The 288,358-nt window shown below is 39.6% G+C and overlaps 4 protein-coding genes across 17 annotated transcripts in view; 1 reads left to right on the top strand and 3 right to left on the bottom strand.

Moving 5' to 3' along the window:
• The window catches only part of CCDC88A (coiled-coil domain containing 88A), a 116,041-nt gene extending 30,300 nt beyond the window's left edge, over positions 1–85,741 (bottom strand). For 4 of the 12 annotated variants that reach the window (XM_060754587.2, XM_060754592.2, XM_060754593.2 and 1 more), the window contains exons 1-21: positions 83,270–85,616; positions 83,055–83,155; positions 47,587–47,695; positions 44,773–44,842; positions 43,320–43,378; positions 42,170–42,253; positions 37,268–37,408; positions 32,393–32,562; positions 26,685–26,766; positions 24,503–24,661; positions 22,285–22,431; positions 21,206–21,350; positions 20,402–20,589; positions 18,486–18,623; positions 13,003–14,073; positions 11,887–12,014; positions 6,435–6,576; positions 3,330–3,506; positions 2,046–2,207; positions 759–1,036; positions 412–555 (exon numbers count right to left, since the gene is read on the bottom strand). In XM_060754587.2, the coding sequence (XP_060610570.2) occupies positions 412–555; positions 759–1,036; positions 2,046–2,207; positions 3,330–3,506; positions 6,435–6,576; positions 11,887–12,014; positions 13,003–14,073; positions 18,486–18,623; positions 20,402–20,589; positions 21,206–21,350; positions 22,285–22,431; positions 24,503–24,661; positions 26,685–26,766; positions 32,393–32,562; positions 37,268–37,408; positions 42,170–42,253; positions 43,320–43,378; positions 44,773–44,842; positions 47,587–47,695; positions 83,055–83,155; positions 83,270–83,332 (3,758 nt within the window). In that variant the 5' untranslated portion in view covers positions 83,333–85,616. Of the gene's footprint in view, positions 1–411; positions 556–758; positions 1,037–2,045; positions 2,208–3,329; positions 3,507–6,434; positions 6,577–11,886; positions 12,015–13,002; positions 14,074–18,485; positions 18,624–20,401; positions 20,590–21,205; positions 21,351–22,284; positions 22,432–24,502; positions 24,662–26,684; positions 26,767–32,392; positions 32,563–37,267; positions 37,409–42,169; positions 42,254–43,319; positions 43,379–44,772; positions 44,843–47,586; positions 47,696–83,054; positions 83,156–83,269; positions 85,617–85,678 lie in introns of those variants that run through there. The other 8 variants (XM_060754586.2, XM_060754590.2, XM_060754594.2 and 5 more) reach the window with 4 other exon arrangements.
• A 49,813-nt stretch (positions 85,742–135,554) lies between these two features.
• CFAP36 (cilia and flagella associated protein 36) lies at positions 135,555–159,068 on the top strand. Its single transcript, XM_060754602.2, has 10 exons — positions 135,555–135,738; positions 143,373–143,437; positions 146,007–146,108; positions 147,896–148,010; positions 149,614–149,701; positions 150,579–150,630; positions 151,212–151,320; positions 153,492–153,619; positions 153,983–154,159; positions 158,382–159,068. The coding sequence occupies exons 1-10, from the start codon at positions 135,618–135,620 to the stop codon at positions 158,466–158,468; spliced, it is 1,044 nt and encodes a 347-aa protein (XP_060610585.2). The 5' UTR covers positions 135,555–135,617; the 3' UTR covers positions 158,469–159,068.
• Positions 159,069–161,818: 2,750 nt separating this feature from the next.
• On the bottom strand, positions 161,819–205,970 carry PPP4R3B (protein phosphatase 4 regulatory subunit 3B). Of its 3 annotated transcripts, none has more exons than XM_060754601.2 (16): positions 205,515–205,970; positions 196,888–196,943; positions 191,640–191,738; positions 190,210–190,833; positions 182,218–182,295; positions 181,179–181,295; positions 180,409–180,525; positions 179,730–179,879; positions 176,344–176,446; positions 174,433–174,474; positions 173,289–173,447; positions 170,676–170,845; positions 169,650–169,789; positions 167,955–168,118; positions 166,660–166,862; positions 161,819–164,383 (listed from the first exon to the last, which is right to left on the bottom strand). In XM_060754601.2, the coding sequence occupies exons 1-16, from the start codon at positions 205,654–205,656 to the stop codon at positions 164,288–164,290; spliced, it is 2,460 nt and encodes an 819-aa protein (XP_060610584.2). In that variant the 5' UTR covers positions 205,657–205,970; the 3' UTR covers positions 161,819–164,287. The 3 variants fall into 3 exon arrangements, with proteins under 3 accessions (XP_060610584.2, XP_060610582.2, XP_060610583.2); XM_060754599.2 differs by having other exon boundaries at positions 167,955–168,139; positions 205,515–205,969; XM_060754600.2 differs by having other exon boundaries at positions 167,955–168,139; positions 179,748–179,879; positions 205,515–205,969.
• A 5,664-nt stretch (positions 205,971–211,634) lies between these two features.
• Positions 211,635–253,810, bottom strand: PNPT1 (polyribonucleotide nucleotidyltransferase 1). Its single transcript, XM_067462845.1, has 28 exons — positions 253,590–253,810; positions 250,679–250,739; positions 250,455–250,529; positions 250,136–250,241; positions 249,254–249,303; positions 246,831–246,894; positions 246,683–246,730; positions 244,927–245,040; positions 244,369–244,555; positions 242,318–242,369; positions 239,864–239,921; positions 238,918–239,014; positions 237,868–237,970; positions 234,013–234,083; positions 231,733–231,769; positions 229,460–229,526; positions 229,279–229,368; positions 228,045–228,098; positions 227,830–227,939; positions 226,235–226,306; positions 226,059–226,122; positions 223,109–223,192; positions 220,023–220,106; positions 217,953–218,059; positions 217,407–217,462; positions 216,587–216,665; positions 214,660–214,707; positions 211,635–212,021 (listed from the first exon to the last, which is right to left on the bottom strand). Exons 1-28 carry the CDS (start codon positions 253,799–253,801, stop codon positions 211,863–211,865), a joined length of 2,409 nt encoding a protein of 802 aa, XP_067318946.1. The 5' UTR covers positions 253,802–253,810; the 3' UTR covers positions 211,635–211,862.
• Between the last annotated feature and the right edge of the window lie 34,548 nt (positions 253,811–288,358).

Below are 288,358 nucleotides of genomic sequence, written 5' to 3'. Positions count from 1 at the left end.
TACATTTGTACACACATGCAGATAAAAGTGATCTGTTGTATGTGTATGGTTGATGATTGGGGCAGGGACAGTGATGACATAGAGTAAGCTTGGGTAATGTGAATCCATCCAATTTCTTCAGTGATATGTGGGTTTCCTATGCATTCAGGTACTAGTTATAAATGTATGTGCGGCTAAGTGTCCTGTTTGACAGAGGTACTGCATGCACAAATGCAAGACTCCACTTGGCCATTGCCTCAATTCTCGTTTCTTAGGCACATGCTGCACTTCCTATTTGGGAACAGTCCTTTTCTCCTACAGTGTCTTCGATGGAACCTGCAGAGGTAGAGCTGAGCCAGATCCTTTCCACATGTGTGAAACTAGGTCTGTACCATTAGATTGAAAAGATCATACATTTATTTTGTTTCTTACCTAGCATTTTCCTCACAGAGCTTTTTGTAGTCAGCTGCTACAGTTTCGTGTGTTTTGTTTTGCTGCAGCATCTTCTCCTGTTCTGTTTTGAGTACTTTTTCCAGTTCTTCTAACTGTACTTTTTGTTTCAGCAACTGATTATATCTGACAATTGGATTATATAAAATGATTAAAGGTATTATTACGCATGAGTATGAAAAAAGGTGAAAAGTACAGATTCTTCTTTAGACAAGGGCACATACTGAAGGATTTAAATGTGGTTTTATTTTCATAACCTAATGCAAAAATATTATAAACTGTAAGATTTTTCAAAATTAATCCTTACATAGACTAATACATATATTCACCTGTCTTCTAAGTCCTTGTGTTCCACTTCAAGATTCTTGTGTGCTGATTTAAGACTTCCATGTTTGGAAATAAGAGATTCATATTCACCAGCTTGGCTTTCATGAAGTTGTTCCAATTTTTCATGATCTTTGATTAGTGAATCATATTGTGATCTCAGATCCTCCCGCTCTTTGATTATGGATTCTTTTTCATTTTCCAGAGTAGACTGCTGGATCAGCAGCTGTGCATTCTGGTTCATCAGAGATGTACTTTGCGAATTAATAGCCGAATTTTCCACCTACAGTTTTCAAAAAAGGTATTTCACAATGAATAGCTGAGCCCTTGTTAATGCGCTCAATCAAAATAAATCTCAACCATGAACAACACATAATTCATCCCAATACTGGTTCACCCAGAGGTTCTGGCCTACAAAGATCATCAGTTTCCTGGAAGAGCCAATGCCTAGTGACTATAGCCGTGATCCAAAATATCTGGTGGCACATTTACTCCCAGCAAATAGCTGTCTGGGATAGTTTTGTGTGCTGGTACTCCTAAATTCAATCCCAGCAGCTGATGTTAGAAGGATTGGGAAGCAGATTACACAGAAGACTTCGACCAGAAACCTTCGAGAAAACCAGCTAGACAAATAGAAGGTAGCTTCTTTTTTCTATGCTTCCTACATTGTCCACCCTATAATATCATTGTTAACTATAAAGTAAAATGGAGGAATATTTAAAACTGGGCATATTCAAATTAGTATACTGTGAAGTTTTTTGCAGTAAGTGGGAAAGTGTTTACTTTTCCTCCTAAAATTCTATACTTGTCTTTTCGAGATTCTTCTGATTCTTGACAGAACCCACATATATTCTAGAATGATTCTTTGTTTTCTTCACTAAGATTCCTAAGAATAACAGAAAAATGTGGACACTTGATTCCAAAGCATGATGAGGAATAAAAATCAGGTGACACTTCTCTAACTTGAAGAGATAAAACAGAGTCTTGAAAAGGGATAAGAGCCCATTGTGTGTGTAATGTAAGAACACAACATAATGGGGAGTCAGTGGTGGGGCACAGCAAAGATGTATCGCCCCAGGGATTGAACAATATAGTCCAAAACAGCATAGGGAGTGGGGTCTCCCAAAATACACTTCTTCTTTATTCTTCAAGTTGGGAACTTTATTTGCAAAAACTGAAAGCTACTATAAGAATGATGTCAATTCAACAGACTTGTTATGATTGCTATATCAGATTGATAACAGAAAGGCTTTCATTTGCAAAATGTAGAGATAAATATAGATTTACAGAACCTGAAGCTTAGCATTCTGCGTTTGCAGGGTTGTATTTTGCTCTTGTAAGGAAACAGTCTGTCTCTGAAGTGACAAAATCTGAGCTTGCAAATTACTGTTCTGTGTCTCAAGTTGCTTCAGTTGTGTTTTCAGAGCCTGCTTTTCTGCCTGCAGAGTTGCATTCTTTACAAAAAAAAGAAAATACGTTAGCTACACGAATCACTTATGTGAACAAAATACTAGTTATATTTAGAGTTCTATTTGATGCTCTAACATTACAAAGTCTGCAAATGCTGGAAACTATAAAAAGTAGTTAAAACCATTATAGACTTTAGTATCTTCATCTTGAATCTTTGATGTTTCAGAAGGATGTTCAAGAATTTAAGCCTATTACAGGAAGATACAACTCACTGCTTTTTAACACTATTAATACGATGGAAAACACTCACCCCTGAATCTCTAATCCTATACTACCTGTTCCATCACCTCCATTTGCAGAAGATGGTTCATTTCCATTGGAACAATTTCCTGTTTCTTTTACTTTGAGGACCTCTGTTCCATTGGAATCTACCATTCTGTCTGTCAAAAACTCTTCCTCCACAAAAGGAATAGTAGTTATAACAAAAGGGTCTCTTATCAGACCTTTGTATTGTAGGCATAACCTGTTTTTTATTCCTATTTTCGATTAGGGATTTCACATATGTCATATATGCCAGATTACTTCATGATTTGTGATCCAGATTCTAGTGGCACAGCTATAGCAATTTGCATGCTACAATAGTAGCTATTATACTTCTTGCAGCAAAAGTCACAGAATTATGGCTTGCATATGCAATACATTGTACAGCCCTCTGAATCTTATATAATGCTCTTTCCAAACTTTTATTATGACATCTAGGAAATCTGTAATATCCTGTGTCCAAAGGATCATAGATCTAGCAAATATAAATGAAGCTACTCAACATTTAATAACTAAAACAGGTGTGTTCTCTGAGAACTCTGAGAAAAACTCAATGGTCCTTTAGTAATTAAAGGAATTCTACGTGCCACATCTACAATCTCTCTAACTGTACATGGCAATGTCATTTCTATTGACTTAGGAGATGGCTCTTCAGTACTAACAAACAAGGGAAGGGAGTCAATGTATATAACTGAAAAAGAATGTGAAATTCCTGCCTATCCAGCTAGCACATGGGGAAGAATCCATTGGGTTGTAGATTTCCCTCCTAAGAATATGGTTGAATATATTTTAAACAGTTTAACAATTTAAGTGAAAATTATTTTTAAATCCCCCACACTACTCACATTTCTCTCAACTTCAATTAATCTATCTTTAACTTTCAGAAGTTCTCTAGTAGTTTCTTGACTTTCTCTCTCCCATTTATTGACAGACTGACCATCTTCACCACTTCTTGAAGAGCAATTCTGAACCATTTTTTCCTCTTCTTGTCTTTGTTTGAGTGCTTCATAATTTTTTTTCACCTAAAGAGCAATCAATACATTTTCAGATGCACAGAAGGGGACTCTAAATCCTATATTGCTAACAGGATGAGAAGCAAAATTATTCCTGCCTCGTTTTGTCAATAATTTCTTATTTGAACAATGAAAAGGAAACAAACAAGTCTAGGTTGGTAAGGATGGGTTGCTTACCTGTAACTAGTTCTTTGAGTGGTCATCTGAACTCACACAAATGGGTTTATTGTGTCTGCCCAGTGTATTATTCAGAACCTTCTAGAGGTCTTATGTAAGCATTGTGTTGAGGCTATATATAAAAGTTGACACCCCAAAGTTCCAAGAATGGACAACGTCCCCCTTTATGGACAAGACGAAGCATTGGCATTCTTTCATCTGCATGGACTTGGACTGGGCCACCTTAACAATGATGGAGTTTGGCTTTGGACAGTGCAGAAGAGAATCTGGATCCAACTTACTACACCAGTATACTCCATCCTTTTTTTTTTTTTTTTTTTTTTTTACAAATGGACTATATGGAGGAGAGATTTGCTCAAAGTCTGCATATAACCTTTTGAAAGGAGGGAAGCAACATAATCAACTCTGCTGTTGGTATTTGCTTGTAGATCGGGTCTAAGAGGTCAGCATCCTGCTCTTTTCTCTCCAACTGTAGATCTTGAGGCATTCTGAACATTTGCTCCATGAAGTCATGGGCATCATCAATCAGAGAGAGAGACTCATATTCTCCCAAAACTGTGAGAAGAGAATGTGTTGACAGCATGCACAATGAAGTAGACAAGGGTTTTTACTCAGAATCATCTGACATAAATGAATCATGAAGAGTATGTTCACCGATTCAAAAGGTTGAACAAGGCAGAAGAGATGGTCAAGGTGGCATCCTTGGTACTGAAAACTGAACCCTAGGAGGCACCAGTGGAGGAGATAAACGAACTATTGGTTTGGAATCTTAAGTCTGAATGCAGGGATTGAGAAGGTTGGTGAGCAGCTGAATGTGAACACTGCTGAACATTCAGTGGCTGGGTGAACAGACTTGGCAACCCAATGCACCAAATCCAGAGATTTTTTTCTCAGTACTGATTTTGCCTGTATTGATTTATGGTGGGAACTGTGATGCCAATCCATTGGTGGTGAAGTGTGGAACACATGGATAGTAAAAAGTGGGTGTACCCCATGAGAGGAGTACCAATTTTGCTCATACTCCTCATAAGCACATTTGAAGATAGGGAGCAATAGTATCAACATTACAGTGCCTCCTGTAATGAAACCTATACTGATTTTGACCCAGGACTATAAGATCAAGACAATGATGACCTGATTTCCCAGGAAGTATCAAAAGCTGAAGAGGAAGACTGCCATTGATGTCAAGCAGACTTATGCAGCGGAGAAGGAAGATCCTTCTAGTAGAGGACTGAACCTCGTGAGTTGTCAGAGCTAGAATAAGAGATCATTGAGGCACAGTAGGAGGGGATTCAACAACTTCCTTCTCAGAAGCATTATCCACATGGCCTACCTGTGGGAACTCTCACAAAACAACATAGCCTATACCTCCAAGCAGAAAAATGATTTGTGTTGAATTCAAAGAAATCAGGACCAAGGCTTCTAAGTATGGACTCAACCAGAATAGGTTGAGTAGCCTGGTACAAAGTATATGGCTAAGGAGATGGTGATCTAGGGGCCCATCTACACTGCAGTCTAAAATACAGATTATCTGCTTTGAACTGGATTATATTAGTCTACACTGCCATATAATCCAGTTCAAAGCAGATACTCTGGATTTTATATGGCAGTGTAGATGGGACCTAGATCAAGGTAGTTTACTTGCTTGGTCCTTTTCTTTTTCCTAAGTTGCCTCTTCTCTGATCTATGCTTAGAAGTAGAGGTCTCCAGAGTCAAAAGCAGGACATTCAGAACTATTCTTAGACTTTTCTAATAAATTTCCAGCACCTTGGAGTGTTTTTTTCACTGCTACATGAACTGAAAAACTGGAGTCAGTCAGAGCTGAAGGTTGTGATGGTATAAATCCATGACTTGTGGTGTTGTCTGAGATTGACACGGCTGGGTCATATAGAAGAGCTTGTGGAGTGAAGTCTTCTCAATAGCACAGTAATCAGTACAAAAGACTGTCCTCTTCTTGGGGGGCAGGGGGAGTTATCCCTGTAGGAGACACATTTCTTAAAGGAACTGATGAAGCCATGACAGGCTAGCAAAACCAAACTGCTAAGCCAAAGCCGGAGTCCAAGGGAACAATCCAAGTAAAGCCAAAGACAGAGCCAGGAACAAAGCCAAATTATAATTAAAAAGAAGAAAGTGCAGCCCGACAAGAGTCAAACGTCAGTAATAAAGCCAAAAGCTCTAACAGCACATATATTAACAGCTTCTTCAATGCTACTGCTGCAGTAAAAGAAAAGAAATTGGGGTTTTGAGTAGTAAACTGGCTGGTCACATGGATAAGGGGAGGAGGGGCTACCATCAAAATGCTTCCATAACAGTTCTGGAAGTTTCCAAACAATTGATCATGCTGGGCCAGTAAACCCATGTGGATAAGATACAGAGATCATGAAGAACTAAGTATGTTACACCCCCGCCTCAAATACCGGACTGCCACCCCATTAAGTCCTAGCAGGACAGCCAATGGCGACAGTTGACAGCAACCCCCTATCTTCAGGACAAGACATTTCCTATTCCTGTGATAAGAAACACACATTAACTAAAAAGCAAAGTAGTGCATAATTCTGTAAAGAAAATGGCAGTGTTTTAGAAACAACTTTGCATAGAAATGCAGATGAGCACCAACCCCCAAAGTCAGACACAACTGGACTTAATGTCAGGGGAAAACCTTTACTTTTACCTATTTTGTAAAGGTTTTCTTTCTAGTAGCTGAAAAACTAAGGTTACAATTTTATGTCCAAATAATGGTAACGCCACTATTTTCCTTACTGTTTTAAGTTCCTGCCGTAGTTGTTGGTTTAGATTTGTGGATTCTTCTAAGCGAGCTTCCAAAGCAGCAATTTTTTCTTCTTTAATTTCAAGTGATTTCTTCAGCGTAGACTCTAACCTTGACTCCAACAATTTGTATTTGCTATTTAATAAAACAATTACAATAATTTCATTCTTAAGAACAAAAAATCACTGTAGATTAATAATATGCAGATTTATCTCAGTTCTGTATATATGACAGGTGCATGGTTGTGAATTGGATAATCTAGATCAGTGGTTCTTCAGCGTGGTCACTGTGAAATCCACACCTGTGGTATTTCCTGCATCCACGCAGCTGATTCGGATCCTTATTGCCCCGCCCAGCCACTCCAGTAATAAAGCCAGGCAGCGGGGCTTGAGGCCTTAGTTCCTTTTGTCTGCAAAAGCAGCAACAACTCAATGTTCTCTCCTAAAACAACTATTGGTTTGACTCAAGGACTCCAGTTTGACTACTTTAACAGACTGCAATTCCAACTTGTGTTCTGGGACCTTTGTTTATCCTATTCAGGCCCGTGTGGCATTTTCTTCAACTTTGAAATGTATGGCAGATGGCAGGACTGGACTTACCTGTTCAGATCCATGCTCAATCCACTCAAGCAGTGGAAGCCTCTATGGTTTTTTGCATTGTGTGTCACTGGATGACATTTGTCAGGTGGCAATTTGGTTGACACCACACATATTTGTCTCCCATTAGAAATTGGACTTGATCGCCAAAAAACATGTGGCTTTTGGGAAAGCAATTCTTTTTTCTGCACTAGCATGACACCCACCATCCATGGGACTGCTCGCTAGTCTACCACAGGTGTGGATTTCACAGTGACCACGCTGAAGAAAGTAAGGTTGCTTACCTGTAACCATGTTTCTTCGAGTGGTCAACTGTGAAATTCACACAACCCACCCATCCTCCCTGCACTGTCATGCCGTCTATCTCTGACTGTCTTTCGCGGTACGGAACTAAGGCCTCAAGCCCTGCTGCCTGGCTTTATTACTGGAGTGGATGGGCGGGGCTGGAGTCCCTGATTTGGCAAAAGCTTTTCAATAAGGATCCGATTAAACTGCGTGGACGCAGGAAATACCACAGGTGTGAATTTATCAGTTGACCACGCAAAGAAACATGGTTACAAGTAAGCAACCTTACTTTCCCAAACTTTGGCCCTCCAGATAATTTGGAGTTCAACTCCCAAGAATTCCTGATTGTTGGTCAACTTGTTTGGAAGTTGAAGTCTGAAACATCTGGAAAATCAAAGGTTGGAAACATTCAACCTAGATCTATTTTGATCTGTTTCAGGTCCAGTTATGGCACAGAAAATTTGGGTCGCCTTGGGGGATGAGTGTGTCCCTACTGGTTTTACTGGAACTCTCAGTGACTTTTGATACCATTGACCATGGCATCCTTCTGGGCCACCTTGCTGCCATGAAAGAGAGCTGGTCCTTCCTGAGGGTCAAACCCAGATGGTAGTTCTAGGGGGCTCCTGTTTGATCCCATGGCCATTGGCCTGGGAGGTCCCTCAGAGCTGTGTCTTGTTCCCCATGTTATTTTACATATACATATACTGCTCTTGGGTCAGTCAGAAGATAGCTCAGGGAATAGATATCCGGTTTCTGCTAGATGGAATTGTACTCTTCCTGAAGACACAGACTCACTGTTTGGGGGTACTCCAGGACTCACCGGGGTACTCCTGGACTTGGAAGACCAAGTTTCTGTGGGGGCCAGAAATGCCTTCACAAATTAAAGTTTGTGTGCCAACCACACTTGTTCCTTGAGAAGTGCTAGCTATGATTTAGTAATCCTAATATGGTACAGATCCAGGTTATCTGACAGATCTGTATAAGCCATTCTGGGTTCTGAGATCATCAGGAGAGGTCCTTCTCTCTGTCTCACCATTGCAGCAAGCATTGTTGCTGGGGACAAAAGAAAGGGGCCTTCTAAGTGGCTGCCCCCAGAACTCCCTTCCCAGGGAGCCCAGAATGACACCTTCTTTGTTGTCCTTCTGTAAGCCGGCCAAAACCTTTTTATTCAGAGATGCTTTTAAAACAAAATGTAATAGGGGATGCTGAATTGTTTTTAACAGCTTTTTATTTATTTTATACTTGTATTTTAATTTAATTGTTTTCATAATTGATTTGATTCTTATTTTTATATGTTTTTAACTGTATCATTTTTTAGGTTTTTAGGTGGTTTGTGTCCCAATCGTGGGGTGGAAAGCATAATAATAATAATAATAATAATAATAATAATAATAATAATAATAGCTGCTGGTTTTTAAAAATCAATTTGTGCAAGGAAAAAAGTACAGTTCACCCAACATTCTGCTCTTTTCATTTCCTGGCGTTTTGTTCAATATTTGTATCTTATTAAATTGGTCTAGACAGAAGTATTGGTGTTTTTTAAGGGTACAAACTTCAACTTTTTCTCTTTTTAAATAGTACATTTGTACTATCGCAATTGTTCATCTGACAACACTGTTAATATTGTCAGGTTAATGTATAGTTTAAAAATCCAGATCTGGATATTTGCCATCACATAATCTTGACTTCCAGGACTACCTGTCATTTTCACACACTTTATTTAATAGTATGTGTCAAACTACAATCTAAGGGTTATGAAAGCCTTAGTCCTGGGACAAATAAAACACACATCTAGTTATATGACATTATAGACAGAACTGAAATAATAAAATCTCATTATACTAATGCATAAAACAGTCTAGGACACCGAATTGCTAATGAGCAGCCCTCATGTTGGCTGCAGTCCAATAAAAACAAAGATAAAAAATGAACTTGATTACAATCCTCTATTATGAAAAGCCTAGAGAACACAAGTCGATAGTTACCATCTTGTATTTGTTGAAAACATTAACAGAAACATTAGTAAAAGAGAAGGAATAAACTCTTTTGCAGGTGCATCAGAAATTTATGCAAACACAATGTGTGACCTCAGCAAAGCACCCAATACAGCTGCAGTTACAAAATGAACACTTTGCTCATCTGCTACATTAAACTGACCTGTATTCTATACACCCCCACTTATTCACACTTTATTCACTGAGACACAGGAGAGAATGATTCCACAGAATCTGTAATTTTCAAATTCGTCATATCTGCACCTGAGTTTCTAAACACTCATGTGCTGGAAATATTAGACTGTGGAATGATGTTACACTTGTTTAAAACAAGTGGGTCTATTTATTTTATATTAAAATGTATTGTGTAATACCAAGGAAATGTGAAATAAAATTTGTTTGCAGTTAAGGAAATGCTATTCTCAACTCTCTGTTATGTAGACAAAACATGCATTTGTAAATGAACATATCTGTGAAACCACACAAGTTTAGATATGATGCACCACAGCACAAATAAGTAACATAACAGATAATTATCATGTCATAACCCATTCCACACGACCTGTGAAGAAGCCACTTCAGTCAGAAGCCTTGCCTAACGTGCATACTCTGCTGCCACCCTACTTCCCACATTAAATATAATATTTTAAAAATCATCCTGATTACAAGCAAATAATATTCTTATGATTATTTTTTCAACTGTGTAACTAAAATAGTTGTAACTAAAATCTTTATCAAATTAAGCAAAGCACATACTTGGTAAAAGGAATAATACAAGTATCTATAGTATCTTGAGGGTTACATATGATATCAGAGAATCCTGGTAGCTCTTTTGTTAAAAATAAACTAACACAATACTATAAAGTAAAAAGGAAGAAATGAAGGAGTCCTATCTGGCCCAAAGCAATGGGGGGAAAAGACAGTCCACATACATTCACATTTTCTTCACCTTTAAGACTTCATGTTATGCAAACAAGAGTATATTCTGGCTTCAAGATAACATATGAAGTGTCTTTAAATCTTTAAAGCATTTACCCAAGATTTATTTTGGTTTACTATGAATGAAAGCAAGCTGGTATCTGCAGCTCATTCACTCCTATTTGTTTGCTTTACTTTGCTTACTTGATGGAAGCAAGAAATGAAATGCCTACATGACATCCGAAACTAGGTTTTTGATTTGCTGCCCCCAAAACAGCCAATTTTCATTGTCCAGAATAAAACAGAGTTGTTGATGTCCATTCCAGATTATTTGGAATAACAAACCAAGAATGCGAGTTCGATTTTAGACATCACACAAAGTTTTCCATCTCCGGTTTGCACAAGATGGGAATAAACAAGCCTGCCTGCAATAGTATGATGCTGGTTCAGAACAATCCAGGAGAAATTGGTAGTTCTTGTGTATCATGAAGTATCAACAAAGACACTGGCTAATTTTAGACATGAATATTCGGATATGATAAACACATTTTAGTAAACTAGATATACTGCAGGTGCAAAACTGGTTACATTTAGATAACATGCAAATCCACATATTAATGTTCTCACTCCATCATAATCCCACTTGAATCTTCACAAACTTTTTTCTTACATGAATTTTTTAATTTTAATTTTAATTTTTGAATTTTTTAAAATGTGTACCCTTATATGAACTTGTTCCTTCCTCATGCCACTCTTTGTGCTAATGCCTTAAAAACGAAAAGCTTTTTATATTTGACTTATCTACTCTCCCCTCTCTCAAACATTGCTCTCTAGTCTCATTAGCAATAGCTAGCTACCCAACCTCACTGGAATGAATTTGCTCTTCCTAGACCTAGTAATTTCACTCTAAAAACAGTACTAATGTTTCCCTTCCATGGGCCCCAAACAGCAAGTATTCTCAAACAGTTGCCAGCAGCTAATTATAAAAAATCAAACAGAAATTCCCCTTCTAATGTGAAAACATTTTAAAGAGGAAAACCACATAGCCCAAATAACATGCTGTTACGAATACACAAAATCATGAAGCTCAGACTACCTCGACACAGAAGGTTCTGAATTTATCACTAAAACGTCAATCACTGCTAATAACACCCTACAGTACCAGCCATTATTTTCAATCCTGTAGTACACTGACAGGAGGGCTGGTCAGAAGCCTAAATATTCTGTTTTTCTTCACACATATTTTTTTCCCAATTTTAAAAGAAACAGGATGATACACCCCCACCAAGAAAAAGAAACAGATGTCTATATGCTATTAGCTTTGTCTTGGCAGATGTACTAGGTTGAAAGAAGCCAAAAGCACTTAAGGAGGGAGGGAGAGACTGAGACCCATCGCGTGTCCTTGTCTAGATGAAAATGAAAAAAAAATGTTAAACAACTATTGTCCTTTCAATACAGATATGTTCTTATAGTACACTGCAAGAGGGTATTCATTTATCAAGGCACAGGATTTCCTAAAAGAAAACTAGAAGTGGATTCTGAAAGTAGCATGCTATATGACCTGTTCAAAAGTACATTCAGCTATATTTCTGGTGAAAAACAGTATAAGGAATATGTGCAACCTATTCCAAAAAGGATGTGTATATTCATACCTGTCATCAGTACTCTGCTCGTCATGCAAGAGGCGCTCCTTATTTAATCCTATCTTTTCAAGTTCATGTGTAAGCTTTTCTAAATCATTATTCATCTGCTGCGTCTTCAGCTTTTCATTCACCAAATCCTTAAACAATGGAATAAAGTGTGTTGTATGTGTGAAACAATTGTTTTTTTTAAAAAATAATGCATTTCAAGATACTATTGCAGAACAGACTTTTTTTTTAGGGAGAAGAAAATTATTTTGAGAGAGGTTTCCTTTCTTATAGGATTTACAGATACTGTATTGTCTTTCTGGTGCATATGTGCAAAGCACCACTGAGGATCTAAGTGCTACTTTGCCTTTCATGGTTTCAAGAGGAACAACAAGAAAAAAACCTCCTAATTACTATCCACTGGGGTCTGCTTATGATTTGAGGAAATACAACCCAGCAGATAAATTGCTTGATAATACAAGCATCTATTAAATGCAACTGTTCTAATTCTACTTCAATTCAAAGCATCCACTAACCAAAGGGTACCAGAATGCAAGTTAGGAAACTTGTGGCAAATTTTCCTTTATATGTGATATGTAAAGTTATGGAATGTGGGAAAAAGTCAAAGAGTTTGCATTCCACATTCCAGAGGAAATCACAGAAGGTATAAATCTACTATGTTAATGAATTTTAACACAGGAAAACTATACAATAAAAATAACAATTCAATTAATATTAAATTGTAACATGTGTTTTTACATAGTGGCTGGCGTCCTGTTGGTCAATCACAATTAAAGTAGACCTGTCCAATCAGTTGTAGAATTGTTAGTAAACACACACATAAATCCCACAGACGGAACCGATCCATCTAGATAGGGCTGATGACAAAAGGATATAGGCCAATTATTTCATTACTCTTTTAGTGAGCTTTAAAGGTCATTTAAAGGTATTTATTGCACTGTTACTATTTAGTCATTTTTTAACTTTTGTATTGCGCTTTTAAAACTTGACTAAGTATGGGATTGTGGAGAAAGTAAGTATGGGGAGAAAGGCAGGGTATGAAGTTAGTAATAATGATAATGATGATAATAATCAGAATTATAGTCTATTACAGTAAGATTGCACAGAAGAGAACATTACCTCCCGTAACGTAACAAGTGTTTTCTTGTCAATAGTAGCTCTTTTAACAAGTTCTTTATTCTCCTTTTCAATTTCTTTTAGTCGAATAGAAGATTCTTTACATACACCAATTTCCTTAATAAGTGATTTGTTCTCTGTTTCCAAGTGGCCAATTTTTACATTATTTTCTTCTAATGTATTGTCCTTAATATCTGCCTGTTGTCGAAGCCTCTTGTTCTCTTTTTCTAGTTGTTTCTTATCTTTTTCCAGTTGAGAGGTCTCTTGCTCCAAAAGCTTGTTCTCCTTCTCTAATTTTTCTAAACGCTTGCTGGAGATTTTGAGTTCTTCCAGATTTTTTTGTAGGGTTTGATTTTCTGTCTCTAAATCTTGGAGTTCGCTTTCTAAATGCTGGATTTTTTTGTTGCTGTTTTCTAAGGCTTTTTGCAGCCTTTGGTTTTCTGTATCCAGACCTTGATAGCTGACTTCTAAACGTTCCGTCTTCCTAAAAGAAGTTTTCATAAGCTCCAAGCTCTTTTGAAGCTGCCCTTTTTCACTTTCTAGTTCTTTGTTTTCTAACTCCAACTGAGCTATTTTGATATTTGTGCTCTTCAGAGATTCAACTGTTCTTCTGAGCTCTAAATTCTCTTCATCAAGCTGTGCATTCTCTTTTTCCAGGGACTCTAATTGAAAGCTCAGATTTTTCAAGCCATCCAAAGTTTTTTTCAGCTTTCTGTTTTCAGCATCTAGACTGGAATTCTCTTGTTCCAAAGCATCTATTTTTTCACATGTAATCCTTAAATTAGTAACCTTTTTCTGTAATGCTTCATTTTCTTTTTCAAGATGATGAACTTCTTTCTCGAGCTCATCTGCTCTTTCTCCCTTCTCTTTATGATGTTCCAACTCCTTTTTCATTTGCTTCTTTTCAAATTCTATCTTATTTAATTTACTGCTTGTCTCTTTGATAGATTCGTGGAGAATTTTATTTTCTTTTTCAATATCTTTTACTCTTGCTTCAGCACCAATTTGTGAACGCTGTCTGAGGGAAGCCACTGTTTGATTCAAATGGTCATTCTCCTGTTCCAGTATTTTAATCTAATTAATTAAAAAGAGAAGTGAAATGAGTAATGAAAGTTTAAATCAGAATCAAGGTCAAATCATTTTCTACCAAAAAGACACCAAATTATCCATAAATTTGATAAAAAATTACAAAAGCAGTATGTCATCATTAATTGTAAAACTGAGGATTCTATATGTTGTGAAGTAAGACACAGAAGTATGCATGTGTTCAAAAAAAGGCTTTTCATTAAGATATGCTACTTCCCTGCAATGCTCATCTGCTAACCAATCTGATGATTTGAGTAACTTAAGAAACAGAGCAAGGCGTGCACATGTCAGCAAAATGTTATTCATATGAAATTGTGATAGGAAGTCAGCCATAATTACTATGCTTCCTAATGTAATATCAAACTATAATAGTGTACCCAATAGTGACAGTCCACTGACAAAAGTCTTTTTGGTCCAGCAGAAGTTTCAGCAAGTTAAAGGGGTATGTGAATAACCCACATTTCCAATAACAAAAGTTTTTTCTAGATCAAAGAGCCTCATGAATTGTTACACAAACAAGCATTAAAACAACAGGAAAGACTTTCTCTACATGACAGCAACAGCTAGACTTGAATATGTAAAATTATGAAAGCAGCAAAATACATCAGAAGACTGTATTACAAAAGTTTTTGAGATGGCTGAAATGGAAAAATTGATTTTGGCTTTACAGCAACACCTCAAAATTTCAGGAAGAATGGAAACCTTTCATGGAATTTATAAATAATCAGAAGAAAGTGACTACAACAGAGTTTGTTGGACAAAGACTTTTTTATTTTTCCTAATTTTTTCCTTTTCATAGAATCATAGAGTTGGAAGAGACCTTATGGGCCATCCAGTCCAACCCCCTGCCAAGAAGCAGGAATATTGCATTTAAAGCACCCCTGACAGATGGCCATCCAGCCTCTGTTTAAAAGCTTCCAAAGAAGGAGCCTCCATCACACTCTGGGGCAGAGAGTTCCACTGCTGAACGGCTATCACATTCAGGAAGTTCTTCCTAATGTTCAGATGGAATCTCCTTTCTTGTAGTTTGAAGCCATTGTTCCGTGTCCTAGTCCCCGGGGAAGCAGAAAACAAGCTTGCTCCCTCCTCCCTGTGACTTCCTCTCACATATTTATTACATGGCTATCATATCTCCTCTCAGCCTTCTCTTCTTCAGGCTAAACATGCCCAGCTCTTTAAGCCACTCCTCATAGGGCTTGTTCTCCAGGCCTTGATCATTTTAGTTGCCCTCCTCTGGACACATTCCAGCTTGTCAATATCTCTCTTCAATTGTGGTGCCCAGAATTGGACACAATATTCCACGTGTGGTCTAACCAAGGCAGAATAGAGGGGCAGCATGACTTCCCTGGATCTAGACACTATGCTTCTATTGATGCAGGCCAAAATCCCATTGGCTCTTTTTGCTGCCACATGGTATTGTTGGCTCATGTTTAACTTACTGTCCAAGAGGACCCCAAAATCTTTTTCACATGTACTGCTCTCGAGCCAGGCGTCCCCCATTCTGTATCTTTGCATTCGGTTTTTCTGCCTAAGTAGAGTATCTTGCATTTGTTACTGTTGAACTTCACTTTGTTAGTTTTGGCCCATCTCTCTAATCTGTCAAGATCGTTTTGAATTCTGCTCCTGTCCTCTGGAGTATTGGCTATCCCTCCCAATTTGGTGTTGTCTGCAAACTTGATGATCATGCCTTCTAACCCTTCATCTAAGTCATTAATAAAGATGTTGAACAGGACCAAGCCCAGGACGGAACCCTGCGGCACTCCACTCATCTCTTCTTTCCAGGATGAAGAGGAAGCATTGGTGAGTACTCTCTGGGTTCGTCCGCTTAACCAATTACAAATCCACTTCACCATAGTTTTACCTAGACCACATTGGACAAGTTTGTTTGCCAGAAGGTCATGGGGGACCTTGTCGAAGGCCTTACTGAAATCCAGGTACGCTACATCCACAGCATTCCCCGCATCTACCCAGCTTCTTTCCATTACCTACAAGACTCTGGATACCTGATTTGTATGTTTGTTTGTTTTTTACATTTATTACTATTTTTGGATTTTTAAATGTTTTGTGACAACACTCTTCCCATTACTACAGTAGATACATGGAAACATTTGGTATTTTATATAATTCTTATATATAATTGATATGAAGAAATGTATTAAAAAGGAAAAATGTTTTAATAAAAAATATATGAAAAAGAGCCTCATATCAGTTGAAGGACAGTGCTAAATAAAACCTTTATCACTATTTATTACTACACAAATAACAAGTTTGTCTTGTTGCCGAATAACAGTGGTTCAAGAAGTGGTCGTCTGTGAACTCGTACCAATAGGGTCATTCTGTACCTGAACAGAAATTGTTCCACACCAATGAGGTGGCTACCGCCTGAGTGAGCTTTGACTTCTTGTGGAGGAGGTTCCCCAGGAAGGGAGTAGGTGAGAGGGATACTGTTCACCACCCAGTAGAAGAGACACTGAGATGAAATTACCTATACATGTCATAATACAGGTACTAAATAGCTGAGGAGATTTTCTAAGTTTCTCTGTCCAAGATACATAGAACAGGAGTGCCTGCCTATATTCTAGGGTGTTAAGGGCACCCTCAGAACAAAAAATGGGTCTTGGATGAAAGTGAGAACCACCAACAGCTGGTTAAGATGGAAAGCTGAAATTCTCTATGGGAGGAAAGATATATCCATGTCCCTATTAAAGTATAAGTAAGGGGGATCCATTCTGAGAGCTGGCAATTCACTGGTCCTATGGGCAGAGGAGATGGCAACAAGAAATGCTGTCATTCTGAAGAGCAGGTGACATCATCACTTTAATAACACTATGAGCTTAGCAAAGACCAGTTGGCTCCAGATAGATGTTGGTCCACAATTAGGGGAATGAAGATTATGTAGTCCTTCAACAAATCCTTTATTTCCAGGTGCACACCAAGAAGAGTGGAGTTGGCTGTCAGTTAAGACTTTTTAGGGCAGGAAACAAGAGAATTTTAAGACTGCAGAGAGATAAGGAAATGAAGCATATGTTTATGTGATAAGCTGTCTGTATGAAGAATGCTGACTTGGCCATATAGTCATTGACTGTTTATGAGTCTAATTACAGGAGGATGGAGACTCCTTCAACTCTTGGCCAAGCTAGTACTACAGACATTTCACAAAAGCAACTGTGAAGCCACATGCAAAGATAATAAATTGGCAATGCTCCAGTCTGATATGAAATCAGTGTCTGCTGGAAGTGTGGATACTAGGAGCTTCAGAGGAGGGTAGATCTAATAAGAGTCTCCCCTACTGAGTAGGAACTGATAATGTGATCTTTGTCCAACTATTAATTCAAATCTCTTAACATTTCTCTCTGAGATTAGGCTCAACAGATGGTGAGACACTGGGGAGGTGAAGTATGGGATGAGGATATCTCGGTTTCCTGAGTGGAAGGACCTGACGTAACCACAACTAGTAATAATAATAATGCAGTTTTATTTATATCCCACCCCATCTCCCCGAGGGGAATTGGTGTGGTTTACAATAGGAACATAATATAAATAAAAATAGGCACATTACAATACGGGAGAATTAAATCAACAAAGTAAAGACAAATCACATAATAGATAGGAAAGAAGAAGAATATACACATTGAGTATAACTCTAAAATCACTCATAAGTATAAAACTAAGTAAAAAAGATAGGACATATAAAACATTAAAACATCATAAAACCTGCTCTTGCAATAGATCCAGTTAAAACTAGTCGCATTTAAAACCTAGATGGATACAGAGTCTAGTCTTTATCATCCTCATCCTCCTCCTTCATAGACTCCACCGAAGTTTAAGAGAAGAAATATTTATCATTTAATGCTTGTTTTTCTTTTGTCCTTTGTTTTTCTAAAGACTTGAATGGAACAAACAGATCATATCTAGATTTTTGAATCTTGGAAGAGGGCTTCAGAGACATCCTATTTTGGAACCAGAAGCCCTCTTTTGTCCTTTGAGGAGGCTAGAAGTGGGGCCCAAGGAGTCTAGAACATGACTATTTATCCAGGACTAGAGACAAGAATGAATAGATGCAACTGAAGCCAGATAAAATTGCTTATTCTGGGCTGTGATAGCTCTCTTTGGGGCAAGTTACCATCAAAATGCAGCTCTAGAAGCTTCCAAAGATCTCTGTACAGGTACAGTATGAGTTCATATAGGTAATCCCATATTCTGATCACAAAGATGGACAAACAAACAAACTTGAACAATAACAATGTATGTTAAAAATGTCAGGATCAATCATTCCAATCAATGTGGAAATTTGCTGCCCTACAGAAATCTCTGAAATACAACTACCACCTTCTTCCTCCAATAACACTGAGAGGACCTTCAGGTCCTATCTCTGCTCTAAACAAAAATATTTGTATTACCTGTCTCTCTGAGTTTTCTCTTAGGGTCTCGATTGTCTTTTCTAGCTGTGCTTTTTCTTTCATCAGATCTTTACTAAGATTCTGACTGTTCTGAAGGCTTTGCTTCTCTTCAGTAAGTTCATTCTCAAGTCCTTCCAGCTAAAGAAAAACACAAAATTAAAAAGAAAATCTTATATTTTAGTGTACCCGGAACCGCTGAAGGCAGAGGATCTACTATTTATAGTTTTACCAAACTCATATCAGAAATGAAAGCTCCCATCATTAAGAGAAATTACCACACAGCACTTAAACGATCAAGTACTGAGCATTAAAAAAGATTCAATTCCTTTATTTCTATAAATTTATCTAACAGAACTATTATATTGCATTAAATGATATTGCAGTCTTTAACATAGTTTTAAAACATGTTGTTGTATATTCCACATATTTAAGTTTATCCTCCATACTAATTCAGACTATAACACAAAACTCTTAGTTATTACTGTTACAATTCATAAAACTGTTTTGATGCTTATTAATTTTAGAGAATTTATTACTTGTTTAATAATGCTTTTAATTGATTTTAAGAGTTCTTAATCACCCCGTGCAATTTTCTTTATTTGAAAATGTTGTTACTGTACGTCTTCAAGTAATTTCTGACTTAAAACAACCTTAAGGTTAACCTGTTATGAGGTTTTCTTGGCAGGATTTGTTTGGAGAGGGTTTGTTGTTGCCTTCTTCAGAGACTGAGCTAGGCCAAGGTTTCCATTGTTGAGTGGAGATTCACATTCACATCTCACAGAATCTTAGTCTTAACACTGAAACTACTATTCCTGTGATTCCCAAACCCTAGTCCTCCAAGTGTTTTGGACTTCCAACTCCCCAAATTTGGCCAACAATCAGGGATTCTGGGAGCTAAAGGGACCAGAGTTTGGGACCAGAGTTTGGGAAACATTGCACTACACAACACTGACTTGTGGCAGAAAAATGCAGTTAAGATAAATAACCTAACCCTCTTCCCAGATTGTTCAGTTTGGATGAAACTACTTGGAGCTAATTAAACATTCAGCAAAGATGGGTCAAAGTCTGCAAAGAACAGAATAAGCTTCCTACTATTCCAAAATACAGTTTACTGTGACATCTTAATCAGCAAAGTGGAGGTCAAAAAGAGAAAATCTGAATAGATTCATTCAAATGAGTATGCAACAATAAAGACATATTTACAACAAAATGCACAGGCGGATATTGTTAGCCATTCTAATGTTACAAAAAAGACTCAAAATGAAGCATAATTTATGTTGCTTCTGTATTATTTATTAAGTATATTTAAGTTTTTCTTATTATAAATTAAGGTGATGCACAACTGCTTTGACAGTTATGGTGACCATTTCTTTAAACTTTCTTTTCCTGTTCAGATTTAAGTTTTCCCTCCCTGAGGCAGATAAATGGCTTGAAAAGATAATATGGCTTGACAAATAAATTGCTCAAATCTTTTAATGTATTGATCTGAAAATGTGTATGTATGCATGTATGTATAAAGCATTCCCTGAATGGAGTTGTGTTAGACCATAACCAACTCCTACCACCCTTACATAAATATGGTGCTTGTTGATGATGGCAAGAGCTGTGGTCCAGACTATTTGTGGAAGAATGTTATACAAAAGGAAGCCAGATACATTGAATTTCTCTAAAATGTTTGAGAAATGGATTATCCTGGTTAAAAACGGATCCCCTGCCCAAAATAGCCCACGTAGAATATTAAACACAAATTATTTTTAATGCTATATTAGGATTCAACAGTTGAAATGTACTCCCAACCAGATTATATTCATTGAAACAAACACTGAAAAGTGAAACATTAAAAAAAACCCATTGATTCAGTAGTTTTTCTTCTTCAGTGTAAATATATCTATATCTATATATATAATTACTAATACCTTTTTACTTAGTCTTTGGTTTTCCTTTTCCATTTTCAGTATTTTTGAATTACTACCTTCTACAGAGCCCACCATATTCTGAAGTTCTTCCACAGTCTTTAGCAAACTTTGGTTTTCCATTTCTAGTTTCAGTAACCTACTTGATGTCAGTTCATTCACTTCGTGACCAAGTGACTTTCGTGGTGCTACTGAATCAAAGGAAAAAAAAGAATAAAACATTTCCCATCTATAGTCTGTATAGGACTTCATTAGGCAACAAATCATTCCTTTGGACTACTGTTCCTTATTCATCATGCTGAGTATGATGCAATCCTCCAGTTGTGGTTGGATTCAAATCCTACTACCATCTCTCACCTATAGATCTGGGACTATAGGGCCACTTTATTCCCATTTCTATTCTTAAAAAATGCAGACAAAAGGAGTCAGGGCCTCAATTGCTCATACTTCTTACACGAAGAAATTATTATTAATACCAACAACTCTAAGTTCATTAGTTTGACAAATGATTTCCCAGTTTCAGATATTCAATGCATTTGCAAACTATGTTTGCAGTGCTATCACATATAAACCAACACAATATATATTGACCATATTGAACTCCAGACTGAAAAAAATATGCTAATGTGAATACAACTGGACAGCAGCAACTACACCCATGAAAAATCTAAACCAGGTACCACTTGTTTTAACCAGTTGCCTCTGCAGCTCTTCTAAGAACCGTTTACAAACAAAACATGGAATATCCAAAATGTTTAGTTGCCCATTTCCCCCCTGTAAAATGCAAACTAGTAAATGTTTATCTACCTTCGGAAATCTCAGAGGATCTGTTTATCTGTTCAAGTTCCCAGCCCAGGTGCAGTGATTCATCCATACTCTGCTTCTGAGCCATTTCTAGGGTCATATTTTCCTCCATAAGTTCCTCAATTTTCTTCCGATCCATATCACGTTCCTTAAACATAGTGTACATGAAACTCTTCTTTAAAACTTCCTCTCAAAGTATACAAATACAATTCAGTAATTGAGACTTTGTAATCCTAATTTGTTGAGTCTTCTAATCTATTCAGAGGAACCAAAATTATTAGCAATGCAAAAAAGAATTGTTGTTGTGTGCCTTCATTTCCAACTAATGGTGAACCTAAGGCAATCCTATCAGTGTTTTTTGGCAAGATTTATTCAAAAAGGCATGCCATTGCCCCCTCTTAGGCCAAGAGACTGTGACTTGTTCAGGGTCACCCAGTGGATTTCCATGGCTGAGAGATATGAACCCATAATCAAAGTCCAATCCTTAAACCACCACACATACACAATCTGGTTATGAGATATAAAGAATCATGGCATAATGATATTCTTTAAAATAAAATAAAAATGCATGCAACAAAATTAATTTGTAGCAAGAACGTTTCTCAGTAATCAACGATCTGACTCAATAATGCTATCTTCCTAGGTTCCTATTTGTTTTTGAGAAGAAACAAATTTTAGAGGAAAGTAAGTACAAGCAAAAAAAATGTTCATTTTAGAGGAGAGAAATATGCTTGTCAGTACATTTTAAAAGATATAGATATTTTAACTGTCCTGGTTTATTTCACATACTTTGTGCAGAAAAATAACAGACTGTTTTGGGAAGGAGTGCTGTGAACTGAAAGACAATCAAAAATTATTTGCAGCAACCAGTGTCTTCTATACTAAAATGTCAAAGGCATTATGTTCTTCTCAAAGGGTCTACTCACTGATTTGACTATCAAACCTAACCAGATAAAAATAGGAAATTTCAAGTTGTATTTTTTTCTATTAAAAATACCCTTCATACTGAATGACAAGGAGAGTAATGCAATTTATTCTGTTTTTAAAATCTGCACAGCTGAAGTCTCATTCTGTATGCTCACCGTCTCCATATCATGCAGTTTAGCCTTTAACTGTAGGTTCTCTTTTTCCAATTCATGCAATTTATCAGAACGGGCTCGGGTGCCTTCCAGCTGATCTTCCAACATGGTCTTTGTTTCCAACAATACCTGATTATCTTCCTTAAGTTCCTATAAAAACCAGAGATAAGTGTGAACCAAAAAATGAAACATATAACATATAGGTTGTTGTAGGTTTTTTTGGGCTATATGGCCATGTTCTAGAGGCATTCTCTCCTGATGTTTCGCCTGCATTTATGGCAAGCATCCTCAGAGGTAGTGAGGTCATATACATATACTTTGTAAAAAAATAACATAAGACACTTTTTCTATTTCATTTTATTTTTATTAGCAGAGCTGTATCATAAAATCAGATCTAACAAAGTGAAATTCTAGTTACATGAAAACAAGATGATGATAATCTTCAGAAATTACTTGGAACCTACAGAAGCAGATTCTCAATAGGAAGTAACAAATTCTCCAGTATTTTATTTTATTTTTTGAAAAAAATGGAACTCAAAACTTTGGGAGAGAAAAGTAAAATCTGATAATAACGGAGCAATGTGCACCTTGTGACATTGTTAAGATTCTTGGTAATTACCAATGTGTTGCTGGTTCAATATATTAATTGTACACAAATTTCAAGCTCCTCCAAGCATAACTATCTGCAATTTTTTGCTGATGGGTAATCACTTGTATAGGGCCATCCCTTGTGAATTTTGGATCATCAAAGATTGAAAGAATAAATAAGAAGTGTTTCTGGCAAAGACAACAATAAAGTATGTTCTATCTGAATCACTTTAAAATGTAAGTTTTAATTTCGCTGAAGCATAGTTTCCTGACTATTTATTCAGCCAGCTGCACAGCAAAGAATGCAAACAGGTATCTAGCCCAGACAACCTATCAGCATCAGATCATTCAGTTTTTTATGTATACATATAATTTTAGTTACTGTAAAGTGGCATTTTTAGGAATTTGAGACAAAAAATTACAACACTAAAGCTATTTCTTCTTCTATGTTGTAACGAAGATGCCACCAATTTGTAACGAAGCCACCAATTTGTAATGGTTTTGTAAAGGAGCCACCACTTTGTAAGGGCTTATTAAATTGATGGCGTAGTTAATAGCTCGTAATATTGATTTGGTCTTTCTCCAGTGTAGCATGACTTAACTTGGAAAGGATTTGTAACAGAGTCCGGGCTTTATAAGAAACTGTAACAAGTTTATTGAAATATAGCAGAAGCTTGATGATTTCAATGTTTCTTGACTCTTAGAGGTACATATCTTCAGAGGTTACATTTATAACACTCCTTAAAACAACTCTGGAAAGGACTCTTCCTTCTACTAAACAGGTTTCAAACTTATTTTTCTTCAAACTGTGTTTATTTCCTTAATAGATTGCTTCAGATACAAGCTTATTCTTTCTTTGTTATATTTCTGTTGTATTAAAGATTCTCACTGGCTTTCTCTCACCCCCTTCTACTCATACACTAACTACTAATATAAATAAGTCAACTCGACTTATCTAAACTACCTAGGCTAAAAGCCAAAACCTTCCTGATTCTCACTACAGTAGAATCAGCCTTACCCTGTAGTTTTTAGACTACAGATTACCTTCCTGGTTATCACTACTGCAGAACCAGCCACTCCTGTAGTTCGCTGACTACAGACTGATTGTTTTAAAATGGCTGCCCTGCCAAGGGTAGTTGGCTCCCCCCTATTTCCACAGCAACCCAGCTCAAAGTGAGCTGAGCTGGCTACCATCCCCCCACAGCAATTTAAATACTTACCCTTTCAAACACCTATCTATAACTACACATAACAGTAGATTAAAATTTACACTTCACCACATATGCATATATTATTTTAAAGTGATTGTTTGATAATAGCGTTACTGTGTTCAATTGTATTGTGATTTTTAATGTATTGTATCGGCAAAGTGAGTTGCCTGTTGTAAGCCGTCCTGAGTCCCTCTCCTGAGGTGAGAAGGACGGGGCACAAATGCCAGAAATAAATAAATAAATTTTAGCCACTGGGTCGCATTCAGAGATAAAGGTAGCATACAAATGAAACAAAATATATAAATAAATAACATGAACTAAGTAATAGAACACAGTAGAAGTACACAATTTTGACTTCTCAAGAACAAAAGTCTAATAGTCTAAAAATGTCCTTTAATGAGAATATGAATAGTTCAAATTACCTCTACTCTAGCCTTGTAGAACTCAATATCATGTAGTCTCTCTTTATAGCGGCTGACTTCACTTTCAAGCTTGTCGACACGAATTGCTTTCTCTCGGAGGGCATCCAGTTCATCTCTGTATACCCTGGCAGAACGGGCATCCGAAAGCAAATTCATATTCTGTCAAACAAATTAAAATTATATTTTTGAAAAAATTATGAAGAAAAACAAACCTTGTAGAATATAAAACACATTCTACATATTAGTACCAAATAATATTAAGCTTAGCTTTTAGAAAAAGGATATAAATTAAAGTAAGAAATTAATTAAAGAAAGAAATATTATTGGAGTTTCTCAGAGTGCCCCAGATGTCAAGAAGTAAAGCAAGACATGGCTGTAAGTCAAATGTAGGAATCATGTAGACTTGAGGATGTTGTTGGGCTTCAACTCAAGTATTTCTCACTACTGATTATGCTGCCAGGGCTGCTGGAATTTACAATCCAGCAACATCTGTAGGCTGAACAATTCCTACACTACTTGCATTAAATAAGTAAAATGAAATATTTAGAAGTACTCCCTCAGATTGGATGGCTATTCCAAAATATATCCTACAATACATATTGTGCTGCTTTAGGCTCTACAGTCAAAAATGAAAAGTGCTGGGAAATATAATAGAACAAGATATATGCTTCTGAACCTTTCTGTATAACATCTTTCTTAAAAACTACATACTATGAACTGAATCCAAAGTAGTCCTAACTTATACAAATTCATAGACACAAATAGGATGTCTTTGTAAACTACAACTCATGTATAAGTCAACTTCGTGTATAAGCTGAGGGCAGGTTTGGTGGTCAAAACTATGGATTTTGATATGACCTGTGGATAGACCAAGAGTCATTCTGTGAAGACGGAAAAGCACTAATGCTGACTCAAGGGGTCAGTCACCCATGCCATTTCCCCACTCAGACATTTAAAAAGGCCAAACATGGTGTCAAAGTGAATAGTGCAGAAGGAGTCTGTGCTTAATTTAGGTTCTCTTGAGGAGAAGCGAGATATCCCCTTTCATCACTATATTATAAGAGAATGGAATTGTGTCTTCTGAACGAGTTAAAGTACTGTACTGACAATGACCTGTGGATATGTTCATCCAGATTGGTTTTGGATTGGATTTTCGACTAAGAGTTCCAGACATTAGGATAGGTAATCTCATTGATTTCAATGGTCTATTCTAGGTAAAAAGCCCTAAGTCTCTAAAGGTTTCCATCAATGGAATAAGTAGCAATGAGAAGTAGATAGTGTTCAGTGCTGAGTTTCAAATGATTAAGAATTTCCAGTCTGTCACCAGAGTTTTCAATTTGGTAAATTGATTAATATGATACTACATGTGCTAGCTGGCTTAACTAGCACCAAAATGTTTGCAGAATGAGTAGTAACAAAGGGTACTGGTTATAATGGAACTCTCACTGCCAATTCTTTTTTGAACTCATAGAGTTTACTTCATGTATCTTGTAAAGTAAGATCTGAACGTCCATGGGTGCTCATGATTTTAATGGTATTGCGGTCAACAAAGCAAACAAAAAAAAGCGATTTTTAGGAATTTATAGAGATGTGTGTTTTTGATAACTTTTCTATCAGGTCTGGAAATTATACCGAGAAGAACCCTTATTCCTAGTTACCATGACAAAATAAAAGCAATTGCTACTAAATGTAGCTATCTTTTGGAACATCTGAAATTACATACTGTTTTCCTGGGTGGAAATTTCATTTAATTGTTTCTTACTTTCCTTTATATAGTTCATTTTTTGCTCAGATTAAGGGGCACTGTACTTTATGTCATACTATGTGCATTATAATACAGAAAAATGGGAATAGGTAGAATAAGAAAAATGATCTGAGGGAGAGAAAAATGAGCATATTCTCGGGACAATAGGGGTCTTTTAAGTTGTCAAAGAGCATAAAGAATGTCAATGGAAGTTGTACCTATGAAAGAAAGTCTTTTCTGTAAATTTGGCAGATATAGTTTCAATCATGCTCAAAAGATATCTCAGAAAGGAATGCAAAACTAAGACTGTGTGGTCACCCCAATAATTCTGTGGTTTAATGTTAAGATCCTTCCAGGAATATTTAGATGTAAACCTGATTAATCCAGATTCCTTGCCCTGAGTATAGTGGACTGAAAATTGATCTTTCATTTCCAAACCTCTTGTTGTAGTCTCTTGAGTTCAGCTTCAATCTGTTCCAGTTCTTGCTTACAATCCAGCAATTGCTCAGTTTTTTCCTCACTTGAAGATAATGAAAGAAAACTTATTTAAAATAATATTTACATTCCAAAACAGACAAAAAAGAACTAAAAGGAAATAATAATCTTCTAAAAGCCTCATTATGGGATAATTTTATGCCAACAAGCAACAACAGTTTTTTTAAATAAAAAAACCTACTTTTGGAGTGGGGGAACTGAGTGGAAGAAAACAGTCCTCTTCCCATTTCTTTATTCCTGAAATGTTTTCTTAACCTAAAGTTGTTTTTCGTTTTCCTTTTCCTTTTAAAATGGCAGTGAAGCTTAGGCTTCTCTAGATGCAACTCAGGCATCACAGCCACAGAGAGAGATCATTTGGCTCACTTGCCCCACTGTCCTTACTTACAGTAGACTCTCAGTTAATTGGAACTCAAGCAACCGGGACTCTCAAGCAACCAGCAAAAAGAAAAGAAAAAAAAGAAAAAATATTGCAGCCACAAAGCCATTTTTATAATACAGTAAAATTGTGTTAAATTTGCTTATCATTACTGTATTTCAATATTCATATCAAGTCAATACAGTGTTTATGGTATGGTATAATATGCCGTGTATTATTAGTTATTTTAACAGTAACTCTCAAGCAACTAGAAACTACATTTAGCCAGCATCTACCAGTCCTCATGGGTGCCAGTTAACTGAGAGTCTACTGTATACTTTTAGCTTATTTGACTCTTTAGTTAATCCTTCCTGCTGTTGTATCACTTGTACATACTCGTTTAGCTACATCTTTCTTAAGGACACATTACTGTGCTCTACAAAAGGTTCAAGTCTCCTTCAAAAGGTACAATTGTCCTTTCCCTTAATTTTGTTGATGGCCTACATGACAATGGGATACAAAATGTAGATCTTCAAGTAGGTAGCTGCATAGCCTATTTTTGAAGGCATCAGAGCAGGTGAAGTCACTAACATTCTAGACAATTTTCTTCGCTGCTAATTACTGCTAATCAAGAAGAAGTTCATTCTAATGTTCATTCCACCCAACAAGTCCAGTCGGGTATCATCAGCAAACTGATAACTCCTGATCCAAAAACTCTGAAGAAACTCTCCCAGCAGATTCATCCATATGTTAAATAGTAATGGGGACATAACAGAACCCTAAAGGATTCTACTGGCTGATAGCCAAGAAGTTAAGCAGAACCTCTCCAGCACCATCTTTTGAGAGCATCCCTCCAGAAAATAACAGAGCCAATGTAGAACAGTGACTCCAAGACCCATCCCAGAGAGACATCTCAAAAAGACACCATGATTGATATTAATGAACAGGGACCCACTCCACTCTCCTAACTGGATCCAATTTTGCTGTCCACAGTGGTCCAGAGTTAGAGTGGACTGTGTGGACATTGGATCTGTCCACATCAGACCCAGTCCTGCTGTTAACAGTAGCCCAAAGTCGCAGAGTTGCTTTGAACTTTTGGGTAAACTACCCTTGACTTTTCTTAAGGCAGGGTTAAACTTGGTTAACCCGGTTTACACCACAATAAGCACTAGAACAGACAGAACATTATGACGACAGCCAGGAGCAACTGCTACTAAACCCATGTAGATGAGCTCAAAGTTGGTGAATGAAGTGCAAGGGTTATAAGAAAACAAAAATAATGACCACAAATGAATTTACATAAATTTAAAATGGATGATGAAGACACTGAAATAGTTGAAAATGTTGCTTTGTCATAAAAAAAAATAAAGACTGTGGTTGAGAAATCTTTAAAAGACTAAGATTTAGAAAGACAGCTATGAAGGAACTAGGCAAAATCCTCACGTATAAAGATATATCACCAAAAGTTGATAGGAAGACAATAAACCCTTGGAACTGTAGTACTGGAAAACAATTCTGAAGATACTATGGACAGCCAAAAACCCAGATAAAATCAGAATGAGAGCAAGTTAATCCTGACCTCTCCCTATATGTCAAAATGGATAAATTGAAGCTATCATATTTTGGATGTATCTTACATTGATATAATTAATTAGCAAAGATTAATACAGTAGGAGGAGAAAGAATATTGCAGGTGGATAGATTCAATCAAGGAACCCATGCCCCTTATTATACATATAAGACCTGAGAGGTCTGTTTTTAGAAAGGTGTCCTGGAGTTGTCTCATTCATAGGGTTATCCTAAGTTGAAGCCAGTTTGATGGCAATTAATTACATGTCATACACTGAATTGTGAAATTAATATTTAATCTCTAACAAAGTATTTATTTGTAAATAAACCCAATGCACCATAAAAAATATTCTCAGAGATGCCTATATTTTCAATCACACTTTTCAACTGTAAATAGGATTGCTTTTAATTATAGAGAATACACCAGACTTCGTTGTTTAAGCTATTAACTGTCAATCAAATTAATAATAGCAATTTGCATTAATTTTCAAGTGCAGCTGTTTATAGAATATCTTGGGGAGGTTCATTTCAAAAGACATGTAGTAATCCAGTCATCAGAAAATGAGATCTATTTCTTTTATTGTATACTAATGCTCAGTAATATAGTACTGAACAGTTGTGGGAAGAAAAAATAGCTGAATGGAAAAGACAATTAGCTTTGCTATTTTCAGATAATTTCCACAAAATTCTCTTTTAAGTATTGTTCTTGGCAATTTTTATGGGTACGGGTTACTATACATGTACATTCTATCATATTCTTCCTTTGCTTCAAATGATGATGAAGACCACTGGAGACCATCCAGACTACCACTTTTGCAAATGCAAGGCCAATAAGAAAAGACATACTAGTTGGCTAAGGTGAAACCACTGAATTTAGACATGTGGCTGGCTGGGACTTGTATGTCATTATGTGCTCAGGTTCAGTTCAGAAAAATATCGAGCATATAATCAGCCTCTGACTGAGAATCTGCACAAAAGACTAGTAAAACAAACTCAGTGCTAAACAATAATACAATATTTTTCCATAAAATAAGAAGCCTAGCATGGCAAGATCTTCTGAAACTTTTCCTCCATCTCTGCTAATATGGCCCATGATGGCCATATTAGTCTTAAATTGGTAACCCAGCAAGAATCCTCAATGTATATATTAATTGTCTTTGTTACTTAGTTTGTGTGCATTACTAAGATTTCAGATGGATGCCTCAGGTAGAGAACTAGTAATCTTCAGAGGTCAGAGTAGGGTTGTAATATGAAAAATGACTCCACAGTTCTTAACACAACCATGATATATCATTTCTCAGGATTGAAATCCACAATGTAAACAAAAAAAATCAATATACATATAATGATCAGTTTAAGGCCAACATGGGGCTTTTATAACTGTGGTTTGTCTCAAATAATAAACAGTCTAAGTACTGAGACAGATGCACTAAACACACATGAATATGGCTGGATTCCAGATCCTTTAGGATGTATACACAGGCATTTACACCATTAATATTCTACTGAGTGATGTATCATTGGGTTGACCTCAGGCACTGGCAAAAAGACATACTCTTCCACAACTTTAATGACATATGGAATACATGACAAAACAGAACAGGAGGTAGGTCAATTATAGTGCAGCTGTTACAGAATATAGACTATTTAAAAAAAAAACCCCCAGCAAAATCAAATAAGCACTACTTTTTCTCTAACAGGGTACCCTGATTAAAAGATGAAAAAAGGAAGTAAAATATTTTAATTTGGTTTGAAAATATTTATAAAATATTTTAAGATTAGTACAGTGTAATATTAGCAAATCAACTTATCAAAACACTTACAGAGACCCATTCTGTGTGTCTTTAAGTCTTTTCCAGCTTGGGGAAACCCAAAGTGGAACTTATCACAGGGTTTCCTTGGCATATTTTTTTTTCAGTGGAGGTTTGCTTTTGTCTTTCTCTGAAGCTGTGTGATTTGGCCAAAGTTATCTAATGGGTTCCCATGGATTTGAACCTTTGTCCCCCAGTGTCTTAGTTAACACTCATCTCATTATATTGTACTGGTTCTCTCCCACACTGCTGCTATCTGTCTGGCTGTAGAACTGTTTGGGTGCAAAATGAGTCTGCCTAAATCTTCAACAGATTTCTGTCATGTTTGCACCACGTATTTTGCAATAAACACCCATTTGGCAAAACTCATTATACAAAATGACTGCAGAAATTTTGAATCCAATTTCCCCAATTACACTTTATTTGTAAGACTAAGTTTTATTATACAATGTCAGTTATCAATCTAGATATAAAAACTCAAAATTGGATCCTCACATATCCTCAGTGATAAAAAGAGAAGAGATACCTAGGAAGTTAAGTATCATATATACTTGTGTGTAAGTCAACCACATTTTTAAATCAATGGCAGGTTTGGATATGAACATTATGGATTTTGATATGACGCATGAATAAGTTTAGGGTCATTTCACAGCAAAGAGAAAACAACAATGTCAAATTAGACAAACTGACTCAGGTTTTGGGGATCTGTTTTTTTTACTAAAATTTCTAGACTTATACATGAGTATATAAAGTATATGAAAAGTAGCTTCTGACCTCAGAGTTCCCAGCTATTTCCCACCTCTAATTCCCCCTTGTTATGGATCATTTTTTTTTAAACTGAATACCAATCTAGAGCAGTCTCCAGTTTTCCTCTACACACACAAACATGTTTAAGGCTATATTTCTGGTCAGGATTTTGGAATAGTTAGGCCATGAAAATCCTGCCTTTTAAACTCTGTTATCAAAATATTACTGCGGACATTTTCTGATACGATGCCTGCAATCATTCACATTTATGTCTTTTTAACCATCAAAATCTATGAGAACCCTCTGAAGATCAAAATCTCCCAACAAATGTACACATACATATCTCACAGCACATTTAGGATTCCCTGAGAAGTATGTCTAACCTTGCTAACAGGAACTCCTTTATCTAAAACAACTATTCATGATCAACAACAGGACACAGAACAACTAATTTTCTCTGGTATCTAACTCAGAAAACACAATTATAGCTCCTAATGGCATTAGGCACCACATCAAGCATATCCCATTCATCATCTTCTGAAGTGATATGGTAAGAGTAATGTCCTTCCAATTCTACAAATCAGTATGTATATTAAAGTAAATGAATAAATGTACAGAAATCTGATCTATGCTCCACTGATTTTCCTATCTACGATTGCCACTAATGTGGATGTTAAATTCTGTAACTGAAAGAAAGTGATCCCTCCTTGTCAGAACAGAACTAAAAAAGTTTGGGCCATGTTCTCTTGAGCTGAGGAAGGTACTTGATTTACTTACTTTTAATAAAGAACACCTCACAATTTCCACAATTCCCAATTTTCAGTTTGAGTTTAATTGGGATTTAACAGAAATTAAACAACTCTCAAAGTGTCTTATTTGCAATCAATAGCAACATTAAGTGATCTCGCATTAGAATTTTGTATCGTTAAACACTTTTTTCTACTTTCTCCAATCAACAAACTGATCACAATAGGAATCCACTCTTGCTAAGTCTCATAAACCTTTACGACTTGATCCAAAAGTACAATACACATCATTACTATTGTTTCCTATTAAACATCACAGCGCCTTTTTATGCTGAGAACCCTTTTTCCATTCTAAAATGGCTCTATTCCCCTGAAGACATGCAGAATTTCTCAGTATTCCCTTTCATTTAACAGCACACTTACAGTTCTTGCCTAAGCCTTCTGATTTTTGCTTTGGCATCTGCTAGCTCCACGGACAAGTGTTGTCTGCTTTCAGTGCGCTTCATGCCTGGAGATCCACAAGGTGATTGTGCTGCTGACGCATGAGGTAGAAAATGAAGAGAATCCCGTTCTTCTGAGAGTTCTACGATAGTCTAAGATAAGTTTAAAATAATTAAATGGATGCATATAAGGAGACAGACGACTTTACAGTTAAGCAAAATGTAATGTATAGGATCTCAAAGGCAATGGTGGAAATCTTAGTATCTGAATTATAGTTCTATTTCCATTTTTTCGATTCATGAATAAAAAATATTGGATACCATCCAGTATGATCTGTACTGGTGCAATTGCTGACATATGCTTTACAAGATGGGGATGGAAGAAAATTAGACAAGGAAAATAAAGCAGAAGAATGCCTCAATACATTTTCACCCAAACCAGCATCTTAAAAAAGTTAAGTCCACTATGGTTACATTAAGTTAAATATTTCATGAATACCCTCTATAACATATACAGTAGACTCTCAGTTAACTGGAACTCAAGCAATCAACAAAAACCTATGAAATAAATACAGAGTTTATGGTATGGTACAGTATGGCGTATAATATTAGTTAGGCTTATTTTTAAGAGTAACACTCAAGTAACCACAAACTACAATTGTCCGGCATCTACCAATCCCCATAGGCGCAGGTTAACTGAGAGTCTACTGGAAGTTATCCTAATGATGCAAGCTTATCTAAATACACCTAAAAGTGAGATTTTGTTGGGGGCTGGAAGTAATGAATCTCATATATAGCTGAGGTGGGGCAGATGCTCAAGATACATCACTCACAGAAACCCTCAGTACTCCCATCTGAAGCTAAATAAAGTTTTATTCCTATTTCTCCTGGTCATTTTATTTCTCTTCCAACTCTTGGAAAGCATTCTGACTTTCCTCCTCTTTAATAATGTTTATAAAGTACATATATCACACAAGGATTTAGATATAAGGAAATATAAAAAGACAAGAACTTCTGCCTGGAAGCTTCACTCACATAAGAAATTTAAATAAAAAAGGAAAGCAAAGAGACGATGGGGAAGTCTTCCATTTGTGTGTAAAGCTAAAGGAAATAAAGAAGCAACTGCATAAAAGAGAGAAATGCCATGACAGAATGCCAAACTAAGAAGTAACTCATTTTTAACAAGCTGCCATGGTGAACAGCTTTTGTATTTAGTTAAAACAATATGGAATATACCCGTATTTACTCACTATTGAACCTAATGCACACCTCAGTTTTTGAAACCCTGAAACTAAAAAGTATTTGCTGCCGAATGTAATGCGCAAAAAGTGCACTTTTTGTAATTTGGCCAAAAAAAGGTGTACATTACAGTGGCTGCCTGTTTAGAACGCCTTTAAAAACAAAAGTGTTAAAACACCAAAGATTCCCTGTGATTGAAAAGAAAACCTTGGGTGTATCTATGCTGTAGAATGAATCCACTTTAACTGCCTTGGTTCAATGCTATGGTATTCTGGGGGTTGTAGTTTGACATGGTTTTGAGACTTCTCTCCCAAATAATATGGATGCCTCACCACAATACAAATCCCAGGACTGTATAGTATTGAGCCTTGGCCTTTTAGAGATGATGATATCCTTCAAAGAGGAGCTAAGGGTGCATCTCCTGAAGCAGCTTCCCCTTTTGCTTTGGCTCAGCACGAAGATTACTATATGACACACCCCAATTTTGGTGTGGTTATTTAGCCACAAATGGTGTACATTAGATTTGAGTAAATATGGTAATTACTTTTAGTACTTGTAACAGCTATGACTGTAATATTTCAGTGGAATAGGACTGCCTCAGTAACCAGTATGCTGACTCAATCTGAGCAATGGCAGAGGAAGAAGAAATTCACGCAGGTGGCTGCCTCAAGCTACAGCTGGCAACAAGGAGACAGAGAGAAAGACAGAACAGCATGCAGCTAGGGAGGAGAAAGGAGACACAGTGACAATGTGAACTGCACTACAAACTCAGATTGGTTAGAAATCTACTAAAATAAATCTTTACAAAATTAAGCAGCTTAATTTTTCCTGTCCTTGAGCACTTAGCAGCAAGAAGGGAATGGAAAATGATGGTGTCGCTGCCAGAAAATGAGAAGGAAGGAAGGGAAGTAAAAGTTAATGTGTGTATGATAGTGAAGGAGAATTCCCTTGCAGGCTCAACGACAACACAGAATGCTGCACATCTAATAGATAGGTTAAATAGGAGAAGGATAGGGAATGGGAGAGGTTGGATGGGGTACAAGAAGTTGCTTCACTACCCATTTATGAGTAAAATTTGTTCTAATTAAACATCCCATCACTTTCTAATTGATAAAGATTGTAGTCCAAAGCACCTCAGACGAAAGTGCTAGGAAAAGACTGCTTTGTCTTTTGTGATTTTGTCACAATTTCCAAGTTGCAATATGAGTGCTAAGGGAGCACATGCCTACATTTTCAACAGCATAGTAATAACATGCAACTCAAGTGAAACTCTTTGTTGTTGGCTACATGCCTTCTAGTCATTCCTGATTTATGGCAGTACTAAGGGCAACCATTATCATGAAGTTTGCTTGGTAAGGTTTGTTTAGAAAAGGCTTACTATGGTTTGTGATTGAGATATTGTGATTTTTCCAAGGTCACCTAGTGTGTTTCCATGGCTGAGCAAACATTCAAACCCCGCTCTCCTGGAGTATTGGTCCAACACACAAACCACTAGGCTACACTAACAATGAATAATTCATCATATTACCATTCAGAACAGTAGTACTATGCTGTTGAGTGACAAAAGTAAAAACATTTTTTTTTAAAAAAAAAATAGTAACTCCAGGTATTACTCATATAACAAGGAAATATACATTTTCAATAAAGCATACCAGAGGAAAGATCAGACTGCTCTTAAGGGAGAAAGAATAACCCACTGATGGGGAGTAGCAAGAGGTTAGATATAGACATAAGGATCAACACAAAGAGTGAAGATTTGAAAAGGAACAAAAAAGGAAAATAAGGAACCATAAAGTTAAAGTACAGTATCTGAAAAGCAAAAACTATTTTCCCTCCTGACATTCAGGAAATTACTCAAAAGATGGCTTTTAAAGCAAGCATTTGGAAAGTGAGATGAAGCAGCCAAGATAACTTCGGGATTTGTGCAATGTCCAATATTTTATGTTACGTTGTTTATAGTTGATGTTTTATAGTTCACTGATTTCAATATATTACTATAAGCTATTTTAGTTATGTGCTGTGTTTTATACATTGACTTTTGCCATTTACTTTGTTGTGAACTGCTTTGAGATCCTCTTGGGATAGAGAAAAGCAGTATATAAATGAAATAAATAAATAATGAATTAATGCACACTGAAAAAAAGAGGACACTATTGAACAGGATCTTATCCTACTTCCAGTTTCTTATAGGGAAATAGAAAAACTGCTCTGTATACCAAGGATCCTCAAACCAAGGCCCGGGGGTCGGATGTGGCCCTCCAAGATCATTTATCCGGCCCTCGCGCAGGGTCAACCTAAGTCTGAAACTACTTGAAAGCACACAACCACAACAGCAATCCTATCTCATCAGCCAAAAGCAGGCCTATCTCATCCCACTGAAATACTAATAAGTTTATATTTGTTAAAATTGTTCTTCATTTTAATTAGTGTATTGTTTTTAAGTGGGTTTTTTTTTTTGCAATACAAATAGGATACATGCAGTATGCATAGGAATTCATTCATTTTTTTTCAAATTGTAATCCGGCCCTCCAACAATTTTGGGGAGTATGACTTGGCCCCCTGTTTAAAAAGTTTGAGGACCCCTGCTGTATACCATACTGTATGTTCTCCCTATTTTCCTTGCTAAAATGTCATTGGTAATGCAAATGGATTGACTATAATGTTTTATCTTGATTTTCATATTTGTGTATGGATATGAACTCAAAAATTTGTACACCTGCTGATCCTCAAACTTCCTTTAAATTATAAGAAAATTAACTATATCCTTGCATTCTGGTAGTAGGGATCCGCATCTACAGTGGATGTTGATATTTTCAGCTGGCAGCTATTCTCAGTACAAGGGAGAAAGGTTTTCCATCGTAATCCCTGTGAATCTCACATATGGTAGTTTCTGTGCCTGAGCAGACATCTTCGGAACCTTCTAGATAGATTTGAAAAACTTTGGCGGTTGGCCCCGCCTACTCTCCCCTTGCGAGTATAAGTAGCAGGTGGGTGGCACCACCGCCTCAGTTCTTCTTATCCGCCGCTATTGCAGCAGCTTAGGAATTGCTTACTCTTTAGACTAGCTTAATTTTACATCATTTATAGACTAGGAATAGTTTTGACTATTGTTTTTTTATTTTCATTGGGCTACATAGTTTTACCTCAGGTAAGTACATCTTCTTCCCCTATTTGTTAAGTACCACGTCTATGAGGGGTATATTTTTAAAATATAGAGCATATTGCAAAATATTGTAATTATAATTAAAATGATTGCTTCACAACTGAAGGGACATGAACTGCATCCCACCAAAATGTACAAATCTATCAACATTAAAACTCTCAACTTCTGTTTTTGCAAGGTTGCTCAGTTATACTGAGGTAAAATTATTTATTTATTTATTTGCTTCATTTGTATACCGCTCTTCTCAGCCCTCAGGCGACTCAGAGCGGTTAACAACCAGTTTCAACAACACAATACAAAATCATTAATCAATTAAAACAGTAGTATCAATTAATTAACACCAAAATACCAATACAACAGTACAGCACTATAACAATCCATCAAATGTTTTAATTTCTGCAATAATGATTCTACCCCCTCCCCAAGAACAAAATTGAAACCTGATATAATATATACCTCAGAATGCTCATCTCGCTCATCTATAAGTCTTTTTAAATGCAGTGCCATGTTTTTTAAAAGAGGTTCAATGCAGTCTTGTGATAGAGAATTGTCATCCATCCACTGGAGGTCAAACACATTTTCCTGGTTATGAGTTACCTGCAGAGGATACAAACCATAAACAATCAAAAAGATTCCTGCTTTAATCAGGGGTAGACTAGGCAACATGCAGTTTGAGAGCCAAGCAAATCCACTGTCACATTTCAGGTATGCTATTGCTGGGTATGCTATTGCTGGGTTGCTAAAGAAAAACAAGGTGCATTTTCATTACCAACAAGGAACCTATCAAATATGCATTTTATTTAAAAGCACTGAATTTAAAAAAGTGGAATAAACGAGATGTGTGCAGCTTATATTCAAACTGATTTCCTACAACCCCAATCCCAAGCTCAAGCCACTACAGCAAACTTATTTATCAAATGTATTTCTATATCACCTGCTACCCCAACATGAGCTCCCAAGATGATGGACAAATACTAACAAACAGTACGAAGATTAAAAGCACTTTTAAATATACGGTACTAAATACTATTTTAAAACAATAAAACAATCAATTAAAACAATTTAAAAACAATCCTCAAACACATGTTTAAAACAGCGAAACAAAGCAATTTCAGACCCGTGCAGAAGAACTTTGTCTTCCCTGCTTAAAAGAGATGGAGACAGCCTAACATCCTTGGGTTCAACGATCAGGGTGCTGTTACTAAGAAAACCCTTTACAAACTAATTTGACTTCATGAGCTGTAGAGACATGCAATAAGGCCTTCTACATACATTTCAAATTTCTAGTAGGCTCACATGGGATAATGCAGTCTTTCAGATAAAAAAAACAAAAAACAACACCTTGAATTGAGCTCAGAAACAACTGGAAACCAGAGCAATTCTTGTACAATTGGTTTTATATGGTTTCTAAAACATACCCCCTGACATCAGTCTTGCTGCTACATATTGCTCTAGCAAAATGAACACTTTTCGTGATCATCTCTACACAGAGCACCTACCACCTCTGTAGTGACTACCATTGTGGATTGTGGAGGAAAGAACATCTCATGATAACTTTCAGTAGCATCCAGTATTGCTCATCTTGCAAGTAAGCAATCAAGGCACAACCACACCTTTTTGCCTGAGCCAAGTTACGACCACTGCCATTTTCTTTGTGAAGACGTGAGGAAAGATGGACAGTTCAAATAGACAGATGTGAAAATGAAAGGCCTTTCTTCCAATGGTGAAACAGAGGAAATGCCTGTGGTTATCAGACAGTATCATGAAGGCATGGCTCCTTCAAATCTAACGTCACAAGTTGATCTCCCTCTTGCACCAAGGAAAGAATGGAAAAGGGTGACCCGTCCTCAATGATCTCAGCTATATGTAAAAGTTGACACCTAAAAGATCCAAAATCAGCAAATGCCTCCAGTCTTCTTGATCATGATGAAGTTATGTGAGAAAACACCTTGCAGTAGAGAAATGAGTTCCAGTTTCCTTGAGAAAAGAGCTGACTTTCTCAATGAGCATGTCAGTGAAGAAGTGAGGCTGGCTAACGCTGCAAGTTGTTCCAAAAATCTGTGTCATAGATCCTCTGTACGATTTCTAAGATCCAAGCATCCAATGTCACAGCAGGTCAGGCATGTTGATAATAAAAACCTGCTGCTGAAAGTAGAAGTAATGATGGAAGAAGAGCTGGCTGAAGAGTCAAAGATGATGCTTGTTCTGGTCCTTAAGTTTCTTATAGGGCTAGTGATATCTGGCAGTTAATAAAACTTTGCAAGAGAAGGCAGGTGAGAAGGCTTGGGCGCAAGACACCCTGGACATCATTGGGGGTCAAAGAGTCTTGCTGGAAGCAGAATTTACAGGCCATAGTACACCTTGTAAAATAGAGGGAGAAAATGTGGAGGCCGTGACAGACTTTGTATTTCTAGGTGCAAAGATTACTGCAGATGCAGACTGTGGCCAGGAAATCAGAAGACGCTTACTTCTTGGGAGGAGAGCAATGTCCAGTCTCGATAAAATAGTAAATAGTATAGACATCAGACTGGCAACAAAGATCCGCCTAGTCAAAGCCATGGTATTCCCTGTAGTAACCTACGGATGTGAGAGCTGGACCTTAGGGAAGGCTGAGCGAAGGAAGATCAATGCTTTTGAACTGTGGTGTTGGAGGAAAGTTCTGAGAGTGCCTTGGACTGTGAGAAGATCCAACCAGTCCATCCTCCAGGAAATAAAGCCTAACTGCTCATTGGAGGGAAGGATACTAGAGACAAAGTTGAAGTACTTTGGCCACATCATGAGGAGACAGCAAAGCCTAGAGAAGACAATTATGCTGGGAAAAGTGGAAGGCAAAAGAAAGAGGGGCCGACCAAGGGCACGATGGATGGATGGCATCTTTGAAGTGACTGGACTGACCTTGAAGGAGCCGGGGGTGGTCACAGCCAACAGGGAGCTCTGGCGTGGGCTGGTCCATGAGGTCACGAAGAGTCGGAGACGACTGAACGAATGAACAACAACAACAACAACAAGTATACCTTGTGTGTGTGTGTGTTCCAGCAGGATGTGCCCACAAGCAGAATCCTTGGTACAAATACTGAATCTGAGGGGGCACCAATGGAGGTGAATAACAAATGGCAAATACAATGTTCCCTCACTTATCGTGGGTGTTACTTCCAGGACCATCCGCGAAAAGTGAAAATCCGCGAAGTAGGGATGCTATATATGTATATCGCGTTCTGAGGGTGAGGCAGAAGCGAGGAGATATTTAAAGGCACCGTGCACCTTTTTTTTTTTGTGGTAGTGTGGAGTACACTACTAGAATACTGGCTACGTTAGTGGTAGTGAAATCTGATCCATGGGAGTCCTGCTCTAACTCCTTATAACAGAACTCTGAAGGAATAGAGGGTCATACAAATAGTACAGTAATGTCTACTGTGAAACCAGTACTATTAATTATCTCTATATGCAGGTAAAAGTAAAGGTTTGAGTCACTGGGTCTAGTCGTGTCCAACTCTGTGGGATGGTGTTCATCTCCATTTCTAAGCCGAAGAGCCTGTGTTGTCTGTAGACTCCTCCAAGGCCATGTGGCCGCCATGACTACATGGAACACCATTACATTTCCATCGGAGCGGTACCTATTGAGCTACTCACATTTGCATGTTTTCAAATTGCTAGGTTGGCAGAAGCCGGGGCTAACAGCAGGAGCTCACCGCGCTCTCCGGATTCAAACCACCAACCTTTCAGTCTGCAAGTTTAGTAGCTCAGCAGTTTAACTGACTGCACCACCAGGGGCTTCTTCTACATGTGGAGTATCCAAAATAGCATTCATCCTGACACTGTTCAGATATATGTTTCCATGTTAGTAATATAATTAGTAGTTGGATTACTTAAGGAGATAAACCTTTGACTATAATAGAGGAGATGGTATTTTGCCATGGATAATGGCTCAAGTGTTAAGATTAAATGTTCTGATGAGGATCTAGATGGCTAAATGACTTAAAATAAAATGTTAAGTCATTTGCCTTATATACAATGTTATGGACTATAACGAAGTTGGCGTGCCCAAACATTGTTATGTCTGTGTTTCTTTCTAAGGGAAATCTATGTATAGATTTACTTATATTAATATTTATACTAAACAGCTTGAAATAGTAACAAAAGAATCTATTCATTTCTGTGTAAATATCCTGGAACTCCAAAACAAGAAAATCTTTAAAGAGTAGTATTGATGCTAACCTGGCCTGTCTGGTTTAACCACTGATTTAGTGACTAGAAGTTCATCAAGATAGACCCCAAAAAGAATCTAGAATTAGCTGACAAGTGGCAAAGACCCCCAATCCTACACTACAAGAGATAGGGATGGGAAACCGCGCCAGTTTCAACACAACATAGTTTCGAGTTTGATGTGTATGTATATGCAAATTCACCACACTCATCTTCCAATGTACCTATCATATCTATTGTGTCAGACTAGAATAGGTGTCTCACTATCTGATGCAATGGTGTTAGTAAAATAAAATTTCATTTACAGGATAGGCACAAATAATATATCTTATCAGTCCTTAGTAGAATACCTGAAGTTCTCTTTACCTTTACTTTAGCCACTGTCCTGACTGCTTTAATTCCCTAAGAAACCCAAGGAACAGATTTGGTTCTGTAATAAGGAGGGAGTATGTGATGATGTCAGCAGTCAAGGTCATGTCTGAATTCTAATGAGAGCTTCCACAAGGCCACTGATAATCGTAACAGGAAATTTTTAGAGAAATATTTAGAAAGCATTCAGATTTCCAAGCATCTGGAGCAGACAATTCTAATAGGTCTGTCACACCTGTAGAGTCTAGTGACTAACTCTAAACAGGGAAAAATTTTACAATGTGCTCTTTATAACATACTGCCTTTATAATCTCTCTCTCTATATATATATATATAAACATTTTGTTTAAAAAGTGATAAAAACAGCACCTTGCTTCCTTCAAAAGCAGTGGTTCCCAACCTGTGGTCCGTGGATCACCAGTTGTCCGCAAGAACTAAAATATGGTCCACGGCCTCACAGTTTCTACACCATAGTCATGACAGGAACTTGTCTCACAAAACCCGCTTATAGTGCCAAGCTTATTAAAAATGGTTTTCTGTGGGCAAGCAGACAGCAACTACGGGATGGCATATGTTCTGTATCAGAAACAAAAGCTGGTGTCTATCCAATGCAATTTTATAAATCAGAACCCCAAATACCAAAGTCAATTTTCTTATAATTTAAAGTTGACCAAAAACCGATTTGTACCCTTTCTGATACTGATGTTGGTGAGTGATCCCTGTTCAAAAAAAAGGTTGGGAAACACTGTTCTAAAGTCTGAATAAGCAAAAAACACAAGACTATACCTCTTGTATATGTGCGGCGACAGCTGCTCTTATATCAAACTTTAAACTCTGAATTCTTTCTATGAAATCTTCTTTCTTCTGACACTAAAACATAAACATAAACATTTCTTGACATATAGCTTAACCGTTCAAATGTACCTTAGCTCTTTTTATTAATGTAGGGCCTTCAAAATAGCTAAACTATTTGTTTACATATATTATTATTATTATTATTATTATTATTATTATTATTAAACTTTATTTGTACCCCGCTAACATCTCCCGAAGGATTCGATGCGGCTTAAACAGGCTGAGGCCTCAACACACAACACAACAATACAATCTAAGCAAATCAAACAATTAAAAACAGAGTAAAGCAAAATAAACAACAAGCACAATACACTAAAACACAATAAAACTGGGCCGGGCCAGAAAATGGGTACGAAGATTAAAAGTGCTGATGTGACTGGAGGTGTATAGGGCTTCTAGGGCAAGTGCAATGTGCGATGTGCAGCAATCATTGGTTCTGATAAAGTGCTTATGGGACTTGGTGGTGGAGATTTCCTAATCTGGAAAGGCGCATCGGAAAAGCCAGGTCTTCAAGTTCTTTCTGAAGACAGCCAATGTAGGGGCCTGTCTAAGGTCTTTGGGGAGGGTGTTCCAGAGTTGGGGGGCCACCACGGAAAAGGCCCTGTCTCGTGTCTCCACCAAACGTGCTTGCGACGCAGGCGGGATCACGAGCAGGGCCTCTCCAGATGACCGAAGTGAACGTGTGGGTTCGTAGATGGAAATGCGGTCACGCAGGTAGGCTGGTCCCAAACCGTTCAGGGTTTGGGACCATATATATTATTTCAATACTAAGGTATTATGTAAAAGAGTAACTGACAATGATGAAATCGTTTTATGGAAAGAGACAATTAAAAGATGCCATTCTATAACATTGTTAGATTTGTAAATGAAAATATTAATCTGTCAAAGAGTGTCACCTAGTTAGACTCTAGATAACATGCAGAGGAAGAAAAACTCCTCAGAATAGCAATGTTTTAATAGTTTGTGTTTAATCATAATAACAGTCCACATAACTAAAAAAAGGAGGACTAAAACCTATATCTCATCATGCCATCCAAATAAATATTATATTATGACCAGCTTTATTTGTAAGCAGACTTACCTGAACTGCACAGCCAAGCAGAAGTAGAAGTAGCTTTTTAACCTCTTCAGTGCCTTGTTCTGAAAACATTTTAAAACAATAACAAGTGCATACACTTTTAGATAAGAATGAAATAGTTTCTGCTTCTCTTTTCACTTATGTGCAACCAATTCATTCTCTATAATTTTTATTACTATTTCTCTGTGCAGGGTTTAATCAACATATAGGTATTAAACAAAAATATACTGCAAATCTAAAAACTCCATTGCTGGACCCTTAAGCTTACCTAGAACAGATTTCTATTTACACAGAGGGAAATCATATACCAATGGAAAAAACCAAGAGCAGCATTTGAGTATGACAGTATATACCTCATATTTCCAAGTGACCAATGTACAGAGGCACACAATCTCTGACATTGGGGGAAGAGAAAGGTTGGAGACAGTTATCTTCAAACCTGGTATGTATAGGACCACATGAAAGTGTTGGAAATGGGAACCTTCTATTAGCCTCCTATTCCAGTTATTTGTTATGTATGTAATTGAGATTGCTCACTATATTGTATGTACATATTGGTGTGCAGTTTTTCCCCTTAACTCTATGTTGTTTGAGGTTGTGGGAGGGACTACAGATCATGTGACCCAGATCTAGGATTATTCAGACTGAGACTCCATTTTAGAAATCAGTACAGTACAGTTTAGGGTTTTACTTCAGAAACAGTAGTTTAGAGTTTGCATCAGAAGCAGTACAGTATAGTCAAGTCTTTACTGAGTCAATGTTCAGTAATGCATTAGACTGAAGAAAATGTTAGTCTGCAACAGAGGCTGAAACAGACTCTTTAGAGAACTTACTGTGTAAACTCAACCAGTAAGAAATGTACTGTATGATGAATACATGAAGTTTGTAAGTAAATCAACTATGTTAACTTTTAACGAAGACTACTTATTTTTGGTGTCTTGAGAGCATGATTTGAAAGTAATATATTTCATGGGAGAGTAGATTTTAACATTATATACATGTCTTTTCTTTTTTTCTGCCTTCATTTTGTGTACTCTAATAGAACAAGTCAGTAAATCAGTAAATCAATACATAATTAAAAGTATGGAATAGTAGGGATTAAAAACCCATTATATGTGCCAAGAACTAGGACAGCAGTATATGATGAAGTCTATTGTTCTAAAGAATATGATCTGCCTGTAATTTTTGTGTAGCACCTTCCTCAACTGTTAGCTGTTGTCCAAGAAAGATGGTGCAAGGATACTACCTAAAACTCAGTAAATGTGTGGTTTAAATTTCACACACACCCCATCAACTTATTAACTAGCCTTGGACAAATCAATCTTTCTCTCTCCCAAGCTTCTGTCTCCGATCCAAATACATATGAAGTCCATTAAACATTTGAGGGAATTATACAAAATTATGAACACTCAGAAAACAACATAGCACCATTACTTGAAAATTAATTAAGACTTACCTGAAAAGGGATTTTTGCCGATTATTAAGACATTTGGCAAAGGCATCATAATCAACTGTTGCAATGTCTCCTATAGAAAGAAATATAAATATTTACAATATCTACGTGAAGATTAATCATGCCTTCCATATATGATTAACAATTTGAATGGGTTTAAACATGAAATACTCAATCTGACTTAAAATACAAATCAAAAGTTTTAAAATATTTTTTCTTACAACAGCAATAGAAGCTTGCTGTATATACTCATCTATAAGTTTAGAAATTTTAGTCAAAAATTGACCCTCAAAATCTGGGTTGAGTCATCATTTTTTGGTAAGAGTTAACATTTTATAACAATTAAGATAGTTTTACCTCTGAAAAAGAAATACATTGGAATTGTGGAGGGCAAATAAGGTTTTTCCTGCTCTGATGGTGATCAAACAAACAACAAGTGAATATACCTCATGCCAAAAGTTTCCACATTCTTATAAAGCAAACAATGAGAGGCCCTTCTCTCAGTCCCACCTCCATCTGAAGCTCTGTTGGTGGGACGGCATTCTTGGTGGCTGCCCCTCGACTCTGGAACTCCCTGTTCAGGGAAGCCAAAATCGCCTCCTCCCTGCTGTCTTTCCAGCGGCTAAAACCTTTTTATTCAGGCAGGCTTTTAAAGATGAAGGTGTCGTGTTTAAGATCAATTCAGGGGGTGCTGTGGTTTTTAACTTTGAATTTGTTTTAATAGTTTTAAATGGGATTTTTAAAATGCTGTTTATATTTAATCCTGTTTTAATGTTTATATATTTAAATGTTCATGCTAATGCTTTTATATTAAGCTGCTTTGAGTCCCCTTCAGGGGAGATAAAGTGGGGTATAAATAATAATAATAATAATAATAATAATAATAATAATAATGACACTGATTTAAGACTATGAGGATTTATATATACAAAAAAAGGCATGCAAAGACTGTACTATGTATAATTGGGCAATGAAGTCTAGAGATATCACACAGATTGCCAGTAATGAGGATATAGAGCGTTGTTCAGGACTATAAATATCTGTTTTGGCAAACAGCTACAATCTAAAATATTTTGTGAAGAGTTTTGTGCAAGTTGTTCTATTCAGTTTTTGATAGACACGGATGGCAGTAATCAGGGCAAATCCCCAGTCTAGACAGCACCTAATTCTTTAAAGTTGATGTGCATTCCCGCAAACATCTGGATACCTATCATAGCAGATGCTAACCCATACACAGATCTGGCAGCATAAGACCTTTTTCTGGCAGCATGTTCAATGTCTAATTATATTTATGCTCCATATGATTAAAAGGGTTTTCTTTTCCAGTTGCTGTTCAGCATCTATAAATGTCATATTAACAGTGTGACATAGAAATTGAAAGCCTATTTTTCAAAGCCAGATATACTTTCACATGGACAAAAAACAAAAATGAAACAATAAAATGCTTCCTTGATTTTTTTTTATAATTAGGATCACAGTATTTGGCATTTCCAGAAGTTCATTTTTGAAGTTCAATCTATGTATTATTAGTAGTACTAACTGAATTCAAGTTATAAACTTATCATCATGGTGTAATACAGACCAATACGATTAGAAAAAATATGAACTGGTTGAGCCATTATTCACTGCAGTCATGAGTAAAAATCCAATGTCTTTATGGACACAATGGAGCTTACTTCTCTATTATGATTACAAATGTACAGGGTAAAATGGCTTCCAAAGATTAAGGCAAGCATTTCCTTTTTTACAAGCTCTAAAATAATGCTTCATGAGGTCAACCACAGGTTACAATATTAGGGATTACTAAGAAGCACAGCTGATGATTTGCAACCTATATAAACATCTGTGAGATTTGATGGAGCAGCAGGACAAGAGGCATAGCTTATTTGCTTTTAATATAGTTCAGTTATTTAGGAGGTGTGGACAGTTACTCTAGTTTTCCCAAAGCAACTCACTTGGAGCAATGTACTGTCTCCACATTTTAGTATCTGAACACAAAAGTTGATGCTTTAGCAGGACTAGATGACTATTTTTGACATGCACAAAATGTTGGGTAAAAGAGGATACTGAAAAGTATTTTAGTCAACTCTTCAATTTATGAAGACTCCCAGAGCAGTTTACAAAGATCAATAAAATAGATGGCAAGCCTGAAGGCAGAGCCTATATCATAATAAGAACAGAAAAAGGGGTGGGGCAAACTTGGGATACATGCTCCTTAGATACATGCTCAGTTAATTCCCCTAGATCAAAACACATCCATCAGAAATGACTTCAGCAGAGACAGATATAGAGCTGACAGTATGTGGGTCAGCCTTCTTTGGCACTATTAGGAGAGAGAGAGCAAGGTAGTGAGACTCTATTATATAGGTCTTATATGAACAAATATACAGAGAAAGAAACAACATTCAGCCCCAGGCAGCTGTGCACAACTTATTTCTTTGCAGCACTACTGTGTGTGACAGGCAAATACAAATTACACTACACAGTAATCACCTCCTACATGCATGATCCAAGTAATCTGGGAACCTGGCCATTTCATACAAAAGTTTTTCAACATGAATATGCAAAAAGGATACATATAAGTATAGTTTATGAGCCTAAAGTGTCGCTCAGACAGAGAAAGGTAGCATTTCCTCGTATCACCAGTAAGCAAATGGGCACGAAGATAGCAACTTAAGAGTGGTGATGTGAAATAGGTATTAAGCTAGGTTGTGGGACTGGTCCCATACAAGCAGATGGCATCATAAGTTCTCAACAGCAATATTTGATGGATTCACACCCCACTTTATGATATGTAGAAATGAGAAAATCACTTACCTGATAGTATGATTTAATTTGTCTCACCAAAATAGACAAATTTTGAATTCGAAGGGATGCATCATTGTTTACTTTCTTATTTACTCTTTGACTGGTTGCTTTAGGGTTGCTGAAAAATAAATAAAAGTTAATTAAATGGCTATATTTTAGCCAAAATTAACAGATTAGCCAAAATATGGAACTGAAACCTGTGCTTCAGATAAGCCATAGGCTTATCATGAAGCACAGACCCTTGAATTTCACATTCACAAGGTATACCACAGGATGGTTAAGCCAGTCTGTCAAGTTTTATGCATAACAGTGTGAATATGATAGCTGTCTTGAATATTGTATTTTTATAACAAGCATAAGATATGAGACTGAGCAGATACTGATATTTAATTTATACCCCATATTACTCTGTAAACAGGATACTGAAAATTAATGAAATCGAAGATCACCTGGGAAGGAATCCCACTGGAGCATTGCAGCGCACCCAAATACCTGGGAGTCACTCTGGACCATGCTCTTACCTACAAGAAGCACTGCCTGAACATCAAGCAAAAAGTGGGTGCTAGAAACAATATCATACGAAAGCTGACTGGCACAACCTGGGACTCACAACCAGATACATTGAAGACATCTGCCCTTGCGCTGTGCTACTCTGCTGCTGAGTATGCATGCCCAGTGTGGAACACATCTCACCACACTAAAACAGTGGCTCTTAATGAGACATGCCGCATTATCACGGGGTGTCTGCGCCCTACACCACTGGAGAAATTACACTGCTTAGCCGGTATTGCACCACCTGACATCCGCCGGAAAGTAGCAGCCAATAGTGAAAGGACCAAGGCAGAGACATCTGCATGGGACAGAGCATGGGAAATAAACAAGACGAACTCCAACTTTTAGCACAACACCACAAATATGATATCATAGGGATCACTGAAACCTGCTGGGATGACTCCTATCGCTGGAATGTAGATATCGAGGGGTATAACCTCTTTCACAGAAACCGAACAAAGGGTTTCTGCAGAAGAGATTCAAGACAGCAATCTGGGAAACCAGCTTGAAATCATCTGGATAAGAATCAAGGGAACTGGGAATCAAAAAGATGTTATTGTAGGCGTCTACTACAGACCCCCAAGCCAGGAGGAAGATCTTGATGAAGTCTTCTGCCAACAGTTGACCAAACAGGCACAGAGAAGAGATGTAGTAGTCATGGGCGATTTCAACTATCCCGATATTTGCTGGAAAACAAACTCGGCCAAGAGTACAAGGTCCAACAAATTCCTCGCTTGCCTTGCAGACAATTTCATGGTCCAGAAGGTAGAAGAGGCAACAAGGGGATTGGCTACTCTTGATCTCATCCTAACAAATGCGGAGGACCTGATCGATACGGTCGAAGTGGTAGGATCCTTAGGGGCAAGTGACCATGTACTCCTGCAATTTGAGGTACAAAGGAAGGCCGAAACTAAGACAAGTCAAACCCGCATTTTGGACTTTAGGAGAGCTGATTTCCAAAAAATGAAGGAAACGCTGAGCAGCATTCCGTGGACACAGATACTAAAAGACAAGGGAGTTACGGATGGATGGGAATTTCTCAAGAGTGAAATACTCAAGGCGCAATTGCAAACCATGCCAACAAAGAGAAAAAATAGGACAAGTGCAAAGAAGCCAGAATGGATGTCCAAAGAACTTCTAACTGTGCTAAGACACAAAAGAGACATGCACAAGAAGTGGAAAAAGGGAGAAATCACCAAAGAAGAATTCAAACAAATAGTCAACACCTGTAGGGAAAAGGTCCGCAAGGCTAAAGCAAAAAACGAGCTCAGACTTGCCAGAGACATTAAAAACAATAAAAAGGGCTTCTATTCTTATGTCAGTAGAAAAAGGAAAAACAAGGAGGCGATAGGACCTCTTCGAGGAGAAGATGGGGCAATGCTGACAGGGGAAAGGGAAAAGGCAGAACTACTTAATGCATTCTTTGCCTCAGTCTTCTCACAAAAAGAGAGTCTTCAACCTCAGCAAGATGGAGTGGATGAGGGATTGGAGGACATCCAACCCCAAATTGGGAAAGAAGTCGTCCAGGAATACCTGGCCGCTCTTAATGAGTTCAAGTCCCCAGGGCCAGATCAACTACACCCCAGAGTATTGAAGGAACTAGCGGAAGTCATTTCGGAACCATTGGCAACCATCTTTGAGAGTTCTTGGAGAACGGGAGAAGTTCCAGCAGATTGGAGGAGGGCCAATGTGGTCCCAATCTTCAAGAAGGGAAAAAAGGACGACCCAAACAACTACCGTCCGGTCAGCCTCACGTCGATACCGGGCAAGATTCTGGAAAAGATTGTTAAGGAAGCGGTCTGCAAACACTTAGAAACAAATGCAGTCATCGCTAATAGTCAACATGGATTTATCAAAAACAAGTCATGCCAGACTAATCTGATCTCTTTCTTCCATAGAGCTACAAGCTGGGTAGATGCGGGGAATGCCGTGGATGTAGCGTACCTGGATTTCAGTAAGGCCTTCGACAAGGTCCCCCATGACCTTCTGGCAAGGAAACTAGTCCAATGTGGGCTAGGCAAAACTACCGTGAGGTGGATCTGTAATTGGTTAAGTGGACGAACACAGAGAGTGCTCACTAATGCTTCCTCTTCATCTTGGAAAGAAGTGACAAGTGGAGTGCCGCAAGGTTCCGTCCTGGGCCCAGTCCTGTTCAACATCTTTATTAATGACTTAGATGAAGGGCTAGAAGGCATGATCATCAAGTTTGCAGACGACACCAAATTGGGAGGGATAGCCAATAGTCCAGAGGACAGGAGCAGAATTCAAAACGATCTTGACAGATTAGAGAGATGGGCCAAAACTAACAAAATGAAGTTCAACAGTGACAAATGCAAGATACTCCACTTTGGCAGAAAAAATGAAATGCAAAGATACAGAATGGGTGACGCCTGGCTCGAGAGCAGTACGTGTGAAAAAGATCTTGGAGTCCTCGTGGACAACAAGTTAAACATGAGCCAACAATGTGATGTGGCGGCAAAAAAAGCCAATGGGATTTTGGCCTGCATCAATAGGAGCATAGTGTCTAGATCTAAGGAAGTAATGCTACCCCTCTATTCTGCTTTGGTTAGACCACATCTGGAATATTGTGTCCAATTCTGGGCACCACAATTCAAGAGAGATATTGACAAGCTGGAATGTGTCCAGAGGAGGGCGACTAAAATGATCAAGGGTCTGGAGAACAAGCCCTATGAGGAGCGGCTTAGGGAACTGGGCATGTTTAGACTGAAGAAGAGAAGGCTGAGAGGAGATATGATAGCCATGTATAAATATGTGAGAGGAAGCCACAGGGAGGAGGGAGTAAGCTTGTTTTCTGCTTCTTTGGAGACTAGGACGCGGAACAATGGCTTCAAACTACAAGAGAGAAGATTCCATCTGAACATGAGGAAGAATTTCCTGACTGTGAGAGCCATTCAGCAGTGGAACTCTCTGCCCCGGAGTGTGGTGGAGGCTCCTTCTTTGGAAGCTTTTAAGCAGAGGCTGGATGGCCATTTGTCAGGGGTGATTTGAATGCAATATTCCTGCTTCTTGGCAGGGGGTTGGACTGGATGGCCCATGAGGTCTCTTCCAACTCTTTGATTCTATGATTCTATGATTCTATGATCTCCAGCTCATCCCCTGTTTGGGTATCAGCCAGCACGTCAACGACTTAAATCTAGAAATAGTTTTCTAAGATCTACAGAGACACTCGCTGGAAGACCTCAGCAAGCAAGAGTCCAAAAGTGGCAGGCTGAAACCCAGAACCTCAACCAATGGCTGATACCAAATGAGAGACTCCCCCCTGGGCACACAGAAGACTGGGCGACTTGGAAGGCGCTGAACAGACTGCGCTCTGGCACCACGAGATGCAGAGCCAACCTTCAGAAATGGGGCTACAAAGTGGAATCCTTGAGATGCGAGTGTGGAGAGGAGCAAACCACTGACCACCTGCTGCAATGCAACCTGAGCCCTGCCACATGCACAATGGAGGACCTTCTTACAGCAACACCAGAAGCACTCCAAGTGGCCAGATACTGGTCAAAGGACATTTAATCAACTACCAAACTCACAAATTTTGTATTTTGTCTGTTTGTTTGCTTTATTCTGTTAGAAATGTAATATAATTTGACTGGTTGCGCTGACACGACAAATAAATAAATTTCAACTACATAACTGAATTTATGGAACATGCAAAACATGATTCACAGTCTGAGATCTTGAATGAGTGCTAGTAGACTGTAAACCTCCACCAGCATATTCTGCTGGGCTTCTACTGTATTAACTGTACAGTACAGCTTGATAGAAATGAGAAACTGTTGTTCCCTTTTTCCTGTTGCACAAAACCTTCTCTTGTGACTCTAATCCAATGATTGGCTAAAGTTATACATGGGGGAGGAGGGTCACTCAGCAAGGAAGTACTGGATACCGTTTTCCTCAACAAAAAAGGACATACGGCATGCTAGTCTAATAGTGGTAACCCACAGTGTAACTCAACAACCGGATTCATGATGAAACTAGATAATTCAGAAAATGTCAGAATACTTGGGTATATTAAAAGCGTTCCACTTCCACCACTAAAATCTATTTCATATCTGTATTTTCCTAGTTTGACTACCTATGATGGGAAACCTTGAAACAAATATATAGCATTTCTATTCAGAGTTGTGAAAAAGGAAACTATACAATATAGCATGGAATGTGAGAAGTAATTTGAGTTTACATGGAGAGAAGGAAATGTGAACCTAAGGAGGACCATTCAGGTTTTAGAATTATATGTGAATTAAACCAACAGCACACATTATGGTTGGGTAATGGTGAATAAACATGATTTTAAGCCAAACAACTTTGATATACTGTAGGGCACACTTTGGATCTAGTTTTCCGTTCTAACCAGGAGGACAGTGATCTGGGTATGGAGGCATTCTGTATAGTTCCATTGTCCTGGACTGATCACCACCTTGGTGGTTTAGACTCAATAAAACTTGCAGCCTCTGAAAGGGTGAGGGACCAATTAAGATAGATGGATTCCTAAAGGCTTTGGAGGACTTTTCTATTGCCTTGGCAGGTGATCCTGATGAAGACCTGACTGATCACTTGAATACGAAAATGCCCAGAGCAGTGGACACTATTTTCCCTAGGCTTCCCCTTCTATGAAATGGAGCCAAGCAGACCTCCTTGTTTATTAGGGAGGGAGTTGATAGTGATGAACAAGTGGGACGGAGACTAGAGCGACAATGGTGGAAGATTCAGAACAATTCCAAACAAACACAGGGAAGAACTCATTTGAAATCCTGTGATGTGGCAAAGGTAGCAACAAAGAAATTATACTTCTTTGCTGTCATTGTGCCTGCACCATATTGTCCAGAAGAACTGTCTTGAGTGGTCAAAGGTCCTTTACATTCCATCCAACAAAAAGGGAACAAAGACCACTCAAAAGCCTGTTGTGATGAATTTGCAAGACACTGCAGACAAAATTGCTCAGCTCTGCTCTGACTTGGATGCTGTAGTTGAGAGAGATCCTGCAGATGCAATTCTGGTGCCTGCTTATCCACAATTTTTGGATATGTTTCAATTTATGTAGTCTAAGAATGTGAACAGTATTCTTGGAGAAGTAATAGCATCATATGTTTACTGGATCTGCACCCTTTCTGACTCCTGAAAGCAACTACAGGAGAATTGGCTTATTGGATAAGGGGAGAGGAATGCCTCAGTGCAGTAAAGGACATTACCATTATGCACTAAAAGAACTGTGTGAGGTTGTTACTTTTTTTTAAAGGGCTTTCCTGGATCCCATCATTTTAAATAGTTATCAGCCAGACTCTAACATTCCATTTTCAGGCATGGTTCTGGAACAAGGGTTTCTGCATAAACTGATATATATCCATTTCTGGGCTGTTGTAGGTTTTTCGGGCTATATGGCCATGTTCTAGAAGCTTTCTTTCCTGACGTTTTACCTGCATCTATGGCAGGCATCCTCAGAGGTTGTGAGACCATAGATGCAGGCAAAATGTCAGGAGAGAATTCTTCTAGAACATAGCCATGCAGCCCAAAAAACCTACAACAACCCAGTGATTCCGGCCATGAACGCCTTCAACAATACATATTTCCATTTCAATCTCATGTCAGGCCTGGTTATGGAAGAGTCAGCTTTGGTCACCTTGCTGGATGATAAACACAGGCAATGGGCCAAGGAGGAGTGGACGTTGTTGGTTTTGCTGGAACTCTCAGTTTTATTCAATACCCTTGACTATGATATCCTTCAGGACACCTCTTTTGGATGGAACTTGAAGGCACTGTTGTGCAAGGGCTTTGGTTTTTCTTGGAGAGGCAGATTCCAAGGAACCTGTCTCTGTACTGAACCAATGTATCTTGACTTAAGAGTTTAATTTGTTCTGTGATTGAGCTCGTAACCCAAAACTCTCTTATCTCAAAGTGAATTTCCCATTGAAATACTATTAATCTATTCCAGGCTCCCCCCCCCCCCCATTTTTGTTATGTGTTTTTAAATAAGAAAATGTACTTTATAAATAACAAATAATGTATAAATGCACATTCACATGGAACAATAATAAAAAAGAAAGATCAACTTTAAAATGATAGAAGCACAAAAATGTGGGAAGGAAGCACATTTCAGGCAACAAAATGTGTGTTACAGCAAGGCAAAACCTACACATTTACACGGAACAATAAAAAAGAAAGATCAACTTTAAAATGATAGAAGCACAAAGTGAAGGCAGAAGCATCATTTTCTTCATACTGTATGCATTCCAGTATTCCTCTCTCTCTTGCTCTTTTCTCTCCTGAAGCCAAACATACTAGGAATAAAAACACACAAAATCAACTAACCCAAAGTTCCTCAAAGTGGACAAGAGCAAAGCAGACAGTATTTCCCAAAGCGTAAAAAAACATGAGGCATAGAAGCTGCTCTCTTGAAGCCCTAAAGCCTTCTACTCTCATGCTAGCACTCCTTATGGCCCTTGCTCTTATCTCAACATGTTGCTCGTATGTCAAAGCAAAACCAAGCGACAGCTCTTAACCCAAAACATTATGAAGTTGGGGTGCTCTTAAGTAGAGGGTCCACCATCATAATGGTCTGGATGAGGGAAAGCAAATTGAAACTTAATCTAGACAAAACAGTGGCACTTCTGGGCAGTCAGAAAGCAGATCAGGAACTGGTGCACCAGCTGCACATATTCCTTGAGATATCAAATCTAGTCATGGCGACAAATACTTTGACTACATCCTGTCTGGACTACTGTAACCTACTCTACATAGAGCTGCCTTAGAAAAGTGTTCAGAAACTTGAGGACAAGGAATACTCAGTCTGTACAAATTATTAAGTAACATCCCCAAGAATCCACTAATAAAGGATGTGCTGGTGATCACCAAATTAAATTGGTTTAAAAAAAGGCTAGAGAAATCCACTAAGAACAAGGTATTGATTACTTTAAGTCATAATAGCTATATGCTACTCCAACAACCCTCTGAATTGTAACTGCTAGAAAACAAGTGGGAAAAGACTGCCAGTTTCACATCCTGCTTTTGGGAATTCCAGAAATATCAGATTGTCTCCAGTGGGAAACAGATGCCTTTTGCCTAATTCAGTGGAGATAGTATGTTTTTATTCTCTGTCAATAGTTAACAAATGTCTAAGTGACAGACAAGGAATTGATATCCAAGTATCATCTGTAAAAGCATACCTGCACTTGGCAAAGATTTTCAAAGTGGGAATTACATTTCTAGATATTTGTTACCATCCAAGTGCTCATAGAATATCAATAAAAATTATAGAGTGAGAGTCATGTAAATGGAGAGGCGTCTAGCATCCATTATTTATTAATGACTACACTATCTTTAATTTTTCTACCAGCAGCTACTATCAGTCTGAAAAAGCAGCACTCCTAGAGATTTTCTTGAAAGTAGATAAGGAAGGTTTTACATACATTTCAGAAGCCAAGACAGGCAGACTGGGAAGAAAGCTCTTCCCATGACTCTGGCAGGATATAGAAAGCAACAATTATTTCTGGCATCAATGAAAGGTAAAGTGGACTGAATCTTCCTGATAACAGAGGTATTGCAAAAGAAGCAAACAGCAACAAAGAAAGAAGACATATAAATGAGCAGGTGAAGGATTGTATATAGGGTGTGTGTATATGCCTTCAAATCTGTCATCCAGGTACATCCAGAGTTGACCCTACTTATCTTCCAAGATCAGGTGGGATCTGGTAGCTTTAGGGCAGTGTTTCTCAACCTTCCTAATGCCGCAACCCCTTAACACAGTTCCTCATGTTGTGGTGACCCCTAACCATAAAATTATTTTTGTTGCTACTTTCATAACTGTAATTTTGCTACTGTTGTGAACTGTAATGTAAATATCAGATATGCAGGATGTATTTTCATTCACTGGACTAAATTTGTGCTAAATCTGAATACTGGTGGTGTTGGGGGGGATTCATTTTTGTCATTTGGGAGTTGTAGTTGCTGGGATTTATAGTTCACCTACAAACAAAGAGCATTCGGAACTCCACCAACAATTGAATTGAACCAAACTTGGCACACAGAACTCTCATGACCAACAGAAAATACTGGAAGGATTTGGTGGCACTGACCTTCAGTTTTAGAGTTGTAGTTCACCTACATCCAGAGAGCGCTGTGGATTCAAACAATGATGGATCTGGACCAAATTTGTCACGAATACTCAATATGCCCAAATGTGAACACTGGTGGAGTTTGGGGAAAACAGACCTTGACATTTGGAAGTTGTAGTTGCTGGGATTTATAGTTCATCTACATCTGCATTCTGAACCCCACCAACAATAGAATTGGATCAAACTTCCCACACAGAACCCCCATGACCAACAGAAAATGCATTTGAACTTTCCCCTTCCTAATGTCAACTTCTTACAGTCAAAACTACAGGATCTGGTGTACTCCCTCATTTCCTCCTCCCCTTAGATATCTGACAGTGGTGAGCAACATTTCCTTGAGGAAAACTCAGTGGTTACTGGATACGCAGCAAACTCCATATCCTTAAAGGTGGAAGTGGTAGCAGCAGCAAAACATTTAGGTTTTTGAGTCTTTCTGATTTCAGGCAAAGGAAGACTCAACATATACATAGCCTCACTTGATGTCCTCCTGTCCACAATGTTGTTTCTCTCTATGCCACATAACCCACATGTGAGCCTCTTAGCAAAATCGTTTCTGTCAACCGTTGTGAGGTGCAACCTGTCACTTCCCAGAATTCATTCTTCATAGAACCGCAAATCACGGTCCAGGAAGCCAAATCTTTCCCAGCAACACCATCTGCAGGGCCAGTTGCTCACCTCCATTGTTCTTCTCTCCCTTTCTGGGTTATGTCCCCCAACTAGGAAGAGAGATACAATGACAACCTAAGCATTAAAGTCCTTAAACTTCCTATCTAGACCCTCATAATCTTTTGTGAAATCCTAAAGATTATGTCTTGTAGTGACATTGATTCCAATATGGACTAAAAAAAATAGCTAATGGCCATGAGGATTTTGTCTGCCTCTCTGATACATCTTGGATGTTTGTCCCAGGGAGGCAGCATACCTCTGTAAAGAGCATGTGAGACCCAGAAACCACAATTTCCTCTGCCGCCAACCAGGCCTGTAGCCAGGATTTTGTTTGGGGGGGGGGGGGGGGCTGAGTCTGAGTGAAAGAGGGTCTACCCTAGCAAACCTTTTGTATCATTACCCCAATACCCTCATGCATATGGGATATATTGAGCATGGTGATCAGATCATGATATGAATAAACATAACAGTTTAAATAATGTACCAATAAGGCCTTCTCGCGGACCACCATGAGAGCCCCCGGCTACATGCACCAACACACCTCCTCTGGTGATTGGCATGGGCCATCCCACATGCTGAATTACACCTGCACATTTGTGAGGACTGGCATTGTTGATCTTGTTCTTTTATTCATCACCACTGACATGGGAGAGAGTTTCAAGATGACTTTGCAGATCCAAATTCACAAAATGATCCCTGGTCCTCCTAGTTCTATGTGTAATATTCCTCCAAATGTCCACCTCCTTTTTTAAAATAAATCTCCATTGTCTTTGAAGACATCCCCTGTGTATTCCTCATACAGGACAATCTGCTTCACTATGCCCAGGAAAACCTAATGCTCCCTAATATGTTAAAGAATAGGCAGACCAGCCACAAGATGCTGGACTTCCTCTTTCAACAGGGCCACAAGCTTGCACTTGCTGCAAAATCCTCATGGCCATTACCCATTTCTTTTAGCTACCTACATCTTCTGGCAAGAATACAAACATACTAGAGCTGTTGCACTGTTACACACATTTACATGGGAGCAGGTCCAACAAAATCCAGAACATAGTTCTGATTAAAGATGCAGAAGACTGAACTTAGCTTTTAGTTTAATTCTTGTAATCACACACAGATCATGCTAAAAAAATCCATCGAGTACAATGGTCTGAATCATATAGAAGAGTTCTTAGTTCAACTCCAAAAAGAACAGCTTTGTGGTTATGTTGTTATGTGCCTTCAAGTTGTTTCCAACTTCTGGTGAACCTGTCATAGGTTTCTATGAGGCTAAGAGTATGTGACTTTCCAAGGTGAGTTATATGAAAAGTATTCTACTTGCACAACATTGAATTTCACCCCAAATTTTAGGAATATTAATTTCTAGGGCAGTGCCATGGCCTGCTGCCAGTCTGTGGGTCTTTGGCTGTTGGGCTACAGTGTGTTTCCAGGAAACAAATAAATAATTGTAGCCTATTAATACAAATATGGCACACTGGAAGAGAAAACTGTCATTCTACTATCTGATGGATAGTCTGAGAAATTCTATTCTATAACAACTTTGATAGAATACTTAAACACAAAGTATGAAATAATTTAAAAACCTCATAACTTAATTTTATTCGATTAGTTTATTTGTGGGAAATTATTTGCATACAGATGAGTTTACATCTGAGGTAGGAATCAAGGGAACTGAAAAAGAAGGAGAAAGAATTGCTATTCCCAGACACTTCCAAGAACACCAATTCATCTTAAAAACAAAGTATTTATTTATTTATTTGCTGCATTTATTAACCGCCGCTCTCAGCCCTAGGGCGACTCGCGGCGGTGTACAACATATAAAAAACATATTTCACAATAAACTACAACTACAAAAAACAACATATCACTAATACATTATCATCTAATTACACTAAAATAATCCGCTTCGTCTTATCATAGAATCATAACCAGTTTCGTAGTCTACATTCCGTTCCAGTTGTCATTTCCAGTTACTGTAGCATTTAGTTAAATGCCTTCTCGAATAGCCATGTCTTCAGGCTCTTCCGGAAGGACATAAGGGAGGGCGCCTGTCTGATGTCAACAGGGAGGGTGTTCCACAGCCGGGGGGCCACCACTGAGAAGGCCCTCTCCCTCGTCCCCGCCAGGCGTGCCTGTGAGGCAGGCGGGATCGAGAGAAGGGCCTCCCCAGACGATCTCAAGGTCCTCGTGGGCTCATAGGCCGAGATGCGGTCCGAAAGGTATTTTGGGCCGGAACCATTTAGGGCTTTGTAGGATAACACCAGCACCTTAAATTGGGCCCGGTAGCAAATCGGCAGCCAGTGGAGCTGGAACAACAAGGGCGTTGTATGCTCCCTGCGTCCTGCTCCTGTTAGTAACATGGCTGCCGCGCGCTGGACTAGCTGAAGCTTCCGGGCCGTCTTCAAGGGCAGCCCCACGTAGAGAGCGTTGCAGTAGTCGAGGCGGGATGTGACCAAAGCGTGTACCACCGTGGCCAAGTCAGACTTCCCAAGGTACGGGCGCAGCTGGCGCACGAGCCTAAGCTGTGCAAATGCTCCCCTGGTCACCGCTGAAACCTGGGGATCCAGGCTCAACGATGAATCCAGGATCACACCCAAGCTGCGAACCTGCGCCTTCAAGGGGAGTGCGACCCCATCCAGCACAGGCTGTAACCCTATATCCTGCTCAGCCTTGCGACTGACCAGGAGTACCTCTGTCTTGTCTGGATTTAGTTTCAGTTTGTTCGCCCTCATCCAGACCATTACAGCGGCCAGGCACCGGTTCAGGACCTCGACAGCCTCCTTAGTAGCAGGTGGGAAGGAGTGACAGAGTTGGACATCATCTGCGTACAGATGACACCGCACCCCGAAACTCCGGATGATCTCACCTAGCGGCTTCATGTAGATGTTAAACAGCATGGGGGACAGTATAGAGCCCTGCGGAACCCCACAGGTCAAAGGCTGTGGTGTTGAACAGGAGTCCCCCAATAACACCTTCTGGGTACGGCCCTCCAGAAATGACTGGAGCCACTGCAAAGCAGTGCCCCCAAGACCCATCTCTGCAAGGCGCCCCAGAAGAATACCGTGGTCGACGGTATCGAAGGCCGCTGAGAGGTCCAGGAGCACCAACAGGGACACACTCCCCCTGTCTAGCTCCCGTAGTAACTCCTCAACACAAAAAAGTGTCCAAAACTGATGCTTTTAAAAGATTTTAGTACTAAGGTTAGGGTCTTTTTTGTGCATTATATGGAGAGACTGAAAAATAAATCACTACGAAACAGAAATATATTTCCATCAGTTGCCACACCAAACATATATTCCAAGACAACAAATCCTACATATATAACCTATGTATAGCTTCCTTTGTAAAGTAGAAAAGAAAAATCTTTCATTGGCAAATAGCCTAGTAAAATAGGGCAAATTTGTCTGGAAGTCAATAGGCAGCCCAGCACTAAAAGACAGCCTTAAGCAATTTTACATTTAAGGGCAACCTACATATGACAAGTTACATTAATTTCAACTGGGGAAAAAACAGACAAGAGCACCCATACTAGTTCAAAATGCATAGGAAATGGAGGGGAGTCTGTTGTTTCTCAAAAGCTATCAGCGCTATATGATGTAGGCTCAGCCACCACATAATCAGGGATTAGGTATCTTTTTCATTCAACAAAATCTATCACAAATAAATATGAAGCCATTAAGCTATCATATTTCTAAATCTAAACAGACTGCAAACCAGTTGTATGTCTTCTGCCATCTGTTCATTGAAGGTGCTTAATTACAAAGCCTACTACTTGTCTGTATGAACTATAACATATATATCTGTACCCCTTTAAAAACACAACCTCTAAAATACAACCTCTACAAACATTTTTTTAAAAAACACTTTCTTATTTTAATTGCAGTGCTAGATTCAACACCAACTACATTTATTCCCAAAATAGCCTAGATATTTTTTTAAAATACAACTTTTACTTCACAGCAACCCAACTTTTCCTTCTCTTCCTTGGCTACATTTGTACATCATACTAAATCACAAATTGAGTGGTACAGAAGAAAATATAGCCTATGAGACCCCAATACCATGTATCGGGGCTTCAAGTTCCTGGTAGCAACCACATTTTCCCAAAAAGTGTGGGAGATAAGAATGGCTCCTACACTATCAGCAATATGGAATCAATTTCATCACGCTTTAAGTCCAGCTGAGGTCTAAACTTCTGTTTTTCTTCTTAGTTACATTGTTTTGACTTAAAATGGGCCAAAAACCAAAATGTGGCAAAAATATGCTCTATGGCATATTTAGGGACAAAATGAAAATTACAATTGGTGACCTTGCTCTCCAAGATCGCTATACAACAGGACCCCTTCAAATCCCTGACAGCTGACCACCTCAACGGGAGTGAACTAGGCCTCTGCTACCAGGCAGATGGGCTTTGGAGTCTTTATTAACATTTTGCTCAAATATTAATACCTGATATTGTAGGGAAAGAGTGCCCTTGTATTCTTATCCTTGTAATATATTTTTTGCATTAACCTGGAAGTTTGAAGCAGGGCAAACAGTATCAAAGCTGAGAAGAGATTGGGAGAGTAAATGTTCATGTTGTTAAATTGCTTCCACAGTTCTCACACCTATGGGGGAGGGGGGGGAATGGGTCGCACTTACACACTTCCTTTTCTTATAGTCCTTTGATTGCCAGCTGGGAATAGTCTGAGCAGTATTGACTTATAGGTCCAATTCTATTGTTGGCTATGAGAAGATACATGGCCCCATCAATAAATGGGCTGGAATACCTCTGCTGTGCATCCTCTGCTGTATCATTTACCATCAACAAAGCCTATGCCGTAGCAGAATTGAGTTCTAGTAGTTAGCACCGAAAGAACTCTTCTGAAAGTCTGCAATCACACCTGCTTTAATAATATACGTAACACCGAGGAGTTGGCAGCAATGAAGCGAACAAAGAGGAGACTAGAGTGTGTGTGGCATTCAGATCCTAATGAGTCAAACTGAACACGGCTGGATGCCTACCTAAGGGCAAACGCCGCAGCAATAAAGGCTGCACAGAAGTCTTTCTTTGCAGCTAATATTGCGTCCACAAAGAACCATCCAGCGGAGCTGTTTTGAGTAGTCAGAGGATTGCTGAATCCCGCCCCTCAAGACAGGTCCCCTGACAACTCGGCAGCCCGCTGTGAAGCATTTGCTCAGTTCTTTGCGGACAAAGTTGCTTTGATCCGCTCTGGCTTTGACACCATGTTAATGACAGTCTCTTGAGGATGTAACACGAGCACTTGCTTGTCCGGTTTTATTCATTTCAATTGATGCTGCTCGAGGATGCAGACAAGATTTTGTAGAGGCATGAGCAACCACATGCATCCTAGACTCTGCCCATCCTGGCTGGTAAAGAAAGCCAGAGGGGTGAATGTGGTGGAAGGCAAAATTCCAGCCAGCTGAAAACAAGCTGTGATAAAACCGCTGTTGAAAAAACCATCACTGGACCCCACTCAATTTGTCAACTATCTGCCAGTTTCCAATCTCCCTTTCTTGGGCAAAGTCCTGGAACATGTGGTGGTGTTGCAACTCCAGGGGTTCTTGGAAGACACAGATTATCTAAATCTGGTGCAGTCTGGCTTTAGGCCAGGACATGGTACTGAGACAGCCTTGGTCACCTTAGTTGATGATCTACGCCAGGAACTGGACAAGGGGAGTGTGTCCCTGTTGGTTCTGCTGGACCTCTCATCGGTTTCAATACCATAGACCACAGTACCCTTCTGGGATTGCCTTGGGGGAATGGGTCTTGGAGGTACTGTTGTACAGTGGCTCTAGTCCTTTCTGGAAGGTCGCTCCCAGAAGGTGTTGTTGAAGGACACCTGCTCAGCCCCACGGCCACTGTACTGTGGAGTCCTGCAGGGATCAATACTGTCCTCCATGTTGTTCAACATTTACATTAAGCCGTTGGGGGCGATCATCCAGAGTTTTGGGGTTCTGTGCCATCTGTACGCAGTTTATGTCCAACTCTCTCACTCCTTCCCACCTGCTATTAAGGAGGATGTTCAAGTCCTGAACCGGTGCTTGGTGGCTGTAACGGACTGGATGAGAGTGAACAAATTGAAACTGAATCCAGACAAGACAGAGGTCCTCCTGGTCAGTCGGAAGGCCAAACAGGGTATAGGGTTACAGCCTGTGCTTGATGGGGTTATGCTCCCCCTGAAGGTGCAGGTTCACAGCTTGGGGATGATCCTGGATTCATCTCTGAGCCTGGAACCCCAGGTGTTGGAGTTCAGTCTGTGATTGTGCCTAATAATCAGGGTGTTCAGCCTGTGATTGTGTCTAACGATCAGGGTACTCTGGGTACATCATTGGAAATTACAATGATGTTTTTAATTATGAGGGTGCTTTAGATGCAGAGAATGACAATAGGATTCCTGTTGAAATTGTCTTTGCTGATGAGAATGTTCTTGAAGAGTTTGGAGAATCATGGTATGGTCTCTGGAAGGGGGCCTGAATTGTTACTGGAGAATTCCCAGGACTTTGAGCCGAGCCTGAGAAAAGCTAGGCACCTTGCCCAGCTGCAGAAATTAATGAGCCAGAAGATAGAAGGCATATTTTCAGACAGAACAGACAAACACACCAATCTCTTAGGCTTTCTGCCAGGCTGAGCAAGAAACTGATAAGAGAGTCAAGGCTGCAAAGAAATCCTTTTCTGGTGGCTTGGGATATTGAGTAGATTAGGGGATAAAAGTGCCAAGTACAGAATCTGTAGCCAGACGAAGCAACGTTGGAATTGAATTAAGACATTTGTTCTGAATCTTGTAGCCTTACCTTGAATAGATTCAAGTTATGCCTTGTTTGATTTCATGCTTCAAGTTTGGAGTTTTACCTTGGAAGTTCTTGTGTCAATTTTTCATGAACTCTGATGGACTTATTTCCTGGATTATTTGTTCCTGCTTATCTTTCTACCTACTTGGATTTACCTATTTCTATGAAGTGGTTTAACTGCTAATGCTTTTTATTATTATTATCTTGAATAAACAGCTTGCATTTTTACTCAGCTGTGTGGTGTTTTAAAGTCATAGGGCTTTTCCTGGCCTGGAGTACAACACCAGGTCTTGGCGGTGGCCAGGAGAACTTTCTGTTGGGAATCAGCCTGTGTTTGTGTTTCAGGATCCTGATGTGGGAAATGATGAGGGAAATGATGAGGGAAATGATGGTGCTGAGGCTGAGGTACAAGATGGAGATGGTTTGGTAAATGATTTTCAGGCAAACAATGACAGAGAGGCTCCAGTGCAAAGGGCAGTTTTTCATGAGAATATTCTTGCTGGGCCTAGCAATGATGGTTCACTCCCGCTCTCTGTGAGCTCTCAAAATTTGGGTTTGGAAAACAATCTGACACCTGGGAATTTTAATGAGCAGTCAGATAGGGAGCTGAAGAATAGGCAGCTGGAGATTAGTCAGGATCGACAACAAACTCAGTGTTTACATCGCACTGAAAGTCTTTGTCTGATAAGGGTTAAATGAGGGGAAAAGCGAAACCAATTTCTGAGTTTTGGGATATAAGGTTTGCCTCAAGGGGAAACCTGTTAGATCAGGCATCGTTTGGAAATCAAGTTCATGTGTCATGGAAATCCTGTTCAAGGGGTCTTGTTCCTGTGGAGTTTTTTAGCCTTTACGTTGTCTTTGCATCTTGTTGATTCCTGTCTGGATAAATGCTGTTTTGGATTGCTTTTATATCTGGTGTGGACATTGCTTTGTGTTACTACCTTTTATGGACTTATTACTTTTTGGAACTTTCTTATTTTCTTACAAGCATATATTTCATCTGGCTATTTACTAAGCTTCAATAAAAGAAGATTTGTTTCTTCACTTTTCGTGTGGTGTGTTTTAAAGTCAGAGGGTTTTTTTTCTGACCTGGAGTGCAACACTTTCACAGAATTAAAACTTGTGCGGCAGCTGCACCCATATCTTGGGAGGTCGTACTTGGTCACGGTAGTCCAATCTGGTTACATCCCAAATAGATTACTGCAACGCACTCTACGTGGGGTCGTCTTTGAAGACGGCTCAGAAGCTCTAGCTAGTCCAACATTCGGCAGCCAGGTTACTCACTGAAGTGGGGTACAGGGAGCGTACAACTCCTGTTATGCCAGCTCCACCGGCCGCCCATTAGCTTCCGAGCACAATTCAAAGTGCTGGCTTTAGCCTATAAAGCCCTAAATGGTTCTGGCCCAGTTCACCTGTCCGAACGTATTTCCCTCTATAAATCATCAAGGACCTTAAGATTGTCTGGAGAGACCCTGTTCTCGGTTCCACTGCCTTCGCAGTCACGTTTAGTGGGGACGAGAGACAGGGCCTTCTCCATGGTGGTCCCTCGGCAGTAGAACTCCCTCTCTAATGAGATCAGATTCACCACTCCCTCCTGACCTCAAATCCTGGATGTGGGATCAAGCATTTGCAGAATAGACTGATTTGCTGGGAAAGACAATGTTTTAATGGAAGACAATGGACTGTTTTTAGGATGATGATTTGAACTGAAAAACTGTTTTAATGCAATATATATTTATAACCGTCTTAATTTGTACTAACTGTATTTTATGCTATGTTTTATTTTGTTGGCATTGAATAGTGCCTGTTGGTAGCCGCCCTGAGTTCCTCTCTGGAGGTTGAGAAGGACGAGATATAAATGTTCCTAATAAATAAATAAAATAAATTTATGCTTATGGGCCTAGAATCCTAGAAATAGAATATTTTGTAGTGATTAATGGCATAATACATGCATCCAAGAAACAAAAAAAATACTCATTCAAATGTACTCTTGCTAGAAAGCCAAGAACGGTCTAAAAACCTAAATAAGACTTATTATAACCAAACTTCAAATCATGGCTACTGATTAATAAAACTGATGACATAAACATGTAGACACTCAGTTAACTTGTTGATTGAAATTTTTCTTTGATTTTAAATGTAATGTATCGCATATGTATATTGTAAACCGCTCCGAGCCTTTGGGGAGTGGCGGTATATAAAATTGATTAATAAAAAAAAAACTGGAACTCAAGCAAACAGAACTCTAAACAAGCAAAACAATTACCTAAAATTACATACTGCAATCACAAAGCTGATTTTATTTACAGTAAAGCTTTGTGACATAAAGTTTGTCTTTAAGTATATTGATTTGCTTTTAATTACTATATTTTGAGATTAATAGCAAGTTAATACAGAGTTTATGGTATGATATCGTATGGGGTATAGTAGAAGTTAGGCCTATTTTAATAGTAACTCTCAAACAACCAGAAACTACATTTTTCCAGCATCTACGCATCCCCATGGGTGAAAGTTAACTGTGAATGTACTGTGTTAGACTACATTTTATTCTTTACCCATGCTACATGAAGTTCACAACAACCAATCATGTAAACCAACTTTTACATTCAGTAGATGTCCACTACTTATGCATGTATGTATGTATGTATTTCATTTATATGTTGCCTTTCTGCCAGAATGCTACCCAGAGCTCCTTATGGACAGAAAAAGTGGGGTATAAATAAACATAATAGTAACAATAATAATAAATCAGTTTACAGATAAAATTCATTAAGACCTAACAAAAAGCATTCAAAAACATCTTAAACAGTATACATTATTTTAAAAAGATGTAAATGTTAAAAACATAAGCAAAGCACACCGTCCAATACAAAGCCACCCTTAGAATGAATGAATATTAAAATGCCTGTTTGGATAAAAACATTTTGTCCATTGCTGAAAAAAATGGAAGGAGAGGTCCAGCCTAGCCCCTGCAAGTAGGAGGTTCCTGAGGGTGACAGCAGCTACTGAGAAGGCTTTCCCTCCTGCCTTAAGGAAGTCTGTGATGGTGTGGGTCCAAGCATCTAGGCTCAAAGTTGAGTGCAGGAGACCCAAGCTGTAATCCCATTTAGCACAGATGAAGTCCCTATTCCCTGATCTGCCTTTCGAATGATCAACAGCACTTTTGTCTTGTTTGGATTAAGTTTCATTGGTTGCCGTGGAAAACATGAAATCTTGACTTGCTCCTAATAGAGCAGACTGCATGGATTTTGAAGTCCATCAATATGACAAGCAGACAGAACTTCAACTGCATCACCATTACCAACTCATGAAGACAAATTATTATTTTTTAAATAATTTTTATTGTGCTTTTTAATATATACAGCGAAAGTGGGGGGAAAGATTTCGGTATAGAGGAAAGTAGGAAAGTATATTGGGAAAAGACTAGATGAAGAAGAAGAAGAAAAAAAATGTGTGTGGGACTTCCCAATGTCTTCCGAAGTTGCTTCTTGATGTATCGTGATGATTTTTATCAGTTTTCTCTGTTCGTACAATTTCGAAAGTCGTCTATCATTGTAGCCTACACAGCTTTATCTGGTTTTTGTATCTTCAAACGTTGGATAAGTCTATATTCAATGTAAGATTTTTGCTTGCAATAAACTCCTTAAATCCATCCCAATCTGTCTTCTTTTGGGTGTTATTCGGTCTTTGCAAAAGGCTGTCCATCTGAATTAAGTCAAAGACTTTTAAGATCCAGTCTTCAATACTTGGTACGTGGATTTGCTTCCAGGTTTTTGCAATCAACAATCTGGTGGCTGTGCCTAAAAGGAAAATTATCTTATCCTGGTTTACATCTAATTTTGTGATTGTAATACTGAGTAGATATGTCTCTGGGAGCTGAGGGATTTTTGTTTTTATTACTTTTGTGTTGCTGAGTGGACTTCCTTCCAAATTTTTTAAATAGTTTTACAAGTCCACCATTGGTGGAAAAAAGTTCCTATTTCTTTTCCACATTTCCAACAGAGATTTGATATACCATCTGTATAGCATTTTATACCAATTTTCACGAATATCGGCCACTATGGTATATTTTAATTTAATATTCCAGATTGCTTCCCATTGTTTCGTTAAAATATTATGACCCAAATTATTGATCAGAAGTATGGATCAGCATGTATATCCAGGATCAAGTCCTGGATCAGGGATGTTTTTCCATTCAACAACCTGGCATTGACCACATGAATCTTCAGCCTAAGGGCCTATTGTCAAGGCTATCCAGACTATCTGTAATGGAGAACAGATCTGGGGTAACCAAGACACAGTGACTCCTACTATGACGGTAACTGTGTGTCCCTGTCGTATCTCCCTGCTTCCCGGGACACTTCCCACTCATGCCTTCATTATGGTTTGTTGGCAAGCAGGTCATTTTAAAAGTTACCCCCCAAAATGTCACATTTTTTCCCATAACATCCCACCTGATTGAAGCTGGCTATTCTTTTGATAGAGTAAGGTGAGTTCAAACACTAAAGTTTTTTATTTGATAGCTATTCCTCTAATATCAGTCACTACTGGACAAAACAATGATCAGCCTCACTTTATGGAACTTCTCATAAAAGCTTGTTCACTTCCTTTTGGCCATATTCAAGACATCAAATTTGAATCCAGGATACTCTCACTGCAGTGCCATCTGCACATGTTCTCTAACTTAGAAAACTATGTAGCATTATTATCATTATCATCATCGTCATTGTCTTTCTCTTTATTGTTATGTCTATCCCACCTTTCTTGCCATAGGGACTCAATGCAATTCACAATGACATAACTATTCAAATAGGTTACATGCAACAAGTTCAGTCAGATGTACCTTTTTTCAGATTAATTATGTTACCTAAATCCAATGTAGGTAAGCCCACTCAATCAATTTAAATAGAATTCAACCAGTGTACATGATATCTACTTTCCCTTCCACATCCATCCCCATAAACATTTTATCTTTCCACATTTGTCTGCATTATTTTTTCAGACAGACTGACTGCACAATAACCAAACTAACATTTATGTATTTAGGACAACTATACAGTTTGTTATGCCCTCTGTTTCAAATCTTTCTAGTCCTTTTCCTTCCCCCTTTTTTCTAGCGTATGACTGGAGGGAGGGGACAATAGGGATCAAAATTCCTCCAAATAGCTGAACAAGCTAACAGCTGTTAGAAGCTTTAATCTCACGGGTGGCAATCTATCACAAATTCTTTTAAAATGTGAATCCTTATAAATAATGGGTCTATAAGCAATGAAAATAACTCCAGCTTCCAGATCCATCATAGTAATTCATTCAAAGAGTTTACAGTATTTGTCCATATAGGAAAGCAAGAATGAATATCTGATTAAGATGCCAAAGCTGAAAGCACATAGTGTCATGCTTCACTAACTGTTAATACTGAGGGAAATGCAGAGCTCTGGCACATGTTCCCACTGATGAGTTAAGGACATGTGCCAAGTTTCTCTTTCACAGTTATGCTTGAATGACCAACATCATCATCTTCTCTTAAGGAAACATTCAGGATACAAGATACATCACTATAAAGATCATCTTGAGACATAGTTCTTCATAGATTCAAATAAATAAAACTAAACAACAACAACATTATTTTTATACCTCGCCTCCATCTCCCCGAAGGAACTCGGGGCGGCTTACAAATGGGACAAAACATCAAAGCAAAACAATCAATTAAAACAAAAAACATGATTAAAATAAAACATAGCAAAGCATAACAATCAGATGAAAACACAACTAAATAAAACATAAAAGTATAAAACAACAGCATTAAAACCCGCTCAACAGTACACGACAAAAACCCAATAATCAGAAATACTAAGGTGGGCTATAAATCAGGCTATAAAAAGGACTGGGCATGGGATAGTGCAAAACAGTGTACCATAGGGCCGGGGGATTAGAAGAAATGCAGAGAACAGAATACTATCTGGCGAACTAGGGATAGGGCATTTATATGTAGAGACTTTTTATACTGCAGGCTCTATGCTACATAGGCATAGGAAAAATGCTTTAAAACAATATCGCTGTACCATAAAAGATAAAAAAAACCCAAATTGATAAGATAGCAAGAATGTTTTCTTCCACTGAAGAAGGTTGTATCTGCCCAGGTGCTTCTTCTAATCCTAGCTGTGTTCCTCAACTTTATTTAACAATACAGGAAGCAAAAGAAAAAAGTGACGATGTGACATGGAAATATGTGCATTCAAAGCCATTTTGATCACAATCAGGAGATCAGATATTAGCACACAGTGGTCATGATCACTATGCGAGGACAAGATATGCTGAATGACGGGGGACAGATTTCTAAGAAATTCTATCTATATAACATTCTAGGCTGCATCAATAGTATAGTTACCTAGATTGAGGGATATAATAGTACTCCTCTAGTATGCTTTAATTAGAACTTACCTGGAATACTGTATTCAGTTCTGAGCACTACAATTCAAGAAGGATATTGACAAACTAGAACATGTCCAGAGAAGGGAGACCAAAATGATCACAGTTTTGGAAGCCAAGCCCTATGAGCAAGCTGGGTATCTTACGCCTAGAGCAGTATTTCTCAAACTGTGCTCTTCCAGGTATTCTGGACTGCAGCTCCCAGAAATCCCAGCCATTTTACCAGCTGTTAATTATGGAAGCTGAAGTCCAAAACATCTGGAGGAGCAGTTGGAAAAACTCTGGCTTAGAGAAAAGAAGGCTGACATGGGAATGATAGCCATGTTTAAATATCTGAAAGGATGTCATTTTGTTTAGGGGGAAAGTTTGTTTTCTGCTTCTCCAGAACAACTGATTGAAATTGCAGGAAATGAGATTCCACCTGAACATTAGAAATAACTTCTTGACAGAACTGTTCAGCAGTAGAATATGGTACCTCGAAATACGTGGAATCTCTTTTTCTGGAGGTTATCTTGATGTTTCTTGGTTTGATATCCAATAGCTTCTTTGCAGGCTGTGATGATAGAGGTCTTCAGTTTATTCCAATGTTCCTCAACATTTTCGGGGTGTTCTGTGGGGGGATGGTCCTTGAGTGCTGTTTGAAGATGGGCTCATCTGGAGGGCTACTGAAGGGCCCCCTCAATGGACTGTCACCTTGTCGTGGTGAGGGGGCTTGTGTGTTCCAATGAACCTACGGCCACAACGACTGGAGTCATGCACTCCCAGGAGTGGCTGTGGGGGAGGTTCCAGACCAAGCACAGTCAGAAGACCCAAAGACCTCAACGGCGGAGCAGGCGGCGGATAACATGGTACATGGTACATGTTACAACGGCTGTGAAGGCGGAAGAAGGCTGCAACAGATTGAGAAGCCACAGCCATCTTGTTAAACTATGCCACACGTTGAAACCTCACTCTGTGAAGACTGTGTGTTGATCAGTTGTAAACTGACCTCCGTACATTAAAAAAAATCACGCACAGGCGTCTTCCAAGGAAAATAAAAACAAGCCAACCAAAGTCCCATGGCGATCAGCGAGTGGCAACGGGGGCAGGACTGTGAAATCTGGAAGCCCCTAGTCACAGACTGGCACATGGGCGGTGGATACAGACTCGGTCGTTCTACCTCAAAGTCCGAGGCAGTTGAGTAGTTCGGTAGCTGTATCCATGACTGAGCAGCCCTTTTGAGGATCCACTCTGCTCACTCCACATGGGGAAGGGGCTAGAAAAGGTGCCCTAAACATAGTCTGCCTCACTTATCCCTGACTGGACTGCCGCGTCCAGTGGGGTCACTACCCTGCGGCCAAAAAAGAAAAATGAACTTTGGAACATAGATGACAGCCTCTGATCTATAACACTGGCATATGTTGTGGAAATCAAAAACTAGCACCAGGAGGGGAAAATTGGTACCATTTTTGGAATCAGCACGTGAAATATACCCAGAAACAGGTGTAAGATTTGTGTTTATGTATTTTATGTGTGGCACAAGACAATACATCTTCCAATGTGGCCCAGCAAAGCCAAAAGATTGAACACTTCAGAGTGTTAATTTGAATATAAAAAGTTAAGAATTTATTGTCCTATGCCTAATGTCATAAAAATGCAATAGGAGGTAGATGGGGATTGGCAGTAGCAAGATTTGAAAATTCTGCATTTTGCATGCAAGCATACAATGCTTCAATAATATTCCTGCTCTTAAGAGAATAAATTAGTAAAGAAAACCAAACACAAAATCTTACTTGCCATAAGTTCTTGTCATTTACAAGCGAAAGGAATATGAATTATATCAAAATTCCTAGTAAAAAGATTGGGGGAAAGGAGTAGAGGGAATCATTTCTGAAACAAGACAGAAATGTAACTGTAGGAAGCATTTCAACATTAACTGAAACAGCTGCCACCACAGAGCACCATAAACTGCAAACACAATTCCATTATTGTTCTAATTCAGTTCAACTGTTACATGTGCTCCTTTCTATTATATAGAGGTATGTATTATTTAATGAATCAGAAAAAGCAAACCTGTCAACCATCTCAGAAACAAATTACTGCCTAGTGGATATAGTAATTTTATTTATAACGATCTCAGACAACATAAAGAGTCAAAAGTGCAATTAAACATATACAGTACATGGAAACTGAAATGCATAAATATTCTGTATACATGAACTTTGAAGATTTAAAATAACATTGCTTCACAGTATTGTAGATGCCAAGTAAATCAGAATTTAGGTAGTAAACTATGGGCAATACATGATTTATATCTTTAATACTGAAATTACCAGCATTCATTCATTTTTAGTGTCAATTACATTCATCAGTGAAATTAGAATCAAACTAGACAGCAATGCCATGAGTTTAGAAAGAAAACTTCCCAGAACAAGAGAGTAAATTGGGATTAATATACTTAAAAGAAATAGGACACATGGTCTAGCACTCTCCCTTTTGAATCCTTCCCACCTATTAAAAGAATGGATCCTTTCTGCCACCATGATACCTAATTTATTTAGTCTTTAATAGGTTACTGGCAGAAGAAATTTCCAGAAGTCTTTCATAAATTCATTTCACAGGGACTCTAGAATCCGTATGAAGAGAATAACATTGCAATCAATGATCTTCTTAAATCATAAGAGATATTAAACATTCATGAAGGAACTGATTTAATAAGAGCCTTCAACACAACTGACCTACTTTTGGGATTTGTAATTCATATATATAAAATTGCCCTAACAGTGACCTGTAACTAAAGATGTAAACAGCTAAGGGTAAAGTGGCATTCAGACAAGGGAGAGTTGAACACATTTTTGAAGCATTCCAGGGCACAATGCAACAAAAGAAATAAAAATTTTGAGCAGAAGTTTCATAAAATGAACACCTGATGGCAAAGGGAGAAGATTTTAAATAATTGTTTTGTTTGTTAACATTTGTTTCATTCAAATCAGTAATCCCTTGAGAAAGCTTTTTGTAAAAAAAAAATGTAATGTTTCTTCATTCATTTGGCCCAACAGATAAGCTACCACATCATTACTGTATTCTGTTTCCTTATTATATCTCAAAGATAATTTATTATTTTATTTTATGTATTTACTATATCTGTACCCTGTCCTTCTCACCCCGAAGGGGACTCAAGGCAGCTTTACATATAGGCAACATTTCAATGCCATAAAAACAACAATTAAAATAGGCATTTAAATTAAAACTGCAAATTAAACATTACATCAACTGTTAAAACCACGCCATCCACAATTGTAATCTGGTCATTCCAATAGTCACTGCACATATTCCGTATCCATTTATTGTACTACAATTATTATCCGAAGGCTTGGTCCCAAAGCTACGTTTTCACTTTCTTTCTGAAGGCCAGGAGGGAGGGGGAAGATCTACTGAGAAGGCCCTGTATCTCATCCCCACAAACCGCGCTTGTGAGGGGAGTGGAACTGAGAACAGGGCCTCCCCCAGATAATCTTAACCTCCGAGGTGGTTCATAAAGGGAGATACATTTGGACAGGTAAACTGGGCCGGAACCGTTTAGGGCAGTGGTTCTTAACCTGGGGTGCCCAGATGTTTTTGGCCCACAACTCCCAGAAATTCCAGCCAGTTTAGCACTTGTTAGGATTTCTGGAAGTTGAAGGCCAAAAACATCTGGGGACCCCAGGTTGAGAACCACTGGTTTAGGGCTTTATAGGCTAAAGCCAGCACTTTGAATTGTGTTCGGTAGCAGACTGGCAGCCAGTGAGCTGACATAACAGGGGGGTTGTATGCTCCCTGTACGCTGCTCCAGTGAGGAACCTGGCTGCCGCCTGCTGGACCACTTGAAGCTTCAGAACAGTCTTCAAAGGCAACCCCACATACAGCATGTTGCAGTAGTCTATTCAGGATATAACAGGAGCATGGACTACCATGGCCAAGTCTGACTTCCCAAGGTATGGGCCCAACTGGCACACAGGCTTTAATTGTGCAAATGCTTCCCTGGCCACTGTTGAAACCTGGGGTCCCAGGCTCAGCTGTGAGTCCAAGAGAACACCCAAGCTGCAAACCTGTGTCTTCAAGGGGAGTGTATCCCTGTCCAGCACAGACTGTTAAGATAATTGATAGTATGGTTAGTATTTCCTGCAATATGGAAGTTTTAGGTTGGATAGATTTCATCTGGTAGCTTTATTTGGAAAGGAAGCTTCATTTCAAGAGGCTTTCCACCTTAGTAAATATTTCCTAGGAACACCGTCCCTGCTTTTTCTAACTGCTTGCCAATATCATCCCAAATATCCATAGAACAGGAAGAGTAAAATGCAGATGATGGGGGCAAGAGAAACACCTTTACTGTTAGAGACAGAAAGGAGTTGATTTTAAATACTCATTACAAATCAGTTATTGTGATTCAGTATAGAAGGGTTTATCTAAATTTTCTATGAGCAAGGTCATTAAAATCAAATAGATGAAAGACATACATTCCTACTTAATCAATGCCTTTTGGTTTTCTGCCAAAAATCAATTGCTTTCACAGGGGTGGCTGGCAGTAGCAAGAAGAATGTAAAGGTCTAAAAATATTGGTCAAACTGCAATTATTTCATATTCCATCTCAAAATACATTAAACAGCAACACGACTGTTGTTTACTTCTGCCAACCTTAAGGCCCAAACGCACTTTAGCAGCGAAGCCCTTTTTCCTACATATTCTGCATGCTATGCCTTGGTCTCCATAACAGTTATCTACATAGCATGCTAGACTAAACATTTCCATCATTCAAACCTCCTCCTTTACTGGCAAGATATCCTCATTATCTATTCACACCCTTCCCCCAGCTGCAGATTCTGGCAAATTCCACTCTCTCTGACACAAGCACTACTAATTTTAATTGAATGGGGTAGCAACTGATATAGAGGCATGGAGTAGAACATTAGCAGAACAGATTCTAAGAACACTGTCTCCTGGTTCTACATGATTTAAGTATACCAGACATTCTCAGACCACACTGGAGATAGCAATACGGTCCAAATTTTTCTGATCTATAGTGCTACTCCACAGTATAATCCTTGGCCTACTTACCTGAAGCTAGAAACACTGTGCTCAGTAAAAACTAGGTATTTGGATTGTGCCTTAAGCCATCTCTGCAGCTTTCAAAATTTAACCACATAGCCACCCATATATTTATATTTATGTAGCTCTCACCTCTGAATCAAGGTAGTATGTCTATTTTAGAAAGCAAGATAAAATGTTGGGCATAAGAAAATCAAGGAGGACTAATGTCAGAGAAGGTGGAAGTGAATATATGGGAAAGTTCTGAAATTCTGGGTGAATATTAAAAAAAGATTAAAAGGAACAGCTGAACTATATGTTTTCTGTGCTACATAAAAATACAATGTTCACTATTATAATATTACCTTTTCATTTCATTTCTTTATTTGTGGAATTTAATTATCATCCCTCAACATAACAGATCTCTCAGGTGAAAACATACAATAGTTTATTCAGAGACATGATAGCCATATGTAAATATGTGAAAATATGCCACAAGGAAGAAGGAGCAGGTTTGTTTTCTCTTACTTCCGAAACTAGGGCTCGGAGAAATAGGTTCAAATTACAGGAAAGGGGATTCCACGTGAACTTCCTGACTGTAAGAGATGTTCAGCAGTAGAATTCTCTGCCTCAGAGTGTGGTGGAAGCTCCTTCCTTGAAAGCTTTTAAACAGAGGCTGGATGGTCATCTGTCAGGGGTACTTTGTGCTTTTCCTGCATGGTGGGAGTTGGACTAGATGATCCATGTGGTCTCTTCAAACTCTATTTTTCTATTACAACTCTTCTTTTAAAAAAATAGTACTAAAACCAGACAATTAAAAACAGTCACTATAGTTATAAAGGCACTATGGTTTGTCATCTCTAGACAGGCAGTCCCCGAGTTACAAACATTCAACTTACAAACAACTCATTGTTAAGAGTGGGAGTAGGTGGAGTGGTGCAGGGCGAGACAACAGGAAGTGAGATAAATCAACCCCTAGGAAGGTAAATCCTGTCCTGAAAGAGTAACCATGAGGAAAGGTGTCTCCACTGAAGCTTTATCACCATTTCTTGTTTTCCACAAGAAGCATTTTTTTAAAAATCCAATGATCACAGAGACAGAAAGTGAGGTGAAATCTTCTGAACAGTAGCACAGAAAGCAAAACAAACTCCATGGGAGTGTTAACCCATCCCTATACTACCTAAAGCACTATATACCACACACACATGTATTATTTTTATTATATTTAATTATTTAATTATACACATACACACACACATATATATTTGGCTGGAGTTACACTTAAAACCAGTCCATATTGCAGGAAATAAAGTCCTACTGCTCATTGGAGGGAAGGATATTAGAGGCAAAGATGCAGTACTTTGGCCACATAATGAGAAGACAGGAAAGCTTGGAGAAGACAATGATGCTGGGGGAAATGAAGGAAAAAGGAAGAGGGGCAGACCATGGGCAAGATGGATGGACTGTATTATTGAAGTGACAAGGCCGACAGGGAGTTCTGGCATGCGGTGGTCCATGAGGTCACAAAGATTCGGAAGCAAATGAACGAATACTAAACAACAACACGCTAAAAAAACATGTTCTGACTTACAAACAAATTCAACTTAAGCACAAACCTACAAAACTTATCTTGTTTGTAACTTGGGGGCTGCCTTTGAAATGTGAAAACATGTATGTCTGTCTCTATGTATGTATTTTCCAAGATGAGAGAACTGTGAACCAAACTGGTGATGGATCTGGACCAAACTTGCTACACATACCCCACCATGACCAACAAAAAATACTGAAAGCATTGGGGGGGGGGGTGTTGAATTGACCTTGGATGATGGGCTGGAGTTCACCCACATTCAGAGAACACTGTGAATCCTACCAACGATAAATATGGACCAAACCTGTCACACATCCCCATCATAACCAACTTTAACTTTTGGCAGTGTTTGGGATGGACCTTTGGTAATGGGAGTTGCGGTTCACTCACAACCAGAGACCTCTGTGAACCCACTAATGATGGATCTGGAGGAAGCCTGGCACACAAAACCCCTCATGACTAACTTTAAGTACTGATGGGGTTTGCCCGGGGGGGGGGGGGGTTGATTCAGGATGGGAGCTGCAGTTCACCTACATACAGAGACCATTGTGAACCACACTGATGATGGATCTGCAACAAACTTGGCAATTTGGCAGTGCTTGGGGGTGTGCACCTGGGATGATAAGAGTGGTAGTTTACACATACCCTTATGTATTTTCTAATGGGACCATTCATAAAATTCAAAAACAAACTGACTTTTTCAAATAGTGTTACAAATTACCTAACAAAAGCATTGCTAGCTACCTAAGATAGTTAATTAGAAAAATTGTGTTTTTACTTGGTAATAGAAGGTAGTAAGATCAACTCTTTTAACTTTTTACATCATAATTAAGAACAGTAACTAGGAACAGGGACCCAAATCCAGTTGTTAGCTCCAATTTGAAGTAGTCCCACTGAATCAATGGAACTTATATAAGACATTCCCAGCACAATTTCAGAGACGGTGTATGTAAACATGTACTACAATTCAGTTAACCTTATGCTCAGGTACTGTACTGGAACATTTTAATATTCAATGTTGCACTTCCTGTTGCATTCTCAGAGGAAGTTATTTCCCTTTTCACTTATATATAGCCAGTTTATCCAATGCATAGTGTTTTTCAACTTACAGAAGAATATTTTGTAAGCAGAAAGAATATTCATAGTGTTTTTCTGCTTACAGTGGCCTTTGGTATCCTCTCTGAGTTTAGTTCCAGGACTCATCATGTATACCAAATTCCATGGATGCTCAAGTCCCATTACATAGAACGATGTAGTAAAATGTCATTATACAAATGATATAAAATGGCAAAATCAAGAATTGCTGTTTGGAATTTTCAGGAAAAAAATATTTTTTTCAATCCGTGGGGGCAGAATCCATGGATACAAGGAACTGAATGTGTTCATGAGAGGCCTTTATTAGTTATGGTACTCCTAGGGAAACCCTATTGACACAATCCAAACTGAAACAAGATATCGTGTCAAGATGAAGTCAACAAGCTACTGTGGTAGATTTAGGTTAATTATGAATATTTATTATTTATTTATTTATTTACTTTATTTGTATACCGCACTATCTCAGCCCGTAGGCGACTCAGTGCGGTTTACAACAGGGCAATATACAGAGTGCATAGCATTAGCATCTAAACAATCACTAAAGCAGTTAAAACAATACAACAATACATCAGTAAATGAACAAACATCAATACATCCAATAACTAATCTGTCACGTCTCATCAGTAAAATCGCAATCCGATCTCATCATCCATTATTCCAGTTCCAAATTCAGTCCATTGATTGCACTGCTTAATTGAACGCCTGTTCAAAGAGCCAGGTCTTCACTCTTCTCCTGAACACCAGCAGGGAGGGAGCCAATCTAACGTCTGCGGGAAGGGCGTTCCACAGCCGAGGGGCCACCACGGAGAAGGCCCTATTTATGTGCCTAATGACACCACTGAACTTAAACAAAAAGGAATGTGAACTGATTTGCTTAGAGAGACATCACACAAGTCTGAATCTGTCCAAATCATATTATAAGAACATAATATAGGCTGGTACCAGGTTACAAACATGATGAGGTCTGTAGGTTTGTTCTTAAGTTAAATTTGTATGTATGTCAGAACAAGTACATTTTTAAAATGTAACTACAGCCTCCATTTTTTTTTCAAATTTGACTACCATTGGGAAGGATTAGCGCCCCTGTAATGTTTGTTTTGATATCTGTGCCCCTATTCAGAAGATTTAGCCTGTTTCTGTCCCTGTAACAACTGGATTTTGAAAATCTTGGGTTGTCATGGAAACAAAGGATTGGTGATAAAGCTTCAGTGGACACACCTTTATCCCATGATAACTCTTCCAGGAGTGAATTTCCCTTCCTAGAGGTAGATTTCCTCTCACTTCCTGTTGTCTCACCCTGTTTGTAAATTGGACAGGAATGAGACATTCTGAGTCAGATAATTGCACAGTGTTTTGCTTAATAAACCAACAGAAAAGAAATGGGGTGGCATTTATAGTGAGATTGTAGCAAAAACAGTCAAATGACAATACTGTAATGCAAAATCTGATGAAATCGTGTCAATAAGACTTCAGGGAAAACCCATTCATATAACCACAACTCAAGCTTAATCTCAAATTTTATGAAGAAATTCAAGAGGAAATTGATCACACACAAAAACAGGTCTTTTTGTTAATCATAGGAAACTAAAACACAAAAATAGAAAATGAAGCAGAATCAATGACTGTAGGAAAGTTTGGCTTGAGATCAAGAAATAAGGTAAGAAACTGATTGATTGAATTTTTCAAGGCCAATGTGTTTACAATGTGTTTATTGTAAACACATTGTATACAAGAACATCACCTCATGACCAATTCAGAATTCAAATAGACTACATACTTGGAAGCTAAAGAAAGGGAAGTTCCATAACAAGACCAGGACTAGATTGTGGCATAGATAAATTAACTACTCATAGCAACAGTTAGAGTAAAACTAAAACTGAACATTACACAGAAAAGCCAATAATACCCAGTAAGGTAGAACACAGTAGGAAAAAAAGGAAAACTGCAAAAAAGATGGATAGACTCATTTAAGAAAGTCACACTCCTGAGTCTGCAAGACTTGAGCAGAGTTATTGACGGTAGGGTAACTTGGACATTTCTCATTCCCAGGAACAGTATAAATTGAAGTTGACTTGATGGCAATTAACAACCAAATACAAATTAATTACAAGATTTGTGCTAATGGTAATCAAGGTAACGGTCCTGCTATAAATGTACAAGTCACAAGTCTCAGAAAATCCTGTAACTGGATTGCCTTAAGGACACTATAAGTCAGGAATAACACAAAGGCACACAACAACAATAAAATAGAGGAGTACTTTCACTAACATTCTCTCTTTTTCTGGTGAAAACCACCCTTGTTTTTTATCAATGGAGGAGACAGGAATTGCAACAAAGATTAACTCATGGTTAAACAAAAATGACTCTTCATGAGTGTGGCACTTTTCTTTGGCAAGAACAATGAGTAATCATCAGCTTTTTAACTTTCTAGCCTGAGGGTGACAGGCATCATTTAGGCAACTGCATGGTGATCTCAGCTACCTTTCTAGTTGGCAGAAAGGCTGAGGTTCTTTAATAGTTGCGAAACCAAGGCATCATGGTCACACAGGAGCCTTACACCAACCTTCCCTGCTTAGAATAGGATAGGCAGCCAGATGTTGAGTGATACTGTCTGAAGATGCTTGGAGAACCCTGAAGTTGCAACAACTCAGAGCAGATAATCTTCTTCTGAACTCTTTTTGGCAAATTCAACATTGAATATTGATGCCTGAAAACATTCAACTTATAATTAAACAGTGGCATCGCTGACTTCCTTTCCTTGCATTATGATGGTGGAGTGGTTCACCCAAATAAGGGGGAATTAAGTTCGACATGCAGAGGGACCGATAGCCATCAAAATCCTTAAAAGAGGAGGGGAAGCATAATAGCTCTAAAAATAATTATAAAACACAGAGAGGCATTTGTCCCCATTTAAACATACAATTTTTGACAAAACGTGTTTGCAAGTGAACATCTGTTCTGCCTCTATTCTAAATATGGCATATAATTCAAAGCTGATATAGATCACCATCATTGTATATTTATTATTTCACAAAGCATATTGCAAGTTAAAAACTCATTACACAGAGCAGCTCTACTTAAATGACATCAAGAGACTGCCATTATCCAAACACAATGGCAGCAGATGAGTGTATTTGTTATTACTGTCACTTTTACTCTAAAGGCATCAAATGAATTCTGTGGCATGCTCAGTCAGATGCAGAATCATTTTCTACCAGTCTTCTTTACTCTTTCAGTGTTTGCATATGCTTTGTAACCAGAGAAAAGACAATGGCAGAAATTTTGTAGGCACTATCCTATTAATATTTTCATTCAATCATAGTTTGACTAGACAATGAAATGAGACCTACATGAATAAACACTCTCCTCTATAGCATTCCCAAGAATCCTGGAAGTCAGCTGGGCCCCTAAGTATCAAAAGTGATTTATCACCAACCCTGCATAAGTCATCATAACAAGTAAGCTGAACCTTAAGAAAGTAATGATCTAAACACAAAAGAAATGTTTCCCCATACCACAAATGCAAAATGATATTAATACAGATTTTCAGAGAAAATAAATAGATTCAGCCACCTACTTTTCTGTACTAGGACCTCTCCTTTACTGTTTCTCAAGTTATAGCAGAATATGAAAAAGTAAAACTTGAGCAAGCCATAAAGCACTTGATACTTGAACTTTGGTGTGTTTTTAGAGGTTCAATACAATTATATAAGTCTATTAATGAATAAATATTTGCCAGTAAGCCCCAACTTCCATTTGATAATATTTTCTAAAACTGTTATGAATGTTGATCAAGTCTTCCCAAACAATAATCTTATTCTTATATATCTACTGCCAACAGGGAGCAAGCTTATTTGTGTAGCATTCTATTCATTGAAGCTGGAAGCAATATCTTTTGCCTCTCATATATTTCACAAATGTTGATTCATGCATGATTATTCCCACATGTTGAATCACCAGCCTGTGAGCAATGGTTCTTGAGCAAGCATACAGCACAAAAGATTAGGTAGGACTAAGATTACATCTAAAGATTTAGGCTTTATTAGGAACAGAAACTAGAAGAATGCCTGCATTTCCATCTCATCTAGAGCTTTCCTCACTACAATAAAAATTAGTTTAAAATGTGCATATAAATTAAGACCCGCAGTATTGATTGTTCCACATTAATACATCTGGATGAAGCCAAACTAGTTTTGAAATGGTCAAAAGAAAAGTTATGCCATTTGAAGAAAAACATAATAGATGAAGCTTCAATGTGTACAAAAATTATTTTAATACTGCAGTCAGAACAAACTAAATTGGAAATAAGCTCAGTCGAAAGCATGGTGATCTATTTTCAGATAAATTCATATAGAAAGCAGGATGTAAATCTGTTTCATTTTAAAGCACATATAATCAAAATCAAGGACAAAGCCTCATGGCCACTATATATAAGGGAAAGTACTAGATCTAGTTAACCAAAGTCATCCTCCAAAATGCATAAATCTTGAGCTCTGAAGTAAAAGTGAGGAGTGTCTGAGCTAGGCATGTCACCAGAACAGAAGCAGATTACTGTTAGGCTCAAACTAGATGCAGTGTTAACCCTTTACCGGCAAAATCTTAAACTGCTTCAACCTAGCATTTTCTGTGTCTCCAATTATGCTAGCGAGAATCATGCAGATAGACAACTCTGAAGAACAACAGCATACAAAAGCAGCACACCCAGGCACTATGAAACCAAACACAGAATAAAAAATGAGACAATGTGGAGGCACTGAGGGGTATCGTTAGGCAAAGTAAAGGTTTCCCCTGCCATTAAGTCTAGTCGCATCCAACTCTGGGGGTGGTGCTCATCCCCATTTCTAAGTCCAAGAGTCAGTGTCCACAGACACCTCCAAGGTCATGTGACCTGCATGACTGCTTAGAGCGCCGTTACCTTCCTGCAGAAGCAGTACCTATTTATCTACTCACATTTGCATGTTTTTGAACTACTAGATTGGCAGAAGCTGGGGCTAACAGTGGGAGCTCACCCTGCTCCCCGGATTTCAACCGCCAACCTTTCGGTCAGCAAGTTCAGCAGCTCAGTGGTTTAACCCACTGCACCACCAGGAGTATAGTAAGGCAGCTTAAAAATAAATGCATTTCAAGACCAATTGCTAAAAGTAAAACTCTGAACATTTCTCAAGCAACAAAACACAGCAACTTACATCTGAAGCATGACTTCGTTCAGGAAAACTCCATCCACAAGTGCAACGTATTCTTCCAAATGGGTTGCATGTCCTCCAGCTAACGCTCCAAACGTCTTCACCTATAGAATATAATTATCGCCATGACATTGACTCCAATCTTGTCCTCTCAGCAACAAATAATGTGATTTTAATTTTTTTTTTAAATCTCTGCTGAGCAGTGAACCAATGCTTACCCAAGTCACAAGAGGGCTGGAAATGAAGACCTCCAGGAAAGGCGTGAAGATCTCGTTTTCCATTTTAGAAAAATCAAACAGTTTTTTTTCTTTTGAAATTAAAAAAAAATCAGATCTTGCTTTAAGCAAGGCGGCAAAATTCCCTTCGTTGCAATAATTCCGTGAAAAGGCTCCAGAGGACTTCAGGAAAAACCCATTCAGGAGAGCTTGCCAATACAAATTCAAAAAGTACCCAGGGCTACAGAGAAAACAGGGGCTTCTTTCTCATCCACGCCGCCCAGAAAGGCAGCGATCCCGAGGCCGAAGGCGTTCATTTTCAGCTTTTTCCCTTTTCACCAACGATGATGCTGCCTCCAACTGGACTCTTTCTCTCCGTGTTGAAAGAAAGGAAAGGGAGGGGACCCTACACAGGATGATCCTTCTCCATCCGCCCTCAGCCTGCAGTCAAGACAGTCAGCGTGCACATGTGTGAAGGCAGGAACACGGATGTATGCTCTGTGTGTAGTTGAGCCAATCCTCAGGGAAACTCTCCAAAGCTAATCTGACCCAAAGCCTGAATTATGTGACAACAGAGGCAGAAAGCGCATCCCTTTGCCTTATTCCCCCAGTTTCCAACAAATCTCCTTTTGGGAGGAAATCACTGTCTCTTCTCCAGTCTAGACAATAAAAAGGGGGTGGGAGGAAAAAAAGAGAAGAAGAAAAAAAAGGAGAGGAAAGAAAGAGGGAAAGTCTTTCCCCGGAAGCAAGCTCTCTCTATATCTAAAAGAGAAAGAGAAGTCTTTCCCCACAAGCAAGCTGACTATATATCCAAGAGAGAAGCAAGCTCTCTCTATATCCAACAGAGAAAGAAGTCTTTCATCAGAAGCAAGCTGTCTATATATCTAAAAGAGAAAGAGAAGCAAGCTCTCTATATATCTAAAAGAGAAAGAGGGCAAGTCATTCCCCAGGTGTCTATATATCTAACAGAGAAAGAAAAGCAAGGTGTCTATATCTAGAAAAAGAAGTCTTTCCCTAGAAGCAACGTGTCTCGATCTAGAGAAAGAAATCTTTCCCTAGAAGCAAGCTCTCTATATATCCAAAAAAGAGAAGCAAGCTATCTCTATATCTAAGAGACAGAATACTTTCCTCACAAGCAAGCTGTCTATATATCTAAGAGAAAGAGAAGCAAGCTTTCTCTATCTAACAGAGAAAGAGGGTCCTTTCTCACAAGCAATCTGTCTATATATCTAGTAGAGAAAGAGAAGCAAGGTCTCTATATCTAGAGAAAGAAGTCTTTCCCCAGAAGCAAGCTCTCTCAATATATCTAAAAAAGAGAACCAAGCTCTCTCTATATCTAAAAGAAATCTAAGTCGCAAGCTGTCTATATACCTAATAGAGAAAGAGAAGCAAGATCTCTATATCTAGAGAAAGAAGTCTTTCCCTAGAACCAAGCTCTCTCTATATCTAAAAGAAATCTAAGTCGCAAGCTGTCTATATACCTAAGAGAAAGAGGAGAAGCAAGATCTCTGTATATCTAAAAGAGAGAGAAGTCTTCCCACAGAAGCAACCTTGCAGAGAAAGAGGGCAAGTCTTTCCTCAAAAGCAAGCAATCTATATATCTAATGAGAAAAGGGGTGAAGTAACCTCTCTTTAGGTAAAAGGAGAAAGAAGTCTTTCCTAAGAAGCAAGCTCTCTCTATATCTAAAAAAGAGAAGCCAGCTGTCTCTATCTGAAAAAGAAATGTCTTTCCTCAGAAGCAAGCTCTATATCTGAAAAAGAGAAGCCAGCTGTGTCTATCTGAAAAAGAAATGTCTTTCCTCAGAAGCAAGCTGTCTATATCTAAAAGAGAAGCCCTGGAAGGTTCCTTTGCTAATAATCTATGCCTGCAGCCCCCCAAAATAGGGAGGGGTGCCCCAAGAAAGGGAGAAGCAACGCCTCTATGTCCTTAGGTATATATACATAATATGTATGTATATAGCAATCTCCCTATGCTCTGTCTCTGCCCGCAGCAGCAGAAAATGGGGAAGGACCCCACCCCCTTGGCTGCGCCTGGCCCTCAAGGCTCCTTTTCCTCCTCCTTCTCCTTCCTGGCTGACTCACGACCCCCCTCAGCCCCCCAAATCTGCCTTCTCCCCCTCCCAGGTTGCTCTACCCTCTCCCCCGCCTCATGCCCTTCCTTTCTGCCTCTGTCCCGCCCCTCTCTTTGCGGGTATCTCAGTGCCAATGGCCCTTTCCTTCCTTCCTTCCTTCCCTTTCCTTTCCTTTCCTCCCAGCCACTCCCAAGCCCTCTCTCTCTCTCTCTCTGAATCTCAAGCTGTGAATCCCTCACGACGGACTCTTTTTTCTCTCACTCTCTCTTCCCCCTCCCTCCCTCGCAAGTAACGGCCAAAGGGGAGACGCATCACTCCCGCCGAGCGCGCGCTTCCCTACCGCGGCTGTGGAGGGAAGGCAGAAAGTATCCGCCGAGAGATCCTTCCGCTGCCAGAAAAAAGGGAAGAAGGGCGAGCGAGCGAGCGAGCTAGCGCGCGCGAGGCTGCCTTTCTCATTGGAGGCGTATCCCTCCGCCGCTGGAATATGAATCAGGAGAGAGAGGATGGAGAAGAAGGCAACCGCTGCATGCATGCGTGCGCGCCCCCGTTAAACCGCTGCAGTAACGGGCGGAGGCGGGAGCGCGCCTAGGCCTGGCCAAAAGGAGAGAGGGCTTCTCTCTCTCTCTGAGGAAGGAATAGGGGGAAAAAACACATGGATCAAGGACGCATGTCTGAAAAAATAGGGAGTGGAGGGGGGTTATTTTACTACACAGCCAGGTGTGTCTGTATATATGTGTATATATATATATGTGTGTGTGTGTGTGTATACATATATATATGTATATACACACACATATACAAATATATATGAGATTCTTTCCCTCCTGGATACTTCTGAGGAAAGGAGTTTAATAAATAGGTTGAGGTGATATATTGAGAAAGACTCCCTGGATATTCTGAAGGAAGGAGTCTAATAAATAGGTTGAGATTATATATATATATATATGCATGTGTGTGTGTCTATATATATATATGTATGTATGTATATATATATAGACAAACACATACACAAATATATATGAGATTCTTTCCCTCCTGGATACTTCTGAGGGAAGGAGTTTCATAAATAGGTTGAGATTTTATATATATCCCTAGATATTCTCAAGGAAGGAGTCTAATAAATAGGTTGAGATTATATATATGTGTGTGTGTGTGTCTATATATATATAGATTCAGAGCAAGAATAGGGCTCCACAACCACATACGGACCCACAAGGAAATCCATAATGGAAGACCATCTTACTCGTCCAACGAGGGATCGCCTAAGTAAGTAACACACACACACACGTATACAAATATATATAAGATTCTTTCCCTCCAAGATGCAAGCTTGCTTCTCCTTGGATCTCTTTGAGAGCATCCCAATCCCTGCAGATTTCCCAGTTCCTATTCCTGGACAGCAACTCCCAGGAAAGGAAGGAAGGAGAGGAAGAAAGAAAGAAAGAAAGAAAGAGGGAGGGAGGGAAGGTTGGCCACAGCAACGCATGGCAGGTACAGCTAGTATGTATGTATGTGTATATATATATGAAATACTCTTTCCCTCTTGGATACTTCTGAGGGAAGGAGTTTATTAGGTTATATATATATATATATATATATATATGGAGCCCCCGGTGACACACCGACTTAAACTGCTGAGCTGCTGAACTTGCTGACTGAAAGGTTGGCGGTTCGAATCTGGGGAGCAGGGTGAGCTCCTGCTTTTATCTCCAGCTTCTGCCAACCTAGCAGTTTGAAAACATGCAAACGTGAGTATATCAGTAGGTACCACTCCAGCAGGAGGGTAACTGTGCTCCATGCAGTCAGTTCCCGAGTTACAAACATCCGATTTAGAAATGACGCATAGTGAAGAACAGGGCTGAGACAGCAGGAAGTGAGAGAAATCTACCCCTAGGAAGAGAAATTCAGTCCTGAAAGAGTTATCATCATCATCATTATTGATAGCCTGACTGTCCTCACAAGCTGGTCAGATAATTACACAGTGTTTTACCCATGAAATGAAAATCTAAGAAATGGGGTGAAATTAATAGTGGAGAGAGAGATGTAGGAAAAGCACCAAACAATATAATGAAAAACCTGATTGTACAGTATCAATAACTCCTGAGGGAAAACCCATCAATAAGATGGCGATCCAACCAGTCCATACTTCAGGAAATAAAGCTCACTGGAGGGAAGGATATTAGAGGCAAAGATAAAGTATTTTGGCCACATAATGAGAAGACAGGAAAGCTTAGAGAAGACGATGCTGGGGAAAATGGAAGGAAAAAGGAAGAGGGGCCGACCAAGGGCAGGATGGATGGATGGGATCCTTGAAGTGACTGGCTTGACCTTGACCTTGAAGGAGCTGGGGGTGGCAATGGCCGACAGGGAGTTCTGGTGTGGGCTGGTTCATGAGGTCACAAAGAGTCAGAAGTGACTGGACGAATGAACAACAACAATACAAGATGAAATTCTTCAAACCATTAAGGACAGACAAGAAGCGAAAGTGAGAGATTATAGAAATAAGAGTTAGAACCTTGAATGCACCTGTTCAGTGCCTTGTGCACAAGAACAAAGAGGACTTCTGTACTAATCAATGCAGAATATATGATGACAACAAAAAGGAAGAATAAGAGACCTCTTTCATAATAAATTAGAAATAAAATAGAAAGTTAAAGCAGTAGTGGAGATGTTATATGACCAGTGGGGAACAGATTTGCCCGATCAAAAAGAAATAAGACAATGGAAATAGTACACTGAAAAAAACATGAGGGAGCTGCTACGAAATATGGGTTGAATCTGGTAGAACAACTTCAAGTCATGATGACCCTAAGGTAACCTTATGATAGGTTTTCTTGGCAAAATTTGTTTAGACAGGCTTCACCATTGTCTTCCTTTGCGGATGAAGTTGGTGACAATTGAAGGGATTGTTCTTCGGTAGCTTACCTTTTTTGGAGGTAGGTGTGAACAGGTGAGCAAGAAAGATTACTTCTTTCCTCTTCAACTATAATTTGTGTCCTGAAAATTGCTTCCTGTATGGTAGTTAATCTGAGGAAGGACCTACCATTGGCACCAAGGAGGTTTTGGGGTTATGGACAATACATTCACGGCACCAGGATTCTTCTAAAATGTATTAATTCACTCCCATCTTTACCAATTCCCTTTTCATGTCTTTTGCTGGTTTTCGACTATACATGGAATAAACTATCTTCGTTCTTGCCCATCTTAGATATTTGCAACTTCATTTGGACTTGTTAGTATACACATATAAAAGCTGAGATTTTCAGTGTAACACAGGCACTTCTGCTTCTCCATTCCTTTTAAAAGTCAAAATGTTTTGCATTAAAATGTCATGAAGGAACTGAGTTGGTGCAGAAAAGTAAATGAAACCAATTCAAATGATTTTCCTAAATGACTGGCATTTTTAAATTCTCAAGCACTTCATTGACTTTGGGGATTTGCATGTACTTCATAGTCACAAGTGCTCGTGTGTTGTATTGATATAAAAGCATTTTACAAAATCTCAGAAGAAACAAGAGACTCTGTGCTTTTACCTCATATATGACAGCAGTGGAAGTAACTTAACAGGTTGTTTCCCACTTTGTAGCTTTTCTCTAGAGTTCAGCCTAGCCTTATAATTGTGCAGTGGGAACTGATGATTAGAAACAGCTGAAAGGAAATGGTTTTTAGGGGGAGGGGCGTCAAGTCGGATAAAATACCTAAACAGATTATGCTTTTAACCCAAATATCTGGATGGTATAAACATCCTAATTCTTCAGGATTAGAAAGAAAAATCTCTTTCATTGACCTCTTCGGCTATCCATGAAAGAAAAGACATTCTTTGTCTGAGTAAGGAAAAAAATAAATTATAGGTTGGAAGCAGCATAGCCTCCAAAACCAGACTTTAAAATAGAAAGTTAATGGTATTGGTATTTGGTGATTTGTTTGCAAGGATAAGATTTTATTTTTCTTGTTTTAATCAACTGCAGATTTTGTCAAACAGATTGTCTCCCCACCCCCCTGCCCCCACCAGCAAATCAGCTCTTCTTAAAAGGGTTTTATTATTAGGCTTCAGATGAAATGAAGGCTAGGAATGGGGAGACAGAGAGAGGCTTGGGAAGTCCAGGTCTGGTGATACATGAATGAAGTAGCTGCCAATAAACCTCTAGCCTTTGAAGGCATTACAAAAGCATTTTTGTTAACAGCCTGAATAACTAACCATCATGTTTTCTGTCTCTGGCAACAGTATATAGTACAGAATTGTGTGCACAAATACTGTGGAAGCTCTTTGGTTCATCAGTGTTTAGGAAGAGTGATTTTAGAACGGAGACTTTCCTGATTTTTGAAGATACACTCAGGGCCCTTCTACACTCCCATATAAAATCCAGATTATCTGTTTTGAACTGAATTATATGCATCTACACTGCTACATAATCCAGTTCAAAGCAGATAATTTGGATTTTATATGGCAGTGAAGAAGGGGCCTAAGAGATGCTGCTGGTCAAAACATTGAATTCCGGACTTGCAAAGATGATTGATCTCTTGCAATGAAGTCATGCTGAAATCAGAAAGATGTAGTTATCAAATCTTATGCAGACAGTGCATGTTTTCATTTCTCATATTCTTGAGTAAATGAAGTTTTTTTGCATTCTGAAAGTATCTGCTACTCACAGCAATTGCTAGTCATTGATCATTCAGTTTCCAGAGTATTACCAGAAGAAATTATCTAAATTGTTCCTTTGCACTTGTCATGAACAACCTGGTTTCCAGGATTGAAGTCTTCCATCTCTTCATAGATGTAAATATTTTTGACATATAATGCTACTCCACCCCCTCTCCTCTTTGGTCTGTTTCTCTGAAATAGGTTATACCCCCGCCCCCATTGCTACATTCCAAACATAGGACTTGTCCCATTAGGTTTCAGTTATGTCTATTATATAATAACTGTTTCGTTGTCATAGGAGTTCCAGCTCATCTTTTTTAGTTTCCATACTCTGGGCATTAGTGTAAAGACATCTAAACCCGTCGGACAGTCCCCTTAGCTGTTCATTTGAGATTATTGTCTGAACCAATTCACTTAACTGCAAAAAATAGATTTTTTTTCATAGAGTTTTGTAAATGCACTTTTATATTTACATCGATACTGCCAGAATCTGGGCTTGTTTTCCTTGGGTTGAGATATTGATTCCTCCTCTATCCCTTTCAGCATGTGCAATGAGAACCAGTAGAGCCTAGCACCTATGTCCCATTTTCCTATGCTGTATGGATTAAATAGTTCTCCCTGGTGAAAACCAAAATCTTCTTAAGGGCTTAATTTTAATATTCAGATTCCGCATGTAAAATAGTTATGTGGCTTAAAAGTTAAATTCTACACTATGCTATACCAAATGTAAAGATCTTCAACATTATGGAGGATTTTCTTTTTAGTTCGTTCACCATCAGTACTTTAAAGTTAGCCTTGGCAGACATAAAACTGTATGATGTCACTGTGGAAAAAGTCTGCTGATCTCATCAGGAAAAAATATAAAGAGGCTGTTTTTCTATTTCCTGATGTTTCTTCAGTAAAATCACCTCTGACATATGTTCCAAGGGAACACTAAATTTGTCTGCAGTGGAAGGGTGTTCAAAGTCCTTCAGGATAGGATATAAAAAGTAATAAAGGGGGCAGGGAATGGGTGGCTGAAATCATGTCCTTTCTATCTCTTTTTTGTTGAAATAATTCAGTTTTGGAATTCCAGAATTGGTTGTGGTATGGGTTTAAAAGAAAGGAGCATAACTGATAATTTGAAGAGTTATCTATTTTTAAGTCTAGAAAAGGAGGAAGCTAGAAAAAAACCACAAGTTCCTGTTCCTTAGCCAAAAGCCAGAAAAGAACAGGCCAATTGGGATGGAACAGCAGCTACTATCAAGTCAGTAAGTAGAAGAAATACAGCTGTGTTGACTGTCAGAAAAATAACATAGTGTATACTACAAGCCTCTGGAGGACTAAGGTTATTCTGAGACAGGATTTTGGTGCCATGGAGTTCTGGAAAAGGATGACAGGAGAAAAAGCCACTGACACCTGATGAAGAGAGAGAGAGAGTTTCACTGTTTTTGACCCAGCTCTGTTAAGGTTGTTTTGAATTCTGTTCCTGTCTTCTGAAGTATTAGTTATCCCTCCCGATTGATGTCGTCTGCAAACTTGATAAGCACACCCTCTAAACCTTCAGGTGTCAGTGGCTTTTTCTCCTGTCATCCTTTTCCAGAACTCCATGGCACCAAAAACCTGCCTCATCACCTGATACTGAAGTGCACCATTGGCTCATGGCTATTAAATATAACATGAAATAGGTTCACTGTACACATATATACTTGCAAATAAATTATACACATACAATAATAGGAAATTATTGTCCTTTCTAGTGAGTTAGGTCTATTTATGATATGTCTAAAGAACAATAGTTTCAATTTTGTCAGCTTGGTTTCTAGGAGGACCCCAGGAGTGATTTGCTCTAGGAGCCATTCATTAATATATTATTTTGTAGTCCACAGTATCTGTAGAACTATTTTCCAGCTCCACATCTCACATTAGTTGTTTTTCTTCTTATCTGCTTCCTGTCCAGCTTTCACATGGAAATATAATGTTATGGTCGATCTAATCTTTAATACTCTTTACACCCCAGGACCTGATTGACTCCCTTCTTTCCAAGTTCTAATCTTCTTCTGATTTCTTGATTTCAGTCTCCATTTTGAATAATGACAGACCCAAGGTATGGAAATCCTTGATCTATTTCAGTGTTTTTATCATGTAAATTCATGCAAGCCGTCTGTAGTCAATATTTTTGTTTTCTTAATGTTCAACTGTAAGTCTGTCGGTGCATTTCCCCCCTAATTTTCTTTAGTAAGACTTGTATCATCTATGTTAAAGTTATGTAAAGTTATATAATAGTGTGATCACTATTTTTGGTTTTTTAAATGTTCATCAGCAACCTGTCTTTGCACTTTTTTCCCCAGAATTCAATTCAGTAATCTTTGCTATTTTTATTGGTAACTTAACATTTGAATGTGTTAAATTGTTGCTATTCCTTTCTCCAATTTTCATGCCTTCTTCCTCCAAGTCTAATCCTGCTTTACATTTCATTTCATACCTTGAAGCTGCAGGGAGCTTTTTGAAGAAGCCAAGGAAATGTATAAACCAGTTTAAGCTCTGAAACAACAACTCAAAAATAGTTTTTCCCATACATACACATCTCTGTGCCAAAAGGGATCCAATTCATCCAATATTCTGGGTAGCTTTTGTGCCTCATTACCTCCTATGAGGATTACTAATACTTTAGGTCCAGATCCCTCAGTCCATCAAAAGAGATGCTTACTGTTCTTGGCTGATGCATTCTTTAACAAGTTCATTTGAAATCTGATGCTGGAGACGAACTCTGTGGACACCATGAGTTACCTATCTAGAGCCTGGGTGTCATCCTGCTGTACATATAGTATACAAGTTAAACACATAGGGTGATAAAATGCAGCCTTGTATTTGCATATAACTTGTAACTTGTAAGCCGCTCTGACTCCCCTTTAAGGTGAGAAGGGCTGCATATAAATGTCGTAAATAAACAAAATAAATAAATAATCTGACTCCTTGCCAAGTGGAAATCATTCTGTTTCTCCATGTTCTGTCATGAGGCTAGCCTCTTGTTTTAAGTACGCTTTATGTTGTGACACACCAGATTTTTAAAAAGTATTATCCATATTGCAATGAGTATGAGACCATTCTCATATCTCCCTACTCATCTCTGTCTCTAACTCTGTCTTGCCTGTACACTCCACTTCCTCTTCAAAATCTTTCTCTCCTGCATATCTTTGTCCCCCTTCTTCTCCCTATTACAGTGTTTCTCAATCTGGGGGTTGGGACCCCTGGGGGCACAAGGGGGTGTCAGAGGGGTCACCAAAGACCGTCAGAAAACACAGTATTTTCTGTTGGTCATGAGGGTTCTGTGTGGGAAGTTTGGACCAATTCTGTTGTTGGTGAGGTTCAGAATGCTCTTTGATTATAGATGAACTATAAATCCCAGTAATTACAACTCCCAAATGTCAAGTCTGTTTCCCCCAAACTCCACCAATGTTCACATTTGGGCATACTGAGTATTTGTGCCAAATTTGGTCCTGATCCATCATTGTTTGAGTCCACAGTGCTCTGTGGTTGTAGCTGAACTACAGCTCCAAAACTCAAGGTAAATGCCCACCAAACCCTTCTGTTGGCCATCGGAGTTCTGTGTGCCAAGTTCGGTTCAATTCCATCATTGGTGGCATTCAGAATGCTCTTTGATTGTAGGTGAACTATAAATCCCAGCAACTACAACTCCACTAATATTCAAGATTTGGCATATCAGATATTTGTGCCAAATTTGGTCCAGTGAATGAAAATACATCCTGCATATCAGATATTTACATTACGATTCATATAGTAGCAAAATTACAGTTATGAAGTAGCTACAAAAATAATTTTATGGCTGCGGGTCACCACAACTTGAGGAATTGTATTATAGGGTCGTGGCACTAGGAAGGTTGAGAAACACGGCCTTATTACCTACACCTTTTATAACCAAGCTATACTTCCATGGACACAGTACAGATACTGGAAATGAGCCCTACATACAACAAAACTTGATTCAGGCACTATCTCAGAATTCCTTTGGTGAAGCAGGTGCTTTTGTCGTCAGTTTGGCCCAGATCTTTCATAAGAGATCACCTGTACTTTCACATTGTGAAATCTACATTATGACATCCCTAGGAAAAAAGTGAATTGGCCAGTGCTGATTGCTGCCTTAATAACTTCAAAAGATTTCCAGAATATAGAGTAAACCAGAAGAATATTGACTCTAAGTTATTCTGTATCTGGAGATACCCTTAAGAGCATGTTGTCTACACAAACATGCATTCTTAAATGCAGTTGCTGCAACTGTTAAAGAATACTGCTGCTCCTTTATTAGCAGGACTATGAAAAACAGAGGTTCCATTACTCTGGATAGCTGATCTGGCTGCCTATTCACTTGACTGAAGAGATTACAGACACATTTCAGCTGACAAAGTAAACGTGTTCCTGGGCATTACAGAAAGTTTGCTACCAGAGGCATGATATGTGAAAAAAGAGATATAGATTCCTGTGTCACAAATACACTCATAGCCGAGCTTTATGTTTTTATACACCAGGCCCAACTATTCAGGGTTTCATAAGAAACTATCAGCACTTCGAATTAATAGATTCTTTTTTTTTAAAAAAAACTTTAAAACAGAAATAGACTAAGGTAACTGAGGTATTCCCTCAAAACAGTGATCCTAGGTAATAATGTATATTTTGCATAGAGTGAAGATCCTGTGAACTTTGGTCACATGTACAATTCAGTAACCAAACAAAAGACCAGGCTGTCTTTTTTTTTGGGGGGGGGGGGGGGACAGATGCATGTGCATCTGTCACACTAACCTTTGCTAGTGAAAGTGTCATGTGTTGCACTTGGGAATTTAGTGATAATGTTGCATTAGGCTGTAATCTGCTCTCCAGCTGTTAAAGGACCAATTTAGTCATCTTTTCTGTCCTCACTACTGTGAACCAGAAGGGTAGAAAGGACCCACAGACAATATCTTCACCCCCACCCCTGTAAATAGAATTGCTTTGTTAGGTTACATTCCTGTGTATATAGTCTCATAAAACATTGCAAAATTGGGTTCAGAGTAAATATGCATAGGATTAGTGTCTTAAAAGTGATGACACAGAATATTTTATTATGCTGTGTAACATTGTTACAATGTAGTATAACCAAATTGGAAATAATTTTACCTGGTTTCAGACTTTGGACAAGTTGTCTTTTTTAAAACAACACATTCCAGAATCCTTTGGAAAAAGGATGTGTTATCTGAGGGATTCTAGATGTTATTATCCAAACTAGCAATTTTCAGTATTGAGATAAATCAAGAGCAGAAAGAAATTGACTTTGAGTAGTGCTGATTGGCTTGCACATGTGATATTGACAAGTCATCTCTCCCAGTGCCTAAAGCAGCTTGGGGGCTTCTTTTTAATTATCTGATAGTTTGGTTGAAATAAGGCAGGGAATAAGAAAATGTTGAAACAATATCTATATGCATGGTGCCCAAAATGTCATGAATCGCAACTGGAAGATGGACAAGTTGGCAATTGCACTATCATGCTACTCTGTTATTTCAGTTTGTAAAACTGAAAGAAAAATAAGTTCATACAATAGCTATGGCTTCACTGTGAGTTTTGACCAATAAGTTAAGCACTGCATATGCCTACATTCAGCTTTCTTGCTGTGTGTCTTCCCTCCAAATTCAACTGTAAAATACTTGGAACAGGGACCTGATTTTGCCTTTACTTATGTGGTCAAATACCAATAAAACTGCTAAAGAGGAGATGTCCTGAACACATTTTCAAATACAGGCAGTCTCAGAGTTACAAACAAGATAGGTTCATTTGTTTTTAAATTGAATTTGTATGTAAATCAAAACAGGTACTTTTAAAAAGTCTAACTCCAGTCAAATAGATAGATAGATAGATAGATAGATAGATAGATAGATAGATAGATAGATATTGGTTTTGGAAAGCTTAGGAAAGGTCAACACACCTGTGGTGTTTGTTTTGCTGTCTGTGCCCCTGTTCAGAAGATTTCACCTCACTTTCTCTGTCCCTGTCATAATTCAATTTTGAAAAGTTTAGCTTGTGGAAACAAGGATTGGTGGGAAAGCTTCAGTCAAGACACCTTTTCGCCATAATCTTTCAGGACTGAATTTTCCTTCCTAGGGGTAGATTTCTCTCACTTCCTGTTGTCTCACCCTTGTTCTTAACTATCAGTTAAGATGTTTGTAACTCCAGGACTGCCTATATTTCACAAACTGCAGTAAAAACAAACTTTTCAGTGTCATTGAGAAGAAAGATTACAGGAAATAAAATCACATTTCAGGTAAGACATGTCTGTCAAACACTTAAAACAGGAATGTAACAGTTGCTTGTCAAAGTGGTAGGCTCCCTAAGCAGATTGTGCAATTTTTGTTAGTCATGGTTTCAAAGAAGGGGCTTGAGTAGGGGACTGCTCTAAGTTTGGAGTTTCTTGTTTCGGCTGTAAAACACTCATGGCTGGCAATAGTTACTAACCATTCTGCTCAAGAAACCAATCTGATTGTTTTTATAATAGACTACAAGGTACTTTGTCCTTCTCTACCAGGTGGGCCTTTAGCACGTTGGTGGCTTCTAATTTCTTAAACTTGTACCATACTCCATCTTCTTAGGCAACAGTTATATTGTTTTGGCAGTTCAGAATGCAACTGATGAGGGAGACAGTAATCTTAAATTTTTCAGTTCAGTGACAAGAAAAGATATGTAGAACTGTATTAAGAAGTGGTGCCTTTCTAGATGTATGCTCAACTTGTATATTTACAGCTAAACCATATGTCTATGGCGGATTTGTGAACTTATTTTTGTGTGTATTATTATTTTTTGTATGGACAAATTATTAGCAGAAAAAGGCTTAACCAGTTCTTTAATTTTACTTGCTGGGAAAGTACATGCAGAAGAATTCGGTTTTAATCCCTGGCATTTCCAATTAAAAGGATTACATAGCAGGTGAAGGGGGAAAACTCTGCTTGAGGTTTTGGAGAGCTGCTGCCAATCAGGATACCAATAGTTCTGGGCTAAATGCCTGAGCAACTCCTTATGCCTGCAAAGATGTATCCCACAACACTACACACAATCTCATGTGTGTGGTTTGTTTTAAACAAAGATTACAGTAGATGCATCTGTAGTTATTACCTCTACAGTACATGCTGATAATCCAGTGAATCCGAGCATCCAAATAATACAATTAACATCTTTCTATCCCACTTGTCCACTAATGTGTAATGCTTAGCTTTACCAACAATGAAATGGAAACCAGAGCATAGCGGCACATTGGAACGCCATGAAGTATCTGGCATCCTTTAAGAGCTCCTGTCCTCTATTCCTTTGGAAGATCATTTGATCAGATTTTTTATTTATCATGTCAGAACCGAGTTGAGAGTACGGTTAAAATGTATTTAAAAAGACAAAGTTTTAAAATTTGGCATTCTGCTAATTGTCCTTTGAACAGAAGCTGGTCACTTGGGGTGCCTCTGATGTCGCTGAGAGAAGGTCCTCCATTGTGCATGTGGCAGGGCTCAGGTTGCATTGTAGTAAGTGGTCTGTGGTTTGCTCTTCTTCGCACTTGCATGTCAAGGACTCCACTTTGTAGCCCCATTTCTTAAGGTTAGCTCTGCATCACATGGTGGCAGAGTGCAGCCTGTTCAGTGCCTGCTTGGTTGCCCAATCTCTGTGTGCCCAGGAAGGAATTTCACATCCGGTCTCAGCCACTGATTGAGGTGCTGGATTTTAACCTGCCACTTTTGGATTCTCGCTTGCTAAGATGTTCCTGCGGGTATCTCTGTTGAACTTAGGAAGCTGTTTCTTGATTTAAGGTGTTGGCATGCTGACTGATATCCAAACGTGAGAGAAGCCTCCCTATACGATCGTAGCACATCTGACATTCCCTGGGCAATGTCTTCGTTGATGGCTGATTCTCTCACACCAGAAGCAACTTGCAGCATGCATCCAATCAAACTTGATCAGATTGGATGAGAAGAATCTTGTTAATGTGTAGTGCATGTGTATGTTCTTGTATTGACGTAATTACGCTGTGCTGTAGTGTTGCCATGGAACACAAGGGTTGGTCAGTACATTTAATGTATAACTTTGCATGCAGAAATTTACACTACACAATTGTAGGGTCTTGGTCCGTCAATTAGTAACAATGGGTACATTTTTTGGTTGGCAGAGTGAAAACTATTTCATGGCTGGGTAGAAGAAGGTGTTACTTATCACTCATTTAGGTAACACAACCACTAATGGTACAGGAACCCTCTCCAGTTTTCACTCTAGCAACTTTAATACATTTGTTTCATAATCATTTATACTTTATTAAATTGGACTGTTTTGGTTGTGTCTCCATTTGTTCTGAGTAATGAATGAGTGAACGAGTTCATCTTTCAACACTCACATTCCTACTTCCTTGTACTCATTCAGGGGCAGAGAGTCTTGTCATTCTTCAACAGAGTAGCAATAGAAAAACTGATTTTGGTGACAACTAATGACTATTGTTTTTCTCCAGAATGCCCTTGGCAGTGCATAATTCTGGAACATTTTGGGGGAAATCTGAATGCTTGCCAAGCATGACCACTTTATTATAGGCAAATAGAATAGTGTCTATCAGGAATGGTGAAAGGAAGCAACTTCTGAAATCAGGCCTGCTGGAGGTGCCACAGACACAATTAGCGGGGGGGGGGGGGGGGGGATGTAGGATGGAAGGAAGAAGATATCAGAAAACAAAATAATTACACAAAATAATTATAAAACCTGATTAATGAAATTAATGACTTCTTAGTGTCTGGAGATGAAACATGCAGGAAGCTCCCACTTGTCTGATGGATTAGTGACTGGAGCACTGTCAGAAAGTAGGGTTAGTTGAAAAGTGGCAGCCAGGTTATTTTAGCTTGCAAATGCATTTTGGCTGCTGAAAATCAGAAATAACTCTCTCTCTCTCTCTCTCTCTCTCTCTCTCTCTCTCTCTATATATATATATATATATATCTTTTAAATGTTTTTTAATTAAACTGAATCACATTTAAAAGTGATTCAGTTATGGGGTCTACTTGTTCACTTGGCAAGCCTTGGGACTGTGCACATGCTTGAAAGCAGGCCTAATCTAGCCTCATAGGGAAGAACTAATGAAAGAGTGAAGCCCCCAACAAATGAATGGAACTTATCTGAAATCTGCAGGTGTTGAAATAATAAGTCATCAAAACTGAGGTATCAAAAGATGCAGGAAGCCTGTATAGCTTTTTTCCTGAGTTACAGTGGGTGAAATCGTACTATACCATGAAACAATATCTTCACCAGCATCCAGTTTCACTTCCCTCAAGGGTTAGCTAGGTCTAGTCCTACAGTAAGATAAGCCTCAGGCTGCAAGTTCTGGGAAGCAATGGTTGCAAACCCCGCTGCCTAGTTATTTAATTTGAGTAGGGTCCTCATATATAAGGTCTTCAAACTTTTCTTCCTGATCATAGGGCGAGGGGAAGGAATCTCAAGATCAAAATGTTGAAAAGTGTGTGTACATGCATACTTTTTTCATTATTTTTGCTTGGAAAATTTATATGAATGGTATACTCAATTACAGTGAGCAAGCTAACAATACGCCAAACTCATGCTTGCATTGACAAGTCCAGGCAAGCTGGGAAATACGTGGATCAGCTCTTGAAGGAAAACTGTGACCATTTGTGACCAATTTTCCTATAAACATGTAATGAAATATTTCATTAAGTGTTTCATTAAGCCTATCCCCTGGGTTGAAGGTTACCAGATTGGATTTGCAACAGGGGCCCTGTAACTTTAATCCTTAACAAATCTTGGAGCAGGGTGAGGTATCATAAAGCCATTCCCTCCCAATGTGGCTGTTGTCCTGGTAAAAGGCTTCAGGGGAAAACATGGAGGAGCTTGTTCTTATTACCTAGCTGTTTTCAGTGACCAGACAGCCCTCCATGTTTTGTATGTGCTAGTGTAAGCATGAGTTTGACCTATATTGTGGGTATATGATAGCTAGCTATCCTATATAGACTCGTGCTTACGGCTAGAAATTTTAGTCAAAAAATCATCCCCCAAAATGTGGGCCGACTTATCAGTAGGCCAGTGTGAGGACTGTATCTCAAGTCTTATACAAAAAGGATCTACCCCTTCTCTCAGTACAGCAACAATAGATCTGAAATTAATCCATTCTGGGAGAATCAAAAAGAAGTTCTAACCCACTGGGCTCTAAGGCGGCATTAGTGCTTTTCCCTCTGCAGAATGACCCCCAACTTACCCATGGACCAATTCTGTTTATGGATCTTTAGCCTACCAGACTGTGTCAGAAAATAATCTTATGATCAGACCAGAGGAGAACTCCCTGCCCTTTTAGAAAAACTTTTTCATGACAGTTCCAGAGAAAATGGGACAAGATATTCAGAAAATCATAACAAAATTCCACTTTTATCACTACATTTACAATTGCAGAAAAACATATGATCTACTCTAATCACGGTGCAAAAGTTTGTATTCTCAGCTATGTTTGTTCAGCCTTTCTCTTGTATTTGATGCCATCTATAAAATTTTAAATTCCACATTTTGATTCCTTAAAACAATTTCTTCAGACTTAATATTTCTCAGGTGCCATCCACACAGTACCTTAATCATGAGAGCTGCTTCAAAATGGAGGGTGGCTAGATGACGTCACTGGAAAACCCGCTACACAGGAGGGAAGCCGCGGGATAAAAAGGCCCCCTTTTATCCCATTTCTGGATGAAAGATGCACATCTTCACATGTCTGTGTGACCCTGCATGCCAGAAAACACAAGTTTTCCTTCCCTTCCCCCTGTGGAGACTGTTCCAGCTGATGTCCACCCCTTTTAAATCAGCTGATTGGGCTGTCAAACAGATGCACAGCTGATTGACAGGAAGCATGAATGGAGAGCCATTAGAACTCTCTGAAACTTTTTATTTTACACTGTAAACAGAGCTTTTATAAATAATTAGGGAAGGGAGAAATCTGGCCGAAGTTTTTTTTTAAAAAAATTCCTCCGTTATGCGCTGATCCGTATATATGCATATGCAAACATGCTTGTATTTATTTAGATATGCACATGTACGCATATATGGATCAGCACATAACCTTTTTCTTAAACTTCCAGAGAACGTCCCCTGTCCACTCTCCATTTCATCCCAAGACACAGAAGGGAGGCCAGTGTGGATGTTGGGAGAAGAAAGCCCGGAACTGGCATTTGTCTAGTTTCTCAGAAAGCCAAACTGGCAGATCAGTGTGGGAACCTGCTCTGGGGTCCTGATTTTTTTTGTCTCTCTTCTAAATCCTGCAATTTGGCACTGTCTGGAAGCACCTCCAGTTTTGCATCCTTACATTTTCTTCATAAGCTTCAGCCCCCCCCCCTCCGAAATTCTCATGGTAGTCCGCGAGAAGGCCTTCCTGGTACATTATTTAAACTGTTATGTTTATTCATATCATGATCTGATCACCATGCTCAATGTATCCCATATGCATGGGGGTATTGGGGTAACGATACAAAACGTTTGCTAGGGCAGACCTTTTTTCACTCAGACTCAGCCCCCCCCCCCCCCCCCCCCCCCCGAATCAAAATCCTGGCTACAGGCCTGACTGGTGTGTTTCCTTTTTTGCAAGATACTCAACCTTTTGTGCCCTGTAGATTTTCAGTGTGTAATTTATATCTCTGCTTCATCATGTGAGTTTCTACTTCTCTGATTTCATTTGTCTAGTTTCTCAGGGAATTCCATGCTCCGCGGTGTAAATGCTTTTCCATCTGGTCATTCTGTGGCTTTTTTACAGCTTGTTTTTGTCACAAAACCGATTGCCATACTTTCTTTAAAAAGGAATCTAGGCTGAATTGAAGATTTTATGTGGTGCTTCCAAAAATCTTTTTAAAAATATAATAATAATAATAATGACCCCAGAATATTGTATGTGGTTGTAATTATGAGTGATACAAAGACTGGCTGTGGAGTGATTTAATTTTCTCCTACTGTTGTCGATTTATTTTTAGGCGCTTCTATTGTGAACCTATTCTAGGCCATTTCACACACCACTGGCTTTTCCTCCCAATACTATAAAACTTACAAAGGGTTTTCTAAAAGAGGGCAAATGAGTTCACTTCTTCATCTGAGCAGGATTAGACTGGCTGTCTCCATAAAGTTTAATTCTGAAGGGGGAGCTGGCAATTTCTAAATGGTAGTGCAGTAAAGGGGACTTATGTCTTTTTGTTTCTTTTAATCAAATGGAATAGAATTATATTTCAAAAGTAACTTTCAGTTGGGTTTGTCAACAAAAATTACAAACACATGATTACCTGGTGAAGAAATGTGTGTGGTCTCCTGCCTCTGGCTTAGACTAGACGTTATCTAAAACGTGTATTTGCTGATGAAAACATCCCTGGCATACATATAGTTAGAGTTCTCCACTTCGTAATATCTACTGAAGGAAATGTGATATGAGGCTACTAGGTTGGCGTTTGGATCACTCTGGTCTCAAGAATGGCCCAAGATAGTTTTCTGCCCGAGAAAAGACAAAATGGCATTCCCAGATTCCCAACTCCACCCAATCTTTCCACTAACAAAAATCTTATTTTAATGTTGATCTATCATGTATTACAACTAAGTGTTGCAGAGTTGTATTGCTCTGTCATCCAACACTTAAAGGCAGCAGATATGTATAGCTGTGTCATCAAAGATGTCAGTGCAATTCCCTGTCATCTGAGATCTTCTATCTTGAGGCAGCCAACTCATCCTGAACCTCTTTGCTCCACTATATTATTGCCTGTTGGAGAGGAGAGGACAAGTCAGCACTCAGCATGCTGACTCCTGGGTTGTAGTTTCCCCAGGCATTAAACGGAAAGGGCAGGATATCAAAACATGTGCCATTTGGGAGGAAAGTAGCATCTTGTTCAAGACTCAGTGAAAGTTTAGCACTGCATCTCAAAACTGAATCTCAATTATGAAAGTGTGTGTGTGTGTGTGGATGAAGGTTAATAAAATCTATACTATCTCACCTTGAAGGCTTAATACCCTCTGGCACACCAAATTGTGAAAATACTATTGCATAATTTCAGCCCTACTATTATCTCTGCAGACTATTGGTTTGACCAAAGCAGGCGAGGCCTTTCTCCAGATTGGACCTACTGTATGAGCTCAATTTTGCCTCTCTCTCTGCATATTTATGAACCTTCAAGTATCCTGTCAACTTATGGCAACCCCATAAATTCCATAAGCGTTCCTTAGGCAAGGAAAACTCACAAGTGAGCTTACGAATTCCTTCCTCTGAAAGATAGCTATATCACTTGGTATTCATTGGTAGTCTCGCATCCAAGTATTAACCAGGGCTGACTCCTGACTTAGCTTCCCAGCTCTTATCAGTGGGTCAGTGTGAGGACTGTACCTTATGTCTTAAAAGAAAAGGAACTATCCCTTTCTCTGAATATAATAGCAAAAGGCCAGAATGTAATCCATCTCGGGAGAATAAAAAAATACAACCTCTCTATTCCCTCCAGCTGCTTTTTAAATACTTAGATACAGAAATAGCTGCTTTTTAAATGCCTAGGTAGGGAAATAACGGTCGTGGTGGGAAACTCAGTTGTTGCCTTTAGTGTAGTTTGGCCTCCCTACCTACTTCAAAAAATGAATTTTCGGACTCTTGTACTGAATATATGGTAAAATAAAGGTGAGTGTAACAGAAAAGCTAAGTATAATGGAGCTTTTTAGTCTATGTTTATTAGTGTTGATATTATGGTAAGGGCAGTCAGGAGCTGGTTACATTTGATTGGTCGTCATGTTACCAGGGATACGTAGCCTTTGCAGTAGAAATGTATCCATGTTAGAGTGGCTAGCAGGAAAAGGGGTGAAGTTAGAAAAAAGGGGAACATTTTAAAAAGAGGGAAGAGGATCAGTATTTAAGTTTGTAGCATCCATCGTTATATTGAAGTAAAGAAAAAACTAATATAAGTAAAACTGAGAGATAGAAATTCCTTTGGGACTGAGTTTTCAGTCAAACTATTGATGGAAGAGAGTGACTAAAAGTCATAAGTTAACCAGCCAGGAGGCTGAGGAGAAAAAAATATTTTGAAGGAGAAGAAAGAGGCTTAACAGAGTAGAAATAAGTTAAACTGTTTTGAAATTTATGTAATAACAATTTTTATGTATTCAGAGGAATGAAAGACGATTACAATAATATCTAAGTGGAACTGAAGTAAAGTACTTTGTAACAGATAAGCTTATGTGCAAAAGAATGCATAAATAAACATTTCTTTGTTTCAACATACTGTATATATTAATGTCTCGGGTCAAGTTACAGGACTAAAGTTACATGGGTGGAAATCAGTTGGAGATTACATTGATGTAACCTGTGAGAACAAGTTGGAAGCTATATATTGACGCCAGGTTTGGGTTACACATTGAAGAAATATATACAGACATCTAAAAATTGCATCTTGTAACAAACACATACAAAGAAAGGCAACACAGAGACAGAGATAGTGTGTTTCATGCAGGAACTACAAGACACTGAGTTTGTGAGGTTTGATTCCTCACTCTCCTCGTATTGTCTCACGTGCACATACATATATGTTCTATGTAGGCAAAGGTGGGATATCCAAGGTCTTGGTATACAGACCCTTGGGAATGCCTTCCCTGTCTTGTTACAGTGAGCTTCTAGTGTAGTGTTTCTCAAATTGTGCTCCTCCAAGTGTTTTGGACTTCAGTTCCCACAATTCCTAACATGTGGTACATTGGCTGGGATTTCGGGGAGCTGAAGTCCAAAACATCTGGAGGAGCACAGTTTGAGAAACTGCTCTAGTGGCACCAACTGAGTTTCCTATCCTTTCACCATGTATGTACAGTCATCTCTCCACTTTTTTGAGGGTTGGATCACATAAATGGAAAAATCTCAACTGTTGGAGTAATAGGGTGCCTCTGCTGCAATCTTCAATGGAGGAAGAGGAGCTAGTCCCACATGCCACTTAACTTACCTACTGATGCCAGCTCCTTTTCTCTTTCCTGTGTGGCAGAGAAGTATTTCTTTCACTTGGGCAAAGGAAGGAGGATACCGAGACCAGAAACTGTAAAGAAGGAGGAATCAGCTCTGGCATATCTGGTTCCTCCTCTTCCTGTATAACTTTTTTCTGTTACTTTCCTCAGGTGGAGCAAAGATTTGTGGAACACAAAAACACAAAGAGAAGCTCAGTGCATGGGGTGAGTGAAGTGATGCAGGGCCAACTCCACTGTTTTGCCTAAGAATGGAGGGAACGCACTGGGCTGAACAGAGACTGGTGGGAAACAGGCTGAAGAGGAACCAGCCCTATCACTTACCTGATGGATCTGGTTCCTGTTCCTATGTTAGATTCATGGGACACATAAAGAGAAAGAGGAACCTAATCTATAAGATAAGTGATGCAACGTATTGCTGCCTCTTCCTCATGCCTATGTGCCGAAAGTCTGTCCAGGAAAGGAATGGATATACCAGGCAGAACAGAGACTCACAGCATGCACACCTCCTTCACTAACCCTTTGAGAATGGGGCTCCCATGTCAATGTTGACCCATCAGCCCCTACTTTGGGAGCAAAATGGTTTCAAACTCTCAAATAATAAAAACCGCAAGTGCAAAACCCGTAAAAATGCAGGGCCAACTGTATGCGGAATGAACTTAACAGTAATGTAAAACCCACTCATGCCAACATGCAGTCAAACCAGATGTACAATTACCATACATACTCGAATATAAGCCAAGTTTTCAGCCCTTTTTTGGGCTGAAAAAGCCTTCCTTGACTTATAATGAGGTCAAGGCTCTGACAGCTGTTTCCAGCCATTGCTTGCAATATATGCAATATATGCAACATATGCTATATTTCTCCTCTTCTCCTCCCTTAACAGTGTGTTTTCTTTTCAAAAGCCTCCCTCACTCCACTTCTCCTCCCAGACTGGAGTTGCCTATTTTGGAAACTCTTATTTTAAAAAATAAGAGAGAGAGAGAGAGAGAGAGAGAGAGAGAGAAGGGAATATCTTGAAAAGGGAAAGGATAGATAGGGGGAATTGCACACACAAATATATATAGACATGTCTTGATTGATATGACTATAGATATATAGCGCTTGCAAATATTGCAGGAGGGAAATGCACATATATAGAGGATTTGCAAACATTTCAGGAGGAAATGCATATGTGAAATTAGTATATATAATTACAGATCTATATCTAGCTCTGGATTGTTTATATAGGCATTGAATATTTGCCTGTTACTATTTTGGAAGCTGGCCTGAGTCTCCATGGGGTGATAGGGTGGGGTACTAATACTAATACTAATTATTATTATTATTATTATTATTATTATTATTATTAAGTCATTGTTGATACTATATTGTTTTTGTTGACCGTGGTTTTCCACTTACAGAGCTAGTTTACTGTTTTTCTTTGAAAAATGAATCTACTAATGACTCAATTAATGTAATTTTACTGATATCTATTTTTATTTTGAAATGTACCAGTAGCTGCTGCATTTCCCACCCTAGGCTTATACTCGAGTCAATAAGTTTTTCCAGTTTTTTGTGGTAACATTAGGTGCCTCGGCTTATATTCAGGTCGGCTGATACTCGAGTATATACAGTACCAAATAGAAAATTAAAGATACTGTAGCCGGATGCTATGCATTTTCATAGCAAGTTTAATCTTTAGATAATTTATATAAAGTGTTGCAACTAATTTAGTATAAAATAAACTTGAAGTTTTTATTATCAGCCTTTCTTTGAAATAGTAGTGAAAGAAAGATATTTGCAAGACTGAACAGGAGCTGAAGAGTGTTAGAAGAGCCAAATGAAGTAACAGATATTCATGGAAGCACTGGAGCTGACAAGGTGACATATATTATGTATATAAACATGTTTCTGTAATGCCCTTCATTCAAGGACTTTCCGAGCTGTTTTTATAACATTGAAAAACACAATAATTCCAGCAGTTATAATAATTTTTCACTCAGTAGAAGTAAAATTAAGGTTATATTCCCTGAAAACATGAATGGTCTAAATGTATAGACAGCTGGAACAGAAATGGGCAAAATGTCTAATGAGCTCAAGTTGTATTGAGTGCTGCCAGGACACTTAAGTATTAAAACTTTTTTTCATCCAATATCTGCAAAGCAATAACTCAAGAAGTAATGTCCTGGCAGTGGAATATTCAGCTAAAAATAGAATGTGATAAGAAGGAATCTCTTAATGCTCTTAATGCTCAAAGCTAGCCTTCAGAATGGTTGAACATCCATGGGGACAATTCCGAATAATCCAGCTGTGATGGTTGCTGAACCACAGGGATTTGCTCCCTCCTCCCACTCTCAAGTTCAGGATGGAAACCTTTGTATAGTAAGGTTCTTTAGTCACGTGATGATTGTTGTTTCATGGCACAATCTGATAGAAAATCAAGGAGCTTTGAAGACCCAGTTCTGCCGATAGACAGAGTAAAGCAAGTGCCTCAGACAGGCACCTTCTGTGGAGATAGGCAGTTTCTTGGCTGCTTTTAAATTCCTCCTTTCTACTAAATAAATCAATAATATTGAATGCATTATCAGAAAAGACAAATTAAGTAGTCGTAATATTAAAATCACATTAAAAAAGAAAAAAAATAGACAAATCATCAAAACATTATAATTAGTAAACGGCCAAACAATTTTAAAAGTCTGTTTGAACTTCTAACTAGGTTGTTGTAAGTTTTCCAGGCTGTACGGCCATGTTCCAGAAGCATTCTCTCCTGACATTTCTCCCACAGCTATGGCAGGCATCCTCAGAAGTGGTAAGGTTTGTTGGAAACTAGGCAAGTGGGGTTTATATATCTCTGGAATGTCCAGGGTGGGAGAAAGAACTCTTGCCTGTTTGAGGCAAGTGTGAATGTTCCAATTGAACACCTTGATTAGCATTGAATAGCCTTGCAGCTTCAAAGTTTGCCTGCTTCCTGCCTGGGGGAATCCTTTGTTGGGAGGTGATTACTTGGCCCTGATTGTTTCTTGTCTGAAACATTCACACCTGCCTTAGACAAAGAAGAGTTCTTCTCCCACCCTGGGCATTCCACAGATATACAAATCCCACTTGTGTCGGTTCCCACAAACCTCACAATTTCTGAGGATGCCTGCCATAGATGTGGGTGAAACATCAGGAGAGGATGCTTCTGGAATATGTTCATAAAGCCCCGAAAACTCACAGCAACCCAGTGATCCCGGCCAAACTCAACAAACTCCTAACTAGTTATGGTAATGAAATCACAATATGTATGTATGCAAGTCATCTATCAACCTATGGTGACCTCAATTATATAGGGTTTTGTTAGGTAAGGAATATTCAGAGGTTGTTTTGCCAGTTTCTTTCTCAATTGCAGCCTCCCTGATTAGCTTCCAAGATCAGAACCTTTTTTGTGTGTGTGTGTCAGGAGTGACTTGAAAAACTGCAAGTTGCTTCTGGTGTGAGATAATTGACCGTCTGCAAGGATGTTGCCAAGGGGATGCCCGGGTGTTTTTGATGTTTTACCATCCTTGTCGGGGGCTTCTCTCATGTCCCTACATGGGGAGTTGGAGCTGACAGAGGGAGGTCAACCCACTCTCCCCAGATTCGAATGGCTGATCTGTCTGGTCAGCAGTCCTGCCGGCACAAGGGTTTATCCCATTGTGTCACCCGGGGCTCCTAAGATCAGAACTAAAAGAACTTAAGTGCCTGCCAACTGCTTTTTCATCCAAGGCGGTGGGTTTAACATTTAAATCTCAAAATGGTTCACTTGTCTTCTTCTGTCTGGATAATCATAAAATACCTTTTTGATAACACTATCACCCGGAGAGACTTGCTTAATGGTCATGTAGGCAAGAGCTTTTTTCTCTGCTGTTTTTAGGTTATCAAGTGCACTTCCTTTAGCATTGCAATTCATTCTTGCTGGTTTTAGGAAGGGTGTGATGGGAGGTGGTCTCCTCAACAATAATCCAACAAGCAAACCAACCAGCCAATGTATGTATTTTAAGAGGGTCAGATGGCAGCATCTAGGCTTAAGACTAATTTTACTGAAATCCAATTTGTAGTTAAAACATCTAGGAAAAATCATCAGCAGGAGCCATTCATGGGCAGTGCTTGGAAACATGTTTAGAGACCTTTATATCCATAGAAAGGCGCTGTGGGAAGGAGAATTACATAGTTCCCATTTACTGAAATGGAAAGCCTTTTAAATGCCAGATTTGCATTCTCTGTGTGAAAATTATTCAAGCTAACGCTTAAGCTAACCTGAAATCCCTTACCACATTCCTTCTCCCTCGCCCAGGTTTAATTCCAGATGAGCTGTTCTTTAGTTTACAGCACAACATCATACAGCTATTATTAATATTGCATTAGTATTTATGGTATCAACTGCTATGAAATTCCTCCAGGTCAACTGGAGTGTGTCGCTGTAAAAACAGATGTGCATTTTGTCTGATGTGGGGAAAGTCCTACTCTGTCTCCTTCCAAAACAAATCCAGGACTGGAAATATGCCATTGTGGAATGGTTTCTGTACCCAATAGATGCAGAGCCTGGGAGGGCAAGGCTAAAACACAGAACCAGAAAATACAAAAAAAGAAGAGGAAATTATAGGCACGCCCACGGCATCCTTGAAAACACTGCCATAATTCACCAGTGAGTGACTTTGTCAAGGATGATGCCCGCACATTTCCACAGATGGAAAGAATCAGTGAATTCATAGTGGGAATATGGCTTCACCACACATATTTGTGTTACTAAACACACAGACAACTAATGCTACAAGACCCCTACTCTGTTAGCCATGATGACACATTCAAAATATGAATGGGCTCATCTATATGGATATTATAATCTCCACTCTCTCTTAGTTCACTCCCGGCTGTTTACACAAAGTTTCTCAATTTTTATTAAGTATTAAGGGTTAAACTGGGTTAATCCAGTTTAGCCCCACATTAGGAAAAGTTGGATGCGCTGGGGTTTTCCTGAAACTCCAAAGTAACCTTGCTCTTTCAGGGCAGTGTGGACATACAATTGGGTCCAATTTGGACCACTCTGCTGTCCACATGAGCCACCGTCGTACTCATCAGTGCAGAGAAACGGACAGATCAGGCTCATGTCGCAGCTCGCAAATGGCACAATGTTAACTATATTTTCTTGCAAGTAAAACCATTCCAGTCAATTGGACTTGTTCCCAAGTCCCCAAGTTATGAACAAAATAGGTGCTGTATGGTTGTTCTTATGTTGAATTTGTTTGTAAGTTGGAACTGGGATAGATAGATAGATAGATAGATAGATAGAGACAGGCAGACAGACAGACAGACAGACAGACAGACAGACAGAGACAGATAAAGTGTCCCCTCACTGCTTCGCGGTTCATTTTTTACGGACTCACTGTTTCGTGGGTTTTTGCCTCCCAGTTTATGGTTGCCGTTGCCCAGAGTGGTGTTCTTATCCCACCTCCTGGAAACGATGGAGTGTAGAAAGGGGCTTCACGCCCCCCCCCCTCGGGAGAGAGATTGCAAAGCAAAGCAGACATAGGTAGCAAAAAAGGGGGGGGGGTGCCTTTAAATCTCTCCTCCCTGCCGCACCCTCAGAATACAATATACATATATAGCATCCCTACTTCACGGATTTTAACTTTTCGTGGGTTGTCCTGGAACGTAACACCCGTGATAAGTGAGGTAACACTGTAGATAGATAGATAGATAGATAGATAGATAGATAGATAGATAGATAGAAGCTTTGGATAGCACAGGAAAGGGTTAGCGCCCCTGTGGAGTTAGTTTTGCTGTCCGTGCCTCCATTCAGAAGATTCCCCCTTACTTTCTATGCCTGTAATAATTGTATTTTGAAAAATTTGGCTTCTTGTGGAAACAATGATTGGTGAGAAAGCTTCAGTGGAGACTCCTTTCCCGCATGATAACTCTTCCAGGAGTGAATTTCCCTTCCAATAGATAGATTTATCTCACTTCCTGTTGTTTCACCCCTGTTCTTAACTATGAGCTGTCTGATGTTTGTAATTCGAGGACTGTCTGTCTGTATGTTTTGCACTCTGTGTGTTTTTCCACTTAATAGATAATTTAAGATTCTTCAGTGTAAGTTAAAACTACTGAATAATGACATAGCTTTGGATGCAAGGAGGAAAATTCCATTGCTGATGGCTTGTTGCACTTCCCATTAATTCCTTCTCTCTCATTCCCTTCAGTCTTTCATTATACACTCTGATAAAAGATTATAGCCTTTTGTCAACCTCTTTTGATCTCCTCTGAACATGATGTCCCAGGGAGGATACAATGGTCAAGCTGTTGTCTAGATGCTTTTGAGTCGTGGCACAATTTCTTTACATGCCTTAGGTCAGGCCATCTGCTGATGCAGTTAAAATAAGCATTTCCCCATTTTGCGAGAAGTCTTCTAGACAGTGTCACAATAAATGTTTTCAGTAAAATAAATTCACTGAATCTGCTTTGAAGAGTATGTTTAACTGTTGAAAAACAAGCCATATACAGTGACTGAGGATCTGTGCACTTAGTGCAAGGCTGTCACACTAATGCAAAAAGAGGAACTGAAAAGACGTTTGTTCTTAACAGCAAACAGGATACTTTCAAATTGCTGCAATATGTTAATGTTTATCCAAAATAAAATTGTTAAATAATAAAGAGAGCATGAGTGGTGTAGTGGTTTGAGCATTGGACTACGAATCTGGAGACCAGGGTTCAAATCCCACTTGCCATGGAAACCCCCTGGGTGACCTTGGGCAAGTCACACTCTTTCAGCCTCAGAGTAAGACCTGGCAATTCCCACCCTGAACAAATCTTGCTTAGAATAACCCATGATAGGCTTACCTTATAGCAGTGGTTCCCAATCTTTTTTTGACCAGGGACCACTTTGACCAGGGCCCACTCTCCAACATTAGTACCAAAAGGGTTCCGAATCAGTTTTTAAAATAATTATATGTATACTGTCTTGTGTCTGTGGGAGATAGCTATAATTTGGAACTTTGTCACTTTATCATTTTTTTAATGTTGAAATAAAATATTGTATATACTTGAGTATAAGCCTAGTTTTTCAGCCATTTTTTAGGCTGAAAAAGCTCCCCCCCCCCAGCTTACACTGAGTCAAGGTTATTTATTATTTTACTCTCTTATTGTTATTGTTTTTATTACATTTATTATTTTACTATTTATTATTATTATTATTATTATTATTACTACATTTATCATTTTTACTCTATTATTATTACATTTATTATTTTACTCTCTTTATTATAGTTATTATGACATTTATTTTACTCTATTATTACATTTCCATTATTTTATTCTATAATAATAATAATAATAATAATAATAATAACATTTATTATTTTACTCTCTTTATTATTGTTGAAAAGATGCATAAGCACATTTACATTGAAGAAGGTTAGACTAATGGTTTAATCAGAGTTGAGCAGTCTTATCTTAAATTACAGGTTTATATAAATATTCAAAAACATTTAACCTACTGATGCCTCAATTAATGTAATTGGTATCTATTTTTATTTTGAAATTTACCAGTAGTTGCTGCATTTTGTTCTCCCAGTTATATGTGGTAAAATTAAGTGCCGCGGCTTATATTTGCGCCGGGAAGTAGCAGCCAATAGTGAATGGTAGTGAAAGGAGCAAGGCAGTGACATCTCCAGCTCATCCCTTGTTTGTGTATCAGCCAGCACGTCAACGACTTACATCAAGAAATAGTTTTTAAAGATCTACAGAGACACTCGCTGGAACACCCCAGCAAGCGAGAGTCCAAAAGTGGCAGGCCCAAACCCAGAACCTCAATCAATGGCTGATACCAAATGAGAGACTCCCCCCTGGGCACACAGAAAACTGGGCGACTTGGAAGGCGCTGAACAGACTGCGCTCTGGCACCACGAGATGCAGAGCCAATCTTAAGAAATGGGGCTACAAAGTGGAATCCACAACATGCGAGTGTGGAGAAGAGCAAACCACTGACCACCTGCTGCAATGCAACCTGAGCCCTGCCACATGCACAATGGAGGACCTCCTTGCGGCAACACCAGAGGCACTCCAAGTGGCCAGATACTGGTCAAAGGACATTTAATAGAATACTAAGCTTGCAAACTTTGTGTTTTGTCTGTTTGTTTGTTTTGTTGACAATGTAATACAACTGTCTGGTTGCTCCTGACACGATAAATAAATAAGCTTATTCTCAAGTATATAGAGTATACTTCATGTAGATATATGAAAAAATAAGTAAGACTAGGCATTTCTTTAAGGTGCTGAAGGAAATTTTTCTATAGGCACTACAGTTATGTCACTAGGTTCCATCTGGAGATGAAATTATCCTCTGTGTGGAAGTGCAGCTTCCTTCCTTCCCTTTTTTAAAGGTCTAGCGGCAGAACCCTGTGCATATTGATTCAAAAAAGTATTGCTATGCTCCGTGGAGCTTCTTCCCAGTAGTGTGCATAGGAATACCATGTTTATTATGCAGCCGCAAAAGGCTTTGACTTTTGTTTGAAGAGCTTCAAGTAAATTCTATTTATAGCCTTAACTGCGCTCACATGCAGAGTATGCGGTCGCAAAAGGGTTTTTCTTCTTCTGGTCTGTTTGTTTATAAATTTAAGATGCAAGTTGAAACCCCTGAGCTCCCCATTAGTCCCACACTGACCCCTTGAGGACATCTTAATGAGATTAACATTGACATTTCAGGCAACAGCATTATTTCTGTAATAGATACCTACCCTTCCTTTGTTTAGTTTTATGTTTTGGTCAAAGAGTGTTTCTAACCACATGGTTTGTTTTGAAAGAAGTGATATCTGTGTACAATCCTGTGTGTATTTTCCTGGAGTGAGTCCCATTGAATTCAATGGGGCTTCAATTGAGAAATATACATATATGATTGCAATATAAAAACTATATATTGATCATTGTTCAGATTCATGATGGTAAATGTGTGAATTCGTTTAACATGCCTGTTTTAATATTCTAATATTAGTATTACTATGGTAGGTCATAAACAAAACAAAATTAAGTTCAACTGGGACAAATGCAAGATACTCCACTTAGGCAGAAAAAATGAAATGCAAAGATACAGAATGGGGGACGATGCCTGGCTCGAGAGCAGTACGTGTGAAAAAGATCTTGGAGTTCTCATGGACAGGAAGGTGAACATGAGCCAACAATGTCATGCAGTAGCAAAAAAAGCCAATGGGATTTTGGCCTGCATAAGTAGGAGTATAATGTCTAGAACCAGGGAAGTCATGCTACTCCTCTATTCTGCTTTGGTTGGACCACACCTGGAATCACACTGTGTCCAATTCTGGGCACCACAATTGACAAGCTGGAATGTGTCCAGAGGAAGGTGACTAAAATGATAAAAGGTCTGGAGAACAAGCCTTATGAGGAGCGGCTTAAAGAGCTGGGCATGTTTAGCCTGCAGAAGAGAAGACTGAGAGAAGACATTATAGCCATGTATAAATATGTGAGGGGAAGTCATAGGGAGGAGGGAGCAAGCTTGTTTTCTGCTCCTCTGGAAACTAGGATGAGGAACAATGGCTTCAAACTATAGGAAAGGAGATTCTACCTGAACATCAGGAAGAACTTCCTAACGATGAGAGCTGTTCTGCAGGGGAACTCTCTGCCCCAGAGTGTGTTGGGGGCTCCTTCTTGGGAGGCTTTTAAGCAGAAGCTGGATGACCCTCTCTCGGGGGTGCTTTGAATGTGATTTTCCTGCTTCTTGGTAGGGAGTTGGACCGAATGGCCCACAAGGTCTCTTTCAACCCTATGATGGTATGGATTATAATACCACTTTTGGGTCCAAAGAATTGCCAGAAGGAACAGCATCAGAGTAGAATATTCACAGTAGAATAACAGTAAAATATATGAAAATATAATAACATGGAAACATAAATAAACACCAAAAAAATGATAATGGAATGGTCTCCCTGGTCCCACTGTCCTAGATATAAAAATAGCTACCATTATGGTTTCTATCCTGTTTGCTTTGGAAGTGAAACTTTAATTGTTATTGCAGAAATGCAAGGTAGTGGTGATGTATAAAACCAGAAATAAATGCATGCAGGGATGTGATTTTTGGGTTGTTGTAGGTTTTTCGGGCTGTATGGCCATGTTCCAGAAGCATTCTCTCCTGACGTTTCAACTGCATCTATGGCAAGCATCCTAAGAGGTTGTGAGGTCTGTTGCAAACTAAGAAAATTGAGTTTATATATCTGTGGAATGTCCAGGGTGGATTTAAGGAGCTCCACTGGCTGCCGTTCATTTTCCGGTCCCAATTCAAGGTGCAGGTTCTTACCTACAAAGCCCTGAACGGTTTGGGACCCGCCAACTGTGTGACCGCATTTCTGTATACAAACCCACACGATCTCTTCGATCATCTGGAGAGGCCCTGCTCGCACTCCCACCTCCTTCGCAGGCACAATTGGTGGGGACGAGGGAGAGGGCCTTCTTGGTGATGGCCCCCCGACTCTGGAACTCACTTCCCAAGGACATCAGACATGCCCCAACACTGCAGTCTTTAGGAGGAACCTGAAAATGTGGTTGTTCTAGTGTGCCTTCCCAGAATAAGGAAAATTCTTAGCAATATGTCCTCAAAATGCACTTTACCATTGATTTAGGATTGCCGGCATGCCCTCATCTTTCTTTGAAAACCCTATCCCAGTTATATCCTACCTTGTTCATGCCCAGCATTATTTTTTAAATTTTAAACTATTACATTTGGCCCGGCCATAGGTTTTTAAATGCTTGTGTGTTGTTGTTGTCTGTTGGAGGTAGGTGTGAATGTTTCAACTGGCCATCTTGATTAGCATTTGATGGCCTGGCAGTGTTTTGATGTGGCTTGTTAGTGCCTGGGGGAATCTTTTGCAGAGAGGTGATTAGCTGTCCCTGATTGTTTCCTCATGTTTGAGTGTTGTTTTGCTGTTATAATTTGAGTTTTTTTTAATACTGGTAGCAAGGTTTTGAAAATGAACAGATCATGATCATCATCATCATCATCATTTTCTGGGTTGCAGATCTATTCTGGTTGTCCACATTGACTGTACTACAGTTTTGCCTATTCCTCAGCCATGCTGGAGCACCACTACAGAAAGTATATAAAATATTTTAAGAACTACTGAGAGAATTCAGCAGGCTGGCAATCACTGGAAGATTGCTCTGCTAGTTTTTAAAGACCTCATTTGATTCTTGCTGACACAGCATCTTTCTCTAGTTCAGTGAACTTACCACACTGTGAACGAGGTTACTTGCTTGCACACCCCAAGACTAAGCTGGTAGTAAAATGGCTTCCTTTGACATATCCAGACTTAAAAGTCACAAATGCCTTTACTACACTATCAGATATGTCACCTGGATATTTCTGACTTAGCTGGCCAGGCCCCGCATTGGACACACTTGATTTTTAAAGAGTGTTGACTTCTATTATCTCTTAAGTATGCATGATGTCTGCAATTGTCTTTTGAAGGTCTCATGGTTTCTCCTCCAACTAATTAACAGCAGTCCAGATGGGTTTCTATTTATCTCATCAGTTGTATTTTTAGAATGATCAGCTTTCTTCTGCGGCATGAAATACAGCACTCCGGAGAACAGCTGTGGAGGAAAATTGATTGTATAGTATTGGCACTAGCCCAATCAGTTTGTGTATTTGAGCACAACTTGCCGCAGGTTAAATACAAGCTATGCTTGACCCAGTGACAGGTGTGATTATTTATATTGAAAGCCAAATCAAATCCAAGTCTTTTTCTCAGAAATATCAAATTAAATCCAATGGTGTTTAGCCTAGCTACGTTGGTCTAGCAATAGGGAAACCTCTCCCAACTCTCTGTAATTCTAGTATTATTGTTGCATGTGTGCATGTGAGAAGACCATGTGTGCAAGCACGCATACGTTCCTTGACCCCTCCAAGCCAATGCTAGATTAGGCGCGCTGCAGCTGAAAAGCTTATGAGCCAGCTTAAGAGAAAACATAATTATAGCGATGAGAATTTACCACAGAGAACCAGTACAGAAACTTTATCTTTTATTAAATACTTTCCGATGGAGTGTTTCTGTGATCTGCTTGTTCCTAGCAAAAAGCAAAACATCTTGCTCAATACATGATGAACACATATGACTGCTGATTTTGAAAAAGGAAGTTGCTAAATAACACTAAACAAATAATAGGGGAACATAATGATGAGTTTAAAAGTACTATAAGATAAAGTAGACAACAGTCCCCGGAGACTTGTCTCATAATAAAGGTACTAGTCCCAAAGGTGCAGAGCATTATTTGTCATTGTCTTCTGCAACAATTATGTATGTATGTGTCTTCAAGTCACCTATGGACTTATGGTGATCCCACTAATTTATCCATTTGGTTTTCTTAGGCTGTGGATATGCAAAAGGTGGTTTTGCTTGTTCCTTCCTCTGAAATATTTATTTATTTATCGTGTCATCAGCAACCATTGTATTACAATTCTAACAGAGCAAAACAAACACAGAGATTAAAAAGAAAAAGAAAAAGAAAAAAAACCCACACAGATTTTGTAAATTTGGTATTTGGTTAAATGTCCTTTGACCAGTATCTGGCCACTTGGAGTGCCTCTGGGGTTGCCGCAAGAAGGTCCTCCATCGTGCATGTGGCAGGGCTCAGGGTGCATTGCAGCAGGTGGTCAGTGGTTTGTTCTTCTCCGCACTCTGAAATATTATTACAATCATATTTATTTGCATCCCACTTTTATCTCTTGATTAAGATGCAAAGAGGCTACATATAGCTGGTGTTTGTCAGTAGTCTCCCACTTAAGTACTAACCAGGGCTGAGCTTTAGCATAGCTGGTTACTCACCAGCAGCAATAGAACTTAGTAATCAAAAGGTTGGCAGTTTGAAGCCCGGGTCGGGATGAGCACCCGACCTTCAGCCCAGCTTACTGTCCACCTAAGCAGCTTGAAAACTGCTGTGAGCTGAGAAATTGGATGCCGCTTAAGCAGGGAGGTATTTTATGGCACCATAAAAGAAATACTAGAAAAATGTCGGCGATCAAAGGAAGAGGGAAGTCTGGGATCAAGGGTGTTCATCATAGAGGATGGAGCGACAGCACCCCCCTGTGGCTGGAATTGAGCACAACCTCCAGGGCGCCGAAGTTGGGAAAGTGCCGACATAATACCACTATCTGTTGTCTGTCCTGTCTGCTTAATGACATTCAATGTTTGTCGTATACATGTTCTATGATCTGCTCTGAGTCCCCTTTGGGGTGAGAAGGGCAGAATCTAAATGTTGTAAATAAATAAATAAATAAATAAATAAATAAATAGCCAGAACTGACAAATACCATTCTGAAAATTGGTTCAGAATATATAAATTGTATTAAATATTGTTTATACATCAGTACCATGCATCAGTCAGATTTCTATCTATTTCAATGTCTATAACAATTAGATTGCATATTTTAACTCTTGATTGTATCTGGAAATTATTCAGTTCTACTGAGAGACTTCATAACGAACTGTCTTTTGATTCCCTTTACTGCAAATGTTTATTTTATCCCTCTGTTAGATTATCTTGCAATTTTTTGAAAACCGTGTTCATTCAAACCAGTGCAACCTTGAAGATCCTATATAAAATTGTCTTTATACAGGCCAATTTTTGTTCAACCTTATAGCCAGCTGTGTTTTGTTATACTATTTTCAATTCATGGTTCTGTGTAAAACTGGTGTGTAATGTACATTTGGTTCCTAACGTATTATCCAGTATTGATATAAACCAGTTTCTTTGTTCTCTCTAATACATAGCTTACTGTATGATTTTTAAACAATCAACACCCAAACTTTGGAGTTCTCAGCAAAGAACTGTAATAGTGATTTACAGCACAGCTTTTCTTCCATGCCTTTTCACTCCAGGTCACAGAACTGTGCACATCTGTTCTTCAAGGATCAAAGACCTCATTGGATTAACTTTACTGAAGCAAAAGAAAAGGGACGGTACTGAAAAAATGTTATCAGGAGAACAAACTAGAAGAAGCAAGTCTGAAAACAAAGAGCTAGATGAACGCAAGCCACAGCAACAGAGTCCTTCAAATAAAGTACAGTAATACACATTTTCAGATAGTGATAGAATTGATCCTTGAAGGGTTTGTTCTGATTGTATAGCTATACATTATGTTTTGCTATGTGTATCAATGGAAAACAAATGTTCATAGGAAAAATTACTCCAGCTGCTGTGGTGCTGGCTTTTATGTCCCTAGATCAGTGGTGCCCAATCTTTGTTCCTCCAGGTGTTATGGACTTCAACTCCCAGAATTCCTGAGAAGTGACAGCTGGCTGGAACTTCTGGAAACCTTTGGAATACCAAAGGTTAGAAACCACTGCAAGATGCACAATGAATCAAGATCCCTTTAAATGCTTTCCAAAGATGCATTTGCACTGTAGAATTAATGCAGTTCAACACCACTGTAACTGCTATGGAATTATGAGTTTTGTAGTTTGGTGAATTACCAGCATTCATTGGCAGAGAAAGCTGAAGGTTTCGTCAAACTAGCTCGCAGGATTCCATAGCACTGAGTTATGGCACTGACAATGGGGTCAAATGGCCTTAAACTCTAAAGAGTAAACCTTTATTTAATGCACTTTTACTGTACATTTCGTTTTAAAAAGCTATCAGAGTGATCTACATGAAGTCAGTAATTGACAAGATTGTCCCCTTCCACAACATGAAAAGAGCTGGAATGAGAAAACAAGTAAATTCAGGTTTGTTGTTATTAACTTCGGTCAAGTTGAGTTCAATTTATGGTGACTCCATGGATGAGAGACTTCCAAGTCAACTTATCATCAACCACTCTGCTCAGATCTTGTAGAGCAGTGTTTATCAACCTGAGGGTCGGGAGCCTGGGGGGAGGGGGGTGGTGCTGGTGGTCGTGAGGGGGTGTCAGAGCGGTTGCCAAAGACCATCAGAAAACACAGTATTTTCTGTTGGTCATGGGGGTTGTGTGTGGGAAGTCTGACCCAATTCTATCATTGGTGGGGTTCAGAATACTCTTTGATTGTAGGTGAACTATACATCCCAGCAACTACAACTCCCAGATGTCAAGGTCTATTTTCCCCAAACTTCACCAGTGTTTACATTTGGGCATGCTGCGGCTTTATGCCACTTTTGGTTTAGATCCATCATTATTTGAGTCCACAGTGCTCTCTAGATGTAGGTGAACTACAACTTTAAAACTCAACATCAATGCCCACCAAACCCTTTTCTGCTGGTCATGGGAGTTGTGTGTGCCAAGTCTGGCCCAATTCTATTGTTGGTGGAGTTCATAATGCTCTTTGATTGTAGGTTAATTATAAATCACAGCAACTACAACTTCCAAATGACAAAATCAACCCCCCCCCCCCCCCCCCGCAACCTCACCAGTATTCAAATTTGGGAGTATTGGGTATTTGTGACAAATTTGGTCCAGTGAATGAAAATACATCCTGCATATCAGATATTTACATTACGATTCATAACAATAGCAAAATTATAGTTATGAAGTAGCAATGAATATGATTGTATGATTGAGGAACTCTATTAAGGAGTTGGGGCATTAGGAAGGTTGAGAACCACTGTTGTAGAGACTCAAGGCAGCCATAATTTCCTCAATTGAGTTTTATTCATCTGTATTGCAGTCTTCTCTTCCCAAACATTATCGTCTTTCCAGGTATGTCCTGTCTTCTCACAATTTGGCCAAAGGACAACAGTCTTGGCTTAGTCATCCTGGCTTCAGGCTTGATTCAGATACTAGTTTATAAAATCATAGGATTCCTTTTATGGCCAGTTTGAATAGAAATGGTTCATTGAGAAGAGGAAATGGCACTGGTTTCTTTCTATCCTTCTGATGTAACCAGTTGGAACATCAGCTAAGACGTATTGTGTTATGGTGCTATGAAGGAAATGCCAGCAAAGAGTGAAATGTGGAAAGAATTGTTATTATTTAATTATGTATGCATGCAACACAGAATTATAGCGTGGAATATTCTTGCAGAGACGAGATACATAATAGAGCTTCAGTCACAAAGAAGTAACAATGGTAACATATGGTGATAATAATCCTTGGGCCAGCATGGTCATTTAATTTCAGTCTTCTATGGAAATGAAGTCCAGGACAGTATATGTAACTGCAGGTGCTCACGTTTATTTCTTATCTTTATTCACCTTTATTCACCCCATTTCCACAAAGCGGGGACCTGCTTTCCATATTCTGTGAAGCATCTGTGGAAGTGCATTTTAATCTAAGAAGGCTAAGGCAAAAATAAATCACAAGGCTCCTTCCACCCACATACTATATATTCCAGGGGTGCTCAACACATAGACCCAAATAATAATAATAATGTTTCCTTTCTTCATGTTGTTATGGAATAACAACAACAACAACTGGAAAAGCTGACACTATATGAGGATTTAAGGACCGAACTGCAAAGACTGGCACAAGCCAGTCAAGGTGGTCCCAGTGGTGATCTGCACACTGGGTGCAGTGCATAAAGACCTTGGCCTGCACTTAAGCACAATCGACACTGACAAAATTACTGTCAGCTGCAGGAGGCCACCCTACTTGGATCTGCACGCATTATTCACCGATACATCACACAGTCCTAGACACATAAGAAATGTCCGACGTGTGCTGTGGATTCATGTTGCTGTGTTTCAAATAATAATAATAATAATAATAATAATCGTCTTTATTTGTACCCTGCCACCATCTCCCCAAAGGGGAGCTAACATGAGGCCAAGCCCAAAATTACAGTACAGCAAAATAAAATACAAAGAAACAGAAAATGCCATCAAAATAAATACATGAAATAACAAAATAAAATAAACATGTTTCCCAATACCACTGTGCTTTGATGATGAGGCAATAGCAGATATGTGTGAGTTCTCTTTATTAAAATAAGTATTGTGTTTGAACATTTAGTTATATGTCATCATTTATCATAGTGGCACATGACATCATTTATCACGGTCTTGGCAGTCTTGCAGAAAGAGTCAGAAATATCGAACTCAAATGCGATGCTGGAAGAAATTGTGAAGGTTAAATTCATGACGAGACCAGAGTTGCATTTGTTGGCTATGCTGGGCAACCATTTTGAATGAAAATTTGGAGAATTATTCAACATGCATATTGTTTATGCTCAGAGATGGAAGGAACTAGTTATCCCAACAGAAGAATGATGGGGCAATTGTTAGTTGGTAGGATTTATGAATTAGAATTAGAAGAATGTAAAAGTGTTATTATATATTTAAAGGGAATAGAATAATAAGAGATAAAACAATCAGATAGTGATTGTGGGATTTGTAGAATTATTTTCTTGAGTTGTTGTAAGCTTTTTGGGCTGTATGGCCATGTTCCAGAAGTATTCTCTCCTGGCGTTTCACCAAAGGGCAAGAGGGATCCTCTCACTTCTGCAGGAGTCTACCGTATATCATGCAACTGTGGACAAGTCTATATAGGGATCCCCAAGTGCAGCATTGCCTGAAAACGAATCAAGGAACATAAAAGGCACTGCAGACTAACTCAGCCAGAGAAGTCAGCCATAGTAGAGCTCCTGATGAACCAACCTGGACACAGCATATTATTGGAGAACACAGAAATGCTGGATCACTCTAGCAACCACCATGTCAGGCTACACAGAGAAGCCACTGAAATCCATGTGGACAATTTGAACAGAAAGGAAGAAAATGAACAAAATCTGGCTACCAGTATTAAAAAGAAATTCTAAAACCATAACAGTAAATAAAGAACAACATTCAAAAACAGAGGAACTCCAGACAAGAAACAATCAGAGACAGCTAATCATCTCTCAACAGAGGATGCCCCCAACAGTAAGAAGCTACACCTTGAAAACTGCTAGACCATTAAATACTAATCAAGGTGGTCAATTGAAACATTCACACCTGCATCCAACAGACAAGAGTTGGGAATTGTGGGAGTTGAGGTCCAAAACACCTGGAGGGTTGAAGTTTGCCCAGGCCTGGTCTAGAATATACAAGAGTGTTTTGTATATCTGTTGGAAATGTGAACAATGCACGGACATGTGAAAAGGCGTTGCCTGGGTTTACCTTTTGTAATGCTAGTGGCCTCTTGTGGTTGCAGTTGGATATTTCCCTGTCATTGTCAAGGCCTGGACCACATGGTTTGGTTGTCTCCACTGCTTTACCTTGCCAGCTGCAACTCCCATCAGGGCCAGATATATTTGGTTACAACTCCCATCACACGACTCTCTGGAAGTGGCTGCACCCTTCTTCCATCATTCTCAATCAGTCCCACCCAAACCTGTCAGTCATTTGTCTTAGATCATGAAGTGTATGTGTACCAAATTATAGTTTCAGGTCCATAAAGCCATGCAGAAGCCTTTGTCGCATATACAAACATACTACTAGTACTGCTACTCACATGCAACTCCTGGAACAATTCCATCAGTGTTGCCTCTGGAAAATCCTGCAAATCTCTTGGGAAGACAGGCAGACAAATGTCAGCGTGCTGGAAGAAGCAAAAACCATCAGCAATGAAGCGATGCTCTTACGCCAACAACTCCGTTGGACTGACCATGTTGTCTGAATGCCCGATCACCATCTCCCAAAGCAGTTGCTCTAATCCGAATTCAAGAAAGGGAAAAGAAATGTTGATGGGTAGGAAAAGAGATTTAAAGATGGTCACAAAGCCAACCTTAAAAACGGTGGCATAGACCCCGAGAACTGGGAAGCCCTGGTCCTTGAGCGCTCCAGCTGGAGGTTAGCTGTGACTAGCAGTGCTGTAGAATTTGAAGAGGCACAAATGGAGGGCGAAAGAGAGAAACGTGCCAAGAGGAAGGCACGTCAAGCCAACCCCGACCGGGACCGACTTCCATCTGGAAACCAATGTTTTCACTGCGGGAGAACATGCAGCTTGAGAATTGGGCTCCACAGTCACCTATGTACCCACCTCCAGGACATCGAACTTGGAGGACAATCTTACTTGGACAATGAGGGATTGCCTAAGTTAGTACTACTACTACTACTACTACTACTACTACTACTAATATATGTATTGCTCACCTCTTGTTAGGGCTTGAGGTGGGGCACAACACAGTTACAATATATCATAATAAAATATATTTGACATAGACTAAAACATGTTTTATTTATTATTTACTGTATTTATACCCCGCTCTTCTCAACCCCGAAGGGGACTCAGAGCGGCTTACAGATTATACATATTAAGATATGTGGAACAAAGATTAAAATACAATCGATATCATAATGTGAATTTGAAATTCATAGTTAAACTGATTTGGAAATATGAATAACTATATATGAAAATGAACAAAATCATGTTACCATTATTTTTAAAAACTCTAAAATCAGGACAAGTAAAGAGCAACACTCAAAAAACAGGGGAATTCCAGACAGCTAACAACCAAGTGCCAGTTAACACTTCCCAAACAGAGGATGCCTCCAAGCAACAACAACCAGGCTATCTCTATGCAAATACGTTCACTGATTGACTTGCAGCTTCATGGCTACTCAGTGCTATTCAAGCTGGCAAATTGCAATGTTCACATTTGCTTCAAACAGACATTGGTTCTTCCCTCATATATATATATAGCAAAGCACCCCTGATAGATGGCCATCCAGTGGAGTGTGTGTGAGTGTGTATGTATATATATATATATATATATATATATATATATATATATATTGTTGTTGTTGTTCATTCGTTCAGTCGTCTCCGACTCTTCGTGACCTCATGGACCAGCCCACGCCAGAGCACCCAGTCGGCCGTCACCACCCCCAGCTCCTTCAAGGTCAGTCCAGTCACTTCAAGGATGCCATCCATCCATCTTGCCCTTGGTCGGTCCCTCTTCCTTTTACCTTCCACTTTCCCCAGCATAATTGTCTTCTCTAGGCTTTGCTGTCTCCTCATGATGTGGCCAAAGTACTTCAGCTTTGTCTCTAGTCTCCTTCCCTCATATTCATATAAAGCACTCCTGACAGATGGCCATCCAGTGGAGTGTGTGATATTTGTGTGTGTGTGTGTGTGTATATATATATATATATATATACACACACCCACACTCACACACTCCACTGGATGGCCATCTGTCAGGAGTGTGTGTGTGTATGTATGTGTATATATATATATATATATATATATATATATATATTTATTTATTATTTGCACTTGTTGACCGCCACTCTCAGCCCGAAGGCGACTCGTGGCGGTGTACAGAACATAGAACATAAAGACAACAGTTACAATAGGTTAGGACTATAACATACATCTTACTAACACACAGCTAATTAAGCTAAAAATCCGCTTCGTCTTGTTTGAATCATAATCAATCTCGTAGTCATAGTCCATTCCGGTGGTCATTCCAAGGAAAACAAAGCACTTAATTGAAGGCCTTATCGAAGAGCCAGGTCTTCAGGCCCCTGCGAAAGGCCATGAGGGAAGGCGCCTGTCTGATTGCAGCAGGGAGGGAGTTCCACAGCCGGGGGGCCACCACCGAGAAGGCCCGTTCTCTAGTCCCCGCTAGACGTGCCTGTGAGGCACAATCATGGAGGGGACGTGGTTTTAAAAAGCGAATTTTCATATATTTCCCCTATGCCCATATGTCATGATTTACTGCCATATTGGCCTATTTCTGCAGTAGGCCTTTGTTCACAGAAAATGCTGATTGTTTGAGAAATCAGTGCTCCAAAGAAGAAGTTACTATTCAAAGGTAACAACATATCCGGACAAAACCAGCTAGCTGTTTGCTAGATAGAACCCCCAAGTTTCCCAGTCGCTCTGAAGCCATGTTTGCAACAGACTAACAGATAAGATACAGTCATGGTCAGAGAACAATGAACCATAGTTATGTTATAGTTGTGCCATTGTTAGGATCCCACGTGTGCTATAATGTCAATCAAAATCATAAACAACTAATGAACAACTGCATAGCTAGCTTAGACCAATGAAATGATTTGTCTTTGGGAACCAATGAGATGATTGATTTCTATGTACCAATCAAACTGTTTTAATGAAAGTCATAAATAATCAATGCAACCAACTTTAGGTTGGACAAACCCCTTTATTGCATACCCATATGCATGTTTGTCACTATTGCTTCAGCTGCGCAATAAATAGCATTTTGCAGTTTTAAAGATTCAACTTTCGTGGTGTCCTTCCTCGCCCTCCTTGGGAAGGGGCAATCTGCTCTTGGATTTTGGATTTGTGGATTATCTTTTTGGTTTTTGCCCCTACATTTTCTGGAGGTTCTACCGAGATGTTGCATATTTGAGGGCGTTCTTTTTGGAAGGCACTAGCCGAGAGAGGCATTTGGGGCCTCCGGCTCAGGTGCTTATCTCTTGGCGGCAAGAGAAGGGAAGGAGTCATCTGCGTGTGTGCTTGGGCCCAGCCGCCGGATTCTCCATCTTTTGGCTTGCCGCCCAAGAGTGGGCCGAGCCTGGTTGAATTACTGCAAAAGCTTCGGGGAAGGGTAAGTATGAGATGAATTGAATTTGTTGAAGCTATGAGATGAAGTGAATTGTTGAGACCACACTCATATAGTTAGCGGGAAGTTTCTATTATGAGATGAATTGAATTTGTTGAAGCTATGAGATGAAGTGAATTGTTGAGACCACACTCGTATAGTTAGCGGGAAGTTTCTATTAGCTGCAGTAAAAAAACATCCTTTGGACTAGAGTGTGGGGGAGAGTGGACTCGGATGCTCTGACTCCACTTCCCAAAGGAACTAACTTTCAGTACTGGCTGGAGAAAAAGAAAAAAAAAAGAAAAAAATCCATCAAACAAAACCCAGCCAAAATCCTATAAGAACGTGGGGTGAATGGCCACTTGTGTGTGCGTTTCCATGTGCACAAGGCTGTCTTGTCTTCACACCACCTGTCTAAATGTCTTGTTTCCACACTTATGTGAGGGGGATTTAAGATTGATGTGATGTCGAGTTAAAAATGACAAACTGCCTTTGCTGATGTTTTTTTTTTACTAATGTTGATGTCTTAAACTTTTGTGTTGAAATGTATTGCAAATGCTGAGATTTTAAATTCATCTGTACTGATTTCAATGTTATTGCAAATTGTTAAATTGTGTTGAGGTGCTGATTTGGTTGCAAAGGTACTGTGTTAACTCTTGAGTGTGCATTCTGAGGCTGGAGAAGGCTTCGCCTCAGTGATTCTGGAAAGGAAAGAAATGAGAAGCTGTTTTGATGTTGTGTGTGTGATTTGAATTTTATGCAAAAAACTTTGGATTCTAGCCACCTGTTTGAAAGGGAGAAATAGTATTTGTGTTTGCTTGAGTCAAAGGGTGACAGAAGCAGTGAGATGTTATAAAAGACATGAATCTTGCATTTTTAGGGGCCCTTCCTTGAATGGAACAGTTGTTTGCCTTTTTCTGTACTCCAAGAGATCCCCTGCATAGAGACACAAGCCTCCTTGCTGCTTTCCTATAACAGCTCAGCAGCCAGCCTTCAGTGGCTCCCAGCTCCCACAAGCTCCAAAAAGCGGCCTCTGTCGCACAGTAGCACCGGCTTCCTTTTACCATCAAAATCCCAAGGAAGTCACCCACAGACGCAGCCAGTCAGGATGGGATCACAACAAAGCAAAACTCCTAGCCCTTTACATTGTATGCTAGAACATTTCAAAGAATTTAAAGAGTTGGTTCCAGCCCCAAACAGCTTGACAGCTTCTAAATTAAAACATCTATGTTCTGTGGAGTGGCCCGGATTTCAGACAGTGCCGTCTTGGCCTCCTGCAGGGTCATTTCACATCACCCCTATCAGAGAAATTTTGAAATATTATACACTTAAACAGCCATCGCAATTTTACTATGCGTCTGCGTGGCAAATAGCAATCTCTACTGCTCCCCAATGGTTGAAAGACTACCAAGTACGCCACTCAGAATTTCTAACATTGACTGTCAGAGAAAACAAACAGGTTCATCAGTGTTATGAAGATGAGGAACCCCCACCACCTTACCAAGACCTCTGTGCCAGGGCTTCTTGTAGATCACGTGATCCTTCAGCAGCAGGTCATTATCAAAGCCCTCAGAAAAGATTCTCCAAAACTTTAAATCTTCTTAAAACTCAAGAAGTGACCCAAGGCAAGTTTAAAGGCCCGGGTGCATATTCAGAGAGACATTTGGAGGCATACAGAACCTACTCACCTTATGACCCAGAATCCCCAGAAAGCCAACAGGCTGTTAATACTGCATTTGTAACACAAGCTTCTCCAGATATTCGCAAAAAGCTGCAAAAAACAACCAGGGTTTGCAGAGATGAATGTAAATCAGCTTGTGGAAATTGCCACTCAAGTTTACAAAGGGAGAAAGGAGGATGAAAGAAAGGAGAAGAAAAAGGCTAAGCAAGAAGAATATAAAATGTTTTTGACAATGTTGGATGAGAGAGATAAAAGGCAAGTTGGAGCAGGAAGAGGAAGAAATAGAGGATGGTACCGAGGAGGATGGGGTCAAGGGAGTCAGTTGGATCGTGACCGGTGTGCACGTTGTGGGAAGAGAGGGCACTGGCGACGAGACTGTCCATTGTTGAGGGCCGGAGAAGGGCAGATGAATCGGGGAACAGGCCGTGGAAGTGGATTTAACAGAGGGAGAGGTCCATATAGACGGAATCAGGAGCCACCACTACAGCAGACCATGCAGCAGCCTGCGCTCCCCCTTGGGGACTTTGTCGGCATGGCCGAGTGGGATGGGAGTGAACTTTTCTAATTGACACTGGAGCTGACTGATCGGTGGTAACCCAACCTATTGCCCCAAAGATTCAAGACAAATTGAACATAGTGGGAGCCACCGGACAGCGAAAACAATATCCTTTGCTAAAAAAATAGACAATGCAATTTCCCTGAATGCCCAATGCAACTGTTAGGAAGGGACTTGTTATGCAAGATGAGAGCAAGTCTAGCCTTTGAAAGTGATGGGACCATGGAGATGGGAGTTAGAGGAGACAACTACACCCTTACCTGCCAAATACAAGAAATGCCAGTTTCCATCAAGCAATGTCCAATAAGAATCAATTCCCGATTTGAGAAAATTATGCAAGATACTCCCTGGGAATTGTCAATTGTGTGAAATTCCCTGGAAACTAGGTTCTGTGAGACCTTGTGTTGTTGGAGGTATTTGTGATGTGCACATGTGATCTCGAGTGAGTGGCAGCAAAGATTATCTATGTGTTGCAACACTGGGTTGAGATTTGTGCAAGCACCGCTGTGTAAAAAGAATGAGTACTCTATTTAGTTTTTCAAGAGTGCTGAATGAAAAGATTTTAAAGAGAAACTGAGAACTGTCTTGTGTAGATGGATTATTGTTGTTTCAAATGGGGGGACTCGTTGTTCAAGTACTTGGGAGAAGATAGGAATGTGGAATACAATGATGTGTAAAAAGAGAGCTTTGTGTCCTGAACTTTGGCACGGAAAAATATATATAAAAAGTAAGACTGCCTGGAAAGTTGGCAGGTGATTTGGCTATTTTGACCTTGTATGTGTGCCTAAATGATACGGGACTGAGTTTGAAATTCTGCATATTGCATTGATGAAATGAAGGCTGGGAACGAGAGACACTCAGACATGTTGAGTTGAAAAGTAAATATAGAATGTTAATTGTGGGAAATGAATTTATGTTCGAAATGTGTCTTTTTGATATTTAGCAACACACCCCTAATGCTGCAATTTGAAAAGCTGTGTTCTTAAAATGTAAGAAGAATGTGTATTATGACAAAATGGGTGATCTTTAAAAGTTTGATGTTTTCAATAATTGTTTTGAATTTTTATGTTTATGCAGAAGCTGACCTCGGGAAGCTTGTTTGTGTGGGTTCGTGTGTGTGTGTGTGAACGAGGTTTCTCTCTCTGTGTGTGAATGTGTAAAAGGCCTAACCACTAACCACTAACCAGCCTATCCTTTGCAGATTGAATGTGTGTGAATTTGGAGAATGAATATTATGCGATGTGACATTTTCAGAAATGGTTAAAATCCTGATTTGTTCTGTGTCTATGGGGAAAAAATGAGTCTTGCATTATAAATATGTATCTTTTGAAAACATGAAAATTTGCCCGCATGGGCTGTATAAATAACTGTATGGGAAAAAGAGAGCAAAAACCTGATGTCAAGGGTTGTGTCAAGGGTTGGGACTGGCCAAAAGAGTTTTTCAAGCACTGAAAGAGGCCAGGGCATGTCAAAATGACAATTTGAAGACTGATAGAAACTCATTGTCTGTGTTAAAAAGGTTTAAAAGCAGGCTGTTTAAAAACTGTTAAAAACTGATGTTTTACAATGCCCTGAATGTACAGTATGTTATGGAGATAAGAACTTAGATTGGTACCAGCCAGGATGAGATCAAATGGAATGGATTGACTGTGTTTTAAGAGTGCATTTTTAAAACTGAAGTTCTAACTTTATTTTTGCTCAAGAACATGAAAATAATTCTTATGTTTAAGGCAACTGTATGTCATGAGAGAGTGAAATCATGTGCCGGAGTTTTAAAATGTTTTTTTTAAGAGTCGTTTTAAAATGGATGCTATGTGGAGGGCTCCTGCTTTACAGAGCCAGAAGAGAGATAACTGGAAAAGAACATGGTGTTCTCTTGCCATTCTCTGGCAGAAGAGAGAACAATGGTTATGAGTGGTACATTTTAAAGGTATCTAATACCGTTTTGGATTTTTTTGCGTTCAAATTTATGAATGCTTACCAGAGCTCCTTGTAGCTTTCTGGTTCGAAGGGGAAAATGCTTCATTTTGCCCTCCCTTCTCTATGGACTGCTGTTGGACGTTAACTCCTTGCAGGTTGGGACATTTTAAGGCTTGTGCTGAAAGGGGAAAGTTACATCTGTGTGTGGACAAAGTTTAAAGTTTGGGTTATTATAAGTTTTTCAGGCTGAATGGCCATGCTCCAGAAGCATTCTTTCCTGATTTTTTTTTTTTGCCTGCATCTATGGCAGGTATCCTCAAGGTGCCCCGGTGGCACAGTGGGTTAAGCCCCTGTGCCAGCAGGACTGAAGACCAACAGGTTGCAGGTTCGAGTCCGGGGAGAGGCGGATGGGCTCCCTCTGTCAACACCAGCTCCCCATTGCGGGGACGTGGGGGAGGCCTCCCACAGGGATGATAAAAACATCAAATCATCCGGCCGTCCCCTGGGCAACGACCTTGCAGACAGCCAATTCTCTCACACCAGAAGCGACTTGCAGTTTCTCAAGTCGTTCCTGACAAAAGTTTTTATTTTGTTTCCCAGCAACCTTTCTTGGAAAGAGGCACAGGATTTGTGTCTAAAATTGTTTTGTGCCAGAAAGTTTTTGATTAGAGAGTCTGATTTTGTCCCAGAACAACAGCTAAATAGAGGTTGTGGGATTTATAAATGCATTTTCTTTTGAAGGAGAATCCAACCCCTCCTTCCCTATCCTCTGTTGTCATTGGAGGATGGCCTTTTCTTCAGATGGCTATGGAATGACTATAGTGCTTTTATGTTAGAAATAAGTGAAAACTACAACATGGTCACAGCAGAGAACATGTCTTAAGTTGAAAAAAAAAAAAACTTGCCTTTTTAAAAGTCAAGCCGCAGCTTGCGTATAGATAGATTGAGGCATTGGTTGATGGACAGAACTCTTTACATTGTTTTTTGTTTGATATTTAGTTCAAAAGAAACCTTATAATTGATTTTGACAGCAGAATTGATTTTTTTATGTGGATACAATAACGTTGGAGTTATAGTTCTTAGCCCAAAGTGACTAACTTCACAGCTTTTCTTCAAACATAGGGCAAAGTACCTCTACAAATTTTGCTACTTTGGCCCAAATTCCTCTACAAAGTTACTGAAAGAGGTAATTCTGGAACGGGACATTACAACAGGTAGATAGGGCAGCTTGCCCAGAGATTTTTGCCAGATTTAAGAGACAATGCCTAGCAAAAGGCCCCAGAGATTTTTGCCAAATTTGAGAGACATTGCCAGTTAACAGCTCAAGAGACATTTTTACAGTTTACTGTTTTGATTAAGTTGGAAAAGCAGGTCGCAGATGGAATGGGCAACCGAGAGTGCCAGTATACATTGCTAAAGGATTGCCTACAGCAGATGGATGGAGGAACTATGAGATAAATCGTGGAGAGGAACCGTGAGATGAATCGTGGGGAAAACCGTGGAGAATTGTTTAAAAAGGATGGAGATTGGTCGAGAGGACTTCAGAGTGGGAGATCGTAGAGGCCCGCCAATGGATGTAGAAGCGAAGGATGTTGATGGAGCTGGCCAAAAAGACTTCAACAGATGGGTAATCAATATCCCCCTCCCCCTGTCCTCTCACTATCTTTCTGCTTATCTCTTTCAGCTCCTGAGCTCCTGTATGGGACCCAATTCCTAAAATTGGATGAGACTCTGTTCCTAAATTGGATATCCGAAAGGCACCACTGCCATCCTGGAAAGCCAAGCCTACCCGAACCACCACCAACTGGGTAGAGCGAGACTGCTAGCCTGGAAAGCCTAATGGGAGTCCAAAACACAGGAACCAAGCCCACCCAAATCAGGAGTGCAAAATGCAGGAGCCAAACCACCACCAACTGGGTAGGATGAGCTAAAGACTTGTGAGATATGAAGATTTTATTTTACAGACTTTCCTGGATACAGACTTTCTTTACACAGAGACTGACTTTAGAGACTAGATACTTTGCTAGATACGGAGACTTTTGGGACTTAGAGACTTTCTTCATTTTACCTGGAATTTAGTAGACTCATTTCTTCAATCAAGAAGGGGAACACACCCCCAATTTGACTCAGATTGCTTTTGTATGCCAGAGACTGAAAGGACATGAAAGTTGGATACAGATGTGTGCGGCCATGTTTGGGCCTGATGAGGACTGGATTTGATACATATGTGCATGGCCACATTTGGGCCTCTGGCAGCAAGAACTGGACTTGATCAAAATTTTACTGAAGACTATATCCTTTCTTAAATTGATTGATTTCTGTTGCTGAATTGTTAAAGTGGTTATTGTTACCGTTTAGTTTTGATTGCTAGCTTGATAAGCTTTTATTTGTTTGTGCTATTTCAGCCAAGTGTTTAGAATTATGTTTTGGAAAGAGACAGAGATGATGTCATTGACAGCCTGATGCCACCCCCATTACAGCAGGATGGGAGAAGGACACACTCCACCAGTTGGTAAATGCCATTGCAGAAAAATTAGAAGCACGGGACTGTTGGGTATGTTACTTCCAATCAGCCCGCTTTCCAAACACCACACAACAGACAACTGATTATACAGATGACCCCAGTTAATTCATTTTGAAGAAGGGGAGGTCTTCATCCCCCTTGACCCCTTTGTACACCTTTGTGCACCACTTAGCTCAGCCCAAACATCACTTACAAAGACATCTTACCATGCCCCATGTCCAATTGGGACAATACCCTAGATGCGACACCACTGTACTCCTGTCAGATATGCAGGACACAGACATATACAACCAAACAAACTTTGACATGTGCAGACGATTCCGCATTACATTGCAACATGCATACAAAGTCGCTGGCAAGATTGGCCAGGACACTATTGTATTTGCAGAAGTTGGGCAGAAAGGAAAGATACTGCCCCAGTCTGGAATGGCACATGTACAACTGAAATCCCTGATTCCTGCGAGATTGAGATTCTTTGATATACAACAGCCACTTGGGGCATGAGACAAAACAATATGGATGGGCCAGAGTTTAAAGGAGCACACAGCGACACAACACTGACAATACAACATACTTGACAGAACTGGCAAACTACACAATAAAAGGATTGGAATCCCTCCAAATAAGACACCTGAATGCAACACAGAATTGGCAGTAGACCACCTGTTCAGAGAAGGAGGTCTATGCAGTTTGTTGCAAAATGAGAATGTTTCCAAGATACACCAAATAGTCAACACAATCAGTTTCACATACACTGAAGACTCAGATTGGCAGGGGTGGCTCACATCATGGGTGCTTGACTTGCAATGGTTAAAAGATTTAGTTATGTATGAAATTGCAATTATCATGATGTTGTTGATATTTTTGTGTTGCTTCACTTTGATAACATGTGCTTGTAGAGTTACGCTGCCCTCAGCCTTGGCCCCTAAAAAGACGGAACAGATAGAACTCTTGGATGTCAACCCAGTTAGGATGACAACAGAATATACATCCTTAGGGTGAAAAAAAAAAAAACATCCCAAGTGGACACAAATGATTGGTCAAAAATAAGGGGTCATTGTGCAGCAATAAGATTAACTGCTTCTTTGCTCTGCTTTTGTAAAACCTGCTTGATTTGCTTCGCTGAAAAGATTTCATCTCAGCAAAAGAGAAAAAGTGTGAAATGGAGGGGACGTGGTTTTAAAAAGCGAATTTTCATATATTTCCCCTATGCCCATATGTCATGATTTACTGCCATATTGGCCTATTTCTGCAGTAGGCCTTTGTTCACAGAAAATGCTGATTGTTTGAGAAATCAGTGCTCCAAAGAAGAAGTTACTATTCAAAGGTAACAACATATCCGGACAAAACCAGCTAGCTGTTTGCTAGATAGAACCCCCAAGTTTCCCAGTCGCTCTGAAGCCATGTTTGCAACAGACTAACAGATAAGATACAGTCATGGTCAGAGAACAATGAACCATAGTTATGTTATAGTTGTGCCATTGTTAGGATCCCACGTGTGCTATAATGTCAATCAAAATCATAAACAACTAATGAACAACTGCATAGCTAGCTTAGACCAATGAAATGATTTGTCTTTGGGAACCAATGAGATGATTGATTTCTATGTACCAATCAAACTGTTTTAATGAAAGTCATAAATAATCAATGCAACCAACTTTAGGTTGGACAAACCCCTTTATTGCATACCCATATGCATGTTTGTCACTATTGCTTCAGCTGCGCAATAAATAGCATTTTGCAGTTTTAAAGATTCAACTTTCGTGGTGTCCTTCCTCGCCCTCCTTGGGAAGGGGCAATCTGCTCTTGGATTTTGGATTTGTGGATTATCTTTTTGGTTTTTGCCGCTAGACGTGCCTGTGAGGCACAATCACACTCACACACATATCACACACTCCACTGGATGGCCATCTGTCAAGAGTGTGTGTGTGTGTATATATGTATGTGTATATATATATATATATATATATATATATACACACACACACACACATCACACACTCCACTGGATGGCCATCTGTCAGGAGTGCTTTGATTGTGCTTTTCCTGCATGGCAAGGGGTTGGACTAGATGGTCCCTGTGGTCTCTTCCAACTCTAAGAATCAAGCGGGGAAACTCCGCCCACTGCTCGTCCTCAACCAATAGAAAACTTCCGCTGAGTTCGGGCGCCCCCTAGAGGCAGTCTATGTGAGCAGCCTCTTCCTCCGCTAGGGGAGGAGAGAGAGGAAGAATGACCAAAGCCGGCGCCGGAGTGGAAAAAAGTTGCGCCTGCGCAATGCGGCCTGGCCACTGCCATGGCGAGTAAGATTATTGTCACATAGAAGCTGCGCCTGCGCAGTTGGATTTGTTTCTTTCGAGAGGAGGGGGTTGCCATAGCGACCCGGAGCAGCGCGGGCCAGCCAACCAACGGTCGCTTTCTTGTCCTCGCGCGGCCGCGCATGCGCAAAGGCTCCCTTTCCTTTCTCCCTTGTGGTGGTTAGGTGCCAGTCGGGAAGGAGCGGCGGAGAGATGAGATGGCGGCCGAGGCGGAGGCGGAGACCGAGGTGGAGTGGGTGGTAGATAGCATCGCCGGCTTCCTCCGGAGCCCCGCCTGGTCCAGCCCCATCCTGGAGTTCGTGGAGCAGAAGTGCGAGGGTGAGACAGAGGAGGATACGCACCTAGTGGCAAACTTGGGCCCTCCGGGTGTTTTGGACTTCAACTCCCACAATTCCTAGCAGCCGGTAGGCTGCTAGGAATTGTGGGAGTTGAAGTCCAAAACACCCGGAGGGCCCAAGTTTGCCCAGGCCTGAAAACATGCTGAACAAGCAATACATTCCTTTAATAACTATGTAATGCAATACAATATAATACTACTAACAATACAATATTATAAATAATATTAATAATATTATAATAAATACTAATATATCAAAATATTACTGAAAATATATAACGATAATACTGTTTTTATTATTGTATATGTGTGTAAGTTGTAAGGTGAGCCGCTTTGAGTCTCCGTATGCAGAGATTATTTGTTGTAATATAATATATATTATATAGCCTACAACTTATGATATGGTACAGTATGTTGTATAATACTAATAGTGTAATATAACGGCAGTGCATTTATATATATTATAATTATATATTTATATTATATGTACTATTACATTACAATATAGTGGTATAATACAATATAGCAATATTTAATACTGATATTGTACAATGCTAATAATATAGTATATTGTAATTAAATAGAATATTACTGAAAATATAACAATAATACTGTTTTTATTATTGTATATGTGTGTAAGATGTAAGGTGAGCCGCTTTGAGTCTCCGCATGCAGAGATTATATGTTGTAATATAATATATTAAATATTATATAGCCTACAACTTATGATAAGGTACGGTATAGTATATAATACTAATAATATAATATACCGGCAGTGTATTTATATATATTATAATTGTATATTTATATTACATGTAATTAATATTACAATATAGTGGTATAATACAATATAGCAATATTTAATACTGATATTGTACTATGCTAATAATATAGTATATTGTATGTATATATATCTTGTAAGCCATCAAGATTATTAAGACCGTCTGGAGAGGCTCTGCTCTCGGTCCCACCGGCCTCGCAAGTGCATCTGGTGGGGACGAGGGACAGGGCCTTCTTGGTGGTGGCCCCTCAACTCTGGAACTCCTCCCACTGGAGATCAGAACCGCCCCATCTATCCTGACATTTAGGAAACAGGTGAAGACCTGGTTATGGAGACAGGCATTCAATGAGTGAGCCAACACCCTGAGATATGGATGGAGGATGATGAACAACGATTTTAGTGTGACGACTGACCATTATAGTTACTGATTGTAATTGCTGTTTTAATGTTTTACTGTAATATGTATTATGATGTTTTATTGATTGTATGTGATATTATGGTTGGAAACCGGTCTGAGTCCCTCAAGAGAGGTGAGAAACCTTTAAATAAAATACAAAACCTTTAAATAATAATAAAAAAAAGCCGCTCTGAGTCCCCTTCAGGGTGAGAAGGGCGGCATATAAATGCCGTCATATATATATATATATATATAGATAGATAGATAGATAGATAGATAGGGTTGTTGCAGGTTTTTTGGGGCTATATGGCCATGTTCTAGAGCAGTGTTTCTCAACCTGGGGGTCGCAGGGGGGTGTCAGAGGGGTCGCCAAAGACCATCAGAAAATACAGTGTTTTCTGTTGGTCTTGGGGGTTCTGCGTGGAAAGTTTGATGGGGTTCAAAATGCTCTTTGATTGTAGGTGAACTATAAATCCCAGCAACTACAACTCCCAAATGTGAAGTCTGTTTTCCTCAAACTCCACCAGTGCGCACATTTGGGCATATTGGGTATTTGTGCCAAGTTTGATCCAGATCCATCATTGTTTGAGTCCACAGTGCTCTCTGGCTGTAGATGAACAACAACTCTCAAACTCAAGGTCGATGCTCACCAAACCCTTCCAGTATTTTCTGTTGGTCATGTGAGTTCTGTGTGTCAAGCTTGGTTGAATTCCATCGTTGGTGGAGTTCAAAATGCTCTTTGATTGTAGGTGAACTATAAATCCCAGCAATTGCAACTCCCAAATGACTAAATCAATCCTGCCCACCCCCAACCCCACCAGGATTCAAATATGGAGGTATCAGGTATTTGTGTCAAATTTTGTCCAGTGAATGAAAATATATCCTGCAGGTCAGATATTTACATTACGATTCCTAACAGTAGCAAAATTACAGTTATGAAGTTGCAACAAAAAGAATTTTATGGTTGGGGGTCACCACAACATGAGGAACTGTAGTAACGGGTCACGATATTAGAAAGGTTGAGAAGCGCTGTTCTAGAGCATGGCCATATAGCCCGAAAAAACCTACAACAACCCAGTAATTCTGGCCATGAAAGCCTTCATTATATATATATATATATATATATATATATATATATATATATATATATATATGTTAGTGTACTATATAATTATACACTAGTACACTATTATTATAGTGTACTATATAACTATATATATATATAATTGGCCCATGTGGTCTCTATTATAGTAACTATAATAATATGATTATTACTATTTTGCATCAAAAGCATTGCATAAATTAGTATAAAACTGTTAAAATAGAAGGCACACAGGCAGCTAAATATCTTTTGACAAAAACGTGCAACAACAATGGCATTGTCTGTAGCTTCCAACAATTCTTCCTCTACATGATAATTGTATATTATATATGACATGTATTATCACTAATAATATTGGGGTATAGTGGTATAGTACAATATAATAATATATAATACTAATATTGTGCTATGCTAATAATATAATATATTATATACACATATAATGGAGCTGCTGGTGGTGCAGTGGGTTTAAACATTTTAAAAATATTATACACAAAATTTATAATAAACTGCTGAACTGCTGAACTTACTGAATGAAAGGTTGGCGGTTTAGACCAGGGGAGTGGGGTGAGCTTCGGCTGTTAGGCCCAGCAACTGCCAACCTAACAGTTTGAAAACATGCAAATGTGAATAGGTCAGTAGGCACTGCTTTTTCAGAAAGGTAACACCAGCTCTTCGACTTAGAAATGGAGATGATCACCACCCCCCAGAGTCGGATACTATTAGTCTTAGTGCCATGGGAAACCTTTATCTTTGCCTACACATACAGTATTATTATTATAATGTAATGTGCTATAATACTATATAATAATATATAATGATATAGCGTTTTATTATTGCAGATTTGTATATGTTAAGTTGCAGTGTTTTTGGTTGTGAGCCGCTTTGAGTCTCCATATGGAGAGATAAGGAGGCATATAAATCAATAAATAAATTAGTATACAATTTAAAATAAGAAAAATGCAAACATTAACAAATAATTAAACACAAGCAGCATTTTAAAAATCCAGTTAAAATCCATCAAAGCAGTTCAAAACCGTTTATTCCCTATGTCACACAATGATGATGTGGGTGGGAGTGTATCCCAGTGAATATGGGGGGTTTGGCTGTAATTCTCTGAAAGTCAACACCTCCCCCTAATTCAGTGCCAGTTTTACACCCTCAAGATATACAGTCCTGCTACACTTTTATTTATTTATTATCCAGTTTTTCGCCCATGGGTAGGATTAAAAATGGCGTACAGTGTTAAAACAGAAATCACAAACATAAAATTCAACAAAAAACCTAAACAAATAGATTGCACATTTCATAACTCATATAAAACAAATTAATAAATTACAACATAATAGTATTTCCTGCCATACTTAATTACCTGAAGCTTAACTAAGTATTCCTCCACGTGGCTAGAAGAAAGAGGGTCTGTCTGTTCAGTGGTAGCATTCTGTCTCTAACATGTTTTTTCCACAGTTGATTGCCTAGAATTTAATACGAAAGTCTTTTTTTATATCAGGAGAAGGCCTCTCTATTCTGCTTTTTAAGGACTGCCTTAGTGCTGATTCGTGTTTCTATTTTCTGACAGTGCTCCATTCTAACTTGTCATATAAGTTGCAGCTTCCTGCAATAAATTTTAGATGGAAAATAATTTTCCATCCTTCCCCATTAGTGCACTAGATTAGCGCACTCTGCCCCGGAGTGTGGTGGAGGCTCCTACTTTGGAAGCTTTTAAACAGAGACTAGATGGCCATCTGTCAGGGGTGATTTGAATGCAATATTCCTGCTTCTTGGCAGAGGGTTGGACTGGATGGCCCACGAGGTCTCTTCCAACTCTTTGATTCTATGATTCTATGTGAGTGTTTAAGAGTCCTCAACTGGACTATTCCTTTATTACTGATCTAGGTTGTCTCCTACCACTTGGTGACACTGATCTGTTCTATAGGACATTATTATTATTATTATTATTATTATTAACTTTATTTGTACCCCGCTAGCATCTCCCGAAGGACTCGATGCGGCTTACACAGGCCGAAGCCTCAGAAACACAATACAGTAAAACATAACACAACAATAGTAAACAAAGCAAATCAAATAGTTAAGCAAAATAACAAACAACAGTAACAATACATCAAGACACTTTAAAACTGGGTCGGCCAGCGCAATGGGGTACAGGGTTAAAAGTGCTGGAGTGGCAGGAGGAACATAGGATTAAAATTAGTGCGGTGTGCAGTAATATTAATTGTACTAAAATGCTTCTAGGACTTGGGATGGGGGATTCCTAATCTGAGAAGGCACATCGGAACAGCCAAGTTTTTAGGTTCTTTCTGAAAGCTGCTAAAGTAGGGGCCTGTCGAAGATCTTTTGGAAGGGCATTCCAAAGTCGGGGGGCAGCCACAGAAAAGGCCCTGTCCCGTGTCCCCATCAAGCGCGCTTGCGATGTGGGTGGGATCACAAGCAGGGCCTCCCCAGATGACCGGACATTATTTCCTATATCTGTGTGCTATTGAGTGTGTTTTCCAGCATTTTGTGACTAAAGCCCTTCCAAGCACCCAAGATGATTTGGCATACTTGTAATAAACCATGGTTTCTTGTTACAAGGATAACATGTGGTAAGTCTTTAGTTCACATTCTCTGCTCTCCTCCTTTACTTATTAGAGCAGGCATTTGAAAGCATTGGCTCCCAATTATTTTTTTAGAGATACCATGCCATTTTTTTTTATCAACAGTCATCTGTATAAAAATGTTAATCAACAGACTAAGATCTGGTTTGTTTTCACCAAGTTGTTTTTAAACAAATGACATTGTTCAAGCTTGGGTGTTATAGAGGACTTGGATTTCCTTATATTTATAGGTGGAAATGACCCATCTCTTCCTGCCAGATATGGAAAAGCAGGAGTGGAAATGAGACATAGAATGTTGAACATAAAGGTTTATTATGGCTTACTCATGTAATGTGGCTCTCATATCTGAACCAGCTCACACTTTTAAAAAAGAATGTGAAATATCTTTTGTTGAGGATGTTATTTCTTATGACATATGCCAGAAATTCCTCACATTTGGGGTCAGTGAGCATATTAAGAATATTCCAAAAATGTTTTGTATGCACTCACCTAGTGACGTATGTTGGTGTGTGTATAATATGTGTCTGTGTGTGTGTGTGTGTTGGGGGGGGGGGAGATAAAGTATTAGGAATCTATTCTCTTTCTTTCTCTTACATAGAGAAATATGAAGGGCAAGGAGAGGAAAACCAGAGTGAAAATTTAATGACAGATTAATAGAGAGAGAAAAGAAACAGTAAGGATAGAAAAACAGACCACAGGGGATTGAAAATTACACAGGAAGCAGTCTCACACATAAGGAAGCAAACATAATGAGAATGAATGGGAGATGACATGCATCTGCCTACGAAAGTGCAATATTTATATTGCTCTTTGTGGCCTGATACGGAAAGATATGCACTTGTATAGATTTTGGGGATTAAGCGATATGAAAATCATGTTTTGTTGCCTTTAGGAACAGTCATTAGTTTCTTCCTGACTGATCCAGAAGGAAAGGAATAGCCATTACATTGCAAGCCAGTTGAATAAGCTGTTAAGAAGCTGGTTTAAGTGACATTAGAATTAAGAACGGTCTTGATTTGTATAAGCTGTTGAATGTTCCAGAACACTTTCGCTTTGAGCTATAGATCTTATGTAGTTTAATAGCTCTTGTAATGTAACACCCTTGCTGAAGCAGATAATTCCTATACTGTTACCAGTTGTGTGTGTGGTGGCAATAGCTATCTGTTGTTGCTTCTGGTCTTAGATAATTCTTAGAAAAATGGGGAAAAGAAGGAAGATATTCTGTTATAATGAACAATTTGAAAATGATTAGAGGATGTAGGTTTTGAGAGTGAGTAAATATAGGCCTGTTTTGAATCCTATTTTTAAATTATGTCTCCATATATTACAGAAAAGAATAGATTAAAAGATGTTTAAACCTATTGCTGGAACATTTTGATTAACATGCTTGAAATGGACCGATCCAGTTATGGAAATCTATGTCCGTTTTGCTGAATAGACAGATAAGTGTGGATGAAAAGAAACTCCACTGATTTTAGAAGAATATGCACCACCAATGATTTTTGAAAGTATTTTTGATGCATTTTCTAAATTACATCATTGGGGGGAGGGGGGGGGAGCTCTCAAAGCAGGATTTCTTCAACTTTTAAAAAATGTGCATTCTTATTTACAGTTCCAAAAATCCTAAAATCCATGTTGCTATGCTTCTCATGTTTAAATCTACATCAGAATTAGTTATTAGCTGCTAGCATGTCAGCCAAAGCTGGTAGTAAGCACTCCTGACTGTTGCATCTACTTGAACTGATATTTGGAGAGATGGATCTAGGAGCACAGTCTTTCAGGGGGACTGTAACCCCATCCAGAAATGGTTGGTACACTTTCACCCCTAGATTAGGTCCCTTGATGGCAAACACCTGAGTTTCAGTTTGTTTTTCCTCATCCAGTCCATTACCTCATCCAGGCATTCATTTAGAGGAGACACACTATCCTTAGTTGAAGCTGTTTTGGAAAGTATGAAGAAATTTATTTGGTGTCATCAGCATACTGATAACACCCTGCCTCATTCCTACTGATGATCTCTCCCAATGGCTTCATGTAAATATTAATGAGCATTGGGGATATAACAGCACCTTGTGAGACATCACATAACACCTCCTTTTTTGAGGAGCAGCTATCCCAGAACACCACCATCTGAAACCTGCCTGAGAGGTCGATGGTATCAAAGGCTGCTGAGAGGTCTAGAAGCACCATCAGGGACATATTCCCCCTGTTGGTGTTGAAACGGAGATCATCCACTAAGGCGACCATAGCAGTCTCAACTCCGTATCTTGCTCTGAGTCCAGTTTGAAATGGGTCAGGGAAATATGTGTCATCCAAGACTGCCTGGAGTTGGAAGGCAACTGCCTTAATCAGGTTAAACACTGGTCTGTAATTATTAAGGTCCAGGGGATCCAGGGAGGGCTTTTTCAGCAACTGTCTAACTACTGCTTCTTTTCAATGATTGAAAGTTTATTTTTGATTGTAAACAAACTCCACATATATTGAATTAGGCATCTAGATTAGGAAACTATAAAGATCACAATACATTTGGAAATCAAACACAGTACTTTGCCTCCTAGGAAATGCCTGTTGGTAGACCCATCTGATGGTATCTTTTACTTAAGATAAATCTCACTTGATAGGAATATAATTTAAAGTTAAGTTAAGATGCAGAATATTTTGGAATGATTATTGAACAGTTTTTACATTTTAAAGGAAAATAAAGCTTGTTGTCTTTTCAGTTTTTGATGACGAAGAAGAAAGCAAGTTATCTTACACTGAGATTCATCAGGAATATAAAGCTTTGGTGAGCAGATTACTTGCAATCACTTTTTCTTGATCTTTAAAGAAGTGTGTTCCATTGAGGAACAAATGCCTTGTGCATCTGTTGCAGTATCTAATAGATTTCTGTTGCAATTGTGAAGGTTAGTGATTTATTATGCAAGATGCATTTGTTGCATTTCTGCAGTGATGTGAATGTTACCATTCACATCACTTTCCTGCTTTTTTCCAACTCAATAAATGATCTTATACCAACCTGTTTCCTTTCTGATATTTACCTTATGATTAGTCCTTGCTTTTGGAGACAATTGCCACCAGTGATTAATAGTAATGCCATCAATGATTAATAGTAAAGGTGATATCTTGGGACTAAGACGTCACCACCATTCACTTTAATATCATATTTTAACTGGCCATTTCATCAGGCAGTAAGAAAGGGAGATGAAGTGGGTAGCAGGATCACGTTACCAATGTTGCTGAAAGATTGACTGCTTTCTATCTTTCCCAATCTACTTTTCATTTATTATGAATGAAATGAGTGGGATAAAAATTCTTTAAATAAGACAGAATAAACATTTCATTTTAAATGATCAATCCTTTTAGCCCAGACCATGAGATTCAAGTGCTACAGCATTTGTAAAGTGTGGTATGTAATCATGACTGTAGAGCAGGTAGCATTAAGGGATGAAATACCATTAATTCTAGAAACTATTCAACATCTTAATGCATTTCCTGACATTTACCTTTATTCTTTCTGCCAGCAATTGCTGAGTTTGTGTCTAGGACTTGCTTTACTCTTATTTTTGTATTCGGCGCTAAATGATAGGTTGAGATCTGACATCCTCACATTCTAGTCTTCTGGATAACGTTTCCTTATATTTGCCCAAAATGTAGTGGACAAGGCATGGGTCACCACTGTGCCAGAACATAATTTTGGTACAAAATCTTTATTTTCTGCTATGTGACTGGAATATCCTGTTCTACTATAAATCATGGTAACAATAAGATGGAAAGGGTTGGGGCAGATAATCTAGTAGTTTGAATGCCTAGCTGCTTTAGATGTGTCAAGATGAGCTGTAGCTTTCTTTAAATCAGTGGTTCCTAACCTTTTCTCACCAGCGACCACTTGGCTAGGGACCACTTTGACCAGGGATCACTCTCCAACATTAGTACCAAAAGGGTTATGAATCAGTTTTTGGTCAACTTTAGATTCAGTTTGCTTATTTGGGGTGCTGATTCAGAAAATTGCATTGGATAGACTGCATCAGCTCTAGTTTCTGATACAGAACATATGCCATTCAGTAGTTGCTAGCTACTCCCCCACAGGAAACCATATTTGATAAGCCTCAGCACTATAAGAGGGTTTTGCGAGACCAGGTGCTCTTGTTGTAACGGTGTAGTAATGGTGAGGCTGTGTGTCATATTTTAGTTCTTGCAGACCACTGGTGGTCCACGGACCACAGGTTGGGAACCACTGCTTTAAATAACATGGATTCCATGTTATTTTTCACCAGAGTTAGTGTGTTGTCTGAATAATATCTTTTCCAGTGTTGACCCTTTCATTTAGGCAGCTTGTAGGGCATTATTAAAAGCCTGGTACCCATGTGTATAGGATATAAGTGTACATAAATTTGGTAGTTTTTCTTTGTATATGAAGTAGAAGGTAAATATGACTAAGTTATCATTGAAGACATGTCAGATAAAATATCTTGATTTGCTCTGTAACCCAGATTGTTCCAGTATATTAATTTTCAGATATAATTAATCTGTAATACTGTGAAAACATGCCAGAAGAGGTAGGAATTATTTTGGTCTGGTAGGGTTTCTTCATGAAGACTTTCTGACACACAAAACACAATAATGGGATCAGTGTTATATAGTTTCTTAATAAATCCCCTTCAGGCCATTTATGGCTTCAGGCTTCAGGCGATTTCCCCTTCAGGCCATTTATGGCTTACCCTTCCTTCTGTACTTTCAATATTGCAGTACATCATTGTCTGAGGCATTCACTTTCATGCACAACCCCCTGAGCAGTCTAAAGCAATTCCATACTTTCTGCCTCATTGCTCCTTAGACTTAGACTTATACTGCCTCTTTAAACGCCCATGTAATGCCACCTTTCTTCATTTCAATCTCTCCTATAACTCACCTTTGTCATGATATCTTTGGCAGTGCATTCTCCTGACGTCTCAATTGTACCTGAATTTAATGGGAAAAGATCCTGTAGACTTCCCCTCCTTACACCTTGTCCGTTTTATTGCTCTCCTTATCTTTTTACTCTCTTGTATTTTAGATGTAAGTCTCTATCATCTGTTTTGGAAAGTACTTTCCAGATAAAGGAAGGAATATAAGGACTGTATTTTTGTTACTGGGAAATGAGGTAAAATTAAGTGAACGAGAATACATGTTTTATGTAATGACAACTGTAATTAGGTTTTCTGGCTAATTTTTATATTTTGGGCAGAAGGTATGGCTTTATTTATGACAATATATAGCGAGCCCTTTTGCTAAATAAAAAAATAATGTGTCAGATTATAGAGAATTCTTGATAGAATAAAGTACTATTTTTCTACTATTATTCTATTACTTTGCAGGTCGAAAAGCTGTTAGAGAGTTACCTTAAAGAAGTTGGAATTAGTGAAGACAAGTTCCAGGAAGCTTGCATGTCTCCTCTTGCCAAGACTCGTACCTCACCGGTATAGATATTCTTTTAACATTATAGTTCTTGAAGTATATCATTATGTTCTCCATATTTTTGTGTGTTTGTGCACTAAATAGCTTGGTTCAAAATGCACACTTTCAGTGCACATATCCACATAAATCCACTGTCTTAGGCTGAAAGCTTCTAAGCATGGATGCTTTGGCCCTAAACCTCAGAATTAAGAAACCTCAAACTACAAGAGAGGAGATTCCATCTGAACATTAGGAAGAACTTCCTGACTGTGAGAGCCATTCGGCAGTGGAACTCTCTGCCCCGGAGTGTGGTGGAGGCTCCTTCCTTGGAAGCTTTTAAGCAGAGGCTGGATGGCCATCTGTCAGGGGTGATTTGAATGCAATATTCCTGCTTCTTGGCAGGGGTTTGGACTGGATGGCCCATGAGGTCTCTTCCAACTCTTTGATTCTATGATTCTATGATTCTATAAGCACAAACATATTAAAGAGTCTCTTATGAAAAATGGCCTAACCAGCGGGCGTTGACCATATAGTTGGAGCCTCAAGCAGGGTCTGCCTGACTTTCAGAGCCCACCTCCCAGCTTCATGGTCTCACCAGAGGAGGAGGTTGCACCAGAAGCTGCTTCGCAGTGGTTCCCTAAAGTGGCGGTTCCTCCTCTTCCTCCATGTCATCTTGCTCCGGTGGCAGCATGTTGTGCTGGGTGCACTTGGTCGTTGGGGGGCTCGGCAGCTTGAGGAGGCCTTGGTCACGTCTCCATCTCCACCATCTGCTCCCATCTCTGTTGCTGCTGCTTCTTCCAGTGGGAGACTTCTATGACACAGGCATAAAAAACTTGTCCCAAGGATGTCAACATGTATCAAACTGAATGCTGATTATGTGGAAAAAATAATGTAATACTTATCCTATAATCCATGTACGTTTTATTAAAATATATTCATTCTTTGTATATTTTTAAAAATTTAATAACCTTACTTTTTTGATATCCTTGTGTGTGTGCGTGTGTGTGTATACATATACACCATAGAGCAGTGGTTCTCAACCTGTGGGTCCCCAGGTGTTTTGACCTACAACTCCCAGAAATCCCAGCCAGTTTACCAGCTGGGAGTTGAAGGCCAAAACATCTGGAGAACCACTGCAGTAGAGTCTTGCTTATCCAACCTTTGCTCATCCAACATTTTGTATTATCCAATGCAGTCTGCCTCCTGCCCGGATCCAGAGCTATTTCAATAGATTGCGATGTTTTGGTGCTAAATTTGTAAATACAGTAATTACTACATAACATTACCATGTATTGAACTGCTTTTTCTGTCAGTTTGTTGTAAAACATTATGTTTTGGTGCTTAATTTGTAAAATCATAATGTAATTTGACATTTAAAAGGCTTTTCCGTAATCCCTCATCATCCAACATTTTCGCTTATCCAATCCAATTGACCTGTTTATGTTGGATAAGCGAGACTTTACTGTATGTATGTCTAGATATGTATATGTGTGTGTATATATGTGTGTAACCTTAAGCAAGGTTACATGGTTTTTCCAGGCTGTTATTAGACATGGGCACAACATGTAGGACAACTTTGATAACAGTAAAATCTTGTGTATGTTTCCTCGATGTTCAATGTAGTTTCTTCCAAGCTAAATGGATTCAGGATTGTAGTCTTGGGTTTTGTGTTTACAATAACAAATTTCAACAATTTGAATTAGCCTTTCTCTGTAAATTTACATTATTGTAATAGTGTTTCAGCTAAGATTGTTTTGATTTGAACAGAGTATAAATGTGTTGATATTTTAAAACCACTTCTCCCATACAGGCCATTTTGCAACCAGTACTGGCTGCAGAAGACTTCAGATTGTTTAAAGAGATGATGGTCCAGAAAAACATTGAAATGCAATTGCAAGCCATTAGGATAATCCAAGAAAGAAATGGTAAGAAATGAGCATTGGATTTCCATCGCATATTTCATTTGCTATGAAGAGGCCTTGCTTCAAGTTTTTATGATACATGAAACTATCAAGAGTGAGGAAGGATGTGAGATGGGGGAAAAGAGTTCCATTACAGAAGGAAAAACTAATAAGACCATAGAGGCCGAAAAAGAAGAAGAAGAGACAAGGAGAAGTCAAGAATGTAGCATAAGACCAGAAGAAAAAGCTAAATGCAAAGGTTCTGTCCATTAACTGTCGCATGAAAAGGCTGAAATAATCTCTTCCTGGCTGGCTTTTTTTCTTGCCCTGGTTGCAGTTGTCTCAGATGGATAGCCTGAAGGGAGAAAGAGGCTGAAATATACTCTGCTGCTTCCAAGTTTGGTTGATCTCTGCTATTCATCAGGAGGGCATGGGATGAGTGGACTAATAATTGCTTGCATGCTCCATTTCCCGTAAGAGACTGGCCTAGTAGTCATGTGGAAAAGAATAATAAGAATGGAGTTGGAAAGGGGATGAACTACTTATTTCATGGGCTCTGAATGGAACAATACCCTTTAGTTCTTTTTTTAAAAAGCCCTTTCTGTACAATCTGTCCTATATTTCTTTCAAGCTGATGATAGAACGTGTCTGCAGAGGCTTAAATGTCCCTCAGTTTTTTAGAAATGTAGAGATGGACCTTGGCGATCACATGAAATGTGTTGCATTCCAAAAGTATCCTCTGGATTGGGTTGTTGTGAGTTTTCCAGGCTGTATGGCCATGTCCCAGAAGCATTATTTCCTGATGTTTCGCCTGCATCTTTGGCAGGCATTCTCAGAGGTTGTGAGATCTTTTCTTGCTTTATTTATTTATTTCATATATTTCTACCCCTCTCTTCTCCCCCAGAAGGGGGACTCAGGGTGGCCTCACACAAGCATCATATGATGCTTTCAGCATATAAACAATAAAAATGACATTTAAAACAATAAAAATTCATTTAACAATAAATTAAACATGCCAATTAAAACCAAGTCCAAATCAGTAAATCCAGTGTCGCAGATATCCTAAGTTTTCTTGCTAATTGCTGCTGTCCACTAATCGAATACCTGGCCTCAAAGCCAAGTCTTCAGTTGTCTTCTAAAGGACAGGAGGGAGGTGGCCAACCTGATGTCCTTAGGGAGAGAGTTCCACAGATGGGAGGCCACTGCCGAGAAGGCCCTGTCTCTCATCCCCACCAACTGCGTTTGCAAAAGTGGTGGGATCGAGAGCAGGGCCTCTCCTGACGATCTTAAGCTTCGTGATGGTTCATAACAGGAGATATGTTCGGACAGATAATCTGGGCCTCTAGGTCCTTTCTTGCTCTAGGTTGAACCTCACAACCTCTGAGGATGCCTGCCATAGATGCAGGCAAAACATTAGGAGAGAATGCTTCTGGAACATGGCCATACAGCCGGGAAAACAACCCAGTGTTTCCAGCCATGAAAGCTTTCAAAATCTTCTGGATTTTCTGTACAAATGCCCCATTTTGGATTTAAAAAGTGATGTCAGAGAACAGTTCAAACTCTTTGCAGAAGGCTAGTTTTTGCCCTCCTCTTTTTCGATCTGTTATCCTTTTTCCTCATTGCACAGGGGTTCTGCCTGACTGTCTGACTGATGGATCTGATGTATACACTGAAGTTGAAGAAGAAGAAATGAAAATACTCAGAGAGGTTCTTAGGTAAAACCAGGTTTCTATTTCATTTCTGTCTGGAATTGACTACAGACATTTCTCAAAAAGACATAATACATGATGGCAAGGACTTGCAGAAGGCCTGTGTTCCTTCCGTGCTCCTCTTGCCTTCCCCTCTCTACCTTTTGTCGTTCTCCATCCTTGTGTATTTTAGACTGTGTTTCTGGGAAACAAGGACTTGGTTTGACTTATTAATCATGTTAGGGACAAATTAGGCCATATAAAGTATATTTTAGTACTAATAAGCAAATGATTGATTTTCAGCTTTGCATGTTACACATACTTATGCAGCCAGAACAAAATGGGAGGACTATAACTTCCCTAAAGTTTTGTGGCCTTTTGCAAAGTTTCTATCCCTTTGCAATGACTAAGAAATCCTTACTACCAATCGTTGCTCTTCACTTGCTTTCTAAGAGAAGTTCTGCATCTGCATAGAATCACTTTGGAAATTCCCAAGGAGACAGCTAGTGCATGTGCATTGTTGGTTTAAGAGGGATGTTCTATGTTATGGAATAGTTCACTTCTAGCGTCAGTGCTGCTCACCCTTTAGGTTAGTGGTTCTCAACCTATGGGTCACCAGGTGCTTTGGCCTACAGTTCCCAGAAATCCCAGCCAGTTTACCAGCTGTTAGGATTTCTGGGAGTTGAAGGCCAAAACATCTGGGGATCCTCAGGTTGAGAACCACTGATTTAGGTAGAGTGTACTGCTTCGCTCCTTCACGTGAATTTGGCAGCTTGACAAATCAGACAGTGATCAACGCTCGTGGAGGGGATTTAGGAAGATCTAGGAAGGTGAGATGACTGAATCACTTTGGCCTAGCAGGTACCCAGAGAACAGTGACTCACTGAATGTACCTGTTTTTCAGGAAGTCTAAGGAAGAATATGACTTAGAGCAAGAAAGGAAAAAAACTAAAGAGGTAAGTTAAGGTACAGTTTAAATCATCTGATAACACCATTATGCCTTGAAATAGGTCTGTAAATTCCGCTCACACAGTCCTTTGTCCCACCCTGGTCATTCCACAGATATATAAACCCCATTTTCCTAGTTCCAACAGACCTCACAACCTCTGAGGATGTTTGCTATAGATGCAGGTGAAACGTCAGGAGAAAATGCTTCTAGAACATGGCCATATTGCCCGAAAAACCTACAACAATCCAGTGATTCCAGCCATGAAAGCCTTCGACAACAGTTGTTGCTCAAATAAGCTAGGACCTCATTGGAAACAGCTCATTTCTTATTCCCCCCTGCAGAATTTCCATTGCTCTTTCTTATGAAGGAATTGATGTGGTGACCTTCGAAAGAGGATTGGCACAACCTAGTTAGTAAAAACTAATTCTCTCAACTATGCTACCTAATCTGGAAACATTGTGAGAACATAATTTTGTGTAATGAATGCTGTTTGTTCATTTTTTTGTATTTGCTCAGTTGAAAAATTGTTATGACTTTTGTTATGTGTGTTACTTGAAATGCATTAATGGACACTTGTTTGTTTTCTAGCCACAAGATAAGCTGAAATCATCTGATGGTGCACACACATCTCCAGGACACCTGAGCGAAAGTGCAAGACCTAAAGAAGCTGCTGGCCCCACTACAAAACCATCATCAGGTATGATTATTTGAAAATATCCAGTGTTCACAAATTAAAAATGTATGTCATGTTACTTCTTATTTATGCTGAGACAAAAGGATTTCGGTTCTTCAGCTGATGTCTAACATTGTGTGTAATAGTTATCCCTCCACATTCTGCAAAAATGGAGAATTTTTTTTAAAGTCTGAAAAATTTGTGCAAGATGGAATGTTGTACTAGAAGCATAGGAAACTGTCTTACACTGATTCACATTACTAGTCCATCTAGCTAGCTTTGTAATGTCAGATTACGGCTCTCCAAAATCTCAGGATTCTTTCCTTGCCCTGCCTGGAGACCCCAAGTATTTCCCAATAGTCTTTCATCCCAGTATTAACAGAGCCTGGCACTACTTCGCTTTCAAAGACAGAAAAGATGGGGTGTGTTCAGGGTGGTCTATATTTTGTTCAGTGGGCAGACAACTGTCTGGCAGAAAGGCCATGCCATAATGTTAACCTTTTGCCTGTTAACAGCTTCTTGGGAACCTCAATTTCTTAACTGGAGTTCTCTAGCTGAATTTTTTTCAAAATGCAAAGTTGTAATCCCAGATGCTTCAGTCCATCATAGTCAGATTTTGGTTTTGGAAGTACTTAATGTGTGCTCACCTCTGCCACAGGCTTATTTTTGTCAGAGTTTGGGGGGTGCGCAGCAGAAGGATTGCTAGATCAACAGACACTGTGATTTAAAAAAATAAGGACTCTGCAGGTTTACAGTTGCAAAAGAAACTAAGTTTTACTAAGTACATCAAATACACGTCTTAACACAGCGAGCTACAAACAGGAACTAATGGAAAATCTGAAAGTCTCTCTGCACACCTGCTTATCTCTCTTCACTCTGGCTGAGACGGTTAACTCACTACTGTTCCCAGCCAAAGCATGCATTATCTCATTTCTCTCAAGGTTACATAGTCGTAACCTCAGTAATGAACATTCAGCATAGCATTTCTAACACACAGTAAACTCCATCTTGAAATTACATAGAAACACATTTAAAAACACACATACATAACTAAATTAATCCTGACAATTTTGTAATTTGGAGAGTCTTTATATCATACTCTTAGTTTTACAGCTGTGAAATGAAGTATAAAGTAGTACTGTATCTTGTAGAATTTATGTAATTTCAAACAGGGCGTTTAAGTCAGATATACTCATAGTTCCCTCCCTGAAGAGTTTGTCCATTTTCAGTTGTTTAGAAGCCTTATGCTGTATTGTTGACTTGGGGCTAGTCCTATTTCATTTTCTGTTCTCCATTTTAAGGAGGGGGAGTAGGAAAAACAAAAATACTGGAACCCATTAAATCACGTCCTGTCGTGCCAACGCTTTCTTGCTTTCAAGGTGTTCTCTGCTTAAGTTTTAATAATGCTGTATTTACTTGGTTTTAACTGGTTTTTAGTTATGCAGGTGCTCATCCATGCGGTATCTTATGTAGCATTTTAAGAGTGTATCGTGACATGGATATATGTAGCATTTTAATTATTTATGTAGGATTTAAATAGTGTATTTTACATTATACAGTGTTCCCTCACTACTTCGCGGTTCATTTTTCGTGGACTTGCTGTTTTGCGGGTTTTTATTAAAGGTTGCCGTTGCCCAGAATGGCATTCTAATCCTGCCTTCTGGCAAAAATGGTGTGTGGAAGGGGATTTCACCCTCCCCCTCAGGAGAGAGGCAGCCAGTCAAAAGAAATTGTAAAGCAAAGCAGATAGCTAGCAAAAAAAGTGCAAAATGCCTTTAAATCTCTCCTCAATTCTGCCTCACCCTTGGAACTCGATATACATATATAACGTCCCTACTTTGTGGATTTTCACTTTTTGCGGGTGCTCCTGGAACGTAACACCCATGATAAGTGAGGTAATACTGTATTCAATAATTTGGTTTTCATGTATTTATTTGTTTGCCTTATATGTGAAAGATCTATTGTCTAAGCATCAAATAAACTTGATTTGAAGATATAATTTATGTGAGGATCAAAAAAGATGTTTGGAATTTTTTTGCCTATTAAGCACATTTTAAAAATGTATTTGGCAAAACTTTAGATACACAGTACTTGATCGTTGATTAAAAGCATTTAAAGCATAGAGGTTCACAATCTTTGATTTGCACACTTCTAAGGAGCGGGTGATCTATTGGTTTCTTTCCATGCAACTCTAGGTACAGAAACAAAACATAAAGATCCATCAGCCCAGCCAGGGTCTACAAAAACGAAAGAAGATCAGGGCAAGAAAGCCGTGGGGAATAGTTCAGAATCTATAGCAAAGCAGGCCAGCGTTGAAGGACGTGTAAGTTGAAAGCTCCCAATTTAAAAGTTACCTAAACTAACATGTCTTTGTAGTTGATAAATACTTTTGTGTCGTTTTCTAGTATTTTGTCATAGTGATGTGTATTTTCTCTGAATTCTTTTCCTAGAGTCTGGTGTGATGGTATTGTGGTAAAAATTGAAAATAAGACTCAGTTCCTGGTTCCATTTTCCATGTACAAAGTAAAATGAACGATCTCTGCCCTTAAATCCTCCGGTACTAATGCCATTAACATTACAGCTTTTCGAAGAACTTTGCATGTTGCTCCTCCTGAATGACTACAAACTAATATAAAAAGCACATTACTGTCTATGTAGTAAAACAGAGACTTTAATTTTTTTCTAGAAATTATCAGAACTTGGAGCACAGGAGCTCAGGGAGCGTGAAGATTACCTGAAGCAGAAACGAGACGCACTGATGGCTTTGAAGAAGGAGTCAAAAAATAATAATGCACTACCGAAGAATACAGAACAGAAAGAAGAGCTCTTACCTGCTCGAGAGACCAAAGATGATGAAATGAAGGTTTGGTGACTGGAATTATTTCTGTGTGGACTGTTTTGTTTAATTCAGTCTCCATGGGAAAAACGTACCTACTTGTTCAATCTAGCTTATGGAGAGGAAGGTGATTAGCATAATTTACACACATTCTCACCTTGACATCCGATATCTACCTCAGCCCTACTGATGTGATAGACTATTTAACGCTTTTAATGTATTGTGTTTTAATTGGTCTGATTTCTTGTGTTATATTATGTTTATTTTTTTATCCTCGGTCAATTTCTGTTGTTTATAAGTTATATTTAATTTATTTTATTTCATGTTTCGTCATGATTATTGTTTGTTTGTTTTGGCATTGAATGTTTGCCATTTTGTTATACTTTGGAAACTGTCCTGAGTTCCTTCGAGGAGAGAGGGTGGATTATAAATAAAGTCTTGTTGCTGTTGCTGCTATTACTTTATTATTATTATTATTATTATTATTATTATTATTTGAAACACAACAAGATGAGTGCTGCACCCAGTGTGCCGATCACCACTGAGACCACCTTGACTGGCTTGTGCCAGAGTCTTTGCAGTTCAAGCTTTAAATTCTCATATCGTGTCAGCTTTTATTATTTTATTATTATTTTATATTATTATTATTATTACTACTATAATTATAATTATTATAATTATTTTATTATTATTACTATTATTATAATCATTATATGGGGCTCCATGTGCATTATCCCAGGTGCTTAATTTGAATAGTACTTTTTAGTGACAATGCATGAAGAGTGCGGATGTGTATTCAGATATTCTAGTCAGGGATAAGTTCAGTTTCCTACCTACTAAGAATGTCCATCCAGACATGTGTTTATTTTGCTATCTCTGCTCCTGTTCAGAAGATTTCACCTCACTTTCTGTCCCTGTGATCATTGGATTTGGAACCATTTGGCTTGTTGTGGAAACAAGGATTGATAATAAGGCTTCAGTTGAGATAGCTTTCCCCCATGATAACACTTTCGGGAGTGCATTTCCCTTCCGAGGGGTAGATTTTTCTCCCTTCCTGTTGTCTCACCCCCGTTCTTAACTAGGAGTCATTTGTAGGTTAGATGTTTATAACTTGAGAACTGTCCCTATATTTATATACAGGAGATTCCATCTGAACATTAGGAAGAACTTCCTGACTGTGAAAACTGTTCAGCAGTGGGACTCTCTCTCTGCCCCGGAGTGTGATGGAGGCTCCTCCTTTGGAGGCTTTTGAACAAAAGCTGTATGGCCATCTGTCAGGGGTGCTTCGAATGCAATTTTCGTGCTTCTTGGCAGACTGGGGTTGGACTGGATGACCCACGAGGTCTCTTCCAACTCTATGATTCTATGATTCAGTAAAATGCTGCACCTGAAAGAAAACATCTCTTAGGAAACATAATAATAATAATAATAATAATAATAATAATCTTTATTTATTTATATCCTGCCACGATATCCCCAAAGAGGACTCGAGGTGGCTAACATGAGGCCAAGCCCAAAGATACAACACAACAAAATAAAATACAGAATGCAAACAACAACAAAATTGCATCAAAATAAAATACGTACAGTATCAAAATAGGATAAATAAAACAAATTAACACAATATAAAATTGAACAGAATGGGTAGGCCAAATGGAGGGGGTAAAATGATAAAACCCTGGATGAGGTAGGGAAGAAAATACGTAATTAAGAGGAACCCAAAAAGAATAAACAGTGGGGTACTATCATTAAAGAGCTTTTAAAAATATATGTTGTATCAAGGACTGTTTCCCCACTTTATATATATATAAATATATAAGCGTAATATATAAGCGTATCAAGGACTGTTTCCCCACTTTAGCCACTTTGAGTCTTTTTAGGGGTAAAAAATGGGCTGTAAATACATATAACAATAATTTAAAACACACACACACACACACATGTATTTTTTCCAGACAATAAAAGATAAATAAAATGTATGTTTAGGCATTAAGATACAATTTTAAAAAGCAGAGTTAAGAAACATGTTGAGTATGAAAGTTAAAAGCAGTATTAAATATTTGTTTATTTAAATAGCAGTGATAAAAGCGGAGATAAAATAATTGAAGCTTTTAAGACTTTGACAACAGAAAATTAGCAACTTTTGCTGTAATTTCAGAAATCTGGTTTGCCAAAGGACAATCAATATAAAACCTTTCGAGTTTCCTATGTATATTTTGTAAAATTGGATTAATAAAATGTTGCCTAAGGTCTCAATAGGAGCAATATAATAGCATATAGAATCTGTAAGAATAATGGCCATTTAGCTTCAAATGGTCCAACAGACGGCAGCCAGATTAATTACAGGAACGGCATTCAGAGAGCATACAACTCCTGTGTTGCACTAGCTCCACTGGCTGCCAGTCTGCTACCCGGCACAATTCAAAGTGCTGACTTTAGCCTATAAAGCCCTAGACGGTTCTGACCCAACTTACTTCTCCGAACACATCTCCTCTTATGAACCTGCTAGGACTTTAATATTTTCCGGGAAGGCCCTGCTCTCAATCTCGCCTGCGTCACAAATACGTTTGGCGGGGATGAGAGACAGGGCCTTCTCAATGGTGGCCCCTCAGCTATGGAACGCCCTTCCTAGGGACATTAGATCGCCCTCCTCCCGCTTAATATTCCAGAAAAGAGTCAAGACCTGGCTGTTCGAGCAAGCGTTTGAAAATGCAGCGTAAAAAACATACTTACTTACTTAGGCGATCCCTCGTTGTCTGAGTAGGATAGTCTTCCAAGATCAATGTACTGGTGGGTCTGTAGGTGACTCTGGAGCCCTATTCTTGATCTGCATTTTCTCCTGCAGTGAGGGCATTAGTTTTCAGGTGGAAGGCAGTCTCAGTCGGGGTTGGCTTGATGTGTCTTCCTCTTGGCACATTTCTCTCTTTCATCCTCTGTTCGTGCCTCTTCAAATTCTACAGCACTGCTGGTCACAGCTGACCTCCAACTGGAGCGCTCAAGGACCAGGGCTTCCCAGTTCTATGTGTCTATGCCAGAGTTTTTAAATAAGTTCCTATGTTTAAACAATTAGACGATGAGATGGATAATGTTTTTAACTAGGAGAAGCAAATGGCTTATGTTTTTATTACTTTTGTTGGGTTTTATACTATGTATTAATGTTTTAAATGTTTTATGATGTTCTTGGGCATTGAACGTTGCTTCTGTAAAGCATCCTGAGTTGCCTAAGGGCTGAGAAATACAATATAGTTAAATAAATAAAAATAAATATGAGGTTACACTGAGTTGCAACACCTTCGTGATAAAGTAGAGGTAGACAGCTCCTTTAATTTTACTCTCCCCACATTGGGGGTGGGGTAGGGGCAATTTCACCACGTCTCCCTCTCCATAGCTCTTGGAGAAGGTGTTTACAACCACTTTTCCTGCTTGGATTGGATGGTCCTTGCAAGACGTGTGTCTGTAGTGGTCTTGAATGGCCTGTAGGTGGCCCACAAACCCCACCGTTCCTATCCCTGTGGCAAGCAATCCCTGAGTTAACTACTAAGAGTAGCAGAATAAAATCTGGATTGCTTGATAGTTCAGGCATGGGCAAACATGGGCCCTCCAGGTGTTTTGGACGTCAACTCCCACCATTCATAACAGCCTCAGGCCCCTTCCTTTCCCTCCTCAGCTGCTTAAGAGATTTATTTGTCGTGTCAGGGCAACCAGTCAATTATATTACATTTCTAACAGAACAAAGCAAACAAAATACAAAATGTGTGAGTTTGGTAGTTGATTAAATGTCCTTTGACCAGAAGCTGGCCATTGGGAGTGCTTCTGGTGTTGCTGCAAGAAGGTCCTCCATTGTGCATGTGGCAGGGCTCAGGTTGCATTGCAGCAGGTGGTCAATGGTTTGCTTGTCTCCACACTCGCATGTCGAGGATTCCACTTTGTAGCCCCATTTCTTGAGGTTGGCTCTGCATCTTGTGGTGCCAGAGCACAGTCTGTTCAGTGCCTTCCAAGTTGCCCAGTTTTCTGTATGCCCAGGGGGGAGTCTCTCATTTGGTATCAGCCATGTTTTGAGGTTCTGGATTTGAGCCTGCCACTTTTGGACTCTCACTTGCTGAGGTGTTCCAGTGAGTGTCTCTGTAGATCTTAGGAAACTATTTCTAGATTTAAGTCGTTGAAGTGCTGGCTGATACCCAAACGGAATGGTATAATATATAAGTTGATTATGAATGTTGTAGCTTTTATATTCTCTTTTTTTTTTTAGGGAATGTCACCAGAAGAGGAACAAAGTTTGTTAAAGAAGAGAATCCTGGCAGCAAAACTTAAAGAAGAAGTGATCAATAAGCGATAGTTCAGCGAAGAGGCTTCTAAGAAGAGTTGGCAATACCAATTATATTTACTGTATATTTAACCATGAACTGAATTCTTTGCTCACAATCACTCCTCCATATTTACTTGTTTTTATATGTTACAGACATGCTAATTTGGTTTATTTTAAAAAATAGACTGAAAAGAAACAATTTAGTTTTAGAAGGATCCAGTTTTGGGTTTTTTGTTGTCATTTCAGGTGTGGAGCCCCTGATGGCGCAGTGGGTTAAACTGCTGACCTCTTGAGCTTGTTGACCGAAAGGTCGCAGGTTTGAATCTGGGGAGCGGCGTGAGCTTCCGCTGTTCGCCCCAGATTTGGCCAACCTAGCAATTCGAAAACATTGGAGGTGTCTACGGACAACGCCATCTCTTCAGCTTAGAAATGGAGATCACCAACCCCAGAGTCGGACACGACGGCACTTAATGTCAGGGGAAAACCTTTACCTTTACCTTCAGATGTGTATTGATGGACGATACTGTGGTACTTTTGCTTGGTGTAATACTACTCATTTTTTTAATGTTTGTGTCAGAAATACTATCATTATTTACAGTTCCCCATTAAAATGGCTCCTTTTAAATTTAAGCATGTGCAGCGAGTACCAAGCCCATCATGTGTAAAGCCAATTCACACCAAAGACAGGAAAGGGAGCGAAGCACACCTGCACGGAGCTGCAAGAGGCCCTGTTTTTCCCCCACAGCATTTCTCGCTATTCATACATTGGGGAAAGTCATATCCTTGGACATCACAGTGTACGAATAAGGAATACTCTAAATTAGCTGCTTCATTAAGGTCTGTGAGGGCCCCCTCGTGGTGCAGTGGGTTAAACCGCTGAGCTGCGGCACTTGCTGACCAAAAGGTTTACGGTTCGAATATGGGGAGCCGGGTGAGCTCCCGCTGTTAGCCCCATCTTTCCTGCTTCTTGGCAGGGGTTGGACTATGATTCTATATTTATACATGGTCCTCATCATGTCTCCTCTCAGTTAAACATGTCCAGCTCTTTAAGCCGCTCCTCATAGGGCTTGTTCTCCAGACCCTTGATCATTTTTGTCGCCCTCCTCTGGACACATTCCAGCTTGTCAACATCTCCCTTCAATTGCAGTGCCCAAAATTGGACACAGTGTGATTCCAGGTGTGGTCTGACCAAGGCAGAATAGAGAAGTAGCATGACTTCCCTGGATCTAGGCACTAGACTCCTATTGATGCAGGCCAAAATCCCACTGGGTTTTTTGCCCAGGACGGAACCCTGTGGCATTCCGCTCGTTACTTCTTTCCAGGATGAAGAGAATGAATTGGCGAGCACCCCCTGGGTTCATCCGCTTAAATATGTGAGGGGAAGTCATAGGGAGGAGGGAGCAAGCTTGTTTTCTGCTGCCCTGGAAATTAGGACATGGAACAATGGCTTCAAACTACAGGAAAGAAAGGAGATTCCACCTGAACATTAGGAAGAACTTCCTGACTGTGAGAGCTGCTCAGCAGTGGAACTCTCTGCCCCGGAGTGTGGTGGCGGCTCCTTCTTTGGAGGCTTTTAAATGGAGGCTGGATGACCATCTGTCAGGGGTGCTTTGAATGCAATTTTCCTGCTTCTTGGCAGACTGCAGTTGGACTGGATGGCCTACGAGGTCTCTTCCGAACTCAAGGATTCTATGATTCTATGAAGCAGGGAGTGAGTTGAAAAAACAACCAAGATCAGGAGACACCTAGCTGAGTTTAGGTCCTTTAATGCCATCACTTACAAGATGGGTCAACATTGGCTCTATTGTATGAGGATCTCTTCCTGCAGCTCTTCCTGCACCCTCAGACATTTCTCATTTTCCATAGAGGGAAGCCCTATGTTCATTCCTATTGTAATGTGTGACAAAGAAGCATGCCTCTACTCCCTTGATGCCAGAAGGGCCAAGGTGCTTTTCATTGACAGGACTAAACCCCACTGGAAGACTGATCGCGGCAACCATTTGCTAAGCCAGAGCTCCACCAATACCTTCTCTCCAAGGTGTTCTGCTCTATTCAGTATAGTGTCCGCACCATTGACATTAATCCATTGAAATATTGCTGCAAGATCCAGGAATGAGGTATTGCTTGGTTACACTATGCTCAGCTACATTGAATCATCTTCTACCCATCAGTACTTTTTGATAATGTGTCATGTATCACAAATAACAGGTTGCTCACCTGCAAATATGGGTCTTTGAATGCCCACAACTTCCCACATGGTGCCGCTTCCTCATTGTAGTATCATACTGTGTGATTTGGGATATGTGCAGTAGGGAGCAGATGAAGCTAACATCTAGATGATTGTGTTGTTGAAGGCTCTGTGGCCATGATATCTGGATGAGTTTTTAAGCTCCAGAGAATTCTGATCATTGCTGGACAAGTACAGAAACTTGTATTGTGAGTTTGCAGATGGCCAGTGGAAGAACTCCCCATTCTTGTATCCATTTAGATGGGATAACAACAGAAGTTAATTGAGTTTGTAGAATTTTAAGATTTCAATCCAGCTGTACAGCAGCACTAGTAGACAAGTGACATCTGTAACAGGATTTGGAAGCTGTATAATGTGAGCCTACTACATCCCAATACTATTTGTGCATTTAACAGAAGTCTAGATCTGCTACTACAGCAGTGTTACTCAACCTTCCCAATGCCACGATTCCTTAATACAGTTCCTCATGTTGTGGTGACCCCCAACCATAACATTATTTTCATTGCTACTTCATAACTGTAATTTTGCTAGTTATGAATTGTAATGTAAATAGCTGATATACAGGATGTATTGTCATTCGCTGGACCAAACTTGGCACACAGAACTCCCATGACCAACAGAAAATATTGGAAGGGTTTGGTGGGCACTGATCTTGAGTTGTAGTTCACCTACATCCAGAGAGCACTGTCAAACAATGATGGGTCTGGACCAAACTTGGCATGAATACTCAATATGCCTGAAAGTGACCATTGGTGGAGTTTGGGAAAAATAGACCTTAACATTGGGGAGTTGTAGCTGCAGGGAGTTATAGTACACCTACAATCAAAGAGCATTCTGAACTGCATCAATGATAGAATTGGGCCAAACGTCCCACAGAGAACCCCCATAACCAACAGAAAATACTATGTTTTTCTTATAGTCTCTGGCAACCCTACTGACACCCCCTTTGTGACTCCCCCAGAGGTCCAGACCCCCTGGTTGAGAAACACCGTACTACAGGGATCGCTTTTAACTTTTGTTTGGGTTTGGCACACGATGAAATGATGAATATCTGTATTCCACTCACAGTTTGGAACCACTCTGACTTCTCCATCGCTGCTTCCTCTAACAGTAAAAACACAGGCCAGCCACGTTTTCATTTAACTTTTTATTAAAATAGTATTTAACTGAGACATGTTGGCAGATGCAATCTTTCTCTTTAAAAAATCGGTTGAAGGGCCCCAGGCATTTGAAATGTGGGCTGTCCTGTGGCAGAAAAGTACTGAGAAGGAGGTGGGGAGCCTCCGGGAGGGCAAGCGCACCTGAGGCAGACGGTGGGACTTGGAAAGGAGGAGCTAAGCGCACCTTCCGCAGCTCTTCAAAAGGTTCCAATATTGTTTGGAGGGTCATTGTTTTGTTTATATTAAACTATAAAAAAAGGAATTATTAGTTTTTTTGCTTTCTTGATTACGTCTGCACGTATCTGAATGTTCCTAACAGTCTTTGAAAAGGATTGAGGAAGATCCAATTGTGCTTTGGGTCTTTTTCAGTGACTAATTAAAAAGCTGGAGAGAGGGCTGGTGAATTTCTTTCTGAAGGGAAATTGGGGCGCATACAGTTTTCTTAAGGAAATTACACAGGTTTCGGGGAGAAGTTTCCCTCTAAAGGTGAAGGGAAGACCTGCTAAGAGTAAATGGATGGCGGATGTTAAGTCGGCAAGTCTACCTAGTAACTCCATTGAACCAGCCAAAGGACTTCCCCAGACTTTCCTTCAAAGGGACTCGGCTGGAGCGAGAAGGAAGCCCCATTCTTGGTTGCCTGGAGCCCCCAGAGGGCAAGAGAGGTGGTCGTCAGGCCACATTAACGGTCAGTCATCACGGCACACTGAACCAAATCTAGGACTCTTTGCTTCCCCCCCCCCCCTTTTTCCGGATTTGATTCAGTAGCATTTGATTAAATTGTACAAATAACTATCCTCATTAAAATCCTCTAAAATGGCCACGTTTCAAAAAAAATCTGAATTAACTTACCATTTACAACAAACCAAACAAAACCAATAATTATGGAATTACAGGGTCACATTTTAATTCCTGAATTTTACAGTTCATTAATATTACCACATGTATACAAATGGTGTAAAACAAGTACAGTGGTTTTTTGTTTTTCTTCTTCGTCTTCTCAATACAAAATAAACTTCTGTTTCATGGAAAAAACTATACTTCATATCTACACAGAGACAGCCCATCTTTTTGCAAACGATTGCTAAAATTAAAATTAACTACAAAAATCTCCAAAACAGAGGGGAACTTGTCAGCACTGTTTCGGGAGAAATGGACCCATGACACATCGCAAGAGTGATCGATAGTGATGGATTGCTGCTGGTTTTCATTGTTCAAATCACTCTTCTTTTTTCCAACACAATTTGTAGTTTGGGGAATTCATTCTGCATGATCTCAGATCATATATGGCCAAACTAACAGTAAAATATTTACAGTTCGCTCGCTCGGAAAAATAAAAAGGTCTCAAAAATGGTTGACTCCATCCATTCACCTAAGTGTGTGTTGTCTTTTTTGAAATTTGCTTAAATACATGGAATGTGTTAAGAAGCAGCCGTCGTACTCAAAACCCTCTAGGTTCAAGGTGCTGCATGCTGACTCTGCCTCCAAATCGGCAACTACTCAAAAACTACTGCACCCCCAAATCCGTAGGGTTCAAAACCTTCGGGCAGCATTTCCCAACACGGCGGCGGACGTTACTCTTCCAAACGTTAAATGCCGACGGCTCGAGGAAAACCTTTCCTGAAGCTCGCGGGGAGTAACTCCGTTCACCTTGGCTTCCGTAAAACATTATTAGCAGTTGCACCTCAAATGCTATTCCAAGGACTAGGGTTTATCGATGGTGTCTCTTTAAAAAAAAATCTGAATGAATGTTTCTTGTATTGGTTTTCCTAGACAGCTAATACTCATCTTCCATTTTAAACCCAGCTTTCCTCCTTCCAAAATACAGAAATGGGGGGGGGGGGGGGGGGGTAAATTCACCACTCGACATGCACTAAAGAGCAGGGATGCTACCCTCTATAATTTGGCTGACTGTGCAAACAGTGGTCCCCGAGGCCTGAATTATTATTATTATTTGATTATAGAAAGGAAACGGTATCATTTAAGAGGCGATTGCTTTAAGCCCCTCCCCACAATGGACAGCACCATTACAAAGTTAGGTTATTAGGTTTGCAACTGAAGCCTTACATTTTTTCTTCTTCTTCTAGCTTGAATACAAACTGGGCAAACCCTGCAATATCAAAAAAAGTTACTTATCCCAACCCCATCCCTTCACAGAACCAGAGATGATCCTTTCGCGGGCAAGCTGTCGTCGAGGTGCGGATGACGAACCCGCCGTTTCAGTTTAATATTTAACAGCCTGAATGGCAGACTCTCGTTGGCTAGAAAGAGATTAGATTCTTTGGAAGCCTGATGTTCTCAGAACTAAACCCTTCTAGTAGTCGAGTTTTCTTCTGCTACTCCTTGTATTCTCATGTATTTTCCAGGGAGAAAGCTTTCTGAGTCAGACTATGTAGTTCAGTCACAGCATTTGAGCACCCTCAGTTACAGTTTGTTTCGGGACTTTAAGAGCCAAGGCGAGGTCTTTTTCTCGGGGACGTTTCCTCCTCTTCGTCTTCTTCCTCATCATCAGGATAATCCACAAGGCCAACTAGACTTCCCTGTGGAATGGAAAGGAAAAACCTACATTTGAAAAGAACTCTCAGGAACAATCAACTGGTCAACTGGTACGTGAAGGGAAAACATAGCATCTCATCACATCTCAGAGGGGAAAGTCTGCAGAGATTTATTCACCCACTATGCACTAAATAGGGGCTCCTGGTGGTGCAATGGGTTAAACCGCTGAGCTGCTGAACTTGCTGACTGAAAGGCCGATGGTTTGAATCTGGGGAGCGGGGTGAGCTCCCACTGTTAGCCCCAGCTTTTGCTAACCTAGTAGTTTGAAGACATGCAAATGTGAGTAGATCAATAGGTACTGCTTCTGCAGAAAGTTAATGGCACTCCATGCAGTCATTTGGCCACATGACCTTGGAGGTGTCTATGGACAACGCTGGCTCTTTGGCTAAGAAATGGTGATGAGCATGAAGCCACAGAGTTGGACATGATTAGACTTAATGTCAGGGGAAACCTTTGCCTTTACTACACATTAAATATACAAAATACTGTATGTAGAATTCCACCCAAATTAATCTAGGCAGCTGTCAATAATAAATAATGAATGCACTGCACCAGCAAAATTTATCGGAATTTCCGAATGGTGACTGGAAGCCACTTATGGCTGGAGTCCCTCGCATCAAGCCCTTGAGGAGAGTGGCATCCATAGAGATTTCCCATGAACCCTCTGCAAAATGTTGCAGTGGAAAGGGAGGCACCACAACACTGGCAAAATCAATGCTGGATTTGATGGATCTTCTGTTATGACCCAGAAGGAATTTTAAGAAATCCATTTTGCATGCACAGACATATATTACAGCAAGCAAGGCTTGTGTATGGCACAAGTAGCATTTGCACCATCAAAAAATATTACTGAATATTAATAAAAAATGTCCCTCTGATTCAGGGGTGGCTTAAACAAGAACTAAATAGTTTCAGGCAGGCATTTGAACTGAAAGGCCCAGTATCAACTGGAAATTAACAGTGTCAGAAACACCCCCAGTGTTGAAAACTGTTGAATAACAAAAGCAGCCATTTACTGACACAGCCTTCGGGTTTTTTCAATTTGTCCTTGAAGGCTTCCATGGCCAGAATCACTGGGTTGCTGTGAGTTTTCCGGGCTGTATGGCCATGTTCTAGAAGCATTCAGCAATGCTAAGTTCAGCAAAGGGTAAGAGGGATCCTCTCACTTCTGCAGGAGTCAACTGTATACCATGCAGCTGTGGACAAGTCTACATAGGGACCCCCAAGCCCAGCATTGCCCGAAAACGAATCAAGGAACATGAAAAGCACTGCAGACTAACTTAACCAGAGAACTCAGCCATAGCAGAGCCCCTGATGAACCAACCTGGACACAGCATATTATTTGGAAACACAGAAATGCTGGACCACTCTCACAACCACCATGTTTGACTACACAGAGATGCCATGAAAGGAAGAAACCATGAAAATGAACAAAATCTGGCTACAAATTTTAAAAAACTCTAAAATCAGGACAGTAAATAAAGAGTGACACTCAAAAAACAGGAATTCCAGACAGGATACTATCAGGGACAGCTAACACCTCCCAACAAAGGACCCCCCAGGCAGCCTCCAGCCTGGCATTGAATCTGCAAAGCCATTCAATGCTAATCAAGGTGTTCTTTTCCAACATTCACACTTGCCTCAAGCAGACAAGAGTTCTTTCTCCCACCCTGAACATTCCAGGTATATAAACCTCACTTTCGTAGTTTCCAACAGACCCCTTAGCCTCTGAGGATGTCTACCAGAGATGTGGCTGAATCATCAGGAGAGAATGCTTCTGGAACATGGCCATACAGTCTGAAAAACTCACAGCTACCCATTTTTTTTACTGCTATGCACCTCTAACAAGAACTTCCTTTGTGTGACACTGCTAATGCTGACCTTGGGTAAGTACTCTTTCTGAAATGTTTCATCCTGCCTTCTCTTATCAGAAGCCCTGAAAGACTTAACAATTACCTCAAACCAACAATTCATAAACTTAAACCACACACTAAGATTTTTAAAAAATATATTCATCTTAATATGAAAGGTATTTTCCATATATGTATACAATTATCTGAAAGCTTTTGGGGAGTGCAAGTTGGAGAATGTCACTGAAGACTAGCACAGGGGAACATCCTATAATGTCCCTTCACCAAGATTATTTTACAAACTGAGTGAGGGTTCATTCTGAATTGATGGATGCTTGGAACATGCTCCCCCCCCCCCCCCCCAAATTTATAACACTCCCGCGCCACCTTTGCTTTCATAAACACTTCACCTTCGTGGCTGTGACGGCTGCAGTCAAATTGGCATTCTTAGAAGAGGAACCATTTGAACTTGCTGGTGATGTCTGAGCTGCTAAAGATTTACTGTTTGTACTGTTTGCTCCATTCGTGGCGCTGGCAGAATGGGAAAAAGTGAATTTGAAGCCACCCGCTGAAGTCCTTTTGGGGAGATTCTCTTTATCTTCACTCTCTTTCGCTAAAGAGGGAAACAGAAGGATTCTCAAGTTTAACATGGCAGAGGAAACAAAGGATCTATTAAGATGCAACATATCCAATGGTCCTACTTTTTTTTTTAACTAAAAGGGACATTGGAAGAAATACTAATCAACTAGGCAATTCAATTCCTTTTAGCATTATTGACACAGAATGTTCCAGAAAGCACATAAGTACCAACATAAGTCAACCAGGCCTTCTCAATGGGCAACTACAGTTTGTATGATCAGGTGTGTGTGAATGAATGGATCACTGGGACAAAAATGTCTTCAGTGTAAACCAATAAAAATTTAACTAATTTACGACGCCATAAAAATCTCCAACAGCGGGCAAACGAATGAGGAAGTACTCCATCAAGGACTGGGTGTCACACATGGACTGTAAAGCGACAGCTCCCCTGGTGGCTGGAATTCGAGCATACCCTCATGAAGCTTAAACTGCCTCTGTGTTTGTCTATATATATTGTGCGTCTAGGGGATTGAATATTTGCCATGTATATGTGCACTGTAATCTGCCCTATGTCCCCTGCGGGCGGAATATGAATACTGTAAATAATAATAAATATGGAGCCCCCGGTGGTGCAGTGGGTTAAACCCCTGTGCCGACAGGACTGAAGACCGACCAATCGCAGGTTTGAATCCGGGGACAGGTGGGTGAGCTCCCTCTATCAGCTTCAGCTCCTCATGTGGGGACATGAGAGAAGCCTCTCACAAGGATGATAAAAACATCAAATCATCCAGGCGTCCCCTGGGCAACGTCCTTGTAGATGGCCAATTCTCTCACACCAGAAGCAACTTGCAGTTTCTCAGGTCGCTCTTGACATGACAAATAATAAGAATAATAAATAAGGAAGAGATCTAAAAGACCTCAGTCTCCACGAACACTGAAATCCCTCCACTGGAATGTGACTTTCACTTTCATTCAATTTTCCTCCAGTGCTTTCTGCTCTTTTCTTTCCAGCCATGACTGCTGGAAACTTCTCCAATGCTCGGTATTGTTTGTGGCTCTTCCATTCTGCCATGACGATCGTCATGGAAAATCCTATTTACATTCTGCAAAAATGAGGGGGAAGTACCTTTTTTTGTTTCCATGAACTTCTCATAGCTCTCTGGGAAATCGTCCTCCGCCTTGGATTTCTCTCCGGGGGGAACGATGGCCTCGCCTTCCTCTTCCTCGTCTTCATTGAACCACATTTCCTCGTCATCCTCCAAGGTCCTGGCATCTCTGCGAAACCTGTTGCTACGCAGTATAGATGGGACACTGTAAAATACACCCAGAGAGTTTCAAAATTTTTAAAAAGCAGCAGTGATAGAAGGCATCGAAGCCAGCTCGTTTGTTAATATAGCACAGAAATCCTAGCAGGAAGTTAAATGCTGACAGTATTTTTTCACAGATAACACTTGTACTTTGGCCCCTCTCCACAGATCTTTCAGCCGCACAAGGGAACCAACTGGAGGCAGGGAAAGTCTTTCTCGTATCATCCTAAAGTGAGTCTGTGATTCCCAGATCAAACCAAGGTATTTGATTTATTGGGAGATGCATTTGACCACAAAATGGATACTACAAACTGTGGTAGTAAATAAAATATTTTGGATACCTTAACTTGGGTTCAGATTCCCTACATTACAAAGGAAGCAAACAAAGCTCCTTGAGAAGGAAAACTAATTAAGCAAAGTCAAAATCTGTCCAGGAACTGGTGGAATCAACATGTTTCAGGCTGGGAAAACATCTAATCGTTCATTTACAACTTTGGGAGTAACATCAGCAAAATGTTGCTATATAAGGGACCTTATTACAATCCAAAAATTGTGGTAGACCAGAGGAGTCTACCAGAGATGCTCAAAAGAGATGGTGTATTTGGGAGTGGTAGATCTGCAATGGAACGCACTCTGGTCACTTGGGCTCCTTTTCTCAAGAGAAGAGAAAGTGTGCGTTTTGGCATTTTACAAGCATTTTGGAAGTTTTGGAACAGCGTGTTGGCAGATTTGCAAGGAAACAGAATGGTGAAATAGTGATGTATGCATGGTGATTGATGAATGCTTCTATGGGTAAGTGAATACTAAGTAAAAATGTAATCCTCTTTGTTTGTATGTTAGCCAATGTAACTATAGATTGTTTGTGAATTCAATGTAGTTACATAGAATCCGTATGTTTAAATGTTGTTCTGTAAAAGTTCTGATACCCTTTCTCTTACTGGAAAATTGTAGTAAAAAGAACCTATGCTTTAAAGCAGGGGTCCTCGAAGTTTTTAAACAGAGGGCCAGATCACAGTCCTTCAAACTGTTGGAGGGCCGGATTATAATTTGACCAACCCCCCCCCCCCCAAAAAAAAACAAAACATGAATGAGTTCCTATGCACACTGCACATATCTTATTTGTAGTGCAAAGAACACTAGCCCCCAGGATGCCTGGCACAACAATAAAACAAAGATGTACTCATCCAAATAGTATTAAAAGCATCTTCCCTATGTATGTAGCACAAACCTGGTTCCTTGATCTTTTGTTTTCAAAGCAAGCAAGGAAAAAAGATTTCAAGATTCAGAAATCTTTGACTCATATCTCTGGGCAGTGAAACAGATTAAATACCAAAATGCCTGAGCTAATAAAAAACCCCATCTTTTGCTAGGTATCCAGAATTTTCTACAAGAAAGAAAGGTCAAAGTCACAGTACTACTAACAGACCAAGCAAGACAATAACACCACAGGAAACACACAACAAAGTCCGTTCAATGATTCTTGCTAATTTATATTTAACTTCCAAAAAATGTACCTGTTCAATTTCTGGCTTTGTCTGTCCTTTTCTTGCTCATATTTTGTCTTCAATCCTTTGAACGTCTGAACATATTCAATGGATTCAAGTGCCTTATAAAAGTTTTCAACTATATGTGCAGTAAGTGACTTGATATCTTCCTGCATGAAGGCAAAACAAAGTTTAAGGTTATTTAAACTTCCCCACTTCAGGTTTTACATTGTTTATAAAAGGGGTTGAAAGAAATGGGACAGGGTGCATGGTGAGGCTCATCAATATTCAATAATAAATGTTTGTAGTTTTTTTAAAACCCAAAACGTCTCTATCTTAAATTTATGAATATATTATTATGAGATCACTCAACAAAACTTGTTTTACAGTTCAGCTCATCTCTTGCACCAAACAGGGAAATTACAACTCCCAGGATTCCACAGCATTGAACCATGGTAGCTCAAGTGGTATCAAACTGCATTCATTCTACAGATTAGATATAGCAAGACTCAGGGTTGCAGTGTGCTCAAGGTATGTTGACTAATCTTGAATAAAGATTCTTGCTCTCTCTCTCTCTCTATATATATATATCAGTGGTTCCCAATCTGTGGTCCATGGATCATGGTCTGCAAGAACTAAAATATGGTCCACGGCCTCACCGATACTAAACTGTTGCAATGAGAGTGACTGGTCTCACAAAACCCTCTTATAGGGCTGAGACTTATTAAATATGATTTTTCTGTGGGTGAGCAGATGGCGACTAGTGATCAGAAACTAGAGCTGATGTGGTCTATTCAATGCAATTTTCTGAATCAGCACCTCGAATATCCAAAGCAAATCTAAAGTTGATGAAAAGCTGATTCGTAACCCTTTTGGTACTAATGTTGGAGAGTGGTCAAAGCGACCCCTGGTCAAAAAAAGGTTGGGAACTACTGCTATACACACACAATATTTTGCTTTTTACATATTTGACACATTCACACCTTTTGTATCAAGATGTGGAGTCCAGATATTCTGTTCTAAGGTGAAACGGAATGACGCCATGGCAAAACTTACCACTCGAATGAATTCAAAAAGTTCAATCACCGCTGAGTTCAGAAGATTGTACCTGGTTCCATTATCCAAAAGAGCATTTATTACTGGCTCAAACAAGTTTCCTTTGGTGATATAACGGTTATAGAACTCATCCTTCAGGCCAATTATCCTCCTCATGAAACGAAGAGCACCTATGATAAGGTCAAGAAATGTTTTAAGAATCTCCTTTTTTGTCTGTAGTGAAAATCTTGTATTGAGAATCCTCCTATTAGCTTGCATTTGACTATTTATATCAGGCATGGGCAAATTTGGGCCTTCTGTGTGTTTTGGAGGAGGTTGAGGAGGAAAAGGAAGGGGCCTGAGGCTGTTAGGAATGGTGGAAATCCAAAACACCTGGAGGGCCCAAGTTTGCCCTTTTTTGTCGTTTTAGGAGCGACTTGATAAACTGCAAGTCAACAAAATCTGGCTACCAGTATTAAAAAATTCTAAAATTAAAACAGCAGAGAGAAAAACAGGCAGGGACATCTAAGCACCTTTCATTAAGAGTTTGCTCCAGGCACAGTCAGCCCATTGTATGCTAATCAAGGTGGTCAGTTGAAAAGATTCACACCTAGCCCAACTTACAAAAGCCTTTTGTCTCACCCTGGTCAGTCCACAGATATATAAACCCCTTTTTTCCCAGCTCCAGCAGACCTCACCCTCTGAGGATGCTTGCCATAGATGCAGGCGAAACGTCAGGAGAAATGCCTCTAGAACATGGCCATATAGCCCGAAAAAACCCACAAGAACTGAGTGATTCCGGCCATGAAAGCCTTCGACAATAAACTGCAAGTCGCTTCTGCTGTGAGAGAAGGACGTTTGCCCAGGGGACGCCCAGATGATTTGATGTTTTTATCATCCTTGTGGGAGGCTTCTCTCATGTCCCTGCATGAGGAGCTGGAGTTGATAGAGGGAGCTCATCTGCCTCACCCCGGATTTGAACCTGCGACCTATCAGTCTTCAGTCCTGCCAGCACAGGGGTTTAACCCACTGCGCCACTGGGGGCTCATGCCTGATTTATATAATCTGAACAGAAAGAGAGTTTCAGCAAAAAGGTTGCATTAAGGTATGCCAACCAAGAGGCAAAATACGATCACCATGGTAACGAGCATTTAATTTTGACAATCAGAATGGAGCTTCCAGCCAAGAGAAAGGAAACTGTTTTGCCTTTCCCTTTCAGAAGACCACCCTATTTTCCCAATAGAGGCAAACTACGTCATCAGAATAACTTCTTCTCCTGTGCCAGCAATGCTGCTACATCAGAGGGCTCTGATGACTGAGCCAGAACTGGCAGAAGCTCTTCCTCTGTTTCCATAATTGGATCTCTGCTTGCCTTCTCAGCAGCCCATTCCTGTGAAAAGCTCTACTCTGGTTCCTGCTGTTCTGTTTGTAGCCTCAGCCTCCTGCATCTGAGTCTGATGAGGACTGCACTCAAAATAGTAGCAGAATAAATGGGAACTTTTTACCAAATAGTGAAAAGTTGACATGTTTTTAGGGGCACAATATTGTTTTCCCTAAGCAGGCAACAGTAAGACCTGACTGACAAAATGCAATCTTGTGCTCCAAAAGAAGATTATTACAGAAATGCCAAGAAAATGAGATTTGAGGGCATGTATAAATTATGCATATGCAAGCCTTTCTCTTTCTGTGTAACTTAATTGTCCTTCCACTAACCATGGCAAGGACATAGTATGCAAAATGGGCACCAAACTCCAACTTTTGGCTACTTTTAGACTGAAATCCTGTGGGCAAGGAACTATCAAATTAGAAATTTGTAAACCGCCTTGGAATAAATGATCTAAAAATAACACTGGCCAACATACATTTTGGTGTCTCAATTATTAGCCCTGTTTCTGGGTACAGCTGACCTGCTGATCCAAAAAAAAAAAAAAATAGTGCCAGTTTTCCCTTAGCAGCTCTAGTTTTGAGATACAGAAAACATGGCATTTAGCTTGCAAATTTTATGTTTTGTTTATTTGCTTGTTTGTTAAAAATGCAATGCAACTGTTTGGTCTGCTCCTGATACAATAAATAAATAAATAAATAAATCTAATTGCTCATAAAAATAATTATAACTATATCTAAGAAACTACAGCTAATGCCATTTTCTTGATTAGCGCCCCAAAGAACCCCAGGAAAAGGCCTTAAAACCCAGACACCAAGAATTATTGTTGTTCTTGTTGGGCTGTGTAATAAATATATATTTACCTAAGCTATTTACCAGTTCTTGACTTATTACCAGATCGTCTCTTTCAAACTATGAGGTCTAGAACAGCCTTCATAAACTTCAAATCCCCCAACATTTTGGACTACAGCTACAATCAGTACAAGCCATTATGACCAATAGGCAAGGATTCTGGAAGCTGTAGAACAAAATTTCTGGATGTTTAAGGAACCTGGTTAAAGGTTGCTGGTTAAGAAACTACTTTTCAAAAAAGAGATGCCGAAATTGTTGGAAAACATGAAATATTAAATTCCAACTTCCAAAAATCCCAAGCCCATCCTTCTTCCTCTTGTTTATTCAGAGGAAGGGTTTAACAAGCTATCACCCCCCCCCCCCCCCCAAACAACCACTCATTTCTTGGTGCTACTTACAAAGGGCCAAAAAAGTGTGTTTTGAATTCATCAAGACCAAAACTCGTCTCAGCAAGTCCTTGTTCATAATGTAGTTCTTGATGTGATATGTGTGATGTTCCACACAAAACGTGAGCAGCTCCAAAATTAAGGCAAGCAGCTGTGCTGTTTGGTAGTTGTCTGCAAAAAAAAAAAAAAAAATACACAAAAAACCTCAGTCAACAAAGAACCTTGGAAAGACACCTGGAATACTCTGTCCAATTCTGGGCACCGCAATGGAAGGGAGATGTTGACAAGATGGAATGTGTCCAGAGAAGGGAGACTCAATTATTATGGGTCTGGAGAACAAGCCCTATGAAGAGTGGCTTAAAGAGTTGGGCATGCTTAGCTTGCAGAAGAGAAGGCTGAGAAGAGACATGATGGCCATGTATAAACATGTGAGGGGAAGCCATAGGGAGGAGGGAGCAAGCTTGTTTTCTGCTGCCCCGGAGACCAGGATGAGGAACAATAATTAAGGTGTACACCATGGATGCAGAGAGCTCAGTGAGTGAAGTTGGGCAACTGTGAAGGCCCCATTCTCTGATGCTTCGCACCAAGGAGGACCTAGGGATAAAGGAATCTATGCATAATCCTGCTCTGGAGGAATAATCCAAATCAATTTAATATTTGCAGATGCTGCAACTGTAGTATGATAAATGGAGTTTAATTTTCCCACTCTTTTGGATGGACTCAAAGAATGAAAACTATAGAACTCGGTGAATGCTTGCCCATACAAACAAACAAAAGGGGACAGGTGAGTTTTTTATTCAAAATTTGGTTGGAGTCCTTTTGGGGCATCGTGCAAACATAATAAGGTATTCAATATCCCTTTGAGTTACTGGTTCCCCACTGCATTGTAGCATACAACTCCACTTTTCCCAACAAGCAAAATAGCCATTCTTAAATGGCTACCAAAAATGTTGTTTAGGTACTGGAACTATGACTTTTTATATAAGATATGTTCAGTTAGTCACATTTAGAGGATATTTTAAATCCCCCTCCCGCCCAATTGGCTAAAGCAAATGGATTTTTAGTAAAGGCTGTTTCTATCCATCCATTAAATTTCAATTTAGAACTCCACCCCAGTCACACCAGTTGCAATGTACCCACAAAACCCAACACGTACCTGGGCAAATGGTATTACTCTTGTTGCCTCCAACTACCGCATCTTATGAAAAGTGAAAAGATTTAACACCATAAGTTCCATGGTAAGTTACTTTAGCACACACAAAATGTTTTTGGTCAAGAGGTCAACATTCTAGACCACCCACCAATTTGGGACACATAGCATTACAAGTCCACCCTCTTTTGTGTTTTAAATCATTTCCTCACAATCCTGTATAACAGCATCACAGGGAAACCCACAAATGCAAATATGCAAATTGGCCCCACAGCTGTGGACAGATTTGCATTTTTTTTCAATGGAGAAATTTCATTCTGTTTTACAAAAACTTTCAAACGCAGAGAATATTGAAATGACATATAATCCTCCTCCACATGAATGAAAAAATCTATCATGTTTATGGACAGACTTTGGGGGTACTTCATGACCCCAGAAGAGCCCTGGAGGCGCAATGCATTAAACCTTTGTGCCAGCAGGACTGCTGACTGACAGGGATTGAGATCCCTCTGTCAGCTCCAGCTCCCCATCTGGGGACGTGAGAAGCCTCCCTCAATTATGGTAAAAACATCAAACATCCAGGCGTCCCCTGGGCAATGTTCTTGCAGAAGGCCAATTCTCTCACACCAGAAGCGACTTGCAGTTTCTCAAGTTGCTGCTGACATGGAAAAAAAACCCCACAGGAATTTCAATGTATTACAGGGAATAAAAATACTCCATGTCAGAGAAACGTTTGTGCATATAGACTGAAGTGTATTCCATAATAATGAAATACCCGGAGCCAGAAAAATTCATTTTTATGAAGCAGAAGAATTGTTTTATATAGGTCACAGATCTGCCTGCCATTTTACATAACAACAACAACAACAACAACAACAACGTCTGTATCCTAAAATGCTATCATTGTTACTTCCAAATTTATTTTTTTATTGTAAACTCTCCAAATCAGGAAACAGACATAAATCCTGAAAACAAACAGCTGTTCTTATTTATCTGCATGATGTCTTAAGAGTTTCCTAACAGACTGAAGTACAATTCTTCTCTCAACAACAAAATAGTCTCTGCTGTGGAAAGAACCCCCAAAGAAGGGCCATTCTCTATGGCACAAAAGAGCATGTCACTTGGGTGATGCAGCTATCCCTGCAATCAAATTTTCTACATCTGGATTGTCTGTCTGCTTTTGAAAACCCACCGTTCTACTGCTATTTATTGGGTGGGCTTGGCCTTTGAACTCATGCAGATGTCCATGGCTTCTTTAGTGAGCAGATCTTCTTCCAGTTCTAGCAACAAATTATTCACTACACAAACATGGTTCAGTGATTGTTATCATCAGTGAATTCATTCTAGGTTTTCTACAATACTCCAGGCTGCCTGTCCAGCAATATGTCTCCTATCAAATGATATGTAGTGCAGGCATGGGCAAACTTCGATCCTCCAGGTGTTTTGCACTTCAACTCCCACAATTCCCAACAGCCTACTGGCTGTTAGGAATTGTGGGAGTTGAAGTTCAAAACACCTGGAGGACCGAAGTCTGCCCATGCCTGATGCAGCAAATACTGCTTTTTGGAAGGATCTGTTCAAAAATTACTAACAACTGTTCTTCATTTGTATCCTTCTTTGGCCCTAGAAGGCAACAAGGGAAGTACAAACCCTGACGATGTTAGCTCCTAATGCTAAGGGCAGTGATGATAACAATGATACATGAACAAGATCATAGCCATCCATTAATGTTTTGTACATGAGAGAACAGTCGAGGTTTATAAAACTAGAGCATGAAAACATGTATTGCCTTCGTACAAATCAATCAATTTGCAAAACACAACTAAACATAGTTTCCTTTCAGATTTTGACTTTATGCCTTTAGCACAAAAGGTAAGATTAAAGGAAGACATAGTAAAAAAAAAACCAATTCCTTACCTTTGTCATTTTTGTCCTCTGATGTATTGGCCAGGAGTGGAGCGGTGAGGACATGCATACAATGGTTGTAGAAAAAATTGAGAAATTCACTTTTCTCTGTTTTCTGGAAAAAAAACAAAACAACACAAAATATTACATATATTAGGCAAATATTGTAAAAGGACATGTGGTCATGCAGCTCATAAGTGAAACAAAAAAAACCCACCCAATCCTGAATTCAATGCCTGCAAAACACATACTGAGAACCACTGAAAAGACACCATATAACCCTTGTGTAAAATCTGGGCACTCTGCCTTGTGGCAATCAGAAATCCAGCTTTATCAGTAACAGTATAGTTGGACATTTTCTGTCTGTTTTCATGGAATTTTCATGTTTTTTCTTTTAAAAACAGTAACATACAAGGGTGGGTCAAAAAGTTTTGCCTCCTGCATCATAAAAACATTATAAATGAACATATAACAGCAGAAGTTGCTACAGATCATAGCCTGAACGATCCTCTATGCAAAATTACCATTCAATATAGTCACCATCAATTTGTATACATCTGTGCCATTGGGTTGGTGTAGGTTTTTTCGGGCTATATGGCCATGATCTAGAGGCATCTCTCCTGATGTTTCACCTGCATCTATGGCAAGCATCCTCACCCGAAAAACCTACAACAACCCAGTGATTCCGGCCATGAAATATATATCGACAATATATATCTGCGCCAGTGTTTAACGCAGACATCAAGACCATTTTGGAAAAATTCAAGGTTTTGCTTCGTGATCCATGATTTTAAAGCTGTTTTAAAGCCCCGATTTAGCCACTTCTGCCTTTTAACTCTTTGGATCTCTGAAAAACAAGCAACGTGGTTTCAAATTCAATAACTTCACAACCTCTGAAGATGCCTGCCATAAATGCAGGTGTAACGTCAGGAGAGAATGCTTCTGGAACATGGCCATACAGCCCGGAAAACTCACAGCAACCCAGACTTGAATAATGTTAAAACAGCTTAAAAATCATGGATCACAAAGCAAAACCCTGAATTTTTCCAAAATGGTCTTGACACCTGGGTTAAACGATGGCACAAATGTGTACTAATTGAAGGTGACGATGTTGAACTGTAGGGTTTTTTTTTTTTTGTAGAGGACAGTTCAGGCTATGATCTGTAACAACTTCTGCTGTTATATGTTCATTCATAACGTTTTTATGACACAGGAGGCAAAACTTTTTGGCCAATCCGTGTTATAATTAGGTGTTTGATTGTTCTACTGTTTTTGTGGTTTAATGAGCTGAGGAAATGTCTCCTGCTTAACTTAAATATGTCTTTTCACGTCTATATAAATTTATTTATTTGTGGCTTCCAAATATATTGTAATCTGATTTGAGAAATGTATATTGAAAGGCAAGATTCCCTCCCCGCTAAGTGCAGATAAAATATACCGATATTTGTCCACTATCAGAAGGGACACCATTGACAATAAATCCCATCTTTTCGCTCTGTGGCCCAAAGTGTGCTGCAGACAATTGAGGGATCTTTTAGAGCAGTGTTTCTTAAACTTGGGCCCTCCAGATGTTTTGGACTTCAGCTCCCACAATTCCTACCAGCTGGTAAACTGGCTGGGATTCCTGGAAGCTGAAGTCCAAAACACCTGAAGGAACACAGGTTGAGAAACACTGCTTTAGAGAGCTGGAGAAGCAGCAACTGGATGAGGCAAAATTGGATGCTACTATATCCATTGTCATAGATATGCGAAACGCATTAGTAAATTCCTTATGTGTAGTTTGATTATCATTCTCCCCAGCCCAGGAGATGTTGGAACATTATATTTATTTTTGCTTTGGCAGTCTTCTGGTTTAGAAAGACTGAGAGATCCTAACTTGGGCAGACAGTAAGCTTCTTTTCTTGAGTGAGAACATGAACATGGGTACTTTGCAATTAAACCTTGGATTTAATATAGCCATACAGCCTGGAAAACTCACAGCAACCCAGTGATTCTGGCCACGAAAGCCTTCGACAACACATCAAACCTTTGATCCATCTGTTAAATGGAATGTAGATTATATTTTTATCACACAGTCACAGGTTTTTGCCTGCCAAATAACTTGTTATTAATGTTGGGTCTCTCAAACACTCATATATGGGGTGTTACATGATGTCTTTCAATGCCCTCGGCAGCAGTCACCAGTGAAACATGGGTGTTTGTATTTAATATAATGTAGTATGTAGTCACAGAAGCTACATGCACATAAAAAGACACATGCAAGAGTAAACAAAATAAATTTCTTGTTGTGTGAGCCAGTCTTAAGAAGTCTAATTTCATCTACGAGGGATGATTACATTTTGTAAAAAAAAGAAGAAAGAAAGAGACATGCTTCAAAGTGGGTTACTGTGAGTTTTCCAGGCTGTCTGGCCATGTTCCAGAAGCATTCTCTCCTGATGTTTCACCCACATCTATGGCAGGCATCCTTGGAGGTTGAGGGATCTGTTGGAAACTAGGCAAGTGATGTATGTATATCTGTGGAATGTCCAGAGTGGGAGAAAGAACTCTTGTTTGCTTGAGGCAGGTGTGAATGTTGGAAAATAACACCTTGATTGGCATTGAATGGACTTGCAGATTCAATGCCAGGCTGGTTGCTGCCTGGGGATTCCTTTGTTGGGAAGTGTTAGCTGGCCCTGATTGTATCCTGTCTGGAACTCTCCTGTTTTTTGAGTGTTGCTCTTTATTTGCTGTCTTAATTTTAGAGTTTTTAAAATACTGGTAGTCAGATTTTGTTCATTTTCATGGCTTCCTCTTTTCTGTTTAAATTGTCCACATGCTTGTGGATTTCAATGGCTTCTCTGAGTAGTCTGACATGATAGTTTTTAGAGTGGTCCAGCATTTCTGTGTTTTCAAATAATATGCTGTGTCCAGTTGGTTCAACTGTTATGTCAGACTATACAGAGAAGCCAATGAAATCCAGAAGCACGTGGACAATTTCAACGGAAGGAGGAAACCACGAAAATGCAAGGACATTAAATGCTAATCAAGATGGTCATTTGTAACATTCATACCTGCCTCAGGCAGACAAAAGTTCTTTCTCCCATCATAGACATTTCAGATATATATAAATCTCACTTGCCTAGTTTCCAACAGATCCCTCAACCTCCGAAGATACCTGCCATAGATATGGGTGAAATGTCATGAGATAATGCTTCTGGAACAAGACCATACAGCCGAGAAAATTCACAGCAACCTAGTGATTCCAGCCATGAAGGCCTTCAACAACACATGCTTCAAAGTGTTTTCTCCAGAAATGCAACATAACCGTGCATTTTATGAACAACGCAAGGACACAAAAATGTGCCAAAAGAAAAGGAAACCGTGTTCAACATGTTTCTTAGACAGTAAAGTTTCTTTACCCCTTTCCATTTTCTTACATTAGCTGTGGCCAACATGTTCTCAGGGTCGATTAGGGTACGCAAGAGCCCCATTAACTGAACGGCGCCCCCGAGTTCAGGGTCCGTGTCACAGATCATTTGTTCAATGACTACATTTATGAGGAGGATATCCTGCAACAAACCAAAAGAAGGTTAACCTTTTGCTTTCAGAAATGTAACAAGAGTAGATCACACAGTCCATTACCAATCTGTATCATCCAATTCTGTAACCCAGAGAAAAAAAATATTTGGCACGCTTATGAATAAAAATATCATGCCTCACCCTGATCTCAATTTAGAAGTGCAGAACTTTTTGGCAATCTTATGAATGAAAGGGGGAAGCTGGAGAGACTGCTACTTATAACTGGAGCCGCAGTTTTCAGACACCTTTTAGGATGTGAAGCTTAACCGACCACATTCAACTTTACTATCTACTTTTAAAAGTATTATCACTGCCCGGGAGAAGGTGTATTATTATTATTATTATTATTATTATTATTATTATTATTATTATTAAATGGCCATGATTGTAATAACTAAGAAATCTTCATACACTTGTTTTGGCTTTATATAATAAAGGACTTGACTTTTGGAGTGGCTAGTATCCTTATATATATATATATATATAAAGCATCATGAAAACCTGCTTTATCTTTCTTACATCATCACTCTGCTGGGCTTCTTGCATTACAAATTCCCGGACCATAGATGGACTGAACTCTACCAGATAAGAAAATATATCGGTAGCAGCAGATCTGACTTGCAAATCGTCCATACCCTGAAATAGAAATCAACCCAATTTAATTAAAATGAAGGTTTTTACCCCTGGAAACATCAAAATAAAATAAAGTCATTAAAAATTAAACAAGCCAATAGTTGCATTTAACATTAGGTTTGAGCCTAATGCTATTTTGTGAACTTCATGCACATGATCAGGACTTCCCCCATAAAAAAAAATCTCCCAATTAAAAAAATTGAAGGCATCTAATTTTGTTACTTTTAGGTTCAAACTGCTAAGGTACATATAGTCTTTGCCTATTAAGAACATCAATATGACACAAAGAGTAGAACAGAGAAAAGGAAAAAAAACTATAAAACAGATTATTTTAAAACAGATTATTATTTAAAATTAAATACCCCCCTTCTAGTTTTACATAGATATTTGTTGCAATTTAGATATAAGTTCTGTAATTATAGAACAAATTTAAAGAGTACAGGATGCAGCTATGCATTTAAATGAGTACTGAATATTCACAAAGATAAGCACTGCAATTTTAAATGTCTTGCAAGCATCAAGACATTTAAATGTCTTGCAAACATCAAGACATGTGCATGTGTGTGGCAGTAAAAAAGATCAAAAATCCTTACAATGGTTGAAAATATTAAATGAATTACAGACAGAACTCAAATACTACCAGGTGTTCAACTTACCATTACTATTTCAAGAGCAGGAAGAATTCCTAACTTTGCTAAAGTTTTGAAAAAAGTGTCTCTATTTTGAGGTTGTAATGTCTGAGAAAATGCACAGAACTCCTTGAAGAAGTTAACCTGCAAGACATGAAAGACATATTAACAGACAAAGTAATAGTATGCCGCTAGGAGTTTAATGTTAATGCATGGAAGATGACATTTTACTTAAAAAAAATTAATTGGCTTCAATTAATAAAGTTGACCAAAGAGTTAAATTTGGCAAAACCTAAAGATGTAGATGCCATGCTGTGCTAACAAGAACATAGGTTGCTGGATAAGAAGGGTTCCTTATCACAACTATCAGAGTTTATTAGGCTCCTGTGTCCTTGAATAACACTACATCCTTCTATTTCCTCATATAATAGCCATCAAAAATGAACACATAAAAATAACAAATAATAAAATAAAAACTCAATAGCAGGTTACTAATTTTTACCAGATTTCATGGTGTGGACATTCACACAGGCAATAATGACTATCCACACGGTGGTGTCTGTTTCCTTTTAAGTCATTTCCATTTTATTGCACCCCTAAGGCGACCCTATAACCTTTAAAAAATTGTTTGGTGGGAGTTTGCCTTCCCCTGAGGCTGAGAGTATGTGACTCGCCCAAGGTACATGACCAGAAATATGGGCCTGCCACTGAGTATAACACTGATCAGGAGCTGCAACCAGACCTGGTATTTGTAGAACTGTTTCTATACGCCTCTAATCAACTCTTTTAACATTTCACTATGCATTTAAAAATCTTACAAGTACCACTGAATAACTTAGGATTTGATTTATTATACTCTCTAGCTATTCAATAGTTTATGTCAACTGAAATACAGACATGTGTGTATCTAACTGAACAGGATAAACTTCTTAACAGACCCCTTGAAATTGCCATGTCAGTCAAAAACCTCTAGGAATTAATTGTAGGGGAGAGCTTAGGGAAGAGTACACTTGAGGAGAGAACAATAACTGCTTTCCCATGTTAAAACCACATATACAACACTCACCAGTTCGCGCCTTTTGTCATCATCCGTAGCTTCGTCAGTTAGCTGTGCAAAAACCTCAGATAAAAACTTTTCATCTTCCTATAAGATATAGAAATTGTACATTGTAACATAAAGAGCACTATTTTCACAGTTTGAGCGTAAAATCAGGTTTTGTACTATTGTAATAAATTCATTTTATGTACCTCCATGTATGCTCTTGCATGCTATAAGTAAGACAAATGTCATTGATTTATAACTTCCTACTTTTTAAAGCAGATCCCACTGTGATTAAAGAAAATCAAATAATACAGTTCTATTAGTCACAACAACTGAATTATAAACAGCAAGTTATAACATAGTCTTAATGTTGTTTGCACTGTTCTTTGTATTTATACAAAGAGGTTAAACTCAAGCCTTAGTAGCTAGATTTTAGCATTACAGTTAGCCCTCTGCATTTTACGGGTTTGATTTCTGCAGATTGGTTAATTCAAGTATTTGACTGAAAATTCTCTCCAGGAATCTGTAGGTTTTCCACTGCAATTCTATAGTCAGGTTCCAATCTAAGTTGACTGAGTTGTGCTGGAGGACACAGAAATGCCTAGAAACAGGTTGCTCAGGGGGAAAAAAAGCATTTCTAATTTACATTTTTTTTTCACTTACATGAGGTTTACGTGCCCTTAACCCAAGCACACGTGGAAGGGCGATTGCATTTGTTCAGTACTTGCACAATGGTATTTGTGGAAAGAGAGAGAACAAGGTCCTGCTTTGGAGACTGCCAAATTGCATAGGGAATCTATGCCAAACTCATATAGGAAATCTATGCATACAGGGTAGACCTTTCTCTTCTCCAAAGCGAAGAAGGTAGTAGAGTTGTGTGATGGGACTATTAAGACCACTACTCTTCCTATCACATGATTCTAACAGCGTAAGGACTGAATGCCAAAAGAGGTAATTTCTCTCTCAACACTTTTAAGAGTGTCAATTCAACATCACCATTGTCTTAACCTCACAATATTATGTTGCAAGAATTAAAGAATAAGGGAAGACCAACTCCTACTTTGTTCCTTTATGCAACTATATACTGTAACTGCTTTTAGGAAACACAAAAGGAACTTAGGAACAAAGAGGCTCCATCTCACTTCAACAGCAATGTGATCTGTATGTAGGTGGTTATACATTGGAAGCTCTGGTAAGATATACATACTACATTTTAATGTATAAATATGTCAGAGACTTTGGGGCAATGGGGACACAGAGCAAAAAAGCTTTGAATAACCCAGTAAATGTTATTTATATTTGGCTTAATAAATGTCTCAAATAGCAATCTGGAAAAAAACAGCCCTGCTTACTTGCTATACCGCCTCCAGTTTAAAGAGGTTTAGATGTCACTTGACAGTTTTAAACCTCACCTTAAAAATCTGGAGTCAAGTAACTAAAATAGCTTGCCATTTTTGAACACAACAGAATATCAATACAAAACTTTGTCCAATTTAGATATCACTAAGGAATTTTCTCAAAATTACACACCTGAAAGGCAGATTTCAATAGCTACCTGACTCAATTAACTTATATTATCTCAAAAGTGTAAACAACAGAATGTCGTGAAATCAAGCATCTCCATAGCTCTTGACCACTAAGCGCACATTTGTTCAGAACTTGTCTATGAACTGGAAGGAGGAGGGAACAGACACATTTCAAGATGGTCAAACCCTTCCCAGAATTAAATGAAACACAGACTTCACACGTTAGAAATAGATAGATATAATTTGAGTGGATGAAATTTTGCTAAATGCAAATATATCTCATCTATATAAATAAAAATGTAATGTTTGTTTGTGGGATTAACAGAACTCAAAAACCACTGGATGAATTGACACCAAATTTGGACAGCATATACCTAACAACCCAATGTATGTCCTTCACTCAAAAAAATGATTTCGTCATTTGGGAGTTGCTGTTGCTGGGATTTATAGTTCACCTACAATCAAAGAGCATTCTGAACACCACCAACGTTGGAACTGAACCAAACTTGGCACACAGTTCTCCCATGACCAACACAAAATACTGGAAGGGTTAGGTGGGCAGTGTCCTTTGGTTTTGGAAGTGTAGTTCACCTACATCCAGAGAGAACTGTGGACTCACAACAATGATGGGTCTGGACCAAACTCTATACAAAGACTCTAAATGCCCAAATGTGAACACCGGTGGAGTTTGGGGAAAATAGAATCTTGACATTTGGGAGTTGTAGTTTCTGGGATTTATAGTTCACTTACAATCATAAGAGCATTCTGAACCCCAGCAACGATAGAATTGGGCCAAACCTCCCAAACAGAACCCCGATGGGGCCACAGCAACGCGTGGCAGGTGACGGCTAGTTTTAGAATAAAGGAAAATATGAGTGAATTTAGTGAGAAAGAAAGAGATGCTAATAATAAGGCAAAAATGTTATGAAGATATAGTGTTATAAAGAAATGGGTACTGTTGAAATTCTTTAATCGCACTTGGTAAGTTGTAAGGATTAGTCTGGTGGTCATACGAATCAAGTGTCGTTTCTCCTAGAAATGATTATCTGGTCTGTAATGTTAAACCACACTATAAGGATGTGCTGTTAGCATCCAAGAGACCCGAGCAGCACCTACTTTGCTGCTCTTATGTTGATTAAAATTTGGGAAACTACATTCAGAACACATTTAATGTTAAAGCCATGTTAGGGAATCTTTTTTGATTACTATAAATTCCATGACTAGGCCAAAAAGCCTTATATTTGGCACGTTCTCTAGCTGGATGAACCAATTTTTACAACCAAACAGTTTTGCTTCCATTTAGAGCTAAGCCTTCTTGCATTTCCAGAAGTAAAGGGAAAGCTCTGAAGCAGATCCCTCTGACAGGATTTAGTATAAGAATTCTCTCAAATTCCACTGATAAACTGGCAAGTGCCAAGCCAGTTTAAACTAATTTGATTCAAACATGCTGAAAGAATAATCTCAATGGTTGAAGAACCTACAAATGGATCTCTGAACCACATACGTCTTCACAACATCCTAGTGCTCAAACGTCCCCCAATCTCATTGAGCTGGCTCCCTGCTTTGGGTACTGACACTATTTTTAGTGCCTGTCCAACTCTTTGCAATGTATCATTATACAAAACTGTCATGATGCACAGTCAAGACACAGAAGCTGGCAAGCTACTTTCTTAGTCCTCCCCTCCTCAACCAAGAGTTAATGATGGTGTCACAAACTGTCATTCTCATGACACATCCCTACATCAAATCAATGTTCAGGCTTGGAGGTTCCAGATGGCAGCCATATGGCATGAGCACTGCATGTTGTGGCTCCCCCATATTTTTCAGCACAACACTAAACTTAGGCTTATATTTTGAATAAAATCATTTTCAAGTACATGCTGTTCTCTTTGCATCTTCTTGACCTCACAGCTAAAACTGTAATTTGACACTGCTATGTGTTGTAAAGCGTTTGAAGTGTGTCATGGTTTTCTACGCTTGTTTTTAATACTGTAATGCAGACAAGACAATGCATAGTCTTTATCGCTCCTACACCTTAGTAACTGGCATCAAAAGCCTTTACAGTTTCAGGCACTGAATACAAAATTTTATCAGTCTTACTACTAAATCCTCAAATATATCCTTGTTCAGTGTTTAGAATCACAGAATTGTACAACTGGAAGGGACCTCAGGTGACAGTTAGTCCAGTCATCTGTAAATGTAGGAATCAATGTTTTGTACTCCACAATGGGTTAGAAATAACAGGTTGAGGGAGAGGAAAAGTCCTAGACAAAAGCTGAGCTTTCTCAGTGGTTGCTCCCTTGCTGTGGCAACCTTTCCTCAGGAGATTTGGTTGGCATCAATTTTGCATCCTTTCAATTGCTAGGTAAAGGCATTTATTTAGTCATGCTTTCAGCTCTTAACTTATATCGGAGAATAATAATATTAATAATAACTTAATTTTTACACCCTGCCACCATCTGCCCAAAGGGACTCAGGATGGCTTACATGGGGACGAGCCATGAACATGGGAACACTAAAATATAAAAACACCAGCAAAAAAACAAAACAAAACAAAAACAACACAACAACATTATAACAGAATATAAGAGCAACCATCAAAACAGCAACCAATGAACCTGCAGTAGTAAACAATTTCTGGGCATGGGTGGGCAGACTGGTGCAACTCAACTGTAGGATAGGGCTGTTGGATAAAGTGCATAAGTCAAATGACAACATTAGGGATAGAGGGCAATGCAAGATGGATCACTGTTCCAACTTTGGGTACAGAGCAGAAGTAAAGTGTGAGGATGAGATTTTGGGACCTGGCTGGGACCAGGTTATCTGGGGATTGTCTTAATTGAAGGCACAGTGGAACATCCATGTTTTTAGATCTTTGTGAAAGATGGACAGGGTGTGTGCTAGCCTAATCTCCCTGGGGACGAAATTCCAGAGCCAGGGGGGGGGGGGCACCGAAAAGGCCCTCTCTCTCGCCCCCACCAGCCGTGCTTGTGACAGGGGTGGGAACGAGAGAAAAGCCACCCCAAGTTCTTAATAATCATGCAGGTTCATAAGGGAAGATGCGGTCATGAAGGTATGTCATGAATAGAGCTGATAATTATTAAATTCACATTTATCAAATTTGCACATTGAATTTCTTATTACAGGTAGGCAGGTTTCGAATCGTTTAGGGCTTTATATGTAATAACCTGCACCTTGAATTGTTCACACATTGAGGTGTTATTTTTAATATGGTGAAGTATACTTTTATCTTTTGTTAAAAATGAAGTTCCATGTTTAAACTGCTTGAACTTTTAAGTTTTACTTTAGGTAAACTTTGTGCTTGTAACATAATTATTTAACTGTTTTTAAACATTTTGTTTAGCTGTACTTTGTTTCAATTTGTTGTACGCTGCCTTGTGTTCCACGTTAGGAAAGGCAGGTTACCAATAAAATAAATAATGGGTTACCAATAAAATAATGGTTTCCCCAGCTGCAGATGTCCAAAGTCCTATGATCCAAGCCTGCAAAGTGATGTTGAACAGTAACTTAGCACACTTAGGGTAGGTAGTGTTAAAATGACTAGACAGAATCTAGTTCTTTATTCATAAAATAAACTTAATCGGCAGAAGAAACTTACGATTGACAATAATGAAACTCAATGCTGACAAGAATTTTCTCTCTAAGCCCTAACAATGTATGTTTTGATAAAAATCTTGAAATAAAACCTGGTGGTTAATCATTATCACAGTACCGAGTGCAGTAAGCAAAATATTTCCTAGCAAAGGGAACCTGAGACAATAGCTTTGATCATTATTAAGATTTGCTCTGCATTTCTCTCTCTTTTCTAGGATAGGTAACAGCCAAAAGTCTTCAAAATTTATGAAGACAAGAAGCAAGCTGGCATGTCACATAAATAGTGCATACTCAGGAGAGCTTCTCAATTAGCTCTCCACCGTGGCACAAGGCTTCATACTAAAAAGAGCTTCAAGGCCAGTTTACAGTATGTCAGGGGTACTAGGACGTATTTCACAAGACAGTTAAAAATAATCCCACTGGTTGTGCACAAAGCCTTGGCCTCCCTTCTGAAATAGCTCTTTGGATTTCAGCCATCAAGCCAAAGAAAGAAAAGGATGATCCCATTCACGCATATGTAGCTTCCTCCTACCTACTGCTCCTCACAATGTTGCCCATCAAAAGAGAGATTTGCTCAACATTTCCCATCATTCATAATGTTTCACTAAGGACTCTTCAGACAGCAAGAAACCTCAACAAATAAACCAATTTCATGTTGCCACAACAGCAGTAACAAGGACCAAAATAAAGAAGGAAACTGTTTCCTAAACACAGTTGTTGGCAAGTACTGAAAATATCTCTTCCATGTGTTATGCTCTCGAAGGAGGGGGGGGGGCGCAAAGGCAAGAAAGGGGGTAGGGAAGAAGAAGCCTTCGGCTCCTTTGGGATGCAGAATGCATTACATATTTATCCCACTCAGTCTCAAAGATAATGTGTTGAAATGTGCTTAAAAATCAAGCTTTGCCCATGAACAGAGAAGTAAAGAACTACTTATAATTTCAGCAAAACTGCCTCCATTTCAAACTGAATTGCAACCAAATCCAAAATTAGATTAGCCTCCACAAAAACCAGCTACTTTGCAATGCTTCCAGAAAATGCTTGATTCAGAACAGGGGAAGAGAGTGTCTATTCTCTATTATCTCCTTACCTTCTGCCCCGGAGCGGACAACTACTACTTCAGCAATCACACACTACACTGCAAAGACTGAGTTAACTTCTGTCTCCTGTGCACAGGCAGTTGTACACAGAAGTAGAAATTCTATATAACTACCTTAGGCCAAGACAACTTTTTCAGAAAATTCCTTTGGGTGATATTGATACTGTGTCAGCAAATAAAACACTAGCACTGCCACAATACGTTTGTCAAAACATTACATCACAATAAAGTTTCCTTGAATATCAGTGAAGCTCTCCAGAATCTTACAAAAGCCCATACATTATTCTGTGCTTCAACGAAGGGGCAAATTATTGTTACAATGACAATGTGTGTATGGGGGATACTCAGGTGCTTGCCTGTAATCCTCAATATTTTAAAATAAAATGGACAATGCAGCAGGTAGTGCAAAGCCATCTACCTAAAACCTTAGACCAGGCATCCTCAAACTAAGGCCCGGGGGCTGGATGTGGCCCTCCAAGGTCATTTACCCGGCCCTCGCTCAGGGTCAATCTAAGTCTGAAATGACTTGAAAGCACACAACAACAAAAATCCTATCTCATCAGCCAAAAGTAGGCCCATACTTCTCATTGAAATACTAATAAGTTTATATTTGTTAACATTGTTCTTCATTTTAATTACTGTATTGTTTTTAAGTGTCTTTCGCACTACAAATAAGATATGTGCAGTGTGCATAGATATTCATTCATTTTTTTTTTCAAATTATAATCCGGCCCTCTAACAGTTTGAGGCACTGTGACCTAGCCCTCTGTTTAAAAAGTTTGAGGACCCCTGCCTTAGACAAACTCTTGCCAGTCACATGAGACAATAAGGGGATATGGCAATAAAATATCTGTCTTTGTACTGGGCAGCTTTTTATGATTCTTTCCTTCCCAGCATTTCTTCCTCATTCAATATCAAAATATGTAACACTCTTATGATTACTAATGTTATGCTTCTATCATATTATTATTACATATTTGTATTTAGAGAGTTTTTGTAGACACAAGATCTATTAAAGGTTAAATCTACCAACAGGAATAGCAATGTGCTTACTGTTTGTGATTTAAGTTCATAACTGTAAACTTGCTATAGAGAACTTGCAAACCCACATCCTAGAGAAATGCATACCAAGTAGGTAATAGTGATCCCTATGAGTATACATGGGCAGAATCACACTGGAAGACCTAGAGAGGCCCCTTCTTGGGTGGGTGGGGGGGGGGGGAGGAAGGATATTTCCTGGAGAATAGGAAAGCCAAACTACAAATATCAAATCCATGGATAGGGGTGTTGTAGTGTACAAAATTAGAGTTGTTTGTTCACACAGAAGGTTCAAAGTGTTACAATTTATCTATTACTGTTGACAGCTGAAAACCAGTAAGATGGTCCTTATTTACACTCTTTTGTTCTAAATAAACATGACACAGCACAACACAACACACCCACTTTAAAAGTATGCAAAACAGTTTTAAGCAACAACAAAAGCCACTGCCAAAAGTCACCCACCTTTTACAGCATAAAGCACATGCTGAATGTATCATGTCTGGCTTGAGGAATGGGCTACGCTTATAAAAACCTTAGGGATGAACAAGTCATATGGTGCAACAAAGAATACAACTATGCAGAGAAAACAATGCTGTAGGGAAACTAGAGAATATATCAGAAGCTACTATGCAAGATATAAAACATAATAATCAGTACTGAATTAAATACATAATACGGTTAACACCATAATCATGCTTAGAATGTTAAAAATGACTTTAATTTTCTATATTCACTTACCTGTAGCATACTGACAATCTCCACTTTGTTAAAGAAAATGAAAGATGTAAGTGTAGAAAGGAAATTCTCTTCAAAAACTGATGGTGTTGGCAAGATGATGTCCTGAATGTACTGTACCCTGTAAGTCTGATGAATCTTTTGCCTAAGTTCAGAGTCTGTTATGGGTATGACCTCTTTAAATTTTGCAGTTTTGGTCAAGAATTCCCGGTGCCTTTTTGGCTGAGCTAATGCAGGGTCATACTCAAGGCATCCCACAACATCCATAATGCACTCATCAGAAAACATCACCTCAAAAAGAGTTGCTTTATTGAGGAACAAAATCCCTCGAATAATTTCATACAAATGATGTAAGCCTTCAGTATTTTCTACGTTTTCACAAAGCTGGAAAAGTTGCAATAATTTCTTAATGTAGCCTTCATTTTCCAAAGCCAAGGCTAGCTTTTCTCTACGGATGGGTGACGAGAGAACTGAGGTAACTAGGTCTGCAATCTCTTCGAGTCTGTTGAGCTCACAAGTCGGGAGGTCAATCAAGTGACTCGTTTCAGGCATTTCCTCAAAGCGTTCTTCTTCCGATTCATCAATGAGGTCCTGTGTGACTTCCACAGAAGGGTCTTTACCTTGCACCTAAAACAGAAATAAGAACACTTTCTGACTCATTTTGAAATACTCTGGGAACTGTGGGTGGCAAACAACAGAAAGAAATGACAATCCAAACCCTCTGGTTGCTATATATAAGAATCATATAACATTAAAAGGCTTCTAACATACCATAAAGCAATCACAAATTAAATATGACTGATGAGCTATACCAAAGTCAGATTCTACTCCCATGACTGATGATGCTATAGAAAGGAGGACGGGGAATTTTTCTGAAGGTCATCATAGTTGTGCAAATGAGAAAGTCTAAGCATGATTCACTTGCAAAGGGTTCATGGTACTAATACTTTCACACATGACAACATATACTGGCTGTAATTCCAGGTGCACAGGCATACTACTATGTGCCAAAGACATCTATATAGCTGATTTAAAGCTGAGTGCTAAGAATTCAATGAAAATTAAGAATGATTAGCATTTGCACCGAAAGTATATTAAAATATATTTTGAGTATAAGATGTCATTCATGTAGGTAACATATTCCCAGACGCATATTGTTTCACAGATACATATGCCAGAAAGCTTAAATAGATACTGGTAAAGGAAAACAACAAAAATGTAGCACTAAAACATTGTGTGTTTTTTTTTTTTAAAGACTGATATAATCAATTGAACAACAACGTGCAGCTTTTCAGAAAATCTTTATTCTGATTCATTAAAATACTGTTACTGCTGTTGGAACTGAACTTAGTTTGCAGTATATTTGTTCAGAAATTGTATTTAATAAAACACAAGACAAATTAAAATGTATTTAAGAAAAAGAGTAATCTTACCTGGCAAATCTTTTCCCAGATCTCATCACAGCCAGCTTTTTCTTGAAAACTCAGGGCTAAATCATAATTCTCTGCTTCGGACCAAACAATCAAAGTATCCTATTTCAGAATGAAACAGTCTACTTATTATTTGATTCCAGTATGGAAGTACCATGGTGATCACAACTAGGTTCATATGACCAACAAAGCAACTACTGACATCTAAACACAACTTTACTAAAGAAAATACATTCCAAACATTTTAAGCAAGCTGATCTCTATCTGTTTTTGACAAATACCCTTCAAAAATTTTAATAAGCAATATAATCTTTCCATTACTTTATCAAGAATATCAAACAGAAAGCAATGTATGTATATAGATTCAAACATGAATTGAGAATATATCTGATACAATATATATATTTATATATATATCTCATTCAGGACATACTATTTTGCCTCTACAAATTGACATTACACTTTTAATATAGCTAATCAATTAGGAACGTCTTGCTCACTGAGAAGAAGCAAAAGTCTTGAATTTATATTTCCTTTTCTTTGATAACATGTGTCTATCTATATAAAAAAATGAAGGGATCAGTTATGTAATATGCAAGAAAGCAATCTACAGTACTTTTAACTATTTCATTTATCATTTTTCTTCATCTTGTAGACATTTAATATATGTGACTTAATGTGACCCCATGAATTCCATAGGGTTTTGTTAGGCAAGGAATACTAAGAGGTGGTTTTGCCAGTTTCTACCACAGAAATAGAGCTTACAGTACTTGGCATTTATTGGCTGTCTGCCATCCAAGTTTTAAACAGGGCTTATCCTGTTTGGCTTCAAAGATCAAATAAGGTCTGGTGCTTTTAGGAAATCCCCCCCCCCCCCCTTTCAAAAATTGCAAAAGGAAAGGCAAGGAAGTGTAAAGTCGCCCCAATATAGAGCTACGACTAATGTTGATATGAACGTATGTCACAAGCCAGAAATAATTTTATATCATCTTCATACAAAGTTCTATCATAGTGTGTAGGCTTCAGTCAGAAACATCCCATAACACATTTATCATAAACAAACCGATTAATACTGATTATTAATATTCAGTTAATTGTAGTGAAGATAGAACATAGTCTCACTTTTTTGTCCATCTCTTTCACAAAGTAAGTTATTTAGTATACAGAGCAGTTTCCTTCCCTGTGTTAACAGGTAACAGCTGGTCTATGATACATCACTAAACCTATTTCTGATGTATAACTATTTTTACAGTATACACCATGGATATCGTCAGTATCGGAAAGAAATAATGTAATATGAAAAAATATTACCTACTCTCTCACGGTCATGGCAGAAGCAAGCACCTTAGCAGACTTATGAGCTCATGGCACACCATTTCAATTTGTAAGCAGAAATTCACCAGTTATTTTCTTTACTATAATTCTGTTTACACAATCAAGATAGATGAGGTGAGCTATAAGGGAAGGCATCTTATATTGCCCAAAACACTAATCAATATTAGTAACTGTGATGTTAAGGAAAAAACTAATTCTGGAGTTACATATGACAACAGCAAATATTCTGTAAAAGTCCTTTTAAAAGTGGTGAGAAATATGTAAAAAAGTGAAACTCCCATAAGAGTTCTTTAAACAAAACAACAAATAACGAAACATATATGACACCACTCAGATAATACTATAACTTATTATTTCCCACATTTAAAAAAAAACCCAAAACTTAATTTTAGTAAAAGTTTGAATTACCAGCCTTTTTATATAGCAATTCATGTTATCTGTGATTGCTTGGGTTTGTGATGTAGGCAGTCCCCGAGTTGCAAACATCCTACTTACAAAGTATTTATAGTTAAGAATAGGGGGTGACACAACAGGAACTAAGATAATTCTACCCTAAGGAGAGAAACTCATTCCTGAAAGAGTTATCATGGGGAAAGGGATCTCCACTACAGCTTTATCACCAATCTTTGTTTCCACTACAAGCCATTTTTTTTTCAAAATCCAATGATCACAGGGACAGAAGGTGAGGTGAATAGGGGCAGAGACAGCAAAACAAACACCATAGTGGTGTTTATGCTTTCCAAAGGAATGGATAGATGGATATATATATATGTATGTATATGTATGGATGTATGTGTGTGTCTAATGGGGTGTGTACCAGAGTTACACTTAAAACTGTACCTGTTTTGACTTACACACACATTCAACTTAAGAACAAACCTACAAATCCTATTTTGTTTGCAACTTGGGGACTGTCTATATTTAACAAAATAATGTGAAAACCAAGATATATCCCCAAGGTGCTTCTTTTGGTGGCCACATTTATGGAGACACCAGAGCAGTGGGGTAAGGCTTGCTTCCTGACTCGTGACTCAGTGAGAGAACTGGGGCTTACCCTTAGTCATACTAGAATGCTGGGAAGTGGTCTACCGACAGTTTAAAATAGATACTAAAACACAGCTAGCATTTTCCCCTAAGAATTCCTCTCCTGCTTAAAAACACAAACAGGAGGATACAGCAGTAGGATACAGCACTATCATTATAACAGAATTATGAAAAACAGCCTCAAATTTGCAGCATTAAAAGTTCTAATGATGGAATTAGATACACTAAGAATGGGCTAGTGACTTTTGTACAATACAAAATTAATCCACTCTATGACTATTCAGAGCTAGCTATTTTTATTCACTGCCAGCACCCGAGCTCTGATCTATATCTAAAGCTAAAAAGGATAACCACTAAATGCAACCTGTGTATTTTAGTGTTGGTGTGCAGGTCTTGCTAAACCTATTTATAGAAAAGATTTACTTATTTCAGAATTGATCCTCCATTTGTTCCATGCAAGACAGTTCTTTGTGCCAGCAGAGTTCAAATGAAGTCAGTGGAATTCCCCAGAGGAATAGAAGCCAGCTTGCTTTCTATGAGTCTGACTGCAAATCAGAAAACGTGAGTTCCAGCATAATAGAAATATGTTGTTCTATAAAATAAACTAAGCAAGACTAATTCTAAATCCTCTTTTTAGAACCTTCATTTATATTATATATCTCAACACTAGCTAAAAAACTTTTTACTTTCTCAAAAAAGAGAAATAATACTTAATTTCCTCAATACTACACTTATTACTTTGAAAAATGTTTACTACACTATAGTCACTGACCCAATGGAGATAACAGTGCCCTAGATTACAACAGGAACATTTAATGAGCAAGACAGGTTATATTTTCAAAAATATTTATCACCCAAAACACATTTTAGCTATGCCTTCACAGAGAAGCGTTAACATGAAAGGATAAAAACTGATACCCCACTTAAAACAGCTACTAATAAACTCCGTGGCTGGGTTCAGGCTATTTTTCATGGCTTCATAATTCACAGTTAATGAAAGGGGACCTACACAAGGAGAACTACATGCACCAACTATGGAGCATCGTTCCTGGCTTGATTCAAGGAACTCCAGATCAAATCAGCTAATCAAAATAAGAAGCCAGGACTTAACCATGATTATTTCATGAAGATACACATCATGCTTGCTAAAGATGTGGAAAGAATTACACTAACTCAGAGGAGGGGAAATCTCCTTGCCTTAAGGGGGATTCCCTAATTCACCATATGAAAAAGGGGACTTTTTTTTGGTAAACAAAGCATTCTATCAGTCATCTAGCAAAATTGTTAAAGAAATGTATAATCTAAACCCTTTCCTCCAAGGCTCCTTTCTTTGTCCCCTAAGAAAGTGACTAAAGGCTGCATGTGCTGCCAAGATAACTACATATTCCTAATCTTGCTTTGCATCCACCGATCATGCAAATACAAGGAATGAATTGATGCCCTCAATCTGAATAGCTAACTGGTATGCAATAAACACCTAAGGCTCATTTTATAAGAAACAAGCACATCTTAGTATCTCATATATTCAGGTAAGAGAAGCAAGAATAAATGGAAATTGCTGTAATGAAAAGCTGACAAATGGAAAAGTAAAAAGGAAGTATTATAGCAGACTTGTACAAGCTGGATGCAATCATTCACCCATGTTTTACGGCCTGCTAGGTATTTGGCAGTCCCTAATTTTGCAATCCCAAAGAAGCAACAAACCTGAGGTTTTATGAATCACCATGCAGATTGAGATGCATATAGAGTGGAAAGCTACAAGCAGGACAGGTCAACAAAAGTACTATATGACACACATTACAACACATCACACATGTGTTAACTTACTATTTAAAAGCAAACACATAATGAACTGGTGAGTTGGACAGAACATTAATTATATACTATTTTATCACTTTACTAAAGAATTTCTGATGCTGAGAAGAATGAGTATATATTTATTACTCAGGCTGACTAATTCTTCTTAGCCTAGTAGTATGAAATGTGTGTACATAACAGGGCAATTAACTTCTAGTAATGAGGGAATTGGAGAAGAACTCCATTCTCATAACAAGAAAAATATCAATGAGAATAGTAAAAAATGCCTTTTCACATTTCTTGCCTGAGCTGAATATACACATCTTGCTTTATATCAAAATCCCTCTGTTAAATAAATAAAGTGTAACTAATCCATATCTAACAAGTCTCAACATGCCCCAAAGGAAGATGAGACTAGTCAACCCATTCTGATACTTTTCCAGAAAAACAACAGGTTTTTAAAAATTATTGTATATACTTGAGTGTAGGCAGAGTTTTTCAGCCCTTTTTTAGGCTGAAAAAGCCCCCCTTGGCTTATACTCAAGTTAACGTTATTTATTATTTTCCTCTGTTATTATTATTACATTATTTTTCTTAATTTATTACATTTATTATTTTCCTCTATTTATTGTTATTATTACATTACTTATTAACTCTATTACTGTTATTATTACAAGTGAATTATTTTTATTATTATTACATTTATTATTTTACTTTATTATTATTGCAAGGATATGTAAGCACATTTACATTGAATGTTAGAATAATGATTTAATTAGAGTTGGGCAGTCTTATCTTCAATTAGTTTTATGTAAATATTCAAAAACATTTAACCTGCTGGTGCCTCAATTAATGTAATTTTATTGGGTATCTATTTTTATTTTGAAATTCACCAGTAGTTGCTGCATTTCTCACCCCCGGCTTATACTCAAGTTAATACATTTTCCCAATTTTGTGGTAAAATTAGGTGCCTCGGTTTATATTCAGGTCGGCTTATACTCAAGTATATACAGTAAAAAGCAGCAACAACAGTAGCACAGTTAAGTATATAGGAAAAAGAAAAACTAGCACATGCCTGCTGTTTCTGATATGCAGTGTTTGGATTTATCTTCGATTCCAACAAAAGTGAACCTGAAAAGATGACAAGAATTAGTTAGGAATCTAATAAAATACAATATCTTAAACCACTTTTATTAACACTAGGAATGTCCCAAATCATTTTGTTATTGTTTCCGCTGTGTATCACCCTTTACAAATAATGAAACAAGCAGCAGATACTAAAACAGATTTTAAAAGTTCATGCTCTGTAAGATATATTTTAACAATCCCATTAGTCTGACATTTAGAATACGTCTAAAATAAGGCCATTTCTATTGTTCTACATAAGTGAAATTATCCATGCTATTATGGTCAGTCAGCCAATAAAACTCGATTGAATTTACCCATGTAAGAGCATTATGTTCTTATCTTCTTGTACGTAGAAGCTAGCATACATTTATGTTGTGGTATATGAACAACACTAAACTCGGTAACCCTAAAACTCTGTATTGTGTGTGTGTATATCAGGCACGTATCTTGGCAACCACTCTCAAATAATCTTTTCCAGCTCGCGCAGGGTTTATTTAGTACAGCAACACCTGTTAGTTAGCAGCGTTGCCAATGTATTTTCCTCTTCTAAAAAGAGACTTCCTAATCATTAAAGGAAAAGTACGTAGGGCAGTTAAGTATGTAAACCTGGGATTGAAAATTATGTTAAGCTATTTTTTTGAAATTGCCCATTGTACCAGAAATAAAATACATCACATAAACTTATTTCTTTTTATTACCTGCAAGTAACTAAAGTCAATTTAAGGCAGAGTTTAGGTTACTTAGAACCTACAGTTCTTGAGTCACTTGCTCTGAAATGAATGTGCTAAATTCAGGGTTTTGAGGATGACTAAAATCAACAACTAAGGATTTAATTAGCATACAAAACTCTTAGAGCTAATATTTTATGTTCCTTAAAGGGTACGTAGAATAAAACTTGGTAGACTGGGAGAAGGAAAGATGGCATCCCCACTGCATTCACTAATTTCTCATTAGAAAATTAAGTCTTAAAGACTACTAAATAAAAATGAATGTATTGACCTTTAAGGCAACACAATATTCATTGTTTTTCCTATAACTTGGCAATTCCCATATGTAAGAAAATGTTTTCTGGGGGGAAAATCCGGCAAAATCTTAATAAAGAAATACCTGCAAGATGCTACTAAACTGAAAGAAACATCCTTTAAATGTAAAATGCTCCTAAATGGACCCTCTATTTGGGGTGATCTTCAGAGCAAAGCTGTCCAGAACTTTGGGGATCAAAAAGGAGATTTCAAGAAAAAATAATGTCTGGACAGCATGAAACTTAAAAGGTTAGCTGTGTTTGAAGAAAAAAAAAAGCTTCTGAGAGAATTCAAAAACATAGGATCTACACTGCACAATTAATGGAGTTTAATACCACTATTACTGAAATGGCACAATGCTAGGGAATCCTGAAATTTGTAGTTTGGTGAGGCACCAGCACTCTTTGAGAAAGCTAAAGACCTTATGAAACTACGATTCCCAGGGTTTAAAGCACTAAGCCATGGTAGTTAAAGTGATGTCAAAATGCATTAATTCTGCATCATAAATGCACCTCTAGCCATGTTAGTTGTACCCTGCCATGAGAAAAGGCAGGTAGGAAATAAAATGTACTTTTTTATTATTACAATGCTGAGCTTTCCAAAAGTTAGCAATATTCATCCCATGACATTTGAACTACTGGGACAGAAGCAACTTTTTCTTTATGGGACAAATCAATAAAAAAATGTGGAGTGGGAATATGAATTATGAGGGAGATGGCCTGGAGAGGTCATTAATACTTAGTGGAATTTGAGGATGAGGAAAAGCATCAAAAATGGTCGGCCTTGTGAGATAGGAGAGAAAGGAGAGGAGGCAAGCAGGCACTTCTTGGGGAATCAAGAATATGATGAGTGCGAAGGAGGGATTAAGGGTACATCTACATCATAAAATTAATGCAGCTTTACACCAGTTTAACTTCCATGGCTCAAGGCTATGGAATTATGGGAGCTGTCATTTTAGAAGGTCTGCAGCCTTCTTTGACAGAGTGCAAACCACAACTCCCAGAATTCCAGACCCTTTTGACATAGCAGTTAAGTGGGGTCAAAACCGCATTCATTTTTAAGTGCGATGGCTAAATGGCATTTGAACATCGTGTCCATTTTGGCCCTTCAAAGTCCTAGGGTGTATCCACACCAGAGCTTTCCAAACTGTGTATTGGATACAGTTTGTAGGTGTGCGGCATAAATATAATGAGAAACTTGAGTCTATGTGAAATAAGCAACAGATCATTTTCAGAATGGGAGGATTTCATGTTGTACCCACACACATTTCTTTATTAGAATGAACATATGTTCAAATCTCTTATAAGGGGTTGGTTTAACCTCCAGTCAGATAAGGTGAAGGCAAAGGTTTTCCCTTGACATTAAGTCCAGTCATGTCTGACTCTGGGGGCTGGTGCTCATCACCATTTCGAAGCTGAAGGGTCGGTGTTGTCTGTAGACACCTCCAAAGTCATGTGGCTGCCATGACTTCATGGAGCGCTGTTACCTTCCTGCTGGAGTGGTACCTATTGATCTACTCACATTTGCATGTTTTCAAACTGCTAGGTTGGCAGAAGCTGGGGCTAAGAACAGACATTCACCCCACTTTCCGGATTCGAACCTGAGACCTTTCAGTCAGCAATTTCAGCAGCTCAGCGCTTTAACCCACTGCACCACCGGACCATATTATAATACATGTATGTTCAAATCTCTTATAAGGGGTTGGTTTAACCTCCAGTCGGATAGTAAAACTGAATTACTGTGTTGTGAAATGATGCATATCTAAAAAGTGTGTCACCAACAAGAAATGTTTGGAAAGTTTTGATCTAAACTGTAGAATGAATGTAGAGTTTGTCACCACTTTAACTGCCATGGCTCAATGCTGTGGAATCATGTGAACTATGGTTTTACAAGACTTTTCTGCATAAGAATGAGGGTGCTCCACCAACTACAACTCCCACAATTCCATAGCACTGAGCCATGGTGGTTAAAGTAGTGGGTCAAACTGTATTAATTATCCACTGTATGTCTGTATTCTCTCAGAAACATTTGGTTTTTCAAACGTGGCTCACCTTTTAAGTTTCAGCCTGTCTTGACATGAATTGCTCCTGAAAACTCCTACTTCATTTTTAATTACTTGTATTGTTGTGATTATTGCTTCTATTGTTGTGTTCGGGCTCGGCCTCATGTAAGCCGCACCGAGTCCCTTGGGGAGATGGTAGCGGGGTACAAATAAAGTGTTGTTGTTGTTATTGTTATTATTATTATTATTAATCCCTGAAGTTCTAAAAAGCTTTGCTCTGAAGCTTATCCCAAAAGAGGGAAAATTGTCTAGTTCCTCCACACCTGCCATTCTAAGTCTTAGGGTGCATCTGCACTGTAGAGTTAATGCAGATCTGATGCCACTTTAATGGCTCAACTCTATGGAATCCTGAGAGCTGTGGTTTGCTGGGGGCACCACCATTCTTTGGCAGAGAATGCTAAAAGCATCGTCAAACTACAATCGTCAAACTACAATGCTTTTAGCTTAATGCTATGGAATCTCGTGATTCCACAGCATTGAGCAATGACAGCTAAAACTAGTGTCAAGAGAGTATTTATTCTGCAGTATAGATGCATACTTTGTTTTTGAATTCAACCAAAAGCTTCCTCCCTTCTTCAAATGAGAAATCTTTTCAGTTTAATCCTGTCCAGACACGATTGTTTCATGAAAACTCCCCTTTGATCCCCAAAGTTCTAGACAGCTGTGCTCTGAAGCTCACCCCAAAGACAGTCTCCCAAGCTTGAGGCATGGATTCCACCCCTCCTCCAGTTTAGTAACATCTTTTGAGGATTTATTTTGCATTTGCTTACTTATTTGGGGGGGGGGGGGTGCCACATTATAGCAAGAGGTTGATCTTGTGTTACCTAAAGACGAACATATTCACAATACACAACATACCCTCCAACATTTTGTAGAGGAAAACCAAGACACATGGAAACAAGGCTGCATCAACATTGTAGAATTAATGTAGTTGATACCACTTCAGCTGCCATGGCTCCATACTAAAGAAACCTGGGAGTTGTAGTTTGCTGGGGATGCGAGCAATCTTTGGTAGAGAAGACTAAAAGCCTTGTCAAACTACAGCTCCCATGATTCCATAGCACTGAACCATGGCCACTAAAAGGGGTGTCAAAAGTGAATTAATTCTACAGTTACCTTAAAAGGTCATTGTGGTTTAATGACCTTTCAAGCCCTCAGCGTCACTGAGGGGAGGCCTAGGCTGTGAGGAAAAACCCTAGAACTACAACTCCCACAATACCACAGCACTGAGCCATGTTGAAAGGGAGTGTAGATGTGCCCTATGTCTCTGAATTCTGAGGGCTCTTCCACACAGCCATATAACAAAAACACTTGGAAGCATATCTGTGAAGGAGCTAGAGGACCCTTCTACAAAGCCATATAACCCAGAATATCAAGGCAGATAATCTATAATATCTGCTTTGAACTGGATTATCTGCGTCCATGCTGCCATATAATCCAGTTCAATGTGGATTTTACGCAGCTGTATGGAAGGGACCTCAGAAACTTCCCCAGTTCATTAAATGCAACTAACCTTTTCAGTTTCATTGTGTCAAGACAAAATTTCTCCTGAAAACTCCCTTTCAATCCCTGAAACTCTAGAAATCTTTGCTCTGGAGCTCAATCCCAGAGGGAGATTGTGCCTGATCCCTTCCACACAGCTGTATAAAATCCACATTGAATTGGATTATATGGCAGTGTGGACTCAGATAACCCAGTTCAAAGTAGATATTAAGGTAGATTATTTGCCTTAATATTCTGGGTTATATGGCGGTGTGGAAAGGCCCTCTAGCTCCTTCATAGATACGCTTCCAAGTGTTTTTGTTATTATTATTATTATTAGTAGTAGCAATAGTACTTATATCCTGCTTCTTCTCTCCCACAATAGCCTCAAAGCTAGAGGTGCATCTCTACCCTGTACAATGCATGCAGTTTGACACCCCTTTTAACTGTCATGGCTCAATGCTGTGGAACTCAGGTAGTTATAGTTTGCCGGGGAGGGGGGGGGGCACAATTCCTGGGGGAGATAAGGCCTAGTCAAACTACAACTCCAGCGATTCTGTAGCACTGAGCCCTGGAAGCTCAAAGTGGTGTCAAAAAGCGCATTGATTCTGCAATGTAGATTTCACTCTTATCTATGCCTTTTGAATTCTCTCAGGAGCTCACTTTTACAATTCCATCCTGTCTGAACACGGAATTCCTCATGAGAATTCTTTTGTTCCCTGGAGTTCCAGAAAGCTTTGCCTTGAAACCCAATCCCAAAGAGGGGGGATTGTGTCTAGCTCCATCATAGATATGCTTCCAAGTGTTTTTGTTGTTATTATTATTAGTAGCAGTAGTACTTCTTCTCTCCCACAAGAGCCTCTCTACACTGTAGAATGAATGCAGCTTGACAGCACTTTTGAAACCACGTCTCAATGCTACGAAACCCTGGGAGTTTGCTGGGAGGAACCCCCATTCTTGGGGAGAGAAGGCTCCAAGTGATGTCAAAAGTGAATTAATTTTGCAATGTGGAAGCCTTTGAATTCTCTCCCCTTTCCCTCAAATGTGACTCACCTTTACAATCTCATCATGTCTGAATTGCTTTCCTGGAGTTCTAGAAACTTTGACTTAAAGCTCAATCCCAAAGATGAGGGGTGGGTGGGTGGGTTGCCTAGCTCCCTCATAGCTGCCATTCTAAATTGGAGGGTCATAGGCAAACTTGGGCCCCCTGGGTGTTTTGGACTTCAACTCCCACAATTCCCAACAGCCTGGCTATTAGGAATTGTGGGAGTTGAAGTCCAAAACATCCAAAGCTTGGCCATGCCTGCTCTGCACTGCAGAGCTAATGTGGATTTGAATACAGTTCATCCCAGGAGGGAAAATTACCTAGTCCTCTCATAGGTGCCATTCTAAGTCCGAAGGGCACGGACAAACTTGGGCCCTCCAGGTATTTTGGACCCCAACTCCAACTTCCTACCGACTGTTAGGAATTGAGGGAGTAGACGTCCAAAACACTGGGAGAGTACAAGTTTGCCCATGCTTGATTTATATAATCTGAATGGAAAAAGACAGTTTTGTTTAAAAGGTTGCCGGTAGGCTGTTAGAAATTGTGGGAGTTGAAGTTCAAAACACCCGGAGGGCCAAAGCTTGCCCATACCTACTCTACACTGGAGAACTAATGCAGATTTGGACAAAACTCTTTCCAAGAGGGGAAATTGCCTAGTTCCCTCATATGTGTCTTTCTAAGCCTGAGGGTCTATCTATCTATCTATTTATTTACGGCATTTATATGCCGCCGTTCTCACCCCGAAGGGGATTCAGAGTGGCTTACAATATATATTTTCATACAATATATATTAGCATAGTACAATATCAGTATTATATATTACTATATTGCACTATATTGTAATATTATATGTGATATTACATGTAATGTAAATATAGAATTATAATTATAATATTGTATTATTACTAGTATTTTATTGCATTACATTATAATATTATAAATATTATATGCATATACAATATACTATATTATATTATTAGTAAAGACAAGATGGAAATGTCTTCTGCTCCCCTGTGTCTTTGCTCTACACTGTAGAACTAATGTGGATTTGGATAAAGATCATCCCAAGAGGGGAAAGTGCCTAGTTCCCTCATAGGTGCCATTCTAAGTCTGAGGGGCATGTGTAAACTTGGGCCCTCCGGATGTTTTGGACTCCAACTCCCACAGTTCCTAACAACCTACCAACCGTTAGGAATTGAAGTCCAAAACCCAGGGAGGACTGAAGCTTGCCCACGAATGTTCTACACCAGTGTTTCTCAACCTGGAGGTCGGGACCCCTGGGGGGGTCGTGAGGGGGTTTCAGAGGGGTTGCCGAAAACCACCAGAAAACATATTTCTGATGGTCTTAGGAATCCCTTTGGCATAGTCGTTTGGGTTCACAGTGCTCCCCGGGTGTAGGTAAACTACATCTCCCCTAAATAACTGTCATAGAATCAAAAAGTTGGAAGAGACCTCATGGGCCATCCAGTCCAACCTCCTGCCAAGAAGCAGGAATATTGCATTCAATATTCATCCCAAATCCCTCCAGTATTTTCTGTTGATCATGGGGGGTTCTGTGTGGGAAGTTTGGCCCAATTCTATTTTTGGTGGGTTTCAAAATGCTCTTTGATTGTAAGTGAACTGTAAATCCCAGTAACTACAACTCCCAAATGTCAAGGTCTATTTTTCCCAAGCCCCACCAGTGTTCTGATTTCGGCATATACCAATATTGAATATTGGTGCCAAGTTGCTCCAGATCCAAAAATAATTTTCTGGTTGGGGGTCACAACAACATGAGGAACTGTATCAAGGGATCGTGGCATTAGGAAGGTTGAGAAACACTGCCCTACACTGTGGAACTAATGCAGATTTGGATAAAGCTCATCCCAAGGGGGGAAATTTCCAAGTTCCCTCATAGATGCCATTCTAAGTCCAAGGGGCAAACGAGTCCTCCGGGTGTTTTGGACTTCAACTCCCACAATTCCTAACAACCTAGTGGCGATTACAAATTGTGAGAGCTGAAGTCCAAAACACTTGGAAGGCCAAGTCTTGCCCATGAATGCTCTACATCTGGCATCCTCAAACTGCGGCCCTCCAGCTGTTTGGTCCTCCAACTCCCAGAAGCCCTAACGGGCTCGTTCAATTGTCAGGGATTCTGGGAGTTGAAGGCCCACTGAGGATGCCTGCTGTACATTGTAGAACTAATGCAGATTTGGATAAAGCTCATCCCAAGGGGGGAAATTTCCAAGTTCCCTCATAGATGTCATTCTAAGTCCGAGGGGCAAACGAGTCCTCCGGGTGTTTTGGACTTCAACTCCCACAATTCCCAACAACCTAGTGGCGATTACAAATTGTGAGAGCTGAAGTCCAAAACACTCAGAGGGCCAGATGCTCTACATCTGGCATCCTCAAGCTACGGCCTTCCAGCTGTTTGGTCCTCCAACTCCCAGAAACCCTAACGAGCTTGTTCAATTATCAGGAATTGTGGGAGTTGAAGGCCCAAACAGCTGGAGGGCCACATTTGAGGATGCCTTCTATACATTGTAGAACTAACGCAGATTTGGATAAAGTTCATTCCAAGAGGAGAAATTGCCTAGTTCCTTCATAGGTGACATTTGAGAATGCCTGTCTATATTGTAGAACTAAGGCAGATTTGGATACGGTTCATCCCAAGAGGAGAAATTGCCTAGTTTTCTCATAGGTGTCTGAGGGTCATGGGCTAACTTGGGCCCTCCGGGTGTTTTGGACTTCAACTCCCACCATTCCTAACAGCCTACTACAGTTCCCAGAAGCCCCCAGCCTGCATTCGCTTCTGGGAACTGTAGTAGGCTGTTAGGAATGGTGGGAGTTGAAGTCCAAAACACCCGGAGGGCCCAAGCTTGCTTATGCCTGTTCTACACTGGATTAGGATACATCTCATTGGAGACAGGCAAGCGGGGGAAGGGCCTAGTTCCCTCCCTGGCTGGCTGTCCTTCCTTCCTCACCGTCGGCCTCGGCGCGCACCAGCAGCGACATCCCCTTGAGCCTCTCCACGTAGGTGGAGGAGACGTGTCCGGTCCCGCGGTCGTCCCATTGCCGCTCCTCGTTGAGCGTGTACACCTTCACCCGCCGCCGAGTGTCCGACATGGCTGGGCCCCGCCGCGGAGGCCGAGGGAGGCGAAGCAGGCCCAAGGCCTCCTCCTCCTCCTCTTCACTGTTGTCGCTGTCCTCACAGCCGGCGATCAAGACGCCTTGGCCTGCCCGCTTCTCATGCTGCTCCTCTTTCTCCGCCTCGTTCTCGCCTCAGAGGTGCCTCAGAGGTGTTCCTCCCGCTGCTGCCGCCGCCGCCATCTTGGAATCCTCCGACTCCTGTCCCGTCGCTGCCTTTCTCTTCCTCTCAGAGCCCAAGCGGAAGGCCTCTGCACGGGCTCCACTCGCAGGGGCTACGGCGGCCGGGAAGGGAAAAAAGGAAGGGGAAGAGAGAACGCGCGAAAGGGGAGGGAAGGAAAGGAGGCTGCGCCTGCGCACTGACGTGGCGGGAAAGCCCGGGCTATTCGGCACGCGCGCGCTGAATCGAGTGCAGCCTTGTGCACAAACCGCACAAACCCTTCGCCTTCTGCATTTATATATGTATTTATTTTGTTTACAACATTTATATGCTGCCCTTCTCACCCCGAAGGGGACTCAGAGCAACTTACAAGGTATATATATACACACAGTATAATATATATAATACAATATATTATGATTAGCATAGCACAATATCAGTATTATAGTGTATATTGCTATATTGTACTATACCATTATATTGCAATATTATTAGTAATATGTGATATAAATATATAATAATACTACTAGTAGTATTATATTGCATTACATTAGTAATATTACATGTAATATTACTAAGAAGGCTGAGAGGAGATATGATAGCCATGTATAAATATGGGAGAGGAAGCCACAGGGAGGAGGGAGCAAGCTTGTTTTCTGCTTCCTTGGAGACTAGGACGCGGAACAATGGCTTCAAACTACAAGAGAGGAGATTCCATCTGAACATTAGGAAGAACTTCCTGACTGTGAGAGCCGTTCAGCAGTGGAACTCTCTGCCCCGGAGTGTGGTGGAGGCTCCTTCTTTGGAGGCTTTTAAGCAGAGGCTGGATGGCCATCTGTCAGGGGTGATTTGAATGCAATATTCCTGCTTCTTGGCAGGGGGTTGGACTGGATGGCCCATGAGGTCTCTTCCAACTCTTTGATTCTATGATTCTATATCATCTGGAGAGGCCCTGCTCTCGGTCCCACCGGCCTCGCAAGCGCGTCTGGTGGGGACGAGGGACAGGGCATTCTCAGTGGAGGCCCCACGACTCTGGAACTCTCTCCCACCGGAGATCAGAACCGCCCCTTCTATCCTGACTTTTAGGAAACAAGTGAAGACGTGGTTATGGAGACAGGCTTTTGATGAGTGAGACAACACCCTAAGACATGGATGGAAGATGATGTATAATTGTTTTTTAGTAGGATGACTGACCACTGTAGTTTTGGATATATTTGTTGTTTTAATGTGTTCTTGTAATATGAACTATGATGTTTTTACCGACTATGTGTTTTTATGGTTGGAAACTGGTCTGAGTCCCTCAAAAGAAGTGAGAAGGTCGGTATATAAAAATCTGAAATAAATATATAATTATAATATATTATTAGTAGTATTATATTGCATTACATTATAATATTTTTATCATTTATTATTAAATTATAATATATTATTATAATAAAATTATAAATTATAAATGATAAAATGTATGTTACAATGTAATGCAATATAATACTATTATTAGTAGTATATTGCATTACATTATATTATTATTATTATTATTATTATTATTATTAACTTTATTTGTACCCCGCTAGCATCTCCCGAAGGACTCAATGCAGCTTACAAAGGCCGAGGCCTCAAAACACAACATAACAATACAAAACCTAAAGCAAATTAAAAACAATTAAAGCAATATCAAACAATAAACAATACACCAAGACACAATAAAACTGGGCCGGGCCAGAGTAATGGGTACAGAATTAAAAGTGCTGATGTGACAGGTGATATGTAAGGATTATAGGGTAAGTGCAGTGTGCAGTGTGCAGCAGTCTTAATTCTAATAAAGTGCTTCTGGGACTTGGAATTGGAGTATTCCTATTCTGGAAAGGCACATCGGAACAGCCAGGTCTTCAAGTTCTTTCTGAAGACTGCCAATGTAATATTATACATTTTTATCATTTATAATTAAAATTTTATAATTTTAGAAGACTGAGAGGAGACATGATGAGGGCCATGTATAAATATGTGAGGAGAAGTTATAGGGAGGAGAGAGCAAGCTTGTTTTCTGGTGCCCCAGAGACTAGGATGCGGAACAATGGCTTCAAACTACAAGAGAGGAGATTCCATCTGAACATTAGGAAGAACTTCCTGACTGTGAGAGCTGTTCAGCAGTGGAACTCTCTGCCTAGAGTGTGGTGGAGGCTCCTTCTTTGGAGGCTTTTAACCAGAGGCCATCTGCCGGGGGTTCTTTGAATGTGATTTTCCTGCTTCTTGGCAGGGGGTTGGACTGGATGGCCCATTAGGTCTCTTCCAACTCTATGATTCTATTATGTTACAATAGATTAGGAGGCTGGACACTGAATTAATGAGCTGATAACAGTGGGGTATAAATATTGCAGACACAATTCGTTCTCTCTCTTTGCTCTTCTCCCTTGCATCTGATTGTGCTAATGAGTGTTACTGCAATGAATGAAATGAAATGAAAGATAAGAGCTGCTACTGAAGCAGAAACAACTGTCTGGTCAGTTAATTGGATGATAAGAAGCAAGTTGGTCAGTAAATTGTATTGATATTATCAAATGCCTTTTCTACATCTAGAAATATCAAGGCTGCTCTTTTTTCATTTTGTTTGTCTAACCTGCATATAATCTATTGGCATCACTCTCAACCAAAAAGAGGCTTTAAGTAATAATCTGTTAACAGCTCCTTCACAAGGCCGATTATTTATCAAAAATAATGATTATTTATTATTGCTCCACAAAAGCTTGGGGATTATTATTATTGTTATTATTATTATTATACTTATATGTATCTATATACCCTTCTTTTTCTCTGCCAAAGGAGACTCAAAGCAACTAACCTTAAAAATCATAACCATTTATGAATTAAAGCTTAACACTTACAAATATTGAAATAGAATTAAATATAGAAATATTAAAAATACATAGTTGAAACCATGAAACAAATCTATTAAATTACATATAATCCAGTACCCAATACAGATATATAAAAGGTAAAGGTTTTTCCCCTACATTAAGTCTAGTCGTGTCCGACTCTGTGGGTTGGTGCTCATCTCAATTTCTAAGCCGAAGAGGTGGCATTGTCCGTAGACACCTCCAAGGTCATGTGGCTGGCATGACTGCATGGAGCACTGTTACCTTCCCGCTTGAACGGTACCTATTGATCTACTCACACTTGCATATTTTCAACTGCTAGGTTGGCAGAAGCTGCGCCTAATAGTGGAAGCTCACCCTGTTCTCTGAATTTGAACTGCCAATTTTTTGGCCAGCAAGTTCAGCAGCTCACCGGTTTAACCTGCTGCACCACTGGGGGCTCCAAAGATATAAATGCCTCTTGCTTATTTGCAAAAAGAAATGGAAAACAGGTGCAAGGGTAGAGTCAATATTTTAATCACTTAAAGTAGCAAAATACACAGGCATAATATCAAAGTTTTATATGTTCACATTTACATTCTTTCTATCTTAACCAGTTCTCCTCCAGCCACAATCTAATATATGGACACCATATAGGTTTTTTTTTAGGTTTGCCTTAAATTGTAGTTGAATTGTTGCATTTCCGTGTATTTCTACATTTTTTCTCATAGGCTTCTCTTGTCGTTAGATAACTTGCTTTCCAACAACTTGCTCTTTCAACTTTCAGATTATAGCAATGTACAACACTTTTGATCTCTGGCCTGCTCTTTTGACCATATGTTGCTTCTTTCTCTCTGTGTCTGTTTAAGTGGAACTATTTAGTATTCAGTCTTGCATTTGCAAACTAAAAAAAAAAAAAAAGGAAAAAAAGACTGTGTTCTACTTTACAGTTTTTGACATTGCCCAGGTCCTTAAACTATTGAATAAATGGGGAGTCCGTGATCGCTCCCTGTCTCTGGAACTCCCTCCTTGAAGAAATAAAAACGGCCCCCCATCCACCTCTCTTTTAAGAAACTTCTGAAAACGCACATATGCACTTTAGCGTATGGAGAGGAGGAGGATTAGGGCATTTTAACCCACTGGAATGCTGACTAACCCACTTGCATTTTGTGGCTGCTACAATACATCTTAATACTGGTGTTAGCCATTTTAAAGTAATTGTATCTTAATTGCTTTTAGGGTATATGTTGTAATGTTTTACTCATGTTTTAGTTTACAATTCTGCAAGTCGCTTCTGGTGTTTAGCTGGTATTGCACCACCTGACATCAGTCGGGAAGTAGCAGCTAATAATGAAAGGACCAAGATAGTGACATCTCCAGCCCATCCTCTGTTTGGATATCAGCCAGCATGCCAAGGGCTTAAATCAAGAAACAGTTTCCTAAGATCGAAAGAGGTACGTGCAGGAACACTTCAGCAAGCCAGAATCCAAAAGTGGCAGGTTAAAACCCAGCATCTTAATCAGTGGCTGAGAGTGGATGAGAAACTCCTTCCTGGGCACACAGAAGATTGGGCGACTTGGAAGGCACTGAACAGGCTGCGCTCTGGCACCACGAGATGCAGAGCTAAATTTAAGAAATAGGGCTTCAAAGTGGAGTCCACGACATGCGAGTGTGAAGGAGAGCAAACCACAGACCACCTGCTGCAATGCAACCTGAGCCCTGCCTCATGCACAATAAAGTACCTTCTTACAGCAACACCAGAGGCACTCCAAGTGGCTAGTTTCTGGTCAAAGGACATTCAGCCTAATGCTTTGTGTTTTTAAATGCATTTTCACTGTATTCTCAACTTGTTTCTGACACAATAAATAAATAGTTTACTATGCCTTATTGGATTGTTTATTTTCATCTCAATGCTTAATTCTTTGCTGTAAGTTTACTGTTGTTACTGTGCATTATCATCTCGTATTATTTTGATGTGTTTGTATTCACTGGCATTAAATGCTTGCCTTTTTGTTTTGTGCCTGTAAATCGCCCCAAGTATCTTCAGAGAAAGAGGGAAGTCTAGAAATAAATTTATTATTATTATTATTATTATTATTATTATTATTATTATTATTCTGTCCATTTATTCAATTCTACTGCTGAACAAATAGGATCTAATCTGGTATGGCATTTGAAATACCACATTACCTTCCATACACAGAACATGATCCTTCTGAAAAGTGTCCTTTTAAGAAATGGTTTTATAATAACAATGTAATGGTTTTAAGATAGCAGTTACACTGATGAAACCTAAAGTTACATCAATCTACAGACTTTTTTTTGTGTCAGGAGCGACTTGAGAAACTGCAAGTTGCTTCTGGTGTGAGAGAATTGGCCATCTGCAAGGACGTTGCTCAGGGGATGTTTGATGTTTTACCATCCTTGTGGGAGGCTTCTCTCATGGCCCCGCATGGGGAGCTGGAGCTGACAGCTTCAAACCGCTGACCTATCAGTCAGCTGTCCTGACAACACAAGAGTTCAACCCATTGTGCTTCAAATAAATTGTAAAATATATATAATCTATAACTTATTTGTACATTATGCTTCACAGTTCTTCCATTATTATAACTATCAAATCCTACCCACCACTTCATGAGTTTTTAACAGTAAATACGCAAATAAAATTCCATTAAAAGGGCTTGAAATGACAGTATTCATATACATTTTGGAATAAATTTTCTTTTCTCTAGTTTACATGCCAGAGAACTAGCTGGGCTTTAAAAATAAATATGCTTGCAAGTAGACCAACACATAAAAGGAAACCATGTCCATGTTTAGGAGTGTATATATGGAGACATATATCTCTAAGAGCCTCTTAATAACAGAGAGAAGACATTAATTAGGCACTGATCTTTTCTGTAGTGACTGGAGGGAGCCATTCCACTCATTTAGAAATCGTTGCCTCAGATTTCACATGATTTATTAAGGAAATACTCCATAGGAGGAAAAACGTTAATCTAGCATTCAAATATATTCATACAAAACGTGACACATGCCTGTGCGTAGAGTCCTGTGTGATAAGGATCTATCTGCATGATGAAAACATTGAAGTGATTTTTGCAGCAACTACTCAGTCTCTTTCAGAAGTCCACAGTTTTGGAAATCCAGCATTCCTACGCTTTTGAAAGCCGCTAGGATGGTGTAGTAGTAGCAGACTCCGGAACTGCACCTCCCATTACTATATTGTTTCTGTCGCTTAATGTTTTAACAACAGATGAAGCTGGAGATTGAAGCACTTTCCTTGAAAGCCTCATTCTGCCATCGGTTGGATCTCGCCCAAAATATTTCACCTGTTAGTAGGAAGAAGTGGGGTTAAATCTTTGCCAGTTTAGTAAAGTTTCACTGTAAGAACACTGATGCAAAGTTCCTCTTTTTGAAGAGTTGTGATGTATCGATATCATGCACAGGCAAACTTTGGTCCTCCAGGTGTTTTGGACTTCAACTCCCACAATTCCTAACAGCCTATCGGCTGTTAGGAATTGTGGGAGTTGAAGTCCAAAACACCTGGAGGGCCAAAGTTTGCCTGTGCATGATCTATATGAATGAAGATCCCTATTTACATACTGAGTAGTCACAGTAAACAATGGAAGTCCTTGTGACCGAAAACTTTTGCAGACACTTTATGGAGGTGAGTGGCTGGTAAAACAGGTTTATCTTCACAGTGAGAGCATGTAACAATGCGAAAGGCGGAAAGATAGGACTATGGTTCAACCTAGAAAGAATCAGACATGGAAAGAACACTGGACTGGCTTGGGTTGTTGTAGATTTTTTCAGGCTATACGGCCATGTTCTAGAGGCATTCTCTCCTGACGTTTCGCCTGCATCTATGGCAAGCATCCTCTGAGGATGCTTGCCATAGATGCAGGCGAAACGTCAGGAGAGAATGCCTCTAGAACATGGCTTTATAGCCTGAAAAAACCTACAACAACCCAGTGATTCTGGCCATGAAAGCCTTCGACAATACCTTGAACTGGCTTATTAGCCAACTGCTATTCAGGGCCAGCAATAGCCCACTCCTCCTGCTCTGAGCATCCCTGACAAGCATAAATGGTTGGCAAAGAAAATGTCATATTTTCTCACTTGCACCATGGCATGGAGAAGAAAAACTAGAATCCTGCCTCTGCTTGGAAGAAATGCCTATTTTCCCCCATGCTAATGAGAGAGTCAGGGTGCATCTACACTGTAAAATGAATAAGTTTGGCACCACTTTAACTGACATGGCTCCATGCCATAGAATCCTGGGATCTGTATTTTGGTGCGGCGCCAGCACTCTGGCAAAGAAGGCTAAAGCCTGTGGAAACTACAAGTCACACAATTCCATAACATGGGGCTATGGAAATTATTATTAATTTATTTTATTTACTAGTATACTGCCTAGGTGACCCAAGGCGGTGTTGCTTAAAGTGATGTCAAACTACATTTGTTGTTGTTCATTCGTTCAGTCATCTCCGACTCTTCGTGACCTCATGGACCAGCTCACGCCAGAGCTCCCTGTCGCCCGTCACCACCCCCAGCTCCTTCAAGGTCAGTCCAGTCACTTCAAGGATGCCATCCATCCATCTTGCCCTTGGTCGGCCCCTCTTCCTACATTAATTCAATACTATACATGTAGACCCAGAGAAAGGATCTACAGACAATTAAATAGTCATACAGTCATCATGCTGCATCCACTAGGGATTGGTTCCAGGACTCCCAACAGACACCAAAAATGAAGCTCTTTCTATAAAGGGAATGAATTTACATATTTTTTATTAAAAAACTAGCTGTTCCCTGCCACGCGTTGCTGTGGCCCAGTCTGTGTATATGTGTTTTGTGTGTGTATGTATGTGTATATGTGTATATATCTGGTTTTGTGCATGCGTTGTATTTTTTTATTTTTTGGCTTTTTAAGTCTCTTCCACTGTGATTTTCAGTGTTTTTATTGTTGTTGTTATGAGTTTTTAACTGCTTTCTTTTAATAGTTTCATGTTGAATTCCATTATTTCCCCCAAAGTTTAGCCTTGAAATTGCACATTGTGTTTGTAGTTTGTGTTGGCCACTGTTGGAAAGGCACAGGGTGCATCCACCCTGTAGGCTTTAATGCAGTTTGAGCACCACTTTATAATAATAATTAGTATTATTATTATTACCACGCGTTGCTGTGGTGCACTCTGTGTATATGTGTTTTGTGTGTGTATAAAAGTACAGGGTTAGTCAAAACGCATAGGCCAATAAGCCATTCAATTCAATGCATTTTGACTAACCCTGTATATATACACATGCATTGTAAATTTTTTTTGCTTTTTAAGTCTTTTCTGCTGTGCTTTTTAGTGTTTTTATGAGTGATGGTCACTCGTTGGCCTGACAGGTGTAATGTGTCCAAATTTGATATCCATTCATCCAGTGGTTTTTGTGTTATTTATTATTTATTTATTTACTATATTTATATACCAGCCCTCTCAGCCTAGAGGTGACTTGGAGCGGTTCACAAATTGCCAACAATTCGATGCCTCAGCAATTATAACAAGTAAAAACAATCAAGAAATTCTGTTAAAAACAATAGCGTATGATATAAAAAATATAAAAACCGTACAAAGCCTTAAAACATTATCGTGAATTATGTTAATACCACAAGCGAACATTACATTTTTATTTATATAGATTGAATATTGATATTGACTTGTGAATAATTGGATCCATGGAACCAGAGCCCATTGAACATGGCAGGCCCGCTGTATGTTCTTGTCTTATGCAATCCCACATATATTTCTTGAGAGCAGCACACGGTTCTATATTTTACAGTACTGATCCATCACCTGTCCTCAGTGAAATTCAAAATAAAAAATGAGTCATTTCTACATTGACTATATCACGTTGTATCTTGCTCACTTGAACAATCTAAAAACAGCCATCTACAAATTTCATGTATTACAAGATTCGAACTATTACCTGGATTTCCTGTCCCACCTCTAATCCAAGAGCGCTAGGATGCTTAATCTAGAACAAAACATTTACATTATTGAGATTTGTCTTTACAGCCCAATATTTTCAGTACAACTGAAAAAGCATATAAAACATTTGCCAAAATAATCCATTAGTGTATAAAATATATTTATTCTCAAATGTTCCATCTTCCACTAATATTCACCCCAAAATTCATAAAGTGCTCATTAATAACCAAACTCTTTTTTATATTATTATTCATAAAATTGTGGGAAACAAGTCTTAAAATATCTGTCTTTATCAAATATATAATTCCTGCCCAAACTCTTAAGTTCTAATATTTATTTATTTACGTACGGTATTTATACCCCATCTTTCTCACCCTGAAGGGGACTCAGAGTGGCCTTACAAATGCAATGCCATATAAAACAGACATATAATAAAATAATATATACATTAAAATATAAAATTAAAAAGCACATAAACATTATATTCAATTATTAAAAACCACGCAGTTCGAAAATCATAGTAAAAGGTGTTGTTTTCAGTAATTATTGCACAAATTCTATCTTCACTTATTTCACTGCATTACTGTCAAAAGGCTTGGTCCCATAGCCATATTTTAAATTTCTTTCTGAAGGTCAGGAGGGAGTTCCAATCTGATTTTGCTTGGGAGTTCCACAGCCAAGGGGACACCACTGAGAAGGCCCTGTCCCTTGTCCCCACCAACCGCACCCGCGAAGAAGGTGGGACCAAGAGCACAGCTTCCCCAGAAGATCTTAACTCCCGAGATGGTTCGTAGAGCGAGAACAATGTATCTACTAGAGTATAAGCCTAATTTTCAGCCCTCTTTTGGGCTGAACTCCCCCCCCCCTTGGTGTATATTGGGGTGAGGGTTCTGGCGGGAAAGCCTGGGGCTGAAAGAAGGGCTTCTTTCAGCCGCATGCCTTCCTACCAGGATCCTCACCTCTTCACACAGCAACCCAGCTCTCCTCCCTCTCCTCCTCTCTTAGCGCCAGTCTTTTCGACTTTTCCTTATTTATATACACACAGCATTTTCCCCAAAATGTATAGTTAAAATAAACAGGTGCTTATTGGAAGGATACATAAACACATTTACATTGAAGAAGTTTAGAATAATGGTTTAATCAGAGTCTTATCTTGAATTACAGTTTTATGTAAATATTGAAAAACATTTAACCTCCTGATGCCTCAATTAATATAATTTTATTGGTATCTATTTTTATTTTGAAATGTAGCTTCTGCATTATATGGATGTTTCTTCAAGAGACATTTCTTTGATACAGTGGTACAAATTCATTCCTTTAATGCTGTACCTCTTATCTTTGCAGGATGATGATAACATCAACAACGAAGTATGGATTGTCAATGTTGCAATCCCAGGTGACAGCAGGATTGAAGAGAAACAACTGGAAAAGCTGACATGATACGAGGATTTAAAGATCGAACTGCAAAGACTCTGGCACAAACTAGTAAAGCTGGTCCCAGTGGCGATCGGCACACTGGGTGCAGTGCCTAAAGACCTTGGCCTGCACTTAAACACAATCGGTGCTGACTAAATTGCCATCTGCAAGCTGCAGAAGGCCACCTTACTGGGATCTGCACGCATTATTCACTGATACATCACACAATCCTAGACACTTGGGAAGTGTCCAACGTGTGATCCAATACAACAGCCAGCAGAGTGTCTGCTGTGGACTCATCTTGTGTTTCTAATAACAACAACAACAATTCTTGTATTCCGCCACCATCTCCCCGAAGGGACTTGAGGCAACTTACACACAGTAAAATAAAAACAATTTAAAATACAATTAAATAAAACATAAAAACATATAACCAACAAATAACACTATTAAATGCAGAATCAGCATCTGCAAAAATATTGTAAATGAAGTGAAGAGAAAATAAATACCTTTCTCTGATCCAATTGTGAGTTGTGTAGTAGTACAGGAGTCATGTTTGGATACAATTTTACCATCACACCAATATCTCTGCATTAAAAAAATTAAACTTGTATTAATTTCATAGGACGGCGGGTGGAGGGGAAATGAATCACATAAATGTAATCTCTATAGGCACAGATAAGACGGTTTCAACTCTTTGTCAGCTCTTTATAAATAACCTCACTTTATCTGACTGTGCAAGCATTTCACTTTGCACCTCTCCTTAAACCAGTGTCTTCCCAAAGTATTTAAAACAGTCCCTTCACCAGCTGAATGCCAAACTTCTGTATAATAAATAGAATTACAACAATCCATGAGCTGCAAACGTAGCTTTAGGATAGTTTCTAAAAAGGAGCAGCGGTGGCACAATGGGTTAAACCCTTGTGCTGGCTGAAAAGAAAGGTCGGCAGTTCGAATCCGCAAGACGGGGTGAGCTCCCATCTGTCAGTTCCAGCTTCCCATGCGGGGACATGAGAGAAGCCTCCCATAGGATGGTAACACATTCGGGCAACCCCTGGGCAACATCCTTGCAGATGGCCAATTTTCTCACACCAGAAGCGACTTGCCGTTTCTCAGGTCGCTTCTGACACAATTTAAAAAGTTTCAAAAATCATATGTGTCATTTTAATGTTGTATTTCTGACAGTTTTAGCTGTATTGTTTTTATGTATGTTGTGAGCTGCTTTCAATCCTGTATCAGAGGAAAGCCAGGTATTAAATATATGTATGTATGTATGTTTCTATTTATCTGAGAAATAGATTACATCCAAATAGCAGTGGTTTCCTTTACCTCAGTTCAGTAACTGTGGCTGTATAAATAGCTCCAAATTCCAACTGATAGTCTTGCTGTTGAAAAAGAAAGGTAGCAAAAAGTCACAAAGAGAAAAACAAAAATGAACGAAACATTTTAGTACAAATAATAAAATAATTTTTAAAAATGACATTTTTAGTGTGGGACATATTTGAAGCAAAATTTTGCACTGCACTCATAGAATCACAGAGTTGGAAGAGACCTCCTGGGCCATCCAGTCCAACCCCCTTCTGCCAAGAAGCAGGAAAATTGCATTCAAAGCACCCCTGACAGATGGCCATCCAGCTTCTGTTCAAAAACCTCCAAAGAAGGAGCCTCCACAACACTCAGGTGCAGAGAGTTCCACTCCCATTAATTTACAGTAATTTTTTATCTTGGCCATTGTATTTTACCTAAAAGCTGTTAAACTTGCCAAAAGAGCTTTAGGAAGGGAAATAAACTATACATACATGAAAGAAGTAAAAAAAATACTCAAAATTATTACTCATAAAATAGAAACATAAAGTTATTAGAACATGTCCTTACATCATCTTTGCAGACTTCAGTAATAAATTCTTGTGCTTCGTGCATAGCAGCTGGTGTTGGGGCAAATATGGAAAACGTCTCTTCATCTACTTGGCTAACAGTAACCCCTTTACAGGAAAAAATAAACACAGAGTAATTAATTTAAAGTATGTCATCTGTTGGTTGTATGCAGTAACTTTTAAGCAAATTATACAAATCGTATTAGAATATTTTTTTATCGTGTCAGAAGTGACTTGAGAAACTGCAAGTTGTTTTTGGTGTGTGAGAATTGGCTGTCTGCAGAAACGTTGCCCAGGGGATGACAGGCTGTGTTACCATCCTGAGGGAGGCTTCTCTCATGTCTCCGCATGGGAAGCTGGAGCTGACAGATAGGAGCTCACTCTTTCTCATGGATTCAAACTGCTGAGCTTCAGGTCAGCAGTTCAGCTGGCACAAGGGTTTAACCTTGTCGTTATGAAAAATGAAGTAGTGCAAGCACAATACTCCAAGAACTTGCATGCCACAAGTATTTGCATACTACAAGGGGACAAATTTATTTATTTATTTATTTGTGACATTTATATGCCGCCTTTCACACCCCGAAGGGGACTCAGAGCAGCTTACAAGATATATATTACATACAATATATTATTAGCATAGTACAATATCAGCATTAAATATTGCTATATTGCACCATACCACTATATTGTAATATTACATGTAATATTACCTACAAGAAGTATTGCCTGAACATCAAACAAAAAGTGGGTGCTAGAAACAATATCATACGAAAGCTGATTGGCACAACCTGGGGATCACAACCAGACACAGTGAAGACATCTGCCCTTGCGCTGTGCTACTCTGCTGCCGAGTATGCATGCCCAGTGTGGAACACATCTCACCACGCTAAAACAGTGGATGTGGCTCTGAATGACACATGCCGCATTATCACGGGGTGTCTGCGCCCTACACCACTGGAGAAATTACACTGTCTAGCCGGTATTGCACCACCTGACATCCGCCGGGAAGTGGCAGCCAATAGTGAAAGGACCAAGGCAGAGACATCTCCAGCTCATCCCCTGTTTGGGTATCAGCCAGCACGTCAACGACTTAAATCCAGACATAGTTTTCTAAGATCTACAGAGACACTTGCTGGAACGCCTCAGTAAGCGAGAGTCCAAAAATGGCAAACCCAGAACCTCAACCAATGGCTGATACCAAATGAGAGACTCCCCCCTGGGCACACAGAGGACTGGGCGACTTGGAAGGCGCTGAACAGACTGCGCTCTGGCACCACGAGATGCAGAGCCAACCTTCAGAAATGGGGCTACAAAGTGGAATCCTTGACATGCGAGTGCGGAGAGGAGCAAACCACTGACCACCTGCTGCAATGCAACCTGAGCCCAGCCACATGCACAATGGAGAACCTTCTTGCGGCAACACCAGAAGCACTCCAAGTGGCCAGATACTGGTCAAAGGACATTTAATCAACTACCAAACTCACACATTTTGTATTTTCTCTGTTTGTTTGCTTTGTTCTGTTAGAAATGTAATATAATTGACTGGCTGCCCTGACACGAGAAATAATAAATACATGTAATATAAACATATAATTATCATCATCTTCTTCTTCTTCTTCTTATTATTATTATATTGCATTACATTATAATATTATAAATATTTATAATATTTATAAAAATATAATAATATTTATAATAAATGTGACTCATTCCTCTAAATCTACACCTGCATTGTCCACCAACCAACAACCAATATTTATTTCCACACCTACCAGCTACCAACTATCACAGGCATGAGCAAACTTTGGCCCTCCAAGTGTTTTGGACTTCAACTTCCACAATTCCTAACAGCCTGTAGGCTGTTAGGAATTGTGGGAGTTGAAGTCCAAAACACCTGGAGGACCAAAGTTTGCCCAGGCCTGGTGTAGATGCATCCTAGATCTTCCAATATGACATTATGATCAACTTCCAGACCTAGCAATTCCAAAAGAAAACATTTTAATGACATTTGTGGATTAGTCAAACCTCCAAAGATATATCTACACTGTATATCTAAAACAAGGTAACTCACCAGTTTCAGCTTGGAGTTTCTTTAAATTATAACCTCCGGGGCCAACAAATCTTGCCCTTTTTGATAATGGCACTTGAACAGTTTCTGAAATGCAAAAGTTAATGTCATAACTATACTGTGGTAATTAAAACAGCATAAAGAGCTCATTTTCACCCCTGTGATACTAAACAGGTCGATATTAATTCATTTATTGGCACTGGCACCAACTGGGCCTTCAGGGGAAGGGATTTTCACAACTGGGGCACCTCAGCAATTCTATTGAGACCTTAATTGAACTTTAGCTTTTGTATGTTTTTAGTGATGTGGACTTTATCAGTATCTGCTTTTCACTTCTGTAAGCTACCATGAATCCCAGCACACAGGGAAAAGTAGACTAATAATAAGTATAACAGCAAACTCAAAGCCCTAAAAAGGAGAGGCATATGAAGAAAGTCCTAAAGTATGCCCAAAATGTGTGCTTTCAATGAATAAAACCCAGCTTATCATTTTGCAACTCAGTCTGTTATTCACTGTGGTTTGGGGTCTGTTTGTTTGTTTACCTACCTAAAAGATTGCCATCTTATTTCAAAGCTTTTATGGGTGTTGAGATACACCAGAGAGGAATGTACATGGTTGTATAAAGCAGTTTTACACCATCAAAATTATAATTATAAATATTTATATGTTTCCCACTTTTTCCCAGGTTGGGGCACAAAACACCTGTTTTACACATCTGGTTTTCTCTGCTGCTTCAGCGAAGCCTTTTCGTACTCTCCACTTCAGCAATTTTGTTCAGTTTTTTATTGCTATCTTTCTAAAAACAGGCAAAACCTCTATTACTAGGCTGTTTTTATTTCTTTTTTGTTTCAACTTTTACTTTCGAATTTCATTAGTGCCTTGGGCTTTTTTAATGGCAAGGCTAGGTAAAAAGTAATAAACAAATGTGTTGTCGAAAGCTTTCATGGGTGGAATCACTGGGTTGCTGTGAGTTTTCCGGCCTGTATGACCATTTTCCAGAAGCATTCTCTTCTAACATTTCGCCCACATCTATGTCAGGCATCCTCAGAGTTTGAGGGGTCTGTTGGAAACTAGGCAAGTGAAGCCTATATATCTGTGGAATGCCCACGGTGGGAGAAAGAACTCTTGTCTGCTCGAGGCAAGTGTGAATGTGCAAGTGGTCACCTTGATTAGCATTTAATAGCCTGGCAGCTTCAAAGCCTAGCTGCTTCCTGCATGGATAAAATCTTTTGTTTGGAGGTGTTACCTGGACCTGATTGATTCTTGTCTGGAATTCCCTAGTGTGGACAAAATGTTAGGAGAGAATGCTTCTGGAACATGGCCATACAGCCTGGAAAACTCACAGCAACCCAATAAACGAATGATTATGCAACTAAATAAATGTTCATGCCCTGATTTTCAACTGCTTTGTGTCCTGATAAGAGATAAAAAGGGGAATATCATTTTACCTTGTACATGTGGCGCACTCACTGTGATTGCGATTTTTTCTTTTACTGTATTTTGCATTATTTTGTTGTGTTTTTTTTGTTTTATTTATTTTATTGCGATGTTTATTTTGTGTTTTGGTTTTATTTTGTTGTAATGCATTTCCGGGCTTGGCCTCATATAAGCCGCCCTGAGTCCCCTTTGGGGAGATAGTGGCAGGGTATAAATAAAGATGATGATGATGATGATGAAATGCAAAGATACAGAATGGGGGATGCCTGGCTCGAGAGCAGTACATGTGAAAAAGATCTTGGAGTCCTCATGGACAACAAGTTAAACATGAGCCAACAATGTGATGTGGCGGCAAAAAAAGCCAATGGGATTTTGGCCTGCATCAATAGGAGCATAGTGTCTAGATCCAGGGAAGTAATGCTCCCCCTATATTCCGCTTTGGTTAGATCACACCTGGAATATTGTGTCCAATTCTGGGCACCACAATTGAAGAGAGATATTGAAAAACTGGAATGTGTCCAGAGGAGGGTGACTAAAATGATCAAGGGTCTGGAGAACAAGCCCTATGAGGAGCGGCTTAAGGAGCTGGGCATGTTTAGCCTGAAGAAGAGAAGGCTCTGAGGAGATATGATAGCCATGTATAAATATGTGAGAGGAAGCAACAGGGAGGAGGGAGCAAGCTTGTTTTCTGCTTCCTTAGAGACTAGGACGTGGAACAATGGCTTCAAACTACAGGAGAGGAGATTCCATCTGAACATGAGGAAGAACTTCCTTACTGTGAGAGCCGTTCAGTAGTGGAACTCTCTGCCCCGGAGTGTGGTGGAGGCTCCTTCTTTGGAAGCTTTTAAACAGAGGCTGGATGGCCATCTGTCAGGGGTGATTTGAATGCAATATTCCTGCTTCTTGGCAGGGGGTTGGACTAGACGGCCCATGAGGTCTCTTTCAACTCTAGGATTCTTTGATTCTATGATGATGATTATTATATAAATCTGAATAATAATAATAGTAATAATAATGATATCCAGTAAGAGTAACTGCTTGACTGAGCCGTACAGAAGGCAGATACAGATAGGAATGACATGAGAAAATAGGTCTAAATGTGAATGTGGTGAGCAATGATGATTCAATTCCCAACATGACCTGAAAACAAATATTTTGTGCATTGAGAGAAACAAGCAAAGATGGAGGCGTTTCAATCCCATTTTAGAAAAAAAGCAGAATATAAATAAATAAAACAAAACTGGGCACATTGCTGTTAGAGCTACATTTTTAGCATCTTCCCCCAGGTAATTCTATTTCAATTCAAGTTTGCCAATAAATATCCAGGCTGCAACATGATTTATCCTTCAAACAATACCTAATTTGGTTATTCAAAGCATTGCAAAAATCAGCATACAAAATAAAGATTAATATTTTAATGTATTACTAAAACAATATTATTTTAGTGGGTTGTTTCTCTGCAATTCTGTAACTGATTCTATATTGTCGAAGGCTTTTTATACTTGTTCTATCATTCTACAAGTCTAATAAAGAGTAGAATATTTGGACACTGGATAAAATTGACTTCTCACAGATGAAAACAACTCATATGGATTAAAAACTGACTGATTTGTCCATCCCAACCTCCCCGGTTTAGGTGTGTATGCCATTACCAACGAGCGGTCCATTCTCCTTTCTGCTTGCTCTGGGTTTGGCAATTGCTTTGTTCATAATTTGCAAGATCTCTCTCTTTGCCACTATGGAGGAAAGGGAAAAAAAACCCAGTTTAAATATAGAATGCGCACATTAACATTTTCGTTTTCTAAAAATCCTTCTCGGCGGCAGTGAGACGGCCTCTTTCTTTTGTCAGCTCCGAACATGACTAACCATGCAAGCCTTTTGCGCTGCAGCATCACAGCCAGGGTCTGAGGCACTTTGGGGAAGCTGGCGCACCGTTAAACAAAAAGCGGAGCTGTTTCCCATCTCAACGCTTTGCAAGGACATTCAGTGCACCCGGTTTTGTGCCATTATATTTCTGGACTTTCGAAAGCCCTCCATCTTCCCCCAGGTAGTTCCATTTCAAAGAGCTTAACCCCGCTGAGGAATAGGGAACATTCATTCTCTTTTGTGCTTCATGCAGCCTCTATTGTCTTCTTGACCACATACACACACACACAGCTTTTGTGCGTTGGGTTTTTCAGTATAAAAATATACTTCCCAGTAAGGTTAATCACAGTTTCCTCACTACTGCCTAAATAATAGATCTGCACAAAAGGGACAGAGGAGGAAAAAACAAAATTTACTTCAATAGTTTCTTTGCTAGGATTATTCATGTCTGGCTGCACATGGTTATTTTCTCAAGACACTGCGTTTTCCATAAGCAGCCAATGAAGGTGAGTGAAGGCAAAAATGCTTTCTTAAGAGAAAGGAAAAGGACTGGCTTCCTTTAGAAATAGCAAGCATCTTGGGTGGCATAGATCACTCACCATGAAGAAACATTTGACTAAAAGAAGAAACACACTTAAGACTTACATCAAAAATGAAAGTAAATTATCTAAATTTGAATCCATAAGGTGTCCCCACAATACGGGGTAAATCTGCTGACTTTAATCACATCTAATCAGTAGATTGTTCTTGCAGCAACACCAGAAGCACTCCAAGTGGCCAGATACAGGTCAAAGGACATTTAATCAACTACCAAACTCACAAATTTTGTATTTTGTCTGTTTGTTTGCTTTGTTCTGTTAGAAATGTAATATAATTGACTGGTTGCCCTGACACGACAAATAAATAGTAGATTAATTAGCTACAAGTTGGAGGAGTTCAATCAGAAAAGCAGCATTTAAAAGAAACTTCCGGATCGGTTTATTTTTAGAAGTTTAAAAAATATACATAAATAAACCAAAAAAAATATGAAAGATTATTGCAAATATTTAAAATAGCCATGTCTTCTCCCAATGGTAAATCTTCCATATTCAATTCAAGTTGTCTTTTTAACAGGGCATCCAACTGAAGATTTGTTAATATGAACATTGACTTAAATTTAATGAGTCAATTAATTGGCAGGCAATCAACTAACTAAAAATCACAGGCAAACTGAATAAAAAGCAGAAATATCTCTATCCGCTCCCCGGATTCGAACCGCCAAACTTTCGGTCACCAAGTTCAGCAGCTCAGTGGATTATTATTATTATTATTATTATTATTATTATTATTATAATTATTCTGACACAAAAACACAGTATGTCACAGCAAATGATATATATGCTGGATTTCGTATCACAAAATCACAAGTCAAACACTTCCCAAGCTTCTAAGACTGTGTGATGTATTTTCGAATGATGCGTGCAGATCCAAGTATATTATTATTATTATTGTTATTATTATTTGAAACACAAAAAGATGAGTCCACAGCAAACAAGATCACTCTGCTGGGTGTTGTATTGTATCACACGTCAGACACTTCCCATATAATATACTAGCCGTCCCCTGCCACGTGTTGCTCTGGCCCAGTCTGTGTATATGTGTTTTGTGTGTGTATATGTGTGTGTATATATTTGTGTAAATGTGTATATGTGTGTTTGTGTGTATATATGTGGGATGCATTGTAATGTAATTTTTGGTTTTTGGCTTTTTAAGTTTCTTCTGCTGTGTTTTTCAGTGTTTTTATGAGTGATGGTCACTCGTTGGCCTGACAGGTCAACATTTTGTGTCTACATTTTGTATCAATCCACCCATTGGTTTTTGAGTTATGTTAATCCTACAAACGAACATTACATTTTTATTTATATAGGTATATTTTATGGTGATGTGTTTTAAATACACTGTGCCCCATCTCAAGCCAAGAGAAAAAGTGGGGAACAATTATTATTATTATTATTATTATTATTATTATTATTGTTATTGAATGTTTGCCATATATGTAATCTGTAATTCGCTCTGATCTCTCAGGGAGATAAGTATGGTGGTTTCAGCTTTGGACTATGACTCTGTTGTTGTTATTGTTGTGTTTATTTGTTCAGTCGCTTCTGACTCTTTATGATCTCATGGACCAGCCCATGCCAGACCTCCCTGTCAGCTGTGGCCACCCCCAGTTCCTTCAGTCAAGCCAGTCACTTCAAAGACTCCTGATCAGATGATCAGGAGTCAAATCCCTACTCAGACATAGAAGCCCACCTTGGGAGTCACACTCTCTTAGCCTCACAGCAGAGCAAAGCCAAACTCCCTATGAACAGATTCAACCAAGAAAACCTTGTGATAGGTTTTCCTTTAGGATTGCCAAACGTTAGAAACCACTTGAAGCCACACCACAACAACAACAAGGATGAGGTAAAAGTGGGGTAGGATTAGTCCCGAGAGATGGGTCCAGCTAAAGATAACCAATCAAGACATGATACAGGAAGCTGGGCCTTATCACAGAGTTACAAAAACGAACAGCCAACAGGAATGGAAAAGGTAACACAACGCCCAGCTGAGGCAGAACGTTGAGTCTAAAAAGAGACAAAAGTGCTCATCATGCACTGGTATCTATTTCCTCTGTTGCTATAAAGGGGATTATTGCCTCTCAAAAAACAAATCAACACAGCACAAAAGTAATTTTATAACCACATACTGTGTGCTTACCTGTGGCTTGCTGAATAGCTTCCATTACGATTTTTAGGGGTATTCCTGGTAGCTTGATATCAGCCTAATAATATACAAACGGAAATCACTTTATATCAATAGCACCATTTTCTTTAACACTTTGTGGAGGGTTTTTTTTTTAATATTTAGGAATTTTGATGATCTCAAACAGATACCTGCAAGGCAGTTATTCCTTTATTTGTTCCAGCCATTTTGAAATCCATGTCACCAAGATAATCTTCAATCCCCTGCAAAAATAAGGGCATTTGAAACATTTTGTCAAAGGCCCCACAACAAATTCTACTCTGCTGCAATGGATATATGGTAGTGTTAAAGTCAATCCTGCAATATCTTTATACAGCAGGAATCTAACAAGTTTTATCTGATTTTAAGTGCTCAGAATTTTGTTTGAGCAAACTATCAACCAGAAGGGCTACAGTTCCTAAGATCCCAAGTAAACAATCATATTGATTGAGCACCACTTATCCAAAATCCAAAATTGTCCTCATAGGTAGATGAAATGGTGGTATTTTTGTTTTCTGATGGTTCAGTTTACACAAACAGTGTATTGTATAGAAAAAAATGTCTAAAATGACCCTCAAGCTATGTGTATAAGGTGTCTATGAAACCAAAATTAATTTTGTGCTTAGACTTGAGTCACATCTCTAAAATATCTCATTATGGATATGCAAGTGTCATATATACTCAAGTATAAGCTGAGTTTTCCAGCCCTGCTTTTAGGTTGAAAAAGCACCCCTTGGCTTATATTCGAGTCAAGGTTATTTATTATTTTACTGTTGTTGTTGTTGTTGTTGTTGTTGTTGTTATTATTATTAATATTATTATTATTACATTTATTATTTTACTCTTATTTATTATTATTACATTTATTATTTTACCCTATTATTATTATTATTATTATTATTATTGCATTCATTCTTTTTCTCTATTATTGTTATTACATGTTATTTTACTCTATTATTATATTTATTATTTTACTCTATTATTATTACATTGTTATTTTTCTCTATTATTATTACATTTATATTTTTTCTATAATTATTTTATTATATTTATTATTATTATCACAATTATTATTTTTCTCTATTATTATTATTACATTTATTATTTTACTCTTATTTTTAGATTTATTATTTTTCTCTATTTATTATTATTATTACATTTATATTTTTTTCTATAATTATTTTATTGCATTTATTATTTTACTCTATTATTATTATTATTATTATTATTATTATTTTGAAATTTATCAGTAGCTACTGCATTTCCCACCCTCGAGTCAATATGTTTTTCCAGTTTTTTGTGGTAAAATTAGGTGCCTCGGCATATTCGGATCAGATTATACTCGAGTATATACGATATTCCAAACTACAACATATGGAACACTTCTGCTCCCAAGCATTTTGGATGATATACTGGTTTTGGAAACTGAGGTACATATCTAGTGGAATGCAGTCAATGCAAACAAAAGTTATATTGGACATTTGGACATGCACAGCCAATGGCAACATCAACCTATTATTAGACACAACAGTCCATTGAAGTCTTATTCTCGAGTGGAGCATTAGACAGGTAGTTGAGTGCTAGGAATATAAACTGGGCGATGAACACTTAACACAACACTACATTTTTACACTGCTTTCAGAATATTAAACTCTATCATATGCGTTTTGATTTTTTAAAGCATAGAGTACAAATCTTCTGGAGCTGATAATAATATTTCAAACTATAAGCAAGAAGAAACTCTCACCAGAATATCGGTTAGCAAGCGATAATTCTCAATGTCTCCGTTTTTTTCCGAGTTAGGACTGGTAACCAAACCCACAGCAACGCCTGCTACAGCCGATGAAATTGGCACCCCTAACAGTAAGAGAAACATATATATATTTCAAGTGATGATAGCAATATTTAACACCTTGAATATACAAGAGCACCCAATATGTTCATTTTCTGTGAAATGCATACCTGCATCCATCAGTGCTAAACTCCCGCCACAAGCAGATGCCATTGATGATGATCCTAGAGACATAAATCACAAGTTACACAAATCATCTTTTTTTCCAAGTAATTACCATCTTTCTGACTGGGATTCATTTATCATTTTCTTACAACAAAGATATGGACAAAATTCAACGATGGGTCTTCTGATTTAGAAGAGTGTTATGAAAAATAGAAGATTATATATATAGCAGGTATATATATATAAGGCTCTTTTCTTAGGCCTTCCTCTCTCACACCTTCCCTTCCTTCCTTCCTTCCTTCCTTCCTTCCTTCCTTCCTTCCTTCCTTCCTTCCTTCCTTCCTCATTCTATCCTTCCCTTCTTTCCTTACCTCCCTCTTTCTTTTTCCCCCTTCTTTCCCTTCTACTCTTTTGTCCTTCCTTCCTTCCCTCTTTACTCCCTTCTTCCCTCTCTCCCTCTTTTTCCTTCCTTCCTTCCTTCCTTCCTTCCTTCCTTCCTTCCTTCCTTCCTTCCTTCCTTCCTTCCTTCCTTCCTCATTCTATCCTTTCTTCCCTTCCTTACCTCCCTCTTTCTCCTTCCCCCTTCCTTCCCTTCCACTCTTTTGTCCTTCCTTCTTTCCTCCCTTCTTCCCTCTCCCTATTTTTCCTTCCTTCCTTCCTTATTCTATCCTTCCTTCTCTTCCTTCCGTACCTCCCTCTTTCTCTTTTCCCTTCCTTCCCTTCCATTCTTTTGTCCTTCCTTTCCTCCATCTTCCCTCTCTTTTTTATAACATGGAAAAATGTGTATGTGTGTGGGGGGTGGGGTGGGGTTTACTGTTTTTGCTTTCTGTAGCTCTTCCCCCCATATCTCTCCCTGTATGTTTGTATTTCTGTATTTTTGGACTTCAGAATAAAAATTAATGCTAAAAAAGGAATTAGCATATTAAAAAAATAAAATTCAAAAACATACATTTCCCAGCAGTACACTCAGTAGTGGCAATGATTTGTCAGCTTCTAATTTGTAATCTCCCCATGACATTAGTACATTCCCTTCTAGATAACGGAAACACAGTCGTCACCTATATCTGATCCATTTCACAACTTTCAACCCAAGTTTCTGCAGCTGACATCACAAAAGGAAATGATGACAGGCCCTGGCTATACTCTCCCTTCTATAATTAGAACACTTGTCAGAGATTTCCAAAGGATATATGCAAATCTTTTTCTCAGCAACAGACTCAAATAAATTAAGTCACATACCATTGGATTCCAGTACTTCTGAAGTCACCCTTATTGTGAAAGGGAATTCACTGGGAATCACTGGTTTCAAAGCCTTCTCTGCAAGAGCACCTGCAGGCAAAAATAAAAATCATATTATAAATATAAAAAGTTCATTTCTGTTTCAGTGCAACCTATTCAAGTTTTTTCACCTTTTACTCACCGTGACCAAGTTCTCTTCTGTTCATACTAGAAATTTTACCAATCTCATTAGTTGCATATGGTGGGAACTGTAAGAGAAATAAGGTATTGTAACACACTCATCTGTTAACTTACGTTTTCAGACAAAAACCTACAAAATTCACCCCTAAACATGTCGTCTATGTGAAACATGATCCATGTTTTCAACACCCATGAAAAAAAATCTTTGCCAAAGTATATAAATGGCCCACTTTCAGGGTCAACATCTAACATATCAGGAGCATCCAGTGTTTCAAAAAATAAACCATCCGTCTAAATGCAGACACATCTAAATCTAATAATATTAATGAGCTGAGGCTTTCCCTGATTATGTAAATGATCTAACTGAATTATGGTATCATTTTACATGACAATAAAATACCTATCAATTAAAGTGTCTAATCTATTGACATTCTACAAGAGGGTTCAAATAAATGCATAGTATTAGAGCAGTGGTTCTCAACCTGGGGTCCCCAGATATTTTTGGCCTTCAACTCCCAGAAATCCTAACAGTTGGTAAACTGGCTGGGATTTCTGGGAGTTGTAGGCCAAAAACATCTGGGAACCCCAGGTTGAGAACCACTGCATTAGAGGATTGTATTTCTATATTAAAATAACTAATTAATCTTATTTGAAATTGAAATTAATGTAAAGTTAAAGGTTTTCCCTGACATTAAGTCTAGTCGTGTCCAACTCTGGGGGGTGGTGCTCATCTCCATTTCTAAGCCAAAGAGCTGGCGTTGTCCGTAGACACATCCAAGGTCATGTGGCTAGAATGGCTGCATGGAGCGTCGTTACCTTCCCACAGAAGCAGTACCTACTGATCTACTCACACTTGCATGTTTTTGAACTGCTAAGTTGGCAGAAGCTGGCGCTTACCCTGCTCCCCGGATCTGAACCGCCAACCTTTCGGTCAGCAAGTTCAGCAAATCAGCAGTTTAACCCACTGTGCCACCAAGGGACTCTAAATTGAAACTAGAAAGCCAAATATTTTCAAGTCATCCTGAAAACCGATCAAATGCCTTAAGGCTTAATTAATTCATAGTGAATAAACACGTAAAGAGAGCCAGAGTGGTGTAATGCTTTGAGCATTGGAAAAAAACATTCAGTTCCCTGCTCAGACATGGAAACCCATGACCAAGCCATGACAGGTCTGCCATAACTTGGAAATGACTTGAACACGCACAAGAACAACAAAAAGTATGAAATTAAACTGTTCTACCAGCACAAGGGGAGAATACAGGCTGCAGCTGCGGAGCAATTTGAGCAATTACACATCATGGCTCCGAAATCATGGACAGATCCAATAACTCCTGTGAATTCACACCACACTTATCCTATATCTATATATATCCTATATCTATATAAAGAAAAATGTAATGTTTGTTTGTGGGATTGACATAACTCACAAACCACTGGACAAATTGATACCAAATTTGGACACAAGACACCTATCAGGGCCAACAAGTGACCATCGCTCATAAAAACACTGGAAAACACAGCAGAAGAAACTTAAAAAGCAAAAAAATGAATTACAACGCATGCACAAAACCACATATATACAGACATACACACACAAAACACATATACACCGACTGGGTCACTGCAATGTGTGGCAGGGGACAGCTAGTAATGTATAAGTTTAGAAATTTTAGTAAAAAAAATAAATCCCAAAAATTGGTGTTAAATTTATAAATACAGTAATTACTACATAACGTTACTGTGTATTGAACTACTTTTTCTGTCGATTTGTTGTAAAACATAATGTTTTGGTGCTTAATTTGCAAAATCATAACATAACTTCGCGTTTAATAGACTTTTCCTTAATCCCTTCTTATTAACCGACATTTTCGCTTATCCAACGTTCTGCTGGCCTGTTTATGTTGGATAAGCGCGAATCTACTGTACTTAAACCGCCTTGAGTCGCCGATTGGCTGAGAAAGGTGGTATACAAATACAGTAAATAAATAAGTAATAAATAAATTAAATGTGACTAAAAAGTGACACTAAGTAACAAAATCACAAATGCTATTAAAATACTGTTTCAACATATAGATGATTTGTTTTTCTATAGGAGCACCCAGCATGTTGTTGCCTTTAAGTCTTAGCAACATGCTTTTACTGTAGAATGTAGTAGATCCGTTTCTCAAAAAAAGCGCAAAATCTAGTCAGCATGAAATTTTTAAGTATTTTCATCGAGTTATTTAAACATAGATGCTTTCCCCAGAGCTCTAAATGGAATAAAATAAGTCGTACCTCATAATGCAGCATGAAGTTTTTTTCTTTTATTCCGCTAAAAATAGAAATAAATCTTTTTCAGAATGAAATGAGGTTCACATTTTTAACTACATACACAAATCCACAAAAATACATATAATGAAGGCTTGGTCCTCCCCATCTCCTCTCATGTGCTGAGTTTACACGATGTAAAAATTGTGTGCTAGGTTAGATAGGCTTGATTTTGGAGAGTGTTTGTTCCACTGTGTAAAACTCCTTGAAATCTTTGGAAGACATCCTGCTTCAAACCATGCAGTCAAATTGCTAAATCAGGTACGAAGCAAAACAAGGCCTTTTTGTGTAGTAGCGAAAACGCTGAAAGGCTCTTATCCCAGGGAAGCTGGCCTGACCTCACAGGGATCAAAGAGTCAACTGAGGACACAGAGTGTTTTTATTTTGCTAAAACTAAGTAGATCTGAGCTTGATCTGTGAATGGTTGAAAGGGAAATTGTTTGGATAAACAGGAGGCTTTAAATACATACTGCACGCAAATACTCGTAGTTAATAATGACAAAATCTTAGAGGACTGAAAACTGTTTGAATGTATTAATCTTTCTGAATTCTTTTCAAAGCCAGAATGCAGGCTTTCATGTTTGTCTGGATTTAAAGTAAAAGTGAGAATAATATAATTCTCCAGATTTTGCTGGATTGCAACTCCCAAGTGACATAGGGCTTCTTAAACCTTTTTCATTGGTGAACCCTTTCCGCCACAGAAATTGTTCCATGACCCCAAATATGGGGTCATGGAAAATAGGTATAAAAATCAAACACTGATTGAAATGCTGGTCATTGACTGAAATAAATATTACTCGTTCCTTTATTCAACACTGACTATTAATAAACAAGCATTTGCAAGGCTTGCTAAACAGGATAAATTTCCTTTTTGTGGATTACAGCTGAAAGGTTCTCTGCAAAGTCCATTGTAAACACTGAAGAACAGATTCATGTAAATCAGTGGTTCCCAACCTTTTTTTGACCAGGGACCACTCTCCAACATTAGACCGGGCTATGGTGCAGCTAGTTAATAGCCAGCTTCATTAAATCACTACTGACTGAAAGATCATGAGTCTGAAGCCAGCCCGGTTCGGAGTGAGCTCCCAACTATTAATAGTCTAGCTTGCTGTTGACCTATGCAGCCCGAAAGACAGCTGCATCTGTCAAGTAGGAAATTTAGGTACCACTTTATGCGGGGAGGCTAATTTAACTAATTTATGACACCATAAAATCTTCCAGCAGCATGCGTAAGAATGAGGAAGTACTCCATCAAGGACTTGGTATCACAAGTGGATGGTGAAGCTGCAGTTCCCCCTATGGCCGGAATCGAGCATACCCTCATGAAGCCAGAAAGCTGGAATGTTAAATTGCTTCTGTGTCTGTCTGTATATGTTGTACGTCTAATGGAATTGAATGTTTGCCATGTATATGTGCATTGTCATCTGCCCTGAGTTCCCTGCAGAGTGAGATGGGTGGAAAATAAATAGTGTAAATAAATAAATAAACGGGTTACAAATCAGTTTTTGGTCAACTCTAAATTCGGTTTGGTTATTTGGAGTGCTCATTCAGAAAATTGCATTGAATAGACCACATCAGCTCTAGCTTCTAATACAGAATATATGCCATCCAGTAGGTGCCATCTGCTCGGCCACAGAAAACCATATTTAATAATCTAGACGTGATGTGGTTGTCGTAATCTTTTGTGGGTAGTCAGCCTCTCCCCTCCCAACATCCCCATTGCCTCGGCACTATAAGAGGGTTTTGCAAGCCTAGTTCCTCTTGTTGCCGCAAGGTTTTGAAGCAACCGTGTAGTAATAGTGAGTCTGTGGACCCTATTTTCGTTCTTGAGGACCACTGGTGGTCCATGGACCACAGGTTGGGAACCACTTATGTAATGGATAGCATTCAGAAATCTTTTACTGTTGCTGAATTTTTCCATGACCCCAACATTGAACAATGGGAATCCCATTTGGGGTCGAGGACCACAGTTTAAGAAGCAGTGATAGAGACAATGTGGGGGAATGCTAAGAGCTATAGTCCAACATAATCTGAAGGCCTTGACAGCTTAATTAACAAAGTTGTTAACCAGGACCTCACATTTCCTACCTATCGTCCGTTCCTTTTAAGTGGAAACATTACTTTAACCTCATGCTGAGCAAGTGCACTGGCCATAGTTAGAATCCTTATTTCCTTGAAGGCTATCATGCAAAAGATCCCAACAATTTCAGCAACCAAGACAGGAGGTGGAAGGATGGTAATATATACCTTATTGCTGTTGTGATAAGATCAGATTTTACACTTGATTCCAACGAGTCAAATGTAACCGTACAAAGGACCTGGAACAGCAACAGAGGAAGGCAATTCATTTTGGAGGTTGGACATAAAATTCTCAGCAAACAGTAAAATTATTCAAAGACAAAAACATGCAAATGAAGCCTAAAAAGTATATAAATCCACAAATAAATACACAAAATAGATATCATGAAACAGTGACACTATTTGACTTGAGGATTAAAGTAAAGCATTTCCACTTCTGGGTTAAGCAGTCCACCAGTAATTTTTCCCTGTTCCTATTTTAAGTTCAGCGCTTTACGTTTGGCCCTCTTATCGTCCACCTCAACACTTTTGATGACACTATTCCCAGCCTTGTCTACTTGATTGTTGCACTTTTCTTGCACTCCCTTCAGGATGTATTGCACTCATGGAGCCTGAACCTCAGCTACGTTCTTTCTCAGCCATATTGTTTTGATATTGTTTACAATTGTGATTGTTTTTATATTTTATTTGATGTTTTAATTGGCTATGTTCTATTTGTAATTTTTGGGCTTGTCTCTTGTAAGCCACCCCGAGTCCCCTTGGGGAGATGGTTGGCGAGGTATAACAATAAAGTTGTTGTTGTTGTTGTTGTTGTTATTTGTAACACAACGAGATGAGTCCACAGCAGACACTCTGCTGGCTGTTGAATTGGATCACACGTCGGACACTTCCCAAGTGTCTAGGATTGTGTGATGTATCGGCAAATAATGTGTGCAGATCCCAGTAAGGTGGCCTTCTGCAGCTGGCAGGTGGTAATTTTGTCAGCACCGATTGTGTTTAAGTGCAGGCCAAGGTCTTTAGGCACTGCACCCAGTGTGCCGATCACCACTGGGACCACCTTTACTGGTTTGTGCCAGAGTCTTCACAGTTCGATCTTTAAATCCTCATATTGTGCCAGCTTTTCCAGTTGTTTCTCTGCAATCCTGCTGTCACCTGGGATTGTGACATTGACGATCCATACTTTGTTTTTTAACACGATTGTGAGGTCAGGAGTATTATGCTCCAAAACGCTGTCTGTCTGAATCCAGAAGTCCCAGCGGAGTTGTTGTTGTTGTTGTTGTTGTTGTTGTTATTGTTATTATTATTATTATTATTATTACACTGCTTTCTACCCCAGTAGTCAACCACTCTACATTTCACATTTATTATGAAGTCTGACATGCTGATTTTACTATTGATTTCCTCAAAAAGAGGGATGAAACGATGGCAAAAAAATTGTGGGGTCACTTCCAACACTTTTAATAAATGGAAATCCCCACCTCCACTACCTTTCAGCTAGATAAGCCACCTTAAAACTTTCATGTACTACAAGAAACTGCAGCCAAGGATACACACAACTCCTCTGAACAAGTTTTCAGGGAATAAATATGGTGCAAAAATAAATTTCCGTACCCTCCAATTTAAGCAGAGCAGCAGGTCTGATTCACACATGACGCTATTTTAAGCCCTTCGCCCACAGGGACCTTTTCATTCAATGACACGCACAGCCCACACACAGCACAGCTTTTAATAGTGATGCAGAACATATGTACAGCCTTATTTGATAAACACGTTCACAGAAAGTTAAGAATGGTCTTATATTCCTGCAGAAAAACTGTCAAGAAATGTTCTGCTGTTGGCTTGGGACTGAACAAATGATGCCTACCTAATACATTTTAACTGCAGACCAACGTCAAAGCACTTATCTACATTGTTCACATTTGTGACACCACCATTGTATTTTAGGACTAATTAGGCATTCGGAAACATCTCCTTCTGGAAGGGCGAGCCCATCAATGAAATGATCATAAACGCTACTATCCAAGCTTGACAAGATCCCTAAGTTAGGAACAAAATAGGTTCTGTAGGTTTGTTCTTAAGTTGAATTTGTATGTAAGTCAGCACAGGCACATATTTCAGTATAACTCCAGCTAAACCACACAAAAAACTTTTTAAACCTGAGTGTGTGACTATAGTCAATCAAATCTGCAAACAATCAGATCCACAAAAGTTAAACCCCAAAATGTTGAGGGACGACTGTAATGTCTCAGCATTATCGATACTCAAGATACTGACTGACAGTGGCTTTACAGAATTTTCTAGCCCTTTCTGGAGTTGTTGAAAACCATACACCACAAATGGACCTAAATACTGCATGACAACCAGTTCTCATTTGATCTTGAAAGCTAAGCAGGGTAGACCCTGATTATTACTTGGATGAGAATATCTGGTGTTGCAGATTATATTTTAAATCACCTTTGAGTTGTCAAAGGTTTTTATGGCCAGAATCACTGGCCATAAAAGAAACCTTCTCTCCTGACGTTTCACCCACATCTATGGCAGGCATAGGAGGATGCCTGCCATAGATGTGGGTGAAACACCAGGAAATAATGCTTCTGGAATGTGGCCATACAGTCCAGAAAATTCACAGCAACCCACCTTTGAGTATTTCTTGTCAAATAAAACTCTGTGAAATATTGACAACACCGGCTCAGTGTAACTGATACTCAAGATAATGACTGGTAGTGACTTTACAGAGTTTTCTAGCCCTTTCTGGAGTTGTCAAGAACTATACACTGTAACTGGACCTAAATACCCGAAAACAACCAGATATCATTTGAACTTGAAAGCTAAACAGGGTAAACCCTGATTATTACCTGGATGAGAGTCCATCAATAAATATCTGGTGCTGTAGGTTATATTTCAGAAGAATGAACAGGCAAAACCACCTTTGAGCATTTCTTTTCAAGGAAAACTATTTGAAATATTGACAACACTGGCTCAGTGTAATTGATACTCGAGATACTGACTGTTTTGTAGCCCTTTCTAGAGTTGAATCTTTTCCATGCAAGGCAGACCTTTGGTTTTCTACTGAGATATGCTCACACTATGTCAGAAATATTAAAAATTAACTGGGTATTTTTAATTACAAAAATGTGAGTCAAACACTGAAAGAGTGAGGTCGAAGCCTGTTAAGAGTCAATGGGACAAAACTAGTGTCATCCTGAGGAGAGTGAGCAGGCTGAAACCTGTTAGAGTTAGTGGGCCAAAGCTATTGTTGTTCTGAGGAGTGTGAGGTAAACCTCAGTGTGAGAGAAGCCTCGTGTGAGAAAGCTCCACCATGAAGGCTGCTGTGTATAAGGCTACTGTGTATTTTTTATTTGTGTTATGGAAATCTTGTTGTTGTAAATAGTGCAACCAAATTATTTTACTACCAAGAAAAGCATCCTGTGGAAGAGATAACCTTGGTCTGTTTGTTTTTGTCCTTTTTATCACTTTTTACTGGTGCTGGGTCACACTGCTGCTGCTAAGTTACTCTGCTGTGCATTTATTAGGAGGGTCTTTTGTTATTAGGTCCACTTGCCCAACACAGAGCAATGCATTATATTCAACAATAAACCCCATTCCTAATCATATTGGCTTAGGACTTTATAATATTGTTTATTATCTCAATAGATTTTGTGGGCTTTAAAACCCTTGAAGTAAAGTGTTCCTTGCATTAGAAAACTCCATGAAATGAATAGGGTTAGCATAAATTGAGAGGTGAAGAGGCATATATGCAATGATGTACCACAACTTATCATCAGCTACGACAATTTCAGATAGAAGTCTTCCAAAGCCCTTCTACCGAAAACCTTTTAAACAACCACAAGGGAATAAACCCACAACCTCTTGCATGCAGCCATTTCTGCCCACTTAGAATCTATGAGTGGAACAGAAGCCATCCTCAATAATTAGTTAGAAAAACAGACATTCAAATAAAAGAGAGTAAAATGCATAGAAAACTCAACAAACCGAAAAGATTGGAGGGGAGGGAGAGAATACCTGAGTCTGACCTCTCTGAAACAATGCCGATCCATGAAGGGTTTTGAACATGTCCACTTCGCAGGAGATGTTTCTAAGGGAAGTCAAGTCTCTGCCATCACATCTGTGAGAATAAAGTTAAGAAGCACAGATACTGTTTACCCGGCACTCTACATTTATCACAACACTAGTTAACACTCCAACCTCACGAGGGCTCTCTTGTCCTTTTTATCCTTTCTGGTTCCCAAGCAGCTTCATACTATATTCTATTTGTTCCCTCCACTATTTGGAGAGCTATCTATTCACCTTGGTTTTAGGCACTTTCTTCCATCTTCATCTCTCTCTCTCTCTCTCTCTATATATATATATCACCAAACTATCACCTGTGGCGCAATGGATTAAACCCTTGTGCAGGCAGGACTACTGACTGAAAGGCTGGAGGTTCAAATCCGGGGTGGATAGAATGCAGCCTATAGAACACATGCAGCAGCCAAATACCAAATGTTTTAAAATTCTTGAAAACCTTCTATAGGAGTACAGGAGAATTTTCATTACATTTCTGCCTCTTCCCCTTTAGGCCCGGAGAAAAGTGCAATGGTCACTTCCTATTATTAAAAAAGGTACTCTTGGGCCTAGAAGGGCAACTTAAAATATGTTAAAATATCCCTCACACCACCTAGAACATTTGGAGGGCATTTTGGAAAATGCACTGTGGAGTGTATGGTGGCAGGGGTGCATCCCTCAAAGATCTCCCTAGTCTTCTATAGTAATCTGTCATGAGCCTAAATCCTACTGTTAGTTTCTAAGTAAAATAGATCCAACGAATCAGTGGAACTCGCATAACTAAACTAGACCGAATGCATCAGTGGAACTTACACAAATATTGACTAACTCAGTTACCAACTATTGTTTTAGTGGGTCTATTCTAATTGTGATTAAATATGATTAATGCCATAGGGGAGACTAATGTTGAGCTGCAGCAGACATTTTCTGACCTTTGGTCTCCTACTGCCTTCCTTATTCTGAGGATGACTTCACTTCAATATTGAGAAAGACTAATCTCATATTTACCTTCTGTATTCATTCAGAATAAGATTTCTAAAGATTTCTTTGGAAACAACATTAAAGGCTTCCATGATTTCATAAGGCTCAGCGTCTGGGAACTTTTCTAGAAGTAAACACAGACAAGAAACACAAGCTGCATCTGAGATTTGTTTGTCCAATAAAATGTTCAGAAAGGAAATACAGATGAAGCTATTTCATTAACCATTAAGAAGCCTGTAATTTTTGTTAATCTTCTTCACCCTTCAGAATTTAACCATTAGCAGAATGACATCCAAATAACTTTAAAAAATAGGCTATTTGCATATCTACCCCTCTATTCCGCCTTGGTTAGACCACACCTAGAATATTGTGTCCAATTCTGGGCACCACAATTCAAGAGAGATATTGACAAGCTGGAATGTGTCCAGAGGAAGGCGACTAAAATGATCAAGGGTCTGGAGAACAAGCCCCATGAGGAGCAGCTTAAGGAGCTGGGCATGTTTAGCCTGAAGAAGAGAAGGCTGAGAGGAGACATGATAGCCATGTATAAATATGTGAGAAGCCACAGGGAGGAGGGAGCAAGCTTGTTTTCTGCTTCCCTGGAGACTAGGATGCGGAACAATGGCTTCAAACAACAAGAGAGGAGATTCCATCTGAACACGAGGAAGAACTTCCTGACTGTGAGAGCCGTTCAGCAGTGGAACTCACTGCCCCGGAGTGTGGTGGAGGCTCCTTCTTTGGAAGCTTTTAAACAGAGGCTGGATGGCCATCTGTCAGGGGTGATTTGAATGCAATATTCCTGCTTCTTGGCAGGGGGTTGGACTGGATGGCCCATGAGGTCTCTTCCAGCTCTTTGATTCTATGATTTGATTCTATGATTCTATGATTATCCAGCCCAAACAACCCCAATTTAGAACAGTAGATAGTTGAATAAAAGTGCAATGTTTCATACTATAACAATGTTCATATCTACCTTTCAGCTGTTCTTCTGTTTCAAGTCTGATTTTGTTAATGGCTTCATCTCTTGATATCTAGAACATAATAAAGCTTTTGTTAGAGCTCTACAATCACTTTGAAATGTTAGCAAGAAGAATCTTTTGTACATCCTACACCTGAAGGAAAATGTAAATACCCAAACATCTGAAGGAAAGCCTTTCTCCAGGTGCCTCATTTTAAAGAATTTACTATTGCCATTTACAGTATTTATACCCCATCCTTCTCACCATAAAGGGGACTCGGACCAGCTTCACAGAACACACAATTCAATGCTGATTATACAAACAGGACAGACAACAAAAACAGGGGTAAAGAGTGTTTTTCCCATCTTATTTCCGGCATCTTGGAGGCTGTGCTCAACTCTGGCCACTTTCTTCTGACCGATGTCCTTAAGGTTGCCTTTATTACCTTCCCGCTAAAAGCAGCACCTATTTTATCTACTTGCATTTCTGCTTTCAACATGCTCGGTAGGCAAGTGAGCTGGGGCTAACAGAAGGTGCTCAACCCCAACCTCAAACTGTTGACCTTCCAGGTTCTTGTGGGGGTTTTTTTGGGCTATATGGCCATGTTCTAGAGGCCTTTTCTCCTGACGTTTCGCCTGCATCTATGGCAAGCATCCTCAGAGGTAGTGAGGTCTGTTGGAATTAGGAAAATGGGTTTATATATCTGTGGAATGACTGGGGTGGGGCAAAGAGCTCTTCTCTGCTGGAGCTAGGTGTGAATGTTTTAACTGACCACCTTCATTAGCATTGAAAGGCCTGGCTGAGCCTGGGGGGATCCTTTGTTGAGAGGTGTTAAGATGTGTCTGGTTGTTTCCTCTCTGCTGTTTTGCTGTTGTAATTTTAGTGTTTTTTAATACTGGTAGCCAGATTTTGTTCATTTTCATGGTCTCCTCCTTTCTGTTGACCTTCTGATTGACAGGATTTTTCTGCAGCACACGGGTTTAGCCTGCTATGCTAAGCCCGGCCCAATTATTCTACAACATTATTTTACAACAATTGAATAATTCCTCTATTGTAATTTTCTTCTCTAATTACTCCATTATCCTACAACAAAGAAGAAAGTATTCCTGTTGCCCAGCTGTAAGATTAACCTATAAAGAAACTTGCTTGATCGTTGTTCTACAAGGAATGAAAAGGCAAACAGATTATGTTCTCCAACCCAAGTCATGTCATGAAAACTGGGAGGATAGCCGTAGCCTTGCTGCCTTCACTGCCACATTTGGTGCCCTGCATTGGGGCTGCTCCAAATCCTCAGCAGCTGACTGAGGACATGAGGTGAGGGATATACAGGGCGAGGCAGCATAACTTCCTTTTTTAAAATGTGCGCCATTCAGTCGGTTGAAGGTGTAGCGGAGCGCTAGTGGTCTCGTTCGAGAGGCGGGAGTATGAAGTTTTGTCCTGACACAGTTCAGTCGGCATCATGCGTTGGAATAGTGAGGAGTGTTGAGGCCTGCTTTTCGAGCGGATTTGGAGTGCTTGACCCACTCTCCAGATTTGGCCCCTTGTGATTTTTTTTCTATGGGGTTTTTTGAAATCCCGTGTTTATGTGAACCGCCCAAGGACTCCACAAGATTTGAAGACCAATATCCAGGAAGAAATTGCCAACATATCATCTGCTATGCTGGTAAGAGTCATGACAAACGCCAGAAATCGATTCACTCAGTGTATGGAGAATGGGAGACATCACCTACCTAGTTTGATTGTGGCGCAGCTGGCTGAGTGTCAGCTGCATTAAGATCACTCTGACCAAAAGGTCATGAGTTCGAAGCCAGCCCGGGTTGGAGTGGGTTTCCAACCAATTGTGTGTAGCCTGTTGTCGACCTTTGCAATCCGAAAGACAGTTGCATCTGTCAAGTAGGAAAATTAGGTACCACCTCAAAGTAGTGGGGAGGCTAAATTAACTAATTTATGAGGCCATAAAGAAGACTCCAGCAGAGCATTCCAGCGGGGAAGCATGCGGGGAATGCGGAAGTACTTCATCAGCGTTGCAGATGGACGATGAAAGCGACAGCTCCCCGGCGGCCAGAAAAAAGTTAAATAGCCTCTGTGTATGTCTGTATATGTTTGTATGTCAAAAATTGGCACTGAATGTTTGCCATATATGTGTACACTGTAATCCGCCCTGAGTCCCCTGCGGGGTGAGAAGAGCGGAATAGAAAAGCTGTAAATAAATAAATAAATAAATAAACAAACTACGTAAAACAAAACTTTAGGTATGCACCTACATTATAAAAAAAATTCTGATTCATACAATGGGTTTTTATTAAGTTTTGAAAAAAGGAAGTTATGCTGCCTCACCCTGTACTATTCTTACTAAATAGTTAGTCAGACAAGAAGAACATACTCAGAGGTAATGCCTGTCACTTTAAACACGCTGACGACAAATGAAGAAAACATAAAGGTTATTCCAATTGAATCTAAGTACTCACTTTATCATGAGTGAAGTCTGAAAATACTGCTGTGATTTTTTCTGATGCGAGTCTTGAATGGGAAAAGAGAAGGAAGATAATTTTTTAAAAAGTAGTTCAGTTTCCAATTTTCAAAGGAAGACAGGATAAGAAACAAATGGTAAATAACACTGGTATCTTGTATTTTGTAGCTGTAAATTGCCCCGAAATAGATTGCTACAATTCAGTAAAAAGACATTTTTATGCATCTGCACTGTATACTTAATGCAGTTTGATACCACTTTAATTGCCATGGCTCAATGCTATGGTATTATGAAAGCTGGAGTTTGATCAGGCACCAGGATTGAACCATGGCAGTCAAAGTGGTATCAAACTGCATTAATTCAATTGTGTAGACACATCTATCATTTTATCAGACCTCTCTGGAGATGGAAATACCTTTACGCTTATCAGTGCCACACACAGGAAAGATCTCTCTCTAGTAGGAGGATGGGTTTTCCATTTCCTTCCTAATTTAAATTTGCCTCACTACTTCATTCTAGAGCAACTTTAACATCAACAAAAGTGCAACATTAAGCTCAAAACGGTTCCAAAATACTGCACTCTGGTTATTTATTTACACGCTACAGTACAAAATGTTCTCGTGCACAGTCATATCCCGTCAGCCTCTATAGACTCCTTCTTCGTAATACTCTTATTTCATTACACACTCAAATGGTTTTCCATTCTCAACCTCCTTCCAATCATTTAGCATTCTGTGGTTGCCTCTTGGGCTATTTTGGCAGAAAGAAGGGATAGACATTTAATAAAATAAATATCGGAAACCGAGAAAATGACATGCAAAGCAATTACACAGTGCAAATGAGGCACATCCCAGGCAAGACTAGAAGCAACAGCATATTTCTCTGAAGACCGTTCACCAACTGAGATAAGACAGAACTGCAAGCCACAACATACAGCCGCACTACTTTGCAAGAAGTTTCTGTTGGCAAAGAAATTATCAAGTTATATTTAAGTTAGCAAAAGGTATCAAATGTAATACTAATTTCTCAGGAACCAAGTTTAAAAAAAATTATTATTGAAACATAAATCTACAATAATGTATCTTTGACCATTTCCGTTACCTTGGCAGCCACCTCTCTACAAAAGTCAACATTGACACTGAAATACAACACAGGCTGAACTCTGCAAGTGCAGCATTTTTCCCAATGAAGCAGAGAGTGTTTGAGGATCGGGACATCCGTAGGGATACCAAGGTGCTTGTTTATAAAGCTATTGCCCTCCCAACCCTGCTATACGCCTACGAGACGTGGACCGTCTACAGACGTCTCATGCAACTCCTGGAACGATTCCATCAGCGTTGCCTCCAAAAAATCCTGCAAATCTCTTGGGAAGACAAGCAGACAAATGTCAGCGTGCTGGAAGAAGCAAAGACCACTAGCATTGAAGCAATGGTCCTCCACCATCAACTCCGCTGGACTGGCCACGTTGTCCGGATGCCCGACCACCGTCTCCCAAAGCAGTTGCTCTACTCCGAACTCAAGAATGGAAAACGGAATGTTGGTGGACAGGAAAAGAGATTTAAAGATGGCCTCAAAGCCAACCTTAAAAACTCTGGCATAGACGCCGAGAACTGGGAAGCCCTGGCCCTTGAGCACTCTAACTGGAGGTCGGCTGTGACCAGCAGTGCTGTAGAATTTGAAGAGGCACAAATGGAGGGCGAAAGAGAGAAACGGGCCAAGAGGAAGGCGTGTCAAGCCAACCCCGACCGGGACCACCTTCCACCTGGAAACCAATGCCCTCAATGTGGGAGAATATGCAGATCAGGAATAGGGTTCCACAGTCACCTACAGACCCACCGCCAGTATACCGATCTTGGAAGACAATCCTGCTCGGACAACGAGGGATCGCCTAAGTAAGTAACTTCATAGTTTGTAGGTGTTGTTTAGTATTATTGTTTTGATGGAACTGTATTTTAAAGTTTGTGCGATGATGCAGATATGTATCATTTAATATTTCAGGTTTGCTTCTATTCAGTTAATACATTTAAATGTTTTTTCCCCCTCACTTACTGCTTTGCACATTCCACAGTCTCCTCAGGAGCAGTGAATAACTTCTGTACGGTTCTCTTGGCAACACCCTGTTCTTTTGCCAATTGCTGTATGCCTTGAATGATTTGCTGGCCGTGCTTCACACCCACTTTGATGGCATGGCAGAAGTCCTGCTGTAATACATTCTCTGCTGCAGCTTCCAACATCACTGTTGATTCATATACAGAGAAAGATATCAATAGTCACATCAGTCTTCACAATCACACTGTAAATTAGGCTTGGGCAAACTTGGGTCCTCCAGGTGTTTTGGATTTCAACTCCCACAATTCCTAACAGCTTCCCATGCACAGATATGAGAGAAGCCTCCCACAGGATGGTAAATCATCTGGGCGTCCCCTGGGCAATGTCCTTGCAGATGACCAATTCTCTCACACCAGAAGCAACTTGCAGTTTCTCAAGTTGCTCCTGACACACACACACAAACCAAGAGGTGTATTTAGGACTGAATAGACTGCTTATATGATCTCAGTCCATTTCATGAGCACTTAATTATTAAAGAACAGTATTTTAATTACTTACCCACTTGACTACGAGGGGCTGAAGAGACTATTAAATCCAATGTACTGGAAGACATTTCTTTTCGAGTGGGATTGACAACAACTTCTCCATCAATCATTCCTACTCTCACGGCACCTAAGAAGATACTCCATGAATTAAAATATTCCATCAGTTAGCCTTTCACAAGTAGGAAAAAAATCATTCCAGAGTGCACGCAAGTATTTTTCAGATGCGCTTCTAATGGTGAAAAAGCAATGTGGTTAGAAATTTGAAAGTGCCTCTAAAGGTTCATGAGATTCTGCTTTTATCATGAGACTGTTCTAGAAAGAGTTTGGATGCACCTACCTGCATTCAAGGAGTTACCTGTTTATATTTCTTTTCTTGCAAGGCACAATAACCAAAATGGAACCAAGTTGTATTCTGGTGGTAACCCAACAGGGCACAACTTCACTCCTTTTGTGTTATAATGTTTACATGTAAAATGTGGGTGGCATTTGGGGAGCAACCTAACTAAATGAAGATGACATATTTCAATTACTGCCTTCCTACAGCATATCTTGTGACAGATGTCAAGGTGACAATGAAGTAGACAGGTGAGAGTATTTTATATTTATGCTTATAGCATTCAAATTTTTAAAAAGAAAGAAAATATGGGAAAGGAAATGCACTTGGCGGCCTTCTCCTCAGCTCCATACCCAAACATTGGGCAGCCTAAAAAGTAGTTCTGAAACTAATTCTCTGTCTTTCTTTAGTTTTCCCATAGCAAATTATTTTTTGAAGTTACAGGGAGTTCCTAAGACAGTTTTATGTTTCCAGTATTTTCCTGATAATTTTTATATATTTTAAATACAATGTATCAGTTATGGGCAAACTTTGTCCCTCCGGGTGTTTTGGACTTCAACTCCCACAATTCTTAACAGCTGGTAGGGAGTTGAAGTCCAAAACACCTGGAGGGCTGAAGTTTGCCCATGCCTGCCGTATATACTTGAGTATAAGCCAAGTTTTCAGCCCTTTTTCAAGGCTGAAAAAGCCCCCCTCGGCTTATACTTGAGTCAAAGTTATTAATTATTTTACTCTATTATTATTATTATTTTACTCTATTATTATTACATTTACATTAGTTTACTCTATTATTTTTATTATATTTATTATTTTACTCTATTATTATTATCACATTTATTATTTTTCTCTATTATTGCTATTACTACATTATTATTTTCCCTATTTATTATTATTACATTTATTATTTTACTCTATTAGTATTATTACTTTTATTCTTTTACACTATTATTATTATTACATTTATTATTTTATTCTTTTTATTATTACTGGAAGGATACGTAAGCATTTACATTGAAGAAGGTTAGAATAATGGTTTAATCAGAGTTGGACAGTCTTATCTTAAATTACAGTTTTATGTAAACATAATCTACTGATGCCTCAATAAATGCAATATTATTCGTATCTATTTTTATTTTGAAATTGACCAGTAGGTGCTGCATTTCCCAGCCTCGGCTTATACTCGAGTCAATATGTTTTCCCAGTTTTTTCTGGTAAAATTAGGTGCCTCAGCTTATATGTGGGTCGGCTTATACTCAAGTATATACAGTATCAGTGCTTTCAACATTTATTATTTAGCAATCATTCTGGAAGATAAACATTAATTATTTTTAAAGAATTCTAACTATTATGGAACATAAATTGGAGAGTTATACACTTAAAACTTTAGTAAAACAAACCTGGTTCAAAATATATATATCATGTTATCTTTACTCACCAATGGGACCATTCCATGGAATATCCGACAACGTAAGAGCTGCAGAAGCTGAAAGTAACCAAATTTTTTATTTGTAATGGTTTCACTAAATCAGTAACATTGCATATTCTGGGCTAAGGAGAGAGAATAATTCGCAAAAATATATTACCTCCATTGATTGCCAAAACCTCAGGATCATTGACACCATCTACAGCTAAAAGGTTACAAAGTATCTGGTGAAAAAAAAAACAGAATAAGGAAAAAGAGGGATGAGACATAGTTGCCATAATTACACAAACAATTCTGAAATGTTAATGACTTTAATGACACTTGGATAAAACATGCCTCCTCCTGTACATTCTTTTATTTGACTGTGCTGTGCCGCAGCTAGCTGATAGCCAACTGCATTAAATCACTACTGACTGAGAGGTCATGAGTTCGAAACCAGCCTGGGTCGGAGTGAGCTTCCGGCCATTAGTCTAGCTTGCTGTTGATCTTTGCAGCCCAAAAGACAGTTGCATCTGCCAAGTAGGAAATTTAGGTAACGCTTTATGTGGGGAGGCTAATTTACGATGCCATAAAACCTTCCAGCAGCATGCAGAAGAATGAGGAAGTACTCTATCAAATGACTTGATGTCACAAATGGATGGTGAAGCAGCAGTTTCCCCTGTGGCCGGAATCGAGCATACCATCATGAAGCCGGAAAGCTAGAATATTAAATGTGTCTGTCTATATCTTTATGCGGATGACACACAACTCTACTACTCCTTTCCACCTAATTCCAAGGAGGCTTCTCGGGTGCTGGACGAGTGCCTGGCCGCTGTGTCAATCTGGATGAGGAAGAGCAAGCTGAAGATCAATCCCGACAAGACAGAGGTCCTCCTGGTCGATCGTAAACCGGACCGGGGTATAGGGTGGCTACCTGTGCTGGACGGGGTTACACTCCCCCTGAAGCAACAGGTCCGCAGTTTGGGTGTCCTCCTGGATTCTTCGCTCACACTTGAGGCTCAGGTGTCGGCGGTATCTGGGAGGGCCTTTGCACAATTGAGACTCGTGAGCCAACTGCGACCGTACCTCGTGAAGGCTGATCTGGCCGGGGTGGTCCACGCCTTGGTCACCTCTAGAATGGATTACTGCAATGCGCTCTACGTGGGGCTGCCCTTGAAGACGGCTCGGAAACTTCAATTGGTCCAGCGGGCAGCAGCTAGGATGCTAACTGGAGCTCATTATCAAGAGAGGTCTACCCCTCTGTTTAAGGAGCTCCACTGGCTGCCATTTATTTTCCGAGCCCAATTCAAGGTGCAGGTGCTCACCTACAAAGCCCTGAACGGTTTGGGACCACCCTACCTGCGTGACCGCATCTCCATCTACGAACCCACACGCTCGCTCCGGTCATCTGGGGAGGCCCTGCTCGTGATCCTACCTACGTCGCAAGCGCGCTTGGTGGGGACACGGGACAGGGCTTTCTCTGTGGCGGCCCCCCGACTTTGGAATGCCCTTCCAAAAGAGCTTCGTCAGGCCCCTACTCTAGCAGTTTTCAGAAGGAACCTAAAAACTTGGCTGTTCCGATGTGCCTTCGCAGATTAGGAATCCCCCATCCCAAGTCCTAGAAGCACTTTAGCACAACCAATGTTGCTGCACACCGCACTTTTAATCCTACGTTCCTCCTGCCATCTCAGCACTTTTAACCCCTGTACCCCATTGCGCCGGCCGAACCAGTTTTAATAGTGTCTTGATGTATTGATGTATTGTCATTGTTGTATTTTGCTTAATTGTTTTGATTTGCTTTGTTATGTTTTTCTATTGTATTGTGTTTTGAGGCTTCGGCCCGTGTAAGCCGCATCGAGTCCTTCGGGAGATGCTAGCGGGGTACAAATAAAGTTAATAATAATAATAATAATAATAATAATAATATATATGTCGTATGTCTAATTGTCATTGAATGTTTGCCATGTATCATGTGCATTGTAATCTGCCCTGTGTCCCCTACGGGGTGAGAAGGGCAGAATATAAATACTGCAAATAAATAAATAAATAAATATGTATCTGCCAAATACGAGACCATTCTAAATGAAATATATCAACAGTCTTTTGAGTTTCTGGCACAAATGTTACAGAATACCCCTTCTTACTCATAGAAAACCACTTGATTTCATATTTACAATCATCTTGTTGCTCTATTATTACCCTTATTTCGCTGCCTCGTAGAATAATATATTGTTAATTTTATTATTGCTGTTTACTTTTAATATGCTGCTAATGTTTGGTTGCCTTAGTATCAATAGTATTTGTTACACTTAATTTGTTTTAAAATGAGGATAATAATTTCCACTAAATCTTTTGGAATCCCTCAACAAACAACAGTAAGTAAAACTACAATGTGAACCTATTGTTATTATACCTACACATCCAAACGTAATGATAACTGACAACTTCAACAGCATGATCTCTCATAAAAAGGTCACATTTTATCAACAGATTGATACTACCTACAATATGTAAGTACTGTACAAAGCAGGCCTTTAATAACAACATAGCATCAGCAGCTCACCAAAACTAGATTAAAAATAATAAGTCAGCAAATTAACTTACCTGCGTATCATAATAGTATCCTGCTGGGAAGAGAGGTCTAATTGAACGATCTGTAAAATAGAATAAGTAACTTGAAGCTCTCATGAAAAATTAGAAATAGGTTTAATCTATCAATACACACAATAAAAGTGAAAATATTTATGTGTGTATGTGGCAGATGTGTCCATTTATACAGACAGCCTCCAACCTCTGCAAACAGCTATGACCCACAGTGCTGAGGAGCCACCAAAGCACTTCCTCCAATGACAATTCAGGTTATAGTGCGTGCCATGAACATGTAGACCAAACCCTACCAATGTCCTCCCCAAACACTATGCCCACCACCCAAGGAATGCTTTTATTAGGGGCCCATTTCATCTTAGAGTTGAAGTGTTTCCTCCAAAACATCCAGGCATCCTGGTGTTACTTTATCTCTCCAGTGATGTGGAATTTGCATGACCCTTCCCACTGCCTCTCCCTAAACCCCTTTCCTACTCTTTTCAACTCTGTCTGCATAACAAACAGAGAATAACTGAGCAGCAACTAAACATATTGGAGGAGTTTGGGGATAGACTCCACATTAGGGAAGTTGTCGTTCACCCTGCGTCAAATCAGCGCACTGTGACTCCCCTCACAGACAATGGACCTGGAACACATATGGCACACAGAACCCCCATGACTTGAGAAAAAGACTAGAGAGGTTGGGGGGGATTCATCTTGATTTATAGCCATTGTTCATACTGGGATGTATAGTTCACCTGCAATCAAAGAGCATTCTGGACCCCACCAATGATGGTCCTAGACCTAACTTGACACACAAAACTCCCATGACCAACAAAAAACACTGGAGGGCTTTGGGGGAAATTCACCTTGATTTATAGGAGTTATAGTTATAGCACATACCTATTACTCGACTGGTAAGAATTTCCTTGTCTGTAGAACCCAGTTCTCTTCTTAGATAGTTGGTAGGAATTCTTCCAGCTGCTGCGGCTTTTTGACGATAATCAACCTTATGTATCAACAGACATTATGATTTAATTTTAAAACAAATTACAGGCTACTGTAACAAATTAAGAGTTAAGATGCAAGTTTATCTTGTTAGCTTAAAAGGATTATAGTTTTCCAAATATAGAAAATGTCTAACTAGTTTGCATTAGAACCAGCTTATTTAATCACATGTACGATATGTGGCATTTCAGTACTATTCACTATCAATACTTACCACCAAAGGCATGAACTGAGATGGAGAAGGCTTCGTTTTGCTGACTGCTGTCACCATCACTGATGTGTCACCTAACTTTATTTTTGAAATAAAATATTTGAAAAAGAAAGTAGAAAAAGAAAGATTAACAATACTAATGGGTTTCTCTCTGTTTTACAACTGTTTTGCATCTCTTAACACACATTCTGCAATAGGAAAATAATGACTTAACGAATGTTTCCTACCTGCACTACAGCAGATCCATCAGCAAATCTGGCTAGTTTTCCAGAAGAGATTTCCAATTTTCTGGAAAAGAAGGGGAAAAGTAAGTTATGTCCCATGGGCATATTATATACTATATTATATAGTTATTTACAGATGAACGGCAAGATCATATGGGAGTTTCAGGAGAAAGCTAGAAAATGGCATTGAGAAGGAAGTTCCAGGGAGAAGAAACAGGTATGCGCTGGTTGCTCACAAAATTTTACACGTTTTCAAAATGGCAAGGTCTTCAATCTGTAAGCTTTCCATATTTTTCTACTGCTTCTTCTGCTTTTTTTTCTTACAGGGAAAGAAATAAGTTCCTTTGCTACCAAACAAAACTGACCTGGTACCTAAATAAAGTTGTCCAAATAAATTAAGTAGTACTAGCAATTCCATCTGGAAATACATGTTCTTATTGATCGAGATGGCCGTGATTGAATGAGAAACCTCAAAGAGACCTTGTTATGAATAGCCCAACTCAGGTCTTGCAGACTGAGAAATGTAGCTTCTTTGAGTCATTTCACTTGTAATGTAGCCTTTCTCTTTTCCTAATGCATTTAGCTTTTCCCGACATTTCTGTTGCTTCCAAAGTGTCTTGCAGTTTCTCTTGAAATGGAAGTCGCTCCTGAAACCGGGGGGGGGGGGCTGGCTTCCAAAATTCACAGGAGACAAAGGACAGTAATCTAGCTACTTTGAAATGTTTTATTTTAATGACTACTTCACAATGTATGTTTTAAAAACTCTTTATTTGGAGGTTTTTAAACAAAGGATAGATGGCATGTCAAGACCTGAATTCAAATTCCTATATCTGATTATTACATTTCTATGTTAAGCTGAAATGATCCTGTTTAATGGCTCGATTCCTATGCTACTATACGTTCTATCCACCTAATTGACCAGCCTATCCTTTAGCTCGTTTTGCATATTGCTCCCCCCTCATGAGTCTGTTGCTACTTATGATGTTTATTATTGTTTATTCTGTTTTTATGTTATTTTAATATGTTATTTTGTTTTTAATTGTATGTTGCCTTGGGCTTGGCTCCATGTAAGCTGCCCTGAGTCCCCTTGGGGAGATGGAGGCGGGGTATAAAAATAAAGTTCTTCTTCTCCTTGAGATCTCTTCCAGTTCTATGATTTTGGAGGGCAATTTTGCAATGCACTTCCAGGGCCTGTTCAGACAGTGGAACCTACACAATTTTAAACTATGAATTTAAATTTACATTTTGCTATGAATGATTTTAATGCATTTTAACTTCAACGACATAATTACATGTAATGTTATAATTATGTTGTTTGTTGTTTATTGTTTGCGTTTTCGGTTTTATTTCATTGTAATTTTCTGTTTGGGCTTGTAAGCCGCTCTGAGTCCCCATTGGCGGGGTATAAATAAAGCTTATTATAATTTTATTTTTTGTCGTGTCAGGAGCAACCTGAGAAACTGCAAGTTGCTTCTGGTGTGAGAGAATTGGCTGCCTGCAAGGACGTTGCCCAGGGGACGCCCGGATGATTTTGATGTTTTATCATCCTTGTGGGAGGCTTCTCCCATGTCCCCGCATGAGGAGCTGGAGCTGATAGATTGAGCTCATCCGCCTCTCCCTGGATTCGAACATGCAACCTGTCGGTCTTCAGTCCTGCCGGCACAGTGCTTTAACCCACTGCGCCACCGGGGGGTCCGTTTATTATAATTATTATAACTATCATTACAGGTGAAATGACGCAAAGAAACTACATTTCACTGTCAGCAAGACCTGAGTTGGGCTGTTTCCTTCTGTAACTCTGTTCATTTATGTCAGGCATGGGCAAACTCAGACTCTCTGGGTGTTTTGGACTTCAACTTGCACAATTCCTAACAGTCAGGAAGTAGAAGTACAAAACACCTGGAGGGCCAAAGTTTGCCCATGCCTGTCTTATATTGATTGTTGGCTGTATAGCAGATTCCACAAATGGCTGAGATCCAGAAGGTATAGAGCAGTGGTTCTCAACCTGGGGTCCCCAGATGTTTTTGGTCTACAACACCCAGAAATCCCAGTCAGTTTACCAGCTGTTAGGATTTCTGGGAGTTGAAAGCCAAAAACATCTGGGGACCCCAGGTTGAGAACCACTTGTATAGAGCCAGGGCACTACTATTGCTTCTTTTAGTCGAGAAGACAGTATCAAAGTCCTTTAGTAAGAGACCCCTGTGATCCAGGGATAAGTGTTTAGAGAAGTCATAGGGAGGAGGGAGCAAGTTTTCTGCTTCCTTGGAGACTTGGACGCAGAACAATGGTTTCAAATTACAAGAAAGGAGATTCCACTTTAACATTAGGAAGAACTTCTCTGAGTGTAACAGCTGTTCAGCAGTGGAACTCACTGCCCCGGAGTGTGGTGGAGGCTCCTCCTTTGGAGGCTTTTAAACAGAGGCTGGATGGCCATCTGTCAGGGGTGATTTGAATGCAACATTCCTGCTTCTTGGCAAGGGGTTGGACTGGATGGTCCACGAGGTCTCTTCCAACTCTTTGATTCTATGATTCCTGACTCTGAGAGCTGTTCAGCAGTGGAACTCTCTGCCCCGGAGTGTGGTGGAGGCTCCTTCTTTGGAGGTTTTTAAACAGAGGCTAGATGGCCATCTGTCGGGGGTGCTTTGAATGCAATATTCCTGCTTCTTGGCAGGGGGTTGGACTGGATGGCCCATGGGGTCTCTTCCAACTCTGTGATTCTATGAACTGTAGAGTTTGGGCACATTTTCCCCTGCCTTGGCTCCATGCAATGGGAATCATGGGAGTTGTAGTTTGGGGAGGCAGCAGCGCTCTTTGGCAGAGGCGGCTGAAGGCCTGGAAAAGACTACAACTCCCATGAGCCATAGCGGTGAAAAGGCCTTGAGCAAGGCCCCACGATCAGTCCGGCGCCGTTTACCTGCTCCCCACTTCCACCGAGACCGTGTGGGCCGCCCCAGCCGCGCTCCACAGGGCCCGGGCCAGCCGCAGGCCTCTGGGGGCCCTCAGCCAAGGCCTCATGGCGCTGCGTCCACGGGAGGCCGGGCTCCACTCCTGCCACCGAAGGCAGCGCGCACTGGAGGCCGCCATGACACCAGAGTCACGCCTCCCTTCAAGGAACGCCATCGCCATTGGCTCCGCGAAACGAACTCCATCACCATTGGCTGGCCTGCCCGGCAGCGCGCGCGTAGCTACAGCCAATGAATGACGGCGAGAGGGGAGCTAGACTGGGAGAAGTTGCCCGAGGTTCGCTTTCGATTCAGTTCTGAGGGCGCAGCAAGGAGCAGCACTCGTGCGCCATCTAGCGGCGGTGGAGCTCATAACAGCGAGGGAAATGGGAAATGTTTACAAAAAAACAGAAGTTTCTTGGTATTGGGTTGTTGTAGGTTTTTTTGGGCTATATGGCCATGTTCTAGAGGCATTTTCTCCTGACGTTTCGCCTGCATCTATGGCAAGCATCCCCAGAGGTAGTGAAGTCTATTGGAACTTGGAAAATAGGTTTATATATCTGTGGTCAGTTGAAACATTCACACCTAGCTCCAACAGATAAGAGTTCTTTGCCCCACCCTGGTCATTCCACAGATATATAAACCTATTATGCTAGTTCCAACTGTGGTCAGTTGAAACATTCACGCCTAACTCCAACAGACAAGAGTTCTTTGCCCCACCCTGGTCATTCCACAGATATATAAACCTATTTCGCTACTTCCAATAGACCTCACTACCTCTGAGGATGCTTGCCATAGATGCAGGCGAAACGTCAGGAGAAAATGCCTCTAGACCATGGCCATACAGTCCGAAAAAACCTACAACAACCCAGTGAGTCCAGCCATGAAAGCTGTTGACAATACATTTCTTGGTATTGTCGAAGGCTTTCATGGCTGAAACCTGAACAGACTCAGAAGTGTCCGAACAAAATGTCTTTATTCTACAGGACGCACACTTTAAACCCAGTGGGAAGCCGGGGTGCCCGAAGAGAGATTGTTAGAGACTTCCAGAAGTAATGGGCTTTAGAGTCTTTAAAAGTACAACAAAGTCTTTATTAAGGAACAAATCTTCAAACAAAACTTCAAGGCTTTAGTATTCTAGTCTTTAAGAGACTGGCACTAACTTGGTTTAACTGTACTATCTCAGCATAACGAAGAACTCTTTATAATCCCTCCCAGGCCACTTTCTATCTATGCCTAGTCGGCGTGGGTGCTGCTACCGAAATCCACATGCGTCTGAGTATCGAGCAGACCTTACCGGCTGAGGCTTGAAGATATAGCAGCTGAAGTTCTTTGGTTCTACGATGCCGTCTAGTGGGAACTTCAGGTCTGTTTTCCCCTCTGGTGCTGTGAGGCTGTGAGCTCTCAGCCAGAGCCTTTGGGACCTTTTCCTTCCGTATCCCTGGAACTGGATGGTCACTGGATGACCCTTGGATGGTCACTGGATGGACCCCGGATGGCTGTTTCTATTTCCCTGGAAGGTTTTGAGGAATGAAGCCTTTCCTACGGGACTAGCTGATCTGCGTCCTATAGACTGGCTTCCTTGTGTGACTGACTGAAAAATGGCCCCTTCCCTCCAAAAACTCAAAAAGGGGCGGGACCAGAGAACCTAACTATAATTGGCAGGTGGCTTACCCTATGATTGCAACCTATAACAGGAAGCCACCCTGCTGCAAAATCCCAAGCCTGGGATTGCAAACAAACATTAACTGCAAAACAAACAAAATAGGAGCTCCTGGTACAGCTGTACCAGCACAATAGGTTTATATATCTGTGGTCAGTTGAAACATTCACACCTAGCTCCAACAGACAAGAGTTCTTTGCCCCACCCTGGTCATTCCACAGGATCATTCCACAGTGGTCATTCCACAGATATATAAACCTATTATGCTAGTTCCAACTGTGGTCAGTTGAAACATTCACACCTAGCTCCAACAGACAAGAGTTCTTTGCCCCACCCCGGTCATTCCACAGATATATAAACCTATTTTGCTAGTTCCAATAGACCTCATTACCTCTGAGGATGCTTGCCATAGATGCAGGTGAAACGTCAGGAGAAAATGCCTCTAGAACATGGCCATATAGCCCGAAAAAACCTACAACAACCCAGTGATTCCGGCCATGAAAGCCTTCGACAATGCATTTCTTGGTATTGTCGAAGGCTTTCATGGCTGGAACCTGAACAGACTCAGAAGTGAACTGGGCCGATCAAAAGACAACCTGGCGAAATGGCAGTACCTAAAAGAATCCCACAGCTTGTGTGACTGTGGAGCAGAACTGATAACTCCGCATCTGTATGCTTGTCCACTATGCCTTGCCTCATGCACAGAGGAAGAGTTGTTGGAGGCTACAGACAATGCCGTTGCTGTTGCCCGTTTTTGGTCAAAGGATATTTAGCCACCTGCGCTCCTATTTTTATCAGTTTTACACTAATTTAGGCAAAGCTTTTGATACGAAATAAATAAATAAATGGCTGGAATCACTGGGATGTTGTAGGTTTTTCGGGCTATATGGCCATGTTCCAGAAGCATTATCTCCTGATGTTTCACCTGCATCTATGGCAGGCATCCTCAGAGGTTGTGAGGTCTGATGGAAACTAGGAAAATGGGGTATATATATATATATGGGATAATGTCCAGGGTGGGAGAAAGAACTCTTTTCCGTTGGAGCTAGGTGTGAATGTTTCAACTGGCCACCTTAATTAGCATTTAATGACCTGACAGTGTTTAGGTGTGGCAGCTACCAGCACCCGGGATACTTTTTGAGACAGTCTTTCCCTTTTTGCCAGTTATATAATCCCCCAACTCTTAATAAACCATACCTAGATGTGTTATACTCTACTTTTGCCTCTTTGACTCTCCTTTCATCTACTGAGTCTTTTTCTCCAGTTTTCGCCCTCTGCAGCTGGCCCAATGGCCACCTGGGCCACTTGGCCCTCTCAGCCCCCACGGCCCTCCATGACCCTTGCAATGGGGTTAATTTTCTCCCTTTTCCCAATACTAACACCCTCCAGTCTCTCCAAACTCCTTTTGGCAACCTCCGCCCCTGTTGATACCGAGGGCCTCTGGAAACGTTGGGTCCCCCTCGGTATCCACTGATCCCTTGTGTATGTGCCTCTCTCACCCCCCAGATACCAGGACATTGGAAGCGTTGGGTCCCCTTGATATCTGCAGGTTTCTCGTGTGTTTTTGTTTAATATTTTATATTTTATTAACTAAGCCACTTAGCACGATTTTGGTGACCTTTTCGTCAGCACTCCTGACATGGGAATTCCTCCTAGCAGTTTTCTGGTCATCACCTACTTACAAAGGACTCGATCACCCATCATTGGCTGTGCAAAAGACAACAGTCCTCGGAGTCTGACCATCCGTTCTTTCTACAACCACATGAACATATGAAAAGACATTTTTCACCTGGCATTTTCTTCCTTGATGTTGACTTGCCCCACTTTCCACAATGCTATTTCGCCTTTTCCTAGCAAGAGATCCTATAATCCCATCACTATGGACAATATGCTGCTTTGTATCATAATGGATACTGGTTCAGAGTCACCAGACCCATGAGGTCGAGGCTCATAAAGACAATCGTCACAATAATAGAACTCATGGGACTGGAGGGTCCTGCTTTGTTTGTCCCGGAGTTGGAACAATGCAATCCAATCAAAAAACGATGTCCTCTTTGTCTGAAGTTTCCATCCTGACCTCTATCAGCCATTGGACAGTGGAAATCTGTATTGGAAGCGGGGAACACTCTCCTATTGGCTGGCAGATGCCACAGTCCCGCCTCACCAGGGAATCCCGCCCAACTGATCATGACGTCAACGGGACTTAGCCAATCACGGCAAAGCCGACTCCAGCTGGGTTGGGAGCGAGAATTTCAAAGAACTGTACAGTATAAAAATGTCTGTTTTTCCACTGTTATGGGATCTCAGCTTTCTTTGGCGGATTACCACAAGCTGGCACCACTTCAGCTGACTTGAATAAATACCTTCTTCAACTTGGTGAGATTCATTTGGGAACATTGGTTCAGCTTATTTGTCTCGCAAGACGCATGGACCTAAAGGGTGGCCTGCAGCCAGTAACCATGTATCAAGACTCAGTATCTGTACTTCAGGTTTCGCTATCCGTGGCCCCAATCTCACTATCTGTAGTCGTTATAAATTGCTCTATTTCAGAACCATCGCAGTTCACATAGAGTCAAACTATAATATATTCTTGCTCTCCCCAGCAAAGGGGCTGAGCCTGAAGGTGCATTTAGACTAAAGAATTAATGCAGTTTGACTACTTTAATTGGTATGGTTCAATGCTATGAAAGCATGGGAGTCTTTAACTTTTGACAAAGACCACTGGCACCTCACCAAACTACGAATGCCCGGATTTCATAGCACTGAGCCATGGCAGTCAAAGTGGCATCAAACTGTATCCATTCCACAGTGCAGATGCACCCTGATAACCTTATAAACAGCAAAGCCAGATGTAATAAGACTGAGTGCTGAATACTTGTAATACTGTGTGCGCATAATATAAATTGCTTTTATCAAATCTTTTTTCCTGCCCACCCCCTAAAACCCCACTTTATTAATTGCTCTGTCGAGTGCAAAGTTATACTGCTCTCTTGTTTGGAGAGAATAATAGATTACTGTTCTTTCAGGCTCGGGCAGCAGACTAATGTGTGCACAAAAGCACAATCGTGCCAGTATTAAATTAGGAGAAGCTATTGTGCATTAGACAAACTTTGCTTGTCAGCCAGGGTTAGCCTGAATGATGTATAACAATGCTGAAATAGCTGGATGGAAATTACATGAACACTTCACTTTATTATTTCTTGACGTGGTTTACATATGTATTTGGATTCTTTGATGGAATGGCAGGGTTGGTTTTGAGCATCAGGTGCAAACGTTCAACTTATAAACAAAGGTAATTATTCATTCCAGTACCTTGAAAAGAGAGAGAGAGAGACAGAGAGACACAGAGAGAGAAAGAGGCCCCTTCGACACAGCTGAATAAAACCCCACATTATCTGCTTTGAACTGGAATATATGGCAGTGTGGACTCAAATAACGCATTCAAAGCAGATATTATGGGATTTTCTGCCTTGATATTCTGGGTTATATGGCTGTGTGGAAGGGCCAGGAGAGAGAGATTGATTTTGTCATTTAGGAGTTGTAATTGGTGGAATTTATAGTTCACCTACAATCAAAGAGCATTCTGAACTCTGCCAATGATGGAACTGAATTAATCTTGGCACATAGAACTCCCATGATCAACAGGAAATACTGGAAGGGTTTGGTGGGCATTGACCTTGAGTTTTGGAGTTGTAGTTCACCTACATCCAGAGAGCACTGTGGATTCAAACAATGATGGATATGGGCCAAACTTGGCACCAATACTCAATATACCCAAATGTGAGCACTGGTGCAAATAGTCGTTCGCATTTGGGAGCTGTAGTTTCTGGGATTTATAGTTCACCTACAATCAAAGAGCATTCTGAATCCCACCAACGATAGAATTGGGAATCCCCATGACCAACAGAAAATACTGTGTTTTATGATGGTCTTTGGCGACCCTTCTTACACCCGCCTCGTGACCCCCAGAAGGGGTCCCAATTCCCAGGTTGAGAAATGCTGGGATCTATTGTCTTAGATTATGGTAGTCTCCTTCTTTGGAGGTTTTTAAACAGTGGTTGGATGGCCATCTGTTGGGAATGCCTGGATTGTGTGTTCCTGCATGGTGGGAGGCTGGACTGGATGAACTCTGCGATCTCTTCCAAATCTGTAACTATACATCACTCACCAAATTTGGGTGATAGGTGTATTGTGTCCAAATTTGCTGCCAATTAGCCCAGTGGTTTTTGAGTTATGTTAATCCTACAAACGAACATTAAATTTTTATTTATGTAGATATAGGAAAATGGTTTATATATATAAAGGATGCTGGTTTTGACAGGGCCACTTTCTGAGATCGTATTTTGGTCCACAACTTTGAGTCCCAGCTGATGAGCATCTACCATGAGCTGGGTAAATGACACATGATGATCAATAATTCACATTTGCTTGATGAAAAAGCTGGTTTAATTGCTCTCTGGTTTATGGAAGATCAATGAGGTCATGTCAATCACATTGGTTGTATGTTTTTTTAGTTTAATTAGATCTACCCTGGGGAAGAAAAAAAAATCTCTCCCCGTAAGTAATCTCTCTGTTGATTAACTTCATTCAACCATTTTCAGAACTAATTGAGACTTCAAAAGTGCTTATAAAACCGTTGCCTGGATATGAGGACTGGACGCAGCATTGCCATATGAAGCAAAGCCAGACAAGAACAAGATAATGAATATAAGCATCATTCTTGATAGGACGGGTCTGTTGGAAAAACAGAATTAAGGGTGGTTCTGTTGGAAAAACAACAATGCTTATCACTGAAGAGTAGGCAGTGATAATAGGGTTAGATGTGACCTGAAGTGTCCTACTTTTCAGTTCAACCAAGATATAGCTATGGTAGATCAGAACCCTGAATAACTTTTCTGTCTCAGAATGGAGTCACTACAGCAGTGTTTCTCAACCTGGGGGTCGGGACCCCTTGGGGGTTGCGAGTGGGTGTCAGAGGGGTCACCAAAGACCATCAGAAAACATAGTATTTTCTGCTGATCATGGGGGTTCTGTGTGGGAAGTTTGATCCAATTCTATCATTGGTGAGGTTCTTTGATTGTAGGTGAACTATAAATCCTAGCAACTACAACTCCCAAATGTCACCGTCTATTTTCCCCAAACTCCACCAGGGTTCATATTTGGGCATGTAGAGTATTTGTGCCAAGTTTGGTCCAGATCCATTGTTGTTTGAGTACACAGTGCTCTCTGGATGTAGGTGAACTACAACTCCAAAACTCAAGGTCAATACCCACCAAACCCAGTATTTTCTGTTGGTCATGGGAGTCCTGTGTGCCAAGTTTGGTTCAATTCCATTGTTGGTGAAGTTCAGAATGCTCTTTGATTGTAGGTGAACTATAAATCCCAGCAACTACAACTCCCAAATAACAGAATCAATTCCCCACCCCCACCTCACCAGTACTGAAATTTGGGCATATTGGGTATTTGTGCCAAATTTGGTCCAATGAATGAAAATACATCCTGCATGTCAGATATTTACATTACGATTCATAACAGTAGCAAAATTACAGTCATGAAGTAGCAACAAAAATAATATTATGGTTGGGGGTCAACACAACATGGGGAACTGTATTAAGGGGTCGCGGCATTAGGAAGGTTGAGAACCACTGCACTACAGTAAAGCTTAGTTTCCTTTCCTCAAGCAATTGGTGTGTTTGCTCCTTAAATCAAGATCTCTGACTACTGAACCATGGGATGCTATCTAACATGGACACAATATCTTGGGGCCAATCCAGAGCACTGAACTCCAGATCAGCCCCAGAATTGTTCTTACTGCCAGATCCTGGGAAACTACAGAGGTGAGGAGTCCTGGCTGTCCAGTGGCACCAAACTTAGTTTGGTGTCATGGGATGGCTACCCTTACCATCCCTCTCATATTCTTACTGTACTGGTGGCCAATGGGTTCAAAACGCCTGGTGACTGTCTCCCATCTCCTGGAGTGACATCAGCTGGTGTGCCAGAGTGACTTGGGAAAAGGAAGGGGAAAATGCAGGAATTGATTAATCATTTCGTTCCATTCCTTCTGTGATCTTCCTTGCACCCAGCCAACAGCACTGTTTTGTTGAAGGTTTTCATGGCCGGAATCACTGGGTTGTTGTAGGTTTTTTCAGGCTATATGGCCATGTTCTAGAGGCATTATCTCCTGATGTTTCGCCTGCATCTATGGCAAGCTTCCTCAGAGGTAATGAGGTCACTACCGGGATTGTGGCGCAGCTGGCTGAGTGTCAGCTGCATTAAGATCACTCTGACCAAAAGGTCATGAGTTCGAAGCCAGCCCGGGCTGGAGTGGGTGTCCAGCCATTGTGTAGCCCGTTGTCGACCTTTGCAACCCGAAAGACAGTTGCATCTGTCAAGTAGGAAAATAAGGCACCACCTTGTGTGGGAGGCTAAATTTAACTAATTTATGAGGCCATAAAGAAAAAAGACTCTGGGGAATGTGGAATGCGGAAGAACTTCATCGGTGTCGCTGATGGACGATGAAAAGCAGCAGCTCCCCTGGCGGCCAGAAAAAAAAAAGTTAAATAGCCTTGGTGTATTTGTGTGTTAAACGTTGTTTGTCAAAACTGGCATTGAATGTTTGCCATATATGTGTTGACTGTAATCCGCCCTGAGTCCCCTGCGGGGTGAGAAGGGCGGAATATAAGAACTATAAAATAAATAAATAAATAAATAAATAGATGCAGGTGAAACATCAGGAGAGAATGCCTCTAGAACATGGCCATATAGCCCGAAAAAACCTACAACAACCCAACAGCACTGTTATGTGATTTCAGCTACTGCAAGAACCATGGGTTCAGAGCCTGGTATGCCAATCTTCCAAAGGGCCAGGTAAGACATATTTGGGCTGAAGGCAATATTAGAGGTATTTATTCTCCTTGGGCAAAGAGGATGTCAGCAAAGTCTGTGCTCCAAAAAACTGACTTACATCAATTGTGAGCATACAGATTTAATTATAGCGCTTTGATAGCCCTTCAAAACAAAGACATGCTACCGTGCTAGCTCCTGATTTGTCCAAAATGTGGCTGGCTAGGATCCACTCCCGAGTTGCTCTGGAGCTTCATCTGTCATCATTGCTGGTTGGCTCCAGACATGGAGGGAAATTGTATAAACTGTCATTGGATTATTCTGAAGACTTGTGTCCATTTATTGATCTGCCCTGAAGAGAAGTGTAAGCTGGGGCAAGAGATAATTAACTGAAATGTGTTTTGATATTCCAGCTCTGGTTAATACAATGGGTGTCAGTGTGGTAAATCAAAGGGTGTTCAGGATGTTGGTCATTTCAATGGGAATCCTCAGGAGGGGGTCAATTCTGGTGACAGGGATGATGAAACATTCCCAGGAATAAATCATATCAGGAGAAACAGGAAGGAGCCCAGAAGTCCATTGTATGTTCTATGTGTCTTCCCAGGGCTTTGTGAGTTCAATTATACTAACTAAGGTCTGAGGTTTGTAGTTTTTTTCCAAATGTGAGGAAAAATCTTCAGATTTCTGCAACACTGCCAGTGTCAACAGGTACAAATGAAACATCATTTTCAGCTCTTAAATGTTTGAAAACATACATAAGAAGCCTAATGGGGAAAGAAAGATTAACTGCACTTGCACTCTTGCATTTCCACCAAAGTTTATTGATAGAGCCTGATTTCTGCCAAATTTTGACACAGTTTTCAAGTGTTTCCAACAAGCATTGTGGTATTATTTTGTAACAACTAAATTGACAATCAAGAGTCATTTTCAGGTTTCTGTAGACTTGAAACTTAATGACTTGAAACTTAATGACAATTAAGAGTCATTTTCAGGTTTCTTTAGACTTGAAATTAAAATAGAAGTTTGATTTAATCAAGTGTATATCAAAATATAGAGTGAGAATTTAAATTATTTTGTGTAATGGACCTATTCTTCATGATTTGCTGAAAATAAAAACTGTTTCAACTGTTTGATTGAATAAAATATCCCTATAGCACGGACTTGTGATTTCAAAAATAATAGAAGAAAATGTGTTGTTGAAGGCTTTCATAGCTGGAATCACTGGGTTGCTGTGAGTTTTCTGGGCCGTATGGCTATATTCCAGAAGCATTCTCTCCTGACGTTTCACCCATATCTATGGCAGGCACCCTCAGAGGTTGTGAGGTCTTTGGAAACTAGGCAAGTGGGATTTATATATCTGTGGAATGTCCAGGTTGGGAGAAAGAACTCTTGTCAAAGAAAATATTTTCAAATATTTTTTCTTCTTGATGGAATATTCCCTTCTTTTCTCCATTAGGTGGCAGCAGTTAGCTAGTTAAACATATGCAAACTCAAACTATTAATATGAATGACTTTACTCTAGTAATACTGACAATGTTTAATTCTACTTGGAAAGAGTGGGAGGAGGAAGGAGAGATACTGCAAGCATCAGAAAAAGCCCATTTAATCTTTCCAATGTGCACTGATAATAGTGTGTGTATGTATGTGTTTACATACATGCCATACATCAAGGGAACCATTGATCGCATTGGGAAGCTGATAAGGAAACACAACATACAAACTATCTACGGACCCACTAAGAAAATCCAGCAAATGCGACGTTCAGCAAAGGACAGGAGGGATCCTCTCATCTCTGCAGGAGTCTACCGTATACCATGTAGCTGTGGAGAAATGTACATAGGGACCACCAAACGCAGCATTGCCCAAACACGAATCAAGGGACATGAAAGGCACTGCAGACTACTTCAGCCAGAGAAGTCAGCCATAGCAGAGCACCTGATGAACCAACCTGGACACAGCATATTATCTGAGGACACAGAAATGCTGGACCACTCTCACAACCACCATGTCAGACTACACAGAGAAGCCATTGAAATCCACAAGCATGTGGACAATTTCAACAGAAAGGAGGAAACCATGAGAATGAACAAAATCTGGCTACCAGTATTAGCAAAAGCTCTAAAATTATAACAGTAGATAAAAAACAAAACTCAAATATAGAGAAACCCCAGACAAAACACAATCAGGAACATCTACTCACTTCTCAAGAAAGGAATTCTTCCAGGCAGTAACAAGTCACACCTTAAAACTGCCAGGCCATCAAATGCTAATCAAGGTGGCCAATTGAAACATTCACACCTTGCTCCAACAGACAAGAGTTCTTTCTCCCACCCTGGACCTTCCACAGGTATATAAACCCCATTTTCCTAGTTTCCATCAATCCTCACAACCTCTGAGGATGCCTGCCACAGGATGCAGGCGAAACGTCAGGAGAGAATGCTTCTGGAACATGCCCATACAGCCCGAAAAACCTACAATAACACCCTCCTACACAGTTCTTTAATTTTTAACCAAGATGTCCTTTCATCATAACAGGTGCTGAAATGGCAGCAATACAGCGGCATTATAAGACAAAGGCTCCTTCCACACAGCTGTAAGAAATCTACATTGCATTGGATTATATGGCAGTGTGGACACAGATAACTCAAGTTATAGCAGATATTGTGGACTATCTGCCTCAATATTCTGGGTTATATGGCTGTGTGGAAGGGCCCATAAGAGAGGTGTAGTAGGATTGTACTGGCAAATCACATTGATCTCCTCTTTTCAGGTTATCGCACTTTTACAATTTACAGGTAAATGAGATCACGGAGGTTAATTTCGGTCTCATCAAAATTGATTTTTTCCCCAGTGTTTTAAAAAGGTCTTGTTATGTGGAAAACCTCCGTGCCTGTAAATGGAATTCAGTTATCTCTGGTGCAGAGTAATGTGTGCAATTCCTCTGTGTTCTTAATGAATGTGTTAACTTTTATGGGAAGGGGTTTCTTTCTTTAAAGCTATCCAAACTGGTAGACATTGCCGCATTCCAGGAGATGGAATTCCAAAGTTTTCATCCTGAGCTGTGTAACTTTAAAAAAATTAAATACTTTTAGAAATATTTAATTTTAAAAACATTTACAGCACAGAATGAAAACTGTGGGATCTTTTGCTATTCATCTTCAATGGATGACTGGCATTTCTGTGCAGACATACTATTTTCAATTGTGAAAGGCTGTAGCAGCTTCACACTTGCTTCTTTTGTACAGAAACAGTACTTTTCTGTACATGCAAAGACTGTTGAAGACTATTTCTGAATTGAAAAAGAATTTTTCAAAAAACGACGACATTGTTGTCTTTCCAGCAATGGGAAGAAAATTGCTAAGTGTACCCAAAATCTTTCTCCAAGAAGGGTGCATCCAGACAGTACCCAAAATGCACCCTTATTTCCTTCTTGGAAATGATGCCCCATGTAAAAATGAATTCCTTTGGGACAAATCAGGCAAACACTGTAATTTGACAGCTGGAAAGACCTGGGTCTTTCAGAAAACTCGGTTCTTTCCAGCTGCGGGCACTTAGTGGATTGGGCCCAGGGATTGTATTGTGCGACTTCTGGTGCCCATCCACACAGATGTCTCAGGTATCTGGGGCTCCGGGATTCCAACAAACCCACGACAGTCCCCACACCCTAAAAAACCCCCGAGAAAAGCCTTTAAAAAGAAAATGTAGAAATGATGTGCTCTTGGCCCCCTTCTCCTGGGGCATCATTTCTATGTGTCAGGAGAACTCTGGAGAAGGGGGAATGGCGACCAGGTAAGTTATTTTCTTTTTAAAGGCTTTGTGGGGGGATTATTTTGTGTTCTAGTCCAGCAGGGCATCTGGACACCCCCTCAGGAAAGCACGGATGTTGGGGAGAGATGTTAAGACTTTAACCTGGCCACAATTGGGTTTAAGAAACCCAATTGCACCCCGGTTAAGGTCCTGTGTGGAACCGCCCTCAATCAAGAATTTCATCTATACTTCTGAGATCGTAAAAGTATCTTTGAAAGTGAGCACAATGGTTTTGGTGTTGATCTAGGAAAAGCCCTGGTGGTTTTGATCTAGGAGAGCCCTGGTTGGCCATGGGAACCTATTGAGTGGCCTTGGGCAAGTCACCCTGTCAGCCTCAAAGGAAGGCAGATAACTCCTCTCTGAACCAAACTTGCCAAGAAATCTCTTTGAAAGGTTTGCCTGAACATACTTTAACCTTATCTTCTGAGGAAACAGAGCCAACCTCCCAAGTTCAGATATATGGGGGAGCTGGAATATCTTATTTCTAGCAAAGCTTGAGGCTAAGGGTGAGCAACCTGTGGCTCTCAGTATATACTTGGGCTGTAGCTTCCATCATAATTCACGAATGTGATATAAGTATTCTATGGGCTGTGATAGGTCGGATCTACTTGGGTTTGCCCAGCTTCACACCATGCTACCAGAGCATGGCACTGAAATAGGGGAAACCCATTTAAACAAGCAGAAAGCACATGTCTTAAAACTGTTATTGTAATTGGATGCCAATATTTGCCAATGATGACTGCTAAAATCCAGCTGTTGGACCAATGTTCTGCAACTCATGTAAGGCAGCTTCACATGATCTAGTTGAGTCTGTTAAAATCAAACCACATTTAAAAGGAAGTTCTGTATCTTCTCCGTTGAATGAAAAATCCTGTTAGAAATCATTATGTGCCAAGCTTAGTCACAGCACAGTTATGTGGCAAAAGAATCTGAATTCTTCTCCTGCACTTGAAAGCCTTATGCAAGATGACATCTCTGGATTCTTGAAACACTTCCTCAATTGAAAATTCTTTCTAAACTAACCTTTCAAAGATGTAATTGTAAACTTCTGGGTGGCTTGCATGCTCCAGCTGCTGATGTCCACATTAATCCATAAATCAAAGAAGAGAGGGAAGCCCATAATGTTCTTTGTTAGGTTTATTAAATATTTCACATAGCAGCATTTCTCAAGGCATTGTACAAATTAAAACATGAAAATTAATATTTGGAGCATAGGTTTTCTCATCTCCTTAATCCTGTCCTACTTTAGTGAATTACTATAGACTTATATATAATATAGATTTATCAGATCTCTGGTACCCAAATCTCTAGATTTTGTGGGTCAGGGTCAGGCATGAGATGAAGATGCAAATTCTCTTTTGAATCTGAAGGCTATATATTTTGTATTTCTCTGCCCAGTGAACATGTCAATTTTTGTCAGGCTACTGCAATCGTCATCCTTTCCAGCTGGAATGAAATAAAACCTCGGTGGCTTTCTCTTCAACTTGGTGAGATTTATTCTGGAATACTGGCTTCTTTTCTCACCAGGCAACCCACAATGGCTTGAATCTCTCTATCCACAGCCACTCTAAATTGCGCAACAACATCTAGTTTGGTGGACTCCAGGTAAGAGAGTTATGTGCAAATATCCAGTCCACCTAGCACAGTGTTTCTTAACCTGGGGGTCGGGACCACTGGAGGGGTCATGAGGGGATGTCTGAGGGGTCACCAAAGACCATCGGAAAATACAATATTTTCTGTTGGTCATGGGGGTTCTGTGTGGGCAGTTTGGCCTAATTCTAACATTGGTGGGGTTCTGAATGCTCTTTGATTGTAGGTGAACTATAAATCCCAGCAACTACAATTCCCAAATGTCAAGTCTATTTTCCCTAAGCTCCACCAGTGTTCACATTTGGACATATTGAGTATTTGTGCCAAGTTTGGCCCAGATCCATCATTGTTTGAGTCCATAGTGCTCTTTGGATGTAGGTGAACTATAACTCCAAAACTCAAGGTTAATGCCCACCAAACCCTTCCAGCATTTTCCGTTAGTCATGGGAGTTCAGTGTGCCAAGTTTGGTTCAATTTCATTGTTGGTGGAGTTCAAAATGCTCTTCGATTGTAGGTTAACTATAAATGACAACAACTACAACTCCCAAATGACAACTCCCAAATGACAAATGACAACTCCCCACCCCCCAACCCCACCATTATTCAAATTTGGGTGCCAAATTTGGTCCAGCAAATGAAAATACATCCTGCATATCAGATATTTACATTACGATTCATAACAGTAGCAAAATTACAGTTATGAAGTAGCAACGAAAATAATTTTATGGTTGGGGGTCACCACAACATGAGGAACTGTATTAAGGAGTCACGGCTTTAGGAAGGCTGAGAAGTACTGACCTAGCAGAATAGTCGCTTGTTACAATTTGCAAGGCTTTGTTGATTACTTGCTGCAACCTGCAAAAATTTTCAGGGAATGGAGACAGGCTATGTATAGTGGGCCTTTCTCATGGACTGGGCTTAGGGATGCAGGATCCCATAAAAGTGGAAACAACATGGATGAAAAAATACTATTTTTAACCTGAGATAAACTCTAGGTCTGTGGTGTCCAACCTTTGGTGCTCCAAGTGTTTTGGACTTCATGTCCCAGAATATCTAAGCCAGGGAAAGGGCTTCTGGGAGTTGGAGTCTTAAACACCTGGAGGACCAGTGATTGGACTAGGTCTTCAAGCTGAAGTTTGTCATGCCGTTCTCAGACAACAAAGAGGACGAGCAGATGGAAGTGCCAACAGCCACCCTTGGAGCTTATGGAAGTTCCAGTGACTGAACCTGAAGCTAGTAGCTCCCAACAGGTACAAGAAGAAAGATTAGAAATACCTTCATGCAGCTTTAACATTATGAGACCTGGACCTTCGCTTATGAGCTAGGCCTTGCCTGTGTACATCATAGAGAGCAATTTTGATAAGAAGTCTTTAAGCAAAACTGGTGGTTTGTTAAAAATCTTGTGCAGTGTTGCTCTATGCTCTATTATTTGTAATCTGTTTTACTAAAATATCATTCCTCTGGTCAGTGTTCTTGTTTCATTTATTTGATGGATTGTTCCTCTTTGTCTCCAGCGGGTGTCTAAATGCTGCATCTAGGTATCCATTGGGACAGGCTCTTACATCCATTGGGCTCTTACTTTAAAATGTTTTGATAAGAAACCAACTGAAAACTTTTAAGAGTGCTCTCATGATCTATTTTGTTATGTTTTGTTTCATCAGAACTGGAGCAGAGGCATGGGGAAAGGCTTAACATTTTTGGTTCCAGTATAAATGGATCAAAAGCCGTCGCTGGGGTAAATTGCCAACTTTGAATGTTGTTAGTAGACCTGCGGTGAGTTCATAAATCCCACCTGACACTCAAAAATGCACATATTCCCTCTGCCTGGTAGGACTGAAAACACGATAGGAAAAAAGTTTCTCGCTTTTTGAAACATGAGTCCCAAACATGGCAACAGCAGCCACCGAAAACAAATAAAATAGGTAGAACATGCCAATTCAGCCCACACCTTTCAGAGCAGATTCACAATATAATTTCAAGGATAATATTTGGATGAGAAGAGATAACTTCATAAATAAGCCACAAGATAGATAGAGCACTCATTTCTCCTTTTTTATACTGTGGATATCTCTACACCAGTCGTTCCCAACTTCTGGTCTGTGGACCACCAGTGGTCTGTATGAACTAAAATATGGTCAGCGACCTCACCATTACAACAAGAGTGACTGGTCTCACAAAAACCTCTTATAGTGCTGAGGCAATGAGGATGTTGGAAGGGGAGAGGTTGACTACTCACGAAAGGCATGACAACAAGCCTTGCGAGAGCTGCTTCTCCTCATCCTCCCACTCCCTGAGTGGAGCCATTCCATGTGGCACCTGGAAGTGGGAGCACCTTGGAGTCTTCATTTTTAGGTCTCTTCCTCTGGTTATTTGGGGTGCCGATTCAGAAAATTGCATTGGACATCAGCTCTAGATTATTAAATATGGTTTTCTGTAGGAGAGCAGATGGCGGCTACTGGATGGCGTACATTCTGTAACAGAAACTAGAGCTGACGTGGTCCACTCAGTTCAATTTTCTGAATCAGCACCCCAAATAACCAAACTGAATCTAAAGTTGACCAAAAACAGATTCGTAATCCTTATAGTACTAATGTATCAGAGTGGTCCCAAGTCAAGGTGGTCCCTGGTCAAAGTGGTCCCTGGTCAAAGTGGTCCTTGGTCAAAGTGGTCCCTGGTCAAATTGGCCCCTGGTCAAAGTGGCCCCTGGTCAAAGCAGTCCCTGGTCAAGTGGTCCCAGGTCAAGGTGGTCCCTGGTCAAGGTGGTCCCTGGTCAAAGTGATCCCTGGTCAAAGTGGTCCCTGGTCAAAGTGGTCCCTGGTCAAAGTGGTCCCTGGTCAAAGTGGTCCCTGGTCAAAGTGGTCCCTGGTAAAAATAGTCCCTGGTCAAAGTGGTCCCTGGTCAAAGTGGTCCCTGGTCAAAGTGTTCCCTGGTCAAAGTGTTCCCTGCTCAAAGTGGTTCCTGGTCAAAGTGCTCCATGGTCAAGTGGTCCCTGGTCAAAGTGGTCCCTGGTCAAATTGGCCCCTGGTCAAAGTGGTCCCTGGTCAAAGTGCTCCATGGTCAAGTGGTCCCTGGCCAAATTTGTCCCTGGTCAAGTGGTCCCTGTTCAAAGTAGTCCCTGGTCAAAATTGTCCCTGGTCAAAAACAGGATGCAAACCACTGATCTATACACTGATGATAGGCATGCTTGGAAAAATTACAAAAAGTAAGCGTAACATGATAGAAGATTATTAAATTATCTTTGATATGAAGAAAATACAGTAGATAAGGCACGCATCTACATTGTAGAATTAATACCGTTTGAAATCACTTTAATTGCCATAGCTCAATGCTGTGTTGATTCAAGCTTGAGGTACAGCAAGTAGTTGTTAGATCCTCTCTTCAAAATTCCTGAGTTTAAGAATAGCAACTTCAAAAATAAGGATTTTGGCTATTCTTATTCCGAAAAAATCATGCCTGTGGCCAAGGTGGAAGGGTTAATAATAAACAATACATCCAAGTTGTAAAATCTTTTTATTCAGGTAGGTTTTTAAAGAAGAAGGTTTTCAAAATCAAGTCAGGAGGTGTTGTGGTTTTAGCTTTGATTATGTTATTAATAAGCTTTGGAAGATTTTGAATTGCTTTTAATGTAAGGCTGGTTTGAGCCTTTTTTGTGGAGAGAAAAAGCTGGGTATCAACAAACATAAACAACAACAGCAACAACAATGTGTGCCTAACCCCCTTTGTTGTTTACCTTGTTTTAGGTAAATCACAGTGCCAGAACATTGATTTCAGCCTATATTAAGCTGGAAGAGTGAAGCCATTAGAAACCTCTCAATACTTTCATCCAGCTAATGATTCAAGAGCCTTGGTATACTATTATTTTCCATAACTTTAAGGGAATCATGGTGATTTGTGTTCTCCTATTCCTATCTCTGTGCTTTTGAAATTTGATGGAAATACTTCTTCGAAAGGTAACAATACTTTATTTACGCAGAGAGAGGCATAACAAACATAAACCTCCAACAACAACACAATTGAGGCCCCTTCTACACTGTCATATAATCGAGATTATCTAAGCAGATAATTCACATTATCTGCTTTGAGCTAAATTACATGAGTCTACACTGCCATATAATCCAGTTCAAAGCAGATCATCTGGATTTTATATGGCAGTGTAGACATGGCCTCAGCCTCAGAGGAAGGCAAAGGTAAACTTCCCACAACACCAGTGATAATGTATTGTTGAAGGCTTTCATAGCCGGAATCACTGGGTTGTTTTAGGTTTTTTCGGACTATATGGCCATGTTCTAGAGGCATTCTCTCCTGACGTTTTGCCTGCACCTATGGCAAGCATCCTCAGAGGTAGTGAGGTCTGTTGGAACTAGAGAAATAGTTTTATATATCTGTGGAATGACCAGGGTGGGACAAAGGACTCTTGTCTGTTGGAGCTAGGTGTGACTGTTTCAACTGACCACCTTGATTAGCATTTGATGGCCTGGCAGTGCCTGGGGCAATCTTTGGTTGAGAGGTGATTAGATGTCCTTGTGATAAGTTTGCCTTAGGGTTGCTATAAATCAAAACAAGCATGAAGGCATGAAATAACAACCGTTTTTCATACATCCATTTAAAAACATATGCCTGAACTGATCTGATAAGGTTAGTCCTAGTTTACAGAGCTTTATGGCACAATCAGCATTAAACTTTAAGGCGCCAGAATTCTTTCTGTTCCAAAAAGCCAACTTGATCACCCTTGGAACCGTATTTGAGCATTAAGTAGCATTTAACATTTGATCTGTGCCTTTTTGAACATCTACTTGAATGGCACTGGAGAATTGAAAGGGAATCGGAGCAGATCGTTTTTAAAAAAAATGGTTACTAAATGAAAACATTTTAGAGAACAAGCAACATATATCCCATTACAGCTTAAGTTGCCATATGAGCATTTTTACCATATGCACATATTACATCATGTGGATATACAACAGACACCACGATGCAAGCTAATGGAAAAATCAGAAAGTCATTTCACATATAATATCCAAAGGCTGGGTGGTCTTTTGGAGCCTGAGAATTTGTCACTATCAAAAGTATTTGTGGGGAGCTTTGCAGTTTGTAAATCTGAGCTGCTACCCTACTCGTGTTTCTTAATGTGTGTTTTTGTATTTGTGGGCATACAACAGGGTCATTCAGGATGCCTAAACTGAGTAGACACAGATGTCTGCACAACTGTGGTATTAGCCTTGAGCTTCACAGATACTTTCTTGTAATCCTCTGTTCAAAAATAAAAAATAAACAGCTAAAAAGCACAAGTGTAGTTGGAATATCCCCCTCCCAATAGTTAATCCCCGCAGCAAAAGAAGATGGGCTCAATACCATTAGAAGTAGATTTACACAGATATCAGTTGATGGGCTCAATACAAAATATATAACACTAGAGACATGGATACTGGTTGGGAGGAGAAACACCAGTCTTCTCAGGACTAATCTGGTTGTGCTTAGCTCACCCTTAAATTATCTGATAAAAGTGGACCACCAACAGCATGTTTACACTGGTTGCTAAGGACTCAGCCAGATGCATCCAACCAAACCCACTGTAGTGTTGCACTGGCATCCTTACGATCCAAGACCACTTTGACTCTGTTGCATCATTATTTCATCCCACTACCACTCCCAGTTGACTATGGAAACTGTGCTGGTACGGCTGTACCAGGAGCTCCAACTTTATTTGCTTTGTATTGAGTGTTTGCTTGCAGTCCAGAGTTTCAGAGGTTCTGCAGAAAGGTGGCTTCCTATGGTTGCAGTTGTAGGGCAAGTCACCTGTCCATCATCGTTAAGTTTTGCCCCCCCCCCCTTGCTCAGGGCAATTGGGAAGGGAAGGGAGCCGTTTTTAGTTAGTCTCAGCAAGGAAAGCTAATGTCTGGATGTGTGCAAGCTTCAACCCTTAAGACATTCTCTTAAGAGTCTCCAAAGATTTCCAGGGAAACAGCCCTAAAGACCAAAGAACTCCAGCTGGAGAATCTACTAGCCTTACTGGTAGGTCCACTCGGCGTTCGAGATGCAATTCGACCCGGTAGCGGAGCCCACATCAGTAAGAAATTGATTATAGTCAGCCTGGGAGAAGTTAAAAAAGGGGATTTTCCTTTAAAGCAAAGAATCAGTTATTGAAGACAATTACCTGTACTTCGTGGACAAGATTAGGAAGCCACCAGTTGCATAAAAGCCTGGAATCATTTGTTTAACTTTCTGAAGACAAGAGAAGTTTCTGTTTGATTGTTCATTAATAAAGGATTTTGTTATACTTCACAAGCCATCTAAAGAGCATTTGCGGTGGAAAACTTCTGAGAACTTCTCTTCGGGGGGGGGGGGGGCTGGCTTCCCGCTGGGCTCAGGTCGCACGTCCTATTTAAAGACAATTATTTACTGGCCCAGCGCACGATGGAACAGAAACCTATGTAAATTTCTAGCTGCTGTGGGCACTTCTATTGATATCAGGGCAAGGCATCTTCCCGACTAGGGGAATTGAGATGGTTTCGCTCCTTCTTGCTTGATTGGGCAGGTGTCCCGATCAGATAGCAACAAAAATGCCCATAATGGCCAGGAGCTTGGGTTGAGCTCCATGGCACACTCTGTGTTGTTTTGGTGACATAGAACAAGCCATTTCCTTCCCCATCTGGATAGCTGATTGGATCAAATTGGGTCGATCCAGCTATCCAAACTGCTGCACAAACTGGGATAATCCAGAATTTCCAGCAGAGTATTCCTTAATTTTGCCAAATGTCAGACAATGTGGGAGTAAAACACAAAAGATCACAATACTCGTCACAGGAAGCTGGTGAACATCATGGGGATTGTTAGCAGTAGATTCATACTTGAGCTTCATCAGACATTATCAATGAGAATGTATGAAATGATCCAGCGGTATGTAATACAAAGATAGTAATTGTCAGTGAGCCCTACCAGAAATTGGCATGGTTGGCTGCAATCTATCCTAGGCATACTCACTTGAGATTGAGTGACACTGAATTTGTTCTTAGGGCCCTTCCTCACAGCCATATAACCAAGAATATCAAGGCAGAAAATCCCCCAATATCTGTTTTGAACAGGTTTATCTGCCATATATTTCAGTTCAAAGCAGAAAATATGAGATTTTATTCAGCTGTGTGGAAGGGGCCTTAAGTAAACAGTCTGTTTGTAAGAGTATTCATATTTAAAGATATTTGAAGTGCCAAAATATAGTTTGCCCGTCTCCTGCAGCTAGGCAACATTAAGGGCAACGTCCCTGGATGCAGACCTTTTGGATTAGGCTACAACTCAGGAACTGTGGACAAAGAAAATGAGAAACCTGGAATGGTTTTATGAGAGTTTAACAGTCTGTTAAAGCTCTGGTGTGACACCTTTATAACATTACTAGCTGTCCCCTGCCACGCGTTGCTGTGGCCCAGTCTGTTGATCTGGAAAATAAAGTAATGAGGAAGTGTTGGTTTCTAATATATGTAATTTCTTTATGCTTGTGGGTAAACCGTATTCTTACTGTTTCTTTGTGAGTGTTGATGTGGAGAGTGTCTGGTTTGCCCACCCTGGAACATGCAACATATCATTGTCCTTCTTTAAGGTTCCCTTTCAAATCTATGATACTACATCTGTGTGTGAATCATATCTATCTGTCTGTCTGTCTATCTATCTATCTCTATCTATCTATCTATCTATCTATCTATGGCTGGATGGCTCTTTGTCAGGAGGACTTTGATTATGTTTTCTTGCCCTGATGAAGGGAGTAAGACTGGATGGCCTTAAGTATTTTATGTTGGTCATGGGGGTTCTGTGTGGGAAGTCTGCCCAATACTGTCATTCGTGGGGTTCAGAATGCTCTTTGATTGTAGGTGAACTGTGAATCCCAGTGATTACAACTTCCAAATGCCAAGGCCTTTTTTCCCCAAACTCCATCTGTGTTCACATTTGGGCTTGGTGAGTATTCTTGCCAAGTTTGGTCCAGATCCATCATTGTTTGAGTCCACAGTGCTCTCTTTATGTAGGTGAACTACAACTCCCAAACTCAAGGTCAATGCCCACCAAACCCTTCCAATATTTTCTGTTGGTCATGGGAGCTCTGTGTGCCAAGTTTGGTTCAATTCCATCATTGTTGGAGTTCAGAATGCTCTTGGATAGTAGGTGAACTATAAATCCCAGCAACTACTACTCCCCAATGACAAAATCATAATTTTTTGAGTGATGGTCACTCCTTGTGTTGTGAGACGTTTTGTTGCCAAATTTGGTGTGATTTCGTTCATTGGTTCTTTTGTTTTTAAGGTACTCATTATGCACAAAGCATAGATAGATAGATAGATAGATAGATAGATAGATAGATAGACACTGTACACTGTCCTTCTTTGTTGATGTTCACCGCCCCGAGTCGCCCTCGGGCTGAGAGGGGCGGTCAATAAATGCAATAAATAAATAAATAAATAAATAGATAGATAGATAGATAGATGATTCTCCTTTTAATTGCCAGGGCTGCAGCCTATGCAGTTAGGGTTGCCAGAGTGAAAACTAGGGATACCTTTTGTACTTTTAATGGTGGCATAAGGATACACTATAGTTTGACACTGAATTACTACCAAGGCTGAGTGTTATGGAATCATGGGAGTTGTGCAAATGTAGTGCTCAGTGCACAACTAAGAATAATGTCACCACATTCACCAACTCCATTTTCAACTGAACGCAACTTTTATGCATTATGTCTCTGACTACTGCTTGCATAAAGCTGTGTACTTAAGAGGTTGTCAATATCTCCTGGCAGACCTATTGGAATTATCTCTGCTAGTCTATCAAGTACCAGGGAAATCCCTGGTATATTTTCCAGCCACATTGTTCTAGATGGTGCCCCAAACCTAATTTCTTTAATAGTATTTAGGCAGCTCTAATCCAAGTTAGGTAAAAGTGTTAAGCAGCAACTCGTTGGCAGTACGTGCCTGTGAACAAGATTTGGCACCTGGACCTGGCTGTGTTGGGTTGACTGAGGTTATTCTATTCATAATATGATAAGACAACAATGTAGGGAAGTTTCTTGAAAACAAAAGTATGGAAACGTTGATTGAGCAGCTGTGATTTGTTTAATTCTGAGCCTGTTTGCAATATCACAGGAACTCTTACAGAGAGAGGTACATCTGCTCATATCTGTTGTATATTTGGGGGGCTGCTCTCAGCTTCCCATCAGAGGATTTGCCACTCTAAGGATTCTCATGAATGGGTTTTCTGCCAGTATTAGGTTTGCCAGAGGCATGCCCAATCTTAGCCTTGGACTTGCTCACAGTCTTGGCAAACGGCCCAGTACATTCTTTTGCTTCTGGAGATTAGTGCGAATGCCCTCCGGCCCTTTCCTTTGGAATGACAAAGAGACAGAGTCTGTGGCGCTGGAAGAAACCCTCACTCTCGTCCAACCTGGCACTGCAGGAAAACCACAGCCAAGGCTTTCCAGGCCAATGACCATCTAATTACTTCTTAATACGTTCAACACCTCTGAAGTTACCCTATTATGTGCCCTCCGACTGTCACAATTAGGCACCAGCACTTTTTGGCAGAAAAGGCTAAAGACTTTGTAAAACCACAACTCTCATGACCCCACAGCATTGAACTATGACCGCTAAAGTGGTGATAAACTGTATTATTTCTATAGTGTAGACACATTGTAGAAGTAATACATCGGGACAGAATCCTTTCCTTCACAGCAAGCTCAGACTACTCAGCAAGCTACTGCTCCAAGTTTGTGTGTCAACACTTTCTGATATTGTTTGGCCACATGATTGTCATTTGGGAATTGTTGGAGAGCATGGTATATACACTCATTTGGGGGGGGGGGAGGAATACTTGATTGCTAGTTAGTCATTATTAAGGACGTTTTGTGTGATGTTACGTCACAGTCTCCTTTGACTAATATTTAATCAAATTCTTATTCATTCATTCATTCATTCATTTACAGTATTTATATACCACCCTTCTCATCCCAAAGGCAACTCAGGGTGGATCATAGAACACATATATGGAAAATATTCAATGCCGTTATCTACCGACAAGACAGACACAATACACAGATAGAGGTATATAGCTTTTTCCCATCTTTGGCATCTTGGAGGTTCTGGTCACTGAGGGGTGGGTGCTGTCACTCCATCCTCCATGCTGAAGAGCCCTGTTCACAGACTTCCTCCTTTTTGATTGAATCGCTGGTTTTCAGGTATTGTTGGAGCTCAGCCTGTGATTGTATTTCAGGATCAGGGTGCTTTGGATGTGAGGAGTGATGTCAATGAGTTTCAAGATGAGTTTCAAGATAGCAATGGTTTGGTCAGTGATATTGATGCATAGAATGACCAGGAGATCCCTGTTCAAAGTGTAGTTTCCCGTGAGAATGTCCCTTAGGGTTGTGGGGATGATAGTGTGCTTTCTGAATTGTTACCAGAAAGTTCCCATGATAGGGAACATGAAAACAGCTCGGCACCTGGCCCAGCTGCAGAAGTTAATAAGCAAATAGATAGACGCAAGGAGATCAGTCAAAACAGGAGAGCCAAACAGTGGCTTTGGCGTTCTGCCAGGCTTCGAGAGAAAAAGATAAGAAATTCTCAGCTAAAGTGAAACCAATTTCTGAGCGCTAGAGATATAGCTACCGAGGAGATAAAAGTCCCAAGTACAGGATATGTAGTCAGATGAAGCATCGTTTGGAATCAAGTCAAGATCTCGTGGGTTGTTGTAGGTTTTTCCGGGCTATATGGCCATGTTCTGGAGGCAATTTTTCTCCTGACGTTTCACCTGCATCTATGGCAAGCATCCTCAGAGGTAGTGAGGTCTGTTGGAAGTAGGAAAAATGGGTTTATATACCTGTGGAATGACCAGGGTAATGTTTCAGCTGATCACCTTGATTTGCATTCAATGGCCTGGAAGTGCCTGGGAGGAATCTCTTGTTGAGAGTGATTTTATGTGCCTGTTTGTTTCCCCTCTGTTGTTTTGCTGTTGTAAATTTCAAGATCTTGTCCTTGTTTTATGGAAGCTTTGCTTGGAAAATTCATGTTTTAAATGCCTTTGTTTCATGGTTTTGATTCTTGGATTTTATGCTTTTATATTAATGTCTTGGATTCATGTTTCCTGATTTCTTGCATTTTATTTGGGAAGTTTTGACTTTTTAAAAAATGGACTTTCCTGGAGTATTACCCTGGACTACTTTGCTCCTGCTTATCTTCCTACCTAATTGGATTTACCTAGTGCTTTTTTACTTTACTGCTTTTTAATTATCTTCAATAAAATGATTGTTTTTCATCCAACGGTATGGTGTTTAAAGTCAGAGAGCTTCTCCTGTCCTGGAGTGTAACAGATATTTCCTTATGGTGCCATTAAATACCTCCCCGCTAAGTGGTACCTATTTATCTACGCACAGCTGTTTTTGATGTGCTAAGTGGGCAGTGAGCTGGGTTGAAGGTCGGGTGTTCACCCCTGACCTGAGCTTTGAACTGCCAATCTTTCAATTGGTAAGGTTTATTGCAGCTGGTGGTTAACCTGCTGTGCTAAAAGAGCCTTACTCTCAAGAACAAATTAGCTGCATCTTCTATAGTCCAGTGATGTTCACAGACTTATGGTGCTACAATTCCACTTTAGCTGAAATGTCAACTCCCCCTTCCACAAACCTTTTGTGTGAATTATTAGATTCTATATGGTGCTGTTTCCTCTAAAACATTTAATCACAGAACGCCGAAGCCACTGTTTGGCTCTCCTGTTTTGACTGAAAGCCAGCATGATGTAATAGTGATTTGGAGTCGAGGAGTCCTGGCTTCAAAGTTCTGCTTGGCCATGGTGATACTAGGCAAGGTAATAGCATAGATATAGCCCCTGGTGTCGCAGTGGGTTAAACTGCTGAGCTGCTGAATTTGCTGACCAAAAGGTTGGTGGCTTAAATCCAGGGAACAGGGTGAGCTCCCACTGTTAGCCCCAGCTTAGAATCATAGAATCACTAGCTTCTGCCAACTTAGCAGTTTGAAAACATGCAAATATGAGTAGATCAATAGGTACCACTTCAGCAGGAAGGTAACGGCACTCCATGCATTCATGCTGGCCACATGATTTTGGAGGTGACAATGGACAACACTGGCTCTTCAGCTTAGAAACAGAGATGAGCACCACCCTCCAGTCAGACACGACTAGACTTAATGACAAGGGGAAACCTTTAGCCTTATAGCCTCAAAGAAACAAGATGACATTTCCCTTTCCTTTCCCGTTCCCTTTCCCTTTCTCTTCTCCTTTGCCTTTGCCCTCCCGTTCCCCTTCCGTTCCCCTTCCCTTCCCTTTCCCCTCTCCTTCCCCATCCCTTCCCCGTCCCCGTCCCCGTCCCCGTCCCCGTCCCCGTCCCCTTCCCCTTCCCCTTCCCCTTCCCCTTCCCCTTCCCCTTCCCCTTCCCCTTCCCCTTCCCCTTCCCCTTCCCCTTCCCCTTCCCCTTCCCCTTCCCCTTCCCCTTCCCCTTCCTTCCTTCCTTCCTTCCTTCCTTCCTTCCTTCCTTCCTTCCTTCCTTCCTTCCTTCTTGTCTCTGGCCAGCAATTTACCTGAGAAAACCCTTCTCCCGAATGCCAACTGCAACTGCACAGGGCCAACAGAGGTGGGCCTTTGTCTCTTCACAGCTGACAGCTCTTTCAAAATGCATCTGTGGCAGTGGCCCAAGGAGAACATACTGCCTTTCTTCGGTTTCTTAAGACACATTCTTTTTGCTGGGTCTAATTTATATAACATCAAAACAAATCTGAATATCTGTGGAATGTAACACTAGTATGCGCTAAACCCACAATATTTCTGAGCTGTTTCCAAGAAGCTTGCTGCACCTGCGGAGACAAATTTCATACAATTATGCCGGCACACCCACATGTTACTACAGGTAAAAGCAGGAGAAGCGGTGGAAGGAGGAGACATGGCACAGTGGTTTTAAATTTACAACAAGAGCCTGGGGTTCCAGGGTTCATCCAGCCATAGAAACCCATTGGGTGATCTTGGATGACACACTCTCTCAGCCTTGGGCCAGGGCTTCCCAGTTCTCAGTGTCTATACCAGAGTTTTTAAGGTTGGCTTTGAGCACATCTTTAAATCCCTTTTCCTGCCCACCAACATTCAGTTTTCCGTTCTTGAGTTCAGAGTAGAGCAACTGCTTTGGGAGCATTTTTATGTCCTCCGGCTCATTTCTATGGTATGTTTGTTGTGTTGCCATGCGCTGGGCCTGTAATAATTGATTTTTTAAACAGGGTGTGCTCTTTGTGCCCAGCGGGGAGCCAGGGTGCCATGGGTGAGAGGTCTTCAAGGATTTTCCCATACATAGTCTTTAAAAGGCTTGAAATGTTTAACAAAGTCCTTTATTATTGCTTAGGTCTTCAATAAAACAACAAACACTTCTTGGATCTTCAACAGATTAAACAAATGCTTCTTAATTTGCCCCAAAATGGACAGGCAGCTTTCTTGGAGAATTATTTCTTTCTTTAGCAAGGAAAACCCCTTTTTAACCCCTCCCAGGCAATCTACTGTCTAAGCTTTGCTGATGTGGCTTCTACTACTGGTTCCAATCTGCGTCTTGGGTTCTGAGTAGACCTACGAGTCAAGGCTGTAGATTCTCCAGCAGGACTGTTCCGACCTTGGAAAAGTTACTTTTCCAGACTCCCTAACTAATAGGAGATTTTAGGAGATGTAATCCATGCCGTAAACTTTTTGGATTATTCGTATTTTTACGGAGATGCCTCTTCTTTAGCAAAACAGATTTCTATGTCAGTGCTGACAGAGAGCATTGTAGGCTTGTTAATTTTTAAACTAGATACAAGCTCCAAGGATGAGATAATGAAACTCTGAATCAGGGGATGCAGTTTAAGGATATAAGAAATATAAATTCCTTTGTCATCATCATATAATTGTATGGAAATAAAAGTGATAAGAAGGCATTTGATGTATGAGCTGTGTTGGTACTTTTATGGTTAGAGGAAATAAGAAAGCTGGACACTCCTATCTAGTCCCTCTATTGCTGCTGCTTGTCGTTAAGTCATTCGAGGTCCATGGTGATCCTAAGGTGACCCCATCACAGAATGTTTCTTGTTCAGAGGGCATTGCCTTCACCTTTCTTTGAAGCTGAGAGAGTGTGACTTGCTCACATTCTCCCAGTAGATTTCCACACGTAATATTTAAGGTTTACTGAAGATTCAGGAGTTATTTGTCAGGAATATACCCCATTTTATCTTCTTGTATGTAATGAGTTATTTATTTATTTATATGTTTGGCTGGGTTTAAATAGCTCAATTTTACAGGACCATCCCAGACCTTGAGATTTCTGGGCCAAAACCTGAGACCTATGGATGGCCAATGATAATATCATGATGAATTACAGATTTAGTATCAGCCACAGTTGGAGCCCCTGGTGGCGCAGTGGGTTAAACCACTGAGCTTCTGAGCTTGTTGACCAAAAGGTTGCAGGTTTGAATCTGGGGAGCGGCATGAGCTTCCACTGTCAGCCCCAGTTTCTGCTAACCTAGCAATTCAATAACATGCAAATGTGAGTAGATCAATAAGTACTGCTTTGGTGGGAAGGTAACAGCGCTCCATGCAGTCATGCCGGCCACATGACCTTGGAGGTGTCTATGGACAATGCCGGCTCTTTGGCTTAGAAATGGAAATGAGCACCAACCCTCAGAGTCGGACGAGACTGGACTCAATGTCAGGGGACAACCTTAACCTTTAACTACATGTGACGGCGCGAGTGGCGCCACCTATATGTAGAACTGTAAGTTGCAAGATTTGAACTGTTGTATTATGCCTGATTTTGCCTTTTTACCTTGTAAATGTATAGTTGGATTGATTGGTTATTTATAGCTGTCAATCAATGTTGTTTGCACCAGTTATATTGCTTCCTCAGCTCAACTGTTTGGCTCCACCTCTTCCTGGAGCAGGACAGTGTTTCCTTTTCCATTCCACCATCAAACTTTCTATCAGATGGACGTGAGAAAGGGACTTGGCTCTAAAGCCCTTGATTAAATTACCTCTCAGCACCAATTCTGAGGTTTTTACCTTTGAGACTTATGCTTCATGTTGAGATCAACCTGGACAATGTTGAGAAGTCTCAAGCGCCTTCAAACCAGTCCTTTGGCACTAGAGGAAGACTTTGTGTCTTCAAACATAGGCCATTTGGACTGGGGTTGTGGATTGCTCCGGCATTCACAGCCATTGAGAAAGAGGGACCTGGAAAAGCTTCTCAGCTGCAAAACTCCTTGGACCCAAGACAACCAGAGACTGTAATGTATATTTTCCTTTACCCCTTTGAAGCTTCCAGCTTATTGCCTTAAAGGGATACATCTTTGTGAACAATTAAACCTATTTTGAGTTATCTACAGTGTTTTGTACTTTGGGAGTTCCAGTTTTCCTAAAGGAGGGCAAGAAGCAATCCCCTGGGGGAAAGATGTCATGTCCATGCCTCTTTCACTAAGAGTTATAGTCCCCAGGCGCGACGGCACACTACAGTTGCTTAAAGTGTGTTCTTCAAACCCAAATATAGAGAACCTACTTTTTGGTTGGAGATGAAGGCTGAAATAGTAGCTAAAAGTGCTGTTCCCAGAACAAAATTAAATGAGAGAGTTACTCTTTCTCACTTAGGAAGACAAACTAAGGAACATATAAATTTTATCTGCTTGTTTCTAGGTGGATGTAGAGCAGAAGGTGAGTCCTTGTGCTCCAACAACTAGGGAAGGAAGAAGCTATGAAGTAAATAGAAAAACCTTCTGAAAAGTCTTTGAAAGTTGCAGCAACAAATCAACAAAGTCTTATAAGCTGGGGGTTTGTGCATAGTCCTGCCTGCTTTCCTCTTACCTTGAGGATTGGCACCATTGTCTCCCAATTGGAGATGACCCACGGACATTGGTGCCTCAAGGTTACAACTGGATATCTGGCAACCTCATTCAAAAGACTAATAGCACCCTGTCCTTCTTCCCACTCCCAATGTTTATGCCTTTTAAGCAGACTCTTCTGGAATGTTGGCACGGCAAGCCCTTGCCCAGATTATTACCTCTCTAGTTAGTTGGCCCTGCTGGCAAAGCTATATGAACATTGCTGCCTTGCACTGAAAAAGGAAACTTTGTGGGTGGCGTTATAAAATATCCTCTGGAGGAGAATTAAAAAAATCTGTCTTCTAGCTCCATAACAGACTTCCTTGAATTCCATGACATTTTAGTGCTTTGATTAAAGATTTGCGCAGGATAATTTAGGGCTTTCCCCCTCTTAAGCATTCCAGAGCAAAGGCAGAGCTCTTCCTTTCCCATTAAGGTTTCGTGTTACTATTTTGGATCCTCATGACTCGGTGAAGTATAAAACAGCCAGTGCCTTCCAATAAAGCCTTCAGCGTGTTGCTTCATGTTTACCCACTCCATCCCTCTGCCAGATCTTTACATTATTTTTGTTTTTCTGAAAGATCCCATGAGACAAAATAGCCTCATGAAATGTTAGGATTAAAAGATAAGTGTGCCGAGACACAAAACCCAGCTCTGGGTTTGGAAGGAGGGAAAGGCTTGCCTCCAGCCATTTATAGAAACCGTTGGGAGGTAATCTTTAAACCAAATTCCTACATGGCAAAGATGTGTGTGTGAACATTTGATGGCTAAAAACACACAGAGAGACTTGCAGTTATTTTGGCCCAAGAAGTCATGCCCAGATGTTGAGCTGGCAAGCCCAAACTATGTACCACCGATCTCTTTTTCTTCTGACTTTGCAATGATTTCAAAGATTCAAGGACCATTGGCGAGATGCAGTTAAAACATGCAAGGATTTGCCTCAGCTGTTTTGAGTTTCCCAAAAGGATTTCCAAGATAGTTAGCAGCAGGCAAGCAATGAATTTTTCATGTCGTCCAGTTTGGACCACCAAGTAACAATAAAGTGCCCAAACTAGAGTGAAATACTCTTCACCGATCACAGCAATCTCCTCTATTCAGAGTGCAGTTAGCACTCAACTGTTCTGTGTGTAAATAAATAGAGATTCTCTATAATGTGTTCAGAGAAGGACAACCAAAATGGTAAAAGAGCTGGACACAAAGACCTTTGAGGAGCGGCTTAGGGAGCTGGGCATCTTTAGCTTGGAGAAAAGAAGTCTGAGAAGGGACATGATAGCTGTGCCTTAATATTTGAAAAGATGCCACATTGAGGAGGAAGCACACTTGTTTTCTGATACTCCGGAAACTAGGACACTGAGCAATGGAAAAGAGATACCACCTCAATATTAGGGAGAACTTCCAACCCATTAGAGCGGTTCCATACTCCTCAGAGTATGGAAAAAAATGGTTTGATTTTCTTCAGAGATACAGAGAAATTGTTTTATTATAACTAGATAACGATCTAGAAACATGAACAACCTTAAAATGCAGATGATACCACTTTAATGGCTAAAATCGAGGTGGAGCTCAGGAGCCTTCTAACAAAGGTGAAAGAAAAAAGGGCAAAAGCTGGGTTGCAGTTACACATAAAAAAACCAAGATTCTGGCAACCAGATTGATTGTTAACTGGCAAATAGAGGGTGAAAATGTGGAGGCAGTAACAGATATTTATCTGTAGGTGCGAAGATTACTGCAGGCACAGACTGCAGCCAGGACATCAGAAGACATTTCCTTCTTGGGAGGAGAGCAATGACCAATCTCAATAAAATGGTGAAGAGTAGAGACATCACACTGACAATGAAGATCCACATAGTTAAAGCAATGGTATTCCCCGTAGTAACCTATGGGTGTGAGAGCTGGACCATAAGGAAGGCTGGGCAAAGGAAGATAGATACTTTTGACCTGTGGTGTTGGAGGAAAATTCTGAGAGTGCCTTGGACCACGAGAAGATCCAACCAGTCCATACTTCAGGAAATAAAGCCCAACTGCTCTTTGGAAGGAAGGATATTACAGACAAAGCTGTAGAAGACAGCAAAGCTTGGAAAAGAGAATGAAAATGTGTCGTTCCTAAGCAGTTCCTCTATGCTGCATTACAGTATGTAACACATATTTTGTTCCTGGGTTATAAATGTCATTTCCTAATTGGTTCTATCATAAAAACATGGAACTGCAAAAACTTTGTTTTTGAGGGACATCCTACAGCACATTTTGCTATAGTTTTTCAAAGACTATCTCGCAGAGTCACAACCAATTCAACATAGTTTGCTGCAGCCAGAAAAACGAAGTTTCCGGAGTAGAACAACCACTTTCAAAGTAGCACAATTAAACAGGAAATAACACTTTCAAACCAGGAACAACATTTTTTTTTCAAATTTTGTTACATAGAGTACATTTTCCAAACCAAATCTTAGTTTTGTGATGCCAATTAAGATAAAGATAGATATTTGTACTTTCAAAATTTCCATTCTCTCTCACCTCACTAATGACACCCACCCTTGAAAAATATTTAGAGGCAAATATTACCTAGGGTACATCTACACTGTAGAAGCAAGAAGGTGTGTCAAGCCAACCCCTACCGGGACCACCTTCCACCTGGAAACCAATGCCCTCACTTTGGGAGAAGATGCAGATCAAGAATAGGGCTCCACAGTCATCTATGGACCCACCACCAGTACACAGATCTTGGAAGACTATCCTACTCAGACAATGAGAGATCACCCAAGTAATCTCCATTGCCATATAATCCAGTTTCTGAATCCAGATTATCTGCTTTGAACTGGATTATATGAGTTAACATTTCCGTATAAACCATGTAGATGAGGCCAAGGATTGCAAACTATGCAATTGGGATTCACATTGAGGTACTGAGCCTACACAATGGCAGATAGCCCAGTTGGTTGTACATTGTTAGTGTTCATGAGAAGGATGCTGAAGCTCAATGACTGCATGACTACGTGAGGGTAGATCCATACTTTTCAAACATGATGTAGGATCTTGGCCTTGTGATTCAGTGTGCATGTATGTATGTGAAGACCTTGACCCAGGATTAAGCAAGGGAACAACTTAAAATCCTGTTTCATTAAAAGATCCCCATTTTTTGCTAACATATACATAAAGCAGGCACCAAATAAACAGCCCCGTTGAACATCTGCTTTCGCCTAAATATAAAAAGCAGTTGACTTTTTACCCTCTCTCCCCTTTCACTACTGACAATAATTTATCCTGCTGGTCAGATGGAATAAGATTTGCCTCCCTTTGCCATCAAAACCAGATGCAATGCGTGTGTGCGTTGGGTTTGCATTGTGCAGGTGTTCCCCCAGCTGGGAAATATGGACGCTTGCCATCCAGCAGAGATGATGGTTTTTGATAGAAATGCGAGGGCGTTAGAAGTAATTCGATGAAGGGTCGGCTGAGTCCCTGGTGGGCCCCCATATGTGTAGCATACGCTCAAGGAAACAGCTGTTCTGTATTTTAGCCCAAGAGTTATAAAGTTAGAAACGTGGTTGGCCTTTTCCAAACATAAGCAACAGCCCGCTGCCATGGAGACTGATTTCAACAGTAAACTCCTGTTTTTCAAGACTTCCAAACATAATAATCCCATCGGACTCATGTTCAGGTGGTCTCGGAGAAGTGAATTAACTTGGTTACTATGTCCACGAAAGCCTTGTTTGTTCAAGAGTTCCATATTTACTGAGAAGGGTCCACGTTTCTGGGAAGATGCTGCCTTTTACGGCTCATCCTATTTTAAGAACTGTTGTTGTGAGAATGGGACAAAGTAAATAGAGCCAGGTGGAAAGAGACACTGGTCCGCTGGGTCGGACATGATCTACTGCATTAACCCTCACGCACCTTCATTACAAAACAAAACAAAAACGTGCCTTGTATGAGTTGTGCGGGATCAAGGTTAGGGATCTTGATAGTCAAGATCCTACAAAGTAGCATCAATTGTCACACAAGGAGATATGCCTTAATTTTGAGATGCAACTCTTGTTTGGAAGGGCAATGTTGTACCAAGTGCACCACTAAATGTGCATGTGATTCTATGCACAGTATGCACCCATCTACAATGGCAAAATGACATGTCATGCAGCAGCAGCAAAAAAAAAAAAAAGAAAAAAAAAGAAAAAAAAAAGAAAAAAAACCCAACGGGATTTTGGCCTGCATAAATAGGACTCTAGTGTGGAAGTACTTCTTAATGTTCAGGTGGAATCTCCTTTCCTGTAGTTTGAAGCCATTGTTCCACATCCTAGTCCCCAGGGCAGCAGAAAACAAGCCTGCTCCCTCCTCTCTGACTTTCCCTCACATCTTTATACATGGACCTCATCATGTCCCCTCTCAGCCTTCTTTTCTGCAGGCTGAACATGCCCAGCTCTTTAAGCCGCTCCACATAGGGCTTGTTCTCTAGACCTTTTATCATTTTAGTTGCCCTCCTCTGGACACTTACCAGATTATCAACATCTCCCTTCCATTGCAGTGCCCAGAATTGGACACAGTGTGATTTTAGGTGTGGTCTGCCTTGAATAGAGGGGTAGCACAACTTCCCTGGATCTAGACACTAGATTCCTATTTATCCAGGCCAAAATCCTATTGGCTTTTTAGCTGCCACATCATATTGTTTAACTCGTTGTCCACAAGGACTCCAAGATAGTTTTCACACACACTGCTCTCAAGCCAGGCATCGTCCCCCATTCTGTATCTTTGCTTTTCATGGATGGATGGTATCCTTGAAGTGACTGGCTTGACTCTGAAGGAGCTGGGGGTGGTGACAGGCGACAGGGAACTCTGGCGTGGGCTGGTCCATAAGATCACAAAGAGTCAGAAGCGACTGAACAAATAAACAACAACAATTACATGTTCTGTCACAGAACCACAGAATCATAGAATCAGAGTTGGAAGAGACATCATGGCCCATCCAGTCCAACCCCATTCTGCCAAGAAGCAGGAATAT

The sequence above is a fragment of the Anolis sagrei genome, chromosome 1 (genome assembly GCF_037176765.1).
Source record: "Anolis sagrei isolate rAnoSag1 chromosome 1, rAnoSag1.mat, whole genome shotgun sequence".
NCBI classification, from domain to species: domain Eukaryota; kingdom Metazoa; phylum Chordata; class Lepidosauria; order Squamata; family Dactyloidae; genus Anolis; species Anolis sagrei.
This window is presented reverse-complemented; position numbering and strand designations above follow the sequence as displayed.

Bases quoted from the DNA above. Each gene is read 5' to 3' on its own strand.
- PPP4R3B (XM_060754599.2), bottom strand. From the start codon at position 205,656: ATGTCGGACACTCGGCGGCGGGTGAAGGTGTACACGCTCAACGAGGAG. The intron at 174,475-176,343 runs GTAAGGAATTGG...ACTTTTCATAAG, and splicing joins AGAGGACAAAAATGACAAAG to ATGCGGTAGTTGGAGGCAAC. The intron at 164,384-166,659 runs GTGAAGTGTTTA...TCCATTCCACAG, and splicing joins CAGCCGTCACAGCCACGAAG to GGAAGTCTAGTTGGCCTTGT.
- CFAP36 (XM_060754602.2), top strand. From the start codon at position 135,618: ATGGCGGCCGAGGCGGAGGCGGAGACCGAGGTGGAGTGGGTGGTAGAT. The intron at 135,739-143,372 runs GTGAGACAGAGG...TTGTCTTTTCAG, and splicing joins CGTGGAGCAGAAGTGCGAGG to TTTTTGATGACGAAGAAGAA. The intron at 150,631-151,211 runs GTAAGTTAAGGT...TTTGTTTTCTAG, and splicing joins AAAGGAAAAAAACTAAAGAG to CCACAAGATAAGCTGAAATC.
- PNPT1 (XM_067462845.1), bottom strand. From the start codon at position 253,801: ATGGCGATGGCGTTCCTTGAAGGGAGGCGTGACTCTGGTGTCATGGCG. The intron at 242,370-244,368 runs GTAAGTGAGGGG...TTCCCATTCAAG, and splicing joins ACTGTGGAATGTGCAAAGCA to ACTCGCATCAGAAAAAATCA. The intron at 218,060-220,022 runs GTGAGTTACCTT...TTTCCTGTAAAG, and splicing joins GAAACTCCAAGCTGAAACTG to GGGTTACTGTTAGCCAAGTA.